At 40.3% G+C, this 288358-nt stretch overlaps 2 protein-coding genes and 1 long non-coding RNA gene across 4 annotated transcripts in view; all 3 read left to right on the top strand.

Annotated features, from left to right (window-relative positions):
• Positions 1-3669, top strand: part of LOC131736909 (uncharacterized) — a 6839-nt gene extending 3170 nt beyond the window's left edge. Inside the window, exons 2-3 of the long non-coding RNA XR_009328495.1 lie at positions 1383-1455; positions 3338-3669. This is a non-coding gene — a long non-coding RNA (uncharacterized LOC131736909). The remainder of the gene's footprint in view (positions 1-1382; positions 1456-3337) is intronic.
• A 71906-nt stretch (positions 3670-75575) lies between these two features.
• Positions 75576-210313, top strand: dnaaf11 (dynein axonemal assembly factor 11). 2 transcript variants are annotated; one of them, XM_033998814.3, is made up of 14 exons: positions 75577-75729; positions 76794-76961; positions 81123-81200; positions 82366-82538; positions 82778-83010; positions 83642-83824; positions 101226-101300; positions 109384-109449; positions 122319-122388; positions 129614-129709; positions 177111-177193; positions 202632-208317; positions 208404-208602; positions 209092-210313. In XM_033998814.3, the coding sequence occupies exons 1-12, from the start codon at positions 75720-75722 to the stop codon at positions 202819-202821; spliced, it is 1425 nt and encodes a 474-aa protein (XP_033854705.2). In that variant the 5' UTR covers positions 75577-75719; the 3' UTR covers positions 202822-208317; positions 208404-208602; positions 209092-210313. The 2 variants fall into 2 exon arrangements, with proteins under 2 accessions (XP_058878582.1, XP_033854705.2); XM_059022599.1 differs by lacking the exons at positions 109384-109449; positions 208404-208602; positions 209092-210313 and having other exon boundaries at positions 75576-75729; positions 202632-202994.
• Positions 210314-242181: 31868 nt separating this feature from the next.
• LOC117400040 (potassium voltage-gated channel subfamily KQT member 3) overlaps positions 242182-288358 on the top strand; it is a 197444-nt gene continuing 151267 nt past the window's right edge. Inside the window, exon 1 of the mRNA XM_033999488.3 lies at positions 242182-243076. Coding sequence (XP_033855379.3) covers positions 242784-243076 — 293 coding nt within the window. The 5' untranslated portion in view covers positions 242182-242783. The remainder of the gene's footprint in view (positions 243077-288358) is intronic.

The raw sequence follows: 288358 nt of genomic DNA, 5'->3' as shown, positions 1-288358 counted from the left end.
ACTTTTAAGGGTTATAATGGTCTGTCTGTCTTCCTTTGTTAATTGCCTTTTTCTCGCCATTATGAGAGCAATATACTACTTCCTGCAGTACAATACTGTCCAAATAATGCTTAAGAGGGTGTAGTAAAACAGTCTGTTCCAATGCAGACAGAGAGTTTGTAAGTAATCAACAAAAGTTGGGACACCTGTAGGAATTGTTGGCATCAACTTTCAAGGCTTAATTTACTTCCATTGCTGCAGAACAGCTGTAAGTTGTTAACCCATTACTTGTTTCCTGAAAAAGGCCTTTTTGTATAACTCTGAAATGTACATTCTTTTTCAGTTTTTGGTAACCTAAACTTTTTTTTTTAACCTCTGGCAGTTTACTGCTTATCTTTGTACCATTTCAGGTTATTCACTGGACTTGAACTGCTTAAATTTCAATAAAAACTGGAAAAATGGGGGTCTAAAACTTTTGACCGGTAGTGTATATGGATGAAATCAAGTGGACATTGTCCACTGCTGGTAATTTAAGACTGATCCTCTTAGACTCACTAGACTCAGTTAGCAGAGATTAAAACAGATAGTTTACAACAATATCACACAATGTAGTATCTTACACATACGGTTCAACAGACTTTTTTTGTTTTGTTTTAAAGTAGAATTTTTATTTTTCATCCTTGTGTTTCTCTTGATAGACTGAGGGGAGTTTATTTTAAAGAATATAAATATTGTATCAGGTTTGTACCTTTCTAATACAGTTAATCTGTAACAATAAACTGTGTTAAGACGGAACAAATGGTGAATTTTCACAAAAAATGTATCTTTGATTTCTCAGTATTTTATTCTCAAAATTCCCCATGCAAATTATTGGATGGGATTTTTTTTGCACATTAAAATACCCCACAAATGTACTATGGATATTGAAAGTACAAATACCAAACTGTATCATGCAGGCTATAAATCATATGTGTACGCAGAATACAATGTAAGGGATTGCCCTGCAAGTGTTCACTATTTTACAGCATATGCATTGTTTAGCTGAAGGTGAGGGCACTTTCTGAACGACAAGGTCAATTGCCTAGCTCAAGGACTGCTGCAGAGTATATTATAACCTGAACAAATTGTTTATATTTCTGGATTGCATAGGCTTTTATCTGAAAAATAAATACACAAAATTGCATATTCTGGGTGCAGGTTTAATCTTGTGCCATTTGCAAAAATCAAGATATCAACGTTATTTATATATTGCTTTATTTTACTTTTTTAAAATGTTATTCCTGAAAAACATTTTATAATAAGTATTTAATACATTACATAGAAGACATGTGTTGCATGAGTAGACCATAAAGGTGTAGAGAAATATGCAGTATTTAGGTGTTAACTTTTAACATTTCCTGCAGGTCCTATGCCAAATTGGATAATACCAACTATCAGCGGAATTGGAACTTGCATTATACTAGCGTCATTATGGCTGTGAGTATTGGTGTGGGTTTTTTTTGTCATAATGTAATCATATCTTTAGAATTGAAATGATAAATATTTTATAAAACAGTGGATAATTAAATATATCTATGTAACATAAAACAGCACCTGATGCTCATTCTAAAAACAAGGTCTTAAATCAAGACTATACAAATACAGTATATAGATGACATTGCTGCTGCTTACTGATACCTAATCACTTCATATGTTGTAGTTCAAACCCACTCCAATAGCTTTGAAACAGTCAGACAATGTGAAGTACAGTGTAGATACCAGGATGCAGCTGTTTATAGCACTGTATTTGACATAGGGTGTGTTCGTAAACTTAATCTGAGTGTCACTGACGGTTTGCAAACTCCTGGAGTGCTCTGTGGTGTCGTTTGAAAACTCGGAGGAAATTAATTTTGGAGCGCTCGGAGCACACTCTGGCCGCTCTAGCTTGAGTTGGATTTTCAGAGATTTCACTTTCAAAATGGCTAAAGGCTCGCTGTGGTGGATGCGGGTATATTCTAAATCTATTTTTAGGGGTCCAAGCAACGAAGTTCTTCTCTGAAACGATTATGCCGATTTGAATCAACACTTTGCATACATGGCCTTGGCAAGGTTGTCTATCAAGTGTGTTTAAAGCAAGTTGCTACATAAAAAAACATGTCCGCCATTCAAATTTCAATATATATTGCAGTGTTTCTCTATGGTAGAATGCGATGAAACTTCATACAGTAGTAGAGGCCTATGGGAAATTAATGTCAACGAAAGAATGAAATTGATTGGTCACATAGTTTGGCAGCCATATTGGATTTTTCTAGCCAAATTATCGTATATCCGTAAAATCAACACTGTTGCATGAAAAGTCACGAAACTTGGTAGGGTGGTAGAGGCCTATGGAAAGTTGTGTCGGAGCAAAAAAGGTCATAGGTCACATGATTTGACAGCCATATTGGATTTTTCAAGAATTTTGGCCAATTTAAAAAAATGTTCTTGTCCAAAACCGCTTATGGTACAGATGTGAAAGTTGGGGCACATACTACCCTTAGGCCCTATATTTATACTTGTTCAACACAAGTTGATTGGTCACATGGTTCAGCGAGACTTTGCATAGCCTTGGCAGCTATATTTATAATTTATTTCTATATTTATCATTTTATTGTTTTTTTGAGAAAAAAATGATATTCCACATATTTTAGGTTCGGGTTTTACATTTTGAAGCGACTGAAGGGGAGAAAGGGGAGGAGTCGTCTAACGCTAGCCTTGTTCAACACCAATTAGCACTGACCTTTTTTTTTTTTATATAAACAGTACCGCCGCATAAAAATAAATAAATAAATGAAACTGAAGAGCAGCAGAAATAATGACAGTAGTATTAGACTTAAGAGTTGAAAACATGTAAAAAATATACATAAAAAATCAATTATATCGGTCTAAGAAAAAGCCATTGTAAGGCACAACTGCATGTTCATAGTTAATAAGTACTATCAGTATTAAACCGTGTTAGGTAGTTCGAAAACTAAAGAGAAAATTCATGCTCTGAAGCACTTTCAGAGCGTCGGATTTAGTTTACGACCGCACCCATACTTGCATACACAAACAGTAGTAATGTTATTATAAAATATAAGAACATGGTTTTCAAAACATTGGTTTGCACTCCTTTCACACAAGCACATATGGGCCACTTCTTAATTGCAATAATCTTTTGAACTTATTTTTCCAATTTGGACATTATAATTATAATTATTATAGCTAATATATTGGGAGGTATAATTAAAACTATAGTAAAAATCCTGCCAAAATGCCTTAGAGGGCAGTATTTATGGCTGTGTTTTATTTATTTTTTTACTATTTTAATTAACTTACCAAGATTTATTTATCCTTTCAGCACTATTCGGGCATGTTGTAGAAGAAGGCTATCAGCCATGTACATTGTTAAAACACCAACTGAAGTGAAGAAGAATATTAGAAATCTAGCAGATATGGTTTACAAATCAGATTTGGACGAGGTCAGGAATCTACTTGCGAGTCCCTCCTTTTACCAGAAAAGCTCAGAAAAGCGCCAGGTGGGATTTTCAAGTGACCATTCAAAGGGCATTCAGAGCGAGACAGAGACAGGTGAATTCACAACATTTACCCCAGATTCTACCTTTCAAAGTGGTCTTGAAACTAGTTTTGATGATAGCAGATAAGGAGAATCCAATCCAAGATATTGGCAATATTTTGACTGAGGATAACATTCATATTAGAACAAACCCCCCCCCCCCCCCCCCCAAATATGATATTGTAAATATAATATGGTCGTAGCTATCGTTATCAAATTGTTGTGCAATAAAATTATTATTTTTTTAAAAATAGAATGTGCTGCCTCCTGTGTTTAGAGTTGTAGCAAAATCTTTCAAGGATATGGACATGAGAAGGAATGTGTATAAATACTGTATTTTGTGTGTGGTTAACGAATAATTTGTATCTCAGAGGTTCTCAACTGTAAGTAACTATCATATAGGTATCTGTTTTTTACTTCCAGTTTTGGCCAGTCTACACCCAGTCCTCACTGATTATTTATTATGAATTGGTCATTTAGCAGATGCTTTTTGCAGATCTACTTATTTCCTAGCCTAGGCTCGTTTACATTAGAAACAATGGAACCTCCCCTTTAAATTCTAAAGCTTGATCAACTTATTTCCTGGGACACCAGGTCCGTGACGTCACCACACCTGCGCACTGCAACCACTCTGTCACAGATGGGTGTACATTTGGTTGTTGTTGGACTACATAAGGCACTTGAAAGAGCATTTTCCAGTTTTCTCCAATCAAACTTCGAAATTTAAGAATTTAAATGTGTAAAATAGCAATAAAGGTCTTTGCAATAAAATTGCAAATGGTTGGGGGGGCATTGCTATGGTAGCCTATGGCACAGGCTCAGCCATCTGGAGCTGACAAGAGTTCAGATTCAAACAGGGCAGCTTCAATGGTATTAGCCACTGGTAGAATGATTTCACAAGTGTACGGCCAGCAGCTCATATTTTGGTATTTTTGTATGGTGTCCTGAAGTCATCTACCAGTGTGCCAATGCTTCTGCTGGTGTTTTCTACTTTTTGTAAATAAAAGAATGGGGGTACTACAGGTAGGAAGCGGTGCTGCACGTATTTATGTAATAATTATAATTAAAAAGTTTGAACACAAAACAAACACTGCACACACAAAACAAAAGCCATGATGACCAAAACAAACAGACAAAACAAAAGAGTGAACCAAAACAAACTAGTATCGTGCTGGTCTAAATCCAGCACGAGTAGCAGTTGTTTATATTTTTATCTTGCTGTCACTTTCATGTATACCAACAGCCACGAGTGAGAGATATTCACCTCTTTTATGCAGCCATGCCTGGGCTTGATTGCTTGTTAATCATTCAGTCGGGCCCAGGCTGCATGTGAACTACTTTGGCAGGAAATGCAATTAACCCTTCCCTGCCGACCTTAACAATAAAACCGCCACATGAGTCACTTTGACCCATACATTTTCGTTATGAAAATGAAAGACATACTATTGGATACAACTGAAAAGTTTTATTCATGAACAAAGTAAAATTAAACATAAAAGGCTTTTTTTTCAAAATGAGTGCATATACAACACGACTACAAACAGTGAAAAAATATAATAAATATACATTTCAAAAGAAACAAGTATGTACATATACCTGTGTACGGGTGTGGGAAAACACAAGGCAGACACCAGGCTCAAATATGAAACACCGGCACAGGTGCCCAGATTTATTAGTCCGTGCTCAGTTGACAGGTGCTTCTGTGACAGTTTGGGGCACTCTACCAGCAATGGTATTGTGCCCTGTCTTCATACAACACACGCAGCCAATGACAGAGCATCAGCCGATTTCTTCACAGCTGACTCCTGTCAACAATACACTGCCTGACAGCGTCGGAATACACGGGGTGTACGAACCCCAAACAAGCTCACGCACGCACCTGATGGCCAGTCCAGATCCCTCCCCTCTCACAGGTTGTAAACGGGTATATGTACAACCAAAAATATAAAACTGAAATCATTGTTTCTAATACTACATAAAAAGAAAATATAACACTACTTCCGGTATGACGGCTGCATTGTACTCTGTGGAGGAGCGTATGAGTCTGCCAGCTGACTGTGCCTGCATCCAGGAGCTGTGCTGTAAATACAGATGCAGTTCCATTGAACACTATTGTGTAAACACGTTTAAACTGGTACATACAAACCTTTAAAACCAGTAATATAAAAAAAAGAATATATAACATATGTTTTATGTTAGGCGTATAAGTTGTTATCCTACCTGTCATTTCAGTTTGCTGTATGCATCTGAGTGCAGCTTGCCGTATTCCAATCAAAATGACGACTTTCAAGATTAAATATTTCCTTCTGATCTATTCCCAGTTGCATTGAAAAATAAGCAATAGGCTTTCACTGAGTTGGCATCTTGACAAATCCACAATCAGCAATCTCTGTCTCGTAGTCAGTCTACAAACAAAGGCTTGAAATAAAAAATAACACGTGTGCTAGGAGGAAGAGGAGTGCATTTACAAAAAAAAATAGAATATTTTATGTTATATTATAAAAAAAAAAGACATGTATTGTAATGCATAGGTCACATTGACCCACGTGGCGGTTCTAGGTAGAACTGTTTATAACTTTATCGTTTTTGCGATTCTGGCTATCAAACGCCGTCAGGATATTTAATTCATATATTTAGGAAAAGTCAAAAATGGACATACACATACGATTTACAACAGAAGAGTAATCAACATTTTAAATGCAAAATGGGTCAAAGCGACCCGCATGCCAAGCTCGAGTCGAGTCACCAATCTGGCTCGAGTAACTTCGAGTCATTAGTTCTGACCAGTGATTAATTTGTAAAGAAAGAGGTGCCGGGGCGCAAGCAATGACAATAATACCATTAATTAAAGGCAACCGCAGGACAAATAATGAATACAAAAAAAAGCCTGTATACATGTTTTGCTATGGTTTTGCATTCAAATGGTTTAAAAAACAAATTAAAAGGCATTCCGAGGACTCTAGAAGGACGACATTGATTTTAAAAAAATTAATAAAAATACGCACCCAAACATGAATATTGGTTTGACCCACGGTTTGCACTGTTATCAGTGATGTGTAAGCAACATAAGCAGCTGATAGATAACAAAAACGATTAATTAAACTTAGGCTAGGTAGTTGTCATCTTAGTATGTTTTTATTCTCTAATTAAATTATATTCATTGAAAAAGGCAATAGAGAACTAGATCGCTATTATTTTTTATTGTTTTGGTTTAATATACTATAGCAGGCTAATGTGCCTATTGAAGTAGGCTACAATATTTTTTTTCATTAAAAAGTTGTTGTTGTTCTTTGTTGAAATGAATGTTCAGCTTTCATATTTTGTTGTGCATTTAATCAAACCAAGTAGTGTAAGAAGTTGCTTATACCGTTCATGACGTTTTTCAAATCAAGTAAGCTTATTTGTGTATAAAAAATGACAATAGAGTTGCAGCCAGTGCCATCTTACTTAAAAGCACTCAAGCTGAAATCATTTAAAGTAGGCGACAAACATGGCAGTGGACTGTCTCTGTTTAGCGTGCACGCAAGAACTTGCAGACTTGATACAACTGTGTTGAGAATTTAAAAAGAAAGCATTTTATGAGATTTTTAACTAAAGGTACCGGGAATATGACTGCACGCCAGGAGGTTCCGGTGGAATGCCAAATAGTGTCACCTGGTAGTATTTAGCAACTATAGGTACCAAATAGCATCAGATTGTTATTTAACTGGAGACACTATTTGGCAGTGACAGTATTGGGCACAGTAGATGCCAAATAGTGTCACGTTGTTATTTAATTTGCAGTAACAACTTGTATTGTGCAAGCATAAAACATAAATACTAAAATAATATATATTCCAGAGGATCATTTTTGTAGACTTGCCTTGTTTAGTAGGCCAGACAGTTACCACATAATTGAGTCATTATTATAAATTACAATTAAGAGTACTTTTTTAAAATCATTTTCAGACCTCTTAAGTAGGTTTGATTAATAATAATAATAATAATAATAATAATAATAATAATAATAATAATAATAATAATAATAATAATTAAGCCATTTTCATTTAAAGGCAAAAAATGTTGTAATTGTAAAAATCAGATTTTTTTTTAAGCCATAGTAGGTAAATAAAGTAGACTTCGAAAAATTGGCAGCTACCCGACCTTTTGTTGAATTCACAACTCATCAGCTGAACTTGCAAGTCAGCATTTTCTAAATACATAAAAAAAAATAATCTTTAGCAATCCTTTAAAATCATTCTTTTAAAACATCGCTTTTTGTTTGTTTTAATAAGTTTAACGTTACATCTGCTATTTTATTTGATATATCCGTGGCTGTCAGTCATACTTACTTTGTAATGCCACCAAAACCGTCAAGCAAAAAATCGATGGCTGCTGATCCAGATACACCTGCTCCTGGGCCGAGCGCTGTTGCACGAGAAAGCGGAGGGGGGCCCGGCTACAGCTCCACCATGCTTGACGATTTCCGTAGGATCGTCAGGGAAGTTATCCGAGATGAGATTGCTATGCTTAGATCCGAAATTCAATCGGCAATTGCTCCCATTAAAGCCGCGTTGTCTGAGTGCTCTGAAAAAGTTAGAGAGGTGGAGGGCTACATGAATGTGTTTGACGCCCGCCTTGCTGGGGTTGAATCAGCCTGCAACTTGCTTGCTTCTGAAAATAACAAGCTCCTTGCTAAAATTGACGACCTGGAGAACCGAAGTAGGAGAAATAATCTGCGCGTCGTCGGAATTCCGGAGGGGATGGAGGAAGGCAGACCAACGGAGTTTATGTCGAGCTTCTTTCAAGAAGTGTTTGGGCAGGAGTGCCTGGACTCCCCCCCCCCCTGTTCTGGATAGGGCGCATCGCTCCTTGGCTGCGAGACCACAAGAGGGAGAGCGCCCAAGGTCTTTCATTTTGAGAGTTCACCATTTTCAGGATAAAGAGCGGCTTCTGCGTTTGTCAAGGGAGAAGGGGCAGCTCATCTTCCGCGGAAAAAGAGTCTTCATTTTCCCCGATTTTAGTGCTGATTTGGTAAAGCACAGAGCTGCTTATAATGAAGTGAGGGTGCTTCTCCATGGTGCGAAGGTGAGATATGGCCTATTACATCCAGCATGTCTCCGCGTTTCATTCAGTGGAACTGATCAAATCTTCGATACCCCAGAAGCAGCAAGGGACTTTTATTCAAGAGAGATCCTCCCTAAGCTAAAATGCACAGAGTAAATACAGTACGGTAATTGCGGACTTGATATCATTTAAATATACCGGCGTTATACAGAAGTATAAATGTCTTTTTTGTTTATCATGATTATTTTTTGTGTATGTATGGTTGTGGGTTGTATTTTTTTTCTTTTTTTTTTTTTTTTTTTCATTTGTGTGTGTGTATTCCTTCGGTAAAATGAATGTTCGCCTAAATTGAAAGCATTACTGTTATGGTTAAAATGTGTGCATCAGACTGACTTGCAAACGGCGCGTCAATGCAATATATCCCGGGGAATTTAGTTTTGGTGCCACGGAGAACACGGGTTTTGCTAGTCTGTGTGGGCATGCTTTGGAGCTATCGCTCCAGTGGTGTTATTGGGTTGCTGGTTAAGTTTGCTACTCTCAACTGTCTGTAATGGATTTTCCAGTATTACTATTTTATGTGCTTGTATGGATAAGTATGTGTGTGTGTGTGTGTGTGTGTGTGTGTGTATGCGTATATATATATGTGCACGTGTGTGTATGTGTATATATATGTATGTATGTGTGTGTATGTATGTATGTATGTGTATATGTATGTGTGTGTGTATATATATGTGTGTATATGTATGTATGTGTGTGTATATATATATATGTATGTGTATATATGTATGTGTGTATATATATGTGTATATATGTGTATATATATATTGTTATTATTATTATTATTATTATTATTATTATTATTATTATATACCTTTTTTTTTTTTTTTTTTTTTAGTATTCACGTTTGTGTGGTTGGAAAGGAGAGGAATAACGTTTGCATGGCCCTGGGTTCAGTATACTATTTCTTATTGCTTTCTCTTACTGATATAGTTTGGGGTGTTGACTTACTATGTGGATACTTTACTAAATAATTGAAATGTTCTTGCAGTATTACACTATCACTGTATAAGCATTAACCAGTTTTTTTTTTTTATAATTTTTTTTTAAAATTTATTTTCTCTCTGGTGTTTTCATACATTTTGGTACATTTCTTATAGTTACCTATTTTCAAGGGCTGCTCACATTTAGATAGTTCAGTTCTGGGACTAGTGCTGTAAGGTTAGGCACAGCAGAGCAGACACAGTGGTTAGGTTAAAAGCTTTACAAATTAAGCTTTGGGAATGTTACCACCTCTTAATAGGTGGTATGGGGGTGGGGGGGGGCTGTTATATTTTTTCTATTGTTGTTGTTTTTTTTTGTTTTGTTTTCTCTCTTTCACTTTCCTTCTCTCTTCTGCCGTGTTTCTTTTTTATATTGGTCAAGGGGAGGGGATCTGAGGTTAAGATGTCTGTTTTGTTTCGTTTTGTATCTCATCCTACATTTTTTTCTTTACATCCTTAAATCTTGATGGTTGCTGTGGCTGGCACTAACTCTAGTGATATTGGGTGCCAGGTTAATTTTATAAGCTGGAACGTCAAGGGGCTTAATCACTCAGTGAAACGCAATCGAGTGTTATCTCACCTTCAACAACTGAAAGTGGGCATTGCTTTTCTGCAAGAAACACATCTTCGAAATTCAGACCACTCCCGTATGCGCAGGAGTTGGGTGGGGCAGATATTTCATTCCAAATTTCATGGCAAGGCTAGGGGAGCAGCAATTTTAGTACACAAATCCATTCCATTCATTGCCTCCCAAGTGACTGCGGACCCAAATGGTCATTATGTTGTTGTCACAGGTACTCTTTATAACACCCCTTTAATTTTAGCTAATATCTATGCTCCTAATTGGGATGACAGTCAGTTTTTCACTAACTTTCTTTCTTCCCTACCTGATGTGCACACACACCACCTCTTACTCGGGGGGGGGACATGAACTGTACTCTTAATCCTTGGTTGGACCGCTCCTACCTAAATCCAGCACCCCCTTCAAAATCTGCTCTGATTATTCGTTCATTTCTTGACACATATGGGGCCTCTGATCCGTGGCACTTTCTTTTTCCAACTGCCCGGCAGTACTCCTTTTTTTCTCCTGTACATCAAACATACTCTCGTATTGACTACTTTTTTCTGGACAGAAAAGTGCTTCCCATTGTACGTTCTTGTACGTATCAGAGTATAGTCATATAAGATCATGTGCCTCTGGTTTTGGAGCTTGTTTTTCACAGGCAGGTGGCACCACGTCACCCTTGGAGTCTCAACCCCCTATTATTATCTGATCAAGACTTTGTCCAGTTTATTTCTTCCCAGATAGACTTCTTTCTGGATACCAACTCAACACCTGGGATGTCCTCCATCACTTTATGGGAAACCTTAAAGGCTTATTTACGAGGCCAAGTAATCTCTTATAGTGCTCGACTCAACAGGCTTCGAACAGGGCGGCTCTCAGAACTAACTGACCTTATTTTGCAGTTAGATCAGCAACATGCTCCAGAACTCTATAAACAACGATTGTCCCTACAGACTGAATTCAACCTTCTCTCCACTAAACAGGCAGAGCAATTAATGATTAGATCATGGCATGCACTATATGAACATGGTGACAAGGCTAGCAAAATTTTAGCACATCATCTGCGTCAATCTGCTGCTTCACATTTGATCCCACAAATTAATTCTCAATCAGGTCTGCCTATAACTGACCAGCAGGAGATTAATGATCAATTTAAAACATTTTATTTTTCTCTTTACAAATCGGAATCACCTGCCGATCCCGCATTAACAGATTCTTTTTTTGAGAGCCTTCCTGTTCTAGCGTTGGATCCTGACTCCAAAGCCCACCTGGAGGAGCTCTTTGCCCCAGATGAAATAACTCAAGCTATTAGGTCAATGCAGAGTGGTAAATCTCCTGGCCCAGATGGGTTTACCATAGAATTTTATAAGAAATTTAGCTGTAGTTTGTCTCCCCTACTGAGCACCATGTTTGCTGAATCTTTTACATCTATGTCCCTACCGCCTACGCTGTGCCAAGCCTCTATCTCTGTACTGCTTAAACAGAATAAGAACCCTCTTGATTGTGGATCCTACCGCCCCATTTCGCTGCTTAATGCAGACTTTAAAATTCTTGCTAAGACCCTGGCACACCGTCTTGAGTCGGTTCTCCCCTCTATTGTCTCCTCTAACCAGACAGGATTTGTGCAGGGCAGACACTCTTATTTTAACCTTCGCCGCCTGTTCAATATTATATATACTCCCTCTTCTCCCCTGCCTCAGGTTATTCTTTCGTTAGATGCAGAGAAAGCTTTTGATCGTGTTGAATGGAACTACTTGTTTGCTGCTCTACAAAGGTTTGGCTTTGGTCACAATTTTATTTCATGAATCAAGCAGTTATATTCCTCCCCTACAGCTTTTGTTCGCACAAATGATGTGCAATCCAAATACTTCCCTCTCCACCGAGGTACAAGACAAGGTTGCCCTCTCTCTCCCCTTCTTTTTGCAATTGCCATTGAACCTCTTGCAATATCCCTGCGTGTAAGTCAGGATGTAAAAGGAGTAATTCGGGGGGGGGTGTCACTTTATGCTGATGACCTTCTTTTATATATTTCTGATCCTATCCCTTCCCTCCCCCATGCCTTAGTCATACTGGAGCAGTTTAGCAGGTTCTCTGGATATAAACTTAACCTACACAAGAGTGAATTGTTCCCTATCAACTTGGCAGCTCGTCGCTGTCCCCTTGAGAATCTCCCTTTCAAAATTGCATCCGAAAGCTTTACTTACTTAGGGGTCACAGTCACACGCTCGTACAACAAACTCTTTAAATTTAACTTTACTCCCCTACTAGAGCGTATTAAACAAGACTTTCTTCGCTGGTCCACTCTACCACTTTCTCTGGCAGGTCGCATCAACTCGGTCAAGATGAACACACTCCCTAAGTTACTCTACCTGTTTCAATGTATCCCTGTTTTTATTACTAAAAGTTTTTTCAATGCACTTGATCGGATGGTTTCTTTGTTTATCTGGAATAAGAAGACTCCCAGAATTCGGAAAGATTTCCTACAAAGAATGAAACCAGGGGGGGGGGGTATGGCTCTGCCTAACTTTCAATTTTATTATTGGTCAGCTAATATCCGAAATCTATTACATTGGTCACATTTTCACCCCCGGCTGGACGGCCCTGCGTGGATGGCCATGGAGTCAGCCTCCTGTCGCTTTACCTCCCTACCTGCCCTACTGTGCTCTTCTCTTCCCCTCTCGACCTCTCAGTTTAGTGTTAACCCATTGGTGTGTCACTCCCTCCGGTTCTGGTCGCATTTTAGGAGGCGGTTTGGCCTACAGTCCATGTCCATATCTGCCCCTGTTGATGTAAACCATCTATTCCCACCCTCAGTGAAAGACTCTGCTTTTAGTCTGTGGTATAGAAGTAGTATTAAGTCTCTTAAAGATTTATACATTGACAATAATTTTGCATCGTTTGGCCAGCTTGTCCAAAAATTTAACCTACCTCAAACACACTTTTTTCGCTACTTGCAAATTCGAAACTTTGTTCATAATAGAGTTGTTCAATTTCCTCTACTGCCTCCCAAATCAATCACTGATTCGATTCTAGAATTCAACCCTGACAGTAGGGACGTAATATCTAAAATTTATAACATTAAATTGTTTCTGCATTGCCCTTCATTGTCCACTTTGAAAACCCTGTGGGAACATGATCTAGGACTCCAGCTAACTGATGACATTTGGGAATATATCCTTGCTCGTGTGCATTCCTCTTCAGTTTGTGCTCGGCATGGGCTTATTCAATTCAAGATCGTACACCGTCTTCATTTATCAAAAGTCAAATTGTCCAGAATATACCCTGAATTGGATCCAGCCTCTGACAGATGCAAACTAGCACCAGCTTCTCTCATTCATATGTTCTGGTCCTGTCCCAGGCTGGCTCCGTTTTGGACCTCTGTCTTTGAGACCCTCTCTCAGTTCTTACAAGTGCCTATTGACCCCACTCCACTCATTGCGATTTTCGGTGCTATTCCCGACAATGTTCCCTTAACAGGGCTGCAGTCGGACACCGTGGCCTTTGCAACTCTGCTGGCTAGACGCCTCATTTTGTTTGGTTGGAAACAGGCTGCCCCACCCTCACATGTTCACTGGATTAGGGATCTCATGTACTCCCTTAAACTGGAAAACATAAAGTTTACATTAAGGGGATCCACTGCAAGATTTTATAAAGCATGGCAACCCTTTCTCTCCTATGTTGACAACCTCAGATTGCCCTCCCCTCCATAATCTTCCTTTATAAAATTATAAAGGAAGATTATGAAAAAGCAAGCATGGCACTTTCTTTCTCTGTCTTTCTCTCTGGCTCCTTCTTTTCTTTCTCTTCTGTCCTTCTCCTCTTTCTCTTCTCTTTTATAACAATTATAATTAATATGATTTCCACTTAAATCTCTGTTAAATTGTGTTTGTTTCATCCTGCTTAATTTGTGAAATCCAATAAACAAAGTTTAAAAAAACAAAAAAAAACAAAGTTTAACACATTTAAACTTGAACATATTAAAACTAATTTAGCAGCAATGCAAATATGTAGAATTAATGTACACTCAAACACTTAATAGCGCTTCCTCTTTAAGTACTCTGATTGTAAATTAGTCCCTTAGGTTTCACCAAGATGTATAATATATAAAATGGTCACCAGGTAATGCCTGAAGTTGAAGGCAGATGACATTGTTTTTTAATCAAAGTAAGTATTTTAATCTGAAATGTATTGATTTGCAATGTATTTAATCAAAAATATATTGTTTTGTTTGTGTGTTCATCATTTAAAGATGTTAAAGTGTTGAAATGCTGTTTTCTTATTCTCTTAAGCCCGTCTACACTTGCTGCAGACAAATTGCACAGATTCATTGTTAAAAACGTGAAACCACTATTTGCAATTTGTGCACTGTGCCATGGGGTGTTCTTCACCCAGCAAGGTAGGCTGTCTGCATACGCAGTATAACTTGACACGAGTGGTTTGCTTTGTCTTGGCACTTGCTGCCCTTCTATTAGATGCAGTCTTTGGAAAGGTCTCCAAAGCCCCCTTCGTGAAGCACTCTACAAAATGCATTTGCATCCTTTGGTGATCCCATCTTACTGTACAGGGGTCTTCTCCACTGCACAATGCGAGAGCATTGGCATATGGAGAATAACCCACAATCCCTGCTACCTGACTGCTGCTGGATCATTCCTTTTTAACACTTCATCTCCTACTTCAAAAGTGAAGCACTTTGTGTTTTTTGAAAGTCTCCTCTCGTATTTTTCCTTGTACTGTCTCTGACTTTTGTAAAGTGTCCAACGTCTGAGGTATAGAACAATCACATCCCTTAAACATTTTGATAGATGTGTTCAGAAAAACAAATTCTTAATTTAAATTTTAATTGCGTTAGAATTTTGAAATCAAATGTTGCTGACTCAAAAACCTCATTTTGTAAACTGTAAGAAAGATGAAGCTTTTACCACATCTTTTACTGTCTCCATCTTTTTTCCTTTCTCTGCAGCAAAGTTGCTGATGATACTGTCAGTTGACTCGGGGATAGGAGGTTCACTGGGCTTTTGAAGATCCTAGTAGGTGGGGAATAAAATGAATATATTTTAGTATCCAGTAACCTTCCCGGCTGTGTAATTACAGAATAATATATTTTATATAATATTAGGGCTTCTGATTTTCAGTTTTAGGAGGCTTTGTGGTCCAGTGGTTAAAGAAATGGGCTTGTAACCAGGAGGTCCCTGGTTCAAATCCCACCTCAGCCACTGACTCATTGCGTGACCCTGAAGAAGTCACTTAACCTCCTTGTGCTCCGTCTTTCGGGTGAGGCGTAATTGTAAGTGACTCTGCAGCTGATGCATAGTTCACACACCCTAGTCTCTGTAAGTTGCTTTGGATAAAGGTGTCTGCTAAATAAAAAATAACCGTGTGACAGGATTGACCGAGGTTTGAGACTCAGAGACAGTTTGAAGTTCAAAATAAAGCTTTTTAATAAACAAAAATAATCAAATAAATAGGCACAAGGGCCAAACAAAAAGGTTTCCAACACAAAATAAATTCTAAACAAAACTTACAAATAAAGTTTCCAGGCTGGGCATTGCCTTCACTGGTCAAAAAAAACGACGGCTCGTCTCCCTCTGCTGGCGGAGGCGGGAACGGCGGCTCGTCTCCTTCTGCTGGCGGAGGCGGGAACGGCGGCTCGTCTCCTTCTGCTGGCGGAGGCGGGAACAACGGCTCGTCTCCCTCTGCTGGCGGAGGCGGGAACAACGGCTCGTCTCCCTCTGCTGGCGGAGGCGGGAACAACGGCTCGTCTCCCTCTGCTGGCGGAGGCGGGAACAACGGCTCGTCTCCCTCTGCTGGCGGAGGCGGGAACAGCAACTCGTCTCCCTCTGCTGGCGGAGGCGGGAACAGCAACTCTGGTCCTTCCGGCGGCGCTGGACCCTCTGGACCCCCTGGCGATGTGGGACCCCCTGGCCCCTCTGGCGACGCTGGACCCTCTGGACCCCCTGGCGGCGCAGACAGGCAGGCAACCCCAGGCAATGCGGACAGGCAGGCAACCCCAGGCGATGGAGGGAGAGACAGCTCCGGCTGTTCCCCCTCTGCTGGCGGTGGAGGTGGGAACAGCCTGTATTCTTCCCCTGCGGGTCCCTTCAGCCCTGGGCCTGTGGGCTTCCCCTTCTCGGGCCGTGGACGCACCGACTCCTCCCGCTCGGGCCGTGGACGCACCGACTCCTCCCGCTCGGGCCGTGGACGCACCGACTCCTCCCGCTCGGGCCGTGGACGCACCGACTCCTCCCGCTCGGGCCGTGGACGCACCGACTCCTCCCGCTCGGGCTCCTCCCTCTCGGGCTGTGGACGTTCGGGCTCCTCCCTCTCGGGCTGTGGACGTTTGGGCTCCTCCCTCTCGGGCTGTGGACGTTCGGGCTCCTCCTTCTCGGGCTGTGGATGTTCGGGCTCCTCCCTCTCGGGCTGTGGACGTTCGGGCTCCCCCTCTCTGGGCGACGGCAGCGGCCCCCATTCTGGCTCTCGGGGCGGCGGCTCCTCCCCTTCTGGCTCTCGGGACGGCGGCTCCTCCCCTTCTGGCTCTCGGGACGGCGGCTCCTCCCCTTCTGGCTCTCGGGACGGCGGCTTCTCCCCTTCTGGCTCTCGGGACGGCGGCTTCTCCCCTTCTGGCTCTCGGGACGGCAGCTCCCCCCCTTCTGGCTCTCGGGACGGCGGCTCCACCTTCTTTATTGGAATGACTGGGGGCTCTCCCATATCTACCACCAGGTAGTTTACGACCATCAGGGCCAGCTCTGCGAAGGACGCCGAGTGATGCTGTTCCTCCCACTTTTCCCACCTCCCCCCATCTCGATGCCACAGCGTGTTGATAACTATGGGGAGGTCGTGGAAGAGGTCCGCCTCAGGGTGCATCAACCAGTCCCATATTTCCTGGGATGGTGGGGAAGGCGGTGATGTTGGAAGTGGTGGGGTGGCTGCCGAGGATGGGGTTTGCAGCTGCTCCTGGTCCAGATTGTGGGGGCATCCTGCCTAGCTGTGGCCATCCGCCTCACAGCGCCCACACCAGTCAGCTGGTGGCCCATCCAGACAGGACCTCCACCGATGATCCACCTTTCCGCACCAAGAGCACAAGGGAAAAAGGCTGGCTAGGTCCTCCAGCTGGGGTGGCTGTTGTTGCAGCAGCTTACATTTCTTCACCTGCTGCATCTCCTGCCTTTGCCGCTGTCTGTTCTTCTTCCCCATTTTCTCTTTTTTTTTTCCCAAAAAAACCTCCCACTGTGACAGGATTGACCGAGGTTTGAGACTCAGAGACAGTTTGAAGTTCAAAATAAAGCTTTTTAATAAACAAAAATAATCAAATAAATAGGCACAAGGGCCAAACAAAAAGGTTTCCAACACAAAATAAACACAAAACAAAACTTGCAAATAAAGTTTCCAGGCTGGGCATTGCCTTCACTGGTCAAAAAAACCACAGCACACACAAAAACACTTCTCCTCTTCTAGAACTCTCTCCTCCTAGGCAGGGCCTCTCCCCTGGCTTTTATCCCCTGTGGCTGGAGCCCAATTAATCAATAATTGCTGATTATTCAATTAGGGCTCCAGCCACATTCTCACATGTTTTCCTGGCAGGGAGGAATTTTAACCCCCTCCCTGCCAGTCCCAACCACGTTCATAAAGACGGGGCAGTCCCCCGTCACAAACCGATAAAACCCAATAAAACACCCCTGATACAAAAAAATGAAATCTGTTGATAGCCAATAAACACCGGAAAAACTGTGGTAATGGTTAATCAATTGACGTTAACTTTACCCTTTTCTCATTAAAAAATAAAACTTACTACAAAAATAATAATAAATACATTTCCCAGTGCTGCTGGGCAATGTCCCGCCTTCCTGACTTGTATCTGTCATTGATTTGTTCTCAATACTTTAAACCTGCCCCAACTACTGAGTGACAGCACATTCCTACATTTCTATTGGAGACTCCGCTTGCGAGATTTAAAACGAGATTACAATCAGGATGGAGGCTTGTTAGCGGGATTACAGTTAAAATTCACAGGATTTAAAACAGATTTAAAACAGAATTGTGGCAAAAGGTACAAAAATGGCTACACACAAAAACCCCAGAAGAATGTGCCCGTGACCATAGGGATTTCTTTGTGGAAGACAGCAAAGGAAAGAAGGTACAACTTAAGTGTGCAAGTACTGTCGAGTTACTACTATACATATTTTGACCAAAAAAAAAGCTCAAGCATTTTGGAAAGTAACCAAAAACACTAATTTCATACAGTATATCAAAAACGAAAGCCCCGAAAAAAACGATTTACATAAAACTCAAAAATTGCTAAAAATAAGCACTGAAAAATACAATTAATAAAACTCGAAAAATAGAAGCCCTAAATATTATAATAATCACATCAGAAATGTCTCCTCTCATCCATGCCTCATGCATACCCTATTGTTTTAAGTATTTGTTTTCCATGATAGTTTCCACTTCACAGGGAAGTCTGGCTTCTCTCTCATACATTAGATAAAATTGGGTGAAATTTATGGAGGAGTGCACTGATGTTCTGTAACCAAACAGGACTGGTTCCAGGAACTCTTCCCAGTCATCTTATTTGCTATTAACCAGCTTTGACAAAGCGGTTTTCAAAGTTTGATTTGTTGGCTCGTCCAGCCCATTCGTCTGTGGATGGTATGCTGAAGGAACTTCATGCTTTGTTCCCCATTTGGAGAAAAGCTCCAAACTGACCTGAAAAAAAATTAAACCATGTACTTAATAAGTAAGTCAAAAAGCACCACTGTTAAAAATGAGTGAAAGGTAACAAATTGAAATACTTTGTTATTTTACATACTTTATCCAAGTACAAAGTGTAATAAATGTAAATGTGATATCATACAAATAACTTACCTGTAAAATATGTTGGCAAGAGCACTTGCCACACTCTGTGCGTCTTTAGTGGATATAGGTACAGCTTCAGGCCACTTCATGAAATAATCTGTTGCTGTTAAAACAAACCTATACCCCTTGTTTGACCTAACAAATGGCCCAATCAAGTCAATTCCCAGTAAAAACCAAGTCCCTTCAATGGGAACTGGCTTGAGGACTGGGCATACCATTTAGATTTTTTGTGTCCATTGACACTTGTCACAGAGACATCTGTAAACAAAATGAGAGTATAAACTAATATATAATAAAAAGATGTTAACATTCATACAAATATAAAATATGAAGCAATGATAAATGGTTATCCTGCCATTAAAAACCCATGAATTCAATCCTAGACTCCCTTGAAAAAGATGTAAAGCACTTCAAAACATTGTGAATTACTGCCTGCTTGGTATTATTCAATATGTGTTTGGTTTTTTTATTGTATTGACTCTTTTCCTGTCAAAATGTTTACACAGAATAACTCTGATAATAATACTCTGTTTCAGTTTAATTCCAATAGGAACTTTAGAACTGCTCTGCTGTATCATACCCCTGTACAAATGTCTTGTCATGCTTCTTCAGTAGAATCTAGCCTCTATCTTCTTAAGGGGTTTCTTCTGACCAAAATGACCCCCTGTGGCAATGTGCCCCGCCCCTGTGTGCATATTATGTGTTGTATGTTGCGTGCGTGTGTAAATGTTGGTGTATAGTCATTGGTACACGGGATATAAACGGGTCTGTGTTTCACGTGTGATTTAAAAAGGTAGATTTGTATTTAGGCACGAGGAGGGCACAAATCACTTCACGTGCTGGTTAAATGTAATATGTGAGCACGGGGTTGCACAGAATTAATTCACGTGCTGGGATTCAAGTGAATAATTAATTAGTAATTGAATCCCAGCACAACAGTATATATAGACACGTTTTCTTTCACTCGTGGTTGGGTATTCGGTGAGTGGAGAACGGGATTGGAGACGGAGGTAAAAGTGAAAGAAAGAGTAAATAATAAGTGTTTTCACTCACCGTGTTTGTTCGTCTGTCTGTTTAAGTGTTTAGTACGTTTTGTTTGTCTATTTATTTTGGCGCAAGTGTCATGTCCTGTGTTTTTGTGTTCCAACCTTTTATTTTCTGTTCTGTTTATTAAATGCTGAGTGAAAGCATTCGCTCAGCTTCACCAAACCCCACATCTCTGTCTGTTTATTTCCTGCTTCTGGTCTGACGCCACCCACTCCGGCCGTCTTTCTGACACGTGGTGTCCTGCGTGGGATTTACAGCGCCGCCAGGACTCAGGCCAGAGCAGGAACCGCATTTTTGGATTAAAAAAAAAAAAGAGGAAAAAAAAAAAAATGGCAGAAGACGGGACTGGATCCTGGAGAATGCTGGGCTGGAGGCCCAGTCTATACCAGTAGCCGTCCGGTTCCTGCGGTTTATGGACAGAGAGCGATGGGAGGCGTATGCGAGGGAACAGACCGTAAGCACCTGGGAGGAAGGTGTGGAGTTCGTCCTCAGCTACCTGGAGGCGGTCATAACTACAACAGCCCAGGTAGCAGGTCCACCAGCAGAGGAAGAATGCCTGCTGTCCCCGTCTCCACCAGCAGAGGAAGAATGCCTGCTGGTTTTGCCTCCACAGCCCAAGCGGGAGGAGCCAGAGCGTCCACAGCCCGAGCGGGAGGAGCCAGAGCGTCCACAGCCCGAGCGGGAGGAGCCTGAGCGTCCATAGCCCGAGCGGGAGGAGCCTGAGCATCCACAACCCAAGCGGGAGGAGCCTGAGCGGCCACAGCCCAAGCGGGAGCAGCCCGAACGTCCTACGCCTGAGTGGGAGGAGCCTGAACGTCCTACGCCTGAGTGGGAGGAGCCCGAACGTCCTACGCCTGAGTGGGAGGAGCCCGAACGTCCTAAGCCTGAGTGGGAGTAGCCCGAACGTCCTACGCCTGAGTGGGGGGAGCCCGAACGTCCACAGCCCAAGAGGGGGGAGTCGGTGCGTCCACAGCCCAAAAGGGAGGAGTCGGTGCGTCCACAGCCCAAAAGGGAGGAGTCGGGGCTTCCACAGTCCTAGGACCCAAGCTGCCAGCAGAGGGAGAATACCTGTTGGTTCACCTGCTGCTGCCATCCCGAGAGCTAAAGGGGGAGGAGCCATCGCTGCCGTCCCAAGAGCCAGAAGGGGAGGAGTTACAGGCTCAACCCCCTGAATTTTTCTGGGGGGGAGAAGGGCAGGATGCTGGTGTCCCCCAGCAGCTTCTATTTATGCTGCTGAAGGGAGCACGGCGCACACCAGCCCAGCCGCCACAGCAGAGGGAGCCAGCACCGCCACAGCCTCCCTCTGAGTGGCCAGCATCAGCCCCATGGCCTCTGCCTCCACCGCAAGGAGCAGAGCAGCAGGAGCTGCCTCTGCCTCCGCCACCTCCACCGCTTCCTCCACTAGGAGCAGAGGAGCAGGAGCTGCCTCTGCCTCCGCCACCACCACCGCAAGGAGCAGAGCAGCAGGAGCTGCCTCTGCCTCCGCCACCCCCACCGCTTCCTCCACTAGGAGCAGAGGAGCAGGAGCTGCCTCTGCCTCCGCCACCACCACCGCCAGGAGCAGAGGAGCAGGAGCTGCCTCTGCCACTTCCAGGAGCAGAGGAGCAGGAGCTGCCTCTGCCTCCGCCACTGCCAGAAGCAGAACAGCAGGAGCTGTCTCTGCTTCCCGTACCTCCACCACAGGGAGTACGGTGGCCGGAGCCCCAGAAAGGGGAGCTGTCGGCCACGAAGAAGGGGGAGGAGGTTTGGAGACCACCAACCCCAGCAGCAGTTTCGCTGCCGGAGATCGTGGGGGAGGTCCGGAGACCTGCTCCCACTGCAGCTTCTTCGCTGCCGGCAGTACTGTGGTCGGAGCCCCACCAAGGGGAGCTACCGGCTACGAAGGAAGGGGGAGAGGTCAGGAGACCAGCATCCCCCGCAGCAATTTCGCTGCAAGCGTGGACTAGCAGGCTGTCAGCCGTGCCACTACCGGCAGGGGTGCTGACAGCATGGCCAGCCATGGGCCCACTGAAGCCTCCCTTCCCAGCCCGAGACTTTGTCCTGGACTGCTGGATTTTTAAGGGGGGAGGTGGCCATTGAGGCCATGTGTGCTTTGCACAGGGGGGGGGGGGTATATGTGGCAATGTACCCCGCCCCTGTGTGCATATTATGTGTTCTATGTTGCGTGCGTGTGTAAATGTTGGTGTATAGTCATTGGTACACGGGATATAAACGGGTCTGTGTTTCACGTGTGATTTAAAAAGGTAGATTTGTATTTAGGCACGAGGAGGGCACAAATCACTTCACGTGCTGGTTAAATGTAATATGTGAGCACGGGGTTGCACAGAATTAATTCACGTGCTGGGATTCAAGTGAATAATTAATTAGTAATTGAATCCCAGCACAACAGTATATATAGACACATTTTCTTTCACTCGTGGTTGGGTGTTCGGTCCAGTTGGGTGCTCGCATCCAGTTCAAGACTCTTGTACTAGCCTACAGATGCCTTGACCAGACTGCACCCAGCTACCTCCAGACCCTCATCTCTCCCTACACCCCCACTCGACCTCTCCGCTCCTCCTGCACTAGAAGACTGGCTCTACCTCCTTTACGCTCCCGTGCCTCCAGAGCCCACTCCTTCTCCACCCTCGCCCTGCAGTGGTGGAATGACCTTCCTACAGATGTCAGGACTGCCCAGTCCCTGACCACCTTCCCTGGACACTTATCACTCTTCTTTAAATGTGCTTTACTTGCTCTTATCTGCCCCCTATTTTACTGCATTTAATCCTGTACTTTAGATTATTGTAATCTGGCAAGTGTTATTTAATCTGTAGTATTTTGTATTTAATTATATCCTGATGCAACTATCACTGACACTGTTATCTGCTCCATTATTGAATCGTATTTTGTCATACTTGTACTTGCTAGAACCAAAGTCATTGTATTTATGTTGCTCTTAATTGTATTATCACTTGTACTGTGATTCTTGAAATGTATTTGCTTACGACTGTAAATCGCCCTGGATAAGGGCGTCTGCTAAGAAATAAATAAATAATAATAATAATAATAATAATAAACACAACCTGCCTTTTTCCTGCCTTATCTTTCCCTATATAATACAGTTCATTGCCTAAAATAAAATAAAAAACATGATTAATTAGTGAGATATTTGCAAGACATTCTGTAAAGCCAACAATGTATATACCATATAGCACATTAAATATACCACATGACAAATTGTTCATATAAAATGTTTGGATGGACCCCTACTAAATATTCTATAAAAAAATATATATACAGAAAATGTTATAAAAAAATAAATCTTTACTGGGTATTCTTTTTTTTTTTTCTAAGAACGGTACATTATAACATTGTGATTTTAAAGGTTATAGCTTATAACATTATAACCTTTAGATTACTGTATGAACAATCTGAACAAATTAATCATTTAAGCAAGTTTGTACTCCTAAATCCATGTACAATACATATCCTAACATCATCAATAAAAATCAACTCTTCACAGATTATATGCCCACCATACACTGTGAAACACGCAGTGCATTAATATTAACAAACATGCACATCATATTAGGAAAAATATATATATATTAATAGTGTGGTTATGGGTGATCTGTTGGCTCTCTTCACAATACTTGTCTACTTTTTAAGTTAAATCAAGTAAATAGTGTACGCCATAAACTTGCTCTTTCTGCTTGGAATAAACTATTCCGTTTGGCTGCATCTTTAATAAGAAAGTTTAAGCACTATATTAGCCTATACCAGTTGGAAAACATCTATAGCACAATACATGTAACTCATTAGGTATGCCAGGTTACAATAAGTTCTGCTTTACTTATGAAAAACATGACCATGCAGTCTTAAAGTGTCAAAATATATAGCTGAATTAAGTAAAACATTCCTCTAAAATTTAAAGTTGGCAGCAGATTTCCAAAATTAGCTACTCAGTTTCACGGCAGATTTCCAAACTTCTCTACTCAGTTCTGTAAAGGTGTTTCAATACTTACGTTCCAAAGTGAACGTCTCTGAGTACCGCCTTGTACTTCTTTGCATTTCTTGGTACTTGTAATAGGGAATTTGCCCTCAGATAAAAAATAAAAAAACATCTTCCAGTCCAACAAGTTCTAAGACACTCATTTTTATTGACTGCTGATAGTATTTGGCAATGAAAATGACAAGTTTGCAGTAGGCACGCGCAGATGAATTCGCATGCGCACAAATGACAGTAAAGACCCTTTTCTGCCGATGACAGTTTTTGGCATAACACCAAGCCCAGGCACAAATTAAGCACTGGTTCTGACAGTTCACGATATCTTGATTTAATCATATTAGTTTTACAGGAGATTAGCAATCTATACATAAAAAAATAAAAAAATCTGTTAAATACAAAATTAGGATGCACAATAGTGGTCATACGTACCCCACTTACAGTGCCTATAGTAAGTATTCACCCCCCTTGGACGTTTGTTGTGTTACAACCTGAAATCTTGATGCATTTAAATTAGATTTTTTTTCCTTTGATTTACACAACCTACTTAACACTTTGAAGAGGCAAGAACATTTTTATTGTGAAACAACAGTTAATGAGAAATAAAAAATAAAAAACTGAAATGTCTTGGTTAGATAAGTATTCACCCACCTGAGTCAATACTTGGTAGAACCACCTTTGACAGCAATTACAGCTGTGAGTCTTTTGGGGTAAGTCTCTACCAGGTTTGCACATCTAGATTGTGCAATATTCGCCCATTCTTCTTGACAAAATTGTTCAAGCTTTGTCAAGTTGGATGGGGATCATTGGTGGACAGCAATCTTCTAGATTCAATCTTCACAGATTCTCAATCAGATTCAAGTTCGAGCTTTGACTGGGCCACTCTAGGACATTCACTTTCTTGTTTTTAAGCCACTCCAGTGTCGCTTTGACTGTGTGCTTGGGGTCATTGTCTTGCTGAAAGATGAATCTCCTTCCCAGTCTTAGGTCTTTTGCAGACTGAAGCAGGTTTTCCTCAAGGATTTGCCTGTATTTAGCTCCATCCATTTTGCCCTCTACCCTGACAAGCTTCCCAGTCCCTGCCGATGAAAAGCATCTCCATAACATGATGTTGCCACCACCATGCTTCACAGTAGGGATGGTGTTACCCAGGTGATGTGCTGTGTTTGTGCTAGATATAACGCTTTGCATTTAGGCCAAATTGTTCAATTTTTGTTTCATCGGACCATAGAATCTTTTGCCACATCTTTTCAGAGTCTCCCACATGCCTTTTTGCAAATTCCAAGCAGGATTTTACGTGGGCTTTTTTCAGAAATGGCTTCTTTCTTGCCACTCTTCCATACAGGCCAGAATTGTGGAGTACCTGAGCTATTGTTGACACATGGACAGCTTCTTCCACCTCAGCCATGGAACACTGTAGGTCTTTCAGAGTTGTCATTGGCATCTTGCTGGCTTCTCTGACCAATGCCCTTCTTACCCGGCTGCTCAGTTTGGGAGAACGGCCTGCTCTAAGCAGATTCTGGGTGGTGCCGTATACCCTCCACTTCTTAATGATCGACTTGACTGTGCTCCAAGGGATAGTCAATGACTTTGAAATCTTTTTATACCCCTCCCCTGATCTGTGCCTTTCCACAACTTTATCTCAGAGTTGTTTTGAAAGCTCCTTGGTCTCCATGGTAATATCTTTGCTTTGAATGAACTATCCAACTGTGGGACCTTACAGAGAAGGGTGTATTTAATCTGAAATCATGTGAACCACTGTTATTGCCCCCCCACCCCCCATTTTTTCACACATTGAAAGTGTTGAGTAAGTTGTGTAAATCAAAGGAAAAATATCCAATATAAGTGCATCAAGATTTCAGGTTGTAACACAACAAACTGTGAAAACATCCAAGGGGGGTGAATACTTACTATAGGCACTGTTCACCATTAAGTCCACGGTTTCTGCTTTGTTTTCATCTTTCCATTTTAGTAAATTTGATTCCTTGATCTATTTATAAGCACATTTTGCCATTGTATAAATACCCCTTTCTCTGTGCTTAATTGGGTTGGGTGTTTAGTAATGAATGATACCACAAAACAAATAACATAGCTAATATTTTCTCACTTCTCAACACTGACACTCCCCCTTATAGTTTTGTTTCAGATACATTAACCAAATGAAAGGAAATTTGGTGGCATATAATCATGTTGAGATATTACTTCAATGTTTTAACACATATGAGACAAATAGTAAAATAAAGAAACTGAAGCAAAATTTTATATAATTCACAGGTAACAGAATCTGTACTACATCTCTCCTCTAAGTGTAAGCTGAGCTATGGAGTGTCTTTTCCCATTAAATGTCATGAGACATTTTTAAGTAACAGATATTGTTTCACAAAATCACAAAACATAATAAAAAGGTGTCTGTTGGAGTCCTAATGGCATAACAAAACATAATACTGTACTGAAAAAAGTATGAAAACAAATTAATCTTTTAAACTTTCTCTCCGGTCATGTCAGTTTAGCCACTGATGCAAACATGTCACCCATCCTGATACGAAATACAGGTATGCATCAAGGCTTTTGTATGCCTTGAGATCTTGGCCGGTGTACAGGGAGATGTTGTTTATTACATAGTGATATACAGACGTGCTCAAATTTGTTGGTACCCCTCCACAAAAAACGAAGAATGCACAATTTTCTCTGAAATAACTTGAAACTGACAAAAGTAATTGGCATCCACCATTGTTTATTCCATATTTAATAGAAATCAGACTTTGCTTTTGATTTTTTATTCAACATAATATTGTAAATAATAAAACAAATGAAAATGGCATGGACAAAAATGATGGGACCGCTAACCTAATATTTTGTTGCACAACCTTTAGAGGCAATCACTGCAATCAAACGTTTTCTGTAGCTCTCAATGAGACTTCTGCACCTGTTAACAGGTAGTTTGGCCCACTCTTCCTGAGCAAACTGCTCCAGCTGTCTCAGGTTTGATGGGTGCCTTCTCCAGACTGCAAGTTTCAGCTCTTTCCATAGATGTTCGATAGGATTCAGATCAGGACTCATAGAAGGCCACTTCAGAATAGTCCAATGTTTTGTTCTTATCCATTCTTGGGTGCTTTTAGCTGTGTGTTTTGGGTCATTATCCTGTTGGAGGACCCATGACCTGCGACTGAGACAGAGCTTTCTGACACTGGGCAGTACGTTTCGCTCCAGAATGCCTTGATAGTCTTGAGATTTCATTGTGCCCTGCGCAGATTCAAGGCACCCTGTGCCAGGCGCAGCAAAGCAGCCCCAAAACATAACCAAGCCTCCTCCATGTTTCACTGTAGGTATGGTGTTCTTTTCTTTGCAAGCTTCATTTTTTCGTCTGTGAACATAGAGCTGATGTGACTTGCCAAAAAGCTCCAGTTTTGACTCATCTGTCCAAAGGACATTCTCCCAGAAGGATTGTGGCTTGTCAATATGCATTTTAGGAAAATTCCAGTCTGGCATTTTTATGTTTTTCTTTCAAAAGTGGAGTCCTCCTGGGTCTTCTTCCATGGAGCCCACTTTCGCTCAAAAAGCGACAGATGGTGCGATCAGAAACTGACGTACCTTCACCTTGGAGTTCAGCTTGTATCTCTTTGGCAGTTATCCTTAGTTCTTTTTCTACCATTCGCACTATCCTTCTGTTCACTCTGGGGTCGATTTTCCTCTTGCGGCTACGCCCAGGGAGGTTGGCTACAGTTCCATGGACCTTAAACTTCTTAATAATATTTGCAACTGTTGTCACAGGAACATCAAGCTGCTTTGAGATGGTCTTGTAGCCTTTACCTTTACCATGCTTGTCTATTATTTTCTTTCTGATCTCCTCAGACAACTCTCTCCTTTGCTTTCTCTGGTCCATGTTCAGTGTGGTGCACACAATGATACCAAACAGCACAGTGACTACTTTTCTCCATTTAAATAGGCTGAATGACTGATTACAAGATTGGAGACATGTGTGATACCAATTCAAGAAACTAATTAGTTTGAAATATCACTATAATCCAATTATTTATTACCTTTTCTAAAGGGTACCAACAAATGTGTCCAGGCCATTTTAGAATATCTTTGTAGAATAAGCAATAATTCATCTCTTTTCACAGCTTCTTTGCTTTATTCTATGACATACCAAAGGCATGCAAGTATACATGATAAAATAGCTTTTAATTTCATCACTTTTCAGGAGGAATGAAGCATTATTTCAATGAGCTGTAAGGGTACCAACAAATTTGAGCACGTCTGTATATCGTGAGGCGTGAAGTCAGGCAGGGATGTCCTGTCGCAGCAAATACACATCATTTTGAAGGCCAGCGAGCAGAATTTTCTTGATGTATCTATCTCAATGTTCACCTCTGAGATGACTGACTTCAGCGGACAATGTCAAGTATGGTTTTTTGGTCTGAATGAGTTGTGAATGAAAAAGTGTTTTAAAAAAAAGTTCTACATCTTCGCAGGTTGTCAATAGGACATCCAAAGTTTTTTGACGTCCAAAATGGCCGACCACACTTAGGTCACGTGATTTGGTGACGTATGTGCAAATCATCAATAGGTTAGAAAGGTGTTTTCTCTTTCCTTGCAATGGTCTTAACCTGTTTATGTGCAAAATGACAAGATCTGCGTGTGTTGAAAATGAAATAAGTTTGTTATTGATTTTATCATGAAGACAATGACTCAAGTCAGATGAAGACTTTTTTCAGGTCTTTTGAGCAGGGAGTCGAGTCGAATCTTTGCTTGCAGGGACTCAAGTCAAGTCGAGTCATTTCATGGCAATGACTCGAGTCGAGTCACGAAAAATTGCGACTTGATTCCAAGTCAAATCAAATCATTGACTCGAGTCATTACAACTCTGATAGAAATGCATTGTCCTATGTTTAACCTACAGAGTTCACAATATCCCCTTCTGTTAATGCTGGGCAACTCACTTTGCCCACTTTTGCTTCAGTCTTAAAATATTGAATCCCTGCATGCTGTTTGAATCACTAAGCATGTCAGTTTAATGCAGAGTTGTGGTTATCATAACAAGCACTGCTTATTCACTCTGACCTAAGAGAATTCAGAACATAACGGATAAAAAGATCTACATTTTATCCTAAACATCATTAAGACCCAATTTAGTAGACAGTTACTTATCTTAAATGTCCCCAAGCTATATATATATATAAAAAAGAATTGATACTGAAATTAATTAAATACTGAAATGCATGCTAGCAAGATTAGGTACCAACATCATTATTCGCTACTCCAATCATAATTGATGTCCGGTATAATACTGTACATAGACATCAGCCTGCAGCCACTTTTCCTAAATGAAAAATTTGATAAATGATGCATTATAGATTTAGTCACCATGTCTTTGAGATTAATGGATTAGCTCTAAGAAAATCTCTGCTTTTAATAATGCAGAATATTTCTTCCAGTACGTGTTAATGAAAGTTACAGAGATGAACTGGCACATATTTTATTTAGACATTCTTCAAACTGATTAAAAGTTTTCTCACACTGCAGAACATAGAACAGATTGTCTTTATAAAAAGTGTGCCATAGTAAAAGCATTGCAAAAGAATGTTATAGCAAAGATACGCATTGTAAATATATAAAAACACAAAAACATAGCAAATCATGGTAAACTATGGTAAATCCATACTATAATCACAAAAGTAAAAAACAGTGCAAATGTACTGTGGTAAACTAAGAGTGATTACTGAATGTCTTGGTAAAAACCAGAATTAACTTGATACACAATCATGTGCAGTACCATTCAAGCAAAATACTAGGTCATGCAAAAAATTGGTAAAAAGGGCCTGGTTTCTAAAATATTTTGTCCTAGTTTGCACCTCTTACACTAGTTTTAGAATATATTTTTTTCTTTCTCCAAATTAAGCTGGATAGTCTAGTATGTTATGTTATGGCAATAGTAGGTTGTGTTAATATTGTTGTGAGTCAGAGTACACTCGCTGCAGTGCTGTCTAGCTGTTACAAGAGATTCTGGGAATCTTTTGTGTCTGCAAATCCCTGTTTGCCACAGGGGCTGTGGGGATCTGCCTATTCAGATCCAGGATTAATCCACGGACACCTACCTGCAGGGCTAGAGTCTGGACCGTGGGACTTATAAACAAACACCTCGCGTGGAGTTCCAACCGGGGATTCAGAGACAGAGTGCGCCGGTTTAATGGAACAACAACAGGACGGAAACGGGTACTCCCGCACGGACATTTGGGACAGTTATTGGCCAGGCACTGCCGGCACTCTTCCACCAGCTGGCCATGGTTAATGGTCCAGTCTGTTTAAATTGTGTTTTTTTTTTTTTAATCCTGTTTGAATTTTTGTCAGTTTGAATACATCTGAGTGATTGTCTTTTCTGTTTAAATCAATAAACCTTTGGTTTTGACTGGAAAACACCTGTCATTACACTCATTATACACTGAGTGTACAAAACATTAGGAACACCTTCCTAATATTGAGTTGCCCTCAGAACAGCCTCAATTCGTCAGGGCATGGACTCTACAAGGTGTCGAAAGAGTTCCACAGGGATGCTGGCCCATGTTGACTCCAATGCTTTCCACAGTTGTGTCAAGTTGGCTGGTAGTGGATCTCTACTCCGAATAGCTTGTTCCATCTCATCCCACAGATGCTCAATTGGATTGAGATCTTGTGACTGGGCAGGCCACTGCAGTAAGCTGAATTCACTGTCATGTTCGTGGAACCATTCCTGGACAATCCTAGCCTTGTGGCATGGGGCTATCCTGCTGAAAAAATCCATTAGCAGATGGATACACTGCTGCCATGAAGGGATGCACCTGATTGGCAATGATGTTCAGATATCCTGTGGCATTCAAACGTTGCTCCACTTTTAAGAGGCCCAATGTGTGCCATGAAAACACACCCCACACCATCACACCACCACCACAACCACCAGCCTGCAATGTTGACACGCGGCATGATGGATGCATGTACTCGTGGTTTTCTCCATACCCTAGTCCTCCCATCAGCGTGAAACAGCAGGAACGAATCCTCCAGTGTCCAGTGTTTTCGTTCCTTAGCCCACTGTAACCGCAGTTACTTGTGTTTTGCTGAAAGAAGTGGAACTCTGTTAGGTCGTCGGCTGCCATACCCCATTTGTGTCAAGGTTCGACGAGTTGTGCATTCTTTTATGGGTCTGTCGGCACCAATGTTGTACTGGACTGTCAGTTGACTAACTGTAGCCCGTCTGTTGCTCTGCACAATTTGTGTCAGCCTGCTTTGGCCTCTTTCATCAATGAGCCGTTTTCGACCACTGGCCTGTCGTTGTCCTTTGGGTGGTGGACCATCCTTGATACACACGGGAAACTGTTCAGCGTAAAAAACCCAGCAGCGTTGCAGCTCTTGACACACTCAAACCGGCGCACCTGGCATCTACTACCATACCCCGTTCAAAGGCACTTAAATCTTTTGTCTTGCCCATTTACCCTCTGAATGGCACACATACACAATCCATGTCTCAATTGTGTCAAGGCTTAAAAATCCTTCTTTAACCTGTCTCCCATTCATCTACACTGATTGAAGTGGATTTAACAGGTTACATCAATAAGGGATCATAGCTTTCACCTGGATTCACCTCGTCAGTCTATTTCATGGAAAGAGCAGGTGTTCCTAATGTTTTGTACAATCAGTGTATATATACACACATAACTTGACAAAGTTATGTATATATATATATATATTCAACTTAAATAAAACAGGCTGAATGTGCAGTGGAATAAGAAAGGAGCACCTTTTGTACATTTTACATCCAAAACGCCAACAAAATTTACCAATACAGTAATCAGTCTCCTAGCCTACTGCTGTATAAGCAGTGTCTTTGACACTGAAATCTATGGAATGCAAGGTAAGGAGGTGCAAACTGTTGCTTGATCGATCTATGGTTGATATACTGCTGTATGTGTCTATTAGCTTTCCTGCATTATACAGGTAGTTGTTTCGTATCTGCCGGCTCGGTCTATGTTACACACCGACGGTATGCACTATGATACCGTGCTGTACTCTTGATTCTGTTTTAGGAGTTATTCTTTCAGCACCAAGAAAGCGTGCTTGGGAAAGTGATTAGTTTTTCGGTCCGAAAGAACGATCATGATTGCAGCTTCCCTGTTTTTTTTTTAAACATGTATTAACACTAGTGATGCTGCTATCACAATCGTTCTTTTGAATATAATCATTATATAGATGTGGATGGAACCTTGTATGACTGGGTGTTTCCCATTGTTGTCGTACCTCAGAAAGCGACTGCATTTAACTTTAGTGAGTGAGTGCTGGAGTGATGTTTGCGGAGTTAAGGCTTGCTTTTTAAAAGCGTTATTTTGTGCCTCGCAAAACTGGTTTTGTGCTTGGCGCACAGTTTCGAAAATGGCAGGATCTCGCAAATTGTCGGCCACTCCCACCAAATTGCACTATGCATACATTATATTTGTGCACAGCGCAAAATGGATTGTGGCATGCAAAAAGAAGTTTCAAATATGGCACATTTTGTGCATAACGGCCATTTGCGATGCGCATAACCCTCTGCGCGGTGCGCAAACCTTTCGAATATCTGGGCCAAGGAGTCCAGCTCCCTGCATTAACTTTGGATACAGTGATAATTCCTAAACAGTAATTATGGGTTCACCAACAAATAGTACCAAAATAATAAACTAACAAGTATCGTGCACACAGGCACTAACAGTGTCTCTCTTGTATTGTCCAGTTAGCAGCAGGTCAATTGATGTCCATTACTTTAATTGCTTCCCTTCCAAGGATAAACAAAGGCGAATCGAAAAAGAGGACCGGACATATGTGAAATTTGATATTCGTGACAAAAATGTTTTGCATTTTTTTTCATACGTGTAAAACACTTAATAAAAGGCCAGGCCCACCGAGAGGGCGGGGGGCCCTGATGAAGGGGAACATTTTTTTTTTTTTAATATATATAAAATACTTCACGTTCCCACCACCACATTAAAAAGAAAAACTCCAGTACTGCACACCGAGACGATGTGCTTCTGTTGTGTAATGATTGTGTATCCAGGTGCTGTCAAATACTTCTTCACAGGAGGCTGTGTGGTCCAGTGGTTAAAGAAAAGGGCTGTAACCAGGAGGTCCTCGGTTCAAATCCCACCTCAGCCACTGACTCATTGTGTGACTCTGAGCAAGTCACTTAACCTCCTTGTGCTCCGACTTTTGGGTGAGACGTAGTTGTAAGTGACACTGCATCTGATGCATAGTTCACACACCCTAGTCTCTGTAAGTCGCCTTGGATAAAGGCGTCTCCTAAATAAATAAATAACACAATGATTTGAACTTTCGCGTTTCATATTTTACTACACCAAAAAGCTGAAAAAAAGGCATAGCGATTTTATGTATTTTTTTTTAAGACTTTTAAAAACTTTAAAAGAACCCTAAAGTTGCACAATATATACACAGTATGAATTATTCTATTAAGATCTATAATTTGCTCAAAACAACGTGGTGCAGCAGTTTGTTTTACAAAAAAAATTGTATTGTGTAAAATAAATAAAGTACTTTCTTCAGCTGGTGGTAAACACAATTAGAGAATGATTGGTTTATATTAAAATACAAATATATTTACCAATACAGGCTATTAGTTAAGAGCAGAGATGAGTGGTTTATTTTTGGCACAGGATAAATAAAATAGTGTATAGCAACACCATTAAAATGTAGTTTATGCTAAAAACTTATCTTATTTGATGTTAAGTATGCTTCCGATTTAATATTACACGTGGAGTTTGTACAAAAAAAATATTTATTCACTTACCTAAAAAAAAAGTTTGAATACCATAAATAACTTAAACATAACTACTTTGAGAAAAAGTAAACTATCCTACTGCAGATTTTAATTGAGATATTGAAACTTCTAGGCGTCATTGACAGTTTCCTTTAAACCCATTATCAAAATACTGTATCGGTTGAAATGATCTTCCTCAGACACTGCTAAGATTGCAAGTATCATTGCTTGGTTTAGAAGCTTGGTTTAGACTACAGTATACTAGAAAGTCGGATGAATGTAGTACCATGGGGGGGGGCATACCAATCCTTCTCCGGGGCCCATGACGTCTCTCGGCGGCCCTGTAAAAGGCTCTCAAATATTTATGGCTTTACAGTATCTGAAACTTTCCTCCTTGTCCAGATGAAATATGCAGCCTTAATTCTGGTGATAGATTTGTCGCAGATGAATGAGATAGTCAGGCACAGACAGCTATAAAAGCTGTGACCTTCACTATTGCTGTACGAAGGACACATCGTATCGCAGCCTTTTTTATTGTCCTTCATACTTTAAATACCAACTGCATTTGCTTAATTGGAATAAATTACATTTTAGAAAAGGAGAATTTCATACATTCATTAGAGAGATGTGGGTATGTGACAGTGAGAGATATTTGCGGTATTTTAGAATGACAGGTGAAAGGTTTGACGATCTGTTAAACAGATTGGGACCATTGCTTCAACACAAAAATACATATGTGATGCAGTGACACATGCAGAAAGACTTGCAGTCACACTGCACATAGCAACTGGCAAAGCCCAGCAGTGTGGCCACGAGCTTCAACTCTACTTACATGACTAAACTAATTCATCACAATCAAACAGGCTTCATCAAGACTCATCTAGCCTCTGATAATGTTCGCCGCCTTCTTCATATTATTCACATGGCCATGGATTTTGATACCCCGTGTGCTGTTAGGCTTTCGATCGTCTCGAATAGGAATACCTCTGGTCGACTCTAGACTATATGGGTCTAGGTACTGAGTTTATTAATATGGTTAAAACTCTATATGCCAATCCCACTGCGATGGTGCTCACAGGTAGTTTGCTCTCTCCAGGGGTACTCGTCAGGGCTGCCCGCTATCCCCTCTGCTATTTACCCTGTCACTTGAACCATTTGCTCAGGCTATCCGCCACTCTACCACTCATTCTCCTATCATTCTCAATAATACACAGCACCATATTTCACTTTTTGCCAATGATGTATTGCTATTTGTTAATAATGTTCCCCAATCACTCCCCCACCTTTTGTCTATTTTTGATGATTTCAGTTTGTTTTCGGGATACAAAATTAATTGGTCTAAATCCGCTCTAATGCCCTTGAATGCTGCAATGAAGGATATAGTTTTACCTTTAGACATTCCGGTGGTTAAACATTTTAAATATCTTGGGGTAGACATTCGCTCCACCTTGCAGTCCATCGCACTAATTAATTTTAATAAGATATTTAAGCAGGTGGAAGCTGATTTTTAAATATATGGCTGCATCTCCTTATCTCACTTCAAGCCTGCATCTCCACAATAAAAATGAATGTACTACCACACATTAATTTCTTTAGCTATGCTGCCTCTCGCTCCCCCTTCTGGATATTGGAATAATGATCTATGATTTCTAAATTCATATTGAGGGGGATGCGTCTGCGTCTCAAGTGGTCTACTTTGCAGCGTGAGAAATCCGCTGGGGGTTTGTCTTTATCAAACTTTTTTTAGTAGTCGGCAATTGTTGTTTATCGGTTTCTCCCAATTTAGAATATCCAATTATTTTTTAGGCTCAGCTCACCGCTACCACCCTCGCGCTGACTTTTTTTTCACACTACAGACCCACCATGCAGCCACCTCAGAGCTACAGCGTTGGAGGACAACACAGCTCTGGGCAGCTTACAGGCTTAATGCTCCTGTTTCATGGCGACCGTTAGAGGAAAACCTAGTATATCCACATAGACTCCAAGACTTACCTTACTCTGCTCTTCCTCTCAAGCGATGTAAACTTAATTTTGGCCCTATAAAGTCTCATTTAATTACAATTTGGCACTTAGTGGAAAAGCATATTAAATGCCAATCCAAGTGGTTCTCTCATACTCCTATTTTTTATAATTTCGCTCCCTTGTCAGGCGGTTCCTCCTTTTTATTTCCACAATGGACAGACAAGGGGATACATACTTTGGCAGATGTTTGCAAAGATAAACAGTTTCGCACATTCCAAGATTTACAATTGCAATACGACTTGCCAGGTACCTTTTTCTTCTTTTACCTTCGACTTCGTTCTGCAATGCATGCCTATGGGGTTCCCTGGGGGACAGATTAGCCTTCACATGTACTGCATGACATGTTAGATACAGGGGGAAAAACTAAAGGGCTGGTTTCCTCACTTTATGTTCATTTCCTTAAGTCATCATATAAACCTTTGGTGGTTAACACTACGTGGAAAAGGGAAACTGCTGGGAAACTATTTGGGATAATCTAAACTCTGCTTCCAAAAATCTAAACCATCAGCTGATTCATTTTAATTATCTTCATAGAACTTATTTAACTCCTCGCAGACGCTACCAAATTAAACTTATCCCTACCCCTGCATGTGCATACTGTCCCCTAGATACTGTTGGTTCCTTTTTACATATGGTTTGGGAGGGTCCTGTTGTGGCTATGTTTTGGGATCGGGTCTCTTCAGTTCTGTCCACTGTTCTTGAGAAGAACATCCCTTGCTCTGCTAACATATTATTACTGAATGATGACTCATCCCTTGATCTATCATTGCAGCAGAAACAGATCTGTTTGGCTGGTCTCACAGCAGCTAAAAAAACGATAGCTTGTTGTTGGCAACCTCTGCAATCCCTCCCCTATCGTCAATGGACCCTTGCCTTTCTGGGAACTTTCTACTGCTCGAGTCCATGGCGCTGGGGAGAGGACCGTGCAGGCCTGGAGATTGGTTGCAGATTCCATTAGATCCTTGATTAATCTTTCTTCAGTTTTATCTAACTGATATTGGTTAGGGAGGTCCTTTGTGAGGGGTGGTGAAAATGTAAAATTTAGGGAATTAGTGTATTGTATTTATACTGATTTGTTTTTGTATTTTCCCCAATAAACATTTGATCACAAAAAAAATGGAAGTCTTGCTCCATGATGGTCACCAGCGTACGACCATGCAGCAAATGTTGACATTTTTCAACATCATCCGACCCCATGCGATTTCAGGTCACTGACGCATGAGAAAAGGCTGTATGACTTTCCAAAGTGTGAATGACGTAATGCCCACCTGTTGCACAGGATCGGGGACCCTCGACTGACCATAAATTATGTTGTAGTCTGAAGTATGAACCAGGCTAACAGCCCACAAACATGGAGCAGCTGGACTCTGTCTAGCTTCTGGGTGCAATTGAAAGTAAATTCTTCGGTATTTTAAGTGCTTGCTTTTTTATTAAATTCCATTCAGATAAAAAACTAAATGTTGGTAATGAGACCTTCCAGATAGTCTTTGGCCACTGCCTGCATAATTCACCATCGATATGTGACCCTTTACACTACCTTACAACAGGTTTTGCTACAGAGCAATAAATGCAGAACCGGGATGGGTGGGTAATTACTGACTCCTTGTTTAATTAATATATCAATATTCATGAATAGACTCACTCAAGTTGTCTCTTTTATCAATAATGCAACATTATCTAACCCATTCTAATAGTCTCATCAGTCTCTTTTAACAAAGCTGTATGTTCAGCGCTCCAAATAACTGATCCGCCGGACCTCAATTTATTTGTGAAAAATAGTAATTAAAGCAGCCACCTCAATAATACTGAGACTGTGAGCAAGCGTATAACTCAAACTGACCTGTCAAAATGTCTTGGTTTGTCAAGTAATATGACAGACAATGCAGGTGATCAAGCAGAGGAAGCTCCTCCTGCTCCAAAGAAAGCAGCAAAGTGGCTGAAGGATATTTGTTGATTGGCTGGCTGCCAGGCAAGAGAGAACTGAAAATGTGGGCAAGATACAAAAAGATAACAAAAGTGTTTGAGGTTTTATGTTTAACATCTTAATATGCAGATGTCAACACTGATACATGTGAATTTACCTGTCAATATATTTTGAGAGTATAACAGTGGTGCAGGCATCAGGCTTATTTTACAAAGAATCTGAATTTTTTTATTTATTAGATGAATCTCATTGTCATCAAGACATTACATTTGAGTTATTTTGAGCTATTTTATGTGATGTAACATTGTTGTTCCTTCGGGTCAAAAGTAAGAATGTGTCAAACGTGAAAAAAAGATGTCATACTTTAAAATCCATATATGGCTTTTCAAAATACTGTAAATAAATACATGCATGCTTTTTTTTTTATTTGAACCCCTGTGTATGTTTCATAAACTATACAAAATTTCAAGACTTATATATCTTCAAATCCGACACAATTAATGTATTGTTTTTCTTTCTTCTACAGGATTTTTGCGAGCTGTTTAAGGAAATGTGCCAAAATTTATTTTATAACTGGTTAAAAGTTTATTATACTGAATAAAACTGGTCTATTTTTTGTATTTGAAATTCATTTTATGTAAAAAAAAAAAAAATGTGCATGTTTTTTTTGTATACTTCTATTTTGCATTAACAGTAAAACGAAAAACTGTGCTGGTACTTACAATCCAGAATTGAAATGGTTTAAAATTAAATAAAACTGGAACCTTTAATTACATTTCAAGAAATGAAGTTCCTATAGTAAATAGAGGAGCATTTGTGTGCCTATAGCACATGTACAGTAGATACTTAAGTGCAGTACTGTATGTGGGTCAGATTTCTCGCAAGTACAGCATTAATTTTCACTGCTATGCTGACAATACTCAAATTTATATTTTCACTACCCCTGATTTGGAATCTGCCGTATCTTCTTTAACATTCTGCTTGATATTCAAAATTGGATGCGGCAGAATTTCCTAGCTGAACCCTGACAAGACCGAGGTAATGCTGGTTGGCTCCTTGTATCAGCTTCATAAATGCGAAAGTTTTAAACTGGTTATTGATGGAATTTAGACCTGGCCTAGCACATGCGTAAAGAATCTTGGTATAAATGTTCAAATTTGGCGTTTGAAGAGCATATTCACAGTGCTACTAAAGTGTCTTTTTTCCACCTGTGGAATATTGCTCGTATTGGCCTTTGTCTTACTGAGCTGGAAGGAAAGCTTATACATGCTTTTGTTTTTTCCTGTATAGACTATTGCAATGCTTTGCTCGCTGGTGTTTCAAAAAATGTTCTTAACAAGTTGCAATATGTCCAGAACTCGGCGAAATCTTACAATCACATCACACCAGTTTTAGCTTCCCTGCATTGGTTTCCAGTGGAGTTCAGAGTGGAATTTAAAATCCAATTATTAACTTTTAAGGCTCTGCATGAGTTAGCACCAAACTACATCTGTGACCTTCTTTTGCCATATACTCCTTAGTAGCCTACAATCTTTTGACTCTGGCCTACTATCAGTACCTATTATTATTTTTATTTTTATTTCTTAGCAGACGCCCTTACCCAGGGCGACTTACAGTTGTATACAAAATAAAATACATATCAAGAATTAAAGTACAATTAAGAGCAAGATACAAAATACAATGACTAATAAGAGCAAATACAAAACACAGTACGATTTGATATCAGGGCAATTCAAGAGCAGATAAGTGTTGATAGTTACATCAGGGTTAGATACAAGTGCAAGTGAAATACAAAATACTACAGATTGGATTAAGTGCATTAAAGGCAGAGTGCTATATTGTCCAGAAGGGAAGAGTTGAGTTTTACAGGTGTTGTCTGAAGAGGTGTGTCTTGAGGAGGCGCCGGAAGGTGAGGAGGCACCGGAAGGTGGTCAGGGACTGGGCAATCCTGACATCCGTAGGAAGGTCATTCCACCACTGTGGGGCGAGGGTGGAGAAGGAGCGGGCTCTGGATCCAGGGGAGCGTAGAGGAGGTATAGCCAGTCTTCTAGTGCAGGCGGAACGGAGTGGTTGGGTGGGGGTGTAGGGAGAGATGAGGGTCTAGAGGTAGGAGTCTGGTCAAGGCATTGGTAAGCGAGTACAAGAGTCTTGAACTGGATGCGAGCGGTGAGCGGAGCAGTGGAGTAGCGTCGAAGAAGCGAGGCAGTGAGAACACCAGACAAGCAGTGGAGTTCTGGATGAGCTGGAGCGGATGGGTGGCCAGGAGGGAGTTGCAGAAGTCTAGGCGGGAGAGTACCAGGGCCTGGATGAGGAGCTGCGTGGAGTAGTTGGTGAGGAAGGGTCGGATTCTTTGTATGTTGCTCAGAAAGAAACGGCAGGTGCGTGCTAGAGTGGAGATGTGCTGGAAGTAGGAGAGGCAGGGGTCCAGGGTTACTCCGAGGTTCTTGGCTGAGGAGGAGGGAGAGAGCATGATAGATCCCAGAGGAATGGAGATAGAGAGATCAGAGAAGGGGAAAGATGAGGACAGGAAGAAAAGAAGGTCAGATTTAGAATGGTTGAGTTTGAGGTGATGCAAGTGCATCCAGGAGGAGGCCCAGGGAGCAGGTGTAGAGAGAGAGAGAACAGGAGAGGACCCAAGACATCCTTGGAGGACTCCTGTTGAGAGAGGGTGAGGTGTGGAGGTTGAGCCACGCAAGGTTACCTGGTAAGTGCGGTCGGAGAGGGAGGAGGAGAACCAGGCCAGAGCAGTGCCAGAGATTCCCAGGTCAGTGAGAGAGGATAGGAGAATAGAGTGATCAACAGTGTCAAAGGCAGCAGAGAGATCAAGGAGAATTAGGACAGAGGAGAGAGGGGCAGCACAGGCAGAGTTTAGCATGTTAGTGACAGACCAGAGCAGTTTCAGTGGAGTGAGCAGAGCAGAACCCAGATTGGAGAGGGTCGAGCAGAGAGTGGTTAGACAGGAAAGCAGAGAGCTGGCAGTGTACTGCCAGAGAGGAAGGGTAAGAGGGAGACAGGACGGTAGTTCTGGAAGGAGGTGGGATCGAGGGTAGGTTTTTTGAGGAGGGGGGTGATAGAGGCTTGTTTGAAGGCAGAGGGAAAGAGGCCAGAGAGGAGAGAGGTGTTTAGAAGGGAGGAGATGAAGGGGAGTAGAGCAGGAGCGGCAACTTGAAAGAAGTGAGTGGGGAGGGGGTCCAGGGCCCACGTGGTCGGATTGTGGCTCTGGAGGAGGGAGGAGAGATCAGAGTCTATGAGGGGAGAGAAGGAGGAAAAGGAGGGTGAGTTAGTAGGGGATACAGGGGGTGTTGGAGCTGGAGCGGGAGGGGGTGGGTGGGGGGAGGAGGGAGAGGTGTTAAAGAGTTTGCAGCAGGCGCGGACTGGCCATCGGGAAGTGCGGGAGAATCCCCGGTGGGCCGGTCTGTTTGGACCTGCGTGGGCCGCTGGTCTACGTTTGATTTATAATTTATATATTTTTTTTCCCTATTACATGCTGAGAATTACGCTGTTATTAACTTGGCAGTCTCGCTCTCTCGCGCGCACACACATCACCACACCAGTCATCTCTTGGGTAGATCCAATATCACAATATCTAAGTGGGGGCGAGGAGTGGCCACTCCCTGATTGGACTTGCCTGGATTTTCTTAGAACAGGATTGGTCAGCCAGATTTCGTCTTTCGTTTGAACTCTTGTATTGATAGTGGACGAGTGTCAGTGTAAAAAATGGAGAGAAAAAGAAAAGGTGGGGCAGAAAAGATTAGAGACAAACGGCAACGGTCTCTAGAGGCAGATGCCGCAAAGTGCACAAAAATAACGGACATGTTCCGTAGGCCGACTGGTAGTAGAGAGAGCGAGGGAGGTCAGGATGCCAGTGTTAATCAGCCGACTCAGCCTAGGGAGCCCACTGAAGAAGATGATACTGTGGCAGTGTCGAGCTCAGCAGGTACGAGCAGTAGAGTTTGTTGTTGCATTAAAATAGATTAAAGACTCGGCTGCATACCTAATAACGCCCTAACAGGGCCGCCGAGAGCCGTCATGGGCCCCGAGGAAGGATCGGTATGTCCCGCACTCCCAATGGTACTACATTCATCCGAATTTGTAGTATACTGTAGTCTAAACCAAGCTTCTAAACCAAGCAATGATACTTGGAATCCTAGCAGTGTCTGAGGAAGATCATTTCAACCGGTACAGTATTTTGATAATGGGTTTGAAGGAAACTGTCAACGACACCTAGAAGTTTCAATCTCAATTAAAATCTGCAGCAGGGTAGTTTACTTTTTCTCAAAGTAGTTATGTTTTAAGTTATTTACAGTATGCAAACTTTTTTTTTTTTTTAGGTAAGTGAATAAATATTTTTTTTGTACAAACTCCACATGTAATAGTCATTAATTGGAAGCTTACTTAACATCAAATAACATAAGTTTTTAGCATAAACTACATTTTAATGGTGTTGCTATACACTATTTTATTTATTCTGTGCCAAAAATAAACCACTCATCTCTGCTCTTAACTAATAGCCTGTATTGGTAAATATATTTGTATTTTAAGCAATATAACCGATCATTCTCTAATTGTGTTTACCACCAGCTGAAGAAAGTATTTTATTTTACATGATACAATTTTTCTAACAAACTGCTGCACCACGTTGTTTTGAGCAAATTACACTATGTAACACAATTTTTGTTCCTGGGTAGTAAGTGTTATTTCCTAATTGCTTATGCCTCAAAAGTATAGAAAATGGCTATTATTCCCCACAAACTTTGCTTTTGTGACCAGGACAGTGATATTTTGAAATGTACCTATTTCCAATGAGAAAACGGGTGAATTTGTGTCTTTTCGTTCACATAAAGTCAGAAAAAAACAACATATGAATCCAAATTAACATGTATTTATACTAAAGTAATACAAAAATGACTACAAAAGATTTAGAAGTGAGTAGTTTTTCGAGATTTACGATTATACTGTAAATCACTTTCACGAATCAGCCCCCAAATGTAGTCTCCCATCATGTTCTCGTTATACTGTCCTTGGTAGCGGCGTTCAAAGTCCAGTATATCCTGGTGGAAGCGCTCGCCTTGCTCCTCCGAGTACGCTCCCATGTTCTCCTTGAATTTATCAAGATGAGCATCAAGGATATGGACTTTGAGGGACATCCTACAGCCCATTGTGCCGTAGTTCTTCACCAGAGTCTCAACCAGCTCCACATAGTTTTCGGCCTTGTGATTGCCCAGGAAGCCCCGAACCACTGCGACAAAGCTGTTCCAAGCCGCTTTCTCCTTACTAGTGAGCTTCTTGGGGAATTCATTGCACTCCAGGATCTTCTTTATCTGTGGTCCGACGAAGACACCGGCTTTGACCTTTGCCTCAGACAGCTTAGGGAAGAAGTCTTGAAGGTACTTGAAGGCTGCCGACTCCTTATGTAGAGCACTGACAAATTGTTTTATAAGGCCCAATTTGATGTGCAGTGGTGGCATCAGCACCTTCTGGGGGTCCACCAGTGGCTCCCACTTGACGTTGTTCCTCCCCACAGAGAACTCGGTCTGCTGTGGCCAGTCCTACCTGTGGTAGTGCACCTTGGTTTCCCTGCTGTCCCAAAGGCAAAGATAGCAGGGAAACTTGGTAAAACCGCCTTGGAGACCCATCAGGAATGCCACCATTTTGAAGTCTCCAGCCGTACTCATCATACTTCAAGGCGTCCAGCAAGGTCTTGATGCTGTTGTAATCCTCTTTGAGGTGCACCGAGTGAGCCAGGGGAAGAGACGGGTACTTGTTACCATTATGGAGCAGCACGGCTTTGAGGCTCCTGGATGAGCTGTCAATGAAGAGGCGCCACTCATTCTGGTTACAGGCGATTCCGATTGCCTCGAACAGACTGGTCACATTGTGGCAGAAGCAGAGCCCATTTTGACGGGTGAAGAAGCTGGAAAAAGGTTGGTGACGCTTCCTCTGATCTGCGACTTGCACACTTTCATCCAACAAGTTCCACTGCTTGAGCCTAGACGTCAAAAGCTCGGCATTGGACTTGGTGAGACCAAGATCTCTAATCAAGTCGTTGAGGTCTTTTTGGTTGGGGTAGTATGGGTTTCTCTCCTCAGCTCCACCTCTGAAATTGTCATCTGGATCTACAATGCCTTCCTCGCTCTCTGACTTGCTGCTCTCTTCTAAAGACGGCTGCTTTCTCTCCGGAGGAGTGGGTACGGGGAGCTCATGGCAGTGTGGCACCAGGGCGATGGATGAAGGAAGGTCCGGATACGTGATAGCAGGTGCATTCTTGCCAGTCCGACGTTTGGAAGGGTCCACCATGCAGAAGTAGCAGTTGCTTGAGTGGTCAGTGGGTTCCCACCAAATTCTTGGGATAGCGATCTTCATGGCTCTCTTTTCCCCTCTGTACCATCCTACAAAAATACATTTATTTCACCCATGACTAATGTGTAAGAGATTCTCGCAACATTTTTCATATATGATATATTTTTTCAATAACATTGAAAATTGTAAAACATTTTAAAATGAAAAACTTTTACAATTTTAAAAATTTTAACAAATTTTATAACATAAAATTCCAAGCAACAATTGTCCATCTTACCTTCCAGAGTTTTTTTGCAGTGCTCGCAGGTGAAATGAGGTGCCCAGGGTTTGTCTTGATCCCCGACAGGCATGCCGAAATATGCCTTGTAGGCCTCACACATCTTAGCAGATGCTTCCACGGAGTACTTTTTCGCTCTTGTCTTGATAAATTGGCCGCAGACATAGCAAAATGCGTCTGCCGGATGCTTGCAGCCTCTTGATGCCATCTCAGAAAAATGCAGATATGTATCCACTTAGGCAGCTGGAACTAAACTGAACTGGTGGGCTTAAGGCCCCTGTATTTATACTACTATTTATATTACTGGAAAGTTCTAGAAAGTTCTAGAAGTTACTCCAAGTTTACTCAGCACTGAATCTATCTGGAATGTTCTGGAAAATAGGTAAATTTCAAAATATCACTGTCCTGGTCACAAAAGCAAAGTTTATGGGGAATAATAGCCATTTTCTATACTTTTGAGGCATAAGCAGTTAGGAAATAACACTTACTACCCAGGAAACAAAACAAAAAAAAAAATTGTTATAGATCTTAATAATATAATAATTCATACTGTGGTATATATTGTGCAACTTTAGGGTTCTTTTAAAGTTTTTAAAAGTCTTTAAAAAATGCATAACATTGCTATGCCTTTTTTTCAGCTTTTTGGTGTAGTAAAACATGAAATGCGAAAGTTCAAATCATTGTGTGAAAGGAAGTGTTTGACAGCGCCTGGATACACAATCATTACACAACAGAAGCACATCGGCTCGGTGTGCAGAACGGGAGTTTTTCTTTTTAATGTGGTGGTGGGAACGCAAAGGGTCTTGTGCAGGGCTAGTTGTTTTAAAATATTTTATATATATTTAAAAAAAAAAGGTTCCCCCTTTCATCAGGGTCCCCCTTCGGGGCGTTGGGTCCCGGGGAAATTTATATACACAATATATCACAGCCTCTAGTGCCTTATTGCTTTTATAAAACGGCTACACCAATATTTGTAACGTTAGTCACTTTTTGAGATCTAGTCAGCTATGTATAGCTAAGTTAAGCTCCCCTAGCAAATCGACTAGCAAATCGAGGTTGCGTCTCTCTCTCTCTCCACCATTTAGCTGGTTACCCCTGATATAAACTGAAACAACATCATGGCAAGCCGATGGTAGTATTAGCCAATTTTTATTTGTAAAACTATAGCATGACATGCCATTTGGCTATAGTATTGCCCCCCTACTGGACACTCGCAGCATAGATTTCACATTGCATGTATTGTATCACACTAACAAAATCCCAAATTTTAAAGCAATCGTTTCACATGAATTTGATTGGGTTTGATACTTAGGTCGATGTTGATTAGGTTGTTGCACAAAGATATAATTTATGGAACAGAGAGAAGGCCTAACAGTGGCCTATGGTTGAATATGGCACGGCTGGATCCCTGTTTTGACCAATCAGAGAGGAGACCAGAACTATCCGTTTTATAAATTAAACAAGCTATGTTCTTGTGAGTATTCTTTCAAATTATAATAAAGTTTGCTAAAGGTATTACTTAAATTGATTGCTGTTGTTCTGTTATGCATATTAAAGCAGATGCAGCTGAGCTTGAGGTGGCGAGAGAGGGACAGAATGGATGCTTTTGCAGGGTCCAATGCAGAGAGAACAACAGCTGAGGAAAAAGAAGGAGAGAGAGACAAGATACAGACATATGAAGTGAATGCAGAGGGGCGAGAGAGGGACGGAATGGATGCTTTAGCAGGGTCCAGTGCAGTGAGAACAGCTGAGGAAAGAGAAGGAGAGAGAGACAAGATACAGACATATGAAGTGAATGCAGAGGGGCGAGAGAGGGACGGAATGGATGCTTTAGCAGGGTCCAGTGCAGAGAGAACAGCTGAGGAAAGAGAAGGAGAGAGAGACAAGATGCAGACATATGAAGTGAATGTAGGGGGGTCAGCTGGTAGCTTTGATTACTTCACAAGCCCTCAGTCCAAAGAGCTGGACACATTTTTTTGTTATCACCCTAAACATGCTCCAAGAAATGCCATTGCCAATGTTCAAAAAGTCTTCCATTGCAAGGATGGAACCAACCGCAAGTGGCTGACCTATTGTGAACAATCCCACTCACTGTATTGCATTGTCATGTTTAGCTTTCTCAAAGCCCTCTTATGATAGTCCATTTGTTAAAGGCGGCATGAAAACCTGGTCACATGTGCATCAGAGAATAGACGAGCATGAACGAAGTATTGCCCATAGAGACAGTGCAGACACATACTTCCTGAGAGCCAGCAAGGCAGACATCAAGAGCCTACTAATCAGCAACCAAATGTCTGCACATCGAGAACAGGTGCGAAAGAGGCGTCAGGTGCTGGAGCGTGTAATAGATGTAGTCAAAGTGATAGGCAAATGTGGCCTTAGTTACAGGGGATCCAAATCTGAGGGTGCATATACTTTAGAGAACATGGCTGTTGACCATGGTAACTTTTTGGAGTTAATTCTTCTGCTCAGCAAATATGATGTGTGCCTGCAAGAACAAGTGAATGACTGCATAACAAAAAGCAAGAAGCTGCATGAATCTGGGGGGAGTGGAGGAAGAGGATCCCTTGTTACTTTGCTCTCAAAACAGACTGTCAATGCAGTTATTGATACTATCCGCCTCAAAATCCAGGAAACCATTGCAAGTCAAGTCAGGGAAGCAGGGATGTTTTCTGTCCAGATAGACACAACACAAGACATAACCTCCAAGGACCAGTGCTCAGTCATCCTCAGATACGTCACAGATGTTGTCTATGAGAGGCTGTGGTTGAGTGTGAGTCATCAACTGGAGAGTCATTTGTAAAGCTACTGAAACAGGTTCTGGGAAAAGTTAACATTGATATAAGTAAATGTGTCGGTAATGCAACTGATGGAGCTGCAAACATGCAGGGGCAATACCAGGGGTTCTCTGCATTACTGCCAGCACAATCTCCCAACCTTTGGATCTTTTGGCAATCCACAACATGCATTGTTCATCGACCTGGTTCTCACATTAACTAAGATTGAAGAAGATACCAGTATGAAGCCCACTGTGCGAGTGAAAGCAAAAGGATACACAGAGGCCCTGCTCAAATATGAGACCATACTCACTGCTCAAATTTTCTTGCGTATACAGACGTGCTCAAATTTGTTGGTACCCCTCCACAAAAAACGAAGAATGCACAATTTTCTCTGAAATAACTTGAAACTGACAAAAGTAATTGGCATCCACCATTGTTTATTCCATATTTAATAGAAATCAGACTTTGCTTTTGATTTTTTATTCAACATAATATTGTAAATAATAAAACAAATGAAAATGGCATGGACAAAAATGATGGGACCGCTAACCTAATATTTTGTTGCACAACCTTTAGAGGCAATCACTGCAATCAAACGTTTTCTGTAGCTCTCAATGAGACTTCTGCACCTGTTAACAGGTAGTTTGGCCCACTCTTCCTGAGCAAACTGCTCCAGCTGTCTCAGGTTTGATGGGTGCCTTCTCCAGACTGCAAGTTTCAGCTCTTTCCATAGATGTTCGATAGGATTCAGATCAGGACTCATAGAAGGCCACTTCAGAATAGTCCAATGTTTTGTTCTTATCCATTCTTGGGTGCTTTTAGCTGTGTGTTTTGGGTCATTATCCTGTTGGGGGACCCATGACCTGCGACTGAGACAGAGCTTTCTGACACTGGGCAGTACGTTTCGCTCCAGAATTCCTTGATAGTCTTAAGATTTCATTGTGTCCTGCACAGATTCAAGGCACCCTGTGCCAGGCGCAGCACAGCAGCCCCAAAACATAACCGAGCCTCCTCCATGTTTCACTGTAGGTATGGTGTTCTTTTCTTTGAAAGCTTCATTTTTGTGTCTGTGAACATAGAGCTGATGTGACTTGCCAAAAAGCTCCAGTTTTGACTCATCTGTCCAAAGGACATTCTCCCAGAAGGATTGTGGCTTGTCAATATGCATTTTAGCAAATTCCAGTCTGGCTTTTTTATGTTTTTCTGTCAAAAGTGGAGTCCTCCAGGGTCTTCTTCCATGGAGACCACTTTCGCACAAAAAGCGACGGATGGTGTGATCAGAAACTGACATACCTTCACCTTGGAGTTCAGCTTGTATCTCTTTGGCAGTTATCCTTGGTTCTTTTTCTACCATTCGCACTATCCTTCTGTTCACTCTGGGGTCGATTTTCCTCTTGCGGCCGCGCCCAGGGAGGTTGGCTACAGTTCCATGGACCTTAAACTTCTTAATAATATTTGCAACTGTTGTCACAGGAACATCAAGCTGCTTGGAGATGGTCTTGTAGCCTTTACCTTTACCATGCTTGTCTATTATTTTCTTTCTGATCTCCTCAGACAACTCTCTCCTTTGCTTTCTCTGGTCCATGTTCAGTGTGGTGCACACAATGATACCAAACAGCACAGTGACTACTTTTCTCCATTTAAATAGGCTGAATGACTGATTACAAGATTGGAGACATGTGTGATACTAATTAAAGAAACTAATTAGTTTGAAATATCACTATAATCCAGTTATTTATTATCTTTTCTAAGGGGTACCAACAAATGTGTCCAGGCCATTTTAGAATATCTTTGTAGAATAAGCAATAATTCATCTCTTTTCACAGCTTCTTTGCTTTATTCTATGACATACCAAAGGCATGCAAGTATACATGATAAAATAGCTTTTAATTTCATCACTTTTCAGGAGGAATGAAGCATTATTTCAATGAGCTGTAAGGGTACCAACAAATTTGAGCACGTCTGTATTTGAGCAGACATCACCCCTCTCCAAGTACCTTCAAACAAGTGGCACGGACATCCTAACTGCTCAACGATTTATTATGGGAACCCAAGAAAGCCTGAAAAAGTGTGTAAGGGACTTTGATGGTGTTAAGAGAGCAGCTGACAGGTTTGTGGAGTGGGCCAATGAGAAGCTGCAGGAGCAGGATGATTGTGAGGCTGAGGTCCAGGCCGCCCTCCCTGAAAAACGGGTCAGGAAGAAGAAAGCCATGCCGGGTGAGTTGGCAGAGGATGAGCCCTTACCAGATCCAGACTCGGAGTACAAGGTAAAGGCACACAATGTGATTGTGGACATTGTCACAGAAAGCATTCGTCGTCATTTTGAAGCAAATGGAGCACTCTGTTCAGATTTTGCATGTCTTGAACCAAGAAACTTCCCTCAAATAAGAGATAAAGGGCTTCAAACAGCGGCATTGGAAGAGCTTAGCAAATGCTTGCGTAAATTCGATGACAGAGCCACTGTTGAGACACTACAGGCTGAGTTGACAAGCCTTGTAACACAGTGGGACAGACTGAAGATGTCAGCTTTGGCTGGATACAGGGTCAGAACAACAAGTGAGATGCCTGAGAAGGATGGAAACAGTGGACTATGTGAAGAGCTGGAGCTAGAGAACAAAACTTGCACTTCATGCAAAAACTGTGCAATGTGTTGCTATTTGATTCTATCCTGATACAATTTATTGACTGATGCCTATCATGTAATTGGTTTGGGCTACAAATTCCTCCTGACTTTGTCAGTAACGCAAGTAGCATGTGAAAGGTGTTTCTCCACTCTGAAGTTTGTCAAGAATAGACTGAGAAGCACTATGTCCCAAGAGCACTTGGACGGGTTAATTCTAATGTCTACAGAGAAAGAGATACTGATGGCCCTAGACAGTGATGGAGTTATTGACAGGATTGCAGAGAAGAGTGCACTGCTGCGACGTCTGCTGCCGATGTAAGGGAGGACAGTCTTGTTTACTTTGGGTGAAGTAGTTGACTGTATTTTGAGATATAATTAGGGGTTCTGAAACCCTATTGTAATTTTGGGTTGGTATTGGCGCTGAGTGCTGCTAATGGTTTCTAGAATTGCTAAATATGAGCCGATGTGTTTAGAATTTACAGTTTTTTTTTATTAGGCCTATTGAGAGACCGCAATCTGTGTGAGGTCGGTGATGGTTTCTAGAATTGATAAATAAGGTATGTGTTTATACATTACAGTTTATTATTAGGCCTACTGATGTTGGTATTGGGGTGCGGAGAATGGTTTCTTTCTACTTGATAAATGGGCTACCCATGTTTATTATTTGCTTACAGTAAATACCAATACTAAATAATAGCCTACCAACTGTTGGCAATCTTGTGTTTAAAATAATCTGATATGCAATTAGATCTTAGACCACCGATTACTGTAAACAGAAAATTGTAATTGCACAGAGCAGAGCCATCAATGAAATAATCTGTGGTGCGTAAACTGGACAAATTGGCGAAATAATTTAGCTCTGATACAATGTTGCATTCACTGACTGCAAAGCGGTGGCAGACAGAGGCGTGCGGAGACAAAGAAGAATGAATAGAAAAATATTTCGTAGACGGAAAAATCTACGATATTTTCAATAGGATAGCCTGTTATTTGTGACTTCTAGATCATGAAGCCATAGTATGGCAACTGTCATAGCCTATACTTTGCCATACCTAAATCGCCCCTAATATGTTTGAAAACCTGGTAGTAGCTATAGCCTACAATGTAGAAAGAAGTTTTACCCTAACAATTTAAAACTCTATTTTTTTACTGATACTTCATCATGACGGCACGCTGTGTACGCTGACTTCATTATTATTTCGGTATGTTGATTTTGATATAAATGTGGGCCGGTGGACCCGAACTTCCCGGGCCGATTTTTGGTCCCAGTCCGCCCCTGGTTTGCAGATATCAGAAATTTTAGAGGAGAAGAAAGAGGCAAAGTTGTCAGAGGAGATAGAGGAGAGAGGAGTAAGGGGGGAGGGTTGAGGAGGGAGGAGAAGGTAGAGAATAGTTTCCAGGGGTTGTTAGTGGAGGATTGGAAAATAGATTGGAAATAGGAGGAACGGAGCAGCATTCTTTTGGTGACCGGGCATTTTCCTGTATAGCACCTAGACTGTGGAATTACCTTCCGAAGGTCATAAGGGACAGTGATACTATTAGTATTTTTAAATCTAAACTGAAAACTCACTTTTATACTGTGGCTTTTATTGTCGGACCTGTTATGTGTTGTTGTACACTACCGGTCAAAAGTTTTAGAACACCTCAATTTTTCCAGTTTTTATTGAAATTTACGTAGTTTAATGTCTCAATGTACTCTGAAATTAAAGCATAGAACAAATAAACAATTGGAGATAAAAAAGAAATCATGGAATCGTTTTGTTTAACAAAATTTAATCTAAATTTTTGACTCATCAAAGTAGCCACCTTTTGCAGATATAACAGCCGAACACACTCGTGGCATTCTTTCTACAATGGAAATCAAATATTGTTCAGAAAGTTCTTCCCAACACTGTTGCAGAAGTTCCCACAAATGTGTTGCACTTGTAGGTTGCTTTGCTTTCACCCTTCTGTCCAGTTCATCCCAAACCAGCTCGATGGGGTTTAAGTCTGGAGACTGTGCTGGCCATTCCATGATTTGAAGCCTACCGTCTTGTTCTTTTCTTCTAAGGTAGTTCTGACATAGCCTGGAGGTATGTTTTGGGTCATTATCTTGCTGTAGGATGAACCCCTGACCAACTAGGCATATACCAGAGGGTATTGCATGGCGCTGCAAAATGCTGTGGTAGCAGTTTTGGTTCAGGGTGCCACTCACTCTGTGCAAGTCGCCAACTCTGGATCCAGCAAAAGAGCCCCAGACCATCACGTTTCCTTCTCCATGTTTGACAGTTGGTGTCACACACCGAGGAACCATCCTTTCACCTACTCGACGGCGTACAAAAACCCTGCGTGATGAACCGAAGATTTCAAATTTTGATTCATCGGTCCATAAGACCTTCTTCCAGTCTTCAGTAGTCCACTGGCGGTGCTTCATGACCCAGGCAAGCCTCTTTTTCTTATTTTGCCATCTTAGCAATGGCTTTCTTACTGCCGCTCGACCTGTCAAACCTGCAGCTCGAAGTCTTCTCTTCACAGTTGAAACTGAGACTTGCTTACTTCGACCAGTGTTAAGCTGTGCTTGAAGCTGTTGTCCTGTGAGCCGCCTATCATGCAAGCTGTTGACTCTCAGAAACTTGTCTTCTGATTTTGTGGCTTTTGTGGCTTTGGGTCTGCCAGACCTTTTCCTGTTAGAGTTTCCTCCAGTTTCCAAGTGCCTTTTGATGGTGTAGGAAACTGTACTCACTGACACCTTGGCTTTCTTTGCAATTTCTCTAATTGGAAGACCTACACTTTTAAGGGTTATAATGGTCTGTCTGTCTTCCTTTGTTAATTGCCTTTTTCTCGCCATTATGAGAGCAATATACTACTTCCTGCAGTACAATACTGTCCAAATAATGCTTAAGAGGGTGTAGTAACACAGTCTGTTCCAACACTGCTTTTATACAGACAGAGAGTTTGTAAGTAATCAACAAAAGTTGGGACACCTGTAGGAATTGTTGGCATCAACTTTCAAGGCTTAATTTACTTCCATTGCTGCAGAACAGCTGTAAGTTGTTAACCCATTACTTGTTCCCTGAAAAAGGCCTTTTTGTATAACTCTGAAATGTACATTCTTTTTCAGTTTTTGGTAACCTAAACTTTTTTTTTTAACCTCTGGCAGTTTACTGCTTATCTTTGTACCATTTCAGGTTATTCACTGGACTTGAACTGCTTAAATTTCAATAAAAACTGGAAAAATGGGGGTCTAAAACTTTTGACCGGTAGTGTATGTATGTATTGTTTTTCTTGTTTTATTGGACATTATGTAAATTGTTTAAATTGCTTTTTTTTATTCTTGTGAAGTGCCTTGAGATGTGCACATGAAAGGTGCTATATAAAATAAAGATTAAGTTAATTGAGTATTGAGTAGCACTTATGTTAATTAAGGGGCAAAGGTGCATTCATGTTTATTGTTTAAAAGAAAGTTTAATTTCTTGTATAGGTCATATATTTCTATTCTTTATATTCCAGCACTTTATATGCATACCATAAAATAATAATAATAATAATAATAATAATAATAATAATAATAATAATAATAATAATAATAATAAAGAAAAGCTCTTTATGGGTTATATACTGTATGTAACAATAAAGGTTTGTTCACAGTTTTTGTAATGCCTTTGTTATTCATGTGATTATAGCTTCGGGGTGGGGGCCTTAAGGATGTCAGATATTTTGCACTGATTCAGTGTTTAACATCTGATTTTACGCTGTTAAAATACAAGTTATTATTGTATGGGCCTCCACTATATCTATCTCATGGGTGAAATTCATCTTCAGTTTCCATGAATAATTGGAAACACCAACATTCAAATTTGACAGCAATACCAGTTCCCAATCCTGACTGTGACCAACACACACAGGATTCAAATGCGCTTTTATCTTTTTATTTATTTATTTATTTATTTATTTATTTATTTAACCCAAAATAAAACAAACAAAAACAAAGCACTAGTCCCTAGCTATACACTTTTCAGGAACTGAACTAACCCAGGACAGCTAAGCTGTTTACCTGTTTCAACAACACAAAACCACACAGGTTTACACACCACAACAACAACAACAACAACAACAACAACAACGAGGCAAACAGGTATACGCACAGGTAACACACACACAGTCGGGGCTCTTCACACAGGAGAGACCCCAAAAAGACTACCTGCTCTCCTAAAATACTCTGCACCTGGCTCTAATTTACAATCGTGGCCAGGTGCAGGTGATAATTAACAATAGAAAACAATTATGCTGGCAAGGGAATTTTAACCCTGCCCCCGCCAGTATTACAAAACAAGCATTTTAAGTTGCAGGGCCACTGCTGTGTCACAATATATATAGAGACACACACACACGCACACAAACAATTTGATATAAACAAAAGGTTTAAATGATTAAAATATTTGATTATTTCAAGACATTTTGGACAAAAGCCATTCTCCAGCTGTGTAGAAAAAAAGTAAACACAGTGTAGCAAACTTGGTGATTATCATAAAACATCACTGAAGTTCCCTTTCAATTCGAAGACGACCACCAACCAATAATTTTGGGATATGCCTGCCTTAGGTAGGTATTCGCTGAGCATTTTATGTCAAAGCTGCTGATAGGTCCCTCCGTGGAATGGAGTCCTCAGCCTCGCCGAATAATTAGTCGTTCCGCAGAGCTCACTCCCTCTTTTGCCTCTCACCTATGGTAAGGTAATTGTGTCACTAACAGAGTGTGTTTTTCGAAAAGAGCTCTTCTGAGTCGACTGTAATTCCCTTGTATTCGTGCTGAGAGCTGGCTTGCCACTCTTGTGGAATCAGAGGCTCCATTTTGAGTGTATTTTTTCTTCTTCTTATGGTCTGCTTCGCTTGTGTCGCAGACCGTCTTCTTGGCTGTCCGTCGTGTGTTCCTCCATCGGGGACTGTGCTTTAGCCTGCCATGCTGTCGAGTAGACCTTGACGACTGCCTCGGACTGCCCACCTTGGTGCTTTGGGCCTTCAAAAAAAAAAAAGGGTGTTCTCCCTTCTGCTCTGTTCTTCAGCCTGTGTGTCTCGATTCTTCGGTGCACCAGTACAGTATTCTACCTCACTGAGTTTCCTCTGTGCTTCTGCACCCTTGGTGCCTGAGTGCTTCAACAAAAGTCTACACCCTCTGGTGTTTAAACAACGCCTTTGGGGCCATACATACAGTACATCAAGCATGGCTAAATTCCACGCTTGCACGTCCTGCAGAACGTCCCCTGCTAGCACGGCTGAGTCGTACGCAGCATTGGGAGCCCCTGGCCCCCGGAGCTGACCTCGCCTGCATGGGGGTCATCCCGGATGTTACAGAACCGGATGTCAGCATTACTGAGAAGGTCCGTGATGCAATTTTTGCGGCCACATGAGAAGGTGGCTCCTTCCTTCAGAAGGAGCCCCTACCTCCCCTGACCATACCTGTGGACCAGCGGTAGAGGAACTGCTGTAGCGCTCTCATCGAGAACACAAGGCATCTCGGCAGGTAGCCTCAATGCTCCTCTCCTGTACTCTGGTACAGGAGAGAATGAGACACTGGCATCCGCCATACTCGCATAGTGACTCGGTTGGTCCTGATCCCCACTGCCCCGCGTAATGACCTGAGGCACCACCTTCAGGCTTCCACGGCAGCTAACAACCAGGCCTACCCACAATGATGGGAGGGAGCCGGATGTGGGATTCCAACACAGTAGTGATCTCGGAGGTAGTCCCAATGCTGCCCCAGGCAGCCCCCATTTGGGTGCTCACCACTGTACACAACAGTTATGCACACCGTCACATTCTCCAGTCTGTCCGGCTGGGCGACTGGGTTACAACAATGGACGGAAAGGATGTGTATTTCCACGTCCCTATTCGTCCAGCACACAGGAAGTACCTCCGCTTCGCCTTTCATGGGAGCATCTTTGAGTTTTCCGTGCTGCCATTCGGCCTCTCCTTAGCCCCCCGCACGTTTTCAAAGTGCATGTATGCCACCCTAGCTCCCTTGCGGCTGCAAGGGATCAGGGTGATGAACTACCTGGACAACTGGTTGATCTGTTCCCAGTCACAGGAAGGAGCAGTGGCCCACACAGTGATTGTGACAAAGCATCTGTTGATGCTGGGTCTCACCCTCAACGATGTCAAGAGCCAATTAATACCGGGGCAAAGTATGGTCTACTTGGTCTCCGTCTGGATTTCCTTATGATGTGGACCTACCTGTCGGACGACAGAGTAGCTGCCATTCACAACTGTCTGGCCCTGTTTCAAGAAGGGTTCACAGTACAATTAGTGTGGTGCCAAAAACTATTGGGTCTGCTGGCCGCAGCTTCATCAGCCATCCAACTGGGGTAACTTCACATGCGCCCGATCTAAGCGTGGCTCAGTGCCTTTCAGCTACACCCCAAGTGCAACAGACACCATCGGCTGACCGTGTCTCGCCTATGCTGGGAAGCCCTTCGCTGGTGGAGGCAAGCCTCTCACCTGAGCGAAGGCGTAAGGATGGAGTGATACACAACCGTCAAGTGGTGACCGTCAAGTGGTGACGACAGACGCATCCAACCTGGGTTGGGGTGCAGTCTGGGCAGGCAGAGTCAGTGGGTCCTGGACATCCCTGCACATAAATATGCTGGAGCTCCGAGCAGTGCACTAGCCAACGAATGGCCCAAATTGCTTTTGTACACTTTCCCACCGATACCACTGCTCCACTGCTCAGGAAAGAAAAAGTGACAGTTCTCCTGGTGGCCTCCAGATAACCGAGGAGAATATGGTTTTCAAACCTTTGCCAGCTGCAGCAGGGCCAGCCCTGGGAGATCCCGCTGAGCAAGGATCTCTTCAGTCAGGCGCAAGGCACTCTCTGGCACCCAGAACCGGGCAGACTCCAGCTGTGGGTCTGGCCCCTGAATGGGATCGCCTGTCCACCTTAGACTCTCAGATGCAGTCGTTAGTACACTGCAGAACGCTAGGGCTTCCTCCAAAAGAGCGCTATATGCTTACAAGTGGAGGTATTTTCAAAACTGGTGTATGGCCATCTACTTCCCCATAGCAATTATTTTACAGTTTCTGCAAGATTTACTAGAGGCAGGCAGGTCTCCCTCTACGCTGAAAGAGTACCTGGCAGCTATATCTGCATGCCACGTCCCCATAGACTCAGTATCCCTGGATGCCCATATTCTGGCGAGCCATTTTCTAAAGTGTGTTCAGCGACTGCGTCCACCCCGAGTGGAGTCTGGACATGGTATTGGAGGCTCTCACTAAGGCCCTGTTTGAGCCTACACATTCCATAGAGCTGGAATATCTCTATGAAGACAGCCTTTTTATTGGTCATCACCTCCGCTAAGCAGGCCAGTGAGCTACAAGCTTTGTCTACACAGTTCCTGTATGCGTGTTTGAGATAATGGAAGCAGGCTATCGTGCACGAACCCTGCATTCCTACCTAAGGTGATTACGGCTTTCCACTTGAACCAATCAGTGGAACTAGAGGCCTTCCATCCACCTCCCTTTGATTCCGTGGAGGATATGAAACTGAATTCTCTCAGCCCAGTGAGGGCATTGAGAGGTTATGTGGATAGGACAAAAGCGCTGAGTCAGTCTGACCAGCTCTTCGTTTGCTATGGTGAAAGGACCCTGGGTCATGCCCTCTCGAAGCAGAGACTGGACCACAGGATTGTGGACACAGTATCGACTGCGTACAATAATGCCGGCCTACCCCCACAAGGGAGGATGGCCGCGCACTGTGTGGCTGCGTCATGGGTTCTCTTTCGAGGTGCCTCACTGACTGACATTGTACTGCGTCTAGCTGGGCTAAGCTGCATACATTCACCAGGTTCTACTGACTTAATGTGGTAGATCTCTCTAAGCCTTCATTAGGCACAAGGGTTGTTAGGCAACACTAGTTGGCAGTAGCGAGGCGTCCCTCTTATGCTGTCCACTCACGCTCCCTCGTGATGGCTTCGGTATACTTTCCCAAAAGTATTGTATATAAGGGAGGGAGAAATCTGTCTGGGGAAGGGTGTCACAGTGTACTGTGTATTTTTGTGTTGGTTAGTGAAGGTGAATACTCAGCCTGACATCAGTGTTTGTCGTTAGTATTGTTTTGTTTAAACCTTTTATTTTGGCCCTCATGCCCTGTTTGTTTGTTTGTTAAACGTGCAAACAGCGCTTCACTGCAGCTTTTCAAGCCTCTGAGTCTCATTCATGACGCTATCCTGCTACAGATGTATTTAAGTTTAACCAGGCAGACCAGAAATAAAAAACAAATAAACATATGAGTGAAGTTCATTAAAGACTATTATAGTACAGATACAACATTTCACAGATATGCGTACTGTAGCTGCCTCCTACTGTATTTTCTACATATGGTAATTGTAGAACAGTAAGTAGCTTCAAAACCTCCATCCACAAACATACTGAAATAGAAAGGGAACACAGTGCAGCAACAATTAAGCAGTGCAATAACTCCTCAAACAGTTATCTAGGCTTGATATACAGTCAATCCACTTAATATCACACTGATTAATATCACACATTGCTTATTATCATTAAATGTAAAAGTCCAGACCACAATATAATGGGAGTCAATGGAAACAAGCTCCTGATAATATCACTCTGGTTAATGTCACACATTGCTTAATATCAAGGAAATATCAAGTCATACAATAGATTTGCACCCCACTTAATATCACTTTAAAATGCTGCATCAACTGTACTTTATTTTGACACATTCTGTATACACCGTACTCGACAGCCTTGTGGTCACATGGTCACCCAGCTTGACTCGTGGAGATCAGAAGTGTGTGTTTTGTGTTTTTTTGACGATTGCATATTAAAATGAAAAAGTCTCAGAAATGAAAACATTTAAACATAGCCACGAAGACTGAAATAATTACTGAGAAAAAAAAACCTTTCACTTATAAATTGTTGTCAGACCTGTCGACAATCTCAAAGATTATAAAAACATGAGTGCCATTTTGACTTCTAATACTAAAAGTAAATAATACATTTTGAAAAAATCAGAACACAAGCTTTATTTATGTAATTGATACATTACATTTAAATGTAACTTTTGCGGTTAACAAAATTAGAGTAATTTATCATAACAATATAGTTAAAGAGAAATTTTAAATAACAGGCAGATGCCAGTTAAAAATACTCCCAAAATTTGCCAAAGTAGCCTTTCATAAAATGAGGACAATGCCTCTTAATGTGTTAAATTCGTTCAAACTTGTATGTGGTCATTGGTTTGTTAGGTTATTGATGAACGCATGATGATGTCACTTGGCTTAGTGTCACAATGTATGCTCAGTCCCTTTGACGTGATATTAAGTAAAACTGAAATAAATCATGCAGATATGAAAACATTTTCTGTAAAACAAAAAGTGATACATTTACCAGCAGGGCTCTGTATTTACACTTACACGCAAGGCTCTGCCCTGCCACATATTTACACACAAGGCTCTGCCCTGCCACAATGCCACACCATCTGTTGTTATTACATCATACGATCTTGGTGCTACATTTTTTATCACTCTGTGTGGCAGGATGGCTTGCAGTGGTGAGGTGTGGTGACGTCACAGACCAGAAACACAGACACACAGCAGCTGCGGGTTAAAACCGAGCCGCGAAAGCGCTCGGTTTCTTTATTAAATAATAATGAAAATAAGAGTTGAACAAAACACACACACAAAACAAATGGGCACAAGGGCCAAACAAAACAATAAACAAACACAAACGGGACGAAACGGACAAACAAGTATCGTGCTGAACGAATAGCAATTGTTATGTTTAGCTTCTGTCTCCTCTCTATCTCCCCGTACCTCCTCTCTGTACACCCAACCCCGACTGAGTGACAATGTGCGCCTTTTTGCAGTTGTACCGAGACTTGATTGCTAATCAATCATTCAATTAGAATCTCGGTACAACTGCACATGGATTAATTACGTGTCCTTCCCTGTGCTCACATAGTATTACATTTTAATCAGCATGTGAAGTGATGTGGAACCCTCGTGGCTAAATACAAATATACTGTACATTTTATCACACGTGCTACACAGACCCATTTATATCCCGTGTACCAATGACTATACATCAACATTTAACACACTACATGCAACATATAAACAAACAATACGCACAAGGTGGGGTCACACTGCCACACTCTGGCTTGTGTTTGCCACTTAGTACCCTCATGTATTCGCACTCTGTCATTGGGATTCAACTAGCTCAGCATGCACAATTCTCTATCATACTAGCGTTTCTGTCTACTTTTTTCCCTTCTTTTAAATTGGTCTATTTTCTCATTATTTGTTTCATTAGTTAAGATGACTGGTAATCTAGTCCTTAACTTTCTATTGAACAACAGCTCAGCTGGTGACAACCCATTTCATTGGTGCCGCTCTTTAATTTAGAATAGCTACGTATGGCTCTGAATTTGATGGTGGATAGTGTGGGCTCAAAATAATGTGTCTAAACTCAAATGTCTTTACACAATCTCCAAATTCACAACTGCTGAACTGTGGCTCATTGTCAGTCATTACCACCTCTGGTATGCCATGCCTCGTAAAGATTGACTTTATGTGCGTTATTCCCTGCTTGGATGCTGTCTCATTTAACAATACCAGCTCAGGGTAGTGCGAGTAGTAATCATATCTTTGTCCCTCTAGTGTAAACACATCTATCGTTATTTTACTCCAAGGCCCTAATGTGTTCTCTTCTACCCATATTGGCTCTTTGCTTTGCTTGCACCTGAATTCCTGGCATGTTTCACGTGCTCTAATTGTGTTCTCTATATCTGTCTTCATATTAGGCCCAAACAAAACATCCTTTGCCCATCTTTTAGATTTTCCCATCCCAAGGTGCCCCTCATTTATTTTTATTAACATATCAGTCTGCAACACTTTTGGCACTACTGGTCTGGACCCTTTGAACAGAATTCCATCTAGTGTCACAGGGTGACTTAATGGTTATACTTATTTTTTTGCTTTTTTAGCACTTTTATTATAGGTATTTTAAAGCACCTTATAGGATTGCTGTATTAGTTTTATATTAAAGGAAATGAAAGTTTAGGAACCATTTGATTGCGAATAACAACCACGTTTATAATATACAAATGTTTTGGAAGACTTTCACGATATGATTGAACGTTTGTTAATCGTTTTTGCAGCTGCCAGAGGTACACACAGTAAGACTGCACAAGTTATTTGAGTGAGTTGTTTTGAGCACGTTTTATAAAATGTTATATTGGTTTGGTATTTTTAAGTTCGATTTTGCTTTACTTGGAGTGAATTGTATGTATTATATTTTTATTATTATGACAGTATGTACACGTTTTTTTTATTATATTAAATTTGGTCTTACCTGGTGTCTTGGTGTGGGACGGCGTCTAGGCTGGGAAGGAGCTGAGAGCGAGTGATGTCACTTCCAGTGGGAGGTTTTAAGCAATTTCCGCAATGATGCTGGGAAATGTAGTTTGTACAAATACTGTTAATGGGTCTTGCCAATTGATTCGCTCTGGATAGTTAAGGGAGGAGTTTGATGGATATAAAAGAGCGGAGATAGAGACAACGGGCAGAACTGCGAGAGCCAGAGGGCCAGAGAGCCAGAGAGCCAGAGAGCCAGAGAGCCAGAGAGCCAGAGAGCCAGAGAGACAGAGAGACGGCAGAGGAGAGCTGCAAGAGCCACAGGAGTCCCTGAGAGAGCAGAGACGTGGAGAACAGAGACCGGAATCCAAGAGGAATCTTCAAGACTAAATGTATTAGTAGAACAAGCAGGCTGTACTGGAGAGTGGACTTGGGACCAAAAGAGTGCAGTTTAAAAGGGAAGTAACGACCACTTTTAATGATTAGTACATTGCCTAATAGGGTTTATGACCCGCTTGCTGTGTAGGGACCCTAGTGCACCTTTATATTTTCTCTGCTAGAGTGATACCTGTGTTTTTCTTAAAGGAGATAAACCCAATATTTGGTATTTGTCTGCAACTTGTAGTTTATGGGTTTTACACCTGTTCTATTGATATAAATATCTATGATAGAGAGTGGTATTTTTGGGTGTTACATTTTAAATTACCTGTGGCTATAGGTTGTGCTCTTAAATATATGGATTGGTATAGTTAACTATAAAGAAGTATATTTTAATCTCTGTTGAGGTGTTCTGTGTACTGTATAATTGTGAGTCACTCAGTGCTGTTGCTTTTTTTGTCTCCAGGGGGGGTGCCTGCCACATCCAGGGAGGAGCTTGGCACCAGTGTGGGGGGGGGGCACTAGCTGCACCTTTTCCTGGAGCGGTTGATGAGGATCCAGTGGTGGTTATTGTGATTTGGTGGCCTGAAATCCATTTCTTTTGTATACTTTTGCACCCTAGCAAAAGTAGTGGGTGCTTTTATTTTCTTTTGATACTTTGTGCACTAGTAAATTGGTGTGTGCCTTGTTTTTTTTATTATTTTTATTTTTGGTAACCCCTGGTACTATAGAAATTGTATTCATATTTTAATGATTTTTATAAGGATAATAAACATTGTTTATTTCAAAATGGTACAACTGTTTGCCTTTCTTGTCATGGTCGATCTGTTCTGAGTTCCAACTGGTCATAATTACGAACCTGTGTTGTTTTTAGTGTTGCTAGGGTCCTAGTGCCCCATATATTTAGTCACTAGGTGGCGTAGTTGGCTACTGTTTGAGCTTGAACCCCAAAAGAGTGTCCCGTGACACTAGTATTGTCAATTCATTTCTGTTCTGTACGTATGGCTCTGGTACTGTGTGAGCAGGCCGTCCCTGTGTTAAACCCTTTATAACTTTTTGCAAACATGCATCTTGTGCTGTGGCTCTTGCTATAACTGTCCACTTTCTGTTGGCTCTGTACTGTCAAAAGCTTTTGAGAGTGTGTCTGCTACAATTAACTCCTTCCCAGGCCTGTACTCTGGCTGTAACTTGTACCTTTGCAATTTGAAGAATAATCTCTGAATCCTCAGCGGTGTGTTTACTAAGCCCTTTTTAGCAATAGATACCAATGGTTTGTGCTCTGTTTCAGCCCATACTGTGTTCCCGTATATGTACATGTGAAACTTTTCACATCCAAATGCAAAGCTAGTGCCTCCTTTTCTATCTGTGCATACTGGCACTCTGCTGTAGTCAGAGTTCTTGAAGCGTATGCCACCAGGCCATACTGCTGTACTGCTGAGTACTGCTCCTATGTCTGCTCTGGAAGCATCTGCAGCTACCTTAGTGTTACGTTTTGCATCATAAAACTTCAGTACTGGATCTTTCATGATGAGTGCTTTTAATTTCTTTTGGTGATTTTCATTCAAATTCCACAGAGTTGTTTTACACATTAGGCTTCTCATCTGACTAGTATGTGAGGCCAGATTTGGTACAAATTTGCCTACATAATTAACCATGCCTAGAAACCTTTGTGCCCCCTCTTTGTCTGAGGGTGCTGGCATTGCTGTTACCTTACTCTGGTCAATGTGCACTCCATTCTGAGTTAGCTTTTCCCCCAGGTAGGTGATTTCTGTCTAAAGTGACATTTTGCTTTATTCAATTTTAAGCCATTAGCTTAACCTTATGTTATGTTACTGTAAGTTAGCTCCCCAAATCAGAACATCATCTATATACACTTTTGTCCCTGGTACGCCATCAAAAATTTGCTGTACTGTCCTGTGAAATATTTCTGGTGCAGAACACACCTAATAGGTAATCCCTTAAAACTATACCTTCCAAAATGTGTGTTGAATGTACATAGCTTTGCGGTTTCTTTATCTAGGGGAACTTAGACCAAAACCCTGCCGATGCATCTAGTTTAGAGAAATACTTAGCCAGCTAAATCCCTTCGGATTTCTCCTTGGGTTAGTCGTAGGAAGTGCTCTCTTTTCACATATTTGTTCAACTCTTTAGGATCTATGCATAATCTTAAAGTGGCTTCTTTTTTCATTACCATTACCAACGAGTGCACCAATTGTGTCAGCTCTTCTACCTTTTCAATTACTTCCAATGTTTCTAGCCTTTGTAATTCCTCTTTAAGCCTTTCCTTAATGCTAGAGGTACTTTTCAGGGTATGTGTATCACCGGTCTGTTTGGCTTTTCTGTGGTAGGTATTCTGTGGTACTTTCAGTTTTCCTATGCCCGGAAATAGATCTGTAAATGTGTCTTCTGCATTCACTGTGTCATGTGCATTCATTTGACTATTCACTATATGCACATGTTTTACCAATCCTGTTATGGGAAACTTGTTTCCTTTCACAATTACAAGTTGTACCCGATGAGTATTCCCCTCAATCTTTAACATTAGATGACATGTTCCTACTGTAGGAATTACTTTTCCACTATATTCTCTAAGTTTAACCTTTGTATTTACAATAGGTTTTACTACTAACCTATTCAGTTCAGTGTCTGGCATTACATTTACTTGTGCCCCTGTGTCCCGTTGACTGTGTATGTGGCAGTCCAGTCCTCCTCATTTTCTATGGTGTTAATTGTCCCAACAAACAGTTCTCCTGATGTGTTGCTGGAGTGCAAACTCGTGCAAAGTGATTTATTCCTCCACAGTTTCTACATTCTCTTCCAAACGCTGGGCACTGATGTGGTTTATGGCCTCCACCGCACCTCATGCAGGTCCATGTGTCTGAGCTGTTTCTTTTTCTGAAATATTTATTTTCCCTATTCCAGGTTCACTTTTTCTGTTTTATATAGTCTACTTATTTTGACTCAAGTCCATTGATTTAATCCTAGACTGTGTTACTTCTTTGATCTGACACACTTGGATTGCTCTTTCCAAAGTTAAGTCTGTTTCTCCTAGTAATTTTTCTTTCACTCTTTTATCTCTCTTGCCCATGACTATTCTGTCACGTATTAGAGTCAGCTAAAGTTCCAAAGTTGCAAGTTTGAATTTTCAATTTTAAGTTTGTTATAAACTCTTCTATCGACTCATTTTCATTTTGTATCCTACTATTAAAAACATATCTCTCGTATGTCTTGCTCTTTTTCAGAGTATTTTTGAATTACCAGTTCGTAGTTTGTCTTCTGTTCCTCTGTCAACTGGAAGCTGTTGATGACATCCAGAGCATCCCAACCAGCTACTGTTAAGAAGAGTGCAACTTTTTGTTCATCTTCTTTTTTGTTAGTTCCAATTGCCGTCACATAGAGGTTGAATCATTGCTTGAAGTTCCTCCATTGTTCCTCCACGTTGCCTGTGAGTTTCAACTCCTTTGCTGGTTTGAGCTGCTCCATTTTTTTAAAAATATTTGACTTTGGGCAATGTTCTACTCATCTGTTGGGGAATTCTTTCACTTCTGGTACCTTGTTACGTTAGTATCTGTTCTTATAAAGTAGACACATACAGCGGTAGAGTTGCAAACATCTTTATTACTCTGAGCCATGACCAACTGCCCTGAGTGACTGCATAGCTTCCTTTTGAACACTCCATACAATCCCATGACAGCTTATAGCTATAGTACATGTTACAGTATGTCACCGGTGTCACATGCTGAAGATGAAGTCACTATTAAAGGCTATCTTCTAAAATGAAATATTACATGTTATAATTTGATCATACAGGAAATTAAACTAAATCCAACAAAATATTATACTACAGTAAATTCTACAATAAAGTAAATCCGCTCCATCGTGTGTAACCATGTTACAAAACTATTAAATCACTTGTAACAATCTCAACTCTAAACACAATAGCAATTATCCTATTGATCATAAGTAATTACCCCCATATATGTTATATATATATATATATATATATATATATATATATATATATATATATATATATATATATATATAATCTAACATGGAAAGGAGAGTTGAGTGCCATATCCAAGAAATGCTGGGTAAGTCAGCGCGTTATTACTTTACTTCATTATTTTGCCCATAAGCAGTTTGTCCAAAACCCAGAATAACTAATCCCCTTTACTAAAAATGTATATCCCTCAAACATTTCACAGCTTCCCGCCCTTGTTCATAATAATCAATACATATACCATATATCACCACTTGCAGAGTAAATTGATGAAAAAGAATACACAATCATATGCAAGTGCCTCCATAAAGCTCCTTCTATAGAAGTATTTAATTCAACTAGCATATACAATACACATGCATTTTTCTGACAAGCCCCATCTATGGCATTAACAAAATTCAATAAATTCAATATACAGGTACATACATAATACAGCTCCCTTTATTGCATGATTTAATTCAGTAGTTACAATAAACCTGTACATTAACAATTAGTTCAAATTCAGTATGCACCATGCTGCAGTCTGAGGTTAAAATGCATTGTCTATGTTCAGTCCAGCAAATACTCACATTCCACATAAATCAGAGTTCAATCCTAAACAGTCGATATCAGGGTATGTACCTACCCGCCCCCCACCACCACATACTGTACAGGAAAATTGAGCCATCTGTATTGAGGTGCTCATTTAATACCATTACAAAAACAACTGAGCCTTCTGTATCGAGGTGCTCGTTTAATCCTGTTCCAAAAAAAACAATTGAGCCTTCTGTATACACCTTATTCATGCCAGACTCAAAACGAGGCTTGGAGTGCAGCTGCTAGCTTCTGGTCGCTGATGTCTTGGAGAGAAGTTATGGCGTTGCACTGGTGCGTTCCGTTTTGTGGTTCTGATTTAAGAAGTAACCCAGTGCACATTGCCCTTTTTAGATGTTAAAACTCCAAATTCTGTACATATATTATTTATAAATATATATATATATATTTTTTTTTTCTGAAGAGAAATCTCAACTTTCATTTCTGTGTGAATGTACATGTTCTTCATTATAGTCACAAATTTGATTACATTTCAGGTATACTGTCCAGGAGCCAATTCAGCATTTCCAATCAGTCCTAATCAATAGATAAGTAAGATGCAGAAGCTTGAGATTATGCATGGATACTAAAGGGAATGTGTCTTGTGGGATGCAATGCCATGTATTAAAAAAAACGTATGACACACCGAGTGTACTAAAAGAGTCTTTATTAAGCACAACTGAACAAAATTACAAAAACGTTTAGTAACGCAAGTTTACAAAAAATATGCTTGAGTTACACAATACTTGGTCAGAAAGGAGATCCTTAACGTTACATTAACTCCAAATAAACTGTATAGGAATAACAAAAAGAGGGACGTTTGATTCTTGTTTTTAGAATGTCTTTACTACCTTCTTATTATTATACTTGTTCTACACACAAAACACTGAATGTGCTAATGGAACAGCGGATTAGTATACAACTGAACAGAATCTTAATAATGGGATTAATAACTGAACAGAACTAAGCTTGGAGAAACAAACCAAGCCTAGGTTTTCGGATATGGCGTTACCTGAACCCTGTAAAGTGACTCATTCTTTTTCATTGACCGGAACGTCTGCTAAGAAATAAATAATAATAATCCATTCTCCTGCCTCTTAAACGTATTTAGAAAACAATTAACATGCTTATACCAAACCAATAAACGTGAAACTATACATAGGCTTGAAATCAACATCAATATTAATTAAAGTAAATGTTCTCTAACTAAAACTACAAGATATATTTTACGAATCTAGTATAGGCTAGTAGCTTATTCACTTTCCGATCACAAATACACTTGCTAATTTACCTTCTACTTCATGAATATAACCCTCAATCCAATTGCTGTACCCTTTCTCCTGTATGTTTTTTGGAATCCTCGCATTATTATCTGCCCAATTATCAATTTCTTCAACTTTTATTTGAGGAACTGTGGCAATGTGCCCCGCCCCTGTGTGCAATTGTGTGTTATGTGTTGTATGTTGCGTGCGTGTGTTAATGTTGGTGTATAGTCATTGGTACACGGGATATAAACGGGTCTGTGTTTCACGTGTATTTAAAAAGTGTAGATTTGTATTTAGGCACGAGGAGAGCACAAATCACTTCACGTGCTGGTTAAATGTAATATGTGAGCACGGGGTTGCACAGAATTAATTCACGTGCTGGGATTCAAGTGAATAATTAATTAGTAATTGAATCCCAGCACAACAGTATATATAGATGCACATTTTCATTCAGTCGGGGTTGGGTGTTCGAGAGTGGAGAACGGGTGAGAGAGAGAGGAGTTAAAATAAATAAGATCGTAAATATAAGTGTTTGTACTCACCGTGTTTGTTTGTCTCTCCGTGCACCGTTTGTTAAGTGTTTAGTACGTTTTGTTTGTCTATTTATTTTGGCGCAAGTGCCGTGTCCTGTTTTGTTTTGTGTTCAAACCTTTTATTTTCTGTGCTGTTTTATTAAATGCTGAGCGAAACCATTTGCTCAGCTCCACCAAACTCCAAATCTCTGTCTGTTTATTTCCTGCATCTGGTCTGACGCCACCCACTCCGGCCGTCTTTGTGACACGAACACATATTAAAGATATCGTTCACATAGTGATATTATCAGTAGCTGGGGCGGCCATGACAGTTGCTCGCACACCAAGCCTCGTTTTCAACCAAACATGGCCGCTGCGTGAATAAGGCGTATTGAGGTGCTCATTTAACACTGTTACAAAAACAACTGTGCCTTCTGTACCTGTGTGCTCGTTTAACCCAGTTACAAAGAAAAAACAATTGTCCCAGCAAAAATGCTTATTTGTAGCCCATGTCCTAATGGACACAAAACCCAGCACGTAATCCAGCAGGTACAAGTAGAAACAGTTTTGATCTCACCCAGCTTCCTGCCACCTGTCCACAGACGCCCTCGGACACTGGAACTCCAGATGAACAAATCTTACTCCCCTTGGTGTAGGTCCTCGTTAAGCCCCATAGGAGTCCTCAATTGCCTTTAACTGAGACTTTGGGAGATAATTTTCACTGAAACTGATTCTCATCTACCTATTTTTTTATGCACCAACTAAAACATGTAACCAATTCCAATCAAACAGCAACCCGCCAACAGAGAGACCAACTCACTACTATCTTTTTTTTTTCTTGACACACTGCACCAGAGCACATTTAACAAGACATGACTTGACACCAATTTAGATAATAGATAAAAACCATTAGAGCTTCATGAACACTACCTGTTTTCTATTTACTTAACAGGATTAACGTTAGGGCCAACTTAACCTATTCAATGAGTAACTTCAGAGAACCAATGCAGAGATACCAATAGCATGCATGTCACCAACTCAGTGGCACTTATTAAAGTGTTTGATAAGTGGAATAATTGTCCGTGACCATGTCATTTAAAACACATGAGTTATTTCATAGAATGCCCTTATTTATCTAGCTACTTATTGAGAACCAGTGCAACAGATGCGTTTCTTGTCCTGCAGTGTGTAGCAATTGCTACAGACTAAAAAGAAACAAATAAATAATAAATGTGTTTCCATAAGAGACATATTGCAGTTTAGCAATGACAAATATTTTTTTTTATAGTAAAAGTATACTTAATTTCTGAGGTTTACTACTAAAACCACTAAAATATTGTGGCATTCAAAAACCTCTTCGCAACCAAGCCGGAAGAAGCGGGCCGGACCCACCTGGAGGCCAAAACACTTGGGCGACTCAGGCAGTCCTGTTTCTGGCACTGTGGAGGACTTCTGCCGCCACTGCGACCAGTGTGCAGCTCCTCGGGCCGGTCGCATGACCCCCTCCAGCAGTTTCCAGCAGGGTGTCCCATGAAGCATGTAGGGGTTGACAACTGTTTCGTCCTCGTGGCTCTGGATTACTTCACAAAAGTGAAGGCTTATGCTCTCCCGGACCTGGAGGTGGATACTGTGGCAGAGTTGTTTTTTTTGCTGCTATTTGCTATATTAAAAAATGCATCACTTTTGAAGTAAGTTTCACTTTTGCCCAAGATCTCTTGAAGAAAACAGCAAAATTGGCAAATTAATGACTGTTTTACCCTTCCGAATGATGTGCCAAAAGAAGCATGGCATGCTGTTACTCTGTATTTTTGCGCATGCGCCACAACTGTGCTCAGAAAATAGCATTTTTCATAATAATTACAAACTGTAATGTTATAATTTGTCAATGTTGCTGTTTTTACAAGATACCTTGGACATAAGTGAAATTTATTTGAAAAGTTTGATGCATTTTTTGAACATAGCAAAATCTGTAAAACTTTACGAAATTTGACACGGCTCAATTGACTCTCAATATTTTTTTTATGCTGAGCTCTCTTTATATCCCACAATCCCTGCATGCTTTGACGGAAGTAAAGGTGGAGTATCTTTGGTTATAGTTGATTTGCATAAATGTGTTACTTTCCCCGGGATCCCTGGAATCCGAATATACAAAAAAAAAAAAGTTAGATGAATGGTAGCTGGAACCCTAGCAGCACCAGGCAAATAAATGACTCCTGAGAAGAATATTAAGTTAATTTAACTCTCTCAGTTACTAGTACGCAGTATTACAGAGGAGTCATCAATTTGTATGATGACATAATGTATTTTTAAAGCTATTGGAAAGCACACCAAGCTGATCAAAAGGATAACAAGCTGGCTGTCCTGCTCCAGGACCTTTTTTTTTCCTCTGGCAGGAAATAACTTGTGCGTTCATTAGTGCAGGCTACAGGAACAGAAAGGCAGTGAGACGTTAAAGAACTCACTGTTGTAACATGGAAAAGAGAAATAACAGCACATACTTTGTTTTACAGCACAAATGTTATGCACTTGGAAGTGGCTAAAACTAACAAATCTCCTTGTGTACGTGTGGGTTGCAGTGCTCAGGTGTACAGGTGATGCAGGTGCTTTAACAATGACAAACACAAAGTTCGCAGTTCAAAACAGTTCTTTTATTTCTCCTTTTTGTCTGCTTAGACCATTAAATAATAAACACTGGCTCTACACACCAATATGTATTGCCAGCTTTAAACCACAGGGTTCAGTCCTGAAATAATAATCACAAACACCACACAGCACAGACACGGCCTCTTCTCCTGACAGTGAGTGCTCTGCGTGCAGGTGCTGGTGTAAGGTATTCAGTAACAAGTGGTGTAATTGCAGTCCGGGCTTGATGCTGGCTTGTAGCGACAGCTTCCTGGCTCGTGTTAGCCGTCTAGTAGTGACAAACAGACAGTTAGATTCCACAAACAAACAAAACACTTAACACTCATGATACGTTTACACAATCTGTTTCCTTTATCGGTCAGTTTCGCAACCACATTAAAGGAACAGATTACATCGTCACATCCCCTATTATACCCTTAGTCATGCCCCGTGTGTTAGCTAGTTCAGTCACGTCTCCTCCAATCCATGACTGACACATCACATACCGCTTTAGGGTGAGGACTTTGGGCATTGTAACTCCGCCCCCTTCCTGGCTGGCTGGCTTCCGAATGACCCTGGAATGAACTGCCAGACCAACCAGTCTGAGGCACTGTTCCTGTTAAACAGTGCCCTCACAGATCGGGAGGGAGATTGTTGACTAGGATTCATTTGCTCTCTGTCACACTCCAACACTCTGTTAGTTCAGAAAGATGAGCAGAGGAAGTGGGAGCAGTGATGAAAATCATCTAAAGTTGCATATTGTTGAGAAAAACAGGGAGATTGGCAAGGCCACAAGTCTGGGCGTCGAGTCAACAGCGACCTCCGACAAACAATGGCTCATAGCTGGGGAAATTGAAACACCCAAGATAACACAACAGTAGCTAGCTAACATCCAAAATATAACAAGTTAGAAACAAGCAATTCTCAAGGCTACTTCAGCACCTGACACATAGTCAACTTTTGTACACAACACAAAAACATTGCACACAGTACCAAGAAAGAGGTGTAACGACAAGGCATTGTCCCTTTACCATTGGTTAAGTGTCAGGGGCAAGGGAGGAGAAAAACCTTAGTGTGGGGGTGTATTTAATGTCATGTGAGGTGCTCTACTCGGCCTGGGGAGAGATACCCTGCTGTGGCAAAGTGGTAAATACGTGCAGGCCCGGAAGAAACAGACAGATAGAGACAGCGAGGTTGGTGAAGCTGAGCACTTGGTTGTGCTCAGCATTTAATAAACAAAACAAGAGAACACAAAAACAGGACACGGCACTCTACGCCAAAATAAAATAGACAAACAAAACGTACTAAACAGACAAACGAACAAACACGGTGAGTGAAAACAACTATCAATTTAATTTACTTTATTTTACTTTCTCCTTCTCCACTCACCGAACACCCAACCCCGAGTGAGTGCTATGTGTCTCTATATATACTGTTGTGCTGGGATTCAATTACTAATGCACTTGAATCCCAGCACGTGAATTCATTACGTGCAACCTCGTGCTCACATCTTATTACATACTTTATATGCACGTGAAGTGATAGTGCAATCCCGTGCCTAAATATAATTATACAATTTAAATCCTCGTGCTGCACACACCCATTTATATCCCGTGTACCAACTACAATACATCAACATTTACACGCAACACGCAACATACAACACAGAAACGCACACAAGGGCTTATTAAAACTGCTGTTGATTGAAGACAAGACAACTGAGTGTGGTTTCTTTTTTCAAAACACTTAACCTCACCTATTAATATCAACATCACTCACACATTCAGACAACCGGAGCACGAAGAAATCAGGACCAGTAAGGTACCTTATTAAATAAAATCATTTTACTCTGTATTTGTTGACGTTCGATAGTCTGAATTTGATAATCATAGTCAATATGGAGGCACATTTACAGTATTCATTTTCATCAGATTTTGTGTTTTAGCTGATTTATGTAGTTTATTATTAATTTCTTAGCAGACGCCCTTATCCAGGGTGACTTACAATTGTTACAAGATATTACATTATTTTTACATACAATTACCCATTTATACAGTTGGGTTTTTATTGGAGTAATCTAGTTAAAGTACCTTGCTCAAGGGTACAGCAGCAGTGTCCCCCACCTGGGATTGAACCCACGACCCTCCGGTCAGGAGTCCAGAGTCCTAACCACTACTGCACACTGCTGCCCTTTACCTTTTTATTGCATTTATAAAAATGTAAACTTTGATTTGCTGGATTTCTGCTCACACATTAAATGCTTCTCTAAATACAACTGAGTGTGTCGGGTATTACAGTATGAAATGAACTGTTAATTATAGTGTCGCGGTACCACCACAGTTAGGGTTGAGTGGGCTTTATTGTTAAACACCAATTTTTGCACTCTAATAATTTCGACCCTGTTAAATGGAGGGGCACATCATTTTGCATGGATGATCTTGTAGGTTAAATGGCTCTTGACGTGGCCGAATTTGTTCCAGTCAGATGTGCAGTTTTGAGATGATTTCTGGTTTTAAATCACAGCTCTGCCACTGACTCACTCTGTGACCTTGAGCAAGTCACTTAACTTCCTTGTGCTCTGTCTTTAGGATGAGGTGTGAAACTGAGATCTTAATTTTACTGACCCTGCAACAGTGATTGTTGTTGCATAGTTCACAGCTTAGCCTCTGTAAGCTGTCTTGGATAAAGGTGTCTGCTAAATAAATTAATACTATTATATACTGCTAATATAGTTATTCATTATAAACATGTTTAATCAGGAAACTTGCTTTCATGTCTTGTACAATAAAATCATTTTTACTTTTTACCCAATTCACTAAGTTATGTTTAAGTTGAAACTGAGTATAATTAAATATCTTGCTGCTGGCCATTTATAAGATTGTAATACTGTACCTCTCTTTAGATGTGTTAGTGCTCCAGCTCTGGAGCCACACAAACATGATGACTATCATAGCATCCAATTCAAAACTCTTGTGCTCGCCTATCGCTGTCTTGACCATTCTGCTCCCTCCTATCTCCAAACTATCATTTCTCCCTACACCCCCTCTGCTCCTCCACCTCTGGCAGACTAACTGTACCCCCCTCTGCTCCCCCGCCTCCAGTGCCCCCTACTTCTCCACCCTTGCCCCTCAGTGGTGGAACAACCTACCCACGGATATCAGGGCTGCTCAGTCCCTGACCACCTTCCGGGACCTCCTCAAGACACACCTGTTCAAACAGCATCTGTAAACATTACAACTCTCGACCATGCTGGACTATATGGCACCCACTTGTACCAGTACTTGCATCAGCTTGTACTTGTACTGAACTGCTGAATTCAACTGCTGCTCCTACCTATAACTACTTATCATATCTTGTATTTTATTTTACTCTTCTAGGTATCTGTACTCACGTTTTCTGTAATTGCTATCATTTGAAATCATTCTCATCCATTTACCGTACTTAATAATAATAATAATAATAATAATAATAATAATAATGTTGTTTAAGTTTTTGTTTGTTTGTTTTAAGTAGTTCAGTTAGATTGGAGCAGTGTGTTTAATATGCACTTCGTTACTGCAATATGTCAGTAGGTGGCATATTTTGTATTATAGTTTACACTTCCTGCTCTGCTTGGTTGTGGTTGTTCTTCTTTGCAAAGTATATTTATAATTGTTTCGAGTATGTTAATAAAGCACACTTTATGACTGCTTTTTTCAACTTTTATTCTACACATTCCTGTGTGGTTAAAATAATTATATAGATGTGGAGACAGTAGCTGCTGTGTATTCTTAAATTCCCCTTAATGCGCAGCACAGTCTGAGCTCTTGAATTATTATTATTTATTTCTTGGCAGATGCCCTTATCCAGGGCCACTTACAATTGTTACAAGATATCACATTATTATTATTTTTACATACAATTACATTATTACCCATTTACACAGTTGGGTTTTTTACTGGAGCAACCTAGGTAAAGTACCTTGCTCAAAGGTACAGCAACAATGTCCCCCACCTGGGATTGAACCCACGACCCTCAGGTCAAGAGGCCAGAGCCCTAGCCACTACTCCACAAACACAACCTGAAAATTATAAGGATCTCTGCTGCCATCCGGACTTATGCCGGCTTAAGTCTGAGTTGTAAATGTAAATGAGGCTTAGAAGTGCAATAATTAATACAAAAGCACATTACACCGACTAGGTTTAAACACCCCCCCCCCAAGAATTAATTATGTGGAAGCCCATGATTACTTTGTTTATGATTTTGTGTCTGACGTCTTTAACCGGTCAGCAGAAACGGCATTAATTTACGCTGTTCACTCAAACTTTCTTCCGACGCCGATGCAATATAAATTGGTAGTAAAATGCACTAATAAAACACATGATAGTATCTATTAACAGTTGTCACTTTTTTGTGACAAATATTCTGTCCATCTAATACATCGTGATATTCATACATTTACACGTTGCAAGTGAAGAGGTATATCGTTACATCACAGTCTGAACTACGCATGGCAGCGTTTCTAATTTTTTGTCAAGCCCCTGAATTCCAATCTCCAAGCTATGCTTTCAGTTGGGCAAACACTCCATCTGGTGGGCCTACAGTAACAAGCTCTTAGTTAAAAAAATAAATAAATAAATAAATAAATAAATAAATAAATAAAAGTTTGTGTTAATACGAAAGATGTAATACAAAAAATGCAAACAACAATAATAAAAACATTGTAATCAAATGTTTCATGTAAGAAACACATTTCTACATCAGCAATAATCCCACACACAATTAGCATATATTATAGACATTGAGTTAGACCTGATAAAACAAAACAAAACAAACAAAAACAAAACAAACAAAAACGTACGGCTGCAATTTCGTTAAACGTTATACATTCTTTATTTGCAGTCCAGAAATCAAAATAAATCTTTCTAAAATCCAGTGTATTCTGGTCAGTCGGTGCGCAAAATGCAACATTCTAATTTATATTTTACAGTTGTAAGTCTTATCTAAAGCATTAAAACAGAGAAATACAGATGATGAGTAACTATAACCCACATGTAATTTTACACATAAAGAGGCTACCCCTTTGGATAGTAAGAATCGTACATTTAATCTCACTCAAATATAATTTCTGTTGCAAGTTGTTTGGACCTTCTCGGTTACCGTCACTCTGTTTCTATAGTTACCGGTGAAGTATTCTGGAAGTGGAAGTTTGCTGGCTCTGTTCTGCAAAATTGAAAAGACAAGAATTGAACCATGGTGCTGAGTAAGTTCTATATTTTTCTGAAAGTTTATATCAGGAGCATTAAATAACACGAAAGCAGTGTAATTAAGATATCAAATCGGCAGAATAAAACGACTGATATATTTCAAACAGTTTTTCAGTTGGCAGTTGCCCCGTGGCTTGAAAACATGAGTACATTGTACTACAATTGTAACATGCACGTACTTTTTAGACTATGTCCAGTTGTTACTTGATAAAAGCGTATTTCTATGTTCTAAAAAAATAAAGCGAGCTTGTTAATTTACTTGGTATTTCTATGTTTACGGTTTGGATACCTGTATTATACCGTCCATAATGCAAACACAAAACCGCCATGATCCAGTGCAGTTACATAGAAGGTAATGGTTTTCAAGGTTCTTTTGTCATATCAGCGTTACTCATTATGGCGTTTACTTAATTTGTCCTAAGGAAGTGAGTAAAAAAGACACACTAAAGAAAGAAAGCACACCCCTACATCAAAACGACGAATTGTAAAAAACAAAAAAAACTAAAAAAAAACTATTACCTCTTTTAGTTTTTGGTACCTTGATGTAAGGAAAGTAAGACAGACATAATTCACTTGATTCTCAGTGAAATGTTTTTTTTTTTTTTTTCCATTTCAGCACAGCAGTCAACTGTCTTTCATACTTGTTACTCACACACACACACACAAAAGTTGTTTATAGTGTTTATGAGGTCTTTGCATTGACTCTCACTATATTTGTATTTACTATTCCTAACTCCAGTCAAACAAAATTCCACACAGGGTCAACAACAAACAAAATATTTAGGCACTTTCAGTTTGTTTTAAAAAACAATAATGACTGTTTAATATCTGTTTAAACATTACAAGTACTTGTCCTGTGTCCTCATAAGGTAGGTTTTGTAAGACCTTCCTTCCTTGTGGATACTTTTCTGACCCCCCCACCCCACACACACACACACACACACACACACACACTTCCCTGAAGTGTATTCAAGTAAGTTTTTAGTTTTTCTAGAATTAGATGAAGTCTGTAAATTGATTCTAATGTTTAGATGAAAAACTAATGATTTATTTCCAACAGTCACAGAAGAATTGATTAGGCGGCGTGCAGAACATAACAACTGTGAAATCTTCTCTTTGGAAGAAATCTCTTTACATCAGCAAGAAATTGAGAGGATAGAATACATCGACAGATGGTGCAGAGAGCTGAAAATTCTTTATCTGCAGAATAATATAATTTCTAAGATTGGTGAGTCTTTGTTTTAATTCATTAATACAGTAAAGTGCTTGCATTTGAATACATATTATGATAGTACTGGTATGATAGAGTTGCACAAATCAGTTGGGGTGTTCCACACCAAACACTCTCAAAAGTACATTCTGAATGGACTTTGCTCCAGGTCTCAACTCCTAACATCACTGGAGGAATTTGAGACATGCAATCTCTTCCCCTGGGATCACTTGTCCTAATATAGCCTTTATTAGTCTAACCAGATGCCAGAATTTATTTAAAAGTTAAAAGGGATGCCTGCACCACATATTATCACAACTGGATCAAGATACAGACATAATACAAAATATCCATAATTATAGTATGGGCCTTCACCTCATGGGTGAAATTCATCTCCAGTTTCCTTGAATAATTGGAAACAATTTGAAAACCTCCAACGTTCAAATTTTACAACAATACCAGTTCCCAGTCCTGATTGTTGAAATTATATTTATTTATTTATTACACATTAGGGATGTCACGTTATACCGGTTTTACGGTAAACCGCGGTATAAACTGCCACGGTTTTGAAACCACAACCATTTGTCTTTACAATGATTACCGAGTTCACACGGTTTAAGGTGATATGGTTGTGTTTTTGTATTCACCGTTTGTCCATTGGTGAGCCACTGTGTTCATTAGAACTAACTAATGAACACAGACATCTCAAGTTCTGAAAACTGCCATGTACGAGATTATCTGAGTAAGCTATTAAATGTGACATCATACTTAATATAAACCACCCTACTAAACAATGATTGCTAGCAAACGTGATTGTCAGTAAATGAAACACAAATACTCAAATATCAGCAAGAACAAGGCATTGTAACTTTTCATTACTGCCTTCCTATTAATTTACCAAACCAAAGAAGTAACAGTATCTATCGTATCGGTCAAGAGAAATGCAGTAAGCACACACCAGTGCAGATACTGCTCTTATCTGCCCCCTATTTTACTGCATTTAATCCTGTACTTCAGAATACTGTAATCTGCCAAGTGTTTAACCTGTAGTACTTTGTATTTAATCATATCCTGATGTAACTATCACTATTTAATCATATCCTGATGTCACTATCACTATTATCTGCTGTATTGTATTATTGAATTGTGGTTTGTCACACTTGTACTTTGCTTGAACAAAAGTTATTGTATTTCTTGCTCTTATTGTATTACTTGTATTGTAACACTTGAAATGTATTTGCTTACGATTGTAAGTCGCCCTGGATAAGGGCGTCTGCTAAGAAATAAATAATAATAATAATAATAATAATAATAATCAAAAAGTATATTTACTATATAACTAAGTCTAAGATGCTACAGGCATTATTTTTATTTTAAACAGTATTGTAAAGATGTTGCCATCTCCTCAAGTTGGTATTATGTATTAAAAAATGAATACCATTTTATTCCCATTGGGGGGGGGGAAAAGTCCCCTAGATTATTTGTTTATTTAGCAGATGCCTTTATCCAAGGCGACTTACAGAGACTAGGGTGTGTGAACTATGCATCAGCTGCAGAGTCACTTACAACTACGTCTCACCCGAAAGACGGAGCACAAGGAGGTTAAGTGACTTGCTCAGGGTCACACAGTGAGTCAGTGGCTGAGGTGGGATTTGAACCGGGGACCTCCAGGTTACAAGCCCTTTTCTTTAACCACTGGACCACACAGCCTCCTAACTTTGCAACAGTGTCATACCCACCTTAATTTTTCTTCTTTCCTTTGTGTTTGTTGCCAACATGCAGCCCAAAAAAACAAAAACAAATTGCAGGCGTCGTCTTCTTATCATTAAGTTTTGCACTCTGCTGAGAGATCAGTGGGCGGGCACTGCAAGTCTTAAAACACACTTGATTGGCTAATGCTAGGTATCGCTTTGCTTCTCTTAACTAATAGGATGCCGTCCAAACTGATAAAGATGAAGAGGGTATTCAGTTGCAGTGGTCACATCCTTACCCCCATTGTTTCAGACTGAGCCCAGAAAATGTTAATATTTTGGTGTTTTTCCACAGTAATTTAAAATAAAAAAAGCAGGATTATTTTGCCGAGCTTGTGTGAGCTGGAGTGAACACTACTTCCAGTTAGGTAGTGCCTGATAGAACTGTAGTACCAGTGTGTTGTATTTGTTTTAAAACTTTAAATTAAAGTTATTTTTCTTGTTAAAAAAATGACTTGACTTGAGTGTATTTCTTTAAATAGCCATTTGAAAACGGATTACAAAAAAATGACATTATACCGCGTGACGTACGACGATAACCGTGGTATATTTTTTGACGGCGTGACATCCCTATTATAATATTACACAATCACCCATCAAACACAATACATAAAAAAGCAAATGAACCAATAGTTCAACAGTTTACAAAAAATGAATATAACATGAATTTGTAGTTTTAGAAGAAATACAATGAGATAATTAGTGTATCATAACATCATTAACTATGTAGCAAATTACATCACAAATACATTAATAGATTTAAATAGAAATAAGTTGGTGTAGTTGCCATGGCATCAAAAGCCTATAAGTACCTCCACTGTTTTCAAACACACCTTTCCTACAATGAAAGCGCTATGATATCTATGGCCCTAAAGCCGTAGATTAAAATAACCTCCTCCTGTAGAAAGCCACGATTGGAGAAAACTGGACTGCAACTCTCATTCAAAAATCAATAATATAATATATTAAAAGTTAAATACTGTATAAAGTTTGTAGTATTAGAACAGCTAAAATTAGACAATGCGACATATAGAAGAATAAAATAAAGTAATTGGATAAATAGACTGAACATGATTATGACAGCGGGACTCAACAGAAAATAATTAACTCCAATAAATATATAACATTTAAATAAATAAACAAAATTAATTTAAAAGTTGTGCATGCTGAGGAGGCCAAATCAAGGCTGATCCTCAGAGCCAGCATTGCATGATAATATAAATATAAGTTTATATAAAATAATGTTAATTAGAATTAATACAGATTTAAAGATATAAGTAAAAATGATGTCACAATATTATTATTATTATTATTATTATTATTATGATTTATTTCTTAGCAGACGCCTTTATCCAGGGCGAACACCATTACATCACATAAGAATAAATCAGGGATTTGAACATAAACAATAACAAGTAGTTGTCATGCCATCAAACACCTATAAATACCTCAAATCTTTTGATTAAAACGTTGGGCAGCTGGCTCTTTGAGCTAATATATATATATATATATATATATATATATATATATATATATATATATACACACACATATATACACACACACATACATACACTGATGTGCAAAAGTCTTAGACATGTTGCATTTTTCTACTCTGATGCATTATGAGCATCAACAATTTACTCAAAGCCTCCACTAGTGTTTTCTACTATTATAACAACCTTGACTTGCATAAAGAAGGAAAAACATTGAGTGAAACAGCTTGCATCACTCGATTTTCAAGGTGTGGTATCTGAAGCATAATCAACAAGTACAGATACAATATCCTTAAGGAACAGAAATAAGACAAGCGTGCTTTGGACTGTTGATGGTTGGACAATGACACATGTGCCTTCTGCCAGTTCTGTTGTCAATTCAACACTTGTCCTTAAGGATATTATCTTCAAGTATTGCTCATCCTTGTTAGACAGCTTTCTGGGTCTTCCAGTCCTGGGTTTGTCAATTACAGATGATGTTTATCTGTACCTGTTGATTATGCTTCGAATACCACACCATCAAGTGATGCGAGCTATTTCACTCAATGTTTTTCCTTCTTTATGTCAAGTCAAGGTTGTTATAATAATAGAAAACACTAGTGAAGGCTTTGTGTAAATTATTGATGCTCATAATGCATCAGAGTAGAAAAATGCAACATGTGTAAGACTTTTGCACAGCAGTCTCTCTCTCTCTCTCTCTCTCACATTAAAGCATATATAGGACACAGCTATGCATACTGTAGTTGCCCCTACTGTATTTTCTGCATATGGTAATTGTAGAAGAATAAGTAGTTTCAAAACCTGCATCCACAAACATAATAAAATAATAAGGGAAATGTTGTGATTATTGAGCAGAACACTAACATTTCCAGCAACATAACTGAAACTGTTTTCTAGGATTCATGTAGTTCATATCATCTTTTGTTTTACAGAAAATGTTGACAAACTGAAGAAGTTGGAATACCTAAATCTAGCTTTGAACAACATTGAACAAATTGAAAATTTGGAAGGTAAAATCTTTTCATATGTCCATGATTTACTTCAATTTGACAGGGGTGACAGGGTATTTCAGAACTTGCATGGCAAATGGACAAGAGGTTAAACCTTCTAATGATTAAACTGATAACCAGCTGCCAGAGGCCTTAGTTGCCCATTCAGTCACAGAATATTTAAGCCCTTGAAATAAGGAAATATATATGACTTTTATGAGCACATTACAAGAACTGTGCCATGGCAATGCTCCAGAAAGAATTTTCACCTGCCTCATTTCAATTCAAGACATTCACTAACCAGAGACAATATGGATCCCTAAAGGATTGGAATCCTGTGGTTGCCCTCTAGCAATTGACCCAGTGGTAGGGGAAATAGTAAAATATATAAACTTCTGTAACCAAGTTGCAAAACTATTTAAAAAAATAATTACTAAAAAGGAACACAGTGAATTCCAGCCCTTTGCAGCCATTCAGTCTACCAAAATGCAGCAGGTAGTACAGTTACAACTTAAAATAATTGTTTCATCACCAGAACCCTGAAATGCGTATACTGTAGTTCTTGTGTATTTTATTTATTAATACATACTGTAGTACCACATTTTGTTGCTTTTGTGTTTGTACATGACCATGCAGGATCCATTAACTAGATGAGACCTTTGTTTAATTTTTTTTTATGGAGCATTTCCAAGATAGATAAACAAAACAAGTTAAAAACCTGATTTCTGGAGTAGAGGCAAATGTTCAGGCAACTAAGCCTCCTTTTTACAGAAAAGTTTGAATTTACAAAATGCTATATTTATCAACTTCCACCTTCCTAGCATACATTTTCATTCTCCCTGTGGCAGAGCTAGAACCCTGCCTGTAAATAGTGTTGGTGTTTGGATGTGTTTTAGTGGTGGTTGGCAGTGATGGGGTTAATTCATGTGAGAATGTGCTGTTCCTAAATGGTATAATTGGTGTTAATTGGGAACAGCCACATACTGTACAAAGAGAACCCAAAGCTACGTTAGAGATAAACTATCAGAGAGCTGGAAGAAAGAGAAGGTACAGTGTTTTGATTCACTTGTAAAAGTATATGGCTTCCTGTGACTTGTAAACAGCTTAGCTGTCTGGTATAGTTTAGAAGTGAAGCGTTTAGTTAGCACTCCTGGTTTGTCACACTCCCTCTAAACTGTATTTTCAGGATGTGAGAGTTTACAGAAGCTGGACTTCACCGTGAATTTCATTGGAGAGTTGAGCAGCGTAGAGTCTCTGAAACAAAACATTCACTTGCGGGAGCTCTTTCTCGTGGGAAACCCTTGCACGGAATTTGAGGGATACAGGGAGTTTGTGGTGGCTACATTACCTCAGCTAAAGGTAAAATTTACACATATCCAAGGCTATCCATGTTTAAATATTCAGCATTTCTGCAAATTTGGTAGGTAAAACAGGTGAATATTAGACTTTGTACACCAAGTTCCATTAAAAATGATATCAAAGCCAAAACAAAAAGCTTTTTTTTTTTTTTTTTTTTTTAAGCCCATGGTGGCATATCATGTATAGGTCCATTAGGTGTTCAGATTATATTTGTGATTCATTTGCTTTCTCTTCAACAGTGGTTAGATGGCAAAGAAATTGAGAGATCAGACCGAATCAAGGCAATGCAAAACCTGCGTCAAGTTCAGCTTCAAATCAGAGAGCAGGAACAGGCTTACTTAAAGAAGAGAGACAAGGAGAAACAGGAGGCTAAAAAGAAGCTAGAGAATCCATACCAAAAAGAGAAATCGGAGGCCAAGGAAAGTAAGCCTGGATTCGATGGCCGTTGGTACACAGACATCAACAATACCATGTATGTAAAAATTAAGAAAGTCCCTGTTAAAGGAAACAATGAAACAGTGGTTTCAAACTTGCAAGAATAGAGGGACTGCTTTTTATCTAAAATGTTCTACTAGGGGGTATACATTCTTTATGAAAATATCCATATATATTTTCCCAGAATAGTTCAGGTAAATTGGGGGCCTGCTGTAATTGATATCCAGATGTGTCTTTCTCAAAAGCCCATTTTTATTTTTAGTCGTAAAAATACATGTTGGTTTAGCTTTAAATCTGTAACCTCTCCCTCCCCCATCTCTTTGTGTAGGTCAATTTATCTTGAACATACACTATACATTACTAGAGAAAATGTAATCCAGGGCTCTGAAAATTCATAGTAATAAAAACATTTTAACAGAAAATGTACACAGAAGAACTGATCACACAGTTGTGTCTTTTCACTTGCAATCCTTAAAACACGTAAAGAAACTTCTTAACTTCAGCTGCCAACTACTGCATTATGATGAAAGGACATTGTATAAAAGGTTAATTTTCCTATGCACATCACAACCAATGGCTATATCGGTACCAGTCAAATTCACACTATTGTGTTGTACAAGTTTAAATACAGTAATATTCAAATTGTCAAAACTGTCCTATCATTATAGCCTTGATTGTGAAGAAAACAAAGAATGTGTGCATGAAACACAAGGAACAGAGAAGCATAAGGGTTCAGATGAAGATGAAATGGACAAGAAATTCTGGGAGGAGCCAACTCCCTTCACCCCGGAATCACGGTTGGAGACGCACAGGCACCTGGAGGAGAAGCGCAAAGCAAACGATGCTAAAAGGTACCTTATTCAGATTTAACACCAAATGGCAGAATACTAATTGTCATTTCAAATATTAAGTAAAATACTTGCATATCATTGGAGCAAAATAAATCTATTTTTGCTGTTTTTGCTGTGCTATGAAATAGGATTTATACAACCGTGACTGAAAACAGTGTCCTGGTTGTAAAATAGCTAACACTATTTCTGGCAAGGCTATTGGCTTCCAACTGCATATTTTTTGAATTCCCACAGAATAATCTGGAGACCATTAGTCTGTAGTTAGCGATTACTGAATTTGTAAAATAAACAATTAGAATGTCCACACTATGTCCAATAAAACAAAACAAAATACATGTTGGTTTAGCAGCTGTTCAGGCCTAGCTGCTCCTGTGTATTAGGTAAAGACATACAACAATGATAAGGTCTGCCCCCTGCCTTTCCAATATTCCATCATACATTATGGTAGAGACAGCAATGTATTCCTTAGGAGTATAATATTTATTACCTAATATTTACCCGCAACCAAACACAGCAGGTAGGATGTCCCAGACGAAATGTCAGGTTCTCTAATAATTTACATTTACACAATTCAACACAAAACAAAACACTTTACATGTGCAGGGCTTAAGCCCTGCTACAGCAGGTTTTACATACCTTTAGAAAATGTTAAAAAAGACTTTAGGCCACATTACATGTGTTTGCTTTTCTCAAGACATCTGTTTCTTGTGAAATAAACATGGACATGGTGTATTTTTGTGTTTATATGTAAAGCCTCTCATTTCCCTTTGGAACGCCTGCTTTTCCCCGAACTCTATGCAAATGAAAGGGGGGGAGGGGGGGCAGATTAAATTAGCCATGTTGATGGCCCACTTAGATTCTCATGCTGTTAACCGTGAAAGTCCCCAAAATACTGTTTACATGAGCAGAGAATCCACGCGTCATCATGTGTGACGTAAATGGTTATTAAAGATCTAATTTGCTGATGGATAGTGCCTGCTTTTTTAATATTGTTTTAGTGTTGTCGCCTACACTGCTTTTCACACATCGTGTGTGTGTTGGGGGGGGGGGGGGGGGGGGGTTGTTGTTGTTAGGTCTTTATTAATAATAAACTGGGCCAAATCCAAGTGGTCGTTGAACAGGCATTTGGCCTATTGCAAGGGAGGGGGCGGATACTACTGAAGTGAACCACACGCTTGTTCCCCAAATTATTACGGCCTGCTGTATTCTGCACATTCTGTGCCAGGAACGTAAGGAGGTGCTCAGGCAAGCAGAGGAACAGCTACCTCAGCCTGAAGCGAGGGTCCTGCTGTTAGAGATGCACTGCTATCTTTCTTTTTTGTAACCCGACGGTATACTTTTATTTTGTATCACATTTTTGTTTCATTAGCTTATTTTGTATCTCTTTATACGAAATATAGCATCCTCATTTGCGCTGTACTTGTATGACTGCTTCTGCTTAATAAAGAATTGGAATATTGTGTAGTATTGTTGAGTCCCAAGAAATAAGTTGCGAAAATTCCACAACACATTTTATTTTGAGAGTGGGTTAAATTATTATTTTATTATTATTATTATTTATTTCTTAGCAGACGCCCTTATCCAGGGCGACTTACAATCGTAAGCAAAAACATTTCAAGCGTTACAATACAAGTAATACAATAAGAAGTTGAGCAATATCCTTCCTTCCTGACTTGTATCTCACATAGATTTATTCTTTGCTGAGTGGCTGCAAATTCCTACATTTCTGTTGGAGGATTGTAATACACTTGCAAGTTTTAAAAGGAGATTACAAGTAGAAACGGAGGATTGTTCTTGTTCGCAAGATTTAAAGCTATATTACAGTTCAATAGGGAGTATTTACACGCTCGTAGAATTTAAAACAGGATTGCAAAGTGTGGCAAAATGTAAAAAAATGCCTAAAGACACAAAAAAACCCCAGAAGAATATGCCCGTGACCATAAGGATTTTGTTGTGGAAGACAGCAAAGAAAAGAAGGAACAATTGAAGTGTACTGTCGAGCTACTATACATATTGTGACAGAAAAAAAAAAAAACGCCCAAGAACTTTTGAAAGCAACCGAAAACAATAATTTCATACAGTATATAAAAAGTGACATCCCCGAAAAAATAAAAAAATAAAAGCTAAAAATAAGCACCAAAAAATGAAATTAATAAAAACAGAAAAACAGAAGCCCAAACTATAGGGCTAAAGCACACACTTGCGCTGGTCATAACACTTGAATAGAGGTGGTGGACAAATGATCGGGGTGGTAAGCTGACTACAGTACATTTAAAACTTTCACCTTGCACGGGGGGTTAAAAGGTCTCCACTGGCCAATTTTCTTTTACAGAGTAAATGGAACAACCCATTAGAAGGTGAAATGGAAAGTTGTTGGCTCAGCTGCCTGCCTTGTTCCTGGAGAAAATGGAACAGTTCTCATAACTGATGTAAGAGAAACATCAGGTTAAAATTATTTTTTTTTGTCTGTTCATGTGCTTAAAAGTTCACTATAGCTGGTATCAATATTTTTTTCCAGGTCCACTTAACATTTAATGGGTCATTTATTGTTTGACTTTTTGATGGATATATGAAGTTTTAGAATTTTTACTGTAGAATATTGAAATATTAATGAGGCAAGAATCTTATAACCACAGAGCCTGGCTGAAGATGACTAAGGATCCATGCCCAGAAGGTATTCATTAAAAAGCTGGCATTACCAGTAATATACTCATCAATTTTAAAGCACAAGGGAGTACAATGTTAACTGCTATTAAAAAAAAAAGAAAAAGTTAATGGTGGATTGGTTTTGGAATACAACCAGTGGTGTAGTGCTATATTTAGAAGTGAGGGGTCGCTATTATCTACACCCCCCTCCCCCCCGTATGACACCGTCTGTCTCCTCACACACCAGCAGTTGAGCAAGCAAGCAGGCTGTGATGTAATAGCTTGCTGTCTCACACACACGCCCACATCCAAGCACACAGTCTCAAATGAGATGATGCAGACAATCTTAGAATATATCACATTAAGCTTATTAATGGTATATAGATTAAGTATATGGCAAGTTTACTTTTAAAGAAATTCTTCATGCAACAATATGAGATAGATTACTTATTGTTACTTCATCAAGTTTCACTAAAAGTTATTTCACACGCAAAGTGTGCAAACTAAATAATTAACAGTTCAATTCTATGTGAATGTGTTACAATTAATTAATTTAGTTCCTTGAAAGGAAAATGCAACTGGAATTATACTCAACAGCTCCTTGAAGCTTAGCCTTTTGGTCTGCTGGCTTGGAAACTCAATCTGTTGAAGTGTCCAGTACAAAGCTCTCCTCTCCGCAATGAAATCTTCAATCCTACGTTGGATCAAACTCGGCAACACAGCTTTCAATTCTTGATAGAATCAACAAACAGCTGCAACAAAGTCTTCAGTCCTCAGTATAGGATCCATAACAGCGCCCGTCTGCTCTGTCCTCTTCGCTGAATCTTTTAGCTACACAGGTAGCAGGGCACAGTTTCTTTTGGATACTGTGGTTTTAGGTGTACAGCAGACCTAGACTGGTTTGTCTGATAAGTCTCTAAGTTTTACGGCAGTCCTTTAGCCGGGCCTCAGTCTCATTGCTTGTGGTCGTTGACTCGCTTGCAGCTTGCTTCTCGTCTTGGGTCTGTTTTCAGGCAGAGGCCTGTCATGATTCCGTTTTTAGGCAGAGTCCCGGAGTTGCAGCTTTGCTTAGCAGAGTGACAGCACCTTGTTTAGCATTCGATGTGGAGCGCAAAATGTTCATTTTGGCTTGGATGTTTATAGTCTTCTCACTCTGCTAACTAGCCACTTTCATGAGATCATTTGTGTATCTTGCCTTTTTTAAACTCACAGTCCTTTGATGTTTTAATGTCCTTTTCCACTGGGACATCGCTAGTTTATGTCTTCCTGGCATCAAAATGATTGTTGTTGCACGTGTGAATTATCTGTACTTAATTCAACTGTCCGCTCAGCCTAATCTAGTTCAGGCGCAGGTCCTCTAATCAGTAGGTCACATAGTTCAGTATGTCTGCCAGGAACCAAGGGGCCCTTTTCCTTAAGACACAGCAGTTTGCTTTTTTCCTAAGACACGGCAGTTTCATTAAGTAGTCCAGTTATATCATTAGTACACGTTCATGTATTATTATATTCAGGGAATATGTCCCACAGGGAGCAGTGCTCCCCCGCAACCCCCCCTCCCCCAAGCACTACACCCCTGAATACAACACTGGTTGAATTCCATTCAAGAACGGTAGTAATTTAAAGTTATTTTCATCTATTGGGTTTTGATGGACTTTTGTGAACCAGATTTCTAGTTTACAAAAGTCACCATCACAATTTGTACTGTTTTCTTGCTGTAAAAAGGCTGGTCCCTTTTAGTCAGGGGCAGTGAGAAGGAAAAACACTGCCAAGGGAGCATATAAAATTCCTGTGCCATCAGCAGCTCTCAAAAGCACTTATCAAGGACAAGTACATTTAGTTTCATTTAATTTTTAGTTGGTGTCATTTTGCTATACCCTACTGGAGTGTTAAGAACCAAATGTTCCCATTAATGTACATTTTGCACCAGGCTATTATCTGATGCCCAAAGAAATTAAATAAAATGATCTCCATTTAAGAAACTTAAAGAAGCTCTAAACATTTACAAGGCTAGCTGCTCCTGTGTATTGTGTTAAAAACGATAATGATAATGATAAATACTAAATTACTATGTGGAGAAAATCTTATGAAGCTCAGATAATGGACTAGCACAGTAACAATATAGTAAAACCATGTAGTCTGTAGAACCTCTGAATGGCAGTTTTATTCTTTAATATATAATCATAAAGCTGTGATTTAGCAACTTTCCATAGGGAGTTATTATTAATGGTTTGGAAAAACTAAATGCAGTTATGGCAGGTGCACGGACTGTTTGACTGCACCAGTCTATCAAATGATGAAAGTTTACATTCTGAATAACCAAATGAGGAACAAACATGAACAATTCACCCTAAAAAAGCATTTTCAACCTTTAATTTCGAGTTTTTTTTCGTTCCAAACTGTCACTCCGTTTTTATCCTGCCATTAAGTACTCCAGCAGCAAAAGCTTAAAGATACAGTGTCTTTTAAAAAGGGTAATAACCAAACCCAACATAGTTCAAGTGTAGCATAGAACACAAAAGTAAAGGCTGCCACACACCAGATGCGCTGCGATATTTCATTGAGTGACAAGCTTTTCACAGAGACCATACACACCAGAATTGACACATGTGGCGATGTGACGTGTTTGAAAACTGTCAGATCTATACAACTATTAAAAATTGCTATTAACAAAACTATGGTCAAGACTGGTACATATTCGACAACATGATGTGGAAATTGAGTGTCTTCTCTGATAGTATTTCAACATACAAAAAAGGCTGTATAAAGTAAACAACACAGCTAATGAGCTATATTTTATGCTCAAATATATGGGAAAACCATATTCTTTTATTCTAATACAATTGCTCAGAGATAATAAAATGTTTTCTCAAAAAGATAGGTGTCAAAATTATTGGCACCCCTAAGATTCTTATAAATAAAATCAAACAAAATTAAATCTGCATTAACATTCTACTTTAAGTTCATCTCAGTCTTAAGGAACTGTATTGTGGCCTTCCATGGCTTCCTATTTCACTGGGGTGTAAAAATGAGGTAACACGCATATTAAATCCATTTGTCATCCATCACCATGGGGAAAGACAAATGAAAAGTGACAAATGGTTGTTGACCCTCATAAATCAGGCAATGGATTCAAAACAATAGCTAAAAAACTACCACTATTAGGGCAATAATTAAGAAGTTCAAAACCACTGGAACAGTGGTAAACTTGCCTGGTAGAGGACACAAGTGTATCTTGCCCCCACGCACAGTGAGGCAGATGGTTCGGAAGGCAAAGGGAAATCCAAGGGCCACAGTTGGAGAATTACAGAATTTGGTTGCATCTTGGGGTCACCAAGTCTCCAAATCTACAATTAGACGCCACCTCCATGCCAATAGGCTATTTGGAAGGGTTGCCAGAAAAAAGCCTTTATTGAGAGCAACCAACAAACGTAAGCGCCTGGAGTTTGCTAAACGGCATTGGCACTTTGATTGGAACCAGGTGCTATGGTCAGATGAGACGAAAATAGAGCTCTTTGGCCACGCACACCAGCGGTGGGTTTGGCGTTGAAAGAAGCATGCGTGTGCAGAAAAGAACCTCATACCTACTGTACAATATGGTGGTGGATCTTTGATGTTATGGGGTTGGTTGTTTTGCTTCCACTGGTCCTGGGGCCCTTGTTAAGGTCAACGGCATCATGAACTCTACCCAGTACCAGGACATTTTAGCCAAAAACCTGGTTGCCTCTGCCAGGAGGCTGAAACTTGGCTGCAAGTGGATCTTCCAGCAAGACAGTGACCCCAAGCACACATCAAAATCCACAAAGAAACAGTTAATTGACCACAAAATCAACATTTTGCAATGGCCATCTCAGTCTCCAGACTTGAACCCCATTGAAAACCTGTGGTTTCAATTGAAGAGAACAGTCCAGAAGCGCAGACCGAAGGATATCAAGGATCTGGAAAGATTCTGTATGGAGGAATGGTCAAAGATCTCTCCCAATGTGTTCTCCAATCTCATTAAACGTTATAGAAAAAGACTCAGTGCCGTTATCCTTGCAAGGGGAGGGTGCACAAAGTACTGATAACAAGGGTGCCAATAATTGTGACACTTCATTTTTTTTGGAAATAAATATATAATTTGAGAAATGTGTAATTTTGGTTGATTCCATTGAATCATTAATAAAGTCAAATATATTCCACATGTTGGAAAATTACAATATAACTCAGTACTGGTATTATTTATTTTATACAGTCTTTTTTGCTCATCTTTATCAAGGGTGCCAATAATTTTGGAGGTGACTGTACATGGCAATAAATCATACACCAGGCTTATCCAGTTCCTTCGAAATGGACTCCCATATATTGTCTTTCAAATCTGTATATTTATAATTGTGATGATCTTTGTCATACAGATCTGGATTTTTTTCCACAGCAAGTATTCATTTTTCCTCTGTCATTTTGCATACTGTTTCACCCTGCTGGACCATGTGCAGTGCAGTGCATTGCATTGTAGCTGTTCTCTGATTGCTCAATTCCCTAGTTGTCGCACGACAAATCCCCCCCCCCAAAACAAATAGGATTCAATCCTATTTATTTCGCGGCACTCCAGTGTTGCCTTGGAGTGGTCAGTGGTGTTGCCTGTAGTGTGAAAGATACATATCAAAAGTATAGGTTATATCTATTCTTTTTGTGTGTGTGTGGGGGGAATATTGGGTTGGCAAGGAGAGAGTTAAATTCCTCCCTGCCAGAACACATGTAGGAGTGTGGCTGGGGCCACAATGGAATAATTGATGATCAATTAGGCTCCAGCACAGGTGTATAAAAAGGGAAAATCACTGGTGTTAATATTAATGTTGGTGAAGGTGTGTTTGATGTGTGGTGTGCTGTGCTGTGTTTTTGTCTAAACCTTTTATTTTGGCGAATGCGCCTATTTGGTTGTTAGTGTGTTTTTGTTAATAAACGTGCGTTTTAAACTGCAGCTTCTTGAGTCTTGCTCCTTGATGGAAACAAGCCTTGCCAGTGACGTTAGCCTGTCACACAGCCCAATTTCAAACTTATTTTCTATGTTAACCCAGTGTGTATGGTTTGGGGGACGGGAGCGAGGCTCCTCCCTATCCTTTTATCTCCTATAGTAAATCAAATCTACTGCCTATTTAAACCATTACTCACACCCCATACCTTCGTCTTGTGTTTTTTCGTTTTGGTTCTGAACCTAAGCGGATTGCAAGACCCACAGCTAATTTCTTTCAGCATAAAGATTAAAGAAAACTCAAGTATGGAGTACTTACCTTACATCTCTTCCTCGGATTCAGAGGTTTTTGAAGATAACTTGTCTGTATCAGAACATTCTCCGACAGCTTCAGCCCACCATTCTTCCCTCTATCAGACGTCTCCTTAAAATCCGAACAGGTGCCTCCCGAGCAGGACAGCATACCACTACCCGCCGTCCAAGGAGTCAATCCCTGTCGATCTACCTCTCCTGAGTGACTACTTTAAGAACTGGATTCTCAACAAGCTGATAAAGACCCTCCTCAAAAATGTCAGCGAGATCCCAGCAGGCAGCAATTGGGAATCTCTTTTTCATTTTTTATTGCAAATGGGTAGCAGTATGGAGTAGTGGTTAGGGCTCTGGACTCTTGACCGGAGGGTCATGGGTTCAATCCCAGATGGGGGACACTGCTGCTGTACCCTTGAGCAAGGTTCTTTACCTAGATTGCTCTAGAAAAACCCAGCTGTATAAATGGGTAATTGTATGTAAAAATAATGTGATATCTTGTAACAATTGTAAGTCGCCCTGGATAAGGGCGTTGGCTAATAAATAAATTAATAATAATAATAATAATAATAATAATAATAATAATAATAACAACAACAACTCCATCTTGGTAGAACCAATTCTTCCACCCAAGAAAACTCCCCAGTCGTGCTCAGCTGTTCAGCGGCCCAGGTTAGACAGCAGGCAGACTGTCTCAAAGCAAACTACTCCTGCAGGCAGCTGCTCCAGTCAGCGAAACTCAGCAGGAACATTCTTGGATTTTTTATGAAATAAAAGCATTCATGCAACCATTCACTAATACCTTATCCTCAGTCCTCCATTCCTGCAGTAAACTCAGCCACTGCCACTTCAAATTTTATACCAATCCCGGAGTCCCAGGAAATAAGTTGATCGGGAAATAAGTTGATCAAGCTCTAGAATTTAAAGGGGAGGTTCCATTGTTTCAAATGTAAACAAGCCTAGGCTAGGAAATAAGTAGATCGAGCCCAGGAAATAAGTTGATCGGATATATTAATGAACAATAAATAATTTAAAATTAATTGTGTAAGTATAATTTATTTCAATTAGTAGATCTGATTTATTCGGCAGTATGCTGCTAGATAAGATGATGTGAATATCGCTTTAGATCGGATATATTAGCCCAACAAAAATGCATAATTTAAAATGACTTTTGTACGTATAATTTATATTAACATGTAGATCTGATATATTTGACAGTATTATGCTAGATAAGGGAATGTGAATATCGCTCTAATATATATTAGCAGCAAATAAATAATTTAAAATGAATTGTATGATTGTACATTTCTGATTGCGTTTCTGTTTGTGTAACAAACGTTAACTAGCGAAATGTGTTACGTATTAACGTTATTTTGCATTTCTGGAGGTGTTTTTGTTTTGGGAAGCACTACAGTATAGACAGCAGGTATGCGAGCGATTGTCCAAAAGTTAAAGCATGAGTTTCAATCATGGAAAAAATTAAGCCGCATGCTGCGATTACTAACTAGCCACGGTGCACATCAATTACATGATGTACTTGAAAAACATTGCTTATACAGTATTATTATTTTATATTTGTTCTTTCATTTTTGTTTACATACAGTACCTTTTATATTAAATAAATAATTTAAAATTAATAGATCGGATATATTCGACAGTGTGACGCTACATAAGGGAATGTGAATATCGCTGTAATATATATTAGCAACAAATCATACTTGCCAACATTTGGAAACTGTTCAGCGGGACGCTTATCTCCGGGGGGGGGGGGGGGGTGGTGTGTGTCATACACATCATATACATGGGAGGAGTCATACGCAAAAAACTAATAATCATATAATAGACGTATCGCCCCCCCCCCCCCCACTCGACACGACTATCATGAGAGTAAAATAGACATAATGAATGAAGCGTTCTTACCTTTATATAAGTTAGTGATCAGTATCAAATACCGGGACTTTATTCCTGTGCATCGGGACGCATTTGCGAGGAAATCGGGACTGTCAGAACCATATAGGGACTGTTGGCATGTATGACAAATACGGAATTTAAAAGTGTTACATATTTAACATTATTTTGCATTTCTGGAGGTGTTCTTGTTTTAGGAAGCACTACTGTATGGACAGGTATACGAGCGATTTTCCAAATGTTAAAGCATGAGTTTCAGTCATGGAAAAAAATGAGCTCTCTGCTGCGATGGTGCACATCAATCACATGATGTACTTGAAAAATGTTGCTTATACAGTATTATTATTTAGTATTATGTGCTTTGTTGTTTCATTTATTTTTACATACAGTACTTTGTATAATTAGGACAGATCATACAGTATATGTAGGCTACTGTAGAGCAGCATGATTTCAAAAATGGTAAATTCCTGTAGTGCAATAACCATGCAAGACATAACGAGCAATCATATCTACCATGGCATACGTTTTTCATTTCTGTATTTGTCCTATCAAGTACAAGTACAAACATAGTACAAATCTTATCCCTTAGTAATACTATATATTGCTGCAAGGAATACAATTTTCACGTTTACGAAGAATATGGCATTTATGTTAATGTATTGTGTGCAAACAACACGAGAGATTTTTTTTAATTCCAAACCTGAGTACACGACACAATTCCTTACTAAAAAGAACCTTCGTCTGGCTATTTGTGGTTAATTTTCTTCACCCTATCCCAATTTAAAAACCACAACTCTAAACCTAGAACCTTTTTTAAATAAAAATAATTGTATGTGTAACAATAAATGTTAATGCTTAAGACATGCAGACAAATCAAGGAACTGTATATACTATTCCTTTTTTTTTAACTGTGTAGACCTATGTTTTGCCACGTCTAACTGTAGTAAAGTTACAGCTATACTAATATTAAAATGTAAAAATACGACCTTGTCATACCAATATGATGGATGCAGCATGTCATCAGATTATATTACTGAAACATTTTAATTTTGATTAAAGATTGACAACATTTTGACGTGTAAAATCATTTAATATATAAATAAATCTCCGTGATCACACATAAACTACATCAGATTGACATTGATGTTACAGAAACATAAAAAGACAGAGGTTTAAAACAGTTTACCATAGAAACAGTCGTCGATCACACATTTTAAAGTTCATACGAAAATACAGTGGCACGGACACGCACCAACATACACAGTCTAGTAAATAAAACGGCCAGATAAAAATAAAAAGCCATGCAGTGAACCTCCCCTTTAATCAAACTGTAGCCCCGCCTTACTTTTGTCTACTTTTGCCTTATTGCGCGATCAACTTATTTCCCGGTCAACTTATTTCTGACGACACCGGTTCCTGCGGTCGAGCCTCCGATCTACAACCTTGCAACTGCCACAGCATATGGTTCTGCTGCCTCAACCACTGCCCGTCATCACTCAATATCCCCCGCAGATTCAGTGAAGCATAATTGAAAGTAAAGACGTTAACCTGGTTTCACTATTGGTGGCTACATCTGAGTTTCTGGACCATAGAGTAGTGGATTGTGAAATCCAGAGACCCCTGATTTACTGAAGAATCTAACCCTGGGGGAATTCGTCCTGGCCTTCGCTATATTTAGAGATGTGCTATGTTCTGTATACCCGATCCGCAGGCAAGAACTTGATTCTTATGAATTCTACATCATGAAGCTGTCTGTCAGGTATGGAGGGATCATGTTTTTCGACTACCACAAATCCTTGTCAGCAAATGCAGCAGCTATTTTGGCATCAGATAACCACATTATCGACTGGGCACAACCCTATTTAGATCTGTTAAACAAGATTTTCAGTGGTCTCAGAGCATGCAGGGTCTGTGGTTCCACCGGCCACTCAACCTCTGTCTGCCCGAAAGCTGCCATAGCATCAACCTCCTCCAAATCAGCAGTCTGCATCACTCCTCCCCGCTTTTCAAACAGAACCTCGATCCCTAACTCCATCCATTCTTCAGCCCCACCTGAGCAATCCACGGGAAGACAAATTCTGCCGAAGAATCAGATATGCAGGAGGAAGGCAAATCTGTAATAATTTCAACTCCAGTATATGCTTATTCAGGCAGTGCAAAAACATCCATATGTGCAGTTTCTGAGGGGACACTCATTCTAAAGCCATCTGCCCAGTAGCACCAAAGTGACTTTTTCCAACACTTAGTCACCACAACCATAAATATTTCCATTTTAAAACAAAAACTTCTGAATCATCCAGACAAGATTTTTGTCAGCTACCTAATTGATGGACTAGAGAACGGTTTTTCAACCATCAAATCCCTCCTCTCCAAAGCAAAAACCTCCAGACATTTATATCTCGATTACTTGCTCTTTCATCGACAGCAAAAAACTTGGACTTCTACATCAATATTTCATCAGAAGCTAGGAAAGACATTAAAATGTGGTCTGCTCTCATACAGCATTGGAATGGCCTGTCTATGTTCTATGATGATTTCATTTTAGCACCTCATGACCTGGCTTTATTTATGGACTCTTCATTTACGGGATTCGGCGGTCTTTTAAAGAATCAGTGGTTCTCTAATGCATGGCCATCAAACCTATCACTGCATCTAAAATGTACCCAGTACATCTATGGGGTCATCTTTGGTCAGAGAAATCATTACTATTCTTTTGTGATAACAAATCTACAGTTCATATGATCAATAAAGGCCGTTCCAGTTCACCTCTTATTATGCAATTACTGCAGCGGTTAATATGGATTTCAGTGTCAAATAATTTTCTAATCCAAGCCCACCATCTACCAGGCATTTATAATAATGCAGCTGATGCTCTTTCTCGTTTCCAGATTTCACCGTCTGGTCCCTACAGCTCTGCCAACTCCAGCAGTGACACCCCAGTTCAACCAGCTAATTTTCAACTGAACCCAACTATCAGCAAACTACTCAGTGCAGTGCAAGTATACATGGCTGCATCACTTGCTCCTTCCACCAGATCCTCTGATTCCACCAGCTGGACCACCCATTTGACTTCCTGCTCCCAAAGCAGGATTAAAACTCTCCTATCAATACCGGCTGTCCGTCTCCTCCTGCGCGGAATCTCTAAGAGCTCTCAGACTGCTTCTCCTTTTCGCCTGCCTATCTCTTTAGGTATTCTGGGCAACTTGATTTCAATCTGCCTTCAAGGCTGCTTCTCTATAGTTGTATAACTGCATTTTTTTGGGTTAAGATGCTCAGAATATGCATTTCCTTCTATTGACAGCTTTCCTAAAATAGGTATTCGCTGCAGTGATCTCACGCTTGTCTTAGATTCCCACTTTATTCTCTTCTTGCGCATTTCCAAAACGGATCAGCTTCGGCATGGTCAATTTATTCATCTATCAAAAACTGACTGTCCTCTATGCCCATATGCTTCCGTGCAGAAATATATCGCAGAACGCAAACCTATTTCAAATTTTGACCCCCTGTTTGTCGACTGTTATATCCAGACATTGGTTCACATCTCATCTGTCCATGTTAGTTTCCAGAGCAGGACTTCCCCTCAATTCTATACTCCTCATTCACATCAGCAGCAAGAGCAAAGATTAACCAGTATCTAATTAAAAATATGGGGCGCTGGACCTCATCAGCAGTTTAATCATACATACGTTCTTCCCCATCTGAGATATCTTCTGCACAACAGTCTATTGCTAGTATGTCCGGAGTGGGGACAACCCTTCCGGTGTGGCCACCAAAGGTTTCCCCCTAAAAAGAAAGTGGGATTAGCCTTTCCACTGAGCGGAGGGTCTTCACATAGTTAGTGGGGAGCCAGTTACTAACCTTCATTGTTGTGTTAAATGTTTTCTTTCTTTCTTTGTTTTGTATATGCATTGGCGGCTCTTTTGTTCGTCTGCGCTCATAGGAATCTTTAGCGGGGAGCCTGAGATCCATCCTTTGGGGGGTTAGCGAGTCACACTTCCTCGACCTTTGTGCAAGCAACGCTTCCTTTGCCTACCAAGGAAGGTTCTCTGTGAGTCAGAGGGGACCCCTGGCCAAAACCCAACCTTTTAGCATCTCATGCGCTATCTCTCCCCTCACAATCCAAGGATCTAAGCTTATTCTAGCTAACCTCGCAGAAGGAGCGCTTCCTTCATAACACAAGACAATCTTCTCGTTGCAGGTTCTCTGGGGGTACCCCGGCTTTGGAAGTCTATAATTTACTTAATTCATATATTTTCAATCTTTACTATCTCCATGTCCCTGAGGGTGCCGTGCGCCCAGCCTTGGAGTCACTTCACAATGCAGCCCTCTTATAAACTACGGCTGCATCGAGGGCTTGGTCCTAACAGTAGGCGGCTCTCCGAGAAGTTGGGCGACATCACTACAGGTAGCCTGGCTCCCTCCCCGTGAACAATATAGTTAGTTTGTTATTGCGTTATCATTTAGGAAGGTTATTAAGTAGTGATGGGCACCAATATCGATATTTTGATATGATATTTCCTGTGACCAGGATGGCTGCAGTGATGACGTCAGACCAGAAAGGAACACACACAAGCAGGTTCTGGCGGGGCAAAACTGAAACGCTACGGTGTTCAGTTCTTTTATTTAAATAATAAACAAAAGATTTAAACAAAGCACAACTACACAAAAGAAAAGGGCATGTTGGCCAAACAAACAAACAATAAACACTAACAAGTATCGTGCTGGTTAATAAACCAGCACGTTTAGCAATTGCTATTTCTCCGTGTTTACTAATATGACCTCTTCTCCACACTAGTTCTCCACTCTGAACCCCCTTCACCAAAGCTGCAGGTCTTTTATATTGGTGACCGAGGGACTAACTGGTTAACAATGATCTTATTATCCCTCGGTCACATTTTGCACATATTATGTAAGGATGCGTGACTGTCAGCTAATTAAATACTCAGTAGCTGATCAGTCACGCATTCCCACTAGGTATTTAAAATAATAACAAATATGTTGGATGGCACTTTGTTCGTCCTTGCCAAACAATACATAAACAAATATTGGCCTTCGCCTTCATATATAATAATAAATCATAATAATAACAGCACACATATACATAGGGGTGGGACACTCCGCCACAATATCTTGGGATTTTAAATCACAGAGACACACTTTTTATTGTTAATACTGCTAAAATACAAACCATATAATCAAGTTTATTTTTTATTAAGATACAATAAACCCTATGCATATCAATCATTGCCAGTCTCATAGGCAAAGAAACACCACACACACTAAAGTATTTAACCATTTTATTACATTGATTGCCGTTATTTGCATGGTGTATTAAGTTTGGCACTATTGGCTGTCCATAAAGTGTTGCCGGTGTCATTACACATTTTGCACACTGCTGAATTTTGCATTATTTTGAGATATCTGCATGTGTCAGTGTTTCATTGAATTGTCAGTGTGATCACTTACGCTATTATTTATTAATCGCCGTTGTTCAAATGTGAACTTTCGGTATTATAAACAAGGTGTGTTTTTTTTTTATGGTCATCAAATCATATCTGAAAAATAATGCAAAATTCAGCATGACACCGTACTTAATAATTTTAGAGGTGTCGTAAGTCAACATTTATAAGCAGAGCAGCTTAAGTCTGTGTGCTGAAAATATCTTTTTCTCCATGGATATTATGAAGCAAAAAACCACTATGTTAAAGTAAGTTATTACTTTGTAAATATCTGTTAACGTCTGTTAATTAAATATATGTGTACATGGTATTATAATTATGCGATTTATATTTCTGTATTTTGGAAGATATTATCAATATCTAAATACATGTCCGATATCGGTATAACTTTTAAATTTAGTTGCCCACCACTATTATTAAGTAAACATGAACTAAAAAAAAACAGAAATGTAAAATATGTTAAAACATATATTTTAAAGTACTTGCCGGGAGCATCCTCCTTTTTATTGTTCTTCTTTCACCTGTCTCTCAGACCCCTCCCGGACAGGGATGCGCAAGTCTGTATCGACACATACTGTAGCAGACATGCAATTTGAAACATTCATTTTTACACTTCATTATTGAGTGATTGCTCTCTCTTTAGGATTATTGAATAATTGCTCATTAGATAACGTCCTATATATATCTCGGGTAAACTCACCTGGGTGCTGTCCCAGTTGTAATCCTACCCTCCACCTCCCCAACTTCCACCTTACTGCAGGCAGTCCCCTTGATACTCCTTCAGGTCTTGTTCTCGCTTCAGTATCAAGTATTTGGTCGAAATCTAATAAATACAAAATATAAGAAAATAGCCTACACCACTGCGAAACCAGCCTTAACTGAGGTTTAATTTACTCTCTTATTTACTTACTGTGTAAGCTTGCTGTGGTGAAAGCAGATTAACTTTACTCTGCTATTTTCTCTACCGTTTACTCTGAGAGTACCTGCTCTTCAATTAATCTTTTATACAAAATGTTATTAATTAAAAAAAAAAATAATAAAAAAATATATATAAATTTATTAAAAGAAGTAAATGGAGCAAATTGCTGTATAATGTATACATATCTCTACTGGTGTCCAATTACCTGAAGCTTAGGAAATGAACAAGGATTTTTGTTGAAACATCCCTTTTAACTGAGGAATGTTTTCAGACTTCCCTTGACTTGCTATAACAGAGCAAAGAAAAAAAGGATAATGGCAATTATGAACTGCTGGCTGAATCTATTAATAGTTAAGCCTCCATTGATGAATGATGGCCCAAGGTGACCAACTGATCAGCAGTGTTAATTAAGGACTGGAGTCTTGAAATCAGGTATTACTGCACCATTGCAATGGCTGACTAATCATGGTACATTTGTAACACTGCTCTATCATTTAGAATAGCTTATACTGTCCTATGTGGTGATTTACACACTGCCTACTTGAAGGTCTTCCACTTATGGTCTGTTTAGAAATCATTGCCAGAATGCAAATATACTAGTGCTAGGATTCATTTATAAGCCATACCACTTTTGTGTTCTTTTCAATCACCAAATACATATTAGTGTGGGCAGTCCTTGTCACAAGCTCCTGAGGGTTACTTTAGGTTATATCTTGGGAACTACTTTACTGAATTTGATCAAATGTCGCATTTACATTTGTTACAAGAAGTTATCTCACATACTGTGGACTACTTGATGTTTCCCTTTAAGTACTAACATCTTGGAAGCTATATGGATGTATGCATGTCTTCATGATAACAAATTGAATATTTGTCTGTTATTTGAAAAGACTTCCTGTCGAAACATGTATGTAATTTTATTACCAAGTTTTCTTTTTAGTACCACTGTTTTCTACCACAGCCCTGTGTTCCTGATTTTATGTCCCTTGTGGAATGCTGATGTTGAAATGTGATGCAGTCACCATTGCTTATGCACCATCGCTTATATCTGTGGAATACAGTTTTAAACAGTACAACAGTTAGTTATAGAATCTGATTTACCCATTTTACCCACAAATGCAACTCAACGCCAAGAGTTATCCAATATCACTCTGATTGGAAAAGGTAGTTCATTGGTTGTCAGCATTAACATTATAACTTTTTACTTAATTTTAGGGAAACAGAAAAACAGAAGCCACCAAGGAAACTGATCACTGAAGAAGGACGTGTGCTGAATGTAAATGAGCCCAAGTAAGTAAAAATATTTTTATTTTAAATTAGTAAAATTTGAATTTTAAAATGATGGGACATCTATGCAATGTCATGCATAAGTAGTATTTATACACCAGGGGCCCGTTTCATAAAAGCGATTTGCAAGGAATCGCTGTCGTAGACCCCTCGCAGTTTGCAATTTGTCACAGGGCTGGGACATTGCAGGTTTTCCCCTGAAACTTGCGAGTGCTAGAGGCCAACCACAAGTCATAATTTTCATCGCAAATCATTTTAATAGATATCGCAGTTCTCATACTACTACTAGCTCGTCGTCGATATGTCAGAGGAATGAGAAGAGAGAGTAATTAGGGACCGGGCAAACCCTTTTGATGTGTATACAGACTCAGAATTAGAATCAAAGTACTGATTGCCAGGAGCAGAGATAATTAATTAATTAATGTGTGTGATTTATTAGATCAAGAAATTAGAAATAAAACACAACGAAATATGTCACTACACTTTTAAAAAAAATAAATAAAAGGTGTTTAAAACACTTTTTCCCTTTTTTTTCTTTTTTTTTTACAGTATACACATGTCATTGCAAGTCTTAACTGCTCTCTCTATGCAAGCGGTAGTTTTCAGGAAGTAGTAGCCGACTGTCATGGTATAAGTAATGCCACTGTTTCTAGATCCGTATTTACAGCTTTGTCTAGCCACATTGGTGACTACATAAGCTTTCCTGAAGAACCCGACATAAAGAGGGTAATGACTGACTTCTTTAAACTATGTGGTTTGCTGAAAGTAGGCTACTTGGAGCCGTAGATGGAAGTCAGATACAAATTTTGTCCCCTGCTGAGAATGAGCACACTTATGCAGGAAAGGTTTTCATTCCATTAATATTCATGTGATCTGGGATACCAAAATGTCCGTGTTAGATGTTGTCTGTGTTCGATACCCTGGGAGTACACATGACAGCTTAATTTGGGCAAATTGTGATATCACAGATCACTTTAGTGACATTGGTGATAGATGGCTTTGGGAGACAGCGAGTAAGTTAATAATAATAATAATATAATTTATTTACCTTATACATATTGCTCTACTTAAGTTAGATGGGTAAAAAGACATGGTTACTTACTCAGAAACTGTGTTAAAGATAACAGGAGGTGTCATGCTTTCGTTTCTTCTGCTTATGTCCAATCCGCCCTCAATACCTGCAACAGCTACTTAACCAAAATATGGTCCTAAATATTATTGGTGTTTCCACTGCCTGTATGTTTTGCTTTCCTCCTTCTTTTTGCCTCTTTTTTGATTTAGTTCTGCACGCTATCCATTTCTTTCATACTTCTGTTACCTTTCTCTCCCCAACCCCAAAACATTTGTTTGATCTGTGATCATTTGACACTTTTTCTTTTTTTTGCTAGTTAGGGTTCCCAACAACTTGCCTAATAGAACCGATTTGTTTTGACCAATACATTCTATAATTGTATTAATTTCTTCTTTAGAAAAAATTACTTTCCTTGTTACACCGGCCATTGTAAGTTATTCCAAATGTGCTTTAAAGTCGATTGCCGAGTGACTGATTTTTCAGAGCGCAAATCACTAAAAGGAATGTAAGCGACGGCACTTGCGATGTGATTTATGAAACGCACACATCGCACGTCTCTGTAAGCTTGCAAATAGCTCCATAGCAAATTGCAATCACAATTCTTTATGAAACGGACTCCAGGTGCTTTTTCACAGAGTTACACATTTTGCAAGAATCACACCCCAGTATTCAAGTCCAACAGCTGAAAAAAAGCTGCATGTTTCAATTAAGATATTTACAAACTTGCTGCTGGAGGATACAGTGTACGCATACAGTTTGTTTGTCACACTTTAGAGTTGTGCACATATCTAGAGAACCTCTTGTCCAATTATGAACTTGATAAGGAGTTGCTTTAGCATGTTATCTAATGCTCTCCTAGGGTTATATAAGGAATCTTTATTCCCAATTGCATGCCTGTATGTCATACACATGTATCTGCTTGATAAGAACATTCTTAAGAAAGTTAAGAGTATCTGAGATATATGTTATTTCCGTTTTCCACTAATATCATCCAATCAATAATTACGGCTATTTTCAGATTACCAGTATTTCATTTTATTGCATGAACTTAGCTTCAAACCTAACCCTTTTTAAATTTATATTACTGCAAAACAGATATTTAACATGACATAAAGCAAAGACTGATTACTTTTTATCTTATGTTAAAGTACTTGTAATGGTTGCCTTCAGCAAAGCATTTTCACTACTAAGCATTTTTCTACTTTTAAAAAGGTTTCCGCACAATGATTTATATAGATCAGATACTGTGAGTAACATTCTGCACTATCCTGATAAGGTTAGAATATTTTGTAGGTGTGGCCAGTGCTGGAAGCAAAATATGAAGCCACTGTTATGTTACCAGTTTTAGCCAAGCCCAGGTCAGTTGATCATTTTAAAATGGCTGATTGGGTGATTATGCAAAACAAATTAGTCTGGAACCCAGACACGTTTCTTATAGCCAGGTGTCCTACCATTACAAAGCAAAACCACATTGACTTAGGTGTGTTGGGAACCTTGCACAGCTGCTGTCTGATCTAAACCTGATATATTGGTGAACAGAGAGCATCTGTCTACAATGCCAGGATAAACACTTAACAATTGATCAAAATCAATGTGTATATATAAACCAAAAAAATGATAATTTTCAAATATGGTGAACTGCAGTCTTGTAGTTTAAGTCTTCAAAAGGGCATATAATACTGTATTGTTCAGTCTGGCTGTATGTCTATAGTATAGTCTATTTATTTTGTATCTTTCTCTTGCTTTCTGTGAGGCACTGAATGACCTTTTTTACTGTATATCACATACATAGCTGCAGGGGGGAAAAGAAGAAAAAAAAAAACATTTAGCACATTCATTTCACCTAAATCCTAGAGGATCAGAGACTGTTTGCATACAGAATATCCTGTTAGGGGTCATTCTCACTAGGTACTGGGTAATGAACCATTAAAAAAAAAAATTAATGACCTGTCAGAGGCAAAGCAGAACTCCTTAATTGCCCAACTATTTGCTTTTCATCCAATCTGAGCTCATTTTCCATCTATTAAACCAGGGGTCTCCAACCTTTTTGCTATGAAGAGCTACTTCTGATTTGCAAAAACATTTGCGAGCCACTCCTCAAAGAACTCCAAGCTAAAAATAAAGAAATATTATTCTTACCTAGATTTCAATGTGAGACTTGACACTGCATGCTGTCTATACCAGCCCAGCAAAATCTGGCATGTAATTAGAAAGCGCAACTCTGGTGGAGACATTCAGATGCTTGTCACTCAGGCTGGTTCGAAATTTTGATTTGATAAAGTTAATGTCTGAAAAGGCAGATTCAAATAGATATGTGGAACCAAATAAGGACACCAATTTCATTGCTGTTGTGCAGATTTCTGTACTTGTCCTTGTCCACTAGTCCAGAAGTCAGAAGTTGGGTATCTTGCTTTCAACTGAATATCGTTTTGAAGATTAAGAATCTCAATTTCCAGTTCAACACAAGTAAGAAATAACCCACGACAGGGTGTGCTGTAAGAATTCATACCACATGCCCTGGGTGTATTGTGAGCCACCTAGGAAGTGCGGTAAGAATTGTCTTACCGCACACCCTGGAGGGGGTTATTTTGCTTATAAAATGGCTACATATTTTTATTTTTGAAAATAATTACACAAACTAGCTTTTTTAAGGAAAAAATTAGAAATGTATTATGTATCCTTCCACTAAAAAAAAAAAAAAAAAGTACCCGAATACATATATTTTGTACTTTTATTTGCCATAAACATTACATTGAACATTCCCATTTATAGTAAAGTTTTTGAAATAAAATGGCATTTGGGAATTGAAAGCAGACTGATTTCCAAAATCTGAGGGAGGATTCACGGAGCAGCCAACACTGCACTGGCACTTGACATCAAGGGAGGAGCTTCCGAGGTTTTTTTTTTTTTTTTTTTGTGTGTGTGTAGGAAATTATCCAACTCAGGTTTTACAGTGTTCAAGAGAAGCTGACCAATAATTCCAGAGGCTGTTTTCACATTGATGGCTGGTAACCAGCATAATGTCCCTAGATTGTAAACCAGCATTAGATGATATGTGGACTAAACAACTTCCGTGTCAGTTTGCGCAGTGCCACAAAGTCCTTCACGTCCGTGGCGAGCACAATAGAATTCTATGCCGAACCTGACTTTGTTTAAAAGCCCAACGGTTGTGTCAGAAGAGAGCAGGAGAGATTTTAATTTTGTTTTAAATATGTTTCTGAAATCGGAGAGTAGTGGTGAGATGTATCTGTTATGTCTAATTTAAACATCACATACTCACTAGTCAGTTTTATAAGGCTATATTTAGTTTAATAAGTAGATGCTGGTGCTGCATATATACATGCTGAGTGAGACTTTTCCATTTTTTCTGTAATTCTTAGTGACAGATGAAAAAAACATTGTTGGTGATTTAAATGCTGTTTCAGTTGTATGTTGAAATGTTTACCTACAGAAACACTGTTTAAATAATTGTTACTGTTAAGGTGTGGTATTATTAATAGATCAGGTAAGTAAGTTGGTCTATGATGTCATAGCCATGCGGTAAGACAATTCTTAAGCCAATTGTTAAGACAATCACAGCACTTAATTTATCCATGCCATTTTATAATCCAGATTAAGCAATGACCCCACTTGTTCAGAAATGTTACTTACATCCACATCCATAAAGGGATTCAAGCAAACATTACATAATGTTCCAGATGCTGAAAATCATTAAATTCATGCATAAGTCTGGCCAAGACATCGCAGTATTTACTGGTGTCCAAAAGTTTTGCAGCAGCTTCATTTCACTCCAACCTTTATTGCACAACCGGAAAATGCTGTTTTTTTTTCTTCTGCAGCTGTTGCACCCAATAATCCAACTTTGATTTGAAAGCCTTTGCAGCACTAATCATCATGTGTGCAATATTTGATTTTTTTCATTGCAATTCCCAGTTCAAGCGGTTTCATTTTTTTGTGACATCATTTAAAAATGCCAAGTCAAGCAACCAACACACTGTCAGTCAGCTGTGCTCAACTTTTGTTTCTTGACTTCAAAAAAGTTGTAATTTCTGACACAAGAGAAAGAAATCGGTGCAGTACTCTCCCTCTGCTAAGCCACCTTATTTCAGAGTGAAGCAAAAAGATCGCCATACTGGTGTTTGAAACGGACTGTGTTAAGGCTTTAGCTTGAATTAAGAAGTCATAACATGGTCAAATACCATGTTATGATATGGTCAATGTAAAATATAATGGTAGCTGAGGGAAACGGGTGAAATCGGGGTCTTGCAACATGCTATGAAGCCCATGTGACCTCCAGTCATTGCGAGGGCTCCATCCGTTGTTACTGACACAAGCTTTTCGAGCGGTATGTTCTCTCTAGCAAAATAACCTTTAACCTCATTATAGATGTCTAACCCTTTGGTTTTAACTTTTAATTGCAATAATGTCAAACTATTCTTTCACGCTAAAGTCCTCAAACACCAGTCAAACAAATACAGCCAGCTGAGCAGTGTCGCTTGCGTTAACAGATTCATCACACTGTAACGATCACTCTGCACAACTGAGAAGCAGTTGCACTGTCCTCCCTAAGGAGAGACTACTGGCCCTATTCCTATAGCTAAATAAGTCAGCAAGAGTGACAGACAGCAAAAGCAGGGACGTCAGAGGTGTCAATTTCAAGAACACTCAGTTTATTATTGTGAACAATAATGTCAACAAATGAAAAAATGAACAAATGAATGAAATGAATAATGATAAAAAAGGAATTCAAATAATTGCAGGTAACAGGTAAGAATAAAGCTGGTACAGATAAGTATGTAGGGACAAACAGAAGGCTAAACATTATCACCAAGTAGAAATGAATGTAGTGTCCGGAGGGTCTCCAATAAACCCACACTCACAAACACAACACACACAGATAAAGACCAAGGATAAATAAATAGATACAGGTGGGGAAACAATTACATTTAACAGTCTCTGTGGCAATGGTGGGAGAATGACAGTAGGCCCAACAAGTCCAGTAATAGCAGGGTAATTGAAATCCATACAAAGTAACAAAAAAATACAGGAAACAAAGTATCAAATTAAAGTAGAAACAATCCAAACAAAAAAGAAATGATCTCACCCACAAATAAGGCAGTCCAGCAAAGTGTCCCGAAATGATGGTGATTGTAGAAAGTTGAAAACATTGAGTAAGTTGAAATTGTTGAGACTGTTGAATGGTGAACAGTTGTTTGGAAAAAATCAGGAGGATCAGGAAAAAATGGAGGCTGTCACACATAAAACAACAAACACTAAACAGACCTAGAAAAACAGCTAAACTTAAACAAGTATCAGTGAAAACAAAAAGAGCAGTTTAGACAAAGCGCAGCGACAAAAGAAAATGAACGGATGCACTGGAATTATCTAAGGATGGTAATGGATTCACTGAAATTTAAGTAGAGAAAATGCTGTAGATTAATGGATTCCTGTGAGAAAGGGAGTCTCTCTCAGGCCTGATTAGCCAGCTTTAATACAACTGCTGGCTACTAAGGAGCTCTGAGAGGGGTGGAAATCTGAATGAGCCAATGGGGAGAGAGGATGAACAGAGGGTGGTTGCAAGGAACTATGGGAAATGAAGTTTTAACCTGGCCAGGCTACTGACCCTAATTAAAGGGACAGGTGGGTGAGACTTACACCCACATTATGTAGCATGGGAATTGCTACAACACTATATTGAAAACCACTGACCACAACATAAATCCTGTTCTAACTGTTCACAGACATCTTATGCTGATACTCTCCTTGCTACAGTGTTAACTCCCATTTGCACGTCGGTTATAGCAGACATTATTTCTGACTTGTTTTTTAAATCTTTGAATAACGATTCGGCTATGACAGTCATTGCACCCTTTACCAGTGCACCGTCTGTAAAAGCTGACTTGTTTTTTGCTAGAAAGTTAGCAACTTGGAAAGAGGCTTCTGTTACAGCATTTGCTTTTTTCACTGGTTTGGTAAAAAAATTACTGTTTTTGCAAAGTCGACTTTAGTTCACTTACTTTTTTGACTCTGAGATTGCTTCCTGCAGGAAATATTTTTTCAAAATCTTTATGCACTGTTGCGTAGTGCCTCTCAACATTACTATTTTTTCCAACTGCAACTCCTGCACTACAAATCGGGCAAATACACTTGTCTTTTACTCTTCAGGTGCCAAATGACTGATCCAGTAGTAAAAGCAGCCCAGACTTACATTCTCAGGAAGGTTTAAATAGCTATATATGTTGCCCCGAAGGTAGAGCAGTTTTGTCCTCTATGCTTTTTTTGCTTGGCAGGGTTAAATAATTCATTTTAAAAGTGACACTGTGGTCAGGTGGGAATAAATATGGATGTTTATAAATATGTGGAGGAGGATGTGGATTTATAATTTTAAATTCGCATTTAAAATGTTTAATGCTAAATAGTTTACATAAATGGTTGACATATTGAAGTCATCTGATTTTTGCTTTTTGGATGATAAAGACCTAACGGTAGGATATATTGTTTTCATACACTTGGTGCATATATATATTCTGTGGTTCTCTTGGCCAAGTTCAACTGGTATTGTACATGACAAATGAGCCCTTTCGTGCCAGATAATTTTAAAAGGTGATGCAGGGCTAATATATCAGAAACCATTAGAGGTAGTGACTTCATATTGGCAGGGATATATATACCCTGTGTACTAAATGTGTTGGTGACCATGGCAGTAACTTCTAACCTAATATGGCATCCATGTTGAGGTCATGTGAACAAGTTTCTTCTGTACTGAGACAGTGCACTGAGTTACTGTTTGTGAAGTTCTGATATTACTTAAAAATAACCCTTCCTATTACATGTGGTGTCCAGTAGAAAGTAAATGGAATAATGTTAAACCATCATTTCAAATTACCTACTGTATCAGTTAAAATTCAAAAGACCTTGAATAGTTGCCAGCAGCATTTTCAGTCAAACTTTGGTAAATACAGCACCAAGGTGGAACACAGGTGTTTATATTAATATTCCAATTTTCTTTAACAGACTTGATTTCTCTTTGTCTGAAGATGAAGACAACAACCAGATTGTGCTGGATCTAGCCGTTTACAGGTATAACAGTTTTCATTATTCACCAGTCTGCTAAAATATTGTCTAATTGCCCCACACATGTGCAGGCTGACATTGGGGGTTATTACAATTTAGTTTTCTGTGATGGATTCAGTTTCACCACTCCTACTAAATTTGAACTTCTACAAGATCAGTATCAGTTTACTTAGACAAGTGTTATTTATCATGTTTATAAACATAATAATACTACTTATCCTGATTTTAGTTTTTTTTTATGCTGTATTAATTGCATTTATGGTCAAACACTATAGTCGGTTGGTAAGTAAAGACGGTAAAAGCAGGATGCTGCAGTCAAGCTCTGGTTTTAAAGTTTTAAAAAATATGTACTTTTATTAATAAAGCTGTTAATAATGATACATTAATTTAGATAATCTTAATTTTAATAAGAACTGTGAAATCTTCTTTTTATAAAAGATAGCGTGAGGGAGTGTGTATGTGAGTGAGTGGGGGTGGGATAGACTATCCACACTCCCTGTTTCTCAGCTGGGGATTATTCTGCCCCATAACTGCCATACAAAAATGCAGCAGTGTCTTTTGATCACACATTTTAAAAAAAGAAAACCCTTGAAGAATTGTAGTAGTGGGAAAACAAAGTTTTAATTTTTTATATGTCAGTATCACTGTCCTCCTCAGATTCTCTGTCACTTTGGCAATGTGTAGAGTTTTCACAGCTCTGTCCACACTTGCAGTTCTGTGCAAGCCAGCTTGTTGGTGATGCAGGAGCAACAGACTCCATTACATTTCCCTGAACAGCCATAGTTGACAAACTCCATGAGGGCATTTAAGAACATAAGAAAGTTTACAAACGAGAGGAGGCCATTCAGCACATCTTGCTCGTTTGGTTGTTAGTAGCTTATTGATCCCAGAATCTCATCAAGCAGCTTCTTGAAGGATCCCAGGGTGTCAGCTTCAACAACATTACTGGGGAGTTGGTTCCAGACCCTCACAATTCTCTGTGTAAAAAAGTGCCTCCTATTTTCTGTTCTGAATGCCCCTTTATCTAATCTCCATTTGTGACCCCTGGTCCTTGTTTCTTTTTTCAGGTCAAAAAAGTCCCCTGGGTCGACATTGTCTATACCTTTTAGGATTTTGAATGTTTGAATCAGATCGCCGCGTAGTCTTCTTTGCTCAAGACTGAATAGATTCAATTCTTTTAGCCTGTCTGTATACGATATGCCTTTTAAACCCGGGATAATTCTGGTTGCTCTTCTTTGCACTCTTTCTAGAGCAGCAATATCCTTTTTGTAACTAGGTGACCAGAACTGAACACAATATTCTTGGTGAGGTCTAACTGATGCATTGTAAAGTTTTAACATTACTTCCCTTAATTTAAATTCAACACTTATCACAATATATCCGAGCATCCTGTTGGCCTTTTTTGTAGCTGCCCCACATTGTCTAGATGAAGACATTTCTGAGTCAACATAAACTCCTAGGTCTTTTTCATAGTTACCTTTTTTAATTTCAGTATCTCCCATATGATATTTATAATGCACATTTTTATAGCCTGCATGCAATAATTTACACTTTTCTCTATTAAATGTCATTTGCCATGTGTCTGCCCAATTCTGAATGCTGCCTAGATCATTTTGAATGACCTTTGCTGCTGCAACAGTGTTTGCCACTCCTCCTATTTTTGTGTCGTCTGCAAATTTAACAAGTTTGCTTACTATACCAGAATCTAAATCATTAATGTAGATTAGGAATAGCAGAGGACCTAATACTGATCCCTGTGTTACACCACTGGTTACCTCACTCCACTTTCTGTTTTCTACATGTTAACCACTCCCTAATCCATGTGCATGCATTTCCTTGAATCCCTACTGCGTTCAGTTTGAGAATTAATCTTTTATGCGGGACTTTGTCAAAAGCTTTCTGGAAATCTAAATAAACCATGTCATATGCTTTGCAATTATCCATTGTCAATGTTGCATCTTCAAAAAAGTCAAGCAGGTTAGTTAGACACGATCTCCCTTTCCTAAAACCATGCTGACTGTCTCCCAGGATATTGTTACCATATAGGTAATTTTCCATTTTAGATCTTATTATAGTTTCCATAAGTTTACATATAATAGATGTCAGGCTTATTGGTCTGTAGTTACCTGGTTTGGTTTTGTCTCCCTTTTTGTGGATCGGTATTACGTTTGCTATTTTCCAGTCTATCGGTACAACCCCTATGTCAAGAGACTGTTGCATGATCTTGGTTAGCGGTTTGTATTGGAGCACGCAAGATATCCATCCAAGTGAGATCCCCTTCAACCACAGTCCACCCACTTCCAACAGGGTCCGGCATAGTTGGTTTAGCTTCCAGTGCACGTCTCCATATGGCAGCCTGGTAGTTTGCACTTTGTATGTACTTCTTTAAGGCAGCTCTTCATGGTGGTAACTGGTTGCTCTGAAGATTTCTGCTGCAGAAGAGTTTAATGGCACTGTGGAAGGGTGGTGGGCAATTCACCATACAAGAAACAGACAAAAGCCTCACAAGACTTGACTAGCTCTTTGCTTATATGAAACTGCTGCCCCAGTTTGCTCATTGACTGACAATGTCCTGCATTGTTGAATTAAGTCAAAGGATATTGTCTTCCCCTTTCCATGGAAATCACTGGTTCTGTCAAAAAAGCATGTATTCCAGGCACATAGGCTCAAGTTCTGGCACATAGCTTCTGTGTCTGGAATCTTGATCACTACATTGGTGTTTCCATTATCAGCTGCATGTTTGGTATGCAGAAACATACGAGTATCTACCTCATCATGTGTAGACTTGGCAAAGTAACTGCCGATTAGAAACAGGTGCAGAGGTGATGCAGTGCAGAAATAATCACACAAAAGGAAACTGTAATCCATTTGGAAAAGGGGTCTTTCATTTTAACTCCTGGTCTGGCGACCAAACAATAAAACCTCCAGCAATACACACCAATGTGTAAAGCACGGAAGAAACAATAATAAATGGATTGTAGTCAAAATAAATAAACACACGTTATCCGCCTCCCAATAATACAAAACACGATCACCAGTCCGGGTGCGTGCAGTAGTGCTTGTGGTGGGTGATAACAATTTACAGTGTGGTGTAGTGTTGTTCCGGGTAGTGCTGGCCCAAAGCGACAGCTCAGGAGACGTGTTAGCCATCTAGTGAATTTACAAAACAAAAGACAATTACTAACAGTGACCAAAACACTCACTAACTCTTTTTCAATAAATTGTGAACTCTCCCGGTCCTTCCAGTTTCTTGTCTCTCTGAACCAAGCAAAGGAAGAGATTTATGATTCTCCGTCCCCTTTATGCTAACACTCATGACCCCTTGGTAAATAAGTGCAGCTGCTACGTCGTTTCCCTTCCAGGTCAATACGTTCCTGCAACAGAGTCTTGCCTTCTTCCAGACTGACGACTTCCCGGCCCGGGGAATGAACTGTCAGGCCAGCCCGTCCAAAGACTTCCCCTTTCGCTGCTTGGTCGGGAGGGAGATTTACAACCAAAACTCATTATATTTCTGTCACAAGACTCCAATGGCTCTAACGATGTCAAACCCTCCCATTACTGGCATAGAACTTATGGCAGTGTTTCCTAAATCTATAATAGATATATGGCTACCAAACGTTTCTGCATATTTGTCTTTGGACCACTCATGAAGGAAGAATTGGGTAAGAGCTGTCTTGTTGCCATCATGAGATAGGAACTTCTGCCATTGCTTCTGAACTTTTTGGGTACTGTTGCTGATTTTAATCACACATTTTCCACTACTAGCATGACAACTACTCTCAGTGGCTTTGATGGAGTTTTCTCTGTATTCATCAGCAACAATATCCACTCGAGATGATCCCTTGGGGAACCGTAAGGCCTTATCCAGAACTACCATGGCAAGGTCAGCAAAAGTCTCCAGGTGAGAAAGGGGTTGCAGCAAAGCCATCAGATCAATGATTCACATAGCCTGGTCTGAAATTACATCAGCTGGGTTGACACCCTTTTCAGTGAAATCACCCAGCTTACTTTTGGCAGTTTTGCACAACGTACCATCTGCAGTTGCTAGCGCCCAAGGAACAAGTCCAAGCGCATGTTTCACCACATTTCATAGATCCATCTGTCTGAGGAATGACCACTATTTGTGCAAAGAGGCTCTGATCGTCTTTGAGGATGACTACTTGCCCAGTGACTTTGGCTTTGGCTGCTTTTTGTAAATCTGCAAAGAATTTCAACATCATGAAAGGAAGTTTCCTTTGTCAGTTGTCTCTTCTTAAAAACTGAGACAAGGCTTCCTTACCCTTTACGTGTGCTTGCAGTAAATATGCTGAGACTCGAGGATCTGCCTTTATCCCAGATGTAAGACTAAAAAGTTCTTCCAAACTTTCAAAGGGGTTGACAAAATTACTTAATGAATTAAATACTTTGAGAAAATCGTAATTGTCCGCTTCAGCCTTGATTGGCTTGCCTCTTTATGCGTTCTGTAGCTTTCATTATAATGTATTCCTGAGATGTTCCAACAGTTTTCAATGGTGGTTGCCTGTTCATGCGCTGTCGGCATCCATCGCTCCACAGCTCCTTTTCACAGGCTGAAACCTACATTGCCTCCCTTTGATTTTGTGTCCTTGTTGATCAATCAATCTTTATTTTATATAGCGCCTTTCATAGTGGACCACCATCACAAAGTGCTTTACAAGACAGTGAGGAACAATGCATAATACATTAAATACAGTGAAATAGTACATTAAATACAAACAGTAAAAAAACAATGCAAATACATTAAATAAGGCTAGGATGTGAATTCTAAACACTATGGATGTGTGTGTCATACAAAATCATACAAATAAGATGGAGTGAAAAACCTGAAATAGCAATTTAGACAACAGCTAGTAACCGATATCAGGTTTAAAGAGCATTGATAACAAGAGAGAAGAAGTGGGTCTTGAGAGTTGATTTGAAGTGAGCGACTGTGGGAGCCACATGCACTAAAGCTGGGAGAGAGTTCCAGAGAGTTGGGGCCTGAAGCTAAAAGACCGCTCTCCAAGTGTGATGCACTTTTGCTTGGGTATAACAAGTAAGCCAGAATCAGAGGACCTCAGCTTGCGTGGAGGGACATAGCGGATCAGCAGATTGTAGAGATACTCTGGAACGGTGTGATGAAGGGCCTTGTAGGCAAGCAGGAGAATTTTCAAAGTAATCCTGAACTTTACAGGTAGCCAGTGCAGCTGGGCAAGACAGGAGGTAGACAGTTGCCTTCTCGAGTTGCCCTGATACATGACAAAAGCAGAGTTACCATTTCTATGTAGGAGCTCCAGAATTCTGCCATTGGGTCATTGTCGATCTTGTAGAATTGGAGGAATAACTGGTACAAAGCATCAAACTTGGGAATTTGAAACACAACTCCAACAGTATCCTTATCGTAATAGCATCTACTAATGGCTGAAATTCTTTGTCATCGTGGTTGCATTCCTCAAGCCATTTTCTAAATATTTCATACTGAACTCTTGTGGCGACCGCCACATAAATGATGTTAAAAATACATCATTATCTGTTCTTTAATTAGAATGGATTACACCTGGCCAGGTTAGAATAAATTGTTCATCTCTGCCTTATTTATTAGCCTATCTCCCGTTTGGCTTAGTTGTCCAGGCTTGAGGGGGATTTATCGGGGTTCATTTTATTTCTTTTTTCTATGTGAAGGCTCTTCTATTATGCCAGTTACGGTAATTGTTTTAATTAAAGCCACCTGGGTTTCATTGATAAAAAGAGCGTATTGTGGGAAATGAGGAGGATGGCCTGAAAGGAGAGCTGAGTGTCGTTTGCAGTTTTGTTGCGGTTTCTTTTTTGCTTTTTAAATTATTTAAGCTTATCTAGAAACGATGTAACATTTTTTATGGAGTGGCACTGAGCTAATTGTCGCGAATACAGCTTTGGAATACCGTTCGTTTTTTATATATATATATATAGATTATTTGAGACTGAAGAAAACAGATCGATTTACGTCCCAGGAACAACGCGCAGCCGGTCCTCGGACACACGACAGGAAGGGGTGAGACGGTCTGTTAGACTTTTCCTTTTTTGTGCTGGACAATGCTGGATTACAATTGTTTTTTTTTCTCATAGTACTATGGGCGTTTGTTTTGATACTTTATTTTTCTCTGGAATATGTTTTTTGCAAGTTTGTTTTGTTTTGAAGCACATTTGACTTTGTTTGGTTTGTTATTTTTTTCTGCAATAAGGAACTTTTATAACTGCATTAATTTTACATGGATTGGTTAACTTTTGTTAATACTTCTTCATTGTGTTTCAAGCTGTTTTGTGGATCGTTCTTACCAGTAATACCCAGGGTTAACAGGGTCAGTTTGAGTGTTTGCTGTATTTCTTGCTGTTTCACTGCCAAAATATTTATATCAGTGTATACACTATGCATTCTATTGTGCTATGAGGTTTCTTAGAGCAATGTTTAAGGTATATTTTGCTTCCTTTGTATTGACATTGTACTGTTCTACAGTTTTTTGCCACTATAAAAAGGTTACTGAAGATTATGACACTCTTACCCACGAACTTTTGGTCCCATTATTTGCTGTCAATCAGTCTTTAATTATCTGTTTTTTGAAATCAGTTAGTCTTGGCTTGTGTCTTAAGTCTGGTTGTTACACTCTCATTATGGCTTCCATCATAACTTTATGTATGCAGACTGTTCTGTTGTAATGACAGCATTCTAGCATGTCATTGTAGATCCCGATCTAATGATTTCTACTTCTAGAAGGATGTCCCTGAGTCCAGCATCTGCAAAGCGTTTCCCTATTACAGCAAGTAGGGTACAAGGTATGTGAAAACCTCCCATTCAAGGCACAAAGTGCTTGAATTCCATAGGGTCCTTCCAGATGAAATCTACTGCCTTTGCATAGATGGCCTGATCAGAAAGCACAACGACATCTTTTTGGCCCAGTTGGCTAGCCATAACCTGTGAGCGTTTGAGGCTGTACACCACAGAAAATTCTGTTGGATGAGGTTCCACCACTGGACAATTGCCAGTAACACTGTGTAGGGGTCCTTCGTGCGAGAATAATCACTATTGCCCACACAAAGCAGAAACCATGCAAAATCCAGTCGTTGACTGTATGACTCAACATGAGGAGATGTTTCTAGTGCGTGCATGTCAATGGCGCAAACAGGTGGGTCTTCTTCACTACCAGCTGTGAAAGGCAGCAATCCACTGGAGTGATGGGATAGTGAATGTTGTTTTGGAGCATGTCTGTGTGGTTCTAAAGGACTTGGGAGCACACATGTACCTGTCTTTGGATTATGATACCATTAGTGCAGTGTGTTGTTCCTGCTCCTGAAAGGGTTTTCTCAAGAACGTCATTGTTGTCCCAACACCATGTCGCAAAGACCCCTGGCTGAACATTGCTGGGGAGAAATACTCCTTTTTCCTCGAGTGTAAACTGCTTTTCAGCCATGGATGTTTCTAATTCCAACATTTTGTGTAAGAGATGGAATAGCCAAAGTAGTTTCACCATTTGAGATGATCCTGTGAGACTTTTAATACTGACAGCGAGTGCCCCATGTTTTAGGGTTTTCAACCAGCAAGCACTGGTGTTGTAAATTAGATTCTACCCTATAGACATCACTATTCTATGGATGTGTGGTGTCACAGCTGCTCGTCCTCCACTTGGAATACTGCAGTTGTCAGTCATTGTCCACACCAAGAAACTGTACAGTAAATCTGGCAGGACAACTTTGTCTTCACATACATCATCTGCAGTAGGTGGCCATGACGTATTCTCAACTTCCAACAATGTAGACATTTTACAGTGTGGTACACATTTTTAAGATTCTAGTCCTCTGTATCAGTGTCATCATTGGTATGCCTCTGCTGATAATCAAGCTGCGCCCTCATCATTTCAGTATCTGACAAACTCTTAACTGTAGACTCAAGCAAGCATTCCCTTTGGCATCATATGAGTAGATCATTTCTGCATGACTTTGAGATCTGGGATGCCAGAAGGCAACAGATCTTTGGAAGTGGTGATAAATTTTATTCTTAAGCTTCTCGGTTCTGTACTCGGAAGCTTCGATTCCTTCATCCAGCAACAGTTCTGTGTAACGCTGTCAAACATATGACATAAAGAGAAATTCTGTTCTATCTAACTCTCTTTTTGATCTCCTCAGCCAGATGATGAAAGGCTGTATCAAACCCTTTATAGTTCTTGTTGATATTCTTTTCTTCTCGTGCTTTGACTGCATGTAGGGATTTCTTGTTGGTGTAATTACTGTAACAACTGTGGTGGTACATAACAGTGTTGCTACACAATCTTGATTTTCCAGTTCAGCAATTACATGTGCATCGTTCCTTAATTGTGCAGCTTGCAGAAGTCTTGCACCAGTTTCAAATTTTAGACGTTGTGTCAGTGGCTCTTTTATATTATTCTGACAATTTTATTCTGCTTGTGTTCCTGGCATATAATGCACAACTCTACTTTTGTGTGAGGCAGACTGGCTCTAGTGGTTTGAGATTTTCTCTTGGTAGGAGAGTCAGAATTATCCCTTCTGCCGGTGGTTATTTTACTTTTTATCTGATGTTTGGCCTACATTTGTTTGAGGTGACCTGAGTCCCAAGGTCCTTCTGCCAAGAACCTTCAAATCTGGAAAAATGATCATTGAAACAAATTTTAGCAGCATGTTTGAATGTCTCTCCACTAACCAATGTGAAAGAGGTAAGTTTGCCTTGGTTGCCTTCTTTATGGTATAAGCACCTGTCTAGAGCAGAACCTGACTTTGATGTCTCTTCAGCCATGTTGACTCTCTCACACAGCAACATGTCTCTATAGTGGTTCACATCTATCCCTATCAGTTCACTTCCAACTGATTTACGCCTTTGCCTAGTAATCTAGGTGATGAATAGCCTGAGTCTTAAAAAAAAAAAAAAAAAAAAAAAAAAAAAAATGAAATGGTGACTATTTTTCACATACGTAACTGCTTTCTGGATTTTTAAAAAATTCAAGAAACTGGGGGCTCCCGAGTGGCGCATCCAGTAAAAGCACTTGCTAGAGTGCAGGATGCGCCCTATAGCCTGGACGTCGCCGGTTCGAGTCCAGGCTATTCCACAGCCGACCGTGGACGGGAGCTCCAGGGGGCGGCACTCAATTGGGGAGGGAGGGTTAGGTCGGCCAGGGTGTCCTCGGCTCACCGCGCACCAGCGACCCCTGTAGTCTGGCCGGGCGCCTGCGGGCTTGCCTGTAAGCTGCCCAGAGCTGCGTTGTCCTCCGACGCTGTAGCTCTGAGGCGGCTGCACGGTGAGTCTGCAGAGTGTAAAGAAGCGGGCGGCTGACGACACACGCTTCGGAGGACAGCGTGTGTTCATCTTCGCCCCTCCCGAGTCAGCGCAAGGGTGGTAGCGGTGAACTGAGCCTAAAAAATAATTGGGCATTTCAAATTGGGGAGAAAATAATAAAAACTAATTGGCAACGACTAAATTTTTAAAATAAAAATTAAAATTCAGGAAACTCTCCATATGAGCTAAAAATTCACATATTCTAATAAACAATTTAATATCTATAATGTTAACACTAGAAGCCCCGCGGTAGTCATTTTGGCAGTTTTTGGTTTTAAAATGTAATTTTCTCCAGTCGTGAAACACATATGGGGCTGTGCGTTCATGTACCTTTCTGTCCGTATGTATTGCATATTATCACAAAGCAAGAAATGCGGGAGTGCAGAAATAAAGGAGATATATTATATTATACCTAAAAGCCCCGGGAGCAGTCACATTGACGGTCACACAGAAAACAATTGTATTTTGATTATACAGAAGGACGCCTGACGCCTGCTTGCCAGCTGCGCTGCTTTGGTCAGTCAATTAGCATCCGGACTAGTGAAAATAAATACCAGAGACCGTGGTTTTTACAATGCAACAAAATATGGAGTTGATGTTTTGGATCAGATGGCACGGAAGTATTCTGTGCAAGCTGGCTCCTGACGGTAGTCTGTTCCAGTGTTTTACAATGTATTGGACCTAGCAGCCATCAACTCCTGGGTACTTTACAAAGAATGCACGGAGAAGAATTTACCAAGGAGAGAATATATTTTACAGTTAGCACAGCAACTTCACAAGAAGCATTTGGAACAGAGGGAGACTGCCAAGCGTGTACAAACAGCTGAAGCTGGCAACCCCGCTGAGAGCCGCAAGAGACGCCAATGCCAGGTTGGCAAGTGCAATAAAAATAAAACTTCGGACAGCTGTGCCCTGTGCAGAAAGGCGGCGTGGAGAAGCACATTATCTGTGTTGATTGTGAACAGCCTTAGACTCAAGGTAAAGGAATCCCCTTTTGTCGAAAAAAAGAAAAATAAATTCGACTTTTTTTTATAACTTCTTGTGCTGTGCATGTCTGTAAAATGTTTTTTTTTCTAAGTTTTTTTTATCTGTGTTGTTCAGTTGCTTTTGCTCATCTGATAATAAACTGATTGCTGTTGAAAAGTAAAAAATGTATTGCTATCGTTTCAGTTTTATAAATAGGTATGTTGTAAACCGATGTCTGTTCAGATGTTTATTTATTTACATTTTCTTGTTTTGATTTGTAAAATAAATGTTCATATATAATATGCTTTGGTTGTTCAGATGTTTGTGACGTACGCAATAAAAAAAAAAAAGAATTACATCTGACTGTTTCTCCTTTCGTTATACTATTTACAGTGTTTTGAATACAGCCATCAGAAAGACTGCTGCGGGGCTTCTAGGTATGAGTATATCTCCGGTCCTTCTAGCGTTAAATGTATAAATGACTCATTTATATAATATGCTACCAAAATTATATACCTTACTGACCCTTTTAATCTTTTTGATGTGTGATACAATATTATACTAGCTACCCAAGTTATAGCTAGCACTGTAGCTAATGTTGATGTGCAACATAAAATGAAATAACATAAGGCCAGTTTACATGTCGGTTTGTTTCACGTGAATGGACAATGCACGTGAAACTTGGCAGAGAAAGTGAAAATGTCCCAAAAAATGGTTGCAGTATTTTACCGTGAAAGTCTCAATTTCTTGTGAGATTCCAGGAAATGCTTGTGAAATCAACGCCCACTTACAAATTTGGACACAGGTTTCTCATGAAAATGTTAATTAGCTTGTTCAAGTCCTTTCCTAAAGCTGTTATAAAAGTCACATGGGAATACGTAAGTTACCATGGTCCAAAGATGGCTGCAGGGAAATTGTTTTGTTTGCAGTATTTCCTTTATCAGATTGATGTTGCAGATAACCCCACTTTTTTCTCCGTCTTCCCTAGAACTTTGCATAATATTAATCATACGTGGATCTAAATGTATTTGTAAAGTATCATACAGATTGTATTTACCAAGTTTCTGTTTAAAACTATTACTAAAAATGTCTGACAAACTGCATTGTGGGCTTGTGAATTCAGGTGGTTACAGCTATTGTACAGTACTTCAGAATACACTTGCAAATAGCTTTCCAAATAACTCAAAATGTCTTTATTGTAAAGCACTACTTACGTCCGTTGGAGCGATGAAGAGACTCAGGTGTTAATATCCATAAGGGCTGAGGATATGATGAGGCAGCTTGAGGCAACTTATTTCTTTGGAATCAACAATACTACTCAATATTCCAATTCTTTATTAAGCAGAAGCTGTCATACAAGTACAGTGCAAACGAGGATGCTATATTTGGTATAAAGAGATACAAAATAAGCTAATGAGACAAAAATGTGATACAAAATAAAAGTACACCGTCGGGTTACAAAAATAAAGCTTGCCGTGCATCTCTAATAGCAGGACCCTCGCTGTTGTGCAATTCTTGCTGCAGGTTGAGGTAGCTGTTCCTCTGCTTGCCTGAACACCTCCTTACGGTCCTGGCACAGATTGTGCAGGATACAGCAGGCTGTAATAATTTGAGGAACAAGCTCATGGTTCACTTCAGTACGCTTCAGTAGTATCCACCCCCTCCCTTGCAATAGCCCAAACGCCTGTTCAGCGACCACTCAGATTTGGCCCTGTTTATTATTAATAAAGATCTCTTCCCCCCCCCTCCCCCCAATGCAAGATGATGTGTGAAAAGCAGTGTGGACGACAACACTAAAACAAAGTATTAAAAAAGCAGGCACTATCTATCAGCAAATCAGATCTTTAATAACCATTTACGTCACACACAATGACACGTGGATTCTCTGCTCATGTAAACAGCATGAGAATCTAAGTGGGCTGTCAGCATGGCTAATTTAAATCTGACCCCCCCTCTCCTTTATTTGCATAGCATTCGGGGGAAAAGTAGGTGTTCCAAAGGGAAATGTGAGGCTTTACATGTAAACACAAAAAGGCACCATGTCCACGTTTATTCACGAGAAACAGATGTCTCGAGAAAAGTCAAACACTCATGTAACGTGGCCTATTGTCAATTTTATTCAAGGAGAGCTGCCAGGAAAGTAACAAAGTTTAGTGTGGCTTCCACTATTAATAATAATAATAATAATAATAATAATAATAATAATAATAATAATAATATTATTATTATTATTATTATTATTATTATTATTATTATTATTATTATTATTATTTCATAGAAAATAATAGTAGTCATTAGACAGATCATAGACAGATCATAGACATTGCTCTGCTCTCTGCTTCATTTTATTGTGCTGGCTTGCTGGCATATTATAGAACACTTACTTTGACAAATCAAATCGAGCTAAATGTTTGCCGAGGGGCTAGTTCTTGAGTGTATCAGAATCTAGGGATACTGTCTGCACTTACATTTACAAAAACACTTTGAAAGTAAATAGTTTAGGTTATAAGTTATAGAGACCACCACCAAAAACAATTCTAGCCTTTGCAAGTTTAGATTTATATTTCATAATTTCCTCTTGTTTTTTCTGTAGGCATTTGGACACATCTCGACTAGATGTTGACGTGCAAACAACCTACATCAGAGTAACTGTTAAAGGAAAGGTATGTGCTCTGAACAGGATTCACAGACTGTACAGATTAATTATCCCTCACATTAATAATTTATGTAAATGTATTCTACGACAAATAAAAGTGGCAATTCCCTAATGCATAGTGGCTATAGGAGCTGGCCAGATAGAGGGTTAATAATGGTTAGGAGGGTCTTCAGAATCCAATTTTTTTATGCATTCCAGTGAACAGTTTAAAAAGTGACTATGGGGACTTCCCTGAAGAACTATTCAATTGATCAATCATGTCGAATTAGTGCGGACCACGGTTAACAGTGTTATGGCAGGTGTTTGTTTATTCTTTATATATTAATCCTTGAAGTGCATGACCCCACAGGAAAGTTGTTGTGCATTAGAACAATTTAAAATGCATTATATATAGGGCTTCTGATTTTCAATTTTAACTGATTTATTATTATTTATTATTGTTATTATTACATTTCTTAGCAGACGCCCTCATCCAGGGCGACTTACAATTATTACAAGATATCACATTATTTTTACATACAATTACCCATTTATACAGCTGGGTTTTTACTGGAGCAATCTAGGTAAAGTACCTTGCTCAAGGGTACAACAGCAGTGTGTATCACTGCCAAGGGTATTTCGTCACTTGTTGACTTTCGACACCGCTTATGTACCCTTTAAAGCAGATGCTCCTTTTGGTGTTCAGTAAAGAAGCTGATTTAATGACTCAAGCGGGTTTTGTATGACAAGCATATCACTTGTGCCAAACGTCATTATTCAGATGAATGAATCTTTTTATAAAATTGGAGTGTTAGCGCTAGACTAGAGAATGCATGTTTTAAATGTTATATTGCAGATCTAAAATTAATATTTACATTTATATCTCATCATGAGCAGCAGTGTGACTTTTTATGTGGTGTTTTTGGTGAAATCATGTTAGTTATTGTATTTTACTTCATAATAGCTGAATATTTTATTTAAAGTGAAATAATGGAAAAACACCAGTGCGTTACATTTAAAATGTAATACACTGTACAATAAAGATTACACAAACTGTGTATGCTCTGCAATGTACTATCCCTTGTTCTTGTGTATTTTGCTGCCATCAAGAGATAGCCTAACTACTGTACTGCACAACAACGCTAGTATTTAAAAAGTCTTGCTCACAAACATTTCATGTTTTACATTATGTGTCTTGTGGCTCTCGACCATATGAAAATGTTGGTATGCGACTCGTAGGGTCAGGAAGTTTGGCCAAGCCTGCACTATAAAGCATCCCAACTTTCTCCAAAAACAGAATATTGTATTTATTATATAGATTTACCTTCCAAAAATGTGGTTGACAGATATGAAAATTGATAGGTTAGGTTGAGGGGGACTAAGATGGTGAGAAATCCTGAAGATCAAAAATCCAGTCGCTTATTCACCTGTCTCAAATACGCAAGTGAGTGGATTCTACTGTTCATGTTTCTGGCAATTCCCATTATGACAATTAGCTGCCCTGGCATTTGTTTTATCAAATCTCTAACTAGCGCTTGCAGTATATTAACAATTGACCATTGAAATGCCGGAAACCAACAAAGTACGATAACATGCAAACTTAAGTTACACAGCAAAATTGCTATGCATAATCTTTACGCATTAAATTTCAATATCATATGTAATTTTATATTTTTTTCAATGCATAAAACACCCAGTATGCAGTTTATGTGGAGCGCTAAGCTCAACTAACTTTTCAGTTTTATTTGTATTAGATTACTTTTCTTTGTATTAAAGTCTAGTATACAGTCCCCTATAAAAGAAGGGTAGAGGCCAAATGTCTATTGAAAGACACACTTGCTGAAGCTTTCTCTAAAAGACTGAAGTTTGTTTAATTAATTTTCTGATTGAGTTGAAAATTGAGGATGAAAATTGAATAGTTTGGCCAAATTATCACAGTAACTCCAGGTTCCCTTTCAAGTACGAAATGTAACCATTACCTCATGGGTATTAATCCTTTGATACCGTCTAACCTGAATCGATATTCCAAAGCTGCATGTAGTGGCTGTGACGCAGTCGTCCCCGCCCCCGAGAGCATTAAAGAGACTGCAGTCACTCACAACGTCATCATTTTTCCTTTTTGTGCTCAATCTCCAGTGCAGGCAGGGGCTCACATGAAACTTGTCACAGATCACCCTTTCTGATTAGGTCTGTCGGTGAACTATGCAAAAAGCCAGCTCACACCTTCACAGACAGCCTCGTATTATGGAGAGTGTCTGGATTCTAAGGCCATGTTGTTCACTCTGTCGGAAGACAGAGTGCAGAGAATAGCTGCTTGTCTCAAGCTTTTTCAACTCAGCAAGAATCTCACAGTAGTGACGTTTCATCGGCTCCTGGGCTTGATGGCAGCAGCTTCCCAGACCCTCCCCTTGGGTCTTCTGCACATGCGCCCTCTCCATGACTGGTTCAACAGAAGGGTTTTTCAACCCACATTGAACCACGGCCGTCTGCTAACAGTATCTCGGCACTGTCTGCAGGCACTATGCTGGTGGACACTGCTTGCTCACCTACGCTTAGGCGTAGCACTGGGCAGTGTTATCAGGAGAGATGTCACCACAGATGCGTCCAGCCTCGTCTGGGGTGCCGTGTGGAACAGCAGGGGAGCGCAAACAGTATGGAGACCCCCAAGGCAAGGTCTCCATATAAATATTCTGGAACTGCAGGCAGTGTTTTTATTCTTGCAGACATGTGCTTGTCCGGATGGACAACACTACTGTGGTGGCATACATAAACCACCTGGGCGGCCTCAGGTCCCCCAGTCTCCACCGGGTTGCCCGCAAGCTGTTACTTTGGGCGTACCATTACCTAACTTTCACTGTGGGCAGTACATTTTCCCGGGGTGACGAATTGGGCAGCGGACCTCCTTTCAAGGACAGTCCCCAGTGCCTCAGAATGGAGGCTTCACCCAGAAGTGGCGAGCCTCATTTGGAAATGGTTCGGGAGAGCACAGGTGGACCTGTTTCCCAAGAATCGACCCATTGCCCCTTTTGGTTCTCAATAACAGGAGCCGGGAACCCGCTAGCAATAGATGCCTTGGTACACCAGTGGCCGAGGCAGCTTCTGTATACTTTTCCTCGACTCGCCATGCTCTTGCTGTGCTTACAAAAGATCAGGCAAGACTGGGCCAGGGTGTTATTAATAGCCCCTTATTGGCCCAAGAGACTGTGGCTTTCAACCCTGATACAGCTCCTGAGAGGTCAGCCGTGGAGTCTACCGAAACGCTGTGACCTGCTCAGTCAGGCGCAGGGGACGTTGTGGCATCCCGACCCATCGAGCCTGCAGCTCTGGGTCTGGCCCCTGAACGGCACCATTTGAGCTGTCTGGGGCTTTCTAATAGTCATTGACACTTCAGTATGGGTCTAAGTGGGGTGTTTTTCAAATGTGGTGCCTGCCTGAGGGATTAGACCCTACAACCTGTCCCATAGCAGTTATACTGCAATTTTTACAGGACCTATTTGATGAGGGGAAATCCCCCTCTACATTTAAAGGTCTATTTGGTAACCATTTGATTCAGTCTCCCCAGGAGCTCATTTCCTGGCGGGCCAATTTTTAAAGGGTGCTCAGCGGCTTTGGCCCCCTATGAAGGACTGTGGCCAAGTGCCCGCCCCTGTGCGTATTTATGTGTTCTGTGTTGCGTGTGGAGTGTTAATGTTGGTGTATAGATATTGCTACAAGGGATATAAATGGGTCTGTGTAGCATGAGTGTTTTAAAATATATAGTTGTATTTAGGCATGGGGATTGCACAAACACTTCACGTGCATTTAAAGTATGTAATAGTATGTAAGCACAGGATTGCACAAATTAGTTCACGTGCTGGGATTCAAGTGAATAATTAATTAGTAATTGAATCCCAGCACAACAGTATATATAGATGCAAGTTTCACTCACTCGGGGTTGTGTGTTCAGTGAGTGGAGAACAGGTGTGGAGAGGAGAGTAATTAAAATTAAAGAAAAAAGAAACCGCAATTGCTACGTCGTGCTGGAGGACCAGTACAGTACTTGTTTGTTTTGTCTGTTCGTGCACTGTTCATTTGTTTAATGTTAGTCCGTTTTGTTTGTCTATTTATTTTGGCCTCAAGTTTCGTGTGCTGTTTTTGTTTAAAACTTTTTATTTTGTTCATTATTAAACCGTGCAACAGCGCAATTCACATTTCACCTTGCACTGCTGTGTGTTTCTTCCGGGTCTGATGTCACCACTACAGCCTGCTTGTCACAAGGACATTGTCCCTCGTTGGAGGCTTAATGTGGTGCTGGAAGCATTATGAAGCCTCCCTTTAAGCCCTTGCATTCACCTGAGCTGCAATATTTATCAAGGAAAGCAGCTTTCTTGCTCGCTATTACATCTGCTAAGCAGGTGAGTGAGTTGCAAGCTTTTTCAGTTGCAAAAGCCTGCTTAATTTTTGCAGAAGCCAGGGCGAAAGTCACACTTCGCACTAATACTGCTTTTTTGCCAAAAACCATCTCGGCATTCCACATGAACCAGACGGTGGAGCTTGAGGCTTTTCATCCGCCTCCTTTCCAGTCTGTTAGAGAGCGGCAGCGCCATACGCTTTGCCCGGTGCAGACACTAGCGTATAAAGTGGACAAGACCAAAAGTTGGAGGCAGTCTGAACAGTTTATGTTATGGGGCTAAGTCCCATGTGAAAGCTCTGTCTAAACATAGGCTATCAAGATGGATCACAGATACGGTTCACACTATATAATCGAGCCAACTTGCCCCCTCCAGAGAAGCTCACCTCCCATTCTACCAGGGGCATGGCAACTTCGTGGGCTTTATTCCCATGAGGTAATGGTTACATTTCGTACTCGGTGTGTCTTTTGCAGCAGTCTTGAGGGAAAAATGATGACGTTTCGAGTGACTGTAGTCTCTTCTATGCCCTCGGGGGCGGCCATGACTGCATCATGGGCACTACGTGCAGCTTTGGAATATCGATTCAGGTTAGACGGTATCAAAGGATTAATACCCATGAGGTAATGGTTACATTTTTCAGGAAACCAGGGTTATGATACTAGCCTAACGTTTGTTCCTTTATAGTCCCTCAACCAGGACATATATAATAGTCTTTGTCTATTAACTTTAATGTTTGGTTCTGGAAAGATCACTCAAAGTAATCATGTGTAACAAAGTAAAGTTTGACTCTTGCTGTGCTTCTTCAACTGAACTTTTCCTGACTTTAAATCTATTGAGTTACTTTGCAAGCATTTGGCAACAGCCCTCTACCATCTTTGGCTCGCATAGCATTCCTTACTTATCACAGCCTTTTAACTTTAGGGATGATTATCTCTCTTTTGCAATTATAATTGAGCACTGTAACATTGATAAGTACAGTCTAATTTAATAGCCTGAAACAGCGGCACATTTTAATGAAGCCACCCTTTAATTCCATATTAATACATCAAGTAATGGTGAATGAGAAAAAGGCTATGCTGGTGTTTTATATTCATATATAATAATATGCAATGCCAAGAAGTGTTGCATTTCAAGGAATCTCGTGTAGCAACTACTAAGATTTGAAGGTTTATTTTTATTATTTTGCAGATTTTTCATTCTTAGCCCTCAAATGAGCAATTTGGACAGTTTTCAAAAAAATTTTTGCCTTATTTTTTAAAATACACTCTTATTTATTGTTATTATGAAAAACGGAAATATATTATTTCAATAGAACTTAAATAACAACAATGTGTTTACAATTGTAGCATTATAATGTAGATCACAACATAACATATTTTTTTTTCCAATGGCAGCATTATAATAACATTATAATACTTTGCAGGCATATCACTTTCAGAAATGATTTTTTGTGTGATAGATTTCAAAGCAGACGCACTTCAAACCCTCATCAATGCTAACGTCTTTATATAGCACATATACATCAGAAAACTTGTGTCGCAAATTTTCAATCACGTCATATACAGTATCTTTACCAGATTCAGGCACGGGTGTATAGCGCTGTTATATGAATTATTATCTTGAAGTGTAGGTACAATAAATAAATAGGTCATTTTGACTTGTACCAATCCTGACAAAGCTTCCTTGCAACTTGTAAGACCAACAAATAAAAAAATTATAGATATACAGGCATTCATTTTTCACTCATATACAGATGACCCGGTCTGTCAAGCACATTTCTTAGGGACTGCTGTCATCTGCCAGTGAAATCAAAAACTGCAGACAACTTTACTCTATTGTCAAATTAAATATTAAGTGAAGCATGTTAAAAACACGTGTTAAACTTTGCAGATGCACATATAAGTGCCTGCATGCTATTCTCACGGGAGTGACAAATTTGGACTTGTTTGCGCTCCACGTGGAAATTGCGGGATAAGCAGCTGGGTGGTTAAATATATGTTGGCCAAAACTAGCTGAGCCAGTCCTGTTTGAAGTTCTCTTGACATGCAAAAATTGTGTTCAGCTGTAAGCGGTACAGGGGTGGAGATGCTGAGAGATCGGGAAAACAACCCATGTATTGTTTTACTCATCTGGTGGATAATTTTATTTATTTACAGTGCTTCGCTCTCCTAGAGAGTGAATTAAAATACAAGCAAATCAAACGGTGTAAAACCACAACATAAAAAGGTATTCGTTTGTCAAAACGAGCCGACAGCTGTGCACATATTCTTCCTCCGTCCCTGAGGCATTCACTTTTTCGCGCTCCACTAAGTCCCGTTCGTCTCCAGCCGGTGTTTTCTTTTCAGTCCTCCTGATCACAGGAGAAAAACAGTGGTATGTTTATCAAGTGCAAAAGACAGCGTCTCCGGGTGGCTCGTTTTGCTACTTGGCTTTTGCATACTCGACCAGCCTTCACAGTTATCACAGCTCCCTATATACCCCAGGCTCCACCCCCATCAATCCATTCTCAGCCACTTATTAACAAATTGGTTAATTGCTTAACCATGGACTTGATGAGGAGAAAATTCAGAGCACCTGTGTAGCTGTCCTTATCAAGATGGCCTCAGCCCGACCTTAGACCTATTGTCAGCTACATCTCGATAAGGTTACAGATTAGTCTTGTTAGCCTCCCTATCTGTCGGGAAGCCACACTTCACCCCTTTTATACACCTTCACTCTGTCGCATCAGCCTTGCAGAAATATTGATAATGACATGTTTTTTTATTTTTATGAATTTGTTCTTGATGGAAGAATGTCACTTAATGTCACCCAAACAGAAAAAAGTGTATTTGCTAAAATCTTTTATTTTGCTTTTTTTTGCAGACATTCCAGCTTGTACTGCCCTCTGAAGTGAAACCTGACAGCAGTACTGCTAAAAGGTCCCAAATCACCGGACACTTGGTCGTCACTATGCCAAAGGTGTGTAACATTAGCTTTGTATTAGTGCTAGTTATTCTTGCCCAGAGATATGTCTTTTTAGATATTTTGTTAAGCCATTCTTGAGTACATTTTGCCCATAATTACTGATTTGGAGAATATTCCAGGGTCTAGAAGGCAGCACCATAAATAAAGTTTGGTTTAATTTCCATTTTAAACGCTTAATATATTCGCCAGCCATTTTGAATCAGTTTTCAGTCTGTGTGGGACATAACCATATATAACTCTTGAATGTTAACTGAATCATAGATGTTAACTTATTGATTTTTCCCTCAGCACAAAATATTTTTACAAGATACATTTCCTAAAAATACATGTTGCATTTTTTTGTTCAGTGCGATTACAGTACATTTCACCATATTTCACTGAATGCCAACATTTACGAATACCACACAGTAACAGTCAGACCAGGGTGGTCTAATGGTAATAAGGTTTAGAGACAAGAGAGTTGATTCACACCAAATATTACATTACGATGGGCTCTGCAGTGCTTTCTGCATTTTTAGACAATTAGGGTTGTGGCTTGTGGTTTTATTGCACTGCGTAGCTTAGCCCATCTACTCTTACTGAATTATCAGTACAACTATTTCAGTTTATTTTAAGTTTAAGAAGTAATAATTGGGTCAAACCCAAGGTATTGGAATGAAATCCCATCTCATTTGAAATTAAAGTAAATAATGTACTGTATGTGGTACTTTTGTTTTTATTAAAACCTCCCCTAGCAACTACAACTTTAATATTTAACTTATTTTTTAGTGTCAACAATCATCTGTCTGTAAAGTATCAGATGGTAAAGGAGACCATTACAGCATCATTTCTGATTACTCTACCCAACCCTCTATTTAATATTGATTTTTAAACAAAAAAAGGGCACTTCAGAGCTGTGGCTCAACAAAGTAATACAGAGTTTATAACAGCTATGGCCAAAAGTTTTGTATCACGCTATAGAATTGACAAATTTTGCTTCAGAAAATCAAATGAAACCTGCTGAATAATGTTACGTTAGTATACTGAATTACAAACTGCTTTGTAGTTTTCTATATACTAACAAAAAACTGACAAACATGAAATACTGTACTACTATTATGGCTTCTGGTAGACTTTTGTGATATCATTTTGTAGTTCTTTAAATTCCATGTTAATTATAAAATGGAGTGTTAGAATGCTGCATGCTGATTGATCCTTCAGTGTTGCAAGCCGTTACAATATCCAGCACAGTGTCACGATTAGGAACTACTTGGGAACAAAGTCAAATCACTGCACCACGCAAAATCAAAGAAAACACCCATCAGAATACCAGCTGCCATGGAAGATACTGAAGATAGCAAGGTGTCTTTTCATATCTTACAGTTTATATCAATTTGCACTACAGAGAGCCAGTGGGAGTCAGTTGGGTCAAGGTATGCAATTTATAAAAAGGACGATTTATATAGTATTCCTTTCTGAATGTACATTACAAAAAGGACGATTTATATAGTATTCCTTTCTGAATGTACATTACATCTTTTCATCTGCAATCGGCAACACTGCAGGGAAAAAAACGGCTAGTTTTTTTTTATTATTGTATATATTTTTTTAATACAATGAGTGGAGCATGTCTATTTTGTCTGGAGCAGGAGAGCAGAGCGGGAATCGCAGGTAGTGGAGTGGAATGAAAGAAAGAGCGGTGAGCAGAATTTTGGCACCGCTCCGCTCCGGTCACGTTCACTGGTGTTCATACAAAATCAAACTGGCTGACCCCGAACTTACTGTCACTCACTTTCGCGAGGTGACACAAGCGTGTTTATTCTTAACTATAAATATTGCAAGGGAGCAGGTCAGTTGTTACTGTGGATTCCAAGATGGCAGAAAGTAGTGGCTGAAGGGCGATTTTATGGCTAGCAGTGGAGTAGTTCACCTTAATGATAATGCGGGCGGCTTTTTTTTTAATTGTTTTTTGCTGTGTCTGGATTGTCATGTGTTTACAGTTCTCTATAAAACCACTTACCATGAACTGCGTTATGCCTTGTTATAGTATTAAAGCAGCTGTTTGAGAATACCCTTGCTGTAAAAACTATGTTAAAGTTAAACACGAAGAGCAAGTGAGCTGCTTAAATGTAACTAAATTAATTCGTGTCCCTTTTTGATCCCAGCTGTGTCCAAAGACAACGTGTGTCTGTCCTCCACGTTAATAAATATAGTTGGTGAACTGGATGTCATGAGCCAGCTCGATCGCCCAAAATAACGCAACAAACATCCAACAAGTTGTTGATGCCCTCTCACAACTGACCAAATAAAATTGCAAGTGAACATATTGATTGTTTTTTATTTGTTTGCATCATTAATATTTAACACAACAGTAAATCCAACACAACTTACAAGAAAGGAGAGAATCTCTGACAGCACAAGCCACCTCAGATGACAAGCCTCCTCAGATCGCTGCTGTCCAATTGAAACTGACGGCTGAGGTAACCTTCACAGTTGCCAAGTCCGCTCATAATAAGCGGAATTGGGCTTGTTTTTTGAGAGTCGCGGGTTGTAATTTGCATAAACACCCACTCTAACATGGGTTGCTCTTGTTTTGGGCTTGTTGTGAAAGGCAGTGACGCTTTTTTTCTCACAGGCAGCCATTGATTCCTGAACACCTCATTTTGTTGTTGACAAGAGTTTGTGCAGGATACAGTAGGCAGTGGCAATTTTGGTAACGAATTAATATACTTCAGTCTGTTTCATCAGTATCTGACACCTCCCTTTCAAGTGCCCACCACCCGTATTTGCCCAAGCGTGGTGTTGAGTGCTTCCTCAGCAGCAGTACTTTACGCATAGCTAATTTACATATCAACCCCGACCTTTCTAATTCATTTGCATGACGTCAGGTGAAAAGCCCGGTTTACTCGAGTAAAATAAACTGAGCGAACAGAAACCCCCAAAAACATTTTACAAGAGACATTTTTCTCGTGTAAATGTCTTGAGTTAAAAAAAAAAAAAAAAAACTTGCATGGAAACCCCATCAGTGTCTCTTTCGGGGTGAGCAAAGCATAAACACAAGAAACGGGAAGAAGAAGAATTCTGAAAACTAGATTTTAGCAACCTAAATCAAAACAATGCAGCACTGACTTTGTCCCACCTGGTACTACACAGTACAGGTCACAGAAAAGCCACTACAGACGCAGTGATAGGCTTATTAAAATGTCGTTGTCATCTGAACAGTAAATAAGAACGTTTTTGCCTAAGTGCAATACACAGGAAGCCGAAGGAATAAAAAAAAGCCAGTCTACTGAAGAAAGATACGTAGTTTGTGTCACTTGGGTTGTGCAGTAGTTCATTTAAACAAGGTTTCTGTCCTCACCGCACCTCACTTTTGCTATCTGGTCACCCTACATATAAGGGATACAGAGTTTACTCACTTCTACTCTCCTGTGATGTGCAAATCCTGTGTTAAAGACAATATGTTTTAACGTCTGTGTTGTGTCCAGAGAATGTGAACGGAGTGAAGCGGTGACAGTTCCGCTCACTGCTCATAATAATATCCTCCGCTCTATCTTTGCTCCGCTCGGCTCTTTCTTTCATTCCGCTCCGCTTCCCTGCTCCAGACAAAATGGTATTAAAAAATATATGTAATAATAAGTAAATAAACTAGCTGTTTTTCACCCATCGTGTTGCCGATTGCAGATGAAAAGATGTAATGTACATTCAGAAAGGAATACCATTTAATTGTCCTTATTAATCGCATACCCTGACCCAAGTAAAAAAAAAAAACAAAAAAAAACACCTATGACCAGCAAAGAAAAATGCTGACATAAAGTGCTCAGAAAAGTTATCTAATTGAATTTAAAGACACTTTCTCATTATTATTGTTTGGTACTGAACAAATGCGTACATTGCATATGATTTGTATCAAATTAGCTTCATACAGGGCTTATTCGTATCCAAATATCTCATAGGGTGCTCAAAGCAACCCACGAACACATATGAGTGAGTCGACGGGTCTGACGGACCACCCTTTACTAGTGTATGAACTATCCTTAAGAGTGCAGAAAATATAAACCATGTTCACAGCGCTGTATGGTGCATGACCATAGAACTGTGTAAGAACAATAACGTTAGTTTACTTACCGTAACCCTGGTTCCCTGAAGAGAAGACGACCACCAACATTATGTATGGGTGTGGCAGAGTGGTTGCAGTGCTGATGTCACGGACCAGAAAGAAGCAACACAAAACAAAGGCAGCAAAGGTAGGTAGGGGAAACGAGACGCGTTCGTGCTCGGGTTTTAATAAGAAATCAAAATAATAAACAAAACACTTTACATCAAACAAAAGGGCACATTGGCCAAACAAAACAAACCCACAAACAGTTGTACTCACAAATATTGTGCTGGCTGTTCCAGCACAATAGCAGTTGTTTCTTTTTAATCTCTTTCTCTCCTTAACTCTCTCGTTCCTTACTCCCTGAACTCTCTCTTCCAGAGCGCAGAAAAGCTGCAGGTTTTATATAGGTGACCATCTCCCGATTAGTAACAATTAATCAATGAATTAACTCGGGAGATGGTCACCGGCTGCACGAGGTTTTTAAATAAATAAACAAAACAAACACACAGCTTTTCGCCGTCATCTCAAATAATAACTAAGACGGACGGCTTTGTCCGCCTGCATAAAAACACAATGCAACAATAATAATAATAATAATAATACAAAATATACAAATAATAATACAGGGACGAGGTGTACCCCATCACAATGGGATATTCCTGCCCTTGAGGTAGGTAATGCTGAGATCTCTATACAAGAGCTGCCGAAGGCCCCTTCCTGGGATGAAGCACTCGGTCCCGCCCACCGAGGGTATAAAACCGTCACTCACAGGAAGATCTCCCTCTGTGTTTATCTGAGCGTGTTGATAGGAAAGAGCCCTCAAGTCGATTCGGGTCAGTTATATTTCCCTAGCATTCATGCTGAAAGCTCTTCTTGCCGCTTTCCTGGAATCAATGACTCTTGAAAAAAGACTGAGTTCTTTTATCTTTCTGTCTTTCATCGGCTGCCCCGACTGCGTGGTAGGCCGCTCTTTTTTATCTGTCTGTCGTATGTGAGCGACTGTCTGTGCAGTCATCCGCGAGTGAGTTGTCTTTTCTTTTTGAGAGTACACGTGTCCTCCTTGGGGCCAGGCCTGGCCGTATCCCCGCTGTCGAGTGACCTCCAGCCACGCTCTCCTCCTCAGGGCTAGGCTTTGTTGTATCCCCGTTGTCGAGTGGAGCCGCCGGCCGAACCTGACTGCTGCGGTGAGTGGGTTCATGTATCTTCGATGTACTCTCTTTCACTATCTTTCTCATTTAGAATTGTGATATTTTTGTCTGAACTAAAACATCACCCACCGTGACTTCGGCCCTCTGTCCTCCCCTGGTACACGCTCCGCGCCGACCAGGTGTGTCAGGGTACGCACTTTGCGTAGCGGCCTCTCCAGGCGCACGCATAGCCCGTGATTTTATCTCGGTGCGCAGTGCAGGCTACGTATATTCCAGCACCTCAGCGGTAGGGCACGATAGCGTAACACGGTATGTGGTGTACGTAGTGCCCCAGTACGCAGTGTACGCAGTGCTCGGTACTCACAGCACACGTAGTGCACAGGTGCTAGTACCCCTACCTTTTTAGTGCAGGTACGCACAGTGCGCACGGTATGCGGTCCACGCAATGTACTGTACCAACTGCGCATGGCGCTTGGAACGCTCGAGGCAAGAAGTGCGGTGCACGTTGCGCTCGTTGCGTAAGCACTGCTCTACTAGCGCATAGCTCGTGGTGCTGCACGGTAATACCAGTGCGCACGGAGCTCAGCTCAAGCACTGCACGCGGTGTACATAGTACACGGTGCAGGCATAGTTGGTTGTGCACTAGTGCCCATGCGCTGCATAGTACATGGTGCACTTTGTGCCCACGGTACCCGGCGCAGGGTAAGCAGTGCTAATAACCTTAGCTGTAGCGCTAGCGAATTTTACACTGTGTTAGTACCTGTGGGTCAAACGCTGCGAAAGCAGTACATAGTGCTATGCACAAGACCAGGCCCATGTTGGGGTCCCTCCCCTGTACAGCCTGTAACGCCATTATCCCACAAGAGGATAAACATACCCTCTGTGTGCGGTGCTTGCGCGTCCTGCATGCCACCATGGCCCTCGAGAGGGACGTAGCATGCAGTATCTGCGAGGCCTTTCAGCCTAGGCTGAAAGAGGCTCGTCTGGAGAGAGCCAGGCGAGAGAGCTCCACATCCTCCGCGGCAGGGCTGTCAGCAGCCCTAGGTGCCCCAGACACCTTGTCCCAGGACTTCCTGCCTAGCATCTCGAATGCGCAGCACACCCGCTCCCCGTCTAGGCTTGCGAAATGGGTGAAGCGATCGAAGCAGGTGAGGGACATTATGGACCTCAAGGCCCAGATGGCCCAGGACCTGGAGCTACTGACCAAGCAGGCTCCAGCGGCCCCGGCCCCCGTCCAGGCCCACTGCAGCCTCAGGTACCATACCCCCCCTCCCCGCAGGGAGCGCAAGGGGGATGGGAAAGTTCGCCTCAGCTGGCATAGGAGGACACGCTATCCATAGCGGCCTCGGGTGATGCAGCATCGTTCTCCTCTGGCATGCAAGTGGGGGACACCCTTGCGGAAGAGGAACCTGGCTCTGAGTGTGTGTCAGAAGCCAGTACCACCCCTTTGTCCAGCCAGGGTTACGGTAAGTAACCTAACGTTTTCACTAGTGATGGATGTACATTTGCAACTAAAGAATACAATGTTTACACTTTCAATACTGTCCAAAAGTCCCTTCTACCATTATTTTACTTTCAAATCTTTTCTCATTTCTCTTACATTACTCTACTTATTACTCTCTTGTCTGTCTGTCTATTTATCATACACATTCTCGAATAGCTTTCCCTCGCTTTATTCATTATTTGATCAAGTAAAAAAAGAAGTGATATCTACAACAAGAAGCCAAGTTAGAAGCAACAATTGTGTGAATGTTGGGCCCCAGCACCTTTCCAATTGTGCCTATTTGCTTGATGCTTGACAAGGTTGCCCCAATTGCTTCTCCTAACTTGGGCTTTTATGTATGATATCACCACTTTAAACGGCTGTTGCGTTTTTCTAACTTTTTTTTACATCGACATTGTTTTTGTTGTAGATTGAAATAATACAGTGGTGCTCTAATTGTGGGTAGGTCTCTTCATTAGTTGGAAATGAGAAAAAACTTTGTCTTGGTTTTCTTTTCCCCGCAACCACTTACACAACACAGACTTTTTTTTTTTAACGCAACATTAATCTTAGTAATACATCAAAATATAACATGCGAAGGAAACGTACAATGTGAAAGATGTAAGGTGGGATTGGTTTATTTTTCATGTAGTGCTGATGTACCATTTAACCAATGGGAAATTCAAAGATCTGCCCTGGTTTTGCAACTGTCTAATCATTAGTGAGCAGAGGTAGCACATAAATATGCCGGGGTAAGCAGTGTAAAAATAGCAGAATTTTGCGCGATATTGCTTATTATAGGGACTGTTATTGAGAATTATATTGAGAACGTTGAAGTGATATTTAGAATTGCTTTTTACAAATAAAAAAAAAAGTCATCAGACAACGAACACATCGTTGTTGATTTGGTTATGAATCGATTTTCAACAAGAACTTTCTCAGAAAAAATTGAGGTATACGCCACAAATACCCAAACTGACACATGAAGGGAAGGGATATACTCGCCACTTCCAAAATTCAAATTATGAAAGGTATCCATGGCTTAACGGTAGCTGTCAATTAAAAAAAGTATACAGCTGGAACTGTATTTTTGTTCAGTATAGAAAAGGCGATATGGAACAGCACTGGCTAAAGCAATCTCTAGGGTGCTTAACGAAGTCAGCACAAAAACATGAGCATTCCCAATGTCACTTCCGAGCCACTGTTACACTCAAAATCTTTAGACAAACCCAGATTGATGATCAACTGAATGCGCAGAAGTGTAAGGCTACATACAATATATCACAGTGAGCAAGTAAGAAAAAATAGTGAGGTTCTTAAACATAAGAACATAACAAAGTTTACAAACGAGAGGAGGCCATTCAGCCTATCTTGCTCGTTTGATTGTTAGTAGCTTATTGATCCCAGAATCTCATCAAGCAGCTTCTTGAAGGATCCCAGGGTGTCAGCTTTAACAACATTACTGAGGAGTTGGTTCCAGACCCTCACAATTCTCTGTGTAAAAAAGTGCCTCCTATTTTCTGTTCTGAATGCCCCTTTATCTAATCTCCATTTGTGACCCCTGGTCCTTGTTTCTTTTTTCAGGTCAAAAAAGTCCCCTGGGTCGACACATTGTCTATACCTTTTAGGATTTTGAATGTTTGAATCAGATCGCTGGTTGCTCTTCTTTGCACTCTTTCTAGAGCAGCAATATCCTTTTTGTAACGAGGTGACCAGAACTGAACACAATATTCTAGTTGAGGTCTTACTAATGCATTGTAAAGTTTTAACATTACTTCCCTTGATTTAAATTCAACACTTCTCACAATATATCCGAGCATCTTGTTGGCCTTTTTTTATAGCTTTCCCACATTGTCTAGATGAAGACATTTCTGAGTCCACATAAGCTCCTAGGTCTTTTTTATAGATCCCTTCTTCAATTTCAGTATCTCCCATATGATATTTATAATACACATTTTATTGCCTGCGTGCAATACTTTACACCTTTCTCTATTAAATGTCATTTGCCATGTGTCTGCCCAGTTCTGAATGCTGTCTAGATCATTTTGAATGACCTTTGCTGCTACTATTTTTGTGTCGTCTGCAAATTTAACAAGTTTGCTTACTATACCAGAATCTAAATCATTAATGTAGATTAGGAATAGCAGAGGACCTAATACTGATCCCTGTGGTACACCACTGGTTACCTCGCTCCATTTTGAGGTTTCTCCTTTAATCAGTACTTTCTGTTTTCTACATGTTAACCACTCCCTAATCCATGTGCATGCATTTTCTTGAATCCTACTGCGTTCAATTTGAGAATTTATTCTATACAAAACTGTCCAATTGTGGAAGATTGAGAGTGCTAGCAGGTTATCAAAATAAAAATTAAGATCACAACCCAAATATTATACAAATGACCTTGCATACTATTTACTGATGCCTAGTGCACCCTCTAAACATATCAAAATAACATGTGATGGCAATTTCAACTGTTTATAAAGTGCACTATTCATCAGTAAATAATACATATTGGCATAAAATATTTAGGTTGTGTTCTCTGCAGATATTTCTACACTTTACTATAGAAATTCAGGAGCGGGGAGGAGACGAGGCTGTGGAGTGCAATTCCCTCATGTCCCTGGTTCCTGGTGGAAACCTTCCCTCTGTCTGCTGCTCATCCACTGAGACAGCGTTATCATCTGTAGCAGAAGTGAAACGGGTTCACACATCTTCAGAACCAAGAACTATACTTTTCAGAAATGTATTTCGCAGGCGTAATACCAATGAAGCCTTTATTGAAAAAAAAACACTTATACAGGTCCATACACAAAACAGTGCGTACGGTCACAATCGAACAGTGACCAGATTACAAATGTACCACATGTTGATAGCGACGCTTCTCTTGAGCAGGCAAGGTGGGGCGGAGGATGATCCAAGATGTATGGGGCGGTGCTATACGTCCGCGAGCTCTTCTTGCTTTCGAGAGACAAATGCTGGAATTATCTGAAGAGCACATTTAAAAAAAACAAACACACTACATCATCAATGAAATGGGCAGTGACATCACTAAGCACATGACAAACACTGCTTTGTATACCACAGTATACATGGAGCAGCAGTATACCATACAGTACTACAGAACATTCCTTTTCTATTTCATTGGTGCCTTCTGAGTGAAATTTAATGGCGAGTGTTATCTTACATGTAGGGTTTCACATATTGCATGTCCCATCCATTTTCAGGTACTGCTTTCCAAACATCAAATACTCATCACTACATACCTCAACATGAATTAAACATTTCTGAGTACATGGAAATCTGTTGTTGGTTAAAGCACATTTCGAAAGCAAAAATAATGCTGTTACTGAACATGTTACCAATCACAATGACTTCCGTATGGCCAGTCTTCGGGGAGAATTTGTCATGTGCTTAGTGATGTCATTGCCATGTCATTGATGATGTCATATGTGATGTCAAGTGTGACAGGAAACATACACATAAGGGTGCAGAGTTAAAGCTGGAAAATCAAACAACCAACAACAAGTATGTAAAGATTTTTTAAAAGCCAGGTTTATTGAGGCAAAATCAAATGTTGTTAATCCCTGCCCCTGAGGCTAGAGGAGGGGGGGAACGCAAAGACTGTCCCTGGATGCTGGAGAGGTGGAGACAGCAATGTCTGCCCTGGTGGCTGGAGAGATGGGGACAGCAAGGACTGTACCTGACGCTGGAGAGGTGGGGACAGCAATGGCTGCCTTGGAGGCTGAAGTGGTGGGGACAGCAATGGCTGCCCTGGAGGATACAGAGGTGGGGACAGCAACGTCTGTACCTGAGGCTGCAGATGTGGCAACAGCAACGGCTGTACCTGAGGCTGGATATGTGGCGACAGCAACGACTGTACCTGAGGTTGGAGAGGTGGGGACAGCAACGGCTGTACCTGAGGCTGGAGAGGTGGGGACAGCAATGGCTGCCTTGGAGGCTGAAGAGGTGGAAGCAGCAACAGCTGTACCTTAGGCTGGAGAGATTGGGACAGCAACGGCTGCCAGAGAGGCTGCAGATATGGCGACAGCAAGGACTGTACCTGAGGCTGAAGAGCTGGTGACATTATTTGAACAGTACTGCCGGGGAGCAGTTATTCTTTATGTTGTGTGGCTCTGTCCACTCTCTCTAGAAAGATCATGTAAGAGTCCTGCAGGTTTTTAGGCAGACGGATGCGTTGTGTGCAGTGTAAGGTCTTGATGTCATATTGGATTTGCCGTCGCTTCTTCTCTCTTCTATCTGTCAGGCTCATCTTTCAAGTCTTGTCAGTTCTTAATGCCCCTTGTATTTGGAACTTGCTTCCGTTTCATATAAGGAATGCTAGCACAATTTGAATCTTTTAAATCTAGTTTGAAAACGTATATGGAGAGGCATGCCTTGATTTAGTCTTTTCAAATAACGAAGACAGAATAACTAAAACAGAGGTCAGAGAGCCATTGGCAAACTCATTTGAAGTGTTTTTTAAAACCCCAAAAGTAATGACTAAAGCTAAGGTTTACAATTTTAGAAAAGCAAACTATGAAGGTATGAAACAGAGACTAACAGAAGTAGATTGGAGTAAAATAGAGAAAACATCTGCAGAAAAAGGATGGCTGTTTTTTAAAAATCATGAGGCGCAAAACAATTGCATCCCAAAAGTAGACAAATCTAAATCTAAAACAAAATGGCCAAAATGGTTTAATAGATCAATTAAAAAAAATATTCAGCGAAAAAAGGCACTTTTCAGAGCGTTTAAAAGGGACCAAAAACAAAGTACACAGAAAGAGTACTTGGAACTACAAACACAAGTCAAAAAGGAAGTTAGAAAGGCCAAGAGAGAGATAGAAATCAGTATTGCTAAGGGGGCTAAACCCAATTCCAAAATGTTTTTCCAATATTATAACAGCAAGAGAACATTCAAAGAGGAGGTTAAATGTCTAAGAGACACAAATGGCAAAATCATAGACGAAGTAAAAAAAAATAGCAAATATATTAAATGATTACTTTTCACAGGTTTTTACAAAGGAGGACACGGACAACATGCCCCACATGTTGAACTGTTCCTATCCAGTTTTAACTAACTTTAGCATAACCGAGGCAGAAGTGTTAAAGGGACTAGGAGCTCTTAAAATAAACAAATCCCCTGGGCCGGATGAGATCCTCCCAATAGTACTCAAAGAAATGAAAGAAGTTATTTACAAACCGCTAACCAAGATCATGCAACAGTCTCTTGACACAGGAGTTGTACCGACAGACTGGAAAATTGCAAACATAACACCGATCCACAAAAAGGGAGACAAAACCGAACCAGGTAACTACAGACCAATAAGCCTGACTTCTATTATATGTAAACTTAATGGGAAACTATAATAAGATCTAAAATTGAAAATTACCTATATGGGAACAATATCCTGGGAGACAGTCAGCATGGTTTTAGGAAAGGGAGATCGTGTCTTACTAACCTGCTTGACTTTTTTGAGGATGCAACATTGACAATGGATAATTGCAAAGCATACAACATGGTTTATTTAGATTTCCAGAAAGCTTTTGACAAAGTCCCGCATAAAAGATTAATTCTCAGACTGAACGCAGTAGGGATTCAAGGAAATGCATGCACATGGATTAGGGAGTGGTTAACATGTAGAAAACAGAAAGTGGAGTGAGGTAACCAGTGGTGTAACACAGGGATCAGTATTAGGTCCTCTGCTATTCCTAATCTACATTAATGATTTAGATTCTGGTATAGTAAGCAAACTTGTTAAATTTGCAGATGACACAAAAATAGGAGGAGTGGCAAACACTGTTGCAGCAGCAAAGGTCATTCAAAATGATCTAGACAGCATTCAGAACTGGGCAGACACATGGCAAATGACATTTAATAGAGAAAAGTGTAAAGTATTGCATGCAGGCAATAAAAATGTGCATTATAAATATCATATGGGAGATACTGAAATTGAAGAAGGGAACTATTAAAAAAGACAGAGGAGTTTATGTTGACTCAGAAATGTCTTCATCTAGACAATGTGGGGAAGCTATAAAAAAGGCCAACAAGATGCTTGGATATATTGTGAGAAGTGTTGAATTTAAATCAAGGGAGGTAATGTTAAAACTTTACAATGCATTAGTAAGACCTCAACTAGAATATTGTGTTCAGTTCTGGTCACCTCGTTACAAAAAGGATATTGCTGCTCTAGAAAGAGTGCAAAGAAGAGCAACCAGAATTATCCCGGGTTTTAAAGGCATGTCGTATGCAGACAGGCTAAAAGAATTGAATCTATTCAGTCTTGAACAAAGAAGACTACGCAGCGATCTGATTCAAACATTCAAAATCCTAAAAGGTATAGACAATGTCGACCCAGGGGACTTTTTTGACCTGAAAAAAGAAACAAGGATGAGGGTTCACAAATGGAGATTAGATAAAGGGGCATTCAGAACAGAAAATAGGAGGCACTTTTTTACACAGAGAATTGTGAGGGTCTGGAACCAACTTCCCAGTAATGTTGTTGAAGCTGACACCCTGGGATCCTTCAAGAAGCTGTTTGATGAGATTCTGGAATCAATAAGCTACTAACAACCAAATGAGCAAGATGGGCTGAATGGCCTCCTCTCGTTTGTAAACTTTCTTATGTTCTTATGTATGTTTATTTGTAGCTGGATTATATGTTAGACAGGCTTTTTATATTTATTTTGTAAAGTGCCCTGGAATGCTTGCATGAAGAGCTCTATATAAGTGACTATTATTATTATTATTATTATTATTATTATTATTATTATTATTATTATTATTATTATTATTATTATTATTATACAAAATTGTAGTAGTCATTAGACAGATCATAGGCATTGCTGTCTGTTTCATTTTGTTGTGCTGGCTTGCTGGTATACTATAAAACACTTTCTTTGACAAATCCATAAATGCACAGATGCCCATTGCTGACTATCCCAGGGAGTGAGACGTCCCGCCCCAAAGAGTGAGATTTTCAGGCCAAAGAATGTGACTTTCCAGCTGGTGTGCTATTTCGTTGCTTAAGGCAGGGCCTCTCATCTCTGGTCCTTGTCGTAGTTTATTTTAAAATGTACACTGTTTAATATTGCATATGAAACACTTCATGTACCATAATATTTCTATGTGCATGTTAATATTATACAAATAACTACTACAAATAATAATAATAATAATAATAATAATAATAATAATAATAATAATAAATAAATAATAATAACACAAATGCGGACGTTCTAAGCGGTGGCGAATATATATATATATATATATATATATATATATATATATATATATATATATAATCTTTCTCAAGGGAGCATGTGCTTTGAAGCAAAACATTGGAGGTATTTATAGGTTTTTAACAGCATGACAACAACTTGGTTATATTCAAATCCATGATTTATTCTTATATGATGTAGTGGTGTCTATATATTAAGAAATCATTTTTACTTCTATCTTTAATTCTGTATTAATTCTAATTAACATTAGTTTATATAAACTTAAATTATATTATCATGCAATGCTGGCTCTGAGGATCAGCCTTGATTTAGCCTCCCTAGCACATCAGGATGAACAACTTTTGAATAAATTTTGTTTATTTATTGAAATGATGTATATGTGTATGTGTGTGTAATTATATATATTAAGGTTGAGTTGGGTGCTCAATATTAACCCCCTAACTTTTCACCACAATAACTTTGGCTGTGACTGTCAGAATTACATACTGATTTCAGTGTTGTAAAGTTCTGTAAACGTGGGGGGTTTCATGTTGCTACCTTATGTAGTTTCTGTGATCTGGATACCTGTTTTTTTTTTAAATCTTTCCCTTTTCACCTATTCTTAACATGTTTATTTTTTGTGCTCTGTTGGATGTCTGCAGGGTGGTGACATCAGACCAGAAATCCAAACACACACACAAGTACTGATGGGTTTAACTGAGACGCAACGGTGCTCAGCTTTTTATTAATGAACAAAAATAAAAGGTTTTAACAAAAACGACACTCTTGAAACAAAAATGCACAAGGCCCAAAACAAAACAGAACACCACACTAGGGGTAGAATGACTACTAATTTTATAGTTAAGGGTACATCACTGTTTTATTTTTTTATTAGGTAATTCTCTGATGCATCAGAGATTAATAATCTTACATATGATCTCCTCTTTACCAGAAACGATTATTTTGATGATTAAAGCGGAGTGAACTGAATTAAACATGCAGTTATGTAACAAACTAATTTGTGCGTCATTGTAAAACCAACCGGTAGAACTTCGACTATAGTACTGCATGGCCATAGCGAAAAGCAACAAAGGCAACATTGCTGTAGAATTATTTAGCCTATGATCAGAATTACACCGTGTAACAATTTTTTTTTTTTTTGGTTCCTGGGTAGTAAGTGTTATTTCCTAATTGCTTATGCCTCAAAAGTATAGAAAATGGCTATTATTCCCCACAAACTTTGCTTTTGTGACCAGGACAGTGATATTTTGAAATTTACCTATTTTCCAGAACATTCCAGATAGATTCAGTGCTGAGTAAACTTGGAGTAACTTCTAGAACTTTCCAGTAATATAAATAGTAGTATAAATACAGGGGCCTTAAGCCCACCAGTTCAGTTTAGTTCCAGCTGCCTAAGTGGATACATATCTGTATTTTTCTGAGATGGCATCAAGGTCATAGGAGACTTCAAAATGGTGGCATTCCTGATGGGTCTCCAAGGCGGTTTTACCAAGTTTCCCTGCTATCTTTGCCTTTGGGACAGCAGGGACACCAAGGCACACTACCACAGGTGGGACTGGCCACAGCGGACCGAGTTCTCTGTGGGGAGGAACAACGTCAAGTGGGAGCCACTGGTGGACCCCCGGAAGGTGCTGATGCCACCACTGCACATCAAATTGGGCCTTATGAAACAATTTGTCAGAGCTCTAGATAAGGAGTCGGCAGCCTTCAAGTACCTTCAAGACTTCTTCCCTAAGCTGTCTGAGGCAAAGGTCAAAGCCGATGTCTTCGTCGGACCACAGATAAAGAAGATCCTGGAGTGCAATGAATTCCCCAAGAAGCTCACTAGTAAGGAGAAAGCAGCTTGGAACAGCTTTGTCGCAGTGGTTCGGGGCTTCCTGGGCAATCACAAGGCCGAAAACTATGTGGAGCTGGTTGAGACTCTGGTGAAGAACTACGGCACAATGGGCTGTAGGATGTCCCTCAAAGTCCATATCCTTGATGCTCATCTTGATAAATTCAAGGAGAACATGGGAGCGTACTCGGAGGAGCAAGGCGAGCGCTTCCACCAGGATTTACTGGACTTTGAACGCCGCTACCGAGGACAATATAACGAGAACATGATGGGAGACTACATTTGGGGGCTGATTCGTGAAAGTGATTTACAGTATAATCGTAAATCTCGAAAAACTACTCACTTCTAAATCTTTTGTAGTCATTTTTGTATTACTTTAGTATAAATACATGTTAATTTGGATTCATATGTTGTTTTTTTCTGACTTTATGTGAACGAAAAGACACAAATTCGCCCGTTTTCTCATTGGAAATAGGTAAATTTCAAAATATCACTGTCCTGGTCACAAAAGCAAAGTTTGTGGGGAATAATAGCCATTTTCTATACTTTTGAGGCATAAGCAATTAGGAAATAACACTTACTACCCAGGAACAAAAATTGTGTTACATAGTGTTATTGATTCATATTCACATTACTGATTACTTTTTTTTTTTTTTTTTTTTAACGGATTTGAATCATTAGTTCAGGCAATATGCTTATGTGTTACAGTAAACAACAGAAACACTCATATTCTGTTCTGGTGCAATAGCATAGCCTACCATGGAAAATAATAATAAAATAAGTAAATAAAAACTTACCCTGGTGATTTTTTTAACTTGGGTAACAAAATCAAAGCCTTTCATATAAGAAACACAATATTATATTGTTGGCATTAAACTTATAAACAAAATAAGGTTTTTTTTCCAGCATGTAGTAAACTGTCAGTATGACTGTGGTTTTCTTTCTTCCTCGAAGTGACGTCCAAACATTTCTGCATAGTCCATTTCAATTTTAGACTTTTTCGTTTGAGGCTCCGCGTCCGCGGCAGCACTATCTGAGGCGTCACCATCACAGGGCCGGCAGGTGGCAGCAGCAGAATCACAGGATCTTGACTGGTTCAGATTCAGAACCAATTCTGAAAGATGGTGTTTGGCTGCCTCTCTCACATCATTCTGTAGAAACTGCAGGCATGCCATGATGGGAAGTGTTTCCTCAAGTCCTTGCTGATCCAGTTTGAATCGTTTTGTTAGTTGCTTGCTGACTTCTGCCTTAAAGGCTTGTGTAGCTTCCATGTCACTGTCTGTTGGCTTGAGATTGCTGTCCAATAAATTCATAATGACAGGGTAAATGAAAGAAAGCCCCACATGCTGTTCTGCACATATAGTGGTTGCTTTTGCCAGTGGTCTTAGTACAGGTAACAACTGCTCTATCAGGTCCCAGACATTACTTTTCAACAACAGTGACTTGCGAGCAGACGGTTTTGTGACAGTTTCATCAGTCAGGACAGTCTGAACAGCCAGTCGTTGCTCCAACATGAAGAACGTAGAGTTCCACCGTGTGGCGCAGTCGTTCAGAAGCTTGTTTTGTTTGTAGTTGAGCTGAATTTTGTTTTGTTTGTAGTCAAGCCGTTTCTTCTACTGCTTTGGAGATGTCAGGAATACTTAAACCTGCCTTGATCGCTAATTGTAGTGTATGGCTGGAACAACCCAGGTCATTCGGGACCTGATCTCCATTGCCAGATTCATATTGCTGGCATTGTCATAAACCGTACAAAAAACATCAATGCCCCACTCCTGTACAATATTGTTCATACGTTCAGAAATATTTACAGCAGTGTGTCTTTCAGACATAATTGCAGTTTGCAATACTTTAGACTTCAGCTGCCATGATTCCGTTATTTAATGTGCAGTTACAGTAATATAAGCATCCATTGTGACCGATGTCCAGAGATCATTTGTGAGAGAAACGCTTTGTGTTTTAAGTTCTGCAGCAAGCTGGCTTCTTACGTTGTCGTAGTCACATTGAATTTGTTTCCAGACGCTAGTGCGGGATGGAATTTTGTACCCGAGTTCAAAAAAATGGATAAGATCCTGAAATCCCTGCCAATGAATTGCTGAAATTGGACGTACATCTTTCACAACGAATGCTATTAGTTTTTCCGTTATTTCCTGTTTACATCTTTCATTTATTGGACGCTTCGAAAATTCAACATTTTTTGACTGCCTTTTCTGCATATCACTTGCCTTGACTGTAGTACCACTCGTTGCTTGACTTGCGCATGCATAGACGATGTGCTTTGGTTGTATTTTAGCACTTTCTGACAAAGTGTGCATTGTACTTCACGTTTGTCTTCCTGTTTTTTGAAGTACTTCCACACTAAACTAGTTTTGTTGCATTTCTTTTGATGCTGAAGTACTCATATCGGATGTATCATCTGCCATTTTAGCAAATGGTGTAAATGGTCACGTGACATTTCCGGTTAGTCGAATACCAGCGCTGAGGTAGACTAGTTGACCATTTGGTGCTACCGTTACATGACACTCTAAACAAGTATATTCTAAATATAACAATTGTTCTCTATTGATTTAGTCTCTTGTCTCGCCTCTGACACACTTCACCGTGCAGACCAAGCTGCAGGTTCTTATCGTGGTGACAGAGGGATTAACTAGCTAACAATTATTATCCCTTGGTCACATTTTGCATGGGTTCAATAAAGGATGCGTGACTGTCAGCTAATTAAGTACTCAGTAGTTGATCAGTCATGCAGTCCAACGAGATAATTCTAAAATATAAACAATAACCTGATGTCACATATCCCCCTCCCCACACTTGGCCCCAACGGCCACCTCCCCCCCTAGTCTCAAAGTCCCGGAAGAGGGGAAGCAAGGTGTCCATGGGGGCGGCCATGATGGGAGGTCCTTCACTCCCCACTTCTTCATGGCTGGCAGCTCCCTCTTCCGGGGCTTCAGCCACACAATCTCCCGCAGCGAAACTGCTGCAGGGGGAGCTGATCTCCTGACCTCCCCCCCCCCCCCCCTTCTTCATGGCCGGCAGCTCCCCTTTTTGGGGCTCCAGCCACGTGATCTCCTGCAGCGAAACTGCTGCGGGGGAAGCTGGTCTCCTGACCCCCCCCCCCCCCCCCCCTTCTTCGTGGCCAGCAGCCCCCCTTTGTGGTGCTCCTGCCACAGTATTCCCTGCTGCCATGAAGGGCTAACAGCGACCCCAGACGAAGCAGAGCCAACAGCGACCCCAGACGAAGCAGAGCCGGCAGCGACCCCAGACGAAGCAGAGCCTGCAGCGACCCCAGATGAAGCAGAGCCGGCAGCGACCCCAGGCGAAGCAGAGCCAGCAGTGACCCAAGGCGACGCAGAGCTGGCAGCGACCCCAGGCGAAACAGAGCCGGCAACGACCCCAGGCAATGTGGAGCAGCAGGCAACCCCAGGCGATGCGTACGTGGCATCCCTGAGCAGTGCAAGGCAGGCATCCTTGGGCGATGGAGGCAGGAACGCCAGGGAGTCCTCCCACGGCGGCGGAGGCGGAAGCGGTAGGCAGTCCTCTAACGGCAGTAGAGGAGGAACCAGCAGGTACCCTCCCTCTGCTGTTGGAGGTGGGAGCAGCATGCAGTCCTCCCATGGAGGTGGAGGAGAGAGTGGCAGGTAATCTTTGGGTGGTGGTGGGAGCGGCAAACAGTCTCCTCCTGGCGCTGGAGACAACAGCAATGGCTTCTCTTCCTCTGGTGCTGGAGACAGCTCCTCTCCCTCTGGCGCTGGAGACAGCAGTGGGACCTCTCCCTTTGGCGCTGGAGATGGCAGTGATGGCTCCTCTCCCTCTGGCCCTGGAGATGGCTCCTCTCCCTCTGGTGCTGGAGACAGCTCCTCTACCTCTGGTGCTGGAGACAGCTCCTCTCCCTCTGGTGCTGGAGACAGCTCCTCTCCCTCTGGTGCTGGAGACAGTTCCTCTCCCTCTGGTGCTGGAGACAGCTCCTCTCCCTCTGGTGCTGGAGACAGCGGGGAGACCTCTCCCTCTTGCACTGGAGATGGCAGCGATGGCTCCTCTCCCTCTGGCGCTGGAGATGACTCCTCTCCCTCTGGTGCTGGAGATGGCAGCGATGGCTCCTCTCCCTCTGGCGCTGGAGACGGCAGCGATGGCTCCTTTCCCTCTGGCGCTGGAAATAGTGGAGGGACCTCTCCCGCTGGTGCTGGAGATGGCAGCGATGGCTCCTCTCCCTCTGATGCTGGAAACAGCGGGGAACCTCTCCCTCTTGCGCTGGAGACCGCAGCGGGGCCCCTCCCATATATGCAGCCAGGTAGTTGAACACCATGGTTGCGATATCTGGGAGGGACGCTGGGTGGTGTTGCTGTTCCTAAGCCTCCCAGCGGTCCCCATCTAGGGGCCACAGGAGGTTGATCACAGCAGGGAGGGCCTCCTCGATATCCCTCTTAGGCTCCATCAGCCAGTCCCAGATCCCCTCAGAGGAGAGTGGATTCATCCGCCTCGGAGGACGCAGGTCCTCTTCCACCATTGCTGGACGCTTGGGCGTCTTCCTCTCCTGCCATGGAGGGGGTTGGCCGGGTGCTGCGTGCCCGACCTCGCCAACGTCGAAGCACCATGCAGACCAAGCTGCAGATTCTTACAGTCGTGACCAAGGGATTAACTGGCTAACAATTCTCTTATTATCCCTTGGTCACATTTTGCACGGGTTAAATAAAGGATGTGTGACTGTCAGCTAATTAAATACTCAGTAGCTGATCAGTCACTCATTCCCACAAGGTAATTCTAAAATATAAACAATAACCTGGCAGATGGCATCTCGCTCGTCTGGCCAAACAAAACATAATAATACAAATAATATTGGCTTTTCGCCGTCATATATATTTACAGAAATCACAATAAAAATAATATTTTATAATAATAAACAGCGCACATATATATTTATATACCTAGGGGCGGGACACTCCACCACACGCTTGTATACAGGCTACTTGGAACTGAATTTCTGTACCAAACACGGTAAGGTCTGTTCTATGGTAGGGCCTTTTGAAGGTCAGATTAAAAACATTAACCGATTATTGAATTATAAGGAAAAATAAGATAGCCGCCTGGCATCCGGGTACTTGTAGTACACGTCACAACACTCTGGCAGAACAACACATTGTACTAAAGTCAATCAATCAATCAATCAATCAATCAATAAATAATAATAATTTTAAAATTTGTCAATGATACAAGGTGAATTTAAAACCTACACGTACACAGACTGAGCGCCAGAGCAGCAATACATCACTGCGAAACATTTCAAATAGGCCTACCATTATATACATATTAGGTTTACAAAAAGCAAAAACACTCATCCATATAACAGATTAAAACCAAGAAATCATTTGTTTATTTCTCTGAGCAGCAGAACAAAACTAAAAATAAAAAGGTTTGGTGTGAAAAACGCTTAACGTGGCTTGATGTGCGTACTGGTAAATTTAATTAAAATGGTTAAACAAAAAACTTGTAAAATTGTCTGTATTGTAACCCTTAAAAGTTGCTCTTCGGGAAAGATATGGATTTTGTTTTAGTGCTTTAATAAAGTGACTCTTCTGAGACAATACTGTTCCAAACACCTATTTATTTTGCTGTTGTGTTGCAGGTTTTATGCAAATACCATACATGAAAGATAAAAAAAATAAAAAAATAAAAACCCAGCTACTTCTCTCGAGGGATTCTGGTCACACTTTAAAACTGTCCAACTATCCTGATAGAAATAACATAAAACAAATAGCTATGCACTTTAAATGAATGCTCTATTAATAAAATAGAATGTATGGAATTTAAATTATCAGGGATAAAAACAAAAACATGGAAAATGCCAAGTATACAAAACCGTATGAAGTACAGTTTATACTACAGTTCTCGTTTAGTGCAAATACTGTCAGGACACCGGTGTAGTTTATCTGTACTTAAAATTATTATTATTATTATTATTATTATTATTATTATTATTATTATTGATTTCCTCATATTTAAAAAAAAAAAACATTACAAAAAATGCAACAGTCAAGAATCACAGCTGCAGTACAGTCAAATTGTTCTTGCAGTTTAATAGTAGATTTCAAATTAATAGAATCACTTTTAATAAGTTCTGATTTTAGTAAATAATGAGCAATATGTTAAACATTTGCCCTCAATTGTAATATACTGTGTGTGTGTGTGTATATATATATATATATATATATATATATATATATATATATATATATATACCGTGTTTACTCGAATTTAAGTCACCCCTGAATTCAAGTCGCACCCTCCAAATACGGACACAAAAAAAATAAAAAAAATAAATGCAAGTTACTCAATGAAAAAAACACAATAATTAACAGTTACATTACTTTTTAATTTCTAGGTGCCGGCAGGGAACACTGTATTACTGTACATTAAAGCATCAGTGTACATCGCCTACTATATTACAAATGCAAATGAGAAAAGAAAATATGTACAGTACTTTCAGTATTGAACGACAGTCATTGCAGTTTCTGGTAGCTGGGAAAGGGTAAATTACCTTTATTTTCGTCTGCTTTATTGTCCTTGTTTGTTTAAATTTGGCCAACGTGACTTGCAAGATGGGCCGAATGACCTCCTCTCGTTTGTAAACTTTCTTGTTCTTATGTTCTAATGTCATGTTCGCAAGCAAAATTAGTGCAAGATAGAAATGTGTAGTTCATTTTAGGTATGAGTTAGGACTTTGAGGTTTACACTAGTGGGGTTCCCGTAGTTAAACCAGGCACAGACCATAATAACAGTGAGTAAGTAAGAGAATCAGAGAGTGATGGAGAATCCGCCATTAAGCAGTACATACCTTAGTGTTCCTGTTTCTTGTGCTCCTCCAGATAGAGAAAGATATATCGGTGTCTATAGAAAGTCTACACCCCCTTGAACTTTTTTCACATTTTGTTGTGTCAGTGCCTCAGAGTTTCATGCATTTAAATGAGTTTTTTTTCCACTTATCTACACACCATACTCCACACTGTTAAGGGGAAAAAAAGTTTTTATTGAGAAAAAAATTATATGTTAAAAATACAAAACTGAAAGGTCACAATTGGATAAGTCTCCACCCCCGTGATACTTGGTGCTTCCACCAGTACTTGGTGGAAGCACCTTTGGCAGCAATTACAGCTGTGAGTCTGTTGGGATAGGTCTCTACCAACTTTGCACACCTAGATTTGGCAATATTTGACCATTCTTCTTTACAAAACTGTTCAAGCTCTGTCAAGTTCCTTGGGGAGTGTTGATGGACAGCAATCTTCAAGTCATGCCACAAATTTTCGATTGGATTTAGGTCAGGGCTTTGACTGGGCCACTCGAGGACATTTACCTTTTTGTTCCTTAGCCACTCCAGTGTAGCTTTGGCTGTGTGCTTTGGGTCGTTGTCATGCTGAAAGGTGAACTTCCGTCCCAGTTTCAGCTTTCTTGCAGAGGGCAGCAGGTTTTCCTCAAGGACTTCTCTGTACTTTGCTCCATTCATTTTCCCTTCTATCCTGACAAGTGCCCCAGTCCCTGCCGATGAGAAACATCCCCATAACATGATGCTGCCACCACCATGCTTCACAGTAGGGATGGTGTTCTTTGGGTGATGCGCTGTGTTGGGTTTGCGCCAAACATAACGCTTTGCATTTAGGCCAAAAAGTTCCATTTTAGTTTCGTCACACCACAAAACTTTTTGCCACATGGCTGCAGTGTTTTTTTGCATACTTCAAACAGGATTCATGGTGGGCTTTCTTGAGTAATGGCTTCTTTCTTGCCACCCTACCATACAGGCCAGATTTGTGGAGTGCTTGAGATATTGTTGTCACATGCACACTTTGACCAGTCTTGGCCATAAAAGCCTGTAGCTCTTGCAAAGTTGCCACTGGCCTCTTGGTAGCCTCTCTGATCAGTCTCCTTCTTGCTCGGTCATCCAGTTTGATGGAACGGCCTGATCTAGGCAGGGTCTTGGTGGTGCCATAAACCTTCCACTTCTTAATAATCATCTTGACCGTGCTCCAAGGGATATTCAAGGCCTTTGATGTTTTTTTATACCCATCCCCTGATCTGTGCCTTTCAACAACTTTGTCCCGGAGTTCTTTTGAAAGCGCCTTGGTGCTCATGGTTGAGTCTGTGCTTTGAAATGCACTACCCAGCAGAGGGAACCTACAGAAACTGCTGAATTTATCCTGAAATCATGTGAATCACTACAGTTTAACCAGATGGAGGCCACTTAACTTGGTGTGTGATTTTGAAGGCGATTTGAGATAATTTAGGATTGCTATTACAAGGGGGGTGGACACTTATCCAACCAAGCTATTTCAGTTTTTTATTTTTAATTAATTTTCTGCAAATTTCTAGAATATTTTTTTCACTTGGAAGTTGTGGGGTAGGATGTGTAGATAAATGAAAAAAAAAAAAAAACTATTTTAATGCATTTTAATTCCAGGCTATAAGGCAACAAAAGGTGAACATTTTGAAAGGGGGTGTAGACTTTCTATAGGCACTGTATATATAAAATAAATAATTGTTCATTGTGAAGCTGGACCCGCGTTGATCATTTCAAAAAGCCTTTTGATTGCGTCTCCATCTTCTGACACATCTCAGATACCGCAGTTTCTCTTTTCTTCAGCAAAATAAAATCACTTTTCTTTTAAAAGCTGCATCAAAAAATGTTCATGAAGTTTGCTGTGCAGCCATTTTAATATACCAGTATTGTACCAAGAGTAATTACTGTAGTGAGCAGTACTGTGTACAGTTGGTCTTGTTCAAGCGCACCATATTAATTGACATGCGCACATGTAAATTGGTACCCTAACTAAAAACCTCGAATCCAAGTCACCCCCCCCCAAATTTAAACTTTCATTTTGGCCACAAAAGTGTGACTTACATTCGAGTAAATACAGTATATATATATATATATATATATATATATATATATATATATATATATATATATATATATATATGTCTCATGTTCATAATATAGGCTACTGTATACACACACATACTGTATATATTCAGCATTATACATGTTTCACTAATAGATGGTAACTAGCATGTTTTTGCAATTAGAAAACTTTCCATACAAAGACAAAACTGTTCTCATTACTGGATTGCTGTAGTGCAGGGGTGTCCAATCCTGGTCCTGGAGGGCCGGTTTTTGTTCCAACTGTGCCCGAAATTAATTAATTAGAAAAATAATTATGTTGAAAAAGTGTATTGGGATGCAGGTGTTTTACTTGCATCTCACCAGCACAGTCCCATTTCACCTGCATTATAGCTTAAATTTCAAAGACTATGTAGATACAAATGATTAACATTGCTTTAATATCTTCCTAGAATTAGTTTGAACTCTTTGTATTAACATGTCTAATAAAATGGTAAAATGCAGCAGTCATGTATGTAACACCTCCACAAAAGTAATTTTTAATAAAAAATAAAAACTCTTCAAGTAGAGAAATTCATTGCAAAAAACTGCATTAATGCAGCAGTTAGGGTTGAACCCATCGCCACAAAAGCAAGGAAATGTGGCATTAGGGTTTTTAACCCAAACTCGCCATTCCCAGCCCCACACAAGCAGCCAAAGGAACCAGACAACACAAGCAACTACAGACTGCTGTAATCAGGTGAAACATAGAACATACAACTCCTTCTAGATGACACAAGAGACAATGTCAGTTACATTATGGTCCACCAGAACCATATGAATTTGTGCACAGGTTTAAATGACAACACCAACATGAAGTCCCAAGGTGGTGCACTGGACAGGAATAAATGGTCAGGTCTCTCATCTCCCGTGCCATCGTTAGCAAATTAGCCTATGCCTGACATGAAGAGGTAGCTGCCGAATGCACTGGGTTGTCAACCACAGGCAAAACTGAGAAGTACCAGAGGTAATCCTGGACGCCTGCCACTGAGCAGGATTAGGGGTTGAGGTCTGTGCCCCGACACCAAATGTAAAGGTAAAGGTACACAACCAGTATGCTAATGTAGTGTGCAAGGTATATTTGTATTTGGACTAGTTTAAATTGTAATAATAAAATACCTTGTTTGAATTCAAGTCATCTAGAACCCAAACTCTATCGGAATAATCAGACTAGACAATGTTTCTAGTGAATACAAAGGAACAGTTTTATTAGAAATAAAACAAAATAAAGGAGAAATTAAAGGTGCAACAACTAAACTAAAATAATACAGAAAAGAAAGTTTAAACAACAACACCCCACTCCCGCTGGTTGATCAGCGATCCAACGCAATCTATGGGAGATTCCCTTAAAGGTTACAACTGCATTCCTGACAGCTATTTAAGACGAAGGGTAGTCTTAACAGGGGTATCGTTAGTAACACAGATATTTACTTTTGTTAATATTTGATTATCAAAGCATCGTTAAATCAGTCGCATATGTATGTTTTGGTTCAGAAGGCAATTCTCACTTGTGAGATAAAGACGCTCTTTGCGTCCAGACAACCTATCGAGAATTATCTATTATCAAGACAGCTAAATTTGGATTCTAGGCTTAAACGTAGAATGATAATTGCCTTGTAAAACCCGCATCAATTTGTATAAATTGTATACATTGTGGTCGTGTCACATATGGTGTCTTGCGTGGGACAAACAACGCCTCCAGGATCCGGACCAGGAACAGCAAAGGGATTTTTTTTTTTGTGTTCGTTTTTTTCAAAAAGTGTTTTTTTGTGAAGGGGGAAAAAAAAAAAAATTGGGAAGAAGCGGCAGCGCAGGGCCGGTCGCAGGTCCTGTCACGTTTCTACCACACCGGATGTTTGCCTGGCCTGTCTGGATGAGGAAGGGTGGTGTTTCCTGTGTGGCGAGGTCAGGTATCGTCCACTCAGTCAGAGCCACGCATGGCAGGAGATGGAGGAGCCTGAGCGTCCAGCATCAGGTGGAGAGGTCCTGATGGCTCAGAGGCCGACAAAAGCACTCTCCTCTGAGGGAATCTGGGGCTGGCTGTTGGAACCTGGGAGGAATGCCGAAGAGGCCCTCCCTGATGTGATCAACCTCCTGTGGGCCAGAGATGGAGAGCGATGGGAAGCCTGGGAAAAGCAACACTGCCCAGTGTTCCTCCCGGAAGTTGCGGACATGGTAATCCGCTACCTGGCTGCAGATATGGCAGGGCTACCGCTATCTCCAGCTACACTGGGAAAAGCCCCGCCGCTGCCATCTCCAACGCCAGAGGGAGAGGAGCCATTGTTGCCGTCTCCAGCACCAGAGGGAGAGGAGCCAATCCTGCTGTCTCCAGCACCAGAGGGAGAGGAGCCATCGCTACCATCTCCAACGCCAGAGGGAGAGGAGCCATTGCTGCCGTCTCCAGTGCCAGAGGGAGAGGAGCCATTGCTGCCGTCTCCAGCACCAGAGGGAGAGGAGCCAATCCTGCCGTCTCCAGCACCAGAGGGAGAGGAGCCATCGCTACCATCTCCAACGCCAGAGGGAGAGGAGCCATTGCTGCCGTCTCCAGTGCCAGAGGGAGAGGAGCCATTGCTGCCGTCTCCAGTGTTAGAGGGAGAGGTCCCATCGCTGACATCTCCAACGCCAGAGGGTGAGGAGCCCTCGCCACTGTCTCCAGCACTAGGAGCAGAGCAGCAGGAGCTGCCTCTGTCTCCACCACCACCAGGAGCAGAGCAGCAGGAGCTGCCTCTGTCTCCACCACCACCAGGAGCAGAGCAGCAGGAGCTGCCTCTGTCTCCACCACCACCAGGAGCAGAGCAGCAGGAACAGCCTCTGTCTCCACCACCAGCAGCAGGAGCTGCCTCTGCCTCCGCCACCTCCACCAGCAGAGGGTGAATACCTGCTGGTTCCGCCTCAACCGCTGTGGGAGGACTGCTTGCCCCTCCCACCTCCACCAGCAGAGGGTGAATACCTGCTGGTTCCGCCACAACCGCTGTGGGAGGACTGCTTGCCGCTCCCAGCTCCACCAGCAGAGGGTGAATACCTGCTGGTTCCATCTCCACCTCCACCAGCAGAGGGTGAATACCTACTGGTTCCACATCCACCGTCATGGGAAGGACTGCTCCTGCCCTGCCTCGCACCACCCACGGATGCCTGCCTCACACCGCCCAAGGATGCCTGCTTCACACCGCCCAAGGATGCCTGCTTCGCACCGCCCAAGGATGCCTGCTTCGCACCGCCCAAGGATGCCTGCTTCGCATCACCTGGGGCTGCCTGTTGCTCCGCATCGCCTGGAGAGCCACCAGTTACAGGGTACGAGGGAGAAGTGGAGCTCCCGCTGCCGCCTCCATGATCAGGGGCTCCCCTCCCAAGTTCGCCTCCGGAGGGTCCGCTGCTGCTGCTGTTGCCTCCCGAGGGTCCGCTGCTGCTGCCGTCGCCTCCCGAGGGTCCGCTGCTGCTGCTGCCGTCACCTCCCGAGGGTCCGCTGCTGCTACCGTCGCCGCCTCCCGAGGGTCCACTGCTGCCGTCGCCTCCCGAGGGTCCGCTGCTGCCGTCACCTGCCATTGGTCTGCAGCTGCTGCCGTCGCCTCCCAAGGGTCCTCTTTTGCCTGGGGTCGCTACCAGTCCTACCATGCGGCTCCTCGGAGGGGAGCTGCCGGCCATGAAGAAGGGGGGGCAGGTCTGGAGACCACCCCCAAAATTTCCTTGGCCGGAGGAGCCAACCTGTGCGTGGTCCACTGGGACGCTACAGTTGTTGGGGTGGGAGGAGGACATCCCGCAGTGGCCGCCCCCGGAGACACCTTGCTTCCCCTGTTCCTGGGCCGGGACTGCTAGCCGGGACTTTAGGGACTAAGGGGGGAGGTGGCCGAAAAGGCAATGTGTGCTGCTCACAAGTGGGGGCATGTGTGGCGGAGTGTCCCGCCCCTTTGTGAGGCTGCGTGGCTGATCAGCTACTGATTATTTAACTAGCTGACAGTCACACATCCTTACTAAACTCGTGCAGATTGTGGCCAAGGGGTAATAAGATAATTAACAGCTAGTTAACCCCTCGGCCAGAGTATAAGAACCTGCAGCTGTCCGTGCTGCGGGGAGGAGTGTACAGAGGAGAGTACGGGGAGCGAAGAGAGAGAGGAAAATAAAATAAAACAACTGCTAAGTATCGTGCTGGGTTAAAACCAGCACGCTTATTTGTTTCTATTTGTTTGGCCAACGCGCCTTTTTGTTTTGTGTTTTGTTATTTGTTTAAATCTTTTGTTTTGTTTTATGATTTAATAAATGCGCTGAAAGCAGCAGCATTCAGCTTCACCCACCCATCCACTGTTTTGGTTCTGTTACTTCCTGGTCTGTGACGTCACCACACCTCACCACTGCAAGCCATCCTGCCACACACATACAAACAGTTACTATAGTGTTCATTAACTTCAAAGCATGAATTGAAAGCAATAATACTTTTCTTACATTCTACCTAAAACAAAACGTTAATTTTACTTTAAGGTCTGCTTATTCTCACGATCATAAGAGGGTTAAAACACTACCCAATGAATACTTAACGGACGTTCGCTGCCTCCTCCAGCTGATCCGTATCTTCAACAATACATGCGCTTGAAGGCTCTCCTGCTGACAAGGACATGTCGAAAGAAATGTCTTTGCAAAGAACAAGAGTCATTAACTGTTTATGTATTCGACTGAAACAGCAATTCCTCCACCAATACGTGCACTCGTCCGGTTAGGTCTGTTATATTTCACCGCAAAACTCCGGCACTGCTAGCTCAATAAATTCAATATATTTCAATTTATGTAGATTTCAAATGTTCATCTATCTCTTTCTCCGGTGATAAGTTGGGGCTAAGTTAGAGATTTGATTATAAGTACTTTAGGATTTTAGACATCAGCGGGCACCCACACAGCGGGCACCCACACCAAGGCAAACACTAGAATAGTTATCTTGTATTAGAGTGAACAAAAACGGTATCTCTATTACAGCTGGTTGCAGGCTGGATCTCCAGATTGTCACAGTTCAAAGACTGGTTTGTGTATCAGAACCTTGGATTTCGTATCGGGGACGCTGTTTGAGTGTCGTGCTCATGCTTTAGTAATCTTCTCTTTACCCCTGTGTGGAAGGGTGGGGGTATTCATTGACACGGGAGACAGAAGATTGTAGTTGCAAACACCGCACAGGTGCCCAGTTTTATTTTTATTTTCTTTGGTATGTATTTTTGCCCGCAGAGGGCGCTGTTGTCTGTGGCCTGTATACCGGCAACGGTAATCAGGACCACAGGTTACCAACACAGATATAGGCAGGCGCACTCACAGGTGCTCAAAAATAATGAAAACCAAAGGTGAAATGAAAAAGGAAAATAAAACACAGTAATAAAACTACAAAATAAAGGTGCTGCTTACTCAGTGCCCCCACTGCCGCTATGCCGGTCAGCTCGGGTCACTGTCCTACGTTTCGCTGTGCACTATACACTAGGATGGCCCTATCACTACACACGTCCCCTTGGGTACGTAACCAGAGATTTTAATAAATGGTTTATATGAGGCTGGCTGTCTTCCTCAGCCATGGTTGCCTGTTTTGGTCGCTCGGAACGTATCCAGTTTCCATGCTCCGCTGTACAGAAACAATCTACACTTTAAACTTCTTGTTGTATTCCCGATCACGGCCACCCCAATGCACAACCAAGCGCAGTTCTTATGGGCCGAGCAATCCCCCAAGGCCCGCCTCTCAGCCACTCAGAGAGAGGGAAAGCCAACACCCCCTCTTCCCCACCTCTCCGTGTCATCGCCATGACTGACTGGCGGATCTTGCGAGAAGGCTGCCGACTCCTTATCTAGAGCTCTGACAAATTGTTTCATAAGGCCCAATTTGATGTGCAGTGGTGGCATCAGCACCTTCCGGGGGTCCACCAGTGGCTCCCACTTGACGTTGTTCCTCCCCACAGAGAACTCGGTCCGCTGTGGCCAGTCCCGCCTGTGGTAGTGCGCCTTGGTGTCCCTGCTGTCCCAAAGGCAAAGATAGCAGGGAAACTTGGTAAAACCGCCTTGGAGACCCATCAGGAATGCCACCATTTTGAAGTCTCCTATGACCTCCCAGCTGTACTCATCATACTTCAAGGCGTCCAGCAAGGTCTTGATGCTGTTGTAATCCTCTTTGAGGTGCACCGAGTGAGCCAGGGGAAGAGACGGGTACTTGTTACCATTATGGAGCAGCACGGCTTTGAGGCTCCTGGATGAGCTGTCAACGAAGAGGCGCCACTCATTCTGGTTACAGGCGATTCCGATTGCCTCGAACAGACTGGTCACATTGTGGCAGAAGCAGAGCCCATCTTGATGGGTGAAGAAGCTGGAAAAAGGTTGGTGACGCTTCCTCTGATCTGCGACTTCCACACTTTTATCCAACAAGTTCCACTGCTTGAGCCTAGACGTCAAAAGCTCGGCATTGGACTTGGTGAGACCAAGATCTCTAATCAAGTCGTTGAGGTCTTTTTGGTTGGGGTAGTATGGTTTCTCTCCTCAGCTCCACCTCTGAAATTGTCATCTGGATCTACAACGTCTTCCTCGCTCTCTGACTTGCTGCTCTCTTCTAAAGATGGCTGCTCTCTCTCCGGAGGAGTGGGTACGGGGAGCTCATGGCAGTGTGGCACCGGGGCGATGGATGAAGGAAAGTCCGGATACGAGATAGCAGGTGCATTCTTGCCAGTCCGACGTTTGGAAGGGTCCACCATGCAGAAGTAGCAGTTGCTTGAGTGGTCAATGGGTTCCCGCCAAATTCTTGGGATAGCGATCTTCATGGCTCTCTTTTCCCCTCTGTACCACCCTACAAAAATACATTTATTTCACCCATGACTAATCTGTAAGAGATTCTGGCAACATTTTTTATATATGATGTATTTTTTCAATAACATTGAAAATTGTAAAACATTTTAAAATTAAAAACTTTTACAATTTTAAACATTTTAACAAATTTTATAACATAAAATTCCGAGCAACAATTGTCCATCGTACCTTCCAGAGTTTTTTTGCAGTGCTCGCAGGTGAAATGAGGTGCCCAGGGTTTGTCTTGGTCCCCGACAGGCATGCCGAAATATGCCTTGTAGGCCTCACACATCTTAGCAGATGCTTCCACGGAGTACTTTTTCGCTCTTGTCTTGATAAATTGGCCGCAGACATAGCAAAATGCGTCTGCCGGATGCTTGCAGCCTCTTGATGCTATCTCAGAAAAATGCAGATATGTATCCACTTAGGCAGCTGGAACTAAACTGAACTGGTGGGCTTAAGGCCCCTGTATTTATACTACTATTTATATTACTGGAAAGTTCTAGAAATTTCTAGAAGTTACTCCAAGTTTACTCCGCACTGAATCTTTCTGGAATGTTCTGGAAAATAGGTAAATTTCAAAATATCATTGTCCTGGTCACAAAAGCAAAGTTTGTGGGGAATAATAGCCATTTTCTATACTTTTGAGTCATAAGCAATTAGGAAATAACACTTACTACCCACGGTGTAATGAATGAATGAATGTATGAATGAAAGAATGATTCAGAGCCCCCTGCAGTTTCTGTTTGGTAACAACAACAATGCTTGTTCCTTAGTACCGTTCTAAAGCTGGGGATCAGCTAGTCTCCAACTTTGTTCCGCTTGTTTTTTCGATGCAATTGGTACTAACTTAGTACGCAGCTGGGGATGATCCTGTGATAGTACCCTACTAGCTAGTACGCAACTTAGTACGCAGCTCCGTACTAACTCTGCAAGTTCGTTGCAATTGAACCATAATGTTTAACAATTATTTAGAGTTCCAAATGACTAAACACCAGTGTTACACCTAATGAGGGATAAACACTGCTCTTTAGGAATAGAGCACTTACATCTTTTTTTTACTATGCACACATGCCATTCACATACAAGCGTTTCACATGTCTGTGGTTTTACAGACGAGGCTGAAGTTGGCTTCTTATTCGCCAGCTTCTCATTCGCTCAGCTTCTTATTCGCGGGCTTTTAGTGCATAAATGTATTTGTCTATGTTGAAGAAGTAGCCTTGAATTTAACTGGTTAAATCACGTCGGGCCGCTGATTTCTCTGCAGGTACCTGGCAAGGGGCACACCCTCTGCAAGCTACACTTGTATTTAGCCCGGCCTACTATATTTAGTTGCCCCTCGCCAGGTACCTGCTTGGAAATTGGCGGCCCAAAGTGATTTAACCCTTTAAATGCAAGGCTTTTTCCTGGGAAGAAGCTGTGCAATTGGCATATGTGGCATGTTTGCCCTCTGATCTGCCCCAGTAAACCACGGTGTGCCGGGCTAAATACAGGTGTAGGTTACAGAGGGGTTGCCCCTCGCCACAGGGGCGGCGCCACGCTTGGGCCTGAGAGGCGTGGGCCCACCCATTTTGCTCATGGCCCCACCCAGTTATGGAGCGATTGACAATTAAAAACATTTCATGCCAAACCGTATCCGACTGTAATCTGCTGCGGCGAGTCTAGCTCATCCTTCAAAACATATATCCGTCCCACCCACCTCAGCACCGTTGTCATGGTTATGAAAAAAAAAAGATTGGTGATTGGACGGCTGAGATATGAGATCTTACGTCTTCGATACTATAGTATCGAAATGACAGCGCATCAGCAGCATACATACAGGAACTTTTCTTTCATTGCAAGGCATGCAAGCAACTAGCTTATGTCGCTGCTGTTTAGTTATTTTTTACATTTGCAATTAGCTATCTAATTACCTACACAGGGCAACAGTGTGAAGTAGTGGTTAGGGCTCTGGACTCCTTACTGGAGGGTCGTGGATTCAATCCCAGGTGAGGAGGCACTGCTTTTGTACCCTTGAGCAAGGTATAAAGATCTTTGATAGTAATTACGTCATTACGTTTACGTCATTAAGTCATAAACGGCCCGTCCGTGAAAATTTGGGGCCCAGCCAAGAATTAAATCCTGCATCCGCAACTGCCTCGCCAGGTACCTGCAGAGAAATCAGCGGCCCAACGTGATTTAACCCGTTAAATGCAAGGCTACTTATTCAATGTAGATATATAAACAGCGAATAAGAAGCTGAGCGATTGGCATATGTGGCAAGTGTACTCGCTGTTCTGCCCCAGTAAACCACGTTGGGTCAGGCGAAATACAGGTGAAGCTTACAGAGGGGTTGCCCCTCGCCAGGTACCTATAGAGAAATCAGTGGCCCAACATGATTTTACCCGTTAAATGCAAGGCTACCTATTCAACATAGATACATAAAGTGAATAGAAGCTGAGCGATTGGCATATATGGCATGTTTGCCCGCTGTTCTGCCCCAGTAAACCACATTCAGCCGGTCTAAATACAGATTTAGCTTGCAGAAGGGGTGCCCCTCGCTGGGTACCTGCAGAGAAATCAGCGGTCCGACGTGATTTAACATGTTAAATGCAAGGCTACTTATTCAACGTAGATACATAAAGAGCGAATAAGAAGCTGAGCAATTGGCATATGTGGCATATTTACCTGCCGTTCTTCCCCAGTAAACCACGTTGGGCTGGGCTAAATACAAATGGGGCTTGCAGGAGGGTTGCCCCTTTTCAGGTACCTGCAGAGAAATCGATGGCCCAACGTGATTTAGCCAATTAAATTCAAGACTACTTCTTGAACGTAGACAAATACATTTATGCACTAAAAGCTTGCGAATAAGAAGCTGGGCGAATAAGAAGCTGGCGAATAAGAAGCCAACTTCAGCCTCGTGTTTTACAGTGTAAATGTATGAAAAGAAGACAGACGTAGCCATAATACAGTCACATTTAATGTCACTTCTGTTAATGTCACACTCTGCTTATTCTCATCAAATTGAAATGTCCCGGCCCGAATATAATGCATGCTGTGACTTTGATGTTTTGTTTTTAAAATGTATTAATGATCAATGCATTGCTGAGTTTGTTGCGCTCACGTATCAGGTGGTGTCTGGAATGATCCAAATGCATTTAAAACAGCGAGTGGAGGCGTGAAATAAATATATTTATAGCTTCTCTGTAATTATTTCAGTAGCGATTAATACCCTTTGCGGTCCATTTATTCAGCGCGTCAGGTCCAGTTTATTTTCACATACGCAGTTTATTTTAGACACGCTGTTTAAATGTATTTTTTCACAGTAAAACAGGCACTGTATATCAACAAACCATGAGTGTTGAAACTGCAACAAGATGCATGATTATTATTATTTATTTCAGTGCAGCAGCAGTGTCCCCCACCTAGGATTGAACCCACGACCCTCCGGTCTAGAGTCCAGAGCCCTAACTGCTACTCCACACTGCTACACATGCTGGCCTTTAACAAATAACTCGTTTTCTGCTCACAGGCCAGATATATATATGTGTGTGTGTGTGTGAGTGAGTGAGAGCGTGCGTGCGTGCACAACATGTGAGATAGATAAAAAGTCGCATACGATTTCTTCTTGTTTTTCCTGTTCTTAATAGCATAACGGTATACAACACAGTCTGTTTAATTAATATATGGACATAGCCTAAGTTTTAAATGTTTACAAAGCTCGACAATATTGCCGAATTTGTCATTCAAACTTGTTTAGTTTTAATCAGTTTTGTCTGCTTGTTACTTTTTTCAGCCAACACATTTAAATGACCCTTGATTGTTACATTTTAAAAGATTGTTTTAAACGTTACAATGTAAATGTTGACTCAGTAGCTACCATTAAATGTTTCAACCTCGGTGATTTTCTTTGATGCGCTATTAATTTTAGGCAACTTGCAATAGAAACTTTTTTTTTTTCCTGTGATATGTGCTGTTTTAAAACATAAATAAATTATTTAATATAAATGATGTGGATATCAAACTGCTTGCACACCCTGGTTTGTTTTGATGTTGACCAACATGTGGAATCACATGATTGGTAGATGTCCAGTTATTTAGCTTTTCTGTTTGAATAGTCGCTACACACCCTTAAAAAGTAGACGGAAGTAGACATTTTTACCTTAGTTTGATGACTTATATCTCATTGTGTATAAGAGGTATGTCCGTTTTTTTTCACATTTGATGTAAGAAAGTTTCAGACTTTTGATACTGGTACAGATGGTAATTCTAAGTGATTTAGTTTTGCCGCTGCAACATGGTAAAACAGCTAAACTCTTTGAGCTGTATAGAGACTCTTGGTAGTTTCAAACAAGTTTTTCTAACTTGTACGAGGAACTACCGTTCCTCTCAATAGCTGAGCATAGATTGGAGACCCGTACTGACCGGCTTAGCGGCAGTGGTGGCACTGCGTAAGCAGCACCTTTTATTTTGTAGTGTTTTATTTTCCCTTTTTCTTTCACCTTTTGTTTTCATTATTCTTTTGAGCACCTGTGAGTGCGTAAGCCTTGGACTGTACCTGTCATGGTATTACTGTGGACCTGACGACCATTGTCGGTATTGAGGCCACAGACAACAGCGCCCTCTGCAGGCTAAAAAGAAAATAATAAAACTGGGCACCAGTGCAGTGAATTGCCCACCACCCTTCCACAATCCATATACCAGCACTGGAAGACAATGATGTAATTGACATTGTCTCTTGTGTCATCTAGAAAGAGTTGTATGTTCTATATATTACCTGATTACGGCAGTCTGTAGTTGCTTGTGTTGTCTGGTTCCTTTGGCTGCTTGTGTGGGGCTGGGAATGGCGAGTTTGGGTTAAAAACCCTAACTCCACATTTCCTTGCTTTTGTGGCGATGGGTTCAACCCTAACTGCTGCATTAATGCAGTTTTTTGCAATGAAAAAAAAAAAAATATATATATATATATATATATATATATATATATATATATATATATATATATATATACATATTCATTAGGTCTATGTGAATGGATAGACCTAAATAATACCACTGTGCGTCATGCAAAAAAAAAATTGTAATACCCCTGAACGGAAGGGAATAATACTATCGTCGGGCTCTGAACGATAGAATAATCATTTGAACACATCAGCGCAAACTCAGCATGATGCTTTCAGTCTAACCGCCTCGCAGACCCAAAAGCCGACTCCCCCGCTTGAGTAAAACAGAACTACAGAAGAAGGGCTGCAGTTTGTCCAAAAGCAAGAATATCTGAACACCATAAAGAAAACAGTCTTGATGTTCGTCTACTGCAGTCCTACCAAGAATTGGTGAGTCACGGGCAATAGAAAGCATACCCACCACACGTAAACAAACCAAAGTGCCTGCGCCGGTCAAAAAAAACATAACATTTTCAGAGTTTCCAGTCATTCTTCATGTTTCACAGCATTTATCAATTTACCACAATCCTTGGACAATGTTATGATTATTGCCACAATCACTGGTGAACTTTTTTTTTTTTTTTTTGCAAGTGCTATCAGCTCCCAGAACTGCAGCCTAGTCTGCATCTCCCTGCTCCCGACAGATAAATGTAACTCTCCCACGAGACGCAAATTTTATCTGACTGGGATCCATATATCACAAAAAATAATAGCTGGTTCAGCATGTATTACCAGGGGTAATACCATCTCGAGGTTCCACCGTCCACAGAAATTTGATGGTATTACTCCCTGGTAAAACACACTGAACCAGCCATTATTCTATTTTATATTTAAAAAATATATAAATTTCTCAAACAAATAATTATAGGAAAAATCTTTTGTAGCAAAAGTTTTGCTTTTGTGGATGAGAAAAAAGTTACTTTAAAACGTGGTCTATTTTACTCTTGTGCAGGGTGTCTTGATGAAAAACATAATCTGTGTTAATAATTACATACCTTAATTGATAAGAAAAATGCAAGAGAGAAAGAGATGCTTGAGGGGGACAGGGGCCTCACATTGAACTTACTTCTTACAATGCCGGTCAAGTCAGACGAGTGAAATCCAGCAACAGGATGCACGCCACAGTTCACAGGATATCAGGTACCCCTGTTATAGGTCAGAGTAGTTTTAATAGGAGCACAGCTAACGATGAAACCAATGATCCTGGTGAACCTAGTCAGACGAACCAGCCTAGGAGAGAAAAGAACCTTAATTGACACAAACCAAGGTTTAAGTGGCCAAGAGCCTCTGAGAAAATGGCTAGGCACACACTTGAAACGAATCTCTGCTTGTTGGAGAAGTTAAATGGAACAGTAGAAAAGAAACTTGATAAGTTTGGGGATACCATTTATGGGTATGAGTGTGAGAGATTGAGTAAAAGATATAAAGCAACAAATAACTACTATTCCAGAAAATTCTAGACGGCAGCTAGAAATTGAACGCCTGGTTGGAGAAAGGAGGCAACTGAGGAAGGCTGAAGAAAGTCAGAAAAAGGCCCTCTGTCTTCTGAAAAATGATCTTGCACAAGCTTGCTAAGTTATGCAAAGCGGAGCGCCTACGAAAGCGAGTACAAATGCAAGAAGCAGCTTTTATAAAGATCCTTTCAAGTTTGTGAAGAAATTATTCACCAGCGAAAATAATGATATACTTACAGCAACTAATCCTGAGTTGGAGAGGTATCTTGAAGAAACATACGCTAATCCAAGAAGAGGGGAGCATATGTTGATTCCCTTTGATATTCCATCTATTACTTTAAAAGCAAGGGCTTCATCATCGCCTCGGCCCAATGGTGTACCATACTGAGTTTACAAGAATTCATCTGGGGTTCTAAGAATATTGTGGAGGTTGATGAAGGTAGTGTGGGTAAAACAGGTAGTCCCAAGGGCATGGCGCAGAGCAGAAGGGATCTTTATCCCCAAAGAAAAGGAATATACCAGCATCAGCCACTGACGTCCAATTTCCCTGTTAAATGTGGAGGATAAGATATTCATCAGTATTGTGGCACAAATGTTGTCAACATATCTATTGAATAACCGCATGATCAACACCTCCATACAGAAAGCTGGTATCCCAGGCTTTCTATGATGCTTGGTGCATGTCCGTGTGATCTAGCAACAGATTCAGTCTGCAAAAAAGTAAGACCTCCTGTTAAATTCCTGGATTTAGCTAATGCATATGGTTCAGTGCCACATAAGTGCCTTTGGGCTGCTTTTGATTTCTTCAGCTTACCCAGTACTATAACATGGTGAGTGAAAGCCTACTTTGGGGACTTGCAGTTCTGTTTTTCTACTCCAGTTTACCACTACTGGGCAGTTTCTCAAAGTTGGAATCGTGGCAGGTTGCACCATTTCTCTGCTGGCCTTTACTATGGCAATGGATGTCATTATTAGGGCCTGTAACAGGGGGATTTGTTACGTGTGTGGGCCGTCACTGGATAATAATGAGGCAGACACAGAGCACTGGGTGTTGACACACAGCACAGGCCGAGGCTAGGGTTCCAACAATGGTAATCCTAGCGCCGGATTTAATAAAAAAAAAAAAAACAAAGCTTAAAATAGACCTTTGCCACACAAGGCATGTCCTGCTCCAGGAACCTACTACACTACGGTAACCCTCTCTATACTAGGTTGGGATCAACATCCCCTAAACTAAGCAATTGCTGTTGCTCCCGAAGTCCCGGCCTCCCAGCGACTCTGGGTCGTTGTGTTTTTGTTTTTGGATTTTGTTCTTCATGTACTGCCTTGTATATATACTCCGGCACTAGGGCTGCCATAGCTGGTACCCTAGTGGCGGCCACCAACACTGCAACTGCAATACTTGTAATTAATAAAACCTGTTTGCTGTAAGTAAATACAATATGTAAGTTAGCCATGTGTGCGCTCAACGCTCACTCGCTGTCAGCACCCGGCTGTATTCATAGCATACACCAGTACGGCTACGTTTTTATTTTATAGAAGATTCAGCATTGTTGATTTGATTTCTAAGTCACAAAGTACTATAACGTGATAAAAAAAATGCGTTGTTCGCCATTACAGGGTTTTTCTCGCGTACCCCTTGATGAGAGCTCGCATACCCCAGTTTGAAAACCACTGTGCTACAACATAGCGCTGACCTCACGATAGGCAATGTAACATACTGTACAGTATAGTAGCAATGTAAAAAATTTGAACTTTGTTTAATTAAGCCGCCTTGAAAAAATACAAACATTCCCGTTGTTTTCACCATTTAATGATCCTTAGTTCACCCGCACAGCATTATCATACTGACTCAAGAAAAGAAAAAAAAAAAACACCCACACATTTTGTTTTTCTTTTCTTTTACATTGTAACCTGACAGAGAAAATAAGTGTCTAAATCTAGGCCAGGATCATATCAATTTTGTTTTCTAGCCAAAATAAGACTTAAACTTTGTTGCTTTTATGTTACATTTAGGTATTTTGTAATTATCACTGTTTCTTTCTCCCATCAGATTGAAGATTTATCTTCAGTTACTGTTTAAAATATAGTTGACACATGGTTTAAAATAATAATAATAAAAATAAGTGTTTCCGTGGCAACTGACTGGTAACCCGTGGTGCACTGCAGTATCACGTGCTACACCTACTGCAGTACCGAGGAAGTTTTCTATGGAACGCACTGTACTTATACGTATGACCCTTTGCAAAAGTCTAATAGTTCAACCATTCACTATTCAAAAAGTCACTACAATACTTTCCATGCTTTACATGTCCCTGCAATTATTTTTATATTTATTCACTGGGAAATGCAACCAGACACATTCCATACAAATGTGTGGACCCTACTGGAAATGTACATGTTTTAATTGCAATTTATATTATATTAAAATACATCCTTAGATCATATCATTATCACATTATTATATTTCAGAATATATTGTAAACCAGATGTAAACAAAATGGCATCACACTTGCATTGCAATTTTATTAGCATGTCAGTGCATTTTAATTTCAGTAATCACATTGTTAATATACTTCAAAACATATTATTGAATATTAATACAGTATAAACAAAATGTCATCACACTTATATTGCAATTGTATTAGCATGTCAATGCAGTAATCACATTATTAATATATTTCAAAATATACTATAAATCAAATAGCAATTCCATTTAAACACAATGGTGTTACACTTGCAATTGTATTAGCATGTCAGTGCATTTTAATTTCAGTAATCACATTATTCATAGAGTATTATTTACATTTTAAATCAAATGGAAACCTATTTATATGTAATTAAAAACAAAGTATTATAATTTATGAAGCAAGTCGCCCATTGTTTATATTTTAACCACAAAACAACAGATTTAATTAACACCCATATATACAGCATTTGTATTGCTTTAGTTATTACAATATCATATTGCAAATTTGTTTTCATATTATCAAGTATTTATGCTGTATGCATACATATATTTAAAATCATACACATTTTGATAACTACTACAGGTTTATCTGGGTTTGAACCCACAACTCACACTATTGCAGTCAAACAACTTACCATTAATCCAATCAGGAAGTGGTGATCAGCACCCAAAATAATATTATATGGATATAAAGGCCATCCCCTTCGTATGGATGACATATCAGCTTACATATCAACAGGAATCATCATTATAGACATATTGTTTTTGAATTTGCAAAAATGCTTCCAGACCAAGACAAAACTGTCCGTACCGCACATTAAAAGGGGTATGATTTTCATAAAACCTACATCGAATTATTTCTCCCTCCCCATATTCCACATATCATAAAGAATCATCATTACAGCAGTTTCCCTGTTTTAAAAATAATAATTTTAATGCTTCCGGACCAAAACAATAACCTACTAATTCTCAGTTACCCAAGCACCATTTCTTGGTGCTGAAAGAATAGCTCCCTGTAACAGTAAAATCTAAAATAGACGAGCCTAATCATTGTAGTAGTAGTAGTAGTCCTATTTAAGGCCTAATGGCCGGACTACACCGACTGCCCAGTGGCAGCCGGTGCACCGGACGCCCAAAGGCGGCCGGAGAAAAAATTCAATTTAGCACCCCTAAAATAGGGGTGCCAACAAAGACTAGGCCTTAACTAAAAAACAGAAAGACCAGAAAAAGGACTGTAAATTAAATGTGTAATATAAAAGGGGAGGTGGTACAGAGCACGCCCCCTAGAGCCCACTGGTCGACAAAAGTGGCCATGTCGCCAGCGGACTCCGCGTGGGCGTGCTCTAACTGAATCCGAGAACGGACGAGGGCCCTGAACATGGCCCCACAGTCAAAGAGACCCTCCCCGATCATCTTACGCTTCCTGGTCTTGTAAATTGCCAGTTTAGCAAGAGCCAGGAGCAGATTCACGAGGAGGTCCCTCTTCTTGCTGGAGCCATGAACAGGGTGCCCAAAAATGAGGAGGGTGGGTGAAAAATGCAGCCAGAACTGCAGTAACAAATTCCTAAGCAGCAGGAAAAACGGCTGCAGCATGGCGCACAGAAAATAAATGTGACTTACCGACTCGGACTGACCGCAGAAAGGGCATGCGGCGTCCGAGTCGGTAAAGTGACGCAGGATCTCTCCTGACGCGAGCGCTCCGTGCAGGACCCTCCACCCCAAGTCCCCAGCTCCCCTGGAGACCAGCGGGGAGTACAGGGCCTCCCACTGTAGTAGTAGTCCTATTTAAGGTCCGTTTGACGGGACTACACCAGCTGTCCAAAGACAGCTGGACAAAAATTCAAATTAGCACCCTTGAGGGTGCTAAAAAAGACGAACCTTAACTAATTTAACTGAAAAAAACGGTAAAAAGGACTGTAAATTATATATGCAAAACCAAAGGGGAGGTGGTACAGAGCACGCCCCCCAGAGCCCACTGGTCGACAAAAGATGTCATGTCGCCAGCAGACTCCGAGTGGGCGTGCTCTAACTGAACCCGGGATCGGACGAGGGCCCTGAACATGGCCCCACAATCAAAGAGACCCTCCCCGATCATCTTACGCTTCCTGGTCTTGTAAATTGCCAGTTTAGCAAGAGCCAGGAGCAGATTCACGAGGAGGTCCCTCTTCTTGGTGGAGCCATGAACAGGGTGCCCGAAAATGAGGAGGGTGGGTGAAAAATGCAGCCAGAACTGCAGCAACAAATTCCTAAGCAGCAGGAAAAACGGCTGCAGCCTGGCGCACAGAAAATAAATGTGACTTACCGACTCGGACTGACCGCAGAAAGGGCATGCGGCGTCCGAGTCGGTAAAGTGACGCAGGATCTCTCCTGACGCGAGCGCTCCGTGCAGGACCCTCCACCCCAAGTCCCCAGCTCCCCTGGAGACCAGCGGGGAGTACAGGGCCTCCCACTGTAGTAGTAGTAGTAGTAGTAGTAATAATAAAGCAGACACAATGGCAGTCCAGTATCAGCTACCCTCCAGACTGGCCTGGACAGGGCAGTTAATTCAACTTAAATAGCACACTTCATATGATACGTGTTATTTAAGTTAAATTAACTGCTCCGTCTGGGCTTGTTCGAGTATTCACACCATCTAAACTGCATCCATATGTGAATGGAACAAATATTACAATTAATGTATCTAAATAAAACTTGACCATGGCGGGACTCGAACCAAGGTCCTCACAATTTGCTTTCTGTCACTCTGCCAACTGTACTATTGGAGATTGTGGTTATGTTACAAATTAAAATGTAGTTCAGTGCTAATATATTGTTCTCAGTTCATCTGACACGGTTTATTCTATTTATGCCCTCCTTCAAATGGAAATTCCATTTTCAGAACTAGATGCTGCCCAGCAAAATCTCCAGTCTTTTGTCAAATTATTTCTGATGTTGTACAGAAAGGAACACATGTCCTTTAATGTGCACCGTTTATTGCACATTTGTCGAAGTGTCTGTAATTGAGGACCTCTTTGGGCATGGTATACTTTTTCTTTTAAATTTTACAATCATCACCGACTGTTCTGTTATGGTGACAAAGGAGTATCTATCCAAATATTTAAAATGTTTGCCTGTTGAGAGATGTGCAATATAATAGTCACTTTTATTTTCGAAAATGCCAACCAACAGTGTCAGATTTGACATACATTAATGAAGAATGTTATTCCTAAGCACAATTTGGCAAATTTTACACAAATTAAATGTTTTGGTCGACCTAACCCTGTTCCCATTTTTCATCGGATAGGGGCTGAATCATTTATCCAGAAATACTTTAGAAGAGTATGACAGATTGAATCTATGTGATGTAGATTATTCATCAATAAGCTATGCAAGGCAGATGAAAAAGGCAAATTCTGCAGTATGTTTCCATGAAAGATTTGCTTTCATTACTGGTATCTTAGAAATCCACTTTCTAGATAGAACAGATGTTCTTATTGTCCTAAAGCTTTTACAGGTTGTAAAGAAATTCAGTGGAAGGTGGGAAAATTATTCCATAAAATGTCCATTCTTATGTGAAGTGGAAGATACTGATGAGGAGATTAAGGTAAAACGTGTCTTAATGAAGATGAATGAAACGATGGATATTTGTCCAGTGCCAAATTCTTCAGAGAGTGACTAAGCTTTTTTTTTTTTTTTCTTTTGGATCAGCTTCACCCGGTGCCACATGCTTTATACATACACACAGTTTATGCAAATTAGCAACTCGCTCTGTGAAACAAAATGTGATATTCACAAAGTAGCCAACTAGTGCCACTTAAAATATACTACTCGGCTCTTGCTAAGGGTCAAACTTTTGGTCAAATTAAAAACATTACTGGTTCATTAAATTCCTGTCTGTGACTGATATTTTCTTTTTTTTTTTTTTTTTTTTTTTTGGAAGAAGTTTAATTTTTTTTCACACGGCAAGCCTGCCATGCAGCCATATCCAGCGTCGGAGGACCATGCAGTTCAGAATTGCGTACAGGCCAGCCCAGAGGCCTGTATTCATGTACCAGTGTTGTATTATCTTCTAATGCGCAATGACATCTGGGTAAAGGTACACAAGGACTCTAAAAGTTAGGAGTATTTTATTCAGGAAACAGTTTTTAAAATGTCTCATAAGTACATAAGTACCAGGATGTTTTATGGAATTCTAAACTTTAATTGTATATTATCCTTTTAAAGAAAGCTGCAGTTTACAAGTAAAAGGATGAGTATTGATACATGGTTTTATGATCAGTTACCAGTATTCAATTACAATTCCATACCTGCTGTTGTAAAATATGTGCTGTATTTTATGTTGTAGGTGCATATGGTCTGGTTTTAAATTGTTTAATTAAAACAGCATTATTGCTACACAAGCTTCTGATAGTTTATTTTGATGTGAAAGTACTACATAACCTGCTTTCGGTGTTGTGTAGCTTTAGAATTCCATGTCTAAAAATATGGTTGGGTTGTTTCTTGCTAACTTTGTTACAAACCGTTTTTTTTTTCCTTCAGAAAATGCAATGGTTCACACAAAACAAGTAAAGCGGGGCCAAGATGCATTTATGATTATTATCAAAATAGTTGATTAGGTTAAGGACAACACAGTTTGTGTTATAAACTCACCCATTGTTATGTTTAGATTTTTTGCATTTATTTATTTGTTGTAGACTGAGCAAACTTTTAATGTCATACTGGAGCACTTTAGTTATCAAAACATCTCATATTATAGGTCTACTCAATACCAAGGAAATGTAAGCTTGCACTACTCTGTACTTATGAGCAAACAAACAAACACATTTTCACCTGCTTGAATAAGGCAGGATAACAAGGAGCTTTTTGTGAAACTACTGGTTCTATTTTAATCAAATCTGGGAGGCAAGGTTTCCTCTGGAATGCAATTTTATACATCAGGAAAGGTCTTAATGTAAGGAACAGAGTGGATTTCATTAAACATACTGTGTTTCAACTTTATATATCCTGAACACATCTTTCACATGTTTAAATGGATTTCAAATACCTGTTTAATATGAGGTTGTGGCATTGCTTGAGTGATGTATTTTTATCACATATTTAAGTTTGTATTTGAAATGCATGTTGAAGAAAAACGCACAAAATAATATTAAAATAACATTTATTGGATTTTAATGGCAATTAAAACATGTACATTTCCAGTAGGGGAGTTCTCATAACATGAGGACTATGACATGAATAGTGTTTCCAGATAATAATAAAAGCTTCAAGCTACAACCATGCTGAGCAACTTAAACCCAACAGCATAACAACCCATTAAAAAAATAAATAAATAAATCCTGCTTTGCTCTATAAGAGAAAAAAAACCTTAGCTTAAATGGCTTAACAAGCATGGTTGTAAAATGCAACTACCACCTAATTGAAGTCTAAAACTGAGCCTTTTACTGAAAACTGCTGTGTAATAAAAGTAGCAAAATATATACACATTTTTAGATCTGGGTACCAACAATTTGCTATTTGCATATCTGATAATTCCATAATTCACTTAATTGCATGAAAGATAGCCAGTTGATTTCATATGCGCTTGTATAATTAGGAGGCTGTGTGGTCAAGTGGTTAAAGAAAAGGGCTTGAAACCAGAAGGTCCCCGGTTCAAATCCCACCTCAGCCACTGACTCATTGTGTGATCCTGAGCAAGTCACTTAACCTCCTTGTGCTCCGTCTTTCAGGTGAGACGTAGTTGTAAGTGACTCTGCAGCTGATGCATAGTTCACACACCCTAGTCTCTGTAAGTCGCCTTGGATAAAGGTGTCTGCTAAGTAAACAAATAATAATAATAATTAGTTTTGATAATTTCATTGGTTGAGGAGTTTACCGTGTGACCACAAACAACTTGACTTCTAAGAGAAGGTATACCACACTTATTGTAGCTCAATGAGTTGAAGTTTTAAAAAAGTAAAAAAAATACAGTCAGAAGTCAATTGCAGCTGAGTTTGATGTTGATCAAAGCACAATTTCCCGAATTCAAAAGAGCAGGGAGAAAATTCTTGACGAATGGCAGAACGGCAGTAATCCAGGCAGAAAACGACACAGATTTGGGAAACTAGAAGACTTGGAGGCACGCTATTGATACCATTCGTTATGCTTTATGCAGTCCTGAAGTAATAAATATTTAATGTTCATATATACTGTTTATACTTTATGCAGTCCTTAAGTAATACATATATACTTTTCATACTGTATATACTGTATGTTATGCTTTATGTATTTCTGAAGTAATAAATATATACTGTTTGTTTGTTATAAATATAGTTATGACCTAACATTAGTTTAACTTCTAGTAATTGCATACTCGGTATTATTGCATGTCGCCTGTCCGGTCCCGACTCCATGCAATTAAATGGAGTGCACTGTGTGTATATCTATATTGGAACAAGTACCACAAAACAAGGTAACTTGAGGTATGCTTCAGTAGGAAACTTAAAGGGAAAAGTGGATTTACTAAAATGACTCATCTGAGAGCTGTACAGCCTCTTTATCCAGTGACAGTAACCAACCGTCAGGCATTATTGCCTAATTGTAGTATGGTAATTTGAGTGCAGACACAGCCAAAATCAGGTTCTCCAAAACAGAATTACACTTGAAGAACAGATGGCAAATACATATTGGAAACTTGCTGGTTTCAAAGACTCTGATTAGCACTTATCTTGGACTGCACTACATTTTACATTAGGTAGGGCTTTCGATGATGAGAGCTAATCAGGCTCTGTGGAACCAGATTTAGAAGTTAAAAACAATACCGTAAGCTTTGAAAATAAATAAATAAACACAATTCCACTGTTTCCCTGAATATGTATTACTAGTAAAGGAGGAAACAAGTTTTCTATTGGTGTCTGAGGCATCTCTGAAATAGAGGGTGGCAGGCTTCTGCAGTAAATTACTACACTGGTTAAGGTGGCTTGGAAGAAGAGGTAAAAACACAGATGGTACCCCATTCTGGAATATTCTATTTATTTATTTATTTATTTATTTATTTATTTATTTATTTATTTAATTTTTTTATTTTTTTTTAGGCTGTGGAAGTTGTTGGGCCTAGGCCAACGTTACCTCGACCTGTGAAATCAGCACCTGATAAAGCACCAACAGATAACACAAGGTAATGATCACAACCTTAAGTATCTCTGTGGAAGAGCGCTACTTCTACAACTGTTAACTCCTAACCATTTCAGTTTGCGATATTTCCACTGTTCTGTAAACTGGCCAAATCTAACACCACTCTTCACTTTGACCCGTGACCCAAGATGGCAGACTTTTTGCGTCCGTATGTAACGATCCAATGCTTTGAGAAATTGGCTTCATACTTAGACATGCATGTGTGATTGCGATTTTAATATTTGTACTTTTCTCCTCAAGGGAGAAACTGTATTCCTTTACACCTAGGAATATGAGCCCTGTTAACCCCTGCAACGAATCAGACTATTGACAGTGCAGTGCACAGGGTCAAAGCACTAAATCAAACAGAATTACTATGTTGAGTTGCAGTGCTGGTCTGCTGTCTCTAAAATGTAAGAACATAGGTGGACATCCATTTCAAGCCAGCCATTTGACACACCATAAACAAACAACTATTTTTTCATGTTTGTTCACTCAGGTTCCAAAAAAAAAAATAATTATCTTCCATATTGTTCAGCAATATACTACACGTAAAATTGCTTTGTGTTTATTTAAATTTTTAATTTAGCTTATTATGCACTCAATCCAAAGTTTTAGCTCTCTTGACCCAGTTGTTTGCGAGATACATAGGGCCTCATTCACTAAACAGCGGTAATGTGTAAGTAAGCCCTTTTACTGCGTGCTTTGTACAGCTGCTGTATTCACTAACCAGTGGCAGGCAACCTAGCATATTGAAAAAGCGTGCGTGGAAAAAGTACTGTTTCCGAGTCATTTAAATATAATGAATAATGTTAATGTGTGCAAATGTATGCAAATCACGTCACAAAATACCGCAAGGGAGGCATTTGATATGCAAACCATATAAACTTAAGGGCGCTAACTTTAATAGGTGCCTCAGTGTGTGTTAAAAGTACCGCTTATTGAAACCAAGCGGTGTCACAGAACCAGCAGAAGAGCTGCACAGCAGAGCGAGAAGAAGAGTCAGGGAGAGAGTATTTTGTTACTAGGGCTGTGTGAGGAGGAGGTAATAACTAGATACAGATTGCGCACAGATCATACTAGCCTTATATGTAGGGCCACAGAAAATTCACGATATCACTAATGTCACAGAAATCGTGTATTTGAGTGCCTACCGTGAAAAATATGCATTTTATTTTCCTTTCAGTGTTTTACATTACTCTTCACCTCCCCTGTTCATTTCAGCAGCGCTACAGTAGCTGTACATGGTCTGGTGTCAGTGCCGTGCATTAGGTTACTAGCGCAACGAGGTCAAACAAATACCGGCTTCATGATTGGTGAATTCCTACTGTACAATGACGTAACATTTGAGTCAGAGGTTGTTTATTAGCTTGCAGTGTATGCCTAACATTAAAAATGTAGACAGCAGGGCTCCCGAGTGGCCCATCCGGAAAAGGCATTCAAGTCCAGGCTATTCCACAGCTGACCGTGGATAGGAGCTCCCAGGGGGCGGCGCACAATTGGCCGAGCGTTTCCCGGGGGGAGGGAGGGTTAGGTTGGCCAGGGTGTCCTCGGCTCACTATGCACCAGCGACCCCTGTAGTCTGGCCGGGCGCCTACAGGCTTGCCTGTAAGCTGCCCGAGAGCTGCGTTGTCCTCCGACGCTGTAGGTCTTGGGTGGCTGCATGGTGAGTGCAGTGTGAAAAAAAGCGGTTGGCTGGCGGTACCCGCTTCGGAGGACAGCGTGTGTTCGTCTTCGCCCTCCTGAGTCAACGCAGGTGTGGTAGCGGTGAGCTGAGCTTAAAAAATAATTGGCCATTCCAAATTGGGAGAAAATAATAAAAAATAATTGGCAACGACTAAATAAAAAAATAAAAAAATGCAGACAGCTGACAAATCAAAAAAAGCTAAATTCATTTCAACAGAAGATCGCGTTCAGAGCTACAAAAAGGGGATGTTGCATGCAGATGGTGGGATTCTGTTTTGCTCAACTTGTAATGTGTCTTTGGATCATCAAAGAAAAGGTACTATTGACAAACATCTTGACAGCGCAGTATACAAAAACAAGAAAACCAAACTTACAGTTCAGGCTAAACAGTTCACAATCACAGGATTGTTTAAAAAGTGCACAGAAAGTGGAGCAACACGTAATGTCAACACATTTGAATTAGTGGAAGCCTTTACTGCAGTGAACATACTGATACAATGGCTGGTCAATTAAATATTACCAATTTTTTTTTTTATGAAAAAAATCCCAAATTGTGGAGCAGCACACAAAGAAATCTGTATGCAGCACACAAAGAATATTTAAATGTAAAAATGAACGATTCTGAGTCTGTTTGCGTTGTATGCAACAAGGACACTGATGAGTTTAATATTTTGGGATTAAAAACAGCAAAATAGTCTATGGGAATTACACAGTCATTGTAATTAATGTGTCAACATACATTTTAAAGGTTTACAAAACTGTTGCTGAATGTTGCTGAATATGTCATTCAAGGTTGTTTTTAAAAAATCTGTTTTGTCTGCTTGTTACTTTTTTTGCAGCCACAGTCCATTTTAAGTGACTTTTGTTTCCAGCAAAAGTTTGTTTCATTTTTAAAGATTGTTTCAATAGTGACTCAAGTTACAATGTTACAATGTACTCGTACATCCTCAGACAGTCTGGGATATATGAAGATTACGAGGCAGGTGTATATGCAACACTTTCGGCTATGTTAATATATTTATATAGTCACCATGTACTTGTGATATTTATGCTTAAAATAGCTTTAAAATATACAAAAGAAACTGTAAATGTCCAATAAATGATTGTACACGGAGTGTGAGTTAAGGTGCAGTCATAAATACAAGCAATCAAATGGCATCTAATGTTAAAGTGGCGTTTTGCCAAACACCTTTTGAAATGTAAATAGTGAACTTCTAATTGACTGAGCGAGTGCATTGCTAACTTTTGATTAATATTATAAAATATATCAGAGGGAGATCAAGTTGAACAAACAAATATTTTTTTGATTTGCAGAGTTAAACATAAATGTTCCATTAACAATTATTTTCTATGCTTTTACTGTCTGTCGGGATGCTGTGTACGGCGCTAAATCAAAGGGTATAATACTACGATTTTTAATAAATAATGGATACATCCTGAATGTTTATGAAATATTATTTCAATACCATGTGTGTATTTTCCTGTTTAACTTTTTTAATTAATTAATTTTTCTTAATACTGTATTTCACTGACCGTTTATTGTGGCATTTTAACTGACATACTAAAAGCTCTGAGCCGGGTTGGTTAGTAACCGGTTTAGGGGTCCTTCAGAAACTGCTGCGCAAGTGTCGCCTTGCTGTCATTGGTTGCATTCTCGTATCCCAGAGCTTGCTATGATGGCTGCTGTGGCAATGTGCCCCGCCCCTGTGTGCATGTGTGTGTTAAGTGTTGTATGTTGCGTGTGTTAATGTTGGTGTATAGAGATTGGTATACGGGATATAAACGGGTCTGTGTTTCACGTGTATTTAAAAATGTAGATTTGTATTTAGGCACGAGGAGGGCACAAATCACTTCACGTGCTGGTTAAATGTAATATGTGAGCATGGGGTTGCATGTAATGAATTCACGTGCTGGGATTCAAGTGAATAATTAATTGGAAATTGAATCCCAGCACAACAGTATATATAGACACATTTTCATTCACTCGGGGTTGGGTGTTCGAGAGTGGAGAACGGGAGAGAGAGGAGTAAAAGAAAACAACGTAAATAATAAGTGTTTATAGACTCACTGTGTTTGTTTGTGTGTCTGTCCATGCACCGTTTGTAGTGTTAGTCCGTTTTTGTTTGTCTATTTATTTTTGCGCAAGTGCCGTGTCCTGTTTTGTGTTCAAACCTTTTATTTTCTGTTCTGTCTGTTAATTATTAAATGATGAGCGCGATCACGCGCTCAGCTTCACCAAAACCTCAGCTCAAGTCTCTGTCGTTTTATTTCCTGGATCTGGTCTGACGCCACCCACTCCGGCCGTCTTTGTGACACTGCTCGTGGCTGCTGTCTGTCGGACGTCACACACAGCTTCTAGAGAAACGCCTTCCCCAAACCTTTTAGCGCAGCACACATTTTTTAATGTCCTATATTTACATTTGTCTGGATTATCAACCTATACAGTCTGTTTGATGTAATTGATTAACATTAACTTTATTGTAACATTATATATCACATATCATGGATTTAGTACATTGTTTAAATAAATTATTTATTTAATATAGTGTAGCGATCTGTGCATTTGTGTATGTAATGTATTCCCTGCTATCTGTTTGTGTTTGCACCCTGTGTGTGTTATTTCCTCCCCGCTGTATTTTGCCATTGCTTGTTTGCCTGTGTGTATTCCCGTACCATGTGACCCGCTGTTTGTTTGTCTGCCCTGGTCTGTTCTTATTGGTGTTATCTGTGTGTCCTCATTGGTTGTTGTCTGTCTGTGTCCATTGGTCCTGGTGTGCAGCTGAAGGCCAATGGGATGTATCTGGAGTCTGGTAATCTATTTGCATAAGGGGGCGGGCTAAGCCTATAAAAAGGCGCACAGCACCATTCTGGTTGTTGTTGTGCTGGTTGCCATGTTCCTGTATGTGAATGCTTGGTTGCCGTCAGAGCTGTGGTCTCTGGTCTGGGTGCTGAGAGAGTGTCAAGGGAAATAAATAAAGACAAAAGTCTTTGTTTTCTGCCGCTAAAATAGTGTTGACAAGGCTGTTATTGGCTTCATTGTATAATAAGATGTTGTTCGCCTTGGCAGCAGTAGTTTTAGTGGTTATTTGAATTACGATTAGCAGGTCACTCGTGATCTCTGCATCGTCGCTTTGGTTCACTCCCGCAGCAACTTTTCAAAGCTGGGCTGTGCAGAATCTGCAGATTTCTATGTGTGGAGTTGAGTGATATCACAGAGCAGCCCTTGAAGAACGGATCCCCGCGATTCTGTGCAGAACTGCAGAAATCGAAGCTACAAGAATGTGACCATTATCAATCACACGTTTACTTGGTTGCTTATCAGTGTGCGGGAGAGATGCCCAGAGAGCTTTATGTGAGGCTGAAGCATCTTTATGAGAAGTGAATGAGACCCCAGTTAAAGACCATGAAGGAGATTGGAGAAGTCATCATTATGGAACAGTTTCTACGCATGCTCAACCCTGAGTTGAAGGTCTGGATAAGGAAGCGGAATCCAAAAGCCCAGGAAGCATTGGGGATGGCGGAAATCTTCATGATGGCCCGGAAAGGAGCCAAGAGTTATCGATTAGGCAGATGGTTGTCCAACCAGCCCAAATGTGGGAAAAAGGGGGGTGGGCAATCTCAAAGTCAGTTTAACCCAGTATCTAGTCAGCCTAGCAAACTGTCTAGCAGGTCAGTGAGGGAAGCAAGATGTTTTAATTGTGGTCAGTTAGGTCACATAAAACCATGGTGTCCAGCTAGGAAGACTAAAGCTACTAATCTTTGTTATGTGCCCAGAGATGCGGAGGTAGGAGGGCAAGCCTTGGAACAACAGATCAGTGTTGTGATCAATGGCCAGCCTGTGGTAGCTTTATTAGATTCTGGTAGTTCCTAAACATTAGTTCAAGAGGAGTTGGTGCCTTAGGAAAGATGGAATGAGGAAGTTAAACTAAATCCTAGATGTGTGGATGGGGATGTGAAAGGTTACCTGACTGCTGATGTTTATTTGGATATTCGAGGGTCGGCTTATTTAGTGACCATGGGGGTAGCTAAAACCTTGCCAGTAGTTTTGGGCCAGGATGTGCCTATCATGCGGGACTTGCTTTCCCAAAGTAAACATTGCAATGTAGTCACTAGAGCCCAGCTAAACAGCAGAGTGAGAATGATGAGTGTTTAGCACTAATGCCATTTTCAGGGGTAGATATAGAAGTGGAGCCGGGGAAAAGCAGAATGCCTTAGAACGTAGAGATACATTTCAGAAAAGTGTAGAGTTACAATTGGTTGAACAGTTGGAATTGCCTGACACACCTCTTCCAGTAGACTGGGAGGCGCCTCAAGATATAGCTAGCTTGCAAAGAAATGATAGCACTTTTAAATTGTTGTTTGAGAAAGTGATTATGGTTGACGGAGAGAACCAGAAGGGTTAGGTTTGAGAGATTAATTTTATCTGATAGAATATGGGATTTTATACTGTAGGTATGGGCATACAGACAAATTAATTGTACCAAAATCACTTAGACTGTAATGTCTTTAGGACATTCAGTACATCTGTCAGGACTCCTGGGACAGAACAAGACCTTAGCCAGGATAGTTCAAAGGTTTTATTGGCCGGGCTGTTACAGTAATGTCACTGATTTTTGTAAAAGATTCCCAGGTTGTCAGTTAACTTTTGCGTGAGATCTGTCCGTGCGCCCTTGCAGCCATTGCCCATTATTTATGTACCTTTTGAGAGGATAGGGATGGATGTTGTAGGGCCATTGGAGAGGAGCAAGTCAGGGAACATATTTTATATTATATTTATATATATATATATTGTTGTTGAAGCTGACACCCTGGGATCCTTTAAGAAGCTGTTTGATGAGATTCTGGGATCAATAAGCTACTAACAACCAAACGAGCAAGATGGGCCGACTGGCCTCCTCTTGTTTGTAAACTTTCTTATGTTCTTATATATATATACAGTGCCTTGCAAAAGTATTCAGACCCCTGACCAATTATCTCCTATTACTGAATTACAAATGGTACATTGAAATTTCATTGTGTTTGATATTTTATTTTAAAACACTGAAACTCAAAATCAATTATTGTAAGGTGATATTGGTTTTATGTTGGGAAATATTTTTAAGAAAAATAAAAAAACTGAAATATCTTGCTGAAATATGTCGTAACCTCCAAAGGTTCCTGTGATGTACCCCATCACAGGAACCTTTGGACATCTTAAAAGAAGTTTGGCAGGAACCACAGACGGAATCCAGGAACATCTTGGCTCATGTGCTGAAGATGAGGGATCGTCTGGAACAGATGACGGTGCTGGCACATGACAACATAAAGCAAGCCCAGAAATATCGGAAGAGATGGTATGATTGATTTGCCAGATCTGTGACTTTTGAGCCAGGCCAAAAAGTGTTGATACTTCTGCCAACTCAAAATAGCAAGCTGCTGGCAATTTGGCGGACCGTATGAGGTCCACCATAAAATGGGAACTCTCACCTATGAAGTGGCCTTGCCGGATCATAATAAGACAAAGCAGCAGTTCCATGTGAACTTCCTGAAGGAATGGATGCCTCTAGTGGAACCCCTTCATACTAACCTGTTTGTGCGAGCCATTGAGGAGGAGGAGGAAGAGCCTATGGAGCAGTACGTCCCTGTAGAAGAAGTATCAGTACCAATGGACTTTGATCATCTTGCACAAACTCAACCTATGCTAATGAAGATGGTGAGATCATTCTTGGGTCTTGTAGGATGATATTGGTGCTTCATCCCAGACTTCTCTGCTCAAGCTGCAGTTTTAACTGATCTAACAAAGAAGAGTAAAGCCAACAAGATCTGGACGGAGCAGTGTGAACAAGCCTTTAATGACCTTAAGGGGCTGCTGTGCTGCAGATCCCAGACTTTGAAAAGCTCTTCACTGTCCAAACGGATGCCTCTGCCGTAAGACTGGGAGCCGTGCTATTACAAGGAGAACTAGGTGAGCAAAGACCTGTTGCCTTTATTAGCCAAAAGTTGTTTCCTAGGGAAAGCCTAGAAGCCTTGTTTCAGCCGTGGACAAGGAATGTTTGGCTATTAAATGGGCCTTAGATTCCTTAAAATATTACCTGCTTGGCAGTGATTTTATTCTGGAGATGGATCATCAGGCTTTACAGTGGCTGGATAGAATGAGAGATACCAACTCTTGTATCACAAGGTAGTACTTGTCAATCCAACCTTTTAAGTTTACAGTCCAATATTGGGCTGGAGTACAGAACAAAACAGCAGACTACCTTTCTCGCATTCCCGAGAGCGAGAAACCGCAATTGGAGGGAAATGTGAGGGAGGTGTTATTATTATTATTATTATTATTATTATTATTATTATTATTATTATTATTATTATTATTTATTTCTTAGCAGACGCCCTTATCCAGGGCGACTTACAATCGCAAGCAAATACAAATACATTCAAGTGTTACAATATAAGTCATACAATAAGAACAAGAAATACAATAATTCTCAAGTGTGACAAACCACAATTCAATAATACAGCAGATAATAGTGAAAGTTACATCAGGATATGATTAAATAGTGATAGTTACATCAGGATATGATTAAGTACAAAATACTACAGATTAAACACTTGGCAGATTACAATATTCTGAGGTACAGGATTAAATGCAGTAAAATAGGGGGCAGATAAGAGCAAAATAAAGCATATTTAAATGAAGGGTGATAGTGTCCCAGGATACAACAGAGGAGTTCTACAGGTGCTGTTTGAAGAGGTGAGTCTTAAGGAGGCGCCGGAATGTGGTCAGGGACTAGGCAGTCCTGACATCTGTAGGAAGGTCGTTCCACCACTGCGGAGCAAGGGTGGAGAAGGAGCGGGCTCGGGAGGCAGGGGAGCGTAGCGGAGGTAGAGCCAGTCTTCTAGTGCAGGCGGAGCGGAGAGGTCGAGTGGGGGTGTAGGGAGAGATGAGGGTCTGGAGGTAGCTGGGTGCAGTCTGATTAAGGCATCTGTAGGCTAGTACAAGAGTCTTGAACTGGATGCGAGCGGTGATCGGGAGCCAGTGGAGCGAGCGGAGTAGTGGAGTAGAGTGGGCGAAGCGAGGTAGAGAGAACACCAGGCGAGCAGCAGAGTTCTGGATGAGCTGGAGGTGTTAATTTCAACCCTCACTAAAAACCTTAATATTGCACTGGTTAAAAGGACTGAACGGTGTTGAAAGGACTGGAATAAAACATCAACTGTACTAACTGCTTGTACTTTTAATTTGTAATTGTACATTTAAAGCATAGCTCATGCATTGCAAAAATATTAGTAACCACAAATAAAAATCTAAATAAATCCGTAATTTTCCTTTTAAAAAAAAAAAAAAACGTGATTCTCTCCCTCTCTCTCTCTATCTCTCTCTCTCTCTCTCTCTCTGTCTTCTGTTATAATTTTAGTGTAACAATTATTTGCGTGTCATTGTCTAACTTGTTAAAAAAAAAATAAAACAAAGAAGAAATGTGTACATAGTACATTTGTATTAGTACAGAGGAAAATCAGGTATCTGACAAATGTGAGCAACCAAAATGATCAACTCCCCATTCCCCATCTCTAAAGCCCCTCTCTAATGCTGCGTTTACACTGCCACCTCGGACCTAAGCTGACTCAAATCCAACTTATCGCGGAGATTCTTATCATTTTTCACGTAGCGTTTACTGCGGTTGTGCCCTGAGCCGGCTTAGGTCCGAATGTGCGCGCATACCATCTAAATTACAATACGGGCTCGGTGGCGTCATAACGACCACTGAAGGGATGATGAGTTAAAATAGGCTAAGCATCCACAGGAATACCGGAGAAAAAAACATTTACTGTGTACAACTGCTGTTAACAAATTTTTTACAAATACTACTACTGCAAATGAATAATTAATAATCATAATAATCATAATAATAATAATAATAATTTGTTATATAAGTACACTATCTAAATTGTTTGTAATTATTCAAAACATGTTGTTCCTTTTTTAAAAAAGGAACTGACAGGGACCGCAAATTATTAAAACAATCTTTATTTAAAACTTCGAACATAACAGATCAACTATTTGATTATAGTTGATCTTGTGTAACAGATCAACTATAATCAAAAAGTGCAGAGAGGGGGTTTCACAGATCTTTTGCCAGATCTGCTGCTATTTCTCAGTATATGTATTTATTTTGTGTTTCCGCTTGGAGTGCACTCTGGAGTTTCGACCCACAACGCTATGACAGCTCTGCTTTCTTGCTCTCCCCAGTTCACTCCGCGGTTGTCAGAAACAAATAAACAAAAAAAAACATTTGTAAATTAGCTGTGTTTTTAAGCTAATCATTGGTACAATCTAAATATTTATTTAAATAACAACAAAAACAAACAAAAAGATGGTGTTTTAAAGCGTGTTCCGGGATAGTTTTTGTATAAAATTATTTTTGATAGCATTTTTTAAAAACAATTCTCACTGATATACTCAAATATGACATTTTTCTTTCTTTGACGTCCACCGACATCTGCACCTGGGTAGTTGACAAAAAGACATGTCCGGAAATTGAAAAAAAAAAAAGTCTCATATTGATGATGAAAATCATATAGTTGCATTACAATTAGTCCAATTTTTCCAATTTTATTAACCTTTTAATGCATCAGTGCCTTGAATTTGTCCTGCGGTGTGACACCATAAAATATGTATATGTAGCATTTCAAATAATCTAATTTTGATAACAAAATTGTTTATCTTCATCCTTGACTACTCCTGTTTCTAGATCATTGACTATCTTTTGATTATCAAATGAAATGAGACAAAATTGCATTTTCATTTAAAAGGTGTCACACCAAAGGATGTAACAGATGGACACAAAGGGCAGTGCTACAAAAGTGCAATCATTCTTATAAATACATGACATGCCAGGAATTTGAGAGTGGACTTTTACTAATTATTTTTTACTAATTATTCTTAAAATTATCAATGTTTTTCAGTTTTGTGGCCCTTCATAACAGTCACACCAGTGGACATTGATCATGTTAGTTCAAAATTCCCCCCAAAATTGTTGTGCATTTTGCAACTTTTCATATAGTTTAGATTAAATACAAAGCCTTTTACTATATGACACAGTTTTAATCAAAATAAAATTAAGTTATAATTGTTTTTTGCTCCATGGAAAGCAAAATCAACACGCCACGTCAACTACCCACCTGTTTAACAAAGCAACTTAAAAATAAAACATAGATATTTACAAATACTCTCCAATATAAACAGTTAATAAATTCAGATATTCAGGATGCTTGTGTATCAAGTTGTTCTTCTCTTTTTGTGACGCTGCAATGGCACTGCAGCTTCTTGCTGTTTAGATTCCGTGGGGGAGGAGCCGAGCGGCACTCACATCGGGTGAGTTTACACTGCCTTTCAGATGGACCTAAGCTGGTGCTGAGCCACGTCTTTAGTTGGCCATTTTTAGGACAGCTGAGAGTAGGCCGTGTGCATTTATACTGCAGAAAAAAGACCTGAGACAGCCCAAAGCCATCCTAAAAACAGCCAGTGTAAACGCACCATAAAATTCCTAATAAAATGTGGGGAACAACTCAATGAACATGTGCACACCTAAAAACATCTGGTTACGAGAGGCTTTGTGTAAACAGAAACACAACCACACTCGCCTGACAAACATTCGCCTGGATTCAGAGTACTGGATTCAGATTTCCTGACCAGATTATATAGTTCTGCATAGTTGAAGACACATAAAAGTATTGATTATGTCTTGAGATGTAATGTATCCTTAGATTTTACTAACATTATTGGTCCTCATTTTACTGTGCTGAGAATCTTTATATTAACCCCTTCCCTGCTGAGGCCCTTGTGCTACAGGCATTTTTTGAATTTGGGACTCTCCTGGCTTGCATTAAAATTACTCTATGTTCCTTTTCAGGTACCCCTGGCAAACTATATATTTTTTTATGTCAGACTCTGAAGTTTCTATTGGTGCCAAGTTTTTGTGGTTTATTTGGACATGTGACCAAAAATACAGCTATTATTGTAAACAAAATGCAGCTTTTTCATATTATATTATACCTGCATCACATTTAATCCCTAAAATGCCAATGTTTGGTGTAAGAATGTAGAAACTTAAAAAATGCTGGATGTGCCTGTGCCTATGTGGAAATATTTGGACCTGTGAATCTAACAACTTTTGTTCCACTGTTAAAAAGACAGTGTTTCTGGATTGCCCTGAGTGTCCTGAATTCAGAAATACCAAATATATGCACCTTTCTATAGTTTGTCAGGCGTTTATAGGTCCTAAATTAAGACTAGGTCACTTTGAAGTTTCCCCTTCCAGGTAATATTGCTGCATGACAACAAGTGACTTTTAGTACCTTTTGTTACATTTTTTACTGGTCATGGTAGTTTGTTCTGGGGTTTAGTCATTCTAGTACTCCTGTACCGTGTGGTACCTTTCAAAACACTCCTCCAAACAGAGGCCTGGCTGAGAGGGACAGTGCAGACAGTAGTACCGCGTATCCCTCCGCATGCCTTTGCGGGAACATACACAGCACTTTTTTTGTGGCCTTGCTTTACTCTCAGATGGTGGTAGCGTCCGTATAAAATGATGTTCAGTACGTCTAGCCACTGTCTCTAATCTTACTGTTTCTGGCATTTCTTGGCTGGCAAATATGAGGCTGGAGATGACAGAAGTCTGGAAGGCTAGAAAAGTATGCTTGTTTTCTGGAGCCGTACAGTACACAACATGACTGTTGTATAACGAAATCTGGACCATGTACATGGCGAGTTTTTTTATACCATGCCATGGTCTTCCTTGCAGCACTGTACGGCTCCAGCATTTGGTCCGACTTATGTACACCTCCCATGTGTCTATTGTAGTCCAACACACACTCAGGCTTGTCAAATTCAGGATGGTCCCTCGGAAGCACAGTAGAATTGTCATTATAGTATAAACAATTTTTAATTAATTGGAACCTGTCCCAGCTCATGGTGGCAGGGACAATTGGGCAAGCGTGAACAAGGTCAGTGGACCAATATAAATTAATTCTAGGTTTATTCACCAGTCCCATCAGAAGGGATAAACCCCAGAACTTTTTCATTTCAATTGGATTAGTGGGGACCCATTTGCGCATCCTAAAATATCGCCCCAGGTTGTCCCCATATTGTGCCATGTATTGCTGGGCATACAAATTGGTCTGAATAACCAAATACTCAAAAAAGTCATCAGTGATGAACAACTGGAAGAAGTCAATTGGGGTCAATCCAGCTGTGTTCATCCTGGTACCTGGTGTGCCAGAAAAAGGTGGAATTCGAGGCTGGATGTTATTGGGGGGGGGGGTCCAATCATAGAGTGGCTGAAATCCACCAATCCTACAGTCCCTGTTCTGGTAGGGGCTCAGGCTCAATGTCCATTGGCTCCTCTTCCTCACTGCTGCTGGATTTGTCACTGGAGAAAGAGTCACTCGGTATATATTCACTACCAGAGTCATCAGGCACAAAACCACCCTCTGAGTCTGAGTCTTACTCCATTAGGAGGTCAGCAACAGCCTCTGCACTGAGCCACTTTCTTGCCATTTTACTGAGTAAAATTTCAAGATTAACAATCAAATAATAAAAACACAAATAAATTTCAAGGCCAATGTATCCCAATTTCAATATATATATATATATATATATATATATATATTAAATGAAGGAAATGAAAATCAATTCAAATTGCTGGGAAAGGAGAAAAAAATTGGATCTGTACAGTATTTATTGAAAAAATAACCCCCAAAAATCCTTAATTTCTGTAAAATTGTAGAAAATATATACCTAAAATAAATCAATAAATACTAATCAAAATAGTTTTTTTTTACAAGAAAAGAAATAAAGTGGAAAAAATTCAAAATGCTTAATAGGAAGAATAATCTGATCTGAAATATGCAATGCTGTCACACTAGAAAATTGATCATACAATTATGTTGTGAGAGGAGGTATTTATTTATTTATTTATTTTTAAATACATTTTTAAAGCCAGCCCTCACAGTTGACAGTACAATATATATTTTTTTGGGAACGGTAGAAAAATGAAGATCACATAAAAAAATATATAAAGTAATAGATAAATAGAGGGATCACAAAATAATATTTTTAGAAAAATGTCAAATAGATGCAAATGTAGAATAGATTGTGCGAATGATCAAACTCACTAGTTTCTCTCCAACACCAAATAAACCAGACACAAGAAGAGATACAAGGTTTCATGCACAGTAACTATATAGCAAAAACACGGGATTCCTAATGTTTTTTTGTTTTTTTTTTAGCCTGTGATCGCTGAGTTTACACCATGTGACAAAAAAAAGATTCAAATTGCAGTACCTCCCACACATTTGATAGGGGATATGTGATGACAGTCAGGAGCAGGAAGTATCTTCCTCTACCGTCATCAACAAAACAAGATGTAGTCAAATACAGCATTAGGCAGATGTTGCTGCTAATTTCATGAAACACAGGTCGATAAAACAGCTACTAATCAAAGGTCAACTTTTTTTTTATTTTCAATCCACATTGAAAATAAAACGAAAGTTACACACAGACTGTTTTAAATTCATTCGGGATGTTTCACAGTACAAGCCAAAGATAGCCACCGCTTGTGTTCAAATAGGCTGTAAATTACATTTAACAACTGCGTCACATCAAATATATTTTGTTGGTGAAATATAGTGAAATTAAAGCCAACGACTGAATATGTTATGTAATAACTCCTCAATGAGCGACCCCGAGTGAAAAAACAGCAATCCGTTTTTTTTGTTCTTACCATGTATTTCAATTGGTCGTACCACATACGTCCTTAGCACTGGGGAAGCGATTTTTTCGATGTACTAGGTAAGTCCGTAGCACACAAGAGGTTAATTCAAAATATGAAACAATTTCAAATACAACTCTTTCGGTGATACAATGCTGAAGGTCATATGATCTGATTGCAGCTAGACCATTGGAGTGAATTTGAATTGTAACACATCAAGGTGATTACTGTAGTTACCAGGAAGCTGATGCAACTTTTCATCTATAGCGTATAAGCAAAGAACCAAAAATATCTTCAGCAGAATAAAATGGGGGCCAGTGATAATATTACTAATGCTTGTAAGAGACAAGAAAATGATTTAAAAGCCTTGGTTAGTGCTCCTTTTAAATTATGTAAATGTATTGATTACACTTCACTTGTCTACAATTTTAAATGGGTTTAATGCAAGATTATGTTGGTGCTTCATTTATCTGGGCTGGAGGGAATACCACAAAGAGGATGATAATGTGTCTGAAAAAGATACTAAGTGCTAAAATGCATAGAAATGTACTGCAGCAGTAGTATGGTGTGTGAAAACAGTATGGGGTTACACAGCGTTCCCTCTAAGGCTAAAATGTGCACATTTTTCACAATAACTGGCAACAACCATCACACTCAGTTTATTAACTTTTGCAAGTTATTATCATAAAAATCAACCTCAATCAAGAGGTAAATATATAATTGAGAGCATTCTTGCAGAGCATTAACATAGCATATTTGCATCTGTCTTGCAGCTGATTCTCTGATTTCCCTCTGTAAAAATGCACATCACATTGGTGCAGAGCTCGCTCGGGCGCCTAGTACAGGGTGGGTGAAGCAGTCTGTCGATTCTGCCTCTATGGAGAGTGCTGATTGGTGCTGCTCATGAACTTTGCAGTTTTGAGCTAGTAATATAATTGAACACTAATCAGTGAAGCACAATCTTTCTGCATTATTTAGAAATATAAATACTCTGGTAAACATCACAATACTTATACTTTGACCGTTTTTGTTTTATTTCCCTTTAAAAAAAAAAAAAAACAATTTCAGAAATATCATCTCAAGTGTTTTGAAACTAGTAAAATTGTCGTCAAAATATTTTTGCCTCCTAATCTTGTGATTTGATCAACATATTCCAATGTAGTTCAATCTTAAAGCATTACATCTGTTCATAAAAGGCCATGTACATGTCCTTTGCATTTCTTGGCCATGGTTTGACTTCAATAAGTGTGTCATTTGCATGCATTCACTTTGTAGTGCCAGGCACTGAGAGGACACACACAGTGTCCTGAAGCGATATGTCCTCCTTTTGTGTATAATAATAGAAGATAATTTGTAACTGCAGTTGTCCACATTAATTTTACTCTTGTGCACACCAGTAAACTTCACTACTTGTTGCTTTGTAATATTCATGTTTGGTTTGGTTTGCCAAAGCATATGCTGGACTGCAAGCATTGTTCCTACTGACTGAAGGACTTTGCGTTTAAGTAGTGTAGATTTTTTGCAGTGGTCACATCTGCCACCACCAATGGGTGCCCACTTGTGTTCCATATTAGTTGTTCCAAACACATGGTATGTGTACCATCAGCTACATGCAGAGAGTTGTAGTGTGCAAGGTATATTTGTATTTTGACTAGTTTAAGTTATACCACTCCCGCTGGTTAATCAGTGATCCAACGTAATCCATGGGAGATTCCCTTAAAGGTTACAACTGCATTCCTGACAGCTATTTAAGACGAAGGTTAGTCTTAACAAGGGTATTTTTAGTAACACAAATATTTACTTTTGTTAATATTTGATAATCAAAGCATTGTGAAATAAGTCTCATATATATGTTTTGGTTCAGAAGGCAGTTCTCACTCTTGCGAGATAAAGACGCTCTCTGCATCCAGACAACCTATCAAGAATTATCTATTACCAGGACGTCTAAATTTGGATTCTAGCCTTAAACACAGAATGATAATTGCCTTATAAAACCCAAATCAATTTGTATAAATTGCATACAAACAATTACTGTAGTGTTCATTAACTCAAAGCATGAATTGAAAGCAATAATACTTTTCTTACATTCTACTTAAAACGTTCATTTTACTTTGTCTGCTTATTCTCGAGTTCATAAGGATTAAAACACTACTTATTGAATACTTAACGGACATTCGCTGCCTTCTCCAGCTGATCCGTGTCTTCAAAAATACAGGCGCTCAAAGGCTCTCCTGCTGGCAAGGACAGGTCCAGGTTCCAGGGTCTGCCTTTCTCACGTTTCGTCTCCACTTCAGGGTACGAAAGAAATGTCTTTGCAAAGAACCAGAGTCATTAACTATTTAGGTATTCCACTGAAACAGCAATTCCTCCACCAGTACGTGCACTAGTCCGGTTATGTCTGAGATATTTCACTGCAAAACTTAAATTTAAAATATTTCAATTTATGTCGACTTCAAATGTTCATCCAACTCTTTCTCCGGTGATCAATCGGGGCTAAGTTAGAGATTTGATTACAAGTACTTATGTCTTATGAAGCAGACTCCCACACCAAGGCAAATACTAGAATAGTTATCTCCTATTAGAGTGTCCGAAAACAGAATCTCTGTTCCAGCTGGTCACAGGCTGGATCTCCAGATTGTCACAGATCAAAGACTGGTTTGTGTATCAGAACCTTGGATTTCGTGTCGGGAGCCCTGTTTGAGTGTCACACTCATACTTTTGTAATCTTCTCTTTACCCCTGTGATTGGATATTTTGGTTGTTTTGGGCGGTGCCTGAGTCCATGTGGAGTATTTCCCATTGGTTGTTCTCATTCCGATGCGGCCCCTTGTTCTCAATTAGTCTCCTATTCCGCCCCCTGTCGGCTGGATTTATGAGCTGGACTGTTTTCTGTCCTAGGTGTCAAAGCAGCCAAAACCGTCTGTCTTGTGGCGCCAAAGGAGTCATTGAGTGATCATGAAGATAAGCCATTTGTCCAGTATTTAGTTTGTGACCAGAAATCAAGAAGACACAGAGAATAGCTTAGGATCCCCCTCTTTATATTTAAATTCTGTTAATTTCATACACAGAATGATATTATGACCCACTGTGAGCTACAGAGTAAACATGCCCCACCTCTTGATTTGATGTGCGGTACTAACATTGTGCACATAGCACGTCGTGCCTTGTGGTAACTGAAACCAGATCACATATTTCTAGGCAAGTTTGACACATTTTTTTGAGAAACTCAACAACATCTTGCTGCTGAACTCTACTGAAGGGTTCTCCTAAGAAGTGACACATGTCCACAGAACTGAGAGATGTTGTGGATGGCAACTGAACATAGTTGGTAACAAAAGTCCTGAGGGCTTGTAGTTCACTCTGCTTTAATGACTCTTTCAGAAGTTGGCAGTGAAGTAGACATTGTAACATGGTGTTTGCATAGCAGGTGAGATGGGTGTTGCTCAAGCCTCTGATTGAATGTGACTGCAAGTCTTCCCTCAGAATGTGGTACCTTTTGTTGTTCCTGAACGTTGGTGATGGCTGGACGTATGAAATACACACAATCCTTCACCATGGATGCCTTGTGCGTCTTGGTCTCCTTCAAGCTTATCAACTCAGGGCAGTAAAGACTACTCAGCCTTCTGTACTCTACAACTGCAGATGGAAGTGCTTTAACCCTATGCTGCCTACGGGGAATGACCATATTTGGTCATAAATATGAACACCTTCTGTTTAAGCGCTTGTAGTTTTGGAATCTTAAATCAGAAATGAAAACCCAGTACACCTACAGAAAGTAGATCTTTCCAGTGATATAATTTTGTTTTGGGATGATTTTTTTTAATTTTTTATATGAGCTACACCTCCCAAAAAATAATTGAAATATGAAAAATAATAAATAATATTTTTAAAAATTGAAAATTTCAACCTCTTTCCAAGTGTTATATATATTATATCGTAGCTGCACAATTTTCCAAGGATTTCAAATATGAAATCAGAATTGAAATATCTTGAACAGTTGCAGAGCTAGATACGATTTTACAATGCATAATATTTTACAAAAATCAACTTCCGAATGGCAAATGTAAAATATTACTAAATAATTTAAAACAATTGGAAATTTCAACCTCTCTCCAAGTTTTATAGAAAAAAAAACTTAGAGTATATTGTAGCTTCACAATTTGTCAAGGAATTCAAATCTGAAATCAGAATTGAAATATCTTGTACAGTTGCTGAGCTAGATAAGGTTTTGCAATGCATAGTATTTTACAAAAATCAACCTCCAAAATGGCAAAGTCAGACTAGGGTTAAAACTTGCCAAAAAGTGAGACTGGAAACATTATTGCCCTGTTTGAGATACAATTATATTTCAGTATAAAAATGAAGAAACAACACACAAGTTATCAAGTAAAATGTTTATTTATTTTTTTTATTTGAAGTATATTACAAATAAAACTTTTAAATTAAGAATTTTATTTGGGAGGGAGGGAGACAAAAAAAAACTTCCATATTGTGCTGTATTTATTTATTTTCAAAACTACCCTGCAGTTGAAGTGCTGGGCTGGGGCTCCTCCAGATCACTCTCCTCACCCTCCTGCAGCAGCTCTTCATCAAGGAGGTCAGCCTCCATGGCGTCCATGCCCTCGATCTCTTCCTCAGTCAGGGCCCTCCTCCTCTTCAGTGGCTGAACCAGATGCTAGAGCTGATTGTCTCCATCCATTTTCTGGCTTACACACACCCACATAAAACATTCAAATAAATACCAATTATTATTATTATTATTATTATTATTATTATTAGATTCTCCATCCTTTTTCACACACATAAAAAAGTAAACTAATAATAATGACCGTTCTTTACACACACACACAAAATAAAAGTAAACTAATAATAAAATACATGGCTAAATAATAATAATAATAATAATAATAACTACAGCTAAATGTCTTTGTTCTTTACACAACATCAAAATAACTAAACCAATAATAAAAAAACAACGAGATTTATTCCTCATTCTTTTACACATTGAATAAAAAAATAAGTTAAAAAAATAATAGATGCATAGCCAAATAATAATAACGACTACAGATAAATAATGTATCGACTAGAAAAAGTAATAGCTAACACAGATGTACACAAACACCAAACTTTTGGCATCACATGCGATAGACCTATTAGTTTTGCCTTCTCTCCTGAGGAGAAACAAGTTCAAAAAATGGAAAAACAAGTCTAAAATAAAAACGTATATGTGAAACTAAGAAACATGTAATCAAAATATTATATGTCCCGCCCACCCTAGCCCTAAACCAGTGGTATCATGACAAGCCCCATAGTCATGGATTTGACCCACACTTTTAACAAACAAAATTGCTGGTTGGACGGCTGAGATGACGTGTTTTGTCATCGTAACAAAAGTTACGAAATTACAGCGCGTCGGCAGCTAAGGGTTAACCCTTTGCGGTCCATTTATTAATCGCGCGTCAGGCACGTCAGGTCTAATTCATTTTCACACGCGCAGTTAATTTTGGACGTGCTGTTTAAAAGTATTTTTTTCCACAGTCAAACGGGTTTAAATGGCCCTGCATATCAACAAAGCACTCACTAGGCATCTCCAGCCCCGCCCCACTTTTTCGTTTGCTATAGCGTTCACCTATGTAAGAAATAAATAATAATAATAGTTGTACATACCGATCGGGCGTCTGCTAAGAAATAAATAATAATAATAATAATCATGGGGTTTTCTAGATAATAGGAAACGGCTTGAAGTTCCCCTATTGCACCATTGATGAGACCAGTATATTTCCCTAGTATATTTCCATGTTGACAAAACAAGTTAATTGTCATTAAACTCGGATGTCCTGTAATATACATATGCATGGATAAAAGTGCCTGGGGTCTGTAAAAATTGCAAAAAATGGAGGAGGAGGAGAAGGACATTTTTACCTTGCTTTGGCGACTTCTTTTATTTTATGACAGGTATTGACTTTTTTTCTACATTTTACCTAAGAGTGTTTGGAACTACAAATTAAAAGTGAAATGGTGCGTTTGGCTGATTTACTTTTGCTGCTCCAATACCCTGAAAACAGGTAAACTGTATAGAGTCTGGTAGTTATCGTGCTATGCTGATAACTTGGCGCGAATAACTACCGTTCCTCTCAATAGGAATCACACATCAAACAAAAAATGTCTCCTCCATCTAAAAGATCGAGGTTGGCTTGTCAGAAATATCTAGAGGAATTTACCACAGAATGGTCATTCATTAAAAGAAGTGGAGTGTCTGTACCTCACATCTACTGTGAATACTGCGGGACTAACTTCTATGTGAAACATGGTGGGCAGGCGTCATCACTCATATATCACTCATATAGGTACGAAGAAACACCAGCAATACACAAAAACTGACACTCCCCATTACTGTATGTTTGTGCAATAATTAATTATTGGCTACTACACAGCATTTTGTGTTTTAATAATTGCCAAGTAGTAAAAATTTTAATAAAAACATGTTAAATCTTTCTTGAGGTGTTGTTATTTTGATAGTTATTTTTAGAACGTTTTGAGGTTGAATATTTCAGTCCAGGTTTGATAGCACTTACGAGATCCTAACAGCCACTGGCCTTAAAAAAAAAAAAAAAAAAAAAAAAGAAAAAAAAGTCACCTCCAAAATTATTGGCACCCTTGATAAAGATGAGCAAAAAAGAGTGTATAAAATAAATAATACCAGTACTGAGCTATATTGTAATTTTCCAACATGTGGAATATATTTGACTTTATTAATGATTCAATGGAATCAACCAAAATTACACATTTCTCAAATTATAAATTTATTTCCAAAAAAAAATTGTGTCACAATTATTGGCACCCTTGTTTTCAGTACTTTGTGCACCTTCCCTTTGCAAGGATAACAGCACTTAGTCTTTTTCTATAATGTTTAATGAGATTGGAGAACACATTGGGAGGGATCTTAGACCATTCCTCCATACAGAATCTTTCCAGATCCTTGATATCCTTCGGTCTGCGCTTATGGACTGCCCTCTTCAATTGAAACCACAGGTATTCAATGGGGTTCAAGTCCAGAGACTGAGATGGCCATTGCAAAATGTTGATTTTGTGGTCAATTAACCATTTCTTTGTGGATTTTGATGTGTGCTTGGGGTCACTGTCTTGCTGGAAGATCCACTTGTGGCCAAGTTTCAGCCTCCTGGCAGAGGCAACCAGGTTTTTGGCTAAAATGTCCTGGTACTGGGTAGAGTTCATGATGCCGTTGACCTTAACAAGGGCCCCAGGACCAGGGGAAGCAAAACAGCCCCATAACATCGAAGTGCCAATGCCATTTAGCAAACTCCAGGCGCTTACATTTGTTGGTTGCTCTCAATAATGGCTTTTTTTCCTGGCAACCCTTCCAAATAGCCTATTGGCATGGAGGTGGCTTCTAATTGTAGATTTGGAGACTTGGTGACCCCAAGATGCAACCAAGTTCTGTAATTCTCCAACTGTGGCCGTTGGATTTCCCTTTGCCTCCCGAACCATCTGCCTCACTGTGCGTGGGGGCAAGATACACTTGCGTCCTCTACCAGGCAAGTTTACCACTGTTCCAGTGGTTTTGAACTTCTTAATTATTGCCCTAATAGTGGTAAGTGGTATATTTAGTTTTTTAGCTATTGTTTTGTACCCATTGCCTGATTTATGAAGGTCAACAACCATTTGTCTCTTTTCATTTGTGAGTTCTTTGCCTTTCCCCATGGTGATGGATGACAGATGGATTTCATATGCGTGTTACCTCATTTTTATTCCCCAGTGAAACAGGAAGCCCTTGAAGGCCACAATACAGTTCCTTAAGACTGAGATGAACTTATTTATAAGAATCTTTAGTGGTGCCAATAATTTTGGAGGTGACTATATATATATATATATATATATATATATATATATATATATATATATATATATATATATATATATATATACAGTGCCTATAGAAAGTCAACAAACCCTGGAACTTTTTTCACATTATGTTGTGTCAGTGCCTCAGAGTTTCATGCATTTAAATGAGGATTTTGTCCACTTATCTACACACCATACTCCACACTGTTAAGGGGGAAAAAGTTTTTATTGAGAAAAAGTTTATATATTAAAAATACAAAACTAAAAGATCACAATTGGATAAGTCTCCACCCCCCTGAGTTAATACTTGGTGGAAGCACCTTTGGCAGCAATTACAGCTGTGAGTCTGTTGGGATAGGTCTCTACCAACTTTGCACACCTAGATTTGGTAATAGTTGACCATTCTTCTTTACAAAACTGTTAAAGTGCTGTCAAGTTCCTTGGGGAGCATTGATGGACAGCAATCTTCAAGTAATGCCACACATTTTTGATTAGATTTAGGTCAGGGCTCTGACTGGGCCACTCAAGGACATTTACCTTTTTGTTCCTTAGCCACTCCAGTGTAGTTTTGGCTGTGTGCTTTGGGTCATTGTCATGCTGAAAGGTGAACTTCCATCCCAGTTTCCGCTTTCTTGCAGAGGGCAGCAGGTTTTCCTCAAGGACTTCACTGTACTTTGCTCCATTCATTTTCCCTTCTATCCTGACAAGTGCCCCAGTCCCTGCCGATGAGAAACATCCCCATAACATGATGCTGCCACCACCATGCTTCACAGTAGGGATGGTGTTCTTTGGGTGATGCGCTGTATTGGGTTTGTGCCAAACATAACGCTTTGAATTTAGGCCAGAAGGTTCCATTTTAGTTTCATCAGACCACAAAGGTTTTTGCCACATGGCTACAGAATCTCCTGAGTGTTTTTTTACATACTTCAAACGGGATTCAAGGTGGTCTTTCTTGAGATATTGTTGTCACATGCAGACTTTGACCAGTCTTGCCATAAAAGCCTGTAGCTCTTGCAAAGTTGCCATTGGCCTCTTAGTAGCCTCTCTGATCAGCCTCCTTCTTGCTCTGACATCCAGTTTGGAGGGACGGTCTGAACTAGGCAGGGTCTTGGTGGTGCCATACACCTTCCACTTATTAATAATCGTCTTGACTGTGCTCCAAGGGATATTCAAGGCCTTTGATATTTTTTTATACCCATCCCCTGATGTGTGCCTTTCAACAACTTTGTCCCGGAGTTCTTTTGAAAGCGCCTTGGTGCTCATGGTTGAGTCTTTGCTTTGAAATGCACTACCCAGCAGAGGGAACCTACAGGAACTGCTGAATTTATCTTGAAATCATGTGAATCACTACAATTTAACCAGGTGGAGGCCACTTAACTTGGTGTGTGATTTTGAAGGTGATTGGTTAACCTGAGCTAATTTAGGATTGCTGTTACAAGAGGGGTGGACACTTATCCAACTAAGCTATTTCAGTTTTTATTTTTAATTAATTTTCTACACATTTCTAGAATATTTTTTCACTTGGAAGTTGTGGGGTAGGATGTGTAGATCAATGAAAAAAAAATATTTTAATGCATTTTAATTCCAGGCTATAAGGCAACAAAAGGTGAATATTTTGAGTGTGTGTGTGTGTGTGCATTGAATCAGCTTATGGCTCCGATATAGACAAAGATGCCAACTTCTCCGAAATAATAATTAATAGCAAAATAACTCACAGTTGGAAAAAATGGCCCTGCTCATTAAATACTCGTTTGGACATGGACTGAAAAGTGCAACCATACAAAATATTTCAAATGCGGTTGGAGTTCAGAGGTGAAGTATAGTTTGCCTTTCTGTATAATACATTGACCTCAGATACTTCAGCAGGACTAATTAAATATTTATACAACTTTTTATATGAATATAAAGGTTATTTTTATGTATATATTACTTGAGAGGTCTTCTGAATTTGAGAGTTTAGTATAATTACAAACTAACCTTTAATAGATTTAATGCAGCTAATGCTAAAGGTATCTCTTCCTGCCAGTCATTCAGAAAGTTTTTGTTAAGATTTAACCTAATGTTGTACAGTGTGTAATTATCTAGTACAGTAGTTTTAAATTCTTAGTCAACACAGGTTATCAAAGTCTTGCAAGCAAAGGGCTTGAGCAGTTGGCAAAAAAAGTGCAATATGAAATATGGACACCACCAGATAGATGGGCAGAATCATTTAGGGTATTAAATTAAAGTCATTACTCAGTCAACATAATGAAGTTTCAGTTATGCAGTGTCCTACTTTCAATCCTAATGATTTTCTATTGTTAAATTATTCCTAGCCAAATTTGCCAAATGCAAATAGATAAGGGATGTATATAGTGTTCAAATATTTCAATTGTCATATTATATATATATATATATATATATATATATATATATATATATATATATATCCCTACCACATCTCTAAATGCAAAATTATGATATGAGCATGAAAAAGTAGACCACCATTAACTAAACCCTGTCCCAATTCAATGTATGTTCAGACCAACAATTACGCACACAATATTTCCAAATTACTGACCCTGAAATCACTAACACAGTTTCAGAATTCCTATGTAGTCAACATATTATTAAATTGTATTCTATTACACTTGTTTCCTAAATGAGAAGGTTTCATATAAATTCAGTTTGTGTTGGATTACTGTGGCATTTAGCGCAGAGATGATAAACGTAAACAAAAAAGTAATTACAGCTGGTTTTGAAGTACACTGTTCTAATTATGGCTCAAAGGAGCATTATGTTTCTACATGTAGTACTATCAGCTTAAGTCCATCGTTATCTATTCCATAAGTGACAGGAAATTCCTGTTTGAATATGTTGATATCTGAGGATGAGTGGATTACTTCAGGCTGAAATTATACTAGAGGGTTATCCTAATAGTTGTATAGTGTTTGCCTATGATATGAATGGCAGATACCTTCTATATTAAACATTAATAAACAGGCACATTAACATATAGTAAGGGAAATGTATTACTCATTCTCTACAATACAACAAGGTGCCTCCATTGCATCATTTCCCAACTTAGGTTTCTGCAGCTCTCCGACAGTGTTTTGAAAATGTAATGCAATTTACATATAATCATTTTTTATTATTATTATTGTTGCAGAATGGCAAAACAAATGGAAAGGTTGGAAGTTGATCCTAGCAAACATTCACGCATCAACTTGGAAAACATTGTAAAAAAGGAGAAGCCAGTTGCACAAGGACCTCTGAAGTTACATCGACCAGCCATGTTGGAGTCTTTATGCAGTACAGGAGACTTTGACGATGACTCTGATGTTCCACCTTTAATATGACAAACCTGAAGCATATACTATTGGGGTTGCCAAGAAGACATCCACCAGTCCATATTGTAATCCTTTTGTTCTGCCTACACTTGTAAAGCAGTGGGCTAAGCACATATTTGAAAAATCTGAGTCATTTTCTTTAACATGTTTTAAGTTGTAGAATAAAAATGTGTTAATTGGTACGACAGTGTGGCATCAATTGTATAGATCAGGAAATACGACTGAAAGACAGCTTTTCTTGTAGTGAATTAACTTATTTAGGCATTTTTACATAGTTTATGTAATACCTGCCAAGAAAAAAAAAACATAAGGGAATTACTAGGATTTGCATCCCTAATATTTACATTTGCCATATACAGTGCCGTGAAAAAGTATTTGCCTCCTATCTGATTTTCTGCATTTTTGCATATTTTTGACACTGAATGTTATCAGATCTTCAACCAAAACCTAATATTAGATAAAAGGGACCCTGAGTGAACAAATAACACAATAATTTGATACATATTTCATTTATTTATTAAAGAAAGTTATGCAACACCCAATGCCCCCGTGTGAAAAAGTAATCGCCCCCTTAGACTCAATAACTGGTTACGCCACCTTTAGCAGCAGTAACTGCAACCAAACGCTTCCTGTAGTTATTGATTAGTCTCTCACAGCGCCGTGGAGGAATTTTGGCCCACTCCTACATGCAGAACTACTTCAACTCAGTGACATTTGTGGGTTTTCGAGCATGAAATGCTCGTTTCAGGTCCTGCCACAACATCTCAATGGGGTTTAGGTCTGGACTTTGACTAGGCCATTCCAAAACTTTAAATTTCTTGTTCTTCAACCATTCTGATGTAGACGTGCTTGTGTGTTTCGGATCATTGTCTTGCTGCATGACCCAGCTGCGCTTCAGCTTCAGCTCACGGACGGATGGCCTGACATTCTCCTGTAGAATTCTCTGATACAGAGCAGAATTCATGGTTCCTTCAATGATGGCAAGGCGTCCAGGTCCTGATGCAGCAAAGCATCCCCAAACCATGACACTACCACCACCATGCTTGACCGTCGGTATGAGGTTCTTACTGTGGAATGCAGTGTTTGGTTTTCGCCAGACATAACGGGGCCCATGTCAGCCAAAAAGTTCCACTTTTGACTCATGTGTCCATAGAACATTGTTCCAGAACTCTTGAGGATCATCCATGTGCTTTTTGGCAAACTTGAGACGAGCATTCATGTTCTTAGTGAGCAATGGTTTCCGCCTTTCTACTCTGCCATGAATCCTATTCTTGCCCAGTGTCTTTCTGATGGTGGAGTCATGAACACTGACCTTAGCCGAGGCAAGTTAGGTCTGCAGATCCCTGGATGTTGCTTTTGGAGAGATTTTGGCAGGACAGCCACTCCTGGGAAGATTTACTACTGTCCCAAACTTTCTCCATTTGGACAATATTATTATTATTATTATTATTATTATTATTATTATTTGTTTATTTAGCAGACGCCTTTATCCAAGGCGACTTACAGAGACTAGGGTGCGTGAACTATGCATCAGCTGCAGAGTCACTTACAATTACGTCTCACCCGAAAGACGGAGCACAAGGAGGTTAAGTGACTTGCTCAGGGTCACACAATGAGTCAGTGGCTGAGGTGGGATTTGAACTGGGGACAAGCCCTTTTCATTAACCTGGTTACAAGCCCTTTTCATTAACCACTGGACCACACAGCCTCCGACTGGCTCTGACTGTGGTTTGGTGGAGCCCCAGAGCCTTAGAAATGGCTTTGTAACCCTTTCCAGACTGATAGGCATCAACAACTTTTTTTCCGGAGGTCTTCAGGAATTTCTTTTGTTCGTGGCATGATGTGCCTGTGTGCTGACAACTTCACTCTGATGGTAAGGGCAAAAGTTAGCCAGATTTATATTGGGCAGGGTTGCCCCAAATCAGGCCAAAGTACTCAAACAGCTGACCCTAATTATCCCTTTAATTGGGTTGAGTTAACTAGGGTGGGGCAATAACTTTTTCACACCTGAAGATTGCATGTTTGATTACCTTGCACACTATACAAATGAAAGAAGCACCAAACTTTCTTGTTATTTTTTCTCTCACTCCCTCTATATACTACTACAACCCACAAAAAATCTGACCAACTACAATGTGAAAAATGTGCAAAAATGCAGAATATCCAACGAGGCAAATACTTTTTCACGGCACTGTAAATTAGCCTTTTAATAAGTTAGGTTGTATAAAATATTTGAATATTAAACTTTGTTGAATCATATTTTAAACATATCACTTAGTTATTGTGATCCTTCTGGTCTGGTGAATTTGACATATCCTGCAGTATTTCAGAAGTTTAAAGACAACACTACTTATACATTAATTCCTTTAGTGTCTATTTTTTTTTTTTTACTCCTCCAGACACAAACCCATAAGTTGTTTATGAGAATGTCAAAATCAATTTGCAATGACAACCCCAGCTCTTCAAAGGAACGCCAAAATAAAGCCAAGAATTGGGTTCAAAGGATGATAACAGCACTGCCAATTACTGGAATATGGAAAGGGCAGACAGGATGCTGGTTTATTCAATGGTGTACTACCAGTGGTAATTATCCCATTGTTCCAGTCACTTTGAATGACTTATAGTAATACATGTTTCTATGTTCTAGGACAACTGGTAGTTTTTCATTTTTACTTTATACTTTTTGTGATTCAAAAGGTTTAATTGGAACTTTTTCAACCGATTTACAATAAAGTGATTTCCAATAAAGTGATTTCCAATATCCTTTAACCCTCTGCAGTCCATTTATTAAGTGCGCGTCAGGCGCAATTTATTTTTACACGCGCAGTTAATTTTAGACGCGCTGTTTAAAAGTATTATTTATCACAGTCAAACGGGTTTAAAAGGCCCTGCATATCAACAAAGCACTCACTAGGCATCTCCAGCCCCGCCCCACCCTTTCGTTTGCTATCGCTTTCACATATGCTAAGAAATAAATAATAATAATAATAATAATAATAATAATAGTCGTACATACCGATCAATCATCTCCTGATCACTCATTTTATCACCAAACTCCTCAATAATGCAATTCAAGTCATTATTTTATTACTATAACATCTCAAAAAAGCTCTGCAAATGTCCGTGATAGTCTCTGTGTGCTGATACAGTAACATCCAGCTTGTTTCCTTATGACCGCCCATATGGGATGCCAATGGCAAGTATGACTAATCATGAGATACGCCATTATTTTTTTTTTATCGGCTTGTCTCGGCTCCTGTTGCTCCCACTCGGCCGTGTATGGTTTTCTCTGCTTTTTCCGGAGAAAAAACGACTAGAAACCCATTTTTTGCGTTTTTTTGATAATGTCGGACAAGGTCCGACAATGGACCAGATAGGAATAATTGCAATGTCGGACCAGGTCCGACAATGGACCGCAAAGGGTTAAATGGACCATTTTGATAGTCTCTATTTACGTCATATGTTACAGTATTTGTAGGAAGTATTTTAACAGAAACCAGAAGTTTACACGTAAGAGACAGAAAAGACCTCCCATCAGCCCTTGATCAAAGTGAGACATACATGCTGTCTTCTTTATTGCACTTTAAACTGTCTTACAATAAGGACATTCAACCTGTAGTTTCCATTAAACACTTCTTTTAAAGCTCTTATCTCAGTATGTAAAATACATTAAATTGCCACTTAAACAACTCACTATACTTTTAAGGGAATCTACAGTCCCTGAACTAATCTTCAATGTTCAATAATAAACAAGCCCTGACTCCGGCTACTCGTCAGGCTGCCGGCAGTTTCAGTTTCTTGTTTAGGCTCCGATCCCGGGTTACCCTCACGGCGATCTGAGGCTTTCAGCAAGATGTTTACGTCTCTTTGTCTGGGTAGTGTGGACGATGTTCAGCCCGTTGGCTTTGGCTTTGCAGCAGCCCTAAGGTGTATAATTGGCACCTTTTTATACCTGACACCCTGCTGGAACACCTACCTGCTGATTAGGATACTACAGCTGGTAATCACACACAGCAGGCAGGCTCTCCCAGGAGCGTCAGATATGTCATTAATTACAATACATTTGCACACAAAAAACCCTCTTCATGTGCAGGACTCCTTCCCTGCCCCAGTGCTGTATATCGTACAGAACACGTCACATAAACTAATCTGAACTACATTTCAATGTGACTCACATGATTTAAGCAATTGCAGTTTAAACATTTTTTAAATAGTGTGGCTAATATACAAGTAAAGTTTAAATGTTACATTTAAAAAACTGGCCATGGTGGTTTATGGCAGGGCAAACATTTTCAACTTTGAAACAATTTACTGTGGCATAACAAGGTAGACTTATTACTATTTTTTTTATTATCAGCTTATGACAGGATAGCGTCATGGCCCAAGATGTTACTGACAGGAAAGAGACCCAGGGACAGAAAGCTGCAGTTTTACATGCAAAGCTCACTTTCATTAACGTATTCCTTTGAATTTAAGATGCAGTTCAAATTTCCCACCCTCAATTTGAGGAAAAAAATAAAACTTCAAATAAATATGCATTTACAAAGATACAACCTCAATTTGCACATATGGAGGCAATTTCGGCCGTCTGCTGTCACACAGAGCATCACAGTGCTGCTTCTCATTTCCAGTCGTGATTACTCACACCTGTTTTTCTCCCAATTTGTGAACTGTGGTATTGCTTGGCATGTCGAAAAATACGGGGGTCTGATCAGCATTTCCAATCTGTCCAAGCTGGTACTGTTAAAAATGCTGAAATTGATTTAGCCTGGGATTAAACCAAGCACTACCACAGACATCTTCAAACCACTAACGGTTCTGTTTCTTGTAAGAAGACATTCTCTTCATCACATCAAAATAATGTCTTTTTAAACCATAATTTGTCATTAGCAAATTGTCCGAGATTTTTATTACCTTCCATCCCATCTGCAAAACAGCAGCATTCGTTTTGTTGTAACGTTTTAATGTTTGCCGTAATATGGAAATCGTGTCGGCTTCAAAGTCAGTTAGGCAGAAAAGGCAGAGCATAATCCGAGTATAATTTTTAAAAAAAACTACTAAAAGATTTACGACGTTTTATCTAGCCTAGTGAAACAGCTGAATAAAAAGTCAATGATACAATTTCAGTGGATGTTAAGAAAAAGCCGAGTAGACGTAACAACAAACATCAACCCCTTAAGGATGCAGAACATCACGTTACAGCTGAAAGAGACACGGACATTGTTGAAGAAAGATTCATCAACAAAATCAAAGGTAACTTTCATTTTTATGTTTCTGTAGTTAGGCCTAATATTTCATTTAAACCGGTAGTGCGTGAGACATTGTTGTCAGATATTGCCTTCCTGCTTTTCCACAGGACGAGGTGTGTTTGCTAAAACCACATATCCAAAGCAAGTTTTGGAGTACAGAGGTACTCTACTAAATAAGAACAAAGCAGACTCAAAAAAAAACACGACTCACTTTTTAACATATAAGCCTACTACTTCAGTCACAAAGGAATAATTGGTGGGTACAATTTTACAATTTCTTTTTTTTTTTCAATTTTTCAACGTTGTGTAAATATTTCAATAGCAATTTATATTTTTTTGTAGCATTGATGCTTCAGCTGTGGATGGATCACTTGGGCGGCTGGTTAATGATGAGAAAAAACCAAACACTAAGATGACAAAAATAGAAGTTAACAACACCCCTCATCTTTGTTTATTTGCTGTAATTGATATTAAGGCAGGGGAAGAAATCACTTATGATTATGGAGGACTTGACCTGCCTTGGCGTTCATTCAAAGACAAGGTAAGTTTTCTAAAAAATATATCTGTACATTAATGTATTGCTGTCAGAGTTGGGTTCAATTCCAGTTCTTTCTTTCAAATCAATTTCCAAATCCAAATTATTTTTACATTCCCTAAACAGGCATTTTCTAGAATTGATTTTAAAAAAAGCAATTGAAAATGGAAGTGCAGTGAAAACTGCAATTGACCCTATCCCTGATTGCTGTGTTGTAAATATAAACACCATGCACCTCACTGTTATTAAAGCAGGCTGCACTATGAGGACAGTAATCATTGTGTGTAACTACAGTTTGTCAGTGTATTGCAGTGTGTGCATGACACAGGCCTGGTTTGTTTGGACATAAGGTGCATTATGAGGACTGGTTGAGAACATTCTTATGCATCTCTGGATCAGTGAATACATGTATAACTAGTTACTGAATACTACTGTACATGCATATTTACATAAAGCATGGCCAATCTAATCTACAATGTCATTATTTCTTTGCAGCAGACCTGTGAGGATGACCCATCGTGTCAGTCTGAGACTGCCACATTTCAGGCATCAGTCAAAGGTGTTGAACAGGTAAGATTTCAAGTATTGGTCATATTGGAATTGCTTGTATTTAGTAGATGTTCTGCAGTTAGCTTCAGCCCAAAACAGACAATTGATGCAGCCTATTTTAGAGTGACACACTTAACTGTCTGACACTGCAGTGTTCACCTTATTGAAAGGCGGAAATCTGGGCAGGCTGAGGACTCTCTTGTTGCTGGGCAGAGGCGTTAGCTCTGGTCTCAGCCCGGCATGTGCGTTTAATAGAAGACGGGCTGGAGAAGTATCTAAAATGGGTCTTAAAAGATTTCATGAGAGAGACAAGTCAAAACTTCATGAAGATGTTGCCAAGGGGCTAACAGGATTTGAGCAAAAGCTGTGTAACCATTTCAGCAGAATTGAAATAATGGGGAAAAGGGGACGTAAGGTAGCAGTCCTTCTAACTCCCAACATGGTCAAGGCAATGGCACTGCTGGTGGACAAGAGAAGAGAGTGTGGTGTAAGTGACACCAATGAGTTTTTGTTTGGCCGACCAAAATGTTGGAGTCATTACAGGGGACAGGACTGGATTTATGCCAGTCAATGCGGAGCGAAGAATCCAGAACATCTGAGGTCCACACAGTTGCGTAAACATGTGGCTACCCTTTCACAAATCCTCAGTCTCAAGAGGAACGAACTGGACCAACTAGCAAACTTTCTGGGTCATGATATCAGAGTCCACCGAGATTATTATCGTCTACCCGAAGCAACTACACAATTAGCAAAAATTTCTAAACTCCTTTTATCCATGGAAAAAGGATGTCTACCAAATCTCCAGGGCAGATCTCTTGATGATATTGAAATTGAAGGTATGTATCTGCTCTTACTGCAGGAGACCTACAAAAATAAAATTAGGTTAATTATTTTAATTAGTGAAAAAGTTTTGTTTTCATTTTCGGAACCAGGGAAACACATAAGCTTGCACATAAATAATTAGTTGAAATATTATAATATGCATATTATATAAAAAAAAATACATATTATGAATGTGTTTCCTTCAGTTTTAGTTGTCTTCAATCCCAATCAAATTCTGGCACTTTCCAGATTAAATGGATGTTACTGACAGCAAGGAAGATGATGGCAATGACAGCAGTGGAACTGAAGCCAATGAGGTTTTGGATGGTGTCCTTGGAGTTAATGGTATGGACAATTCTTTTAAACTATACATAAGTTAAGGCTCTTATGAGGACAAGAAGAAGACAGATATAACGGTATGTTTATACTATGAAGATATTAATTTACTTACTTTGAATCTCTACATGTAAAGTACCTTTGGATCATTTTTGCTTACACCTGCTATTATTTCTCACTTAAAATGAAGTTTATCCAGATATAAAGTTGATTGGCAGAGCTCTTTGGGTAATAGTCTACTTGATGTAACCTAATGATTATGTCATGTCCTTATTGTAATTCTGATAATACCACAACCGAAAAGTCCAGAAAATGTGCTAAGTATAATAGAGAAATTCAAGCACAGAACTTAACAAATAGTGTGACCTGCTTTTAGACATTTTCATTTTCATAACTGCAATGTTTATCTTGCTGTTACTTAAAACCTGCACAACAATGCATACAAACACTATCAAATTATTTGCTTGTTTAATTTCTACAGGAAAAAGAAATCGACAGCAGGTTGTTTTGGAAGGAGGCGGCACATAATTCTTGTGGTATGTGAACTTCATGAGTCTATTAGATCTGGAAAGTATTTATACAAGTGAATTAACATGCATTTTCTGTTATTTACATTATTACTGCATTTTATTAGTCATTGTTTAAGTTTGAAATTAAAGCATTGCATTTCTTTTATAGTTATTGGTCCTGACAGTGTTGCTAAAGAGAGCTGTACTACAAAGAAGAAAGCCAAAAGGCCATGGACAAAGGAAGAGAATATGGCAGTTCTGAAGCACTTTAAAAGACACATTTCCAAAGGACAACTGGCTACAGTCAGAATGTCAGCAGTGCAAAATGGCTGAACATCCTGTTTTAGAAAGCCGAACAATACAAAATATAAGAGACTTTGTGAGAAACGGGGCTAATGTTTAAGAGGCAAACTACAGTTAATTGAATATACACAATACAAGTAAAGTGAACAGTAAAATAATTATAGGGAACAGAGCAAGCTGTATCAGTGATTGTATGTAACGATAGCCTTTGAGCCATGTGATCTTTGGAAGCCTTTATAGCTGCAAGCATCTCTAGTTATAATTATTTTTATTGTGCATACACTGTAGTTTGCAATGTGATGCAATTTGCTGTGTGAAATTTTTTTTTTATAATAATCTTTTCCTTAGATTACACATTTTGTAACAAGCTTGCAACCAGAAAGTTAGGGGTTCAGATTTTGGATGGGCCACTGTCATTTGTCCATATGCAAGCTGCTTTGTTTATGTTGTAAAATTGTATTGAACACTGACTCTGAGTCTGACCTTAGCTTAGTGTGTTTAAGTGATTTGTACCAGACGCTGACCTGTTAAGGTATTTTATTCATTTTTTAACAGCAATGAAATTATATTTTTAAGTTTCTAACATCTGCTTATTTCATTTTTTTACAAAACAATACTATTTTGGTTTTCATTCTATAGCTGACCTGTACTGAATTATAGTCTTAACAAACCAATTTTGTCTTCCTCACAGTACACGATCATGTCTGTGTGTTGTGTATGGACTGTCCTGGTAAAACACGTCAGTCCTCATAATACAGTACACGATCATGTCTGTGTGTTGTGTATGGACTGTCCTGGTAAAACACGTCAGTCCACATAATACAGTACACGATCATGTCTGTGTGTTGTGTATGGACTGTCCTGGTAAAACACGTCAGTCCTCATAAACACTCATCATGTCATGTCCCCATAAGACTGTAAAATGTCAGTTTAAGTTCCAGAGCTCAAAACAGAAATTTGAACAGATATGTATCTTATTCATATATACATTATTTAAGAGAAGCTATACATTGTTTGTATAACCTCACCAAGTAATGTCGTTAATAGCATTACTTACTGACGAACATGCTACAAATATAAAAATGTGATTGCACTTGAATGTCAGTCTAACTGGAATAGATGCATATCATTAAATCAACAGAAAATTAATGAAAAAAAAAGATTTTAAAGATTATAACATACCATAAGCATTAGAAAAGCACATGGTAGACTCAACCTTACCTGTAAATGGCACGCCAAGAATTAGTTCCTTCTATCATGTTTGACAATTCATCATTTTTTAATATCACAAATCAATATTACATTATTTACAAAGTATATTACAAAACACCATGCTGGTAGATAGTGTATTCAAATGTATTTCACATAAAAAAATTAATAAATAAATAAAAACATGAAAGGATTACAAGGTATTACAAAGTCCTCTAATTTTTAATTAAACTGACTACGCACATTTAAATTTTCACCATTGGGTTATGATAATTTATCGTTGTTTAAAATACTGTTTTGTTATTATTAATATAAATAGTTTAATTTACTGATTCATTCTTAAATAGCACAATGTTATATACTACCTCAAAATCTAATTTTATTTGTTACATTTTAAAATGTTGTTCACAACATTACTAACTCCATTATAAATGAAAATACCTTTATACTTCACTAACAATACCTTTATACTTTAACAATACCATTATTATAACAGAGGCAGTCAGAAGAAATCCCGCGACTTCCCATGTCACCGATGCCGAAGTAGAGAAGGTCGTAAAGGAATGGTTAAAGTACTCTGGTGACAGGGATGGAGGCAGAAAGAGACGAACTCTTAGAACGGCATTTCAACACGAAAATTAAAATGGCGTCACATGAAATGCCTCCCCACTCCCCCAACTAATTTGCATTATGTCTCTTCCCCCCCGACACATGAAAAGTATTGTATGCTTATGAAAAGTATTCCCTCTGTTATTTTTTTTGCGGATTAATTGTGAATTAAATACCTGTGTTGGTGCATACTTAGTTGTTAGTAAAATAAAAAAGTGTTATTAGGGCAGCAGTGTGGAGTAATGGTTAGGGCTCTGGACTCCTGACCGGAGGGTTGTGGATTCAATCCCCAGTGGGGGACACTGCTGTTGTACCCTTGAGCAAGGTACTTTACCTAGATTGCTCCAGTAAAAACCCAACTGTATAAATGGGTAATTGTATGTAAAAATAATGTGATATATGTATAATGTGAAATAATGTATAATGTGATATCTTGTAACAATTGTAAGTCGCCCTGAATAAGGGTGTCTGCTAAGAAATAAATAATAATAATAATAATAATAATAATAATAATAATAATAATAATAATAATAATTTTATGTTTACATGTTCTTTGTTAAATTGCAATTATTATTTTTGTGCCAACGTTGGCCCGATGAGCAAAATGACATTGGCCCGCCGTCAGTTGCCAACGGAGAGCCAAACAAACTGCCGACGTAAGCCCAATGTTGGCCCAACTAAAAATTGCTGTCTGGGGTTAGTCCCTTTTAATATAAAACTCAAACCTGGAGCCAGGTCACACAGCATTAATACAAGTACTTGGAGGAAGGGAAGCATTGGGGGGTCAATAGTTGGAGACGGAAGAAATCACAGTAAAACAGGTATTCTTGCAAAAACAGAAGATAAAAAGATAGTGTGAGAAGGAGGGGTGTGTGATGGAATAAATCAACACAAGTCTCAGGAGTTTTTAGTGCAACAAAGAGTGTATTTGGATTGGTCAACGTGTGCTGATGAAACAAACACACACACACTATTTACAATTATGTACAGCAATAACTACAATGTTCTTTGTTGACAATCCCTCAGTCCAGCCATGCTTTCTAGCGTGGTAATGCGTTCGCGCACCAGTGGGTTGGTTTTGGTCACTCACTCTCTCCGCAGTGCCAGCTTCTCTCGTAACCTCCACTCGGGTCTGTGTATAGACATTGGTTTGGGGAAAACACAACACCATCATCTGCTCTTTCTCGATGTTACTCTCTAGTCCTCTGCACGTCCAGACTCCACCGTCAACCAGAGATCTCCCACTACTCCACACAGTTCCCCTTATGTACCCTAGGCCATGCCTATATCAATCCATCACAGCCAACCATTATTCAGTTGTGTGTGTGACCTAACCCGGCTTTAATATTAGCGCAACCTGAAACACCTCTATTTCCAACCTTCCCAAGATGGCTGCCTCAACTGGACCCTAAGACATGCTCCACCTTAGTGAGGTCACGTGAGAAGCTCCCATTAGTGCCGCCAACTGTCGGGAGGCCAGATTTCACTTTTCCAGCCTTCACCTTGCCACACACCCATCCCCCCACTCCCGTACCGACCTGGTGCTAAAGTCACCGAACCGCTACTGAACCGACCTGGTATAGCCCCGGTACTGTCCTGAGTCTGATCCTGTACCATACCCTACCAACCCGGTACTGTCCTGGTTCCGACCTAGTGCGACAGTCACCGAACCGGTACCAAACCGACCTGGTACCCTTCCCGACTCTGACCCTGTACCGTACTGTACTGGCCCGGTAGTAAAGTCACCGAATCAGTACCAAACCAACCCGGTACTGTAAAGTACTGACCAGGTGCTACAATCACCTGAACCGGTGCCAAACTGTCCCAGTACTAAAGTCACCGAACCAGTACCAAACCGACCTGTTACCGTCGCTCTGACCTGGTACCATACCGTACCATCCTGGTGCTAAAGTCACCAAACTGGTACGGAACTGACCGGTGCTAAAGTCACCAAAGCAGTACCAAACCAACCTGGTACCATACCGACCCAGTGATACGATCCCCAAACCGACCCGGTACCGTACCAGGACCATCCCAGCTCTGACCTTGTACCATACCCTGTAACATACCGTATCAACCCAGTTCCGACCCGGTACCGTAAAGTACTGCCCCAGTGCTAAAAGTCACAGAATCGGTACTAAACCGACCCGGTTCCGACCCGGTGTTGTTGTTCAGGTCTTGAACAGCCCCATTGTCTTTAAGCAGACTGAGGCAGCACCTGTACATTGTTACTGTACACTGTGTTGCTACTTGCATAATGCCTAGATTTTATCCCTGCAACACATGCAAGACCAGTCTGCCTGTTGAGGACATCACCGTCTGGTAGAGAGGTGGCTGCATCCTCAAACCTTGGTTCTGTGCCAAGGGAGAGTGGACGACGCACCCGGGAATGTAGCCCACAGGAAGCTGTTTTCACCGTCTTCCTCATCCTCCTCTGCCTCTCATTTCTCTTGAGGAAGAAGAAAAAGAGTTGCCATTCCAAGCGATCAGATGGAGAAGCTCAGGTGCTCGCAGAGTTACTGTGTGAACATTTGGTGCCACCTGTCCCCTTGGGAGCGCAGATTGGCAACAGGATGACATGCTCTCCCTCGCCGCTTCTGCGGTTAAGCTCTTCCTGTTGGCAGAGCTTCTGCCACTGATCAAGAGGGCCACTGCAGTCTGTGATATAAAAAGTACAATTTATATTTGCTTATATGAGAATATACCCATTGAATGTAATCCTAAAACAAACTCATCTCATAACAGAGAAATTTGTTTAGAGAAAATCCCTGCTGTGTTGGTCAGCCAGACTTAAGTGGATTAAAAACTGGGAAGACTCCTGCTATGAAGATTGGCTAGGCTTGACTTTGTTAAACAAATGCTGATCTTTATCAGATTAAATACCAAGCTTCAAACAATGTGTTTCACACTTGAGGCAATAAATTCCAAGTTACGAGACATCATGTCTGAAGGAATGTGTATTCCATACTAAATCTGGTCAAAATGGTGTCATACAGGCATGTGGTGGACGATGGAGATGGTTCAGTTTGTAATTAAATACATTGATATTTTGCACAAAGTATGTTAACTGTTCTGCGATGGACTGGTGTCCCGTCCAGGGTGTAGTCTCGCCTTGCGCCCTGTGTATGCCGGGTTATGCTCCGGCTCACCGTGACCCTGTAAAGGAGTAAGCGGTTAATGATAATGGATGGATGGATGGATGTTAACTGTTATAAAAACAGTATTTTGTGAACTATGTACAAACATAGAAAATATAGTGTAATAAAAGCCTTACTTAAATCACTTAAATCATTCAGGAAATTAGTTAAAATATAATTATTTCATTAGAATGGTAATTGTGGGATTTATATGATTTATTTTGGTACTGCATTGTGTGAAAACACATCAGGAAAATAGAAATGTCATTATTAAGTAAACATGAATAACTTAGGAAAAGTTATTTCACAAAAGAGTATTTTTAACTGAATGCATTTTATGTGATGTACTATGCTTTGTTTGAATGAAGAGGGATGGTACTTTGTAATGAAGTTATGATTTCATCCTGCTTACATTCAAAATATCCAATCATTGAAATGATAATAGGCAATGTCACCAGAAGGCAGGTCGTCACCACAGATGCATCCAGCCTGGGCTGGGGTGCTATGTGGAATGGCAGGGGTAAGCAAGGTGTGTGGAACCCCCTTGGCAGGATCTCCACATAAATGTTTTGGAGCTGCTGACAGTTTACATAGCCTTGTAGCATCTTTTGCAGGGGGTTCAAGGGAGACATGTGCTTGTCCGCATGGACAACATAAAAGTGCTGGCGTACATAAACCACCAGGGCAGCCTCAGGGCTCGCAGTCTCCATCGCGTGGCCCGCAAGCTTTTGCTCTGGGCACACAAGAACCTCCTCTCACTGCAGGCAGTACACCTGTCTGGTGTGACAAACTGGATGGTGAACATCCTCTCAAGTGGAGTTCCCTGCACTTCAGAATGGAGGCTTAACCCCGAGGTGGTGAGCGTCATTTGGGAGAGATTCGGGAGAGCAGAGATAGATCTCATTGCCTCCCAGGAATCAACCCACTGTCCCTTCTGGTTATGCATAAAAGGAAGTGGGGACCCGCAAGCGATAGATGCCTTGGCATACCAGTGGCCGAGGCAACTGTTATATGCCTTCCCACCGCTCACCATGCTCCCACTGTGTCTGGAGAAAATGGTAGTGCGCCAGCAGGAGTCTGCAACTTGCGTTTGCCCTCCCCCGGGTCTAGTTCACTATTACGGCAGATAACTCTCATCTGGACAGTGCTCTTTTCCAGTAAAAAAATTTAAAAAAGTTCTATCCCGAGTTGAGATAGTTTTGTTATTGTATTATTATTTTTGTGTATTCAGTGTTGTTTTACATTACTGTATACCCTTTCCCTTGTTTTTCTTTATCTTACAGAAAACGGGATCGAGTTCTGTGGGCTCACAGGACATAGTACAGAGGTACTTCAGGCTTGAAGATAACCTGTAACTGTGGATCTACTGAGTGTAGTACTCGTTCATTCCACAGTTACACAGTCTTCTTGGCTGTACAGTTAGCTAGCGTGCATCTCTTCGTGAGATCTCCTGCTTTTTTGTGGGATTGCTGGCTGCTGTTGTGCATTAGCACAAGGTTAGCGTTTTTTTCTTCTTGTACCTTGGTACCAGAGCTGATGCAACCTTTGAAAGTGTAGTACTGTTACACAGTCTTCTTCACTGTACAGTTAGCTGGCGTGCATCTCTTCGTGAGATCTCTTGCTTTTTGTGGGATTGCTGACTGCTGCTGTTGTGCATTAGCGCAAGGTTAGCGTTATTTCTTCTTTGTACCTTGATACCAGAGTTGACGCAAACTTTGAGTTATTAACTCTATATTTATTTTTATTTTTTTTATTTTAGTCATTGCCAATTAGTTTTTATTATTTTCTCCCCAATTTGAAATGCCCAATTATTTTTAGGGTCAGCTCACCGCTACCACCCCTGCGCTGACTCGGGAGGGTCGAGGATGAACACACGCTGTCCTCCGAAGCGTGTGCCGTCTGCCGCCCGCTTCTTTACACTATGCAGACTCACCATGCAGCCGCCTCAGAGCTACAGCGTCGAAGGACAACGCAGCTCTGGGCAGCTTACAGGCAAGCCCGCAGGCGCCCGGCCAGACTACAGGGGTCGCTGGTGCGCGGCGAGCCGAGGACACCCTGGCCGACCTAACCCTCCCTCCCCCCGGACGACGCTCAGCCAATTGAGCGCCGCCCCCTGGGAGCTCCCGTCCACGGTCGGCTGTGGAATAGCCTGGACTGGAACCGGTGACGTCCAGGCTATAGAGCGCATCCTGCACTCTAGTGAGTGCTTTTACTGGATGCGCCACTTGGGAGCCCCAAGTTATTAACTCTATATTGAGACAGTACCGCGTCTCAATACCGCGTTTTCATACGCTTGGTACTTACACTACCGCATTTGCATACGCTTCGGTACTAGCGCTACCACGTTTTTCACTACCCTTCAGTACCGATGGTAGGTATTTGTATTTGGTACCCAGACTGGTTCATACCAGGTCTGTTGATACCAACTACCCAGAACTGACGTTCGGTACCAGGTTTGGTACCAAGCTAACTGGTTAGGCTTGATACCAGTAATATTTTTATTGGTACCCAGACTAGTTATACTAAGTCTGTTGGTACCAACTCCCTCAGTACCTAGAACAAACGCTTAGTACCAGGTTCAATGCCAAGCTAACTGTAGGTAATACTTTACATTGTGTACCCAGACTAGTTTTTACTAAGTCTGTTGATACCAACGTCTCGGTACCTACACTACTATGTTTCACGGTTGCATTGATTGTGGCCACGAAAGATGTGTGCGCTGCTAAGGTCAGGAACACGCAGAGCGAGCTCTGGTGGACCCTGCCTTTTGTGCATAGTGCGCTGTTTTCAGCAAGCGATCACTACGGTCCAGGCTGATGCGCCAGTCGAGTGATAGCTCCATTACCCCGCACAGTTACCTCCTACAGAGGCAGCTGGTAGCAGTAGGGGGCGCTCTAGGGAGCGCAGTTCTGGAGAGCGCTGCTCCAAGGAGCGCTATTCCAGCCATTTCAGGGAGCTTAACCAGAGGCGTCGCTCCGCTGAGCGCGGTGCCAGGGCACGTGGCTCCAAAGAGTCCGCCTTCAGGAAGCACAGGAGAAGGAGTCCCTCTTCTTCCACCTCACCCTCTTCTTCTCCTGCTTCTTCTCCTTTCCCGAGGAGTAAGAAGAGAAGGAACAAGTCCCGATCATCGGACCGCTGGCAGTATATGTGTGAGATGTTCCAGCAACATCAGTCAACTTTGACCCAGTGTTGCATGAGCGGTCTCTGCCAGTGCAGGCACCTGCTGTGGTGCAAGCACCTGTTGTGATACGAGCACCTGTTGCTCCACCTTCACAAATGGCTTCTCTCTCCCCCCCTCCGCCACCAGAACCGGCAGAGGTTGAATTGGGGGGGGGGGGGATGGAGGATTCCCTCTCTGTCCTCGCTTCAGAAGGAGCTGAGGAGCGCAAGGAGTTTTTTTCAGAGGAGCCAGCGTTGGACTCGCTGCCTCTGATTCCCTTGCCTAGGCAGCTCATACCTACAATACATGTTTGGTGGCTTACCATAGCCACATTTGGAGCTCCGCTGCTGAGGGGGGACTTACCCTCGATCAGACAGAGGAGCTGCGGCTGATCTCCCGAATGTTGCTACGGCTACCTAAGCTTCTGAGCCAAGCAACAGGGCAGAGTATGGCAGCATTGGTGGCTGCGCGCCGTCAGCTGTGGCTTTCTCAAGCCAGGCTGACGGAGAGTAACAAAGCTGCTCTGCTGGATGCGCCCATCACACCAGGGCATACATTCGGCCCTGCAGTGGACGACTTGTTGCTACTGTTCAAAGCGGCAAGGGAAGCAACAAAGGCGTTCAGTGACCTTGCCCCTGAGCCAGCACCACCGCCTAAGAAGCAGTGGTATCAGACAACCTGTATCTGAGCCGCAGGCGGTTCAAGATGTAGACCTTGCGACAGCTGTCGCAGTTCATCAGGCCGGGCGACTGGTTCACAACAGTGGACTTGCAGGACGCCTACTTCCACATTCCCATAAAACCAGGGCACCAGAAGTATCATCGGTTCGCCTTTCAAGGGAAGGGCTACGAGTTCCGTGTACTGCCGTTCGGCCTATCCCTAGCGCCACGCATTTTCACGAAATGCATGGACGCTATCCTGGCCACTCTGAGACTGAAGGGTATCAGAGTTCTAAACTACCTGGACGACTGGCTCATTTGTGTGGAGTCGCCAGGTCAGGCGCAGCAACACACGGAACTTGTCACTGATCACCTATCCAGACTTGGTCTGAAGGCAAATCATGCGAAAAGTCAACTAACGCCAGCTCAGGTAGAGCTCTACTTGGGTCTGAGTCTGGACTCCCAGTCCATGACAGCAGCGCTGTCGGACGACAGGGTGTTAAGTATATCAGCCTGCCTAGACCTATTCTAGTTAGACAGAGCTTTACCAGTGGTGACATTCCAGAAGCTTCTGGGCCTGATGGCAGCAGCCTCTCAATCCCTTCCCCAGGGCCTCCTGCATATGTGGCCCCTCCAGGCCTGGTTCAACAGGATGGTCCCTCACCCAATGCTGAACCGCAACCGTTTGGTGACAGTGTCCAGATATCGTTTCCGGACTCTCTCTTGGTGGAAACAACCGACCCACCTACGCCTAGGCGTCAGGCTGGGAGCGGTCACGAGAAGAGAAGTCGTTACCATCGACGCCTCCAACCACGGTTGGGGCGGAGTGTGGAACGGTCGGGATGCACAAGGGGTGTGGCGGCCTCCGAGGCGGGGCCAACACATAAATCTTCTAGAACTGCAGTTCTTTCTAGAAGAGATCAGGCAGAGACACGTGCTTGTCCGGATGGACAACACGACAGTGGTGACTTACATCAACCACCAGGGTGGTACAAGATCACCCAGTCTCAACAGGGTGGTCACCATGCTTCTGGTCTGGGCTCACACCCACCTCCTCTCACTCCGAGCGGTACACCTACCCGGAGTGGTGAACATTGCCGCAGACCTCCTCTCAAGGCAGGTTCCCGGATGGCTCAGATTGGAGACTCCATCCCGAGGTTGTGAGCCTCATATAGGAACAGTTTGGGAGAGCAGAGATCGACCTCTTTGCCTCCCGGGAGTCGACACATTGCACCCTGTGGTTCTCCATAAGAAGAGACAAAGGGTGTCTAGGGGTCGACGCATTGGCTCATCAGTGGCCAGCGCGTCCACTATATGCATTTCCACCGATAGCCTTGCTACCGCTGTGTCTGGAGAAGATCAGACAGAACAGGGCCACAGTCCTACTAGTAGCACTTCACTGGCCCAAGAGAGCCTGGTTTGCCTCACTTATACAGCTCCTGTGCGGACAGCCTTGGCAGTTGCCCAGTCGCCGCGACCTGCTCAGCCAGGCGCAGGGCAGTCTCCATTTGAGCCATCTAGGTTTGTCTAATAGGGTGATTGACACCTTACAGAACACTAGGTCTGCCTCCACTCGTTCCCAGTATGGCTACAAGTGGGGCGTTTTTCAGACATGGTGTCTGTCGAAGGGAGAGGATCCCACGACATGCCCAATGGCAGTGATCTTGCAGTTTTTGCAAGACCTGCTGGATGATGGGAAGAGCCCTTCTTCTCTGAAAGTCTACCTGGCAGCTATTTCAGCTTGCCATGTGAAGATAGATTCAGTCTCCCCAGGAGCACATTTCCTGGCGGTTTTTGAAGGGAGCTAAGAGACCGTCCTCCAAGGAAGGACGTTGTTCTTCACTGGCAGTTGAATGTCGTGCTGAATGCACTGACAAAACCACCTTTTGAGCCCATGCATTCCGCAGAGCTAAAGCTTTTGTCTTTTAAGACAGCTTTTTTGTTGGCAGTCACTTCTGCTAAGTGAGTAAGTGAGCTGCAGGCACTATCTGTCGCCAAAGCCTGTTTATATTTTGCGAAGGGGCGGTCACGAGTGACACTCCGGACCAACCCTGCATATTTGCCGAAGAATATTTTGGCTTTCCATATCAATCAGTCGGTGGAGTTGGAGGCTTTTCACCCTCCTCCTTTCCCGTCCGACAGAGACAGAATGCTCCACACGCTATGCCCTGTCAGAGCGCTGGTGTACTATGTGGAGAGGACAAAAGGTTGGCGCCAGTCGGAGCAGCTCTTTGTTTGCTACGGTTCTCAGTCCCAAGGCCAGGCTCTGTCTAAACAGCGCCTGTCTAGGTGGCTAACGGAGACCGTGAACTTGCGAAGTTGCCACCCCCAGAGAAGATCATTGGCCATTCCACTAGAGGGCAGGCCACTTCTTGGGCGATGTTCCAGGGTGCATCTGTCATGGACATATGCAATGCAGCGGTGTGGGCGACCCCCCACGCGTTCACAAGGTTCTACAGGATGAACATCGTGGATCCGCTGTGTCCTGGGTTTGGATCAAGAGTGTTGAGGACTGCCTCAGAGGCCGTCCCCTCAACTAAGGATTGATCGTTAAGTAACTTGTCACCTTGTAGGACTGCTAGCACGGTTAGCTCAGAAGAGTCTTGCGCCTGTCCTCACGACAGATTGGGTATACTTACCCATTAGTGATGGTTAATATTTCGTACTTGAAAGAGAACGTTAGGTTATTATCATAACCCTGGTTCTATTTGTGGCAGTATTTGGGCCATGTATGTGGGCATGATAGGTTGGGCTGAGGTGAGTGCTCGGTGCTGACCTTCACATTGCACTTCTTTAGCTTTATTCATATCCTGACTTAAAGTCCTGTTTATCTTTTCTAACTCCTCTGTCATAATCTCGACTGCTGCTGTTGGGTTAAAAGGAGGTGGTTTGGTACCTCTTCTAGGCTGGGTTATCTTGGGTTTGGTCCCTGTACGTGTCTGCTCTGTGTGTTCTCTGGGACTCTGCCGAAAATCTTAAGATGGAGCCGTGGTCTCCCTCTGTACTGACCTGATGGCGGATGGACTGAGCATTCTCTACTTGCAGCTGCTTCAGCTGACTTACTCCTTTGCTTTCCTTGTTGCTGTTTCTTCCTTTCTTTGGATCTATTAGTACCTTTAATAAAAGGAACTGCCCTTACAAATGGTCCATCTTTCTTTTTTTCTGGTTAGTTCCCCCTTCTTCCTCTGACTCAGTGGTATAGAACTGATATTTTTAGGCGCTTTCCTGACTTACATCTTGCAGATCCTGCTCTCTCTAGAACTGCCCTGGTTCCTTCATTTCCACCAGAGGCAGCATTATGTTGCCTAACCTGTTCTGCTAACTCGTCTTCCTCTCTTAGGGTAGCTTCGTGAAACCCCCCTCTCATGAAATGAGTCATCAACACCACTTACTTTAGTATTTCCTATAAGACTACCCTGTCTATTTCTCAGAGATAATCTTTCAAGGATGTTAGTAACTGATTCTTCTAACTCCTCGTTTATCCTACTTAGTTCTTCTATTATAGGCTCCCTTTCTGACATATAATAATCTGTTCTTATTTTACTTATAGTAACCTGTTCAATTCCTCTTTTTTGCTAGTCTTCGTTTTACCTGAATTTATGTGCGCATTTTAAGGTTTCCGCTTGAATCAGCATAGCATTTGGATTTTTTTAGATAGATTATTTTTAGTGATCTTTTTGATTAATTGTCCATTTGGGTTATTTAATCTGTAAGACCCACAGTCGGGCCCCAAATGTCACGTTCGAGCACTTATTTTATTCTCTAGTACAGGGCTTTTCAAACTTTGTTTGCTGGGACCCCCTTTGGAAATGTTTCAGGCTATGATGACCCTCCACCCCACCCCGCGGTGCAATATCATATGAAATTACTGTACATCAGTGGTCCCCAACCTTTGCTGGCCCATGGGCAATGACACTGAACAAGTAACGCACCGCAGACAACTTCATACTTTGCTCTGCCTAGCAGCCTGAAGAAACATGTGTTTGTGGTAAGCACAATATAGGAGACAGAATTGCTCTCCCTCAGCCTAAAGAAACATTTATGTGTGTAAAACAAAATATAGGACCTTCATCTTAGACAGTGGCGATTCTATAGTATAGTAACCAGGGGGGCACCAATTTAATTATGGAGGGGTACTTCAGGGTTTCTACAGTGTTTTCACATATAATAAAATATGTGTTGTTAAAATATGTAGTGTTGATTAAAAATAAGAAATCTGCAATGGCATAATATGAAGCAAAACGTCATTAAATGAAGTGGAAAAACACACACACACACACACACACACATAATTGTGTACCTTGAACCCCCCTAACGTTAGTATTAACTTGGACACATTTTAAAAAATAGCAAAAAAGAATAGAGTAAAATAAATATATAAATAACATTAAAAAAATGCTGACATTAAATGCTGGGTGAGATTGGAGCTGATTTATGAAGCTGACTGTGACTAAAGAAGCACAAGAAATAAGAACGCTGTCAACACATAATTTATGATTTAAAATGATCGTCAACCACTTTTTTCTCATAATAAACCACAAATGTAATATATTGTGAGCAAGAACAGAAATTAATTTCTATATGCATCATATCATATGCTACTTAAATTAAACTGCTGGTAAATAAAAAAAAATTATATATATATATATATATATACATATATATAGTATACTTTGTACAGTAGCCACTTCCATGTATAGTACTTCAACACAGGAGAAGGTAGTACAAAAAACCCTCCTGGTTTCACAAACCCGATTACGAATTCTAGACTCCCAGTCCCTTATCTAAAATAACATTACATTTCAGAAGACTGTGTTTTGAGTTACGGACTCAGCTTGGCTGATAACTAATTGTAATTTTGCTCCCATATTTATAGGACTTTTTCTCTCCTTTCATGTGTCAGAATGCTTAATTAAACCTAAACACCTGGTTTGTTAGAAAGCTTTTATCTCTAAAATGAATAATACACTTTTTAGTGCCAGGCTACTCCTTAAGGTTCTCCTTGACGCGGATCGGAGGGGGGTCGAGGAGAAACGCAAGAGCCTGCTCAGGTTGTTCTCGAGGGGAGGCCGAGGGGGGTCCCACACCTTTGGTTCGATCAGCAGGACCGGAGAGCCGGGGGTAGGGAGGGAAAGTTGCTCTCCGGTCCTGAGGACCCCCTCGAGATACCTGACAGAGTGTGGGTGCAAAGCTGCGTGTAGTCCTATTTAATGCCCAGTGGGTGGACTACACCAGCTGCCCAGTGGCAGCCGGTGCACCGGCCGCTCAAAGGTGGACGGAGAAAAAATTCACTTTACCACCCCTAAACAAAAAAGGGGTGCTAACAAAAACTGGGCATTAACTAATTTAACGAAAAAAACGGTAAAAAAGGACTGTAAATTAAATGGTCAAAACAAAAGGGGAGGTGGTACAGAGCACACCCCCTAGAGTCCACTGGTCGACAAAAGATGCCTCCCACTGGGGACTCTCGCCCTCCTGGTGCCAGTATCTCAGCAGGAGACGAAGGCGAGGAAGTGGAGGGTGTGGAGCGTCATCGCGTACAGGGTCCTCCTCGATGCGGATCGAAGGGGGGTTGAGGAGAACTGCGAGGGTCCCACACCTTTGGTTCGATCAGCAGGACCGGAGAGCCGGGGGTAGGGAGGGAAAGTTGCTCTCTGGTCCTGAGGACCCCCTCGAGATACCTGACAGTGTGGGTGCAAAGCTGCTTGTAGTAGTCCTATTTAAGGCCCATTAATTGGGACTACACCAGCTGTCAAAGGACAGCTGGAAAAAAAATCTGCTTAGCGCCTTTGAGGGTGCCAACAAGAATGAGCCTTAACTAATTTAACTGAAGAACCAGTCAAAAGGACTGTAAATTAAATATTAAGAACACATGGGGGGTGGTACAGAGCACACCCCCTAGAGCCCACTGGTCGACAAAAGAGGTCATGTCGGAGCAGACTCCGTGTGGGCGTGCTCTAAATTAACCCGGGATCGGACAAGGGCCCTGAACATGGCCGCACAGTCAAAGAGACCCTCCCCGATCATCTTACGCTTCCTGGTCTTGTAAATGGCCAGTTTACCAAGAGCCAGGAGCAGATTCACGAGGAGGTCCCTCTTCCTGGTGGAACAGGGTGCCCGAAAATAAAAAGGTTGGGAGAAAAATGTAGCCAGAACTGCAGCAGGAGGTTCTTTAGTAACAGACAGAACGGCTGCAGCCTGGCGCATGAAAAATAAATGGGGATTGCACTTCACTTCACATGCATTTAAAGTATGTAATAATATGTGAGCACGGGGTTGCACAGAATTAGTTCACGTGTTGGGATTCAAGTGAATAATTAATTAGTAATTGAATCCAAGCACAACAGTATATATAGATGCACGTTTTACTCACTCGGGGTTGTGTGTTCAGGGCGAATGAACGGGAGAGAGAGAGAGAGAGGAGGTAAATGTGAATAATAATAATAATAATAATAATAATAATAATAATAATAATAATAATAATAATAATAATAATATTAAACAACTGCTACGAGTGCTGGAAGCACCAGCATTGTACTTGTTTTGTGTTTAGTGTTCGTGCCCTGTTTGTTAGTGTCTGTTTGTTTTGTTGGTCTGTTTATTTTGGCGTCAAGTGTCGTGTGCTGCTTTTTGTTTAAATCTTTTATTTGTTTCATTAAACATATTGAGTGCCGCAGCGTGTCTGCATGTGTGTTTCTTTCTGGCCTGACGTCACCCCTACAGCCAGCCTGTTCACAGCATAATAATAGGGGCATGCGATAGACCGCCAAAATTCAAAGTCCTATGTCAGACTTTAGCATACTTTAGCATAATAGAGGCAGAAGTGTTAAAGGGACTAGGAGAGCTTAAAATAAACAAATCCCCTGGGCCGGATGAGATCCTCCCAATAGTACTCAAAGAAATTATTTACAAACCTCTAACCAAGATCATTATTATTATTATTATTATTTATTTCTTAGCAGACGCCCTTATCCAGGGCGACTTACAATTGTTACAACATATCACATTATACATTATTTCACAGATATCAGATTATTTTTACATACAATTACCCATTTATACAGTTGGGTTATTACTGGAGCAATCTAGGTAAAGTACCTTGCTCAAGGGTACAACAGCAGTGTCCCCCACTGGGGATTGAACCCACAACCCTCCGGTCAAGAGTCCAGAGCCCTAACCACTACTCCACACATGCAACAGTCTCTTGACACAGGGATTGTACTGACAGACTGGAGAATTGCAAACGTAATACCGATCCACAAAAAGGGAGACAAAACCGAACCAGGTAACTACAGACCAATAAGCCTGACTTATATTATATGTAAACTTATGGAAAATTACCTATATGGTAACAGTATCCTGGGAGACAGGAATGAAGAAAGGGAGATCGTGTCTAACTAACCTGCTTGAATTTTTTGAGGATGCAATATCGACAATGGATAACTGCAAATCATATGACATGGTTTACTTAGATTTCCAGAAAGCTTTTGACAAAGTCCCGCATAAAAGATTAATTCTCAAACTGAATGCAGTAGGAATTTAAGGAAATGCATGCACATGGATTAGGAAGTGGTTAACATGTAGAAAAAAGTACTGATTAGAGTAGAAACCTCAAAATGGAGCGAGGTAACCAGTGGTGTACCATAGGGATCAGTATTAGGTCCTCTGCTATTCCTAATCTACATTAATGATTTAGATTCTGGTATAGTAAGCAAACTTGTTAAATTTGCAGATGACACAAAAATAGGAGGAGTGGCAAACACTGTTGCAGCAGCAAAGGTCATTCAAAATGATCTAGACAGCATTCAGAACTGGGCAGACACATGGCAAATGACATTTCATAGAGAAAAGTGTAAGATATTGCATGCAGGCAATAAAAATGTGCATTATAAATATCATATGGGAGATACTAAAATTGAAGAAGGAATCTATGAAAAAGACCTAGGAGTTTATGTTGACTGAGGAATGTCTTCATCTAGACAATGTGGGGAAGCTATAAAAAAAGGCCAACAAGATGCTTGGATATATAGTGAATAGTGTTGAACTTAAAGCAAGGGAGGTAATGTTAAAACTTTACAATGCATTAGTAAGACCTCACCTAGAATATTGTGTTCAGTTCTGGTCACCTCGTTACAAAAAGGATATTGCTGCTCTAGAAAGAGTGCAAAGAAGAGCAACCAGAATTATTCCGGGTTTAAAAGGCATGTCGTATGCAGACAAGCTAAAAGAATTGAATCTATTCAGTCTTGAACAAAGAAGACTACGCGGCGATCTGATTCAAACATTCAAAATCCTAAAAGGTATTGACAATGTCGACCCAGGGGACTTTTTTGACCTGAAAAAAGAAACAAGGACCAGGGGTCACAAATGGAGATTAGATAAAGGGGCATTCAGAACAGAAATTAGGAGGCACTTTTTTACACAGAGAATTGTGAGTGTCTGGAACCAACTTCCCAGTAATGTTGTTGAAGCTGACACTCTGGGGTCCTTCAAGAAGCTGCTTGATGAGATTCTGGGATCAATAAGCTACTAACATCCGAATCGCATCTTCTCATTTGTAAACGTTCTTATGAAAAGATCCACCAGGAGACGGCACTGAATTCATTTTTTTTTCATCTCAGTGCAAGATGTTGTTTGAGTAGAACGGAGGGGGACTGTGTAAAAATAAATCCAATGCCGTCGTGGATTTCAATCATTTTTTAAGGTCTGTGTCGGAAAGGGGTGGATAATGTGCAGATATGTGTTTTTCTGTTTTTCATTGTTATGGTTTATAATCTTAGAACAATTATCCATGCAGTTTATATCTCAAATTTGTATAATTTCATTAATGCCCCTCACCCCCATAATTAGAGTAGTTATTGCAGTTAACAATTACAAATACATTTGCATATTGAACAAACCACCCCAGCCTCATTATGAGAAACATCTGAGCACAAACATCTTCTGTAATTAGGACATTTTTGGAGCACAGTCCCATTTTCATTTTGTTTGTTTTCCTGTTAATGGGTTTTACAGATTTTATTAAACTAGAAATAGACAGTAATCTAGAAACATCCAAGAGAAAAATAGTCTCAAATGCAAGACATTGAAAACAGGGGACTGCTAAACATTACAATATCTACAACATAAGCAATAGAAAATACATGTTTTACTCATTTATTGTGTGGCTTTTCTTGTACTTGTCATACAAAAGGAAACACATTAATCATTTAGACTCAAATCTTCCAATATTACCTGGTCATTGTATTTGAAATATCCACAAGGGGTGACCTAATTCATGTGTTAGCATGTCATATTGTGAATTTAAGCTTAGGGATACAAGATGGGATACTATACTACCAAATAATGTCTGCTACTGGTCACAGGTGTGAAGAAAGCCTTAAGAATTACTGGAAACCGTCTTTAAGTGATCAAAATCAATGGAGCCATGTCCTTTCTTGCACTCCCTCAGACAAGAACAAGGAAAGCAACAAACAAACGGCAGGATCCTCCAATTAGTTTGCTACAGCTCAACCTGCAGTTCAGAATGACAATCTAGACAAAATGCCTATACTTGCACTTGCTTTTAATTATCTTTTTTATTGCATTTTTGTTTTATAATTTAAGTTAGAAAGGACTATTTTTTTCTTACAGTAGGTCAGTCTTGGTGGAAGGATATTTTATAAAAATAACTTTTTTTTTACTTTTTAGTTTTTTATTTAATTAGTTAACCCATTTTCTAAGCGCAATAAGGTACACTAATATCATCATTTCCCAGGAGGTTGAAGCAAATGTAACAAATATACAATTTGAAAAATTAAGCCACAAACCTGTGGAAGTAATTTAAATGAATAGGCTTTATATTTCAAAGTGTATCATCTTAGGTGCCGTGAGGTGAATAGGGTTACATCATTGTCCCAGTTTTCAGCCTTAATTCCTGGTCGAAAAGGTAAAATTCTTAAATCGTTCCGGTTTTGTATTCACTTTTTTTAAAGTACTAAACAGTATCAGTGTGCTTAGCAAATTAACAGCAGAGTAATTTATTAGGTTGTGTTAGCAACATTCCAAATAAAATAAACCATTATAATTATGTGTATATTACAAGTTTAAATAGTAATAGCTGGTCTATTTTTTAAAAACTTGTTTTTTTGTACATGTAATATGTTTTGATTAGATGGCAATAGAAAGAAACCAACAAGTTGCTATGATTTTTTAAATTATGATTGTGTTATTATATACTGTTCTTTCAATGGCTTCAGATTTGCTACAGCGTCAGTGAATTGAAGAAAAGAAAAGTCCCAGTTTTTCACTCTAGAAATCTGGTAATCCTAGATGTGAATATATGTATAAGCACAAGCTTCAGGTCCAAACGCACTTTACTTTTAAACAAATTGCTGCATTCTCCCCCTAGAAGGAAATCATTTGATTCATGAAAAGCTTTATTTTTCGACCTGAAAATATTTAGTGTCTTTTTGCTGTTGCTGTGCTTTTGTGTCACTGCCACTAGATTTTTCTAGTTAGCAGGCGCTCTGCAGCCTCTGTCTGTGCATGCTTGCAATTGCCAGTGCCTCTTACAGGTCTTCACCTGCACACCACTTCTTGCAGCATAGAGCCGTACCAGTGACCTGGTTCAATACCAAGCACCTTGCTCGACACCCAGGTCGGTACCAGTGACCATGTTCGGTACCTAGGGTGGTACCAGAACACTCCTATGATACCAGAGCGAAACCAGTCACTCCATTCGATACCAGAGCCGGTACCAGAGCCATTATCAGTGACCCGGTCAGTACCAGAGCAGGTACCAGTCACCTGGTTCGGTACCGCGGTCAGTACCAATCATCTGGTTTATACCGATTATCGGTTCGGCACCAAGACTGGGTTTCACCCTTGTGCTGTTTGCAAGAGGGGCATTCTGTCAGCAGCATGATAGGTGCATCTACTGCCTGGGAAGAGAGCATGCAGAGGGAGCAATTAAAGGCCACAACTGTTGTGTGTCTTGTGCTCATTTTTCAAAAAGGACGTTGGAAAGCAGGCTGGCCCACTGTTCAAGTGACCACTCTGCCTCTCTGACACTGGCACAGCATCCAGACTTGCCCCATTCATTCCCTACTGTGCAGTCGAGAGAGTCTCCCCTCCCTGTTACACCGGGAGCTAGGAAACGACCTTCTAGGGCTTTTCTAGACCCCTCTCTTCATCCTCTAGCTCAGAGAACTCTCCCTCTCTTCTTCTCAGGAAGAGGGATAGAAACCACCATAGCAGATATTCTGATAGTACTGACCGGGTTGTAGGGCAAATTGGAAAAGCTTTACGAAGCTATGGCCCAGCAGCAGTCCCTTTTGATAGAGTTTCTGCGATGCCCCAATGTTGTTTTAGTCACCATGGTTCAGGTACCACTAGCTGACCCAGAGCCAGCGCAGGAGGACAACCTGCCTCTTGCTGTATCTGAGGACCTGGACACCCAAGAATTAGTTTTCCCATCTGAAAATGCGTAATTTGATGTGTTGGAAGATGAGCCCAAGCGCTTTATTTTTGATAGGGTTCCCACTGCTGTACGCCAGCGCCAGGCCGCCCCGATTCTCCCGGAATTTTTGCATGAGGTGCAATTGTCCTGGGAGCTCCCGGCGACTGATCTCGCTGTCTTAAGGTCATAAGACAGTTTATATAGAGTGCACAACACAGATAAACTGGGCCTTGGCCAGTTTCAGCCTGTTGAGGCTTCCATCGCCTCTCTGGTGGCTTACCAGTCCATGCTGTTACAATCTCTGTCCTCTGACCACAGACCCTCGTGCCTCTGGTAAGATGAGGTGAGACTGGTCAATAACCACCTGCTCCAGTTGTCTAAGTACAATGGGCAGGCGTTGGGCAGCAGCATGGCCATATTGCAGGCAGCAAGAAGGCAGCACTGGCTTGCTAAGGCTCGACTGCCTGACAAGGCATCATTACTGGATACACCTGTGACACCGGGGCATACGTTTAGGCCGGCAGTGGATGAGATGCTAAAATGCTCTCACCAAGCATGGGAGAGTGCACAACTAGTTGGCACGCCTCCTCCCCAAGCAGAAGCCCCCAGCCCATAAGCAGGCAAAGCATTGGTAAAACAAGCACCCTCAGCCCTAGAAGTAGGCACAGGCTCATGGAGCCCCTACTAGAGCTAATGCGCAAGAACCATTTTCAGGGTGCGCAACGCAGAGGTCGTCGTAATTACCGACGCTCTGCTCACAAACAGCAACCACAGATGCAGACGCGAGGCTTTAAGAGTCAGCAGCCCTAGGAATTTTCTGCCACATGTCCAGAGCCCATTCTATCAGGCCCACCTTGATAATTGGCAATCAGCTAATCAGGTTCTGAGTATATCAGTCATTATCCTACATCAGATGACCTTGTTTTAGAATCTTGAGATTCTCACTGTAATGAAGGATTAGGTTAAGCACACAATTCAACCAATAGTCAGGACATAAATCACCAAGTCAGCAAGTTTTATTTGCAAGTAATTATAGTTTCATACTTTCATGGTAAAGTTAAGAAACCCAGTGAACCAAGCCAGCAGGATGTGGCAAGACCATCTACCAGCCCAACTTGGGGAAGGTGCCGGCAAAGGTGGTGGAGAAGAACAAGTCCCATAAGCAATGTAAATATAAAATGTATGCTTTAATTTACATCAAATTTCCAGAAAAACACTTTTAATTTTCAAAATAGGAAATTTAGAAATGATACTGAGCAACAGCAGGTTAATGGTAGAATTCTGGTATTTGAAAAAAATTCAGTTTTGTCACATTTACAATTGACCTACTTATTGAGTCAGTTACTATATAAAAGCGTGAGAGCACCTGTTCTGTAAACATTGAGTAGGAAGACTTTCCCAAAATCTATAACGGATCTGAGGAAAGGATAAAACTGCAAAATGTCTGAAGATATTGAATGGTTTAGACACCTCAAGTTTAGATTTGACATTAACATTTTACAGCATCAGATAAAAGGGAAATACTATCTTACAATCAAATCTGATCATACAATCCACAGTTACACAAACATTTATCCTCTGCCATATATCCCACATGACCTTTCAGATGATATTCCCTTAGAAAGACAAGGAAGCAATCTGCCAAGTCTCAAAAGGACTGGTCTATTTACTAGAAATGCTATTCATCCTTGATGGATCCCATTACATCTTAGAGTAATAAAAAGAAATGAGAGAGATTTTTAACTGTCAATCCTTCTATATTAATTTGGAAATGGTACAGGATACACAGTACAATGATGTAGCAATTTGTTTTTATTTATTTGTACTGTGCAGGCTAATTGACAGTTTCAGGGATAGGGCATATCTCTGAGGTATGTATCCCATGTTTAAAGTCATACACGTACATAGCATATTTACAATGGGGTTATATTGGGATATGTGTGTTCTACTCACGCTTTGGTGGATGACACAAGCTATAAGTAAAACACACAATATTTCTCAATTCAGTAACGGGCGTAGCTAGGAATAGATTTTTACTGAGGCAAAACTTAAAAAATAAGTGGGTTTATACCTTCATTGAGAGATGTGTGCTTGCTTCACTGCTACTGAAGTTATTGCTAAGACCGGTGACACTGATAAAACTGGTGCTGCCACTGGTGGACTGGTGATGTCACTGCTGGGACTGGTAAGACTGGTGATGCCACTGTTGGATTGGTAAGACTGGTGCTGACACTGCTGGACTGGTAAGGCTGGTGCTGACACTGCTGGATTGGTAAGACTGGTGCTCACACTGCTGGTGCTACAGCTGTGACTGGTAAGACTGGTGCTGCTAGGACTGCTATGATTGGTGCTGCCACTGGTGGGACTGATGAGACTGGTGATACTAGTGCTAAGACTAATTAAGACATTAATCTGTGCATATTTTCTTTTCTTCCGCTTTGCCTAAGATGTAGTCACGCCACTGGTAAAATGAGTCTGTGAAAGTTGAAATGAGAACAGTGGGTAATACCCACTTAGCCAGCTGGCTAGCCAATATAATAATGTAGGTCCCTCCAATAATACAATACTTGAAAAGCACTAAAAACAAACTTATAGCTATTAGTAGGTGTATCTGAGTTGGGTCGGGCAGAGGTGAAAATCATTTTGAAAACTGGTGCTAAACTGCTTGAAAGTTTAGCACCAAATAGTCTACTGTCCTAATTATCAAGCTTACTGCTAAATTATCAAGCCCTGTCCTAAACTAACTCCCCATGCTGAATTTTTAGTGTTATAATTGTTATAATTGTAATTGTGTTATAAGTTTATGACCAGTTTCTGCAGTTAAGCTTCCCACACGACACAAACTATGGCAAGCCAAATTATCATTTAGAGATATCTCAACTTGCATTTTAATATATCTGTATATTTAGAGATATCTGTAAATCATTTGCAGATATCTTTCAATGAATATGAGATATCTGTAAAAAAAAAAAACCTTTTGAAAATATCTTAATTTCATTTTGCGATATCTGAAAATGAAATAAAGATATCTCAAATTGATTTACAGATATCTTTAAATAATGTTTTGCTAGCATGGTATGCCAAACTTGTTGAGAAACAGATTTTTCCCATTGTAAATGTTCTGGCTAAAGGAACAGGAACTTCGTTTAAAAGACCACCTTCTTGGCACTGATAGCGATTCGTTCACAACGGATACAGTACTGTTTTGTAACCTGATAACTCATCATCATCAAACTTATATTAAAATGGTTGATGAGTCAGTCTTTCAATCGTGATTTGTCATCGTGAGAGTGTCTTGAGGCACACTGATTGGTTTATTAAATCTCTCCAGAACCGCTGTCATATCATTGAAATGTTTTGTACTCTGATTTCCACGAGTGCACCTCATCACTACAAAATGGCATGTAAACAAATGGCAAAATGTGCTGCTGTTTCTCTTGCTTCAAAAAGTTGGAAATTGTTCGACCTCTTGAAAAAAACCTGAATCAGACACAAGTCGACAAGCCATCTGGTGTTTCCCGTTCTGGTGATCTGCTTCAACATTCTGTTAAATAATGTGCATGTCTTCTATATTGCTGCTGCAGTTTTTAGCATGTGTAGGGGTGCTGTGTTAATTTAGTTTGACAGTTTATTAAAGTTAGTTTGTCTGTTACTTTATTATTATAGTTTATTAACACTAGAACGACCGCATTTATAGTTATAACTAGAACAACCATGACCGGTCAATTTGACCGGCGTATTAAAAACAACATAAATATTATAATGAAAGGACAAACAATTGAATATAAGTCGTAGTTTTATTCAGGAAAGTCATATAAAGCTTCTACACAACCGAAACATTGTAAATAAACAGACATTTGAACAGAAATGTGTTTATATACAGACATATTACGCAACCTCAAAAAACGGTAACAAATATTTGAAAATACATTGTGTATATACAGGTATATCATGTACATACAAAACTGTACCACTGAAACGATGTAAATAAGTATCAACATTTTTTTAATAAATGGGCTTATATTGCCTACATAGCAAAGCACATATTTGCAACCGAAGCTATGCGTTTATACTCAGACATACTATAATCGAAATGACATGAATAAATAAACATTTGAACAGAATGGACTTCATTTAAAACCAAGTGCTGGCACAAATCACACAGATCCTGCACTTTTTAAAATATGCAGTGCACTTACCGTCTTTGCACATTTGGCACAGCTATAAACAGTAGCCCAGGCTTCTGGCACCAAATGCTCCACAGGCATATACTAGTGCAATGAAAGCTTCTGATTCCTCAGGGCATTGACCAGTTGTCTTGTAGTTGTCAGTGGGCTTCTGTTTCAGTGCAACATTGTATGTGTTGAAGCGTATCCATGTCCATCAATAGGCGAAAAAGCACTCAATGCATTTTGCATATGCCGTGGGCCCTGGAATCTCCCTTAAAATATTATGTTCACCCCTTCTACCTGCAGCTTCAACACCAGGATTTATAGTGTTCTAAACAGTGCATCACTAACAGCCTCGAGTGCCAGGTGGTGCTGATGCTACCACTGGAGAAGTGGCTGCCTCAGGTGAAGTAGTGGCTGTATCAGGTGCAGGGGCTAATGCAGGTGAAGTGGCTTGCATCCTTGCAGGGGCTGCCACAGGATTGCTTCTCTCATGGGATCTCCTGCGCCCACTTCGCCAGATTCCTCACTGTCCATCTCTGCTGCATCAGAATCGTTGTTTGGTCAAATTTGCAGTAATTCCAAACACTGCTTTGCTGTCCTGCGTCTTCCACAGTCCATTTTCAATGTGTATTGGGGTAACAATTAATTTCTTAGAAAAAAAGTGACTTATAGTAACCAGAGTGCAGACAGACAGCCTGGCGCCGTGAGCTGTCAAGGCTGATTGATGGGCTATCAGGAGGCTCATTGAAACAATAGAAATGTCAGAAGACCGCTCATTTGAGGAATGCAGACTGATATAATCAAACTTCAATACATGGTGGCAAGTTTCGACTGTTAAATACAAATAATACCGCAACATTTAATTGTTATAATATGTTTTATATGCATTGGTCAATTTGACTGCTCCTGGTCAGAATAGGTATGACAGTATTTTATCTCCCTCATTTTTGCAGCTACGTGATTCTCTCTGTCAGGGGAATTAGTACATATATTTACGAAAAGTCAAGCAAGCACAGCTCCGTATCTTAAACACACACCCTGCAATTTAAATGTCATTTCCAATAACATTGTCAAAATTACTGTCTTGGTCATTCTAGTGTTAACATACAATTGCTTATTGCTTTTATTTTACTTATTCAGTTCATTTCATATGTTGATGCATGTGCATTATGACAAGTAATATATATGTATTTATTTATTTATTGATTCATATTGTGTCTGGTGGCTAACTCCGTCTAAGAGAACAATTCAGCTATAAGAACACTTTGCTTGCTTCCAGGGGGGTGTTCTCTCAGCCGGAGACTACTGTATCTCTAAATCATTTTAAGATATCTTGAAATAACACGCTGTTCATTTAGAGATATCTCTAAATGAACAGGAAGTCATTTCAAAATATCTCTAAATGACTTCCTGTGAAAATACTCTTTTAATGGACTTCCTGTCGATTTAGTTTATTTGCGACAGACTGCAGAAGCAAGCAGATATTCGTATGTTGTAAGCAATTCCTTTTTAAGTGCCTTAAACTGGACATTTTAGTTTATATCGTGGGTTACATGGTAATATAGCATATGCAGACATACACCTGAGCTCTTTAACTAGTAGCACAGCACATAAGAACATAAGAACATAAGAAAGCTTACAAACAAGAGGAGGCCATTCGGCCCATCTTGCTTGTTTGGTTGTTAGTAGTTTATTGATCACAGAATCTCATCAAGCAGCTTCTTGAAGGATCCCAGGGTGTCAGTTTCAACAACATTACTGGGGAGTTGGTTCCAGACACTCACAATTCTCTGTGTAAAAAAGTGTCTCTTATTTTCTCTTCTGAATGCCTCTTCATCTAATCTCCATTTGTGACCCTGGTCCTTGTTTCTTTTTTCAGGTCGAAAAAGTCCCCTGGGTCGACAGTCAATACCTTTTAGAATTTTGAATGCTTGAATCAGATCACCGCGTAGTCTTCTTTGTTCAAGACTGAATAGATTCACTTCTTTTAGCCTGTCTGCATACAACATGCCTTTTAAACCTGGGATAATTCTGGTCGCTCTTCTTTGCACTCTTTCTAGAGCAGCAATATCCTTTTTGTAACAAGGTGACCAGAACTGAACACAATATTATGAGGTCTTACTAATGCATTGTAACATTTTAACATTTTAGATGAAGACATTTCTGAGTCAACATAAATTCCTAGGTCTTTTTCATAGATTCCTTCTTCAATTTCAGTATCTCCCATATGATATTTATAATGCACATTTTTATTGCCTGCATGCAGTACCTTACACTTTTCTCTATGAAATGTCATTTGCCATGTGTCTGCCCAGTTATGAATGCTGTCTAGATCATTTTAAATGACCTTTGCTGCTGCAACAGTGTTTGCCACTCCTCCTATTTTTGTGTTGTCTGCAAATTTAACAAGTTTGCTTACTATATCAGAATGTAAATCATTAATGTAGATTAGGAATAGCAGAGGACCTAATACTGATCCCTGTGGTACACCACTGGTTACCTCGCTCCATTTTGAGGTTTCTCCTCTAATGAGTACTTTCTGTTTTCTACATGTTAACCACTCTATAATCTATGTGCATGCATTTCCTTGAATCCCTACTGCGTTCAGTTTGAGAATTAATCTTTTATGCAGGACTTTGTCAAAAGCTTTCTGGAAATCTAAATAAACCATGTTGTATGCTTTGCAATTATCCATTGTCAATGTTGCAACCTCAAAAAAATCAAGCAGGTTAGTTAGACATGATCTCCCTTTCCTAAAACCATGCTGACTGTTTTTAGAAGTCAGGCTTATTGGTTTGTAGTTACCTGGTTCAGTTTTGTCTCCCTTTTTTGTGGATCAGTATTACGTTTGCAATTCTCCAGTCTGTCAGTACAACCCCTGTGTCAAGAGACTGTTGTATAATCTTGGTTAGCGGTTTGTAAATAACTTCTTTAATTTCTTTGAGTACTATTGGGAGGATCTCATCCGGCTCAGAGGATTTGTTTATTTGAAGAGCTCCTGGTCCCTTTAACACTTCTGCCTCTGTTATGCTAAAGTTATTTAAAACTGGATAGGAACAGGTCGACATGTGGAGCATGTTGTCCGTATCCTCCTTTGTAAAAACTTGTGAAAAGTAGTAATTTAATATATTTGCTATTTTTTCTGGTTTTTGTACGCTTCACTGGTTTTAGCATACAAATGGCAAACCTGCGTATGGAGATTGAGAAGTGGCGTGACACCTTGGCTTCCTCAATGTATACTATGCGCCTGAGTAGTACTATTATTTTTTGTCAACTAAATTGGTTCTTAATTTGTTGCTACTCTTTAGGGACATATTTTTTTTAGCAAATGCGAAAGCAGAATATATATTTTTAAAACTCTGGCTTTGCTTCTGTTGTGGCTTTTTTTTTGCCCTTGACAATTGTCCATGTGACCATGAAATAATGAGTTGTTCTGAGTTCTGATATACTCAAGTCTCTCTAAAAATAATGTCATCCTATGTGTTAGCAAAACCTAAAAATTGTGCAGTATCTTTTGCATTTTAGGAGTTGCATTATATTTTTTGATCTGGGTGTCCTACATGTTTTGTTTCCAGTTTTCCGCAGGGTATGGGAGCCTAGTAGGCCTACATAGCTAACAAAATAATTCCAGTTAGTCTTAGCTAATATGTATTACCCTCACTTCATAGAAATCACAATTTTCCTATACGAAAGAGGCAAACATTACAAACAATAAAATTGGTATCTAGCACTCTTTTCCATGCTGTCCCATTGGAAGAACATTTTTTAAAATAAATGTTTCTCCAGAAAAAATAAACACTTAAAAAACACAAAACATTCTATAGGTTTTCCCATTTATTTTCTTTAAAAGACCTAAACTTCCAGAAACTAGATCCATTGGCTCACACTCGAGTACCAATCATTGCTTTTCCTATGACTGATGGATTTTCAACGCCGACTTAATTCCTTTGTGCGCCTTTAGGAAGTTGACCAGAAGTACTGTATTGAAGTATCTGCAACGAATGTTTGCTAAATATTCTTCTCCAATGTCTTTAAACACATTACTATTACAAATTCAAATTCTCCTTTACCACAATGTGTGGGTTTTTCACATAGGAAAATCTGACCAAAGGAATTATAGCATTTTATGATTTACTGGAATTATTTTGTTAGAACCATGTACTTTGAAGAGTAACTTGGAATGGGTCTGACATATCACAGATAGTAGCATTCCCTGGAATGTACATTAAAGACTACTGTTGAAAGAGAAAAACAATTCAGTTATGTAAAATATGCTTGTATTTTCATCACCACACAACCCTCTTATCTCACATGTTTGGGATACAAGTCGTGCTCTAAAAAATACATGTACTAGAGACATATACTTTGTTACCCTAAGAGTCAAGAACCTAAAGGATTCAGTTGTGTTGCATAAGAACATAAGAAAGTTTACAAAGGAGAGGAGGCCATTTGGCCCATCTTGCTCATTTGTTTGTTAGTAGCTTATTGATCCCAGAATCCCATCAAGCAGCTTCTTGAAGGATCCCAGGGTGTCAGCTTCAACAATATTACAGGGGAGTTGGTTCCAGACCCTCACAATTCATGTGAATCTGTAATCCCACTAAGTCCAAAAAAAATTACACAATACAAATATAACTGTGCTGTGAAGTGCATACGTTACTTTTACCATTTTAAAACTGAATATTAAACATGCAAATGAAAAAATATATATCTGAAAGCTTGTCAGTGCAAATTGTTTCATAAAATAATGAGAACCAAATCACAATAGACCTACCAAGCTTTAGGTCAAAATATATTAACCTGAACACAAAAAAGGGGTCTCTTATTTGTGTTAGTTGCAATTTACACACATTATTTATACATGCTGGTAATGCAACATTACGTTTAAGATTACATTTTATTTGCCCCTAAAACATATTATAGCTCTGTTACCTTGAACATGAAACAGGTAGGTCTGGTTCCAGTGTTGACTGTTTGCTCACCACATATCCTGGTTTCCCTGAAAAGATGTCACACATCTTCAAATACATGCAAAGATAGCACTAAGCAAGTGGTGCCCAAATATTACTGTAGAATAACTGGGCGAGACAGTGGAAAATGCAAACTATCACCAGAGGGATATCCACCCCATTGTTTCTTACATTCAGTGGGAGCAGAGTGTTGCAAATGCATTGAGGCCACCAGGATGTGTTTGAGAAATGTCACCAGGATGGGATTACTCAAACATAAAATAATAAACATAGTGAATATAAAGAATAACAATAATAGATTACGTAAATTGCCTGCTTTAATTAATATCTGTACTAAGCTGTTCCTTAAATAACAAAAACAGGCATTTCCCAGTATTTAATTATTTCTCATGACATTTGCTGAAAGATGGAATCTAAGAAACTCCTTAACCAACCTGACCAGCAGAACACCTGTTTTGGTATTTCTATATGAAAATCTTTTTTGTAATGTTCTCTGGCTGCTGTATTATTATGCTAAACTTATACTGTTCTGGGGGTGGTGGCCAGTCTCCATTTCACTTTTTTTTTATTTGAATTCATTTTTTAAAAACTTTTAATTCAAACATGGTTCAGAGAAACGTTTGCATCCTGGTACCTTGTTGGAGTTCACATGGTCTGAGCTAGACCATTGGGAAGCACCATAAACATTGCATCTATATTGTATTTAAAATATCTCTATGTCCCATTAAAAAAAAAAGCAAAGAAACAAAAGATCTCCAGTACAAGAATTACTAATGGGAAATAGTTGCTAGTGCTATAAGGATGTCAGAAAATAATGTTTAAAAAAAAAAAAAAAAAAAAAATTGGTTTGCATTCATTTAAGGAAAGGTCCACCCTTTATACCAGTTTTTATTTGTACAGCAGCAGTGCAAAGTGAGCTAACTTTACTGCTGTAAATATGTGATTTTCCATTTTCAAATGGGTCAAATACCATGAGCAGGGAATTAGTCTTTTGAAAGATTCACTGAACGCATTATCTGATGGCTTTCCACGGCACCCTTCCCTGGTTAATACAAGACAGTTAATCCTCGCAGTTACCCTCTCCAGGGTCCTGAAATGTGATTTAAACTGCAAAGACGTCTGAATTCAATTGTTATTTGATCAATTAATTTTGTAATGCTGACGATGAACAATGGTATTAGGTTTCTGGTAGCTTTATAATGATGCATTTATTTTACACAATCTACCACCTAAAACGACAACGTATTATATTTGAAACCGACGTCAGGTGAAAAGGATACCACTTACATTTGTTTTTTTTAAAGTTAAAGTATTCTAAAAGATCAAAATTATCAGAATACCACGGTCGTATGTCAAATATAGCAAGACCCAAACGCTCACTTTAGAGCAAAACAAACCCACAACAGTCGTCAAATACTAATGTTTACCATTCAATGTGTATTTGTAGGGCAATGCACCACCAGAAAATAACGTGTTTACGTATTATGTATAATAAATAAATATTTTCGACGAGTACATTTTCGCTGAGTAGGTATAAATAACAGTTTCCCGGTATTGCAACTCATTGAATTACATACCATGTAGTTTTCCATATACTTAACGCTGATGAGAGCTGCTGACAAACATTATCAGATCACATGCTTTCTCTCCACAGTGAGTGTTTGCACAGCCAGCTTCCCTCTGTGTCTCATCTCAGTCAGAGCTCAAAAACCAGTGGTGCCTAGCTCTCCAGCCTCCTCCCCACCCAACAATAGCTTGTATATTACCAGCGGAAATGCAAGAAGCAATGAATCACATATGCGATCTTTTTTGACTCTCCGTTTTTGTCTTCGTTAAACTGCTGTACTCTGGTGAAAACCTCGATCCGGTATAAATTCAATGGTGTCATGTTTTGGGGGTTCGCATAATGCAATTTACACGGTTGTTTGCAATGGAAACATCTGGCCTTTTAAACACAAAGCGAGTCAAATAAGAAAATACTACTAGTGCTGTGCACACAACGGACCAACATCTTTCCAATGTTGTAGCCGATTTCTCAACGGGAAATACCTTCGCCAAAGCTGTGTAATCGAGACAGAATTCAAGAAACAGCGGTTGATAGAAACTACCAGCTGTGCAAGATGATCATGTTTCACCAACAGCTCTTGAAATGTTTTCAATCCAACCGGTCTGAGCGCCTCCCATCAGTTTGAGACACGATCCTTAAATGATGACCTATTCTTTGCCAAAAGCAATGTGATCTATTGCACAGATCGTGGCATATTGCTTCTTCGTGTTTTCTACAAGCCTGCCATTGAGGAACACATAAGAAAATGGGGATTAAGTCCAGGAATGCTGGTAACGCTTCAGGGGAACAAAAGGACAAGAATGATGGGTTGTCGGGGGAGAACTTGGGGACTGATAAAGATGGAACCCTTTTGCTCATGGGTCCCGAAAAAGATGATTTTAAACGGGGTTCTCAGTGTCTGGGACTCTTGGCCAAAACGCCCCTCGGATACACGAGACCTGTAAAGCGGAATAATGTCAAGTACAGAAGAATTCAGAACTTGATTTACGACGCGCTTGAGAGACCTAGAGGATGGGCTTTACTCTATCATGCTTTTGTGTAAGTAACCTCATATTTCACTATTTCAGCCAACGTTTCTAAATGGAATAGTTTATTTATGCGTTTTTACATGTTGTGAATTGAAACGGCGTTGGTTGATTATAACATTGTTGGAGATTTGCCTTTACAAATCATTTTTGTGTTAAAAACGTCAATCGTATTTCTCATTTCACAACAGAAATTTCAAGACAAATACATCATATTGTCACATTAAGTAGGCTACAGCCAATCGGATAGAAATTACTGTGCTCTTGGTAGGCACTTCTGTAGCTGGACCAGATTCAAATGTGTAAAATAAAGCAGTTGTAAATAATTATATAAGCAGAACCAACAAGCATGAATTACTAATTACACAGAACATCAACTTTCAAAGTAAAACCATTCTCTTGTACACTATGGTTTTGCATCACCCGGCCTTAGAATTAACACATTTTGCTTTATAAAGTTGAATGAAAACTGCTGAATAATGTTACGTTAACATATTGAATTACATACCATGTAGTTTTCCATATACTTAACGAAAAACTGACATACATGGAAAAATGTGACATTTCGAAATCTAACTTAAAATACCGATTTACTATTATGGCTTCTGGTGGACTTTTGGATATCATTGTGCAGTTTCTTCGATTACACGATGTTAAATAAAATATCTAAATTACGTTTGTATAGTTTTGCATTACCATTTAAAAATAATGATATTTCTATACTTTATTTTATATATAATTTCTCGCCGAAAATCACTTGTAAAAACGGTGGTTGTCTACATAACCCTTTCCTCTGGATCCTCAGTTTTAAAAATAAAACAGAAACGAATTAAATGTGATATTATCCATATAGACTTTTCATGAGATTACCAGTCACTGGTACTATCAAGGGATTTAGTGTGATGGATTAGTCACCCAGAGCCTAATGTTGTATTATTGAACTGCAATCCATGTTTTACATTTTGAAAGTTATTGATGAAGTCTACAAGTATTCAGTAATTAGCAGCACCTTTTTTAATACGTGCTGTGTAATTCAGCTCACATGTTTATCGACAATGGTTTTGCAAGTAGAGGAATGTCTTATATTACTTTGTTGAAGAGTAGGGGGGAAATTACAGTGTGATGTGACAGGAAGTAGTTTGCAGTTCCATGTTAGAACAGTGGTTATATCTTCAATAGCAACATTTCCAGCTGTCCTACGTTTATATAACAGTTGACTAATGTATAAGAAACGTTCTTAATACGGACTATATAACCATAGTAGGATAAACAAGACACTGAGACTTGTGCAATTACCTGGGTGCCAGGGATATTCAAAGTCAGATTGTTTTGAATTGTTTTGGAGTGTGGTGCTGGGAAATTTCTGAAAAACATGAATACTAGACACCCTACTTTTAAAATTCTTGAGAATGAATTATTTTATAATAATAAATACAGCAAACTCAGTATTACACAGTTGATGTATTTGCATGCCTTACAGAAAAAGTACAATTTAAAAAAAAAAAGAATAATACAAATGAAATAAAAAACAGACTTATTGTTGGTCATCTATCGTAGTGGTTTTCAACCCCGATCCCAGGGACCCTGTGTCTGCTGGTTTTCATTCCAACTGAGCTCTCAATTACTTAACTAAACCCTTCACTGAACTAATAATAGCTTAATTGGGCTTTTTTAAATTGCTTTCAGCTTTTAAATAGTTGGAGATTTATAACGGAACTGTAAAATGTTATAAATAACTTGAAATCTGCAACTTTCTAGGAGCTGAGAACAATTAAAAAGGCCTAATTAGGCTAATTATTGGTTCAATTAAGGGTTTAGTTAAGTAATTGAGAGCAGCAGCAGAGGATATTTGTGCACCAGCAATCATGCACTCTGCAAGAGAGCATATTAACCACCTGTGATTGGGTAGCTGATGCTCATGCGTGCAATTCAGTAATCACACAAATAAAAGTTTGCTGATAGCAGCAGAGTTGTTCAATTGTTTTAACACACAGAACTTCTACGGGTCATTCTAGTACTCCAAATAGCTTACAACTTAAGCTGTTCCTACAGCCTAAGACCCAGAATGGGTGTTTGTCCTGCATACAGTACATGTTGTCCACATCTTTGTCAATTATGGTACTGTAAATTAATCAATCACCCCCAAATTGATGTATGCATTTGGATTTCTTTCCAATATCCACATACATACTAGTGGCAAACTCACAAGACTGGGAACTGTAATACACACAATGATTACAACAATAATAATTTCAACAAGCCAGCTTTCATTTTCAGGAAGGAGGAGTGGGCAGTATGGCACATGCTTCCCTCCAGCCTATACCCCTTTGTTTACATGTGGGGGACCTGTCACCTTGCCACACACAGCAAATGCTGCCCGCAACACAGACTTATCACTGCCACCTCAATAAGTAATGTGGAATCACTCACCCATTCCACTATACAAAACATATACAATGTAAAATGTGTTTTTTTTTTAACTTGAGATTGACTTCTTATAAATTTAACCTTAGAGATTACCAAATGCAGTCTTCCATGTTTACATTTGCTCACCTTAATTAGCGAACTCCAAACCTGTATTGCAATTTATCAAAGAATGTAATTAAACCTGGACAGCTGCAAAAGATACATGCAGACAAATCAATTGGGAGGTCTAGTTTCCATCACAGTCAACCTGGCCCTACTTTATCATTCCACACTTTGAAATGGTACACCATTGAATTTCTGCAAGAAGAAAGACGTGTTGAAAAGGAACATGGCATCCATAATATCCATCAGGGCAGGAAACAAGCTCTTTCTTAAAGCACCACACAATTGGCCACAATTAGTTTTCTGTTGACAGGTCAACAACTGAATGATGTTCAGGTTAGAATAGATGTGTATTTGCTGTGAGCAGAAGCTCTTATTGAACATGCAAGCATCATACCCTACTGCAGCCAATGCCACTGGCCCTCACATTACATGACTGAAGTCACATTTAAAAAAAAATACCATATAAGGAAAATCCTGTATGATTTTTGTTTTTATCAATAATGCTTAAATTAGTAGTACCTCAGGAACTGGGTGGTGCACAGCAGTAAATGACTGGTATTGAAGAGAGCCTCAGATGCAGCACCCTTCAGTTTTAAACTTCTGGTAACTGTTGGTAAACTGGTTTCAAGAGGGGATTATTACATTCATTAAATAATTATTACATGTGCTGCCAAGAAGATACATTGCAATTAATGTTTATTGTCTCTTCTCTTCCACTCACTGCTGGTAGCTTCTTTACAATTTCAAAACCAGCCTATTTATTACATTTCAACAGTACAAAAGCGGATCTTCAATTTAGATCATTTTCGGGTAAAGTGAATTCTCTGCATCCCGATGGGGTCTTATTTCGGCTTGGGGTCCAAACACACACACACGCACGCGCACACACACATACACACATGCACACCCACTCATTCACACGCATACACACACATATTCATGTCTATGCTACCAAGTGCAGACTATGATTCTCCACCAGCCAAGTGGGGACCATGACTTGCCAACATTTTCTTTAAACAAAAAATATATCGAAAATTATGTTTTAAGACGAACATTGATAATATTTGTTTCAATTTAGAACAAATATATTTAAAAAATAAACAACCAAGTGGGGACCACGTTTATGCTACAAAGTGGTGTCCTGCGCAGCCTGCAGTAGGACTGTGTCTGAGCCGCAGCCACTCCGAGTCCTGCTGTTCACAACCATTACACAGACATTTTGCAGATTCATCTTCCTCTTTCTTACAATTCAGCATTTAGTGGTTTTTAAGTTCTAATTCTTTATCTTTGCAAATAATTATGAGAATGTTTTAAAAAGGTCATTTGTGATTTTAAAAAAAATCAGTTATATGGAAAAAAAACAGTTTTAATACTGTTTCAGCTAAACTAATTATAACCATAAGATTATTTTATGTAAAATTAATTAACTCTTAATTTGTATCATACTAAATATCAATACATACATATTATATCAGATTTAATATCTAAATTATAATATTTACATAACATATCATTTTAAAATACATTCATTTATGTCACTATATACAAAAAATCTAAATGGACACACACAGCAGTGAGCGTCGATCCAGGTTGTTTTATCTAGGTGAGGAATATATTGTAATGAATATTTTTTATAACTATGATAAGGTATTATATAAACAGAATTACAGCCTAATTGTTGATGATAGTGTACACTAATTATACCAATTACTTACCATGCATTTTAAAATCATATTTGTATTATACTAACACACAAACTGTTGTTATCTGCAGTAGGTGGGCACTTCCTTGTAGAAGGATTCTGAAAAATTGTATTAAATATTCAGAAGAAAAATGAATGCTATTAGCAATGTTATTTGACTACATAATGTGCAGTGAATTTTTATGCTAGATTTTAATCACACACTTCGGTAAAGATTTTTTAAAAATGTTTTAATGCCATACATTTCATGTGTAGGAGTCAGAGTGCAATTATGTGTGTGTTTTAACACTGTCGAAGTGGGACCACAAAAAGTTAAACTCATCCAATAATAAAGCGACACATATGAAATTAGAGTAAAAATACATTTCTTGCTTGAAAATACAAGAGAGCAACTTATTTGTAGACATTCACTCGATTTTCAAGGTGTGGTATCCAAAGCATAATCAACAAGTACAGACAAACATCATCTGTAATTGACAAACCCAGGACTGGAAGACCCCAAAAGCTGTCTAACAAGGATGAGCAATACTTGAAGATAATATCCTTAAGGAATAGAAAGAAGACAAGCGTTGAATTGACAACAGAACTGGCAGACGAGCAGGTCTCCTAGCCTGCAGTTATACACTCTCGAAAGAGTCTGTGCATGCATATTTTGTAAACTAAAGAAATTGCAGATGCTGTGTGTAATGAAGACTTCATCGAGCGCCATCCTTTGAAAATACAGATGAACCCCCTTTATTTCGCATTGTTTACTGTAATCACACATCATGGGCAATACATGTCTCGCTATTTACGTGCAAAAAGAAAGAAAAGAAAAGACTCAGTGTGTTATTGGAGAGGGAGCATGACTACACTAAATTTAAATGTTAGAAAAAAGATTTGCCCTGCCGTCTTTTACGGAATAGAAGTTTTAAAAACAGTAATTATCTAGTTCATTTACCCATGATATCTGAATTAAAATACATTAAAACAATCGAGAATGTTAAAACAAAATGCTTTAATACGGACAATGGCAAAATAATGATCTTGTAACACTGCAGAGGGTTCTCATGAAGAAAAATGCTTGCATTATTACAAATTATAGGCTACGGATTACCCAGCAGTGAGGGTTTAAACTACTGTAATCTTAAGGCCATAAAACTAAACAACAATACAAATATTAATAATAATAACAACCATATTTATATTACTGACAGTGGCCTCACAAACTTGCTGTTGGAATAAATAAGTTTGTTAAGATTTAGCGTAAGTGATGGACGTTGTTGAAGAGAGGCCATTTGATAACTTTTTGAAAGGCGAGCAATATATTATTTTACACTTACTGATGTGTTATCTAAAAAAATGCAGCACAGTGATGACGTTCCTGGTTGACTCTGTAGAATCTTACCCGAATATGAGCTCAGAGTGTTTACACTAAAGTAAGTTACTGGAACACAAACTCTTACCCTCTCAGTGAGGAATACAAACTCACCTTTTGAGACGATGCTGAAGTTGGCTTCTTAATCTCCAGCTTCTTATTTAGCTAGCTTCTTATTCGGCCAGCTTCTTATTTGCATCCCGCACATGTAACACAAATTGAATAAATAACTGGGGTATTTCGGGGGTTAAATTGCTCTGGGTCACTTATTTCAAAGTTGATTCTCACAGAGGGGGAACCCTTCTACGTCCCCCATGTGTATTTATCCTAGCCCAAAACAGATTTTGTTAAGTGTGTCACTGCTGTGTGTGTTTGTGCAATGTAAGTACACTATGCAACTACTTTGTAGGTAACTGATATAAATTAGTTATAGTAATTAGGCTGCTAACTGTGTTTTCATGGTTCTATCAATATAAAACTTCACGAGGTTCATAATCTTTTATATAAATGCACTCCGCATTATAGTGGCATCGCTGGCAGCTGCAGTGCTGACAGCGGTAAGGATGGCTCCTCCAGCATTGGCAGTTCTGGCAGTGGGAATGCTGCCCATAGCAACGCTAGTAGTGGCAATGCTGGCTTCCCCAGCACAGGTGGCTCTGGCAGTGGGAATGCTGCCCATAGCAACGCTGGTAGTGGCAATGCTGACTTCCCCAGCACAGGTGGCTCTGGCAGTGGAAATACTGCCCATAGCAAAGCTGGCAGTGGCAATGATGACAGTGGTGCAGCACACTCCGGAAGTGGTGTGGCGCTGGCAGCTGTCCTTAGTGCGGAATACTCCGGCAGTGGCAGAGGCGCTGCGTACTCCGGCCGTGCAACTACTGCGGGTGGAGGTGGTCTCCTCACCTCTCCCCCTTCTCTGTAGCTGGCGGTTCATTTTTCTTGGGCTCCGGATCCAAAATTTATGTCAGCGCAACTGCTGCTGCTGGACACAACAAAGCCATGGGTGGTGGCGAACATAAGAACATAAGAAAGTTTACAAATGACAGGAGGCCATTCGGCCCATCTTGCTTGTTTGGTTGTTAGTAGCTTATTGATCCCAGAATCTCATCAAGCAGCTTCTTGAAGGATCCCAGGGTGTCAGCTTCAACAACATTACTGTCAGCTTCAACAACATTACAAATGTTGTTGAAGCTGACAGTAAACATGCATCCCTTTACTCAGCTTTCCACTTTTCTTGAAACTGTCTGTCTTCTTGGTCCTCTTTTCTCTTTGTATTCAGATTCATTTCTGCTTCGTTATCCTATTTTCCTTTTATACTATATGTCGATTTTCTTTTCTCTTCTCGATACTTATGGTACGCTTGGTACAAATTTTCTGATTTAATACCACTATCCCTGTACAGTAACTTAAGTGCACCAACAAACAGGGGTACACTAGGTTCCGCCTGGTTGCCATGTTCATAAATTAAAAGATAAGTAACTAATTGAATCTTTAAAAATGTTTGGAAAATATATACATCAACAATTGATGCTAAGAATATTAAATAGTTTATCAGAGAAAATAATTTATACCACTTACTAAATCCCTTATTAACATTAGGCTACATGAAAAAGTTGCAGAAAGAATAATTCTCTAAACAAATTACACATACAGTAACTATTATCATGAAGCACAGTGAATATATATTTTATGGATAATATATTTTCATTCATAATTTCCATATGGTTAAAAACGCAATGATTGTCATATATTTCTCCACCAGTCAGTTCATGGACATTTTTAGATTAATAATACAATGGGTTTTTTTTGTCTTTTTTTTGTCTTTTTTTTTGCAAAGTGACATTTCGGTTTTTGAGACCAGCTAAAGATGCATCCAATAGTAATACGTGTCTTTGTATTTTCAACAACTTTTTTGTGTCCTTCTCGGTGTAGTAGCCATGGGCCTTATCATATGGTATTCTGTAATCTTCAGGGGGGCCGGATTCAAATGTTGTTGGGGCTGCATTCGGCCCGCGGGCCATGATTTTGAGACCCCTGAAATAAATATTTGTTCTCACAGTATATTCTTTTATTTGTCAAATAATCCTTATACAACGGCATGAAAAGGGAGATCAAAGATCGCCATGATTTCTACATCATGTACAACACTGGATAGATGTGCCTATTCTTCCATTCATTATGTCAATCACGCCTATTTTTCCATTCATTATGCATTCCCCTCCCCCAGTGTGAATCAACTCATCAAATTAAATTGCTTTAGCTACTGTACACGTGGGCTGCAAAAAACAATGCAAAATATTTTGAAAACTATACCACACAATTATTCAGTCGCTACAATCTATATTAAAAAGAGTTATAATTTTCATATTTTGTTAATTATCAAAATGCCCATGGAACAAAATCAGTAAGAAATGTCTTATAAACTATACCACACTATTAGTAAAGTATGAAAACTCATATAATGATAATTCTTTTTAATATGTATATTATCGAGAGGGAGTAATCGTGTGATATAGTTTTAAATAAGAGTCACATTGTTTCAGTGCCCCTTTGGGCAGTTTTATCTTGCTCTTTTACCTTTCTGTGTGCTTTGCTCTGACAAAATGCAGGGTTGTCTTTAAAGCTTAGGGTTAGATGCACTAAAGTGTTGCGCCAGTAACAATGGTTGCTAACCAGTTGCAAATGAGTCGGAGGTCGAGGGTGAAATGTACCAAACAAGCGCAATGTTATTTGCGCCTTTTTTTTAAACAGTCACAATTATTGCTGGCATTTCCCAGTACGCTTTTTCTTGTGCATTGCCAGTTGTGCTCAATGCATTTTTGAGGCAAACACCCAAGTACCTAATTTCAACGAAAGGCAAGGTGTACAAGCCTTGAAAACACATTTCTATGACATTTCTGGTTGCTCCAACGTGTTGTGAGTAATAGACTGCACACATATGCCACTAAACCCTCCAGCTCATTCTGAGCATCTGTATAGGACCATGATCTATTTTGTGTCAATTGTCTAGGCTACTAAGTAGGCCAAGTTAACAATAATAATAATAATAATAATAATAATAATAATAATAATAATAATAATAATAATAATAATAATAAAATCATTTAGTTTCAATTTAACATCATCTTTTATTCGCATTGTACACCAATGTGTACAATGCAGCAGCATGATTTATTTTGTGTTACCAGTAGGCTAAAGTAAAATGAAAGTGTGCTACAGGTATTCATTTGATTTTACTACTGTACTGTGTACTGTATAGGCCTACTGTACAGATTTATATTTTTACATAATGTAATGTATAGCCTATCCATTTTTACATTTAAAATGCATTGAGCACTATAAATGTATGTGTGTGATTGTATTGTTTTTCAACCCGACATCCTCTTATGTTGGAGAAACGTGTCCAATTTAGCGAGGGGCTACTGTATGATTATGAAAAACTTTTTGGGGGTGAAGGTGGGGGCCCCAATATAGAATCTGTTACCTTTGACTTGTGACTTATAACGCACCCGGGGCATGTGGATATTAGAGTATATCCCACACCCTGAAGTGTTTTATTGCTTACTTATGTACCGCTGTAAGATTATAAGGTTTATTACGTACCGGTCGCATGGGCATCTTAACTGACTTCACCACAGCACACAAACTGAAAATGACGACCAGGTTTCAAAATGAGACTTGTTAATTGAAAATCAGACAAATGCTGCCGCAAGAAAAAAGATTTTGAGCAATATGAATGTACTAAAAGCGTAACTGAAAGAAAATGGAGAAAACAGGAAAATCGATCAAATACAGCAACTTGACAACATTACGGTATCGTGAGAAGCAAAGACAGGCATTTAACACGACATAAATATGGAAGTTGAATTTATGACTTCACAAAAAGAAAAGCAAGTTTAGTGGCAAAACAAAAGCATTACAAAAAACAAGGGAAGGGAAATGGCCATGAGTACTACTCTTTCAAGCTATTGTAAACGGCAACAACTAATTATAACAAATAAAGTACACCAAAGCGTGCAATAAAAAGTCTGCAATTGTATCTCGGGCTTCTAGTGACATGGAAACTCCATCTTCCGTCTCGTCATTTATCTTTCCACAAGAGTTTATTCCTTATATTATTATTATTGTTGTTATTGATTGAGGCAGTTTACAAGCAAAAACTGAAAAGTGTGACAACAGATCTCTCACACTTTTATGGTCATGACAGTTCTGCTTCCACGTTTACATGAGAGTTTATTTTAGAGAGAGAATTTAGTCGTTCAAATGCAAACGACCTCATTAATAATAAAATAATGGGAGGGTTTATTTAAATATCACCAAACGCGCTGAAGAGATGCTGCGCAATAAAGAATATCGTTCAAATAATGCATAGGGGTTTACATGAGGCTTTACGCGCTAGGCAGAGATGAAGAGAAGGTTACCCCCCATCTGTCTAGAATGCAAAAGGCTTGCAGTTAAAACGGTTCATGCCAAGAAGAAGAAAATAATAATAGTTATTGCTATTATTGTTGAGAATTAGTTGTTCTAGAAATGGTAGAAGTAGCATGTGAATAAAAACCGACAACACTCACCAATTCCCATTACTGCTTTTCTTATGCTTCTTAGGCAACTTTCACACACCCGTATATATTAGTCTTAGCCAAGTGCGTAACTGTTAATGTGCTAAACAAAAGGATTATGCGTTCAATAATCACAAATATGCGTTAATGTGGAACAAATATATTAAAAACAACTCATGATGTGTTGGTTTCAAACACAGGTACTTTGTTGAAATATTAAAATTAATTATGCAGAAAATGTGGAAACTTACACAAACGCTGTTAATATAATAAATACATAATTCGTGTGTATTTGCTAATTAGTTATAAGGGTATATAAAATCATAGGCCTACTTACAACATAATTGCGACAAAAATGGATGGATGGAAAATGGAACCAGCATGAAAGATTTATGAGCTAGTTTTTCCTCTCGTTTAAGTCTGTATTTCAAATAAGTTTATGTGTAGCTTTTATTGTTGTTGTGGACTATTTAGCTGTCAGTGTAGTTGCTGTTCTGTCTCGAAGGCAGTGGGCTGTGTTTATTCATTTTTAAAAAGGGAAACGGTGATGCAATTTGATTGCAATTTTCTGACAGTGTAGGTGCTGTGAAAGAAAAGAAATGCAGCACTCTGATTGGCTGAACACTTTCCAGCATGGTGATGCAGAGTCTTTATTGGCATGAGAAGGGGTGTTGGTGTGGCTCAGTTGTGCTACCATGTGTGACAGGATGAATGGTGCAGTGCAAAAGATGTGGAATGTCCAGACTGTTATCTCCCAAAGAATAATCCTTTTTAATAAGTAACAAAAATATCACAAAATAATCAAAATGAAAAATAATAATATACCCCGCTATCAGCGATGATATTGGGTCCCGACACAAAAAAGTAAACAAAAGACACTCCTTAAACCACAATCCTCCGTGCACGAAACTGTGCTTGATGGATCGTGGTGTGTGCGCTGTGCTGTGTGTGCTGTGTTGTGCTTTGTGGTGAGGGCGTGCTCTGGGGTACGTGCTGGCTCTGCGGCTACAGCCTCCCGTCCTCCTGCTCCTCTAATGACAAACACAAACAAACACATAATACAAAATAGAAAACACAAACACCAGTTCCGGCCGGTCGCTTTAGTTTCTCAGCGCAAGGGGAGGTTTTGACATAGCTGCTTACCCTTTGTACTCAGCAAACTCCTCCCTGCAGTCAGTGCGTCGCCATGGTTTCTCCAATAGAGGGCTGCCCCGCAGCTGCCCGCAATGGAATCGTCCTGTGTACTTGCAGCTACGCGCCCCTCCTAATATGGTCACCTTCCGGTCAGTAAAATAACCAAATAGTAGTTTTATAAATCGAGTGTTAAATACAGCCCAGTAGTTTTTTTTAATGGCCGGAAATTACTGCCATCTTTTATGCATATGATCCAGTGTCTTTAATGAGGTAAATTTACATTTTGTATTCTTTGTAAATTAATTATGGTTTTTGGTTACATATCACAAGAGCAATCCTGCTTGGGAATTTCTTTTTTTTTTTTTTAAACACTCCAACTCCACAAGATAGTTGTATGTTGGGGGAAACAGTGCTGTGCTGTGCTGTTTGAGGTGCTGTCTAAGTGGTGAACTGCTACTTTGTTAAGTATTATTTGACTGGCAAAACTTTGTAAACTAAAACTAAATCTCATTAATCTCCAGGAATTGCCCTGGACCTCATTATTGCTTAATTAGAAAACTCAGAACTTCCATCTACTAATAATTATATTTATGTATTTATGTATTTATGTATTTATTTATTAGCAGATGCCCTTATCCAGAGTGACTTTAAAATTGTTACAAAATATCGCAGGACAAAGTATCACATGATAAAATATCACATTATAGAACATCACATTGAGCGGCAGGTGAGCGGTGAGCATAGGGGGGGTAATCTGCCAGTGGTGGAGGAGTGGAGGGGGCGAGAGGGGCTGTAGGGAGAAATGATAGTTTGGAGATAGGAGGGAGCAGAAAGGTTGAGACAGCAATAGGTGAGTACAAGAGTTTTGAATTGGATGCAAGCAGTGATAGGGAGCCAGTGGACGGAGCAGTGTAGCATGGGAGAAATGAGGAAGGGAAAAGATAAGGCGGGCAGCAGAGTTTTGGATGAGCTGGAGTGAATGGATAGCAGAGGCAGAGAGGCTGTCCAGGAGGGAGTTTCAGTAATCAATTCTGCATATGTTACTGAAGAAGAAGCGACAGGAGTGTGCCAGACTAGAGGTGCTGAGAGTAGGAGAGGGAGGGGTCGAGGGTGACACCGAGAGTCTTAGTGGATGAGGGTGGTGGATTCAAGAGGAATGGAGATACAGATCTGCGGTGGGGGAGGAAGAGGGGGAAGAAAAGGAGGTCTGATTTGGAGAGGTTGAGTAAGATGATGCGAGTGCATCCAGGAAGAGATGGCTGAAAGGCAGGTAGAAATATGGGAGAGAATGTCAGAGTCAGAGGGGGGAAAGGAGTGGAAGATCTGGGCATCATCAGCATACAAATGATACGAGAAGCCATGGGAGAAGATGAGGGGACCAATTGAGTGGATGTGGAGAGAAAACAGGAGGGGTCCCAGGACTGAGCCTTGGGGGACACCTGTCGAAAGAGAGCCAGGACACCCAGTACATGCTATCGGAGAGGTAGGAGGAGAACCAGGCAAGAGCAGTGCTGGAGAGTCCCAGGTCAGTGATGGAGAACAGGAGAATAGGATGGTCGACTGTGTTAAGGTTAGAGGAGTTAGATTTGTAGTGGCAGGAAGAAGCCAGAGGACAGGAACGAGAGGAGAGGATTACCAGGATATTAAAGTTAGTCATGGTAGGGAGCAGTAGAGGAAATGAAGTAGAAAAGGCTACGGTGCCGAGAGGTGAAAACAGACAGGTACAGGCGGAGCTAGAGCATTAACTAATAAAAAGAAAATAAATAAATGTATGCTAACCTGGTCTGGAGTTGGAGCCTTCACGTTCGCTGCTTAGATAGAACATTTTGCAGTCAGTCCACGTTGGCCTGTCCTCATGTGGACCAACATAGTTTAGACTACCGGCCCTTTGGTGAGCTGGTGCTGAGTGCTGGCGCACTAGGTTAGCGTCCCTGCCCCAGACAATGGCATTCAAATAACACTCAGTCGAGTCAGGCCGGCCCAGCTGCAACTTGGCAAATTCTTAAATCAACACAACTCACTTTCCTGAGGTATACATCCAAAGCTCTGGAGAAAACATTACAAACTAAAACACACACACATTTTAAATGCTGCCAGCTCCCCTCAGTAAGATCTCATGGGCTTTTGATAAAGCAAATTATGAAAATTTAAGTAGAACTATTAAATAGTCTTTTATGTTGGCAATTCCATTTGGGCCGTGTTAAAATGTATCAAATCTTATAATTCTGTCTAAAAAATTAGAAATATGGTAACAGGTGAAAAATGTAATAGTGGTAGCTCAAACTTCCTACACTATCAACATGGCTAATAACCAGGAGGTCCCCGGTTCAAATCCCACCTCAGCCACTGACTCGTTGTGTGACCCTGAGCAAGTCACTTAACCTCCTTGTGCTCCGTCTTTCGGGTGAGACATAATTGTAAGTGACTCTTTAGCTGATGCATGGTTCACACACCCTTGTCTCTGTAAGTCGCCTTGGATAAAGGCGTCTGCTAAATAAACAAATAATAATAATAATAAAGTGTAACAGAGGAGAGGCACAGAAAGGAACCCTGACCCTGATCTATTCATCTGAGGAGTTCAAACCTTCAAACGTAAGTCCTATACGTGCAAAGCAAGTTTAGTTCACAGTACTGTAAGGATTGCGGAAGAACGTATTTTAATTTGTTATTAATGACACTTGACAATAGCAAGTAAAGTCAAACAAACTTATTTATTAGTAAATGTTAAGTGATGTCTTGATGTAGGCTTTTACACCTGTTGGCATACACCTTATTGTGAAGATGCTATCCTGCACTAGTTCCACTTACTGTCCAATTAAAAGATAATGAGAATGCATCATAAATAAAATTAACTTTATAGAGCCGTTTACTAATTATATGTACAGTCAATATAATCACAAGTGTAATTGTAATGTATTTTAGGTTTTTTTTTTTTTTTTTTTTTTTTTGCCTTTACCTGTGATGCTTGCAATGTTTATGAAGTTTGGTTTCTCCATTATTAATATTTAACATTTGTGTTCTACATATGTTTCCACCTGCCATTGAGTATGAAATACTATAGTGTAGAAGCAGCTACATATAGGTGTCCACGTTATTATTATTATTATTATTATTATTATTATTATTATTATTATTATTATTATCATTCTTAAGAGCATGTATTTTAAATAGTAAAAATACTCTTCAATTACTGATTGTGGCAGAACGTAGGCATTGATGTGGACACATCACATAAGGCTTCTCTGCTGTGAGCTAAATCAGGCAGTCATTGCAGTCAGTGCCTGGCAGTGTGAATATGCAAAAAGTACATTATTCCTCAATTTATCTGATGAACGAGTCAGGTGAAATCGATAACTCGACGTGGTATGTGAGTTTCAGGGTTTAGGATTTAAATTCATTTGAAAATAAATTGATCGGCACATGTATCACGACCTCGGTATATCTCATCTGAGAGACAGCACTGCACTGTCCTTGCTGGGCAATCACCTGAATGATTTATCTTGTAAACTCATCACGTTTCTAAAATTAATTAAAAATGATAGTGTCTCATGGCTGTATTATGACATGAATGGTACTGAATATTGCACGATGTGTAGCTTAGCAATGTGTGTTGTTCATGCATTTATATTTTAGCCTGCTTTTGTAAACTGCCCCAAATAATGGGATGTGCTCAAACAAATGACAAAAAAGGAATGCCCATAGAAAACAATGGACAAAAATGACAGCATCTTTAAAACCAATAAACTGATCCTAAAACTCCTTCTCCCTAATAAATAACCTAAAAGTGTAATGACATGAAATAACAGCCTTGGAATACACTAAAACCAGTGAAAAATAAGGAATGACAGTTTGTATCTTTTAAACCCATGTACTAATCTTAACCTTTTACCCCTATAATAGTATCGCACAAACTAAAAATGGAATGACAGTTTGGGAATACCAAAAATTCAGAAAAAAACTGTGTAAAGTAAGACATATATGTTGTGACAGAGTAGGGGGAGGATGTGTGCAGAGCAGAGGCTGTGCACATGTGTACACGTGTGTGTGGGTGTCTGGTGATGGAAATTGTGTTTAATTGTTTAATTGAGTGATTGGGGTATGGTTGGAAGGGTGTGGAATGTGGCCAGGTGGTAATTGAATGATTAACTGTCAATTACCCCCGGTCACACCCTATAAAACAGACAAAGTAATGACTGTGAATGTTTGGTGTGGTTTGTGTGTAGGTGACTGTTTGTAAGGAGAGGGAGAGGGAGAGGGAGAGGGAGAGGGAGAGGGAGAGGAAGAGGGAGAGGGAGAGGAGAACTCTGCGTAAAGCATGTGTGTGACAGACAGTGAATGCATCCTAGTCAACAATCTCCCTACCAACCTGTGAGGGCGCTGTATAACAGGAACAGAGTGCCCCGGACTGGATGGTTTGGCAGTTCATTCCAGGGTCAGTCGGAAGCTGGCCATCCAGGAAGGGGGCGGAGTCACAATACCAGAAGTCATCGCCCTAGTACGGTAAGCGATGTGTCAGTCATGGATTGGAGGAGATGTGATTGAACAAGCTATCGGAGGGGACGTAAGAGTATTTTAGGGGATGTGACGATGCAATCTGTTTCTTTCTTTTGGTTATGGAAAGACCTGTAAAGGACAGACGAAACTGAAAGTTATTAACTGTTTATTTGTAATTATTAGACGGTTAAGCAAACCAGGAGCTGTTGCTGTTAAGTCAGCTTCCAACCCGGATTACAAACACTGCACCAGTCACATGTAACTGTGTATTCACCACCAGCACAGGAGCACCGCGAAAGGATGAGGAGCCGTGCCTGTACATTGCCTTTGTGTATTATTATTTCGGGACTGAAACCCTGTATTGTTTGGCTGTGCAATTACACATTGCTGTGTAGTTGCCAGCATTATTATTTAATGGTGCCAAACCGTGACAATACATTAAAGAAACTGGACCGTGAACACTGTTTGTTGTCGTTGTTTGAGCACTGCATCACCTCTACACCTGCGCACTGCAAGCCACTGCCACAATGTCTTAGGAAAGTGATTCAAGAAAAAACAAAGGTATTGTGGTAAACTGACCCTGTGGCACTGTGCTATTGACAAAGAGTTTGGATTTGCGATTTGGTCACAGTTATTTAGTTTTCACAGGGGAATAAGCTTAGCCCTGTTGCTAGAGAGAGGGACAAAATGTGTTTAATTACATCCCCAGAAAGGGATTAGGAGTTTGTTTTATTTATCTGGCTTTGTTTTTAAATAAACACATGCTACAGCACTTTTATTAATTTCAGTTTGGTTTGATTATTACAAGCAACACTTCTTCACAATGTTTAAAAATGATTAGCTAATCTTAAAACCCTTTACCCCTGAAAAAGTAGGAACATTATATAGTCTAATACATAACCTGGGATAGACAGATGGAAAGAAATTCAACAAGATACATTTGGAGTAAACGTGGCTCCTCCCATTTCATTGTAACTGGATATAAAACTAATAGAAAAAGGGATGTGCCAAAATAATTGAAATATTTCTAGTTTAATAATAGGAAACCCCATAACGCTATATACATCTTCTGATTGTAACTCTTATTAAATTACATTATTGGTAAAAATAAAAAAAATAAAAATTAGGGATTATTTTTTAATGCTGTTATTAATTTACAAAATGTCCATAAATGTAGACTAACCATCTCAGGCTCAAGATGGACATTTTGTAAACTAATATCTGTTAATTTCTTATGATAAACTGTTAGTTTAGTTCATTTAGTTTAGCACTTTTCTGATGATGTACGTAATTGTATCTGTTATTAATAATGCATACCTTTGAATATTTTAAGGATAATTGTCCACCTACCACCTAAACATTTTTGATAAAATATTACATTGAAAATTATAGGTTTAGAAGAAAAAATGTATGATATAATAGGGAAATGTAGTATGTATAGGTAAGTGTGGAACATATGCAGTGATTATTTGTTAAAAATGCATTATAAATCATAATAGTATTTTCTTACATTTGAAGTATTCATTGAATTTGAATAAGTCATATGGGAATGACCCAAGTAATTTTTTTAAATTAATGTCTGCATAATAGCCTTGATTCAGAACACAGTATTAAGGTGGTACAGTTAAAAATTATATGTTAATCTATTTTAATTTTAACTAATTTATAAGGCTGTTTACTTTTGAAATTGGAAAAACTGGAAAAAGTCCACCTGTCATTTTGTTTTTTTAGAAACAATTAGTTTCCATTCAGTGTGGGGGGGGGGAAAAAAATGGAAGAATATTTTATGTTAGCCCATTGTTCAGAGAGTAGGTCTTTGGTACTCCCCAAGTAGAAAAATCCAGGATATAGCATTATATACAGGTAGTATACTTGAAATATCTATTTTTTTCTGCACATCAACTGGGTTTAGCATTAAACTTTTTCTCAAAATGTTTTCTTTGCCAGATGCTAATTAAAAAAAAAAATAAAGGTGCATTTGCAAGATAAATTGTGATATTTTGTTAAGCCATCTATGTTAGATTTTGTTTGAAAATAAACATAACGATCGGCACTGAAAATGCACAACAAAAATTTAAAACAAGACATCCTGTTGTTTCCCACAACACACACAATGAAAAACAATCTAAAATGATTTGTCTGTGAAGTAATCTTATTTACATACGTGTTATATTTGTGTATGTGTTACAATTCAGTTAGCCATTTTCAAAACACATAAATATAGATAACACAGATTTCTGCTCCAGATTACACTAGAGATCCACATTTAGATCCTGAAAACGTGTATTTACTTTATATTTTCGATTGTATCATAAAACGTTTATTCTTAAGAGGAAGACTACAATATGAACAGGAAACAATACAATGTATGTGATAAGCTTGGTAGAATATAAAGGTAAGGACTGCTTAATTCATGCATAAACTAAAGCATTAAGGGCCTCATTTACAAAAGGGCGCTAAACTTTATGTTGCGCAGAAATTGCAATTAGTGTGCACGTTCATGATTTCCGGATTTACTATTGTAATTTTATTCATTATGGCATATTATGGCACGCACTAAATGTATTGCTTCACACTACGGTTATCAGAATGAATATGTGATTTTTATTGTAATGCATGCTGATGCATTTAAATAAGCATCCAGCTCAGAATAATGAGACGTTTATTTTATTGTGCGCATTAAAGTGATAATTTATTAGTGCATATTGAAACCAGGCTTTAACCACTGATAGGAATGATATTTAAACCTCTTTTTCTGGCCTGAAAACTAGTGATGTGCAGTTCGATTCTTTTTACAACTCGATTCATCCAGTTTAGTGAATCAATTCAACAGATTTGTTTGTTTGATTCACTGATTCACTAACGTTAAATAAATACATCTTACTGAATTTCTTGGTTATGAAAATTTGTTTGAACGGAAAAATCTGGCAGCAAGGGCCATTTAAATTAAGACTGTTCACTTGGTGAGCCAGACCATCGTAATATACGTGAAAATGTCTATATAAATTGTATGTAGGCCAATATACGCAGATATACTACTTTACACAAAACACATTACCCCCACTGCACGATTCCTAGTCAATAAGTATGCAGGCACAGTTTCAATCAATTAATCAACATATGACTTAATGTGTTCAGAAATAGGCAGATATAACTAGAAGTAGCTTTCCTAGAGCACAGACAAAAAAATTTCAATATCACAAATGTAATATAAATGGAGGAAATAGAAGAGTATTTTATTTCAATGGAAAGTATATAATGCTAAGTCTCAATATTTAATAATAAGGTTTTTAACAGCACTGAAAAAAATGATACTGACAAGCTGTGAAAATGTGAAATAGTAAACAGTACCACTTTGAAATGTACATTTTTATGACTTCTGTCCGGACACGTGACACTTATTTTCTCACTTATTACGTGTTCTTATTCTGCAACTTTTCCACATAATGCCTGTTGATGCAGAATCCAGTGTAAGAAAAAGGGTTGTAATCCCAGTTAGTTTCTTCCAAGGTATTTCTGCACTTTCCATGGCTTCTTGAAGTTAAAAAAAATCCACAGCACTTTCATTTTATCTGCTCATTTTCAGGAAAACCTTCCGCTGACACAGCTTCTTTCATTTCCTGTAAACTCAGAATACATTGCTTTGTGCAGTGTGTCATAGTGACGTTGTATGTTATAATCTTTCGTAACTGCAACCGTTGCACTTGAAATCAGACTGTAAATATTGCCTTGCCGTCAAAATTCTTCATTGAACAAATAATCATCTGGCTAACTATTTTGGAATCTTCTGTATTCCTCCTCCACCTTTCGCTTCTCTGCAACTACTTTTTGGCTACTAATTTTAAATTTTACACAAAGTAAAATAAATAGTTTAAACAAGCCTTCACTTTGCTATCAAATCAAAATGATGTGTGCTGTGCTGTTACACATGTGCATGAGGAAACGGATCCTGTGTGCTATTTGATTGGCTATTTTACTACCTCTGTGAGCTGTGATTGGCTTAATGGGAATGTCACTCATTGCAGACGGCACATGTTGAATACATGTGTATATTAAAAGAGGCGGGTTGTTTTAAAGAAGAATTCCAAAACGATACAGTACATCAATGCAATTTTAGAAACTAATGGGCGGGCCGCCAACAATGGCCACGCAGGCCGTATGTTTGACACCCCTGCTTTAGAGTATGAACTATTTATTTTAAACGACGTCTTTCAGCTTTAACTGCAACCTATTTAATAAACTGCAGTTTACAAAAAAAAGCCCTGCTAAAGCTCACAGGTAATGATATTAAATTTCCCAAACAGAGGACAGGTTTATAGGACGTGTGCTATTGATTGTACTCACAGAGCACTGCCACCCCGATCCATGGAGCCTGCTCTGCAGGGTGACAGTGCCAACAAGGAAGAGAACTGAGGCTACATCTCATCAATCAATATTTCTCGAGTTAGCGAACAAAAAGAAAAATATGCCATTGCACAACATGACTTATTGTATATGCATTAAAGGAGATTGTGACAGAGTGGTTGCCGTGCGCAGGTGTGGTGACGTCACAGACCAGGAACACAAAACCAAAACAACGAATGGCGGGGCAAAACTGAAGCACAACGGCGCTCAGCATTTTATTAAATAATAATAAAAACAAAAGATTTAAACACAAAACACTACAAAACAAAAGGTGTGTTGGTCAAACAAACAGAAACACTAAACAAGTAGTACGCTGGTTGCAAAACCAGCATACGTAGCAATTGTTTATTTATTTTCTCCTACAGACTTACGTCTCTCCTCTGACACTCTCCTCCTGCAGCCAATCTGCAGGTCTTTTATATTCTGGCAGAGAGGTTAACTAGCTAGTAATTATCTTATTACCCCTCGGCCATAGTCTGCACGAGTTTAATAAGGATGCGTGACTGTCAGCTAGTTAAATAATCAGTAGCTGATCAGTCACGCATCCCCACGAGTTTTTAAAATCAAATAATGACGGTGGCTTTCGTCCGCGTCGCAAACAATAATAATAGAAATAATAATAATACAGTGCGCATATATATATATAGGGGCGAGACACTCCGCCACAGAGATATTATCGTGCACATTAAATTATCACTCGCAATACAAGTACTGTGCACGTATTTTAATGCTTTCTCTGTTTGTAAATGGGGCAGTAAATTTAGATTTATCGCGCATGTTAGGCTCACTACTTTACGTGTGCACTAACTCCAAATTTAGTGCCCTTTCGTGAATGAGGCCCTAAGGGTGAAAACAGATTACATGGCATCTTCCAATATCACATATAAGTCTAAAGTTGATGAAGACTGTGGCAATGCGCCCCGCCCCTGTGTGCATTTGTATGTTGTATGTATGCGTGCGTATGTTAATGTTGGTGTATAGATTGGTACACGGGATATAAACGGGTCTGTGTTTCACGTATATTTAAAAAGTGTAGATTTGTATTTAGGCACGAGGAGAGCACAAATCACTTCACGTGCTGGTTAAATGTAATATGTGAGCACGGGGTTGCACAGAATTAATTCACGTGCTGGGATTCAAGTGAATAATTAATTAGTAATTGAATCCCAGCACGTGAATTAATTCTGTGCAACCCCGTGCTCACATATTACATTTAACCAGCACGTGAAGTGATTTGTGCTCTCCTCGTGCCTAAATACAAATCTACACTTTTTAAATATACGTGAAACACAGACCCGTTTATATCCCGTGTACCAATCTATACACCAACATTAACATACGCACGCATACATACAACATACAAATGCACACAGGGGCGGGGCGCATTGCCACAAGACCTACTCCTAGAACATGATATTCTTACAAACACAGACATTAATGATGCCACAGTCATAACTGTCCCTCCTGTGCAACCAAAGGGTGGGGAAGTTTATGTGTACCATTCCAAATCATCCATGCCTGCACGTGCACTTGATGTCCATTTTGACCACCATCGATGGGTATCTAAGGGATCAAATTATTGTAACCATGCTCCAGCTGTACTGAAAAGGTACTTTTATCTGAAGAACAACTATGGAAAAGGAAGAGACTACATTTCTGATTTTCAACGTCACATCTATTGCTTAAGACAGCCACAGCCCTGCCAATTGTTCGTAGTATATTAATTAGTAAATTAAGCTTTATAACAGCCATCACCTCATGGTTTGCAAAAGCTTTCAAAAAGCCCTTCTTTTCCTTTATTAAGTCTACTCTAACACGTATAAGAGAGGCTACAGGGGGGCCCCTTGAAAACATTCCACAGTGTACTCAGTAAACAATCTGAGATCGGTAAGGTAACCACATAGCTGTTGATCACCCTAGTAATTTAAAGCAGGTATAAAACACAATATACCAAGGAGAAAAGCAACGCATTTCCAATGGTGAAATCTTCAGCCAGTTAGCAGTGCATTTGAAAGATTATGGGCCCACCTGTTAATCCTTTTAAAAAAAATCTGTCTATTTTCTAACGTGATTCTCTGTTTTATCCAGCGTTAGATCACATTTCAAGTATAATTTTCTAACTAAATAACTAATGAGCTTTTAAGAGGTTTTATCCGCCAAAATAATACCTCCTGTTCAATTGTGTTAGCAAAACCTATATAAACACAAACGAAAATTGTACCAAATGCAAATGCAAACACAAAGGCAAATTCTTATTTCTAGTCTTACTAATCTTACTAATCGCTTGTTTAATTGTCTAATTAGGACAAAATAAAACAAACATGTTCAGACAAATTATGGGAGAGTTATAGGTTGTCCCTATAACATGTCCCTACTGTCCCTAGCTAAATTTATGCCGGTGCTTTAAAGATATATACTGTTGTTCTTTTTTGTCCATTGTTTTTACGGGCATTCCTTTTTTTGTCATTCGTTTTAGTATGTCCCCCAAGTAATATGTGTAGCAAGCATGTGTATAGATCTTAGGTACAGAAAGTCATACAGATTTTATTCTTGGCTCTTTCTTGCTGTTTTGCAGTATTTAACACTTGTGACAAATAACACATGAAATGGTCGCTTAGGTAAGACTATTAGTGGATTAAGCTATAAAATAATATAAAATACAGTATTGTAATAGAAAAGTTTGGGCAATGATTAATTTGACAAATTATAAAAAGGAAATTTCAAATCAATAAAATAAAAAAGAAAACAACAACATTGGTTAATTTAAAATGATATAATGTGCAACTTGAATTAAAAACCCATCAATGAATGGAGTGTACCTACAATCATTAAAAAAAAAAAACATTAATAAAAAATACAGAAACATCATAGTTTCACGTTTTAAAATATTATGTATTTAATTTATATGTTAACTTTTGTGGGGTTCAAGGGGCGTGAGCCAGGGCTTTGCCCCTTCCTGGTTTCACCTGCCTATCATCATAGACTCCCTATTTGAACCAGCCCTGCTCTTTCTGTTGCGTTTGCTTTTTGCCCGTAGAGAGAGAGCGAGAGAGAGAGTGAGAGCGAGAGTGAGAGAGAGAGAGAGAGAGAGAGAGAGAGAATACTAAATTGATTATCCTGAATGAACCTTACCTGTCTGACTTCCCTGATTCCACTTTCAACGAACCTTTGACTACCCGATCCAGCTTTGAATTTTTTTACGTACGACTTCCCGATTTTGCTTTGACCTTGCAACAGAACTACCCGACCGGCTCTGAAAAATTGCAGCACAACTTCTCGACTGATTACCAAACTAAGACCGGACCTGACACTGAGTATGGATCTACCTACCTTTTCCTCCTCCGACCCTGAGAATCCACAGAACATCCCAATCCCTCCAGTGGCATCTCCTTTCTTTGTTTCAGCCCCTGATCCAGTGTTTTCCCAGCCGCGCCGTTTCAAAAGGAAACACCGGCAGGATTCCTTCCCTGCCCAGATTTTCTTTAAGGACTGGCCAGTCGCCACATTATTTAATAAGGGAATCCAAATCCCATCTGGAAGCGATCGGACCACATTATATTCAACTTTTGCGTGAGACAGCAGCACCAGCTCCAAGCGCCTACGTCACCACCCCAGAGCCGCCTGCAAGTATAACAGAAGCCCAGCAGTTACCTTCAGCTGAAGATTCCATGGCAAAACTCGATTTAGATGGCATGGACAATCGCTTAAATTCAAGGACAATCCCATCCAGCACTATTGCAGCCCCTCCTTCCGCCTCACAGGTGCCAGTCCGCCCCCACCTTCACTGTATATTCCGCCTCGTTGGCTCCCTTGCTCGCCATTGCTCAGGCAGTCTTGGCCCTGCTCCCGGTTCCAACTATCAGTGTTCCTAAATATAAATTGGCTACAGCATCCAGGCTTTTAATCAGCAGCAGCCATCTGATGTCATGCCCTCTCCCTGTTGGTCAGAAGACAAATAATTAAAAGTATCCAAGTTCTGCAGCCTGGTTCCAACAGCAGTTCCATCCCCTCTCCAAATCCCGTCATTAGCAGCCCTCACTCCATCCACCCGCTCCTCTTACGCAACAGGCTGGGCAACTTGTTCCACCTTCTGCACTCAGAACAGGATATCCCCCACCCCCTTTTACAAAAAATGGATCGTAGCTTTCATTGTTCACACTCGAGATACACTGCATTTATCTCCAACCTCTATAAACACCTACATTTCAGGAATTCAATTCCACTTCCGCAGCATGTCCATCCCCTCGTCGACCCTTCACTCCATCCCAGCAGTATGTCTGACACTGAGGAATCACCAAGAGCCTCCCTCCTGCATCTCCTTCTAGACTTCCCATAAATACCGATACCCTGATATCAATTCTCAGGTCAGGCTATTTCAATCCATTCCAAGGCTCTGTCTTACTTCCTCCTTTATTCTCCCGGGACGTGGCCCTCATACTCTTAGTGCTCGAGTCCCATAACTAACAATTATTTGTGTTCTTTCAGATTCTTTTTTCTTCCTTACGTCAAGGCTTCGTATGAGATGTTCCTTCCTTTGAGGGTCGAACCCGGTCGGTAACTGGGACCCAGTTGCGAGGCTCCACCTATAATGAATCTCCGAGAAGTCAGAAGACTCTGTATTTTCAGGGGCCTGGAGGCCGATAGGGCTAGCCTCGACTCCATAGGGAAGGCTCTCTCAGTTGGAGTCCGGCCAGCCCTTTTCTCTCTCCCCTGTTCTAGAGGCCGAGCCTCCAATCCTAAGTTCCAAAAGCATTCCCTTCCTATCGCAGCCCTGACTCCCGCCCTGTGAATTGTCAGCAAAAATTAACCATTTGATTTAGCCAATGTATCATATATATAATTTTCAAGAAACTAAAAATACGATGCCTCTATATTGCAGTGTACAATATAGCACTAACAACCATTTCATTTGCAAAATTTGTTAAAATGAATGACTCACTGTGGCAGGATGGCTTGCAGTGGTGAGGTGTGGTGACGTCACGGACCAGGAAGTAACTGAACCAAAACAATGGATGGGCAGGTGAAGCTGAATGCTACGGCACTCAGTGTGTTTAATAAATAAATAAACAAAACAAAAGATTTAAACAATAACAAAACACTAAACAAAAAGGCACAAGGGCCAAACAAACCAGACAGACAAACAAGTAAGTGTCGTGCTGGCTAATCCAGCACGTTTTAGCAATTGTTATTTTAAATTCTGTCTCCTCTCTATCTCCCCGTACCTCCTCTCTGTACACCCAACCCCGCAGCACTGACAGCTGCAGGTTCTTATACTCTGGCCGAGGGGTTAACTAGCTGTTAATTATCTTATTACCCCTCGGCCACAGTCTGCACGCGTTTGGTAAGGATGCATGACTGTCAGCTAGTTAAATAATCAGTAGCTGATCAGTCACGCATCCTCACGGGTTTTTAAATATAAAAAACAAATAACAAAAGACGCAGCGCTTTTATCCGCGCCGCAAACAAATACAAATAATAATAAAAAATACATAGGTGCGGGACACTCCACCACACTCACTAATAAAAGGGGGGTTAACTGTATAGCAGTCTTGTAGTATAATAGCAACTAATGTCACCAAATGCAAACAACGACTGCCAAAATAATCATACTTCCAGATAAGAAACAAAGGAAAAAAAAAATGTGGATCATGCCAGAGAGTACACTGATTGCAATTCGAGCAAATGTGCTGTGAGAGTAGATAAAAACTGGACAGATTGTGGTTATCAAATCTTAAAAAGTAAGTAGCAGGGTTCTGAAAAATATAGCGTTATACGTACCCACATGTTGCTATAACTATTTAAATAACGTACCTGTAATTTTTCTTTTCGTTGTTAACATCCTGACAAGTTTTTACACTTATACATTTATATTCTGTCTCAAATGTATTTTCAAGATGTCTGCCTAGTGCACTTTAGTTTGAAGTCAGAGGTGTGCCTCTCTCTGATCATTGTCAGGATGTGTCATTGTTTTTCCTACCCATATTCCTGAAGAGACACACCGCAATGAAGCTGAGGCAGTGACAAGGGTGTAGTTTCTTTCTTTCTCTCTCTCTCTCTCTCTCTCTCTCTCTCTCTCTCTCTCTCTCTCTCTCTCTCTGTGTTATAGGTATATTGTGAAATCAGGCATTTTGCAAAATGCCTGAAAATAGTAATAGTAATCCCTGGTCATTTGGTATTATTAACTAAACATTTTTGCTGCTTTTAGTTGTATCCAGTATGGTGTTAAAGTCGTTCCCACATCTTCCTGATCCCAATTTTAATAAAAAAATTTTGCTATGCATCCATGAATTCTTTTACCCAAAATTAAAAAAATGTTTAAATCACAAAAATGCTTTGTATCGGGAAAAAAAAAAAACCTTTCGAGAGAGGTTGTCTCACCAGTGAATTTAAGTCTGAGATATAACTAGTGTTACAATAATGCATAAAATAATAATTTATTAAAATATTCTGTGCTAATTTATTTGGATTATTATGACTTTCATTTGTTGTAGTGCCTCTAAGTAAGTTCCTGTGCTGTCCATTGGAGCAATTAATGCTATACATACATTTTAATATAAAAAAACATTCATCACTTTTGTATCCTGGCAGTGATCCGAGAGCACACCTCTGATTTTAATCCCAAGTGCACTAGGCAACTATCTTGAATATACATTTTGAGACAGAATTTACATTTTGGAAGTGTAAAAACTTGTCAGTATGTTAACAACAGCAAGAAAAAATACAGATACGTTATTTCAATAGGTGTAGCAACACGTGGGGAACCCCGCTACTAACTTTAATAGAAGCTTACTAGGTCTAATACTGTTAAGTGCCTGAACGTGGCATCAACCACACACCCCCCCCCCCCCCCCATTTCAGTCTGCAACTAAAAAGATCAATATAGCTGAGATGGAGATAGTGAAGGTATTAGCACCCAGAAGGAGGATGCTATTACAGGAAGGGGAAATAAGAGCCTTATCACTGTAGGTAATATGAGGTGTAACCAGAAAAAATCCTAGAGTGTATGTAGATATTCTTATTTTACTGAAACAGCAAGAAATATGATGATCATTGTGTTATTCTTCTTTACAATTCTATGAAGCCAGCATACACTGGGACTGGGGGAGTAAATCCTTACATTAACAAAAATTGTTGCATATTTCCCACTTCAGCTAGTTATAACTGTCACCATAATGCAAGTGCTCTTACATTCGTGTTATTAAAAGCAAACATATCAAACATAAATACAACAGTATGACTTCGGACTACTGTTATAAGGAAGGAGAGCTGTAGTGTGTTAACAGCTTTTACAGCCTGTTGTTCATATAAAACTGTCAGTTAAATCTTAGCATACATAAAAAATAAACAAATGAATTTGGTAATGTACATAAAGAATTCCAGTTTTATTGTGACCTGCTTTTCGAACAAAGTGGTTCTCAAACTACTGTGCTCAAGAATTAATTTGAGGGGAGGAGGGGGGGGGGGGGGGGTCTCAGTATACACACTTTATGCGTGGAATATGATGTGAAGCAGTTCTGGTTTCTGATTAAGTTCAATGTCCCTGTGTGACAGATGGGTTGAGTGATGCGTGTGGGTGGTGACGTCAGGTTCAGGAAAGAACACACAGACAGGCAGTACTCACGGGTGAAACTGAGACGCAATTGCTGCGCTCAGTGTGTTTATTGAATTAAACAAATACAAGTTTTCAACAAAAACAGCAAACAGCACTTTAGGCCAAAATAAATAGACAAACAAAACACTAAACAAACCGTGGACGAACAGACAAACAAACACGGTGAGTCAAAACAAACAAGTATCGTGCTGGTCCTTCCAGCACCAAATAGCAATTGTTATTTACTTTTGAATTTACTTTTACTCTCCAGCTCTCTCCCGTCCTCTACTCACCGAACACCCAACCCCGAGTGAGTGAAACGTGCATCTATATATACTGTTGTGCTGGGATTCAATTACTAATTAATTATTCACTTGAATCACAGCATGTGAACTAATTTGTGCAATCCTGTGCCTAAATACAACTATATATTTTAAATCACTTGTGCTACACAGACCCATTTCTATCCTGTGCACCAATACCTATACACCAACATTAACACACCACACGCAACACCAAACATAACACACACATGGGTGTGGCACACTGCCACACCCTGGAATGTATGATGAAGCAGAATCTGTTCAAGTCGAGGCCAAGTTTTCCCCAGTTAGCTGGTACTTTGCGAACGTTTGGACAATCGTTGTGCTGACAGAAATAGTATGTGCAGAAGGTATGAACAACACAAGCCATGTTTATTCGCCTTGGAAATTGACAGACATCGGGAGATTCGTCAAAAATCATACTGGACATTTCCATCAATGTGTTCCAACTAAACCAACTAAACCAACTTACCAACTAAAGCATTGTCATTTTCTGTCAAATATTTATGATTAAGATTGGCATTAGGCAGTGTTTAGATGATGGACAGACAGTACTGTTGCACAAAGTCACCAATACACACCTCTCTGTAATAAACAGTGGTTGTCCAGCAAAGCACAGCGCTCTGACAAACTCATTAACACAGTCATTCTGTGCTCTCTTTTATTAAAGCATGTGTAAAAGCAGCATAAATGGATTGCTGTCTTTCAGTTCACTTTATTGTTTTAGTTTAATGTGTTGCTTATTTTTCAGTATGTTCTTTTATTCTGTCAGCATGAACATATACCTCATGCAGAAGCATTTCCTCTGCCTTATTTGACCCTGTGACAGAGAGTGAAGGAATAATAGTCAACAGTCTCCCTCCTGACCTGTGAGGGCGCTGTTTAACAGGAACAGAGTGCCTTGTACTGGTCGGTCTGGCAGTTCATTCCAGGGTCAGTCGGAAGCCAGCCGGGCAGGATGGGGGCGGAGTCACATTTCTCAACATCATCGCCCTAAAGTGGTACACGATGTGTCAGTCATGCATTGGAGGAGACGTGACTGAACCAGCTATTGCAGGGGGTGTGACTAAGGGTATAATTGGGGGTTTATTTGTCACTGATAGACGGCTAACACGATCCGGGAGCTGTCGCTACAGGCCAGCATTGAGCCCGGACTACACTGCACGACTGTCACTGTAATTACCTTGCACCACACCTGCACTCAGAGCACTAACTGTCAGGAGAAGTGGCCGTGTCTGTGTTGTGTGTTGTTTTGTGTATTATTATTTCAGGACTGAACCCTGTGGTTGAAATGCTGACAATACCCATTGTTGGGTAGAGTCAGCATTATTATTTCACAATCTCAACCAGAGGAAAAGAGGAAAAATAAAGAAAAATAAAAAAAAAAATCCTGTAATTTTTCAGTAAAATTCAGAATAAACCAGAAATGTGGAACATTAATTATAAGATATATCAGTGGGGGTTTTATTGTGAGGAGCTGGTAAACATCATTGTTTGTTTCCTTAGTTACCAAGTCTCATCCATTTTGTCTGTCTCCCCTCCTCCACATGCACCTGTAAATGGGACTGGGTGAGCGTATACTGTAAAGGGTTCAGGTGGCCGGTCCAGCCTGTCTAAATCTCCTTTCTCTCCAGCTATGAAATTATCTTCAATGACAAATGCAATGGTACAACAATGGTTCTGTATTGAGGGTCAATCAGCAGCTTCAATAGTATAGTACAACAGTGGTACAATTCACATATTAAACACACTAATTAACAGCTTTGGTTGATTCAAGGAGTATATTGTTTTAGGACTAAACCCTACATGGTTAGAAGCCAACAGAGACTTGTCATCTAAAATGCTACTACAGGTATCCATGTTGCTGGGAATTTCTGGAAGAGACCGTAGCAACATGTGGAGGTATTTTTAGTGGAGGTATTTTTTATATAACACTCAGTACATGACAAGAGGTAATTCTGGGAAATGTAGACTAAATCAAGATTGGAGTATGCTATTTATACTTGAAGTCTCACCCTGCCTAATTATCCAGAACTGAAAATAATTGCTTCACCCATCGCTGAGGATTAAAGCTATATATAATAGAGAACTGGATCCTAATTCCACTGATCTTGTATTTGTGGGGCCCACACAACAGGGGGGTCTGACATTTGATAACTTGAATGACAGACTTTGATTTCTTTCCTTCAATTTTTACCAGGGCCACAGATGTGTTTTGGTAGTTAAGGTACAAAGCTGAGACTTGAGTGTCAAGTTCACATAGTTGTATATTTGGAAAAATATAAACTTCATGCCAATAAACAGATTAAATGTTTATGTTTTTTCGCTTTATTAGGGTCAGTTACAATAGTGACCTGTTTTTTTTTCTGTAAGGAAAACAAAGCAGATGCTGAAGTTAAATTCATTTTCACTAAGTTAAAGAATTGTCATTATTCTTGTTAGGTTTGTAGACTTATCCCATGGTCACATTAATAACAGCTAGCAAATAATCTATTGGATTCTAACATCTTAGCAGTGGTTAAAATCTAGAGCTGCAAAACCATAGAAAACCACTCCCTTGGTTTAAATCACATAACTATGATAAGCCAAGTCAAGTAGTTTTACAGTTGTGTAACAATCTCAGCGTTTGATTATATATGTATTATCTGCAGTGGTAGATCAGAAAAAGCACAGTTTGCTAGTAATCTTAATTATTATTAATAATTTTGTTTATCTGCTTCTCAATACTGGGACAAATTTTTGTTCCTTGTTTTGGCTACGTAGGTTTAACGTATTTAAAGCTCAGGCTCATGTTGAATAATATCAGTATTTTAATAGAGAAACTATTTGTTTATGACTCATTCATTTTGTATACCATCATTTTTTTTAAAAATAATAACCTATTATGTGTAGCAAGGCCCCCTCTATCCTATCATCTCCTTTCATCAATTAAGTTTACTTTATTTAAACCATTAGTCACCCCTACGTAGTATTCTTGTGTTTAGGTATCGTTTCATGTATCACTACACACCCACATCTAAATCGATTATTTGGAATACAGAAGAACACTCACCCGCAGCAATTTTCTTTCTAGAATCAGGAAATCTCTGATGATGGTTTCATCCCTCTATCCAAATCCAGCAGATGAAATGGCTAAAGAAATCCGCCCGGTATCTTGTTTTATCCTACCAACATAGCGATTCTTCGACTCCGCACAATGTCGACCTTCCACCTCAGCCACTGCGATGGTAAAATACTCGATCCTGCTGCTATTGTATCCAGCAGTATTTTGACCGCTAGAGCTAAACGAAATCTTCCTTGGCACGCATTTCCAGTGCGGCTTTTTAAAGATTGACACATTCACAAAGGTATTTCTTTTCTGTTGCAATCCAGTGCTTAAGCAGCAGCAGCAGCGCCTCTTCCCTAGCTGTTCAGGCCTCCAACATTTTACTCTCAGACTGTGTTACAAGATCCAGTAGCACAGATTATCTTTCTGACCTTTTATAATATCTAAAGACAGCAAGCTTTTATTCAGCTCTCAATGATGCCCTTCGGTGCACAATCGCCTAGAATCACTCAATATCAGGATCACCAATTCTGTTTACTTTCTCACCATTGCAGACTTTATTACAGCCTCGTCTCTCCACGCCCATAATTTGTATAATCTATCCCTCTTCAGCCCTCGTGACCAGTCCTCTTTGTTACTGGTCATGCAACTTCTCTGTCATCTGGATTTCAGTCTCCAATCATTTATTATTGAAGACACCACTTTCCTGGTACCCACAACAACATGGGTGATGCTTTAGCTCAGATACAGATATCCAGATTCCATCATAAAGTCTGCAGCTCATCCAACTCCTCTGGAAGCTCCGCAATCAAATCATCTATTCAGCTAAATCTCTCCTTTGTAATCTCCTGGATTTAGCCCAGGATACATGACATCTACTCTCACCCTTCAACTACATCATCCTACACCACCGGCTGGAGTACTTTTCTCAACAATTTCTGAACAAAAAATAGGATTTCCTCAACCCCTTTCAATCAAGATTGGATTCTCGCTTCTTATTGTTCATACAAAGGACTCTTCACTATCAAGCCTACTTATCCAGATCGCCTGCGTGGGATCTTTAAGAACCTTTCATCTACCTCTCCTATTGTTTGCCATTTTTTACTGTTTTTAAACACTTTAATATCTCAAGATCAAGTGTTGGAAACTTATCTGTTTATTTCTAGGAATCATATTGGCACTGAAGCAAGCAAGCCCCCTATATCTAAACTCGACCATATTCGTTCCCTTATTCAGAATTTTCAGATCAGTGATATGATTAAGAAACGCGCACGCTCTCTTTGCTGGACCATTTTAATTTTGCAATTCGCATTTTCCCCAAGGTCAGATATTTATATCTTGATTACTTGCTCTTTCATCAACAGCAAAAGCTTGGATTCCTACATTAATATTTCATCAGAAGCTAGAAAAGAGCTTGTGGTCTAAAATGTGGTCAGCTCTCATGGCCTGTCTATATTCTATGATGACTTAATTTCAGCACCTCACAACTTATTTACGGACGCTTCATTTAAGGGATTTGGAGGTTTTTAAACAATGAATGGTTTTCTAGTGCATGGCCACTAGAAATCGAAAACCTATCACCACACTTAAAATCCACAGCTCTTCTTGAAAGGTACCCAATAGTCACAGCAGTACATATATGGGGTCATCTTTGGTCAAAGAAATCAATACTTTTCTTTTGCGAAAACAAATCTACAGTTCATATTATCAATAAAGGCCGTTCCAGTTCACCTCTTATTATGCAATTACTGTGGCGGTAAATATGGACTTCACTATCAAATAACTTTCTAATCCAAGCGCACTATCTACTGGGCATGTATGATAATACAGCTGACGCTCTTTCTAGTTTTCAGATTTCAGTCTGGTCCCTACAGCTCTGCCAGCAGTGACACCCCAGTTCAACCAGCTAATTTTCAACTGAACCTAACTATCAGCGGACTAATCAATACAGCACAAGCATCAGCTGCAGTACTCCTACTTCCATCACCCTTCTTATTTCACCTGCTGGACCACCTATTGATTTTTCTGTTTGGAAAGCAGGATTAATTCGATTCCATTCAACCAGGACTGGATCATGGCTTTCATAGTAAACGCAAAGGATTTTCTACATCCGGCACCAGCTATAATCAAATCCTATCTGTCAGTAATACAACACCAATTTCACTTGATGTCTATTGCTTCACCAACTATACTATCAATTTCAACTGTCCGTCTCCTCCTGCACGGAATCTCTAAGAGCTCTCCAGCCGCTTCTTCTTCTTGCCTGCCTATCTCTATAGATATTCTGTGTAATTTGATTTAAATCCTCCGTCAAGGCTGCTTCTCTCCATTTGATGACTTAACAATGGAAACCATATATCTATCTGCATTTTTCGGGTTTTTGAGATATTCAGAATATCAATTCCTTCCATTGCCAGCTTTCCTTCTGTGGGTATTTGCTGCAGTAATTGCACGCATATTCTAGATTCCCATTTTATTCTCTTCCTACACATTTCAAAAAACAGATCAGCTTCAGCAAGGACAATGCTTTCAAGATTGACTGCTTTCCACTTTGGTTTCCAGAGCAGGACTTCCCCCGCAATTCTACACTCCTCATTCATTCAGAATCGGGGCAGCAACTTCAGCAGCAAGAGCAAAGATTAACCAGCATCTAATAAAAAATATAGGACACTGGACCTCATCAGCAGTCGAAGCTTACATTCGTTCTTCACCATCTGAAATAGCATCTGCCCATCAGTCCATTGCTAGTATGTCCGGAGTGGGGAAGACCTGTCTGCCTGGGCCACCAAAGGTTTTCCCCTAAAACATAAAATAAGAAGGGTTTTTTTCCTTTCCACTATGTAGACAGTCTTCACATAGTAGGGTACAGTTTACTAACCCCTTTGTCATGTAAAGTGTTTTCTTTCCTTCTCATGTTAAATGTTTTCTCTCTTTTTTTTCTTTTCTATATGCATTGGCGGTTCTCCTTTTTCTCATAAATGTCTTCAACGGGGAGCCGGGGGTCCATTCTTTGGGAGGTTAGTGATTCCACTTTCTCCAACCCTTTGTTGAGCGTCGCTTCATTTACCTCGTAGAGTCAGAGGGGACCCCCAGCCAAACCCCTCCTTTAGCATGCATGATCCCTTTTCTTCTTCTCTTTCAGGTTCTGATGCCTCTATTATGTGAGGGCCCCCAAGCGGTGGAACCCCTCTTATTTGTTGGGTCTTCTCAAAGACGGTGACCCCTCTCCTGTTTGTCGGGTCTCCTCAGTGACGGAACCCCCCTTCTATTATGTTGGGCTTTTGAAAGAGGCGGATCACCCCGCTCTATATGTTTTAATATCTACAAATGTAATGTTTTTCTTTCCGGTTTGCGAGCCTCTTTGTATGTCAGCTCACCTCAAAGACAGTGGCCCCCCTCCTGTTTGATGGGTCTCCTCAGCGACGGAAACCCCCTACTGCATATGTTGGGCCATTGAAGAGCCGGAACCTCTCTTATGTGTTAACATTACTAATCAATATTTTTCTTTCTGGTTCGCGAGCCTCTTTGTATGTCGGGTCATCTCAGAGACGGTGACCCCCCCTCCTGTTTGTCGGGTCTCCTCAATGACGGAACCCCCCTTCTATGTGTTGGGCCTTTGAAAAGGCGGAGCCTCTCTCTACATATGTTTCATTTGTTACTAACTCTACGTACCTAAACATCACCTCGCGGGCCTGCTCACACCCCGTGAAATGAACAACTACCAGCTTTCCAGCAATGTCACTGTACCTGGCCTATAATACTGTGAATATTTTAAAATTATTGCTATTCATGCACATACTAATTGCACTGCATGTATGTACTAGGACTAAAACTATTTTTTTTGGCATTAGAACCTCTTCAATCTGCATAATGTAACATTAGCAAACAGACTGCAGGCTTAACCGGTATTCCTCTCTGTATTACATACTGTCTCTGAGCTGCTGGTATTATTTTCCAAGTTTTGACTTACCCATTCATCAATTAACATGTTAATAAAAAGGTTGAATGGGCTTTAAATTACATTTTGTTACAAATAAAACTGGAGGAGTGATATTGCTTCGTTTGTTTTTGTGATGTGGTTACAAGCATTCTGAGGGCATATATTAGGGATTATATCCCTCTAGCTCAGCCAATCAGAGTGCGGGAATCATTCTATTGAAGTATAATTTAATATAAGGAAAGCACAAAATTAATCTGAAATATCTTGGTCACCACTCCTTTAAGATAAAAGTTAGAGGGTCGTGGGTTCAATCCCAGGTGGGGGACACTGCTGCTGTACCCTTGAGCAAGGTACTTTAGCTAGATTGTTCCAGTAAAAACCCAACTGTATAAATGGGTAATTGTATGTAAAAATAATGTGATATCTTGTAACAATTGTAAGTCGCCCTGGATAAGGGCGTCTGCTAAGAAATAAATAATAATAATAATAATGAAAAATATTTATTACGAGCTATAGCCTGTGAGAGTGAAGCTGTCAGGAGCTTGTCTGATTCACACCTTTCTGTATGGTATTACTACTGTGTCTGTACACTCATGATATTACCCATCTTGACCCAACATTGAACTTGAGTGTTTGTCAGTAACAGAGGTCTCTTTGATTATGCAGTGTAATATGTTATATTTTCCACTGTTGATGTGATATTTTAAATATATAACATCCTTATTTCAGTGTGCTTTGAATTGGCAGCAGAACCTATTTAATAAGGAAGTCCCATGGTTTTTTTTTTTTTTTTTGGTGCTGTGGACATACCTGTACTACACACTAGAACATACGATAAATATAGATATTTGTGTTAACAATGGACATTTCACGGGGCGGGAGCCCGGGTATTAGAATATTTTGTTATTTCACAGGTTGAGTTGGTAGAGGAGAGACCTCTAGAGAAAACATATAAAAGAGGTTGTCTTGCTGTATGAGAAGAGGAGTGGCCTCTAAGACTGTGCACAGCACCCTTCGAGGATAGGTAGCAGAAGCAAACATCAGTCCCTTGAGAGTGGAATAGGTAGCGGATGCAAACCTGAAAATTGAACGGAGAGAAAAGTAGTTACCCTGTTTATTGGAAAGCTGCTTGCGGTGGGAGCAGAGAGCTCCCTCAGGGAATCTGGAAATAGGTAGATAGTAGAAAGGTTAGTTAAGACATTGAGCGCTAAGCACACAGCAGGCTAAATCCCAAACAGATAGTATGAAGAAGGAATGAGCCTCTGATTTGAGGTAAGTAATAGTGCATGAGCTGCAAAAGGATAGGTGTGGCTGGGGGTCCCCACTGACTCATACGATGAGAACCCCCCTTATCCGTAGGCAAAGGTGGCATAGCCTGACCCGAGATTGGGGCAGTGAGATCACTTGCCCTCCAAAGGAAGGACCCTTGGCTCCATAAACCCTTGGCTCCATTCCCCAAAACCGTGTGACAAACAAGAAAAGAAACCACGTGCCAATGCATAGGAAAAACACACAAGACAACAAAAAAAGGGTTAGATAGATGTATGGATTATGTGTATGTATAACTCTACCTATATCTCTCGCTCAGTGGAGAGTCTGGCAGTCCTGGCGAAGAGATAGCCCCCACTCCAAGCAAGCTAGCAATACTTTGTTGGGCTGTGGAAATGTCAGAAATGGAAGAGCAAATGTACAACTGCTGAAGAAGACCAGCGCCCCAGCCTCTTAATGAGATGCTGTTTGATTCTCGCCTTGGCTGCCGATGTTGCTGCCCCGATCCTGAAGGAGTGAGGCATATAGAACTGGGGCGGGAGGCCTGCGGGAGGATGGGGTTTTCTGCATGCAAGGTATCTAGACATGGAGCTCTAAGGGCAGAGAGAAGAGTTGATCTTTGACAGCTGATTGAACTGGCCTTGATGGAGCTGATCTGTCTTGGAAGTGTGCAGTAGGAGAATGAAGGAACTGCCAATAGGTAGTGATACTGGATCCCGCTGATGTATGATTTAATTGGGCCTGGAGCCAGATGGAGAGAGTCTCTTGCATGAGCGATGAAAGAGAGGATCCAGTCTTGATTGAACTGAATAGGAAGAATCCAATTTTGAGCACAGAAGGCTGAATAGCAGTTGCAGCTTGTGGTGTAAGGTGACCTTGTGGATGGAGTGAGAGCTGAAGCCATGTCGTTTCTGGCAGATTGAAGGAGCTTGGATAGAGCTGACTTTAGTTGAACACCAGGTGCTGGAATAGCGGGACCTGCAATGGGACTGGAGCTGCTGCTGGGATCAGCTGGCAAAATCTGGTAATCTGGAGGTGAGATAAAGCATCGGCAGCATTAGTATGAATGCCTGTGATATGGCGTGCTTGAATAATGAAATTATAAGACACTGAAATCCATATAAGCTCATGATGAGAGGGGAGGATGAATGGCCTTTGTTGATGATATGCACTGTAGGTAGAATATCACTGAAGAAAAGGATTGACTTCCTACAGTGTTCTGAGTGGTGGATCCGAGAAAGGGGAGATCAGGAGAAAATTGTCGAGTAAGTGACGCAAGAATGGAGTTGAGTAGTAACCAGCAGAGGGCTTCGGAAATTAAATCAAATATCTTAGGGCTGCTGCAGCAGCCAAAAGTGAGTTGAGTGGAGTAGAAGTTTCCATTCCAGCAGATTCCAAATAGCTGGCTAGAGGGATTGATAGAGGGATGGATTGGCATGACTTTGAATGCGTCAGATATATCAACTTTTACCAACCAGGACCCATGACCTGCTGCTTTGATTGATTTGATGGCATCTGCAATCTTTATGTTCTGCAAGGAAAACTGGTCATGAGGTATGAGATAATTTATGCTGCTTGTAGAGCAGCCTCGGGAGCAGAGAGATCAATAATGAGGCGCTTCTTCTCTGCTGTTTTCCAGGTAGCCATGCCAATGGGGGTAATCCTTAAAGCAGGGAGGGGGACTATGAATGGTCCTGCCATAAACACTTTTTGTATCTCAGATTGACTGATTTAGGGTCCAAAGTTGCTGAGTGCAAGTTATTGCAAATATGCAATGATACTGGGATTCTTGACAGGCCGGTAGAAAATCTGTGCTGCAGACCGTTGATGAGGTAGGTTGTGAAAAGCTGGTCAGGGTGATGTTTGAGGGCTTCAGTTAGAGCTGGGATGATTATTGGTCTGGAGATTGTGAGCAGATTTGATGAGCAGACATTTCATTATTTCTTTTGTGGTGAGTAGAACACTCAAAATGGACAAAACACTACAAATCTATACAAATCTAAATGAACCTGCGTTTATCACTGTGACAAGCAGGCTGTAGTGGTGACGTCAGACCCGGAAGATACACACAGTACGGTGTAGCGTTACATAATGAACAAAATAAAAGGTTTTAAACAAAAACAGCACACAGCACTTTGGGCCAAAATAAATAGACAAACAAAATGACAAAACAGAAAACAGACAACCAAACATGGTGAGTCAAAGAAACTTTTCTTTACTTTTTCTCCCTCTCCACACCCGTTCTCCACTCACCGAACACACAACCCCGAGTGAGTGCTTTGTGCATCTATATATACTATTGTGCCGGGATTCAATTACTAATTAATTATTCACTTGAATCCCAGCATGTGAACTAATTCTGTGCAACCCTATGCTCACATATTATTACATACTTTAAATGCACGTGAAGTGAAGTGCAATCCCTTGCCACATATCCCCCCCCTTGTGCGCAGCACACATGGCCTCAATGGTCACCTCCCCCCTTAAAATCCCCAAAGTTCCCATCTGCTGGGGTTGGTGGTCTCCAGACCTCCCCCCCTTCTTCATAGCTGGCAGCTCCCGTTTGTGGGGCTTTGGCCACAGTACTTTTTTTTATTTGTTTATAGCAGACTTACAGAGACTAGGGTGTGTGAACTATGCATCAGCTGCAGAGTCACTTACAACTACGTCTCACCCGAAAGACAGAGCACAAGGAGGTTAAGTGACTTGCTCAGGGTCGCACAATGAGTCAGTGGCTGAGGTGGGATTTGAACCGGGGACCTCCTGGTTACAGGCCCTTTTCTTTAACCACTGGACCACACAGTACTTCCTGCAGCAAAAGTGCTGCAGTGGGAGCAGGTCTCCTGACCTCCCCCACGATCTCCGGCAGCGAAACTGCTGTTGGGGTTGGTAGTCTCCGGACCTCCCCCATACTTTTTCATGGCCGGCAGCTCCCCTTTGTGGGGTTCCGGCCACAGTACTTCCTGCTGCCATGCAGGGCTGGCAGCGACCCTAGGCGATGCAGAGCTGGCAGCGACCCCAGGTGAAGCGGAGCAGCAGGCAACCCCAGGCGATGCAGAGCAACAGGCAGCCCCAGGCGATGCAGAGCAACAAGCAGCCCCCTGACGACGAAGGTGGGAGCAACGTGTAGTCTCCTGGCGATGAAGGTGGGAGAAGCGTGTAGTCTCCCCCTGTTGCAGGGGACTGGTGTGGCTCTCCCTCCATTGCAGGGAACTGGTGTGGCTCTCCCTCACTTGCAGGGGACTGGTGCGGTTCTCCCTCTGGCTCGGAAGGCGAAACCAGCAATGGCTCCTCTCATGGCGTTGGAAGCTCGTGCTCACCCCGTCTGGGTGCTGGCGAGCTGGCATAGGGGCATCCCAACCAGTCGTGTCCCCCATCCTCACATCACCCGCACCAACTCGGTGGCACCTCGGAGCAGTCCCTCCAGCGGTGATTCACCTTTCTGCACCAGGGGGACAGGGCAGCGGGCCACGTAGTGCTCACCTCTGCAGATGGGGCATAGTTGGGGTAGCTGTCCGAGGGGGTACCAGAGACAGTTTGTGCTGGAATGAGCTAAGAAATAAATAAATGCCCAGGCCCAGCGCAGCAGTAACACCCAGGCTGCTGTTCCTCCGGCTGGTGTTGTGTCTGCTGCCTTCTGCCGTTCTTTCCCTTTTGTGACAAGCAGGCTGTAGTGGTGATGTCAGACCCGGAAGAAACACACAGTACTGCGAAGTGAAATGTGAATTGCGCTGTTGCACGTTTAATAATGAACAAAATAAAAGGTTTTAAACAAAACAGCACACGACACTTTGGGCCAAAATAAATAGATGAACAAAACAACAAAACAGTAAACAGACTACAACTACAATACACCAACATTAACACGCTACATACAACATAAAACACAAAAATACACACAAGGGCGGGGCATATTGCCACAATCACATATGTATCATGGGGCATGAATTATGAGTCACTGTCATTCAGTATCTAGTTTTTGTTGCAGAATGCTAATCGTGATTGTGACAAGCCAACACAATCTTTACTTACAAGGATCTGGATGTCTGTGGTGAGAAAATGCTGTACTGTTATCACTACTATCTTATATATAAAATTCAAACTTGAAAGTAAAAGAATGCATGAATAATTAGCATGCACATGGTGAGCATGCAAATCAACAAAAATGCATTATTGTGAAGTGGCAGGGTTCAGACCACCGGCTGTTATATTGTAATATTGGAAAGACTCATTTTCCAAACCTTACCAAGTGTTCAAAAGGTGTCTTTAGGGTTAAATGTAACTTAAACCCCTTTCACACTGGCATGCTCTACCTGGGTCGGAAACATACCCCATTATATACGATTTCACACTGCTTTTGGTAAAGCAAGGTCGACCTGGGTTACAGAAGTAAATATACAACACGCATATACAATGCCCCGGGAGCAGCTTGTTGCGGACACTTCCATCCAAGATTCTCTGGATTCAGCTGTCGGCCTAAATGTTTATCAAAGCAAATATTTCTTCATCCCTGCTGCAATCTGGCTCATGGTGTGTCACAATCAACAAAAATATGGCTAAACAGAATAAACAGAAATGTTCCTTGCAGAAGTAAAAACCTTCACACAGGCATGGCTGTTTGTTATTTTGTCGGCTTACAAACAGCCGTCATGCATTTTGTCTCGCTCCACCCAGGTCAAAGCACGCGACCCGGGTCAACCCGGGTATGACCCAGGTATGTGGTTTTAGACTATGCGGGATGATACCCAGGTAGCCAGAACCCGGGTCGGGACCCGGGTAGGAGAGCCAGTGTGAAAGGGGCTTCAGTTGTGTTAGAACTTTAAGGGATTCAGGGAATCGACTGCAACAGCAATATCATTTTCTTTGTCAATTTAAACTATTTTTTTTCTGGAATTGCAGTAATCTGTCACATATCCTCCCATCACATATCCGCCCTATCCATTTACCCACTACGATCAATCTCTACAGCAATGTTAGTTTATTATTGAACATACTGTGTTGTATGTGCTCCGTGCGCAACCATTGCTGGTAGTGTCACTTGAGCTGTTCATTGTGTTGATAGGTAAATAAATCCTGTTCGCCTGCGGGGTGTATCAACTCCAACCTCTGTCTCGATCTCCTGCCTTTCACTCAGCAGTGAATGCATGCACCCACATGGCAGACGGCTACGCTGTCACAAGCATTAATACCCTGTATCTTTCTAAACAAGGGATTTAGGGGAGCTCCTTAATAAAAGCTGAATCTCAAAACAATAATTGTATGAATATAGTAATTATAGTAATTGAGATGTACCCTACTTAGCTCAATCCAGACGGTTGTCATGCTGATGCGCTGGGGAGGCCGCACTTTGGTTGATCCCCGGAGCCAGCATCGCAGCCGTTGTGTGTGCTGATGCGCCAGGGAGGCAAAATAAGCTGATCCCTGGAGCCAGCATTACACTTCAGCCATTAACACCAGACAGAAGGATATCTACATCATCATATGGAAGGAAACGTAAATGGAGGGAGACACATATGGATCACATTAGTTTACTGTAAAGCTACGTCTTAGTTGGTGCTTATCTTGGCGAGAGCCGAGTTCAAATCAGCATGAAGTTTTAACATCTACTCTCGTGTAATGGAAATAATCTTACAGCTGTGTATAATAGAATTTAAACCAGGACTCTGGTCCCACCGCAGTCGGATTACCGCAGGAAACAGATTCTTGCCACCTTTTTTATTTATAAACTTCACTCTTGTCCTCATCTCCTTTCACCTCATCTTTGAATAGTGGTTACAACATAACCAAAAAGGTGGAAATTCTAAAATGTATTTTTTACTCAAGCAGACACCAGTTATCAAGGATCTATAAATAAGATACAGAAACAGAACTGGTCGGTTTTTGACCTTGGGGACATTTCTTGTGTGCTATTAACTTGTACTCAGCTGGGTGATTAGTGAAGCTTGGGCCAATGTGACTGTGGAGTTGGGATAAATCATGTAAAAAGACTGTACCTTTTGAAGCTGCAGCAGCTGGCTCCGTTCCCTTGCGAGAAATGTTCTTCATTAAATGTTCATGTTATAGCCAGCCACTTGGCCTCTGGAAAATATATCAACGTTTTATATAACTCTGAGGTATTGCACATTACTAGAGGCAGCACATTCCTGCTATTGTTTTTTTAGTAATGGTTTCAATTTGAGCGAGAAGGGTGATTTAAAACCTTCATCTGTAGAGTTAAGATTTAAAAGGACGAGGTCTCTGAGTTTCTATTTACAGCCTGACTGATGGTTTAATTGGTACTAGCACAGAGCACGGATCAGGGGACACCTGGGTCCCTGTAGCGCCTTCTAGGATTACACAGGAGCTTTCAGTAAGCTGTGCGTGGTACAAATCAGTAGCTTGACTATGCCACTACCAGTTTTACACCAATGACATTTAAATATATAAGGTTGAACACACACAAATTAAGTCATGTTTGATAACATCTTGCACACAGGCTAATTTTATAGGGCAGTGATGAATAACTGGGGTATAATCAATGGAGAAAAGACACAGACAAGAATAACAAGTCACAACATGTCTATTAAGAACTTAGACAGAAGGTAGGATGGCCAATCCGAATAGCTACTTATGTAATCGGCTAATTACTACAGACAATCAGCAGCAGCTTCAAATCCAGCACTGTGGTAGTGTGCTGTTCTGGATAAAGTACAGGAAATATAAGCAAACTATCTAACCCAAGTGCAAATACTACTTATTTTATGAATAACAGAAGAAAGAACAAAACAATAATAATAATAATAATAATAATAATAATAATAATAATAATAATAATAATAATAATAATAATAATAATACATTTCAACACATCCGAATATATGTAAATAAACCGATAATTCACAAACTCAACAAAACTACTGATCAATGCATATTTAAATCAGTAAATTCAGCCTCAGCAGGACAGAATGGAAAAAATGTGTTCGGGAATTCAGTTACACTTTTTACATGCTGTCACTTCATGTAAAACAAACTGCCCAGTTTAACCATGTTCAATAAAAGAGAGACTGGAAGCCTTGATTAGTTCATACATTAGGAAATAGCTGGTAGTTCCACGAGGCCTTAGCAGGGTAGCACTCTACGATAAGGGAAACTGTAGCTGTCAATCTCAGCTCTAACTGATTTCAAGTGCGTTAAGGTTCAGCTGTAGAGGGAGCACTCGTAGTGAGACCTGGAAGAAAATGGGCAGCAAAGGACACGGTGGAAGATGCAAAGGCTGCCATTCGTATTAGTGATGGGGCAGCAGTGTGGAGTAGTGGTTAGGGCTCTGGACTCTTGACAGGAGGGTTGTGGGTTCAATCCCTGGTAGAGGACCACTGCTGCTGTACACCTGAGAGGCTCAAGTCCGTGCTGGCAGACGTGATCCACCCCGACCAGTCCTACACGGTCCCGAACCGGACGATTTTTGATAACATCTTTCTGGTTCGGGACCTCCTGCACTACTGCAGGGGGACCGGTCGGTCGGTCGCCTTCTTGTCTCTCGACCAAGAGAAGGCGTTCGACCGGGTGGATCACGAGTATCTCTTCGGAACCCTGCGGGCATTCGGATTCGGGCCGAGGTTCGTCGGCCTCTTCCGAATGCTGTACGCCTCTGCCGAGTGCCTTTTGAAGGTGAACTGGTCCCTGACCGCGCCCCTCGCCTTCAGGAGAGGAGTACGTCAAGGCTGCCCTCTGTCCGGACAACTGTACGCGCTGTGCATCGAGCCCTTCCTCTGCCTCCTTCGCAGGAGGCTCACGGGGACGGCGCTCGGTGCGCCGGACACGAGGGTGGTCATGTCGGCTTACGCCGACGACGTGCTCCTGGTGGCCTCCGATCCGGTCGATCTGGAGAGGATGCGGAGCTGCCAGAGCGTTTACTCTGCCGCGTCCTCTGCCAAGATCAACTGGACCAAATGCTCCGGGTTGTTGGTAGGCCCCTGGCGGGTGGACTCCCTCCCTGCCGCGCTCTCCAGCAGTTCCAGTGGAGCGCGGACAGCTTCAAATACCTGGGAGTCCACCTGAGCCCCGCGGAGACCTCGGTCGCAGCCAACTGGGTGGAGTTGGAGGACAAGGTGGCTGCGAGACTGAGGTCGTGGTCGGGTCTGCTGAAAGTGCTTTCCTTCAGGGGACGGGCTTTAGTGATTAACCAGCTGGTGGCGTCGATGCTCTGGCATCGACTCACCGTCCTGAGCCCGCCCCTGAGTTTGTGTCCAGGGTCCAGAGGAAGCTGACGGACTTCTTCTGGGCCGGAAAGCATTGGGTCTCTGCGGGGGTGCTGAGCCTCCCTCTGGCTGAGGGAGGACAAGGGTTGGTGTGCATCAGGACTCAGGTGCACACCTTCTGCCTCCAGACCCTGCAGAGATTCCTGTACGCGGACCCGGCCCCCGCAGTGGTGCGCGCTGGCCTCCCTCTTCCTGCGCCAGCTGCACCGCTTGGGCTACGACCGGCAGCTGTTCTGGCTCGACCTCCCGGGGATCCGTCTCCCCGAGCTGCCGGTCTTTTACAGGGACCTGCTCAAGACCCGGAGCATGTTCGACATCGGCCGAGACGCGGTTCCGACCGAGGGGGAGGAATTCCTTCTGGAGCCCCTGCTGCACAACCCCCATCTAGGTGCGCAGGCGTTGGAATCCCCCGCGGTGCGGAGCCTGTTGATCTCGGCCAAGGTGACCAGAGTCTGGGATCTCCTGGATCACCAACGCTCGGCGTGGCTGACTCCCGAGTCGCTGGTCGCCAGGGCGACTCGGGGGACCATCAGAACGGCCCGCCGAGTGATCCGGGAGTGCAAGGCAGCTTTGCACCCAGACTCTGTCGGGTATCTCGAGGGGGTCCTCAGGACCGGGGAACCATCGTCCCTCCCTACCCCCGGCTCTCTCTGGTCCTGCTGATCAAACCAAAGGATCGGGCTCCCCCTCAGCCTCTCCTCGAGAAT

Source organism: Acipenser ruthenus, chromosome 4 (assembly GCF_902713425.1).
Source record: "Acipenser ruthenus chromosome 4, fAciRut3.2 maternal haplotype, whole genome shotgun sequence".
NCBI lineage: Eukaryota > Metazoa > Chordata > Actinopteri > Acipenseriformes > Acipenseridae > Acipenser > Acipenser ruthenus.
This window is presented reverse-complemented; position numbering and strand designations above follow the sequence as displayed.

Coding starts and splice junctions, on each gene's coding strand:
- dnaaf11 (XM_033998814.3), top strand. Junction 76,962..81,122: donor TAATATAATTTCTAAGATTG/GTGAGTCTTTGT, acceptor TTTGTTTTACAG/AAAATGTTGACAAACTGAAG. Junction 81,201..82,365: donor ACAAATTGAAAATTTGGAAG/GTAAAATCTTTT, acceptor CTGTATTTTCAG/GATGTGAGAGTTTACAGAAG.